General features: G+C 37.9%; 1 protein-coding gene across 1 annotated transcript; it reads left to right on the forward strand.

Moving 5' to 3' along the window:
- The first annotated feature begins 33,880 nt into the window (after nt 1-33,880).
- CRB1 (crumbs cell polarity complex component 1) lies at nt 33,881-242,505 on the forward strand. The gene is made up of 12 exons (XM_047840392.1): nt 33,881-33,950; nt 97,704-98,285; nt 118,590-118,785; nt 121,884-122,023; nt 129,272-129,454; nt 187,974-188,930; nt 192,789-193,336; nt 194,761-194,926; nt 200,212-201,118; nt 203,715-203,843; nt 208,421-208,547; nt 242,290-242,505. Exons 1-12 carry the CDS (start codon nt 33,881-33,883, stop codon nt 242,503-242,505), a joined length of 4,221 nt encoding a protein of 1,406 aa, XP_047696348.1.
- Nucleotides 242,506-243,793: the final 1,288 nt, after the last annotated feature.

Consider the following 243,793-nt stretch of genomic DNA (forward strand, 5'->3'; position numbering starts at 1 on the left):
AGGAGCATAAAATTTATTTGAGCAAATAATAACTGACAACTTCTAAAATCTGGGGAAGGAAACAGAAATCCAGTTCTAAGAGGCACAGAGAGCCCCTAACAAAATCAGCCCAAGGAAGTTGATGTCAAGATACCTAATAATTAAAATGGCGAAAAATGGTGATTAAGAGAGAATTTTAAAAGAAGCAAGAGAAAAAGATATAGTTACATACAAAGGAAACAATGTAAGGCTATCAGCTGGTTTTTCAGCAGAAGCTTTGTAAACCAGAAGAGAGTGGCATGATATACTAAAAGTACTGAAAGAAAATAACCTGCAAAGAAAAATACTCTATCCAGCAAGACTGTCATTCAGTATAGGAGAGAGAAAGAGCTTCCCAGACAAATAAAAGTTGAAGAAGCTTATCACCACTAAGTCAGCCTTACAAGAATTGTTAACAGGAATTCTTTGAATGGAAGGAAAAAGTCATAACAAAGAGTAAGAAAATTAGGAAAGGAAAAAGAAACACAAGTAAATACAAACATAATAAAAGCAGACTAATCAGTTACAAAACCAATAAAGAGATTAAAGCACAAATGCAGTAAAATCCACTGATCTTCAAAGATCAGTTGAGGGATTGACAAAATTAAAGAATGTAAAGTATGGCATTATATACACAAAATGTGTGTGGTGGGTGGAGTTAAAATTTAATGCTTTTAGAATGCATTCAAACTTAAGCCACAATCATCTTAATATGGACTACTATATGCATAGAATGTTATATATAAACCATATGGAACCCACAAGTCAAAAACCTGTAATAAATATGCAGAAATAAAGAGAAAGGAATCCAAGCATATCATTAAGGGAAGAGAGCAGGAGAAAAAAGGAACATAGAACTATAAAAACAACAATAAAACAAGCAACAATATGGCAATAAATACATACCCATAAATAATTAATTGAGTACAAATGAACTAAATGCTCCAATAAGAAGACATAGGGTGACTGAATGGATAGAAAAGCAAGATACATCTATAGGCTACCTACAAGAGACACACTTCAGACCTAAAGACACATGGAGATTGAAAATGAGGGGATGGAAAAACATGTATCATGCAAATGGAAATGAAAAGAACATTGGGGTAGTAATACCTATATTGAACAAATTAGACTTTAAAACAAAGACTGCAAAAAAAATTAAAGACTGTAATAAGAGACTAAGAAGAAGGTACATAATGATAAAGGGAATATTCCAACAAGAAGATATAACAATTGTAAATATTTATGCACCCAATATGGGAGGACCCAAACATAAAGCAACTATTAACAGACATAGAGGAATAAATTGACAGTAATACAATATTAGTAAGGCACTTTAACACCCCACTTACATCAATGGATAGATCATCCAAACAGAAAATCAGCAAGGGAGCAGTAGCTTGAATGACACATTGGACCAGATGGATCTAACAGATACATTCAGAACATTCTATCCAAAAACACCAGAACACATCGTGCACATGGAACATTCTCTAGCATAGATCACATATTAGACCACAAAATAAATCTCAACAAACTGAGACAGATTGAAATCATCTTATGCATCTTTTCTTACTACAATGATATGAAACTAGAAATGAACCTCAGGAAAAAAATATGGAAAGAACACAGATACATTCAGGTTAAATAACATGCTACTAAACAATGAATGGGTTGACCAAGAAATCAAAGAGAAAATTAAAAAATATACCAGGAGAAAAATGAAAATGAAAACACAATGAACCAAAATCTTTGGGATGCAGCAAAAGCTGTTCTAAGAAGGAAGATCATATCAATATAGGCCTACCTTAAGAAGTAAAACAAAACAAAACAAAAACCAAATTCAAATAAACAACCTAACATTATGCCTAAAGGAGCTAGAAAAAGAAGAACAAATAAAGCACAAAGCCAGTAGGTAAAAGGAAATAATAAAAATTGGTGAGGAAATAATGAAATAGACATTTAAAAAATAGGACAAATCAATGAAACCACCAGCTGGTTCTTTGAAAAGATGAACAAGATTAATAAACTTTTAGCTAGACTCACACACATACACACAAAGATAGGTAGATAGATGATAGATAGATAGATAGATGATAGATATAACTCAAATAAAATCAGAAATAGGAGAAATAACAATTAACACCATATAAATACAAAGGATTATAAGAGAATCTTATGAAAAATTTTAAGGCAACGAATTGAACAATCTAGAAGAAATGTATAAATTTCTAGAGACAAGTAATCCTCCAAAACTGAATCAGGAAGAATAAAGAATTTGAGCAGATGTACTACTAGCTTTCAAATTGAATCAGTAATCCCAAAACTGTTGTTTGGGAAAACAACAAAAAGTCCAGGGCAAGATGACTTCACAGGTAAATTCTACCAAACAATTTAAGAAGGGTTAATATCTATTCTTCTCAAAATATTCAAATAAAATAGAAGAGAAAAGTAAGCTTCCAAATTCATACTATGAGGACAGAATTACTCTAACACCAAAAGCAAAGAAAGATAACACACAAACACACACACACACACACACACACACACACACACTACAGATCAGTGTCTCTCATGAACATAGATGCAAAGATCCTCAACAAAATATTAGCAAACCACATACCACAATACATTAAAAAATCATTCACCTTGATCAAGTAGGGTTTAGTCCTGGGATGCAGGGTGGTTCAATATTCACAAATCAAATAACATGCCACATCACATCAAGAGAAAGGGTAAAAACCACATGATGATTTGAATAGATGCTGAAAAAGCATAGGACAAAGTATAACATCCATTTATGATAAAAACCCTCAACAAAGTAGGTTTAGAGGGAGAATATCTTAACATAAGGATATAACATAACATATAACATATGAAAAACCCACAGCTAATGTTATCCCCAATGGTGAAAACCTAAGAGCTTTCCCCCTAATATCAGGAACGAGACAAGGATATCCACTCTCATCACTTTTATTCACTATAGTACTGGAAGTCTGAGGCACAGCAATTAGATAAGAAAAAGAAACAAAAGGCGCCTAAATTGGTAAAGAAGAAGTAAAACTTTCACTATTTGCAGATGACATGATACTATGTCTCCACCTAAAGACTCCACCACAAAACTACTAGAACTGACAAATTAGTTCAATAATGTTGTAGGATACAAAACCAATATACAGAAATCTGTTACTTTTCTATTCACTAACAATAAAGTACCAGAAAGAGAAATGAAGAAAACAATGTCATTTATAATTGCACCAAAAATAACAAGATACCTAGGATTAAACCTAACCAAAGAGGTGAAAGATCTGTGCTCTGAAAACTAGAAAATAATGATGGAATAAATTGAAGATGACACAAACATATGGAAGGACATTCCATGCTTATTGACTGGGAGAACAAATATTGCTAAAATGGCCATACTAACCAAAGCAATTTACAGATTTAATACAGTCTGTATCAAAATACCAAGAGCATTTTTCATGGAATTAGAACAAATAATCCTAAAGTTTGTATGGAACCAAAAAAGACCTTGAATAGCCAAAGCGATCTTGAAAAAGAACCAAACTGGAGGATCACAATCCCAGATTTTAGGATACATTACAAAACTGTAGTAATCAAGAGTATGATACTGGCACAAAAATAGACACATAGATCAATAGAACTGACTAAAGAGCCTAGAAACAAACCCATTCTGTTATGATCAATTAATCTATGACAAAGAAGGCAAGAATATACAATGGGTAACTGGAAATGGTGCTTGCAAAACTGGGTATGTACATGAAAAAGAATGAAACTCGACCACTTTCTTACATCATACACAAAAATAAAGTCAAAATGGATTAGAGACCTAAATGTAGGACCTGAAACCATAAAATTCCAAGAAGAGAGCACAGACCATAATATTATTATGTTAGCCATAACAATATTTTTCAAGATATGTCTCCCTTGGCAAAGGAAATAAAAATTAAACTAGAGGTAGTACACCAAAATAAAAAGCTTTTGTGCATGAAAGAAACCATTAACAAAACAAAAAGACAACTATGCAGTGGAGAAGATATTTGCCAATGACATATGTGATAAGGGGCTAGTATCCAAAATATATAAAGAACTTCTATAACTCAACACCAGAAAACCAAATGGTACAATTTGAAAAATGGGCAGGACACATGACTAGACATTGTTTCAAAGAAGAAATCCAGATGGACAACTGACACATAAAAAATGCCCAACATCACTCATCATCAGGAAAATGCAAATCAAAACCACAGTGAGATATCCCTTCACACCTGTCAGAATGGCTATATTCAAAAACACAAGAAATAATAAGTGCTGGTAAGGATGTAGACAAAAAGGAACTCTCATGCACTGTTGGTAGGAGTTCAAGTTGGTGTAGCCTCTGCGGAAGACAGTATGGAGTATTGTCCTTAAAAATTTAAAAATAGAAATACGATATGATGTGGTAATTCCACTTCTGGGTTTTTATCACAAGAAAGAAACACACTAATTCAATAAGATATATGCACTCCATGTTTACTTCAACCACGATATGAAATGTCCATTGAGTGAGAGATGAATGGATAAAGAAGAAGATAAAGAAGAGTAGTTAGCCATAAAAAGGAATGAAATCTTGTCATTTGCAACAACATGGATGGATCTAGAGGTTATAATGCTAAGTGAAATAAGTCAACCAGAGAAAGACAAGTACCATATGATTTCACGCATATGTGCACTTTAAGAAACAAGACAAATGAACAATGAAAAAAAAAGAGACAAAAAATTCTGAAACTTAAATACAGAGAACAAACTAGTGAGGTGAGATTGGGGGGTGGGTGTGGGGATGAGTAAAATAGATAAAGGGGATTAAAAGTACACTTGTGATGAGTACTAAGGACTGTTACAAGTGTTGAATCATTATATTGTACACCTGAAACTAATATAACACTGTATGTATGTTAACTGTACACGATACATGAAATAAAACATGATACTAGGAAAGAAATAAAAAAAATGTTTGACAGGGGAAAAAAAGAACTTAGGTAGATTTATTAGACAAACAAATTTTTTTGCATCCTTAGTAGAAAAGTGGATCAGGGGCGCCTGGGTGGTTCAGTCAGTTAAGCGTCCGACATCAGCTCAGGTCATGATCTCGAGGTTCGTGAGTTCGAGCCCCGCGTCGGGCTCTGGGCTGACAGCTCAGAGCCTGGAGCCTGCTTAGGATTCTGTGTCTCCCTCTCTCTCTGCTCCTCCCCCACTCACACTCTGTCTCTCTCTCAAAAATAAATAAACATTAAAAAATTAAAAAAAAAAGAAAAGTGGATCAGATATTCACTTGGAATGGACAAAAGTATGCATTAACAATTTTGACTGAGGACTAGATTAACTCTCTTATCATCTATCATAATTTAAATCCCAAAAGATCTGAACTGTGTCAACACACTGGTACACTAAATAGAGGACACTAGTCTAATCATATTGGACGAGCAAGAAATGGCCAGTACTTTAGATGCGCTGATAAGATACATTTACTTAAGAGGTAGATTAAAGCTATGAGGTTTAAGGGATCTGCTACATACGTAATATTTTTAGAGTTCCAGTCATCTGAGGCATGTCAATATATCCTCTCCACGGTAAAGAACAAATTCCTGTATCTTGTATGTTCCATTATGAAGAATAAAGTACAATGCATTGGAGACCTCCCCGGCTTCTGAGGACAGACTATTTGACAAATGGGAATATGGCTCCAGCCTATATATTAAGTGTCGTAAAAGACTGACACTTCTGAGTGGGGCCCAGAGCAGAAAAGTGTTCTGAAGCAAGCCGAGGAAATGATGCAACTAACTCTGCAGCTTGGGCCAAACAATTCAGCAAAGCATGTTATTTTGGATGTATCTGTGGGATACACAATGGGGAAAAGACTCTCTGGCCAAATTCCGGTTTAAGCATCACAGGGACGTTCGGGCCACTCTGTTGGTTGAGCGTCTGACTTCAGCTCAGGTCATGATCTCACTGTTTGTGAGTTTGAGCCCCACGTGGGGATCTCTGCTATCAGCACAGGGCCTGCTTTGGATCCTCTGTCTCCCTCTCTCTCTCTGTCCCTGCCCTGCTCTCTTTCTCTCTCTCTCAAAAATAAACATTAAAAAATAAAGAAAGAGAGAGAGGGAGGGAGGGAGGAAGGAAGGAAGGAAAGAAAGAAGGAAGGAAAGAAAGTGAAAGAAAGAAGAAAAAAGGAAAGGAAAGGAAAGGAAAAGGAAGGGAGGAAGAAAAGGAAGAAAAAGAATCACAATGCAAGCCTTTGGAGTTCTGGAGCAAGGTCAGGCCATCTGCAGTGGAGAATTACACAACTCCTGGAAAATAAATCCTGATGGGCTACTGGGCCTGATAGAGAGGGAGCATCTGGCTGTGAATCATTAAATGATCATGCTTCCAGGGCTGCTCATCATGAACAAGATTCCATCAGAAACACCAACTTACAAGGTCTGGGGGGGCAGCAGTACTTTTGAAATGGAAATGTTACCTTGTGGTAACAGCACAGCAGGGCCAGAGGGCACAGATACCCCATGTCATTTATAATTCATCTTTCATAGCATTGGGGATGGTATGATCTACATTTTTATATAAGTTCTAGGAACAGCTTCTCCAGGATCCTAGGGGGCCTCTTCTGGAGGAATCGTTAAGGAGAAAAGAGTGGCACTAACCAGAGCACTTTCCACTACAGCTAATCACAGGGATAGAGCCGATCTTCATAATTTCTCTCTTCTACTATGAATTTTAGATGACCCTCACCCTCAGCTCTTCTAGATGGATTAATGCTGGTAAGACCCAGATCCTCATCTATAAAGGCTCTGAGCCCTTGGCTCACCATGCCCTTCTTAGGGCATAGCTGTTACACTTGCCCATTAACCATCAAGATAGGTCAAGGTATTATCAAGAGCCACCCAGGTGGGAGTAAAACATGTTCCTCCTGATGCTACTAGGATATGGTTAGCTGACGATCTATAGCTGCTTACTTATTCAATCTCTGTCTCAACTTATATATATATATATATATATATATATATATATATATATATATGAGAGAGGGGGACAGAGGGGGAGAGGGAGGGAGAGAGAGAGAGAGAGAGAGAGAGAGAGAGAGAGAGAGAGAATCTCCACACTAAGCATGGAACCTGACACGGGGCCCAATCCCACAACCCTAGGATCATGACCTGACAAAATCAAGAGTCAGACGCCTAACTGACCGAGCTACCCAGATGCCCCTCTGCCTCAACTTTTGAGCCAAAGTTACGCTCTTCTCAGGGAAGCTAATGACTGAGTAAAATAGATCTGGCCATCTCTGCCCAAGTAAGATCACTCTTACGGGTTCTTTTAATGAGTTTTTTGTTCCAGAACTCCTCATTGAGTTGGCAATTTGTCAGTCCTGCATCATGATTTTTGTCTCTGCCAAATTTTGTCTTTCCCTTTTGTCTTTCACAGATGTTATCTCTCCTCCCTCAACATTTTTTTCCCCTCCTAACTCCAGCTTTGCGTCTGCTTCCCAGAGAACCTGACAGACTTGAACAAAGAGGTAGGGTAGGTTAGAGAATGAGCGCCTATGAAAGTGGGCTCATGATAAAAAGATCTTTGTACCACTTGTGAGAGTGGTTTCAAGTATCCACAAATTCTTTGATTCTTCTCTTCCAAGAAGTAGAACCTTGTTCTCCTGTCCTTGAGTTTGGGCTGGATTCACTTCAAATGAATAGAAGAAATGAATAGAATAAAGGAAAAGTCATGATGTAAAACTTTGGAGACTAGTTTATAAAAGGCACTATAGATTTCTGCTTCTTCTGTCTTGTACCACTCTCTCTGGAGGAAGCCAGATGCCTTATCATGAAGAAATAGGAAACAGTGGAAAGTCCATGTGGTGAGGAAAAAACACTTTCTGCCAACAGCCATGTGAATATAGTACCCAGACTGCAACCCTAGGCAACAAATTTCCTGCAATCTCTTGAGGGACACTTAACCAGAAGCAGTTGCTTTTGGATTTCCAAACATAAGATGAGGCAAGACAATTAATGTTTGTTGTGTCAAGCTGCTAAGTATTAGAGGACTTCGTTACATAGCAATAGGTTATCAATATATTTGTAAATCACGATCTAAAAGGATCCACTATTGAAGAAACACTGAATAGATAAAATGACAACCCACTTGTCATCAATCAGCCTCTGTCATCAGCCTCGCCAGCGCTAGTAAAATGGTTGCAGGAATAGGGAAGCCTTGGGTACAGGGATGAAAGCAATTCACCGTCCCAACAACATGAGCTCCCATTCACCAAAGTTTATCTCTCCAGTTACTGCCACTCCTGCAAGTCCCAAATGACAGCAGTGGAGAACGACACTGAAACATGCTATGAGGAAACCAGCCAGTTGGCAAGACGGCAACATTAGATGTTTTACGGTGTCCAAGTATAGAGACTTTTTTTTTAAATTTTTTTTTCAACGTTTTTTATTTATTTTTGGGACAGAGAGAGACAGAGCATGAACGGGGGAGGGGCAGAGAGAGAGGGAGACACAGAATCGGAAACCAGCTCCAGGCTCTGAGCCATCAGCCCAGAGCCTGACGCGGGGCTCGAACTCACAGACCGCGAGATCGTGACCTGGCTGAAGTCAGACACTTAACCCACTGCGCCACCCAGGCGCCCCTAAGTATAGAGACTTTACTGTTACTTTCTGTTACTGATTTTTTTTTTTTAGTTTGATTTTTTTTTTTTTTGGTTTATGGTTAGAGAATAAGGTATATGATTTTAATTATTTTCAATTTATTGAGGTTGTTGATGGCCTACATTATGGTCTATCTTGATATGTATTCCATGTGAGCTTGAGAAGAATGTGTGTTCTGCTGTTCAGTGAAGTGTTCTGTAAATCTGTAACTTAGATCATGCTGGTTTATCATGTTGTTGAGTTTTTCTGTATCTTTGTTGATTTTCTGTGTATGTTTTTGTAACAATTTTTAATAAAGGGGTGTTGAAGTCTCCAACTATAATTATACACTTGTTTGTCTTTTCAGCTTTATCAGTTTTTGCTTTACCTATTTTGCAACTCTGATTTTTGGTATATATACATTTAGGATTGCCTGTATTTTTATTTTTGGTATATATAATGTTCCTCTTTCAGGTAATTTGCTTTGAAGTCAATGTTACTTTTATTTTAATATTTATTTATTTGAGAGAAAGAGAGAGAGAGAGAAGGAGAGAACAAGTGGGGGGAAGGGCAGAGAGAGAAGGAGATATAGAATCTGAAGCAGGCTCCAGGCTCTGACCTCTCAGCAGAGAGCCCGACGCAAAGCTCGAACTCACAAACTATGAGATCATAACCTGAGCTGAAGTCGGATGCTTGACCAACGGAGCTACCCAAGTGTCCCAGTGAAGTCAATTTTAAATAAAATTAATATAGTCATTTCTGCTTTCCTTTAAGTAGTGTTTGCATTATATATCATTTTATATCTTTTGCTTGCAATCTGCCTGTATTATTATAGAAAGAGAGAGAGCATATAATTTAGTCATGATTTTAGATTCATTTTGTGAATTTCTGTCTTTTAGTTGGTGTATTTTGTCTATTTATATTTAACATAATCATTGATACATTAGGATTTGCCATTATACTTTTTGTTTTCTGTTTGTTATTTCTCTTTTTCCTTTTTTTTCTGTCTTGTTGTAGGTCACTTTTTGTAATTCCATTTTGATTTATTTGTAGTGTTTTTGTTCGGTTATGGTATATTTAGTTCTAAAATTTCTATTCAGTTCTTCTTTATATTTTCTATTTCTTTACTAAGACTTTTTATTTCTTTCCTGAGGACTCTTACTCCTTTATTTGCTTCAAGGATATTTGTAATTACTCAATGAAGCATTGCTATGATGACTACTTTAACATATTTGTCAGGTAATTCTAACATTTCTTTCATCTTGGTGTTGGCATTCACAGATTATTATTATTATTTCATTCAGTTTGAGATCTTTCTGGTTCCCACTATAGTAATTTTTTTTATTGAAACCCCAAAATTTGCACATTATGTTAAGAGATTCTGGGTCTTATTCATTTATTTTTAAATTTTTTTTTTTTAAAAATTAAAAGATTCTGGGTCTTACTTAAAACTTCTGTGTGAGTGGGACGCCTGGGTGGCTCAGTCACTTAAGCATCTGACTCTTGATTTAGGCTCAGGTCATGATCACACAGTTTGTGAGATGGAGCCCAGTAAACAGCACTGAGCCTGTTTGGGATTCTCTCTCTCCCTTTCTCTCTCTCTCTCTCTCTCTCTGCCCCTCCCCAGCTCACACTCTCTTTCTCAAAATAAACAAATAAGCTTAAAAAAAACAAACAAACCTGTGCTAGCTGACTTCCTCTAACACTACTGCATGGGAAAGGGTTGGGTGTACTGTAATTAATGTCAGGTGGGTAGAAGTCTAGGTTACTCATTCAGTCTCCGTTGACATCCAAGAGTGTTGTACCTTTTTGGCTGAGAGAGGAAGAAATGTCTTATTGCTCTCATGTGGCCTTCACTAACACTAGAGCAGTGGGAGTGGTCTCATTACTTCTGGGCAGTGGCAAGTGTTCTAACTTTTCTGTAAGGTTCCTATGATACCACCCCAGTGGGGAGGGATGCTTCATAACTGCTGAATGTGGTTGGAAATCCAGGTTCCCCACACAGTCTCCATTGGCAATATGGGGAAGGGTCTGTTACCACGCAGTGGGTATACACCCTCTTTCCCTGTTTAGCCTTCTCTGACAACTGCAGCAGAAGCGTTGGGGTGACTTGTTACAGCCTGATGGAATGGAAGGCGAGGCTCCCATTTGCCCTTTGCTGGAACAGATAGAAGTGGGACCACAGGTTTTTGCATCCATTGGCATTTCTGAGTTGCTGGCTTTTTCAGTTCCAAGTCTGGGATATATCATGCCAAACAAAACAGAACAAAACAAAAGTACCCAAGAAACTTAATCATTGTGTCATTTCTTAAGGCTTGAGTAAGCTTGTCAGTCTGCTTTCTTCCCTCTATCTTTCAGAGTCACTTTATGTTTGCTTTACATACAGTGCCCAAGGTTTTAAGTTGTAATTAGCAGCAGAAGGAATAGGGGAAAGTACATCTCCTCCATTTTCCCAGAAGAGGTCCCAGGAATATTTTTATATTTTTAAGAGATTTTTTAAAAATAATAGAATAAATTTTTTTTGATACAAGACTTATATGAAATTGAAATTTTAATGTCTGTAAATAAAGTTTTTTTTTAATTTTTTTTTTTACATTTATTTATTTTTGAGAAACAGAGTGAGACAATGTGTGAACAGGGGAGGGGCAGAGAGAGAAGGAGGCTCCAGGCTCTGAGCAAGCAGTCAGCACAGAGCCTGAAGCAGAGCTCGAACCCATGAACTGTGAAATCAGGACCTGAGCTGAGGTCAGACGCTCAACCGACTGAGCCACCCAGGCGCCCCTGTAAATAATGGTCTATGGCTGCTCTTGTGCTACACTGGCTAAATATGGGTAGTTGCATCAGAGACTGTGTGGTTCACAAACCATAAAATATTTACCATCTGATTTTTTTATAGAAATTTCCAGACCCTTGAATCACCTAATGGAATGAATTACTAGCATTTTATTAACAGAACTGAGTAGAGTAACTCCTCAAACAAAACTAATAGAAACAAGGATGTGGAAATTCAGATAGACTCTACTCAGTTTTATGCCTTGGATGTACAAGTTTTGGTTGAAATGTTGGTCAGGAAAGATGATGCCACCATAGAAGGTTTTCTGTACCATCTAGTATCCATGTTTTTTTTCCAGTTATTCTCATTTCATCAGTTCTAAGAAGTATTTTTTTTTTTACATTTGAACATCTCTGATGTGACTTACAATCAGTATCTTGTCATATTTTAATTGGCACTCTTTTTTCTTTCTTAGTCATGTATAAAATAATGATATACCTTACAATTGATGATGTCTTAGATTTACTGAAATATGCAAATGATCTCCAGCAGTTACAAATAAATCCTTGTGCAGTTAAGAATATATACCTTTTTGAGTTTAAGGCAAAAGCTACTCAGGTAATATTGAATGATTTTTCCTTAAACGTTGACCTCGAAGTCACTTTTTAAATTCTTGTCGGTGCGAAACATTTTTCACCTATATATTTTTCCAATTAAATGCTTTTCTAGCAAAGTCTGGCACAAATATTCTTCTATATTTTTTCTACTGTCAAAATGTTCTCCAAGAAGCGTGAATGTTTCCAAAAACATTTTTAAATTATGATTGCACATGTTTTTGTGTATTTGTAACTTCTGTTTTCATGCTGTAATTGTATAACCATTGTCATAGCGATGACCAGTTCTTACCCTACGAGTCATAAACAGCAAGTCCAAAACTAATTTGGAAGTAAAGAAAAACAATGGTACTATTTCCCACTTATTTAACCTTTCAAGGGCACTTAGCAGTTAGGAGAACATTATAAGTACAGACAGATTTCATGATTAGAAGGTTCATTAGTAAGAAGGTACAGAATACTAATCACAAGACTTTCATCTGCACTGACAAGGTCTGACCTAGCTAGCATTCATCAGTGACAGTGGAATTGCTCCCTGGTGGTATCAGCCACAGGCAAGGCGGAGAAAACATGTTCTTCGTGGAGGAATTCATCAAAAGTAAGCAGAGCTGTATCACACACCATTGCCTTCAGGAACTCCCTAGAGAGCAGCCAACATCTTATCTGAGTCGGTTTGTTTGGTCTGTAAAATGCAAAGTGCTCAGGGGAAGTTTGCAACTTAAAGAAAAACAGTTTGAACTTTGGAACTCCGGACAAACAACCATCCCATGAATCTGTACCATAGATAATCTAATTGACCACGAGTAGGTACTTCAGTCAATATTAAATCTATAAGCACAGGAGTATACTCTGCATTTAACTCTGTAGTAATGATACATATTATAAACTCTTGTAAATATTTCCCCTTTAAAGTATTGTGACACCAGAAAGATTACTACGCTAATATCAATCAAAATTGCATATTTTAAGCCTGAAAGTATATTTTCATATTTTAATTATAAATGTATATTTAGTGGCTCCTTTCCCAAATGTCAAACTTTCAACAAAATATGTCCTTACCATGTAAGAGCATTTTATGAATAATTAAGTTCTCACAGCTGTGCTTGGTGCTATGAAGGACAAAACTGAGCACTGCTAATATTTCCATCTACAAAGGGCTCACTCCTAATTTGTCATAAAATGAGCAGATGAACTAACTAGAAATTATACAAAACAAAATATAACTGAGTGGGAAGTACCCAAGCTCTGGTGCTTTTGAACCTTTTATAATTAATTACCTGACTCCTCTGGGCCTCAGTTTCCTTATCTGTAAAATGAGACATTATTACCTAACATACAGGGTTGGAACATATGTTAGGTAAATAGTAATTACTGTAACGAACTCCAAATAATGTAGTAAATATTTCAAACATAGACATGCCTCATTTTATTTCACTTTAGTTTATTGTGCTTTATTACATTTTTTTTTTTAATTGAAGGTTTGTGGCAGCCCTACTTTGGTCTGGGATTAGTGATTTTTTTTTAATATGTATATTTTTAATATATTTTAATAGAGTGCGAGCATGAGCTGGAGAGGGGCAGAGAGAGAGGGAGACACAGAATCCGAAGCAGGCTCCAAGTTGTCAGCACAGATCCTGACACGGGGCTCAAACTCACTAACTGTGAGATCATGATCTGGGCCGAAGTTGGACGTTCAACCAAATGATCCACCCAGGCGCCCCTGGGATTAGTGATCCTTAATGGTACTATTAGAATTATTTTAGGGTGTCACAAATCACACCCATATAAGATGGTGAACTTAACAAATGTGTGTGTTCTGACTTCTCCACTGGTATTTCTCCATTTCTTCCCCTCTCCTCAGGCATCCCTATTCCCCTGAGACATAACAAAATTGAATTAGGTCAATTAATAACCCTACAAAGGTCTCTAAGTGTTCAAGTGAAAAGGAGAGTCACACATCTTTCACTTTAAATCACAAGCTCGGTATAATTAAGCTTACTGAGGAAGCCATGTCAAAAGTGGAGATAGGCAGATTCAGTTGTAAGTGAAAAAGGAAAAGTTCTTGAAGGAAATTAAAAGTGCTGCTTCAGCAAACACATGAATGGCAAGAAAGGGAAACAGTCTTACCGCTGATATGGACAAAGTTTTAGTGGTCCGGGTAGAGGATCCAACCAGTTACGCATTGTCTTCAGCCAAAGCCCGGTACAGAGCAAGCTCCTACTTCTCTTCAAATCTGTGATGGCTGAAAGAGTTGAAGAAGCTTCAGAAGAAAAGTTTGAAGCTAACAGAGGTAGGGCATGGGGTTTAAGGAAAGAAGCTATCTCCATAACATAAAGGTGCAAGGTGAAGCAGCTAGTGCTAAGGAAGAAGCTGCAGGAGGTGATACAGAAGTTCTAGATAAGAAAGTCAATGAAAGTCACTACCCTAAGCGACAGATTTCCAATGCAGAACAAACAGTCTTATTTTGAAGAAGACACCATCTAGAACTTTCATGGTTAGAGAAATGCCTGGCTTTAAACCTTCAAACGATAGGCTGACTCTCTTGTTAGGGATAATGCAGCTGGTAACTTTAAGTTGAAGCCAATGCTCATTTACCATTCTGAAAATCCTGGGACCCTTAAGAATTATGCCTAATCTACTCTAATGAATTACTGAATATGTTAGGCCCACCATTGAGACCGGCTGCTCAGAAAAAAATTTCTTTTAAAAGATCACTGCTCATGGACAATGACTGCATCCGGTCACCCAAAAGCGGTGCTGGAGATGTACAATGAAATTAACGCTGTTTTCATGCCTGCTGGCACAACATCCAGTCTGCAACCCATGGATCAAGGAGTAAAATGTTGACTTTTAAGTCCTATTATTTAAGAAATACATTTCACAAGGCTATAGCTGTTATAGATAGTGATTCTTCTAATGGATCTGGGCAGAGTAGTATAGTGAAAAATTTCTGGAAAGAATTCACCATTCTAGATGCTGTTAAGAACATCTGTGATTCATGAGAAGGGGTCCAAATGTCAACATGAGCAGGCGTTTTGGAAACATTGAATCCTGACCCTCATGGATGATTTTCAAGGCTGCAGTGGAGGAAGTCACTGCAGATGTAGAAATAGCAAGAGAACTGGGAGTAGAGCCCAAAGGTGTGACTGAATTGGTGCATTCTCATGATAACAATTTAACAGATGAGGAGTTGCTTGCTATGGATGAGTGAAGAAAGCAGTTTCTTGAGATGGAAACTCCTCCTGGTGAAGATGCTATGAAGATTGTTGAAATGACAAGAAAGATTTTAAATATCACACAAACTTCGTTGATAAAGCAGCAGCAGGGTTTGGGTAGGTTGACTCCAATTTGAAAGAAGTTCTTCCGTGGGTAAAATGCCATCCAACGTTGTATGCTACAGAGAAATCATTCATGAGAGGAGTCCATTGATGTGGCAAACTTCATTGTTGTCTAATTTTAAGAAATTTCCAGAGCCACTCCAGCCTTCAGCAACCACCACCCTGATCAGTCAGCAGCCGTCAGCATTGAGTCAAGATCTCTACCAGCAAAAAGGCTATGACTTGCTGAAGGCTCAGATGATGATTAGCATTTTTTAGCAATAAAGCATTTTAAAAATGAAGGTATGTGCATTGTTTTTAAAGACATATTCCTACTGTGCACTCGATAGGCTACAGTACTGTGTATACATAACTTTTATGTACACTGAAATACCAAATAATTATTGTGACTCACTTTATTGTGATATTCACTTTACTGCAGTGGTCTGAAATTAAACATGCAATATCTCCAAGGTGTCTCTGTACAGAAAAACACCAAAAGAGAAAAAAAGAGATCAATGAGATGAGAAATATGGGCCTACTGGAGTCAAGACTGGGGCTGGGCCTTTAAAAGCCTCTATTTCATATACTAATAAAATTATTATTATCTTACATTGGAAGTTTTCTGAAATTGATGTTAAAATAAATGGTGGAAAATTCAGCTAAGGATTAAAGGATGATATAAAGAAGCAGTAACAAGCAGAGAGAACAGCATATGCAAAGGCCCTGTGGTAGAAAGCAGCCTATGTGACTTATCTTTTTCCATATAGATTACCATTATATTTCTCAGGTTTTCATTTGTTTTTCAATTGGTTCAAATATAAAATGTTTCTTTATAGTGTTTGTTTTGGTATTAGTTACAGAAAGTTTTCCCCATTCCAAAATGATGTTGTTGCATATATATTCTATTATGCATTATTTATTGTTTTACCTTTTTCACTTAAATCACTCTTCCACTAGAAATTTATCTTGATGCATAGTGTTAAACAGGGAAAAATCTTTTGAAAAGTATTTTCAATTCTCCTGTGGCATTTTCTTACGCTGTCCCCTTTGTTCAGTCAATTCCTCTAATCTGTTAGCTCTTATTTAATAAAGTAAATGTTTTCTTTAATTTCAAAGATGATACAAGGCTCTTTTCTCCTCTTTATTCATTTTTGAATATGCAGACCAGTATTCTCCAAAAGGCTCCATGGTTACGTTCTGTTCAGATTCCCTTACTGTCCACCTACGTTGTGTTAATTACCCCTTTCAAATTTTACTTTGGAGTGTTGTTTGAGGTAAATGATATCAATTCAGCAATGTAATAGTTATTATATATTATAATATATATGTTACATATAACTTCTATATTGAGATGATTTCCAGAGACTATAGTTATACCCACCATTTATTGAACAAACAAAACATAGACATCATGCTGCTTTACATATTTTATTTTATTTGGAGAAATAGTACAGTGAAGTAGTTAAGAGCAGGACTGTAGACAGACTGATTTCTGGCCACAGCTCTGCAGACACAAGCTGTGGACACTTGTGCAATTTGTTTAACCTCTCTGTTCTTTGATCTTCTCATCCATAAAATGATGTCATGAAGACTGAAATGAATCTGTACAGTAGTCCTCCCTTATCCATGGTTTCTCTTTCCCTGGGGTCAACCACAGTCTGGAAGCAGAGGATCCTCTTTCTAGTGAATCATCAGAAGGTCAGCAGTAGCCTAACATTGCATCACAGTGCCTACATCATTCACCTCATTTCATCTCAGGGTGAAGGCGTTTTATCATCTTGCATCATCACAAGAACAGTGAGTATAATACAGTAAGATGTTTTAAGATAGAGAGAGACCACATATGCATAACTTTGATTACAGCATAGTGTTATAATTGTTCTACTTATTATTGTGGTTGTTAATCTCTTCCTGTGCCTAATTTATAAGTTAAACTTTAGCATGGGTATGTATGTATACGAAAGAACATAGGATATATAGGGTTAGGTACTCTCTGTGGTTTCAGGCATCCACTAGAACGTATCTCCTGCAGATAAGAGGAGACAACTTTATACAAGGTGCTTAGAAAGATGTTAAGCACAAAGCAAGCACTGTGTGGCAGCGAAGCGTCTATTTTTCTGTTTGCAGAGTGGTGGTGGTAGTTATTTGATTTTTATAGTATAGGGTACTGGTTTAAACAGGCTTAGGGATGTTAAGCTTGTAAAATATGTAATAGCCTGGTATACAGTTGGTGTGTATATATATATATATATATATATATATATATACACACACACACACACATATATACACACACACACACATACATATATAAATACATACATCTATATTTAATGAGTGAAGTTACAGAGATAGAGGTATATTGTGAAGATGCAGCTGACATCAAAGCTTGTGCCTTTAATCGTTATTCCTCGAAAGGTCTCTCCTACTTACTTCCCACCAATGAATATTACTTTCTCCCAAAGCTGTTGCTTGCTCCCAAAGCTGATGACTCTCTCTGGCTTCCTTTAGTCTTGTTCGCAAAACATTCTGTCAGAAATTCCTCAAAATGTGTCCCATAGAGCTAGCTTCCTCCTCAAGTTTTCAGTGCAATATGGGATTTTCCAATATTTTAATGTTCTTTTCTAAAAAATCATTTCAGTTGGTATTGTGGTATTAAAAAGAAAAAGGAGAGTGAGGTTATCTGCTTGTTACCAGTTTCTCAATATTCTACTGTAGTAATATTTTTCTCTATTCGAGATTTTTATCAGCTACCAGAACTTGAACTACGTTAATATTTAGAGCAATTAATATTTTTAGGTGATGCCGCTATTTTACCAATTGTGGTAGAATCTCTCTGAATGTAACTCATATTGGACTTAGCCATCCAGTTTGTTTATATCCTAGATCAAGGGTCAGCAAACTTTTCTGGTAAATGGCTAGGTAAGAAATATTTTAGGCTTTGTGGATCGTACGGTCTCCGTCCCAAAATACTCCACTCTGTCACTGTAATGTGAACGTAGCTGTAGACTATACGGAATGTAAATGAACATGGCTGAGCTCTAATAAAACTTTATTTATGGACACAGAAATTTGAATTTCATATAACTTCTGCATTTTACACATCATGAAACATTATTCTATTCAAAAAATTTTTAGCTATCTAAAAATATAAAAACCCGTTCTTAGCTTGCAGGTAACATAAAAACAGGCAGCACTTTAGAGTTGGTCTACAGACCATGGTTTGTACTCGTCCTCCTGCCCTAGATGACTACAACTCCTATCATCTGGATGAGCTCACTTTATCCATGATACCAGTTTAAAATACTAGTCATTTCCTTCTTTATGGTACTTCAAAGTATCACAAGGAATTGATTCTGCAGAGTCCTTGGCACGGCACTCCAGGTCACAAAATCTGCTGTTAGTCTACTTCTTTTAGACATATCTTAATATTTTCCTCTTAGCATCGCTTGGACAAGCCAATCCCAGTTAGTTGCCAATTCCACAAACACGTGAAGATATTCTACTCTCTCCTGAGCTTTGAATACCTTTATCACACTTTGCTACTTGGCGTATTTTTACTTATTCTTTAAAAGTCTATTTAAAATGGCATTTCAAAAATTAAATAAATAAATAAATAAATAAATAAATAAATAAATAAATAAAATGGCATCTCTTTCATGAAGTTGTTTCTAAATATTTAGGCATGGGGTGCCAGCATGGCTCAGTCAGTTAAGCATCTGACTTGGCTCAGGTTATGATCTGGCGATTCACAAGTTCGAGCCCTGTGTCGGGCTCTGTGCTGATGGCTCAGAGCCTGGAGCCTGCTTTGGATTCTGTGTCTCCCTCTCTCTCTCTGCCCCTCCCCTGCTTATCCTTTGTCTCTCTTTCTCTCTCTCTCAAAAATAAATAAACATTTAAAAAGACAAAAAAATAAATATTCAGGCAGAATTAATCACTTTTGCATTCATGCTTTCATAGCACTTTGAACATGTTTTAAAACATTTATCTCATTCGGTTATAATGCACTGCAGTCATGATTACCTACAACAATTTTAGTACGAGCTCTTAATGTAAGAGATTAATTAATTTTTATTTTCTCTAAACCTGGTATATATTTGGCACTTGATGAATGACTTTGAATGCTACCATAAAAGAATTAGATGTGAATGTCCACATCTATCATACTTCACACAAAATTCATTTTATAGTGAAGAAACATAAAGATACACAGAACATTTTGGAAGGAAAGTACCATATGGGTTTGTCATTTTGCAAAGCGAAGAATCACATGGTACATTAAATTCACTATAAAATTTGGGGGTTGTTTTTGAATTTTTTCTTAGTGGGTTTGAATCTTTAAGGCTATACTTTCATTTGCTAAAATAATCAAGGTTTTAAAGAAATAACAGCTGTTTGTGCTGATGGCTTCTCCTACCACTTTTAGGGAAACCTGGTGAGATCAAACTTCGAAATCTGAAATTTGGGGAGGTTTTTAGTAATAAGTCCTTGGGCCCAGAAAAATCTCAGAGCTCATCCCAAATGTCCTAGGGCTACTAATGATGAAAAAGCTTCAGATGGCTATTGATCCAAATTCTGAGCCTCCTTTCTACTCTCTTCAGCTTTCAATTCATACATCCCCTCTTCTCCTCCGCAAAGAGGCTAGATAAGTTTATTTATAGATATAAGCATCATTCAAGGGAAGAAAGCCACAACACACACGTTTGGTAAAAAGCTTCCTGGAGATTCTGCAGGCTCAAACACCTTGTGATTATTCACCCAGGATGGCAACCCAGGGTCCTCAGAGACCAGGATCAGCACATGAATCCCTCTGTATCCCTTTGCCTCCCTTTGTCCTGAGCAACGCACACAAAACTCTATGCAATCATTATTCATATCAAGATAGACGAAAAAAATTACTATAGGGTGCTCAAGTTTTCAGCCCATAAGGATTTTAGAAATTAATATTTAATCATTAAGGACAGCTACTCAGAGCTGCTCATATTCTTAATCATGTCATGATGATTTATGATGTGAACAGAATTTTTTTTTCTGTTTTATCTTTCCTACCTGAGTCCCAGGCTCTGTTGCTATTTCTGCTCCTCTGTAGTGGTGATAACTGAATGAAGAGAGAGAACAAAAAGGCCTCATCTGTTTTAATTTCTGAGTAGGGACATAGATTAACTAGAACCAGGAACGCCACCTGAACTCAGTAAATCAGTTTTTAAAAATGTGTCTTCACATATCTTTAAATGAAATATAATAATTTCCAAAGGCAATAATAGAGTTTTTCAAAGGTAAGTTCACATAGCCGATAAATGAATCAAATAATTGCTTTTTCTTATTATGTGACTTTTCAAATTTATAATATTTGTGCTCTCCCTACAATTCTAAAAAATGTCTCTCAATTAAACTTTTGCAGAACTCTGAGTAACACAAATAAGTACATTTTAAAAATCTCTAATACATTTGCGGCGAGAATTTTCTTCAATGTGGACGGATTTTTTTACATGTCGTAACGTACAATGATTTGTTCATTGGGATTTCGTTGTTCAAATTTAAAAGCCTCTTAAGGATAGTCAAGCTTGTCATGGATTCTTAATTAATTTTTCTCTTTAGGCTCATAATGGGCATTTGCTCCTTTTGGCTGCCTGCATCCAGTTCCTTTTTTTTTTTTTTTTTTTAATGTTTATTTATTTTTGAGAGAGAGAGAGAGCAAGCGGTGGAGGTGCAGAGAGAGAGCAGGACAGAGGATCCAAAGCCGGTTCCACACTGGCAGCAGAGAGTCAGATGCAGGGCTTGAACCTACTACCCAGGAGATCATGACCTGAGCCCAAGTCAACTGAGCCACCCAGGCGCCCCTACTTCCTCTTCTTTCGATAGCAACATTCTAAATTCCTTTGGATGACTTATCCCTTCCATTTGGTGTAGTTTGGTGGTACTTCGCAGCAAATCAATGTGCACTGACCTACCTTAGGGATGCTACTCTGATTCTCTCTCCCTGGACTTTGACAGACTAGAAAATGAAATTCATCCATTTGAGTGACAGTACCCTGATAAAATTATGTGGTTTTTATTGTCTCGATTCTACACTACCATGGCTCCACTCTACTCAAAACTGTTCTCTTGAGTTCTTATCTTTTCTTTTTACTTTTTTAAATGTTTATTTGTTTTTGAGAGAGAGAGACAGAAAGTGAGTAGGGGGAGGGGCAGAGAGAGAGGGAGACAAAATCGGAAATGGGCTCCAGGCTCCAAGCTGTCAGCACAGAGCCCAATGTGGGGCTTGAACTCAGGAGCCACCCAGGCTCAGAAAATATCTTTCCTATGGGACATTAAGTACTCTGCTAATAAATTCTTTGTTTCTTAAGGTAATCTGTTACTCATAATCTAAGAATTCTTTCTTAGATATGAATCTAGCCAAGGAAAATATTTAAGGAGTCAATACCTTTCAATGGTTCACATCCTGGTCAGAAACAAGCATTAGTAACTGTAAGAAAAAGCCCATAAATTGAATGTATTTCAGTTACTGTCACATATGCCTGTTTTGGAGAAACAAAGACTCTCGTACCTGTCCATTAATTGCTTTATTCCAGTTTGCTCAGCTATAGTCACAGGGGAACTTCAGACTGTAGACCGAGCCTTATAGAGCTGCTGACATTTTTGTCAAAGCATTAGACACGGGAATTAGCATTAGAACTGGAATTAGTCTGGTTTGTCCTTGGAACATTCTCTCACATGATTACGAAACTGTTCTTGCACTTTAATTCACATCATACTTTTTTCAGCACATTTGAATTTCTGCCTGAGCTTGCTGATCTGTTTATCTTTCTCCCCCCGGGCCTGAGTCCCTGTTATGAATACAGCCCATGGGCCTGGAGTCCTGAATACCCTAAGTACATCATGTCTATATTCTCCCCACCATTATCTAGACCAGTGCCTTAGAGCTTGACCGCTGGCTGTACTTCTGTTCTAAACGGACCAACTTGAAACCGCCTGACTCTGGGCATGATTTTTTTATTTAGCACTGCGGTTGCACCATGCAATCCACCACATAAGTCTGTGGGAACATATGCTCTGCTATGTATTTTATTTGTATCCAATCCATTCCCTCCCTTTAGATGTGCATGTGCCTATGCTTTCTGTAGCAAAATATTTTTATGTATATGACAATCAATTTATATTTTTAGATTATTTCACATTTCCACATTGCCTAGCATTGAGACTCAAAATAATTCCATATTTCTTTGGCTTTACTGTCTTCATTAAATACCCCAGTTTGCAAGGCCGGAAGCCTGGGCATCGTCCTTGGTGCCTCCTTCTCCCATACTCTTCACTGTCCATCAATAACTAAGTCCTGCCAGTATTTCTTGAATTGACTTTTCCTCTTTGAGAGTGCCTAGTACCCCAGTTCAGACCCTGGTATCTCAGACAGAAAAAAATGTGCTGGCCTCGTACCTTGACCTTCTGCCTTCAGTTGTCCCCTTGCAAAGCTATCCTCCCCCTAAGCAGTGACCAATTTACATACAATATTTGGCTCCCTGCTTGAAAAAATTCTTAGATCTTGAGACTCCCTGAAGTAAATGGGTTGCATCAGAATCTATTAGGATGCATTGAAAATGCAGATTCCTGGCCCTACCCCAGAAAACCTAATACAGAACAGCCAGTTGGAGACAGCTGCTCCATTTCGTGGTGTCCAACCTGATTAACTTAGCTTTTTGAGACTTGACTACTGTATTCTGGCTCAGCTTTATTCCCTCTCATCCTCCCACTTTCATTCTACAATAAGGTTAACTGTAGATTGCTACACTCATTAGAACACTACATCTCGCGTTATATTTTCTTGATCTAGGACATCCCCACCTCTCTTCCACTTCCTCATTCAGATCAGTAATTGTGGTTCATACTTTAAGATTTATCTTAGGGGCCGTTTCCCAAGCGAGCTTAGGGGCATTTTCTCTATACCTACTGTGTTCTTCTGTACCTCTTTTATTTGATATGTAACACATTATACTGGAGGCAGCATGGGCCACAAGGCTATTCCTGCCTCTTTAACGGGAGTAAGAGCTCCACCCCTTGTGAGTTGTGTGGACTTGTGCAAGTTATTTAAACTATGTTTTATTTTATTTTTTGAGAGAGTGCATGCGCGCACACGGACACACACACACACACACACACACACACACACACACAAGTGGGGGAGGGGCAGAGGAAGAGGGAGAGAGAGAACCTTAAGCAGGCTCCACACCCAGTGTGAAGCTGACTAGGTGCTCAATCTCTCAACAGTGAGATCTCTCAAAGGTGAGATCGTGACATGAGCCAAAATCAAAAGTTGGTGGCTCAACTGACTGGGCCACCCAGGTGTCCCTAAACTCTCAGTGTTTCATTTTTATCCTTGATTAAATAAAAGTACCAATTGTACCTGTACTTTAAGGTTATTGTAAAGATTAAATAAATTCTTGAACACATTTACAATCGTCACTGGAACTTATGAAGTAACCAATAAATTAAAGTTATTGTATTAAATGCTTTTGTTTCCTCATCTTTCTCACTAAACAAAGGCAGAGGCTATTTTTAAAATTAATCTTTGAATCTTTCAGGTAGCACAAAATCTGCCATATAGGAAGCACCAACTTAATAAGCAGTTGATAAATTGTCATCATTAACTGCCTAAAATCAACATTCCTTTAATTCAGTTACTGTCAACGTATAAAAGACAATCTCATTTTCATTTCTATTTTGTTTGGTATTATATGTTATTGTTTGAAATACTGAACATTAAAATGACAATTTTATAGAAAAGCCAAAATATGGCAAACATCAAAAGAGCTATGAGCATGTGGCAAAGAGCTTAATGCTGTCCCTGTAATGGTATTTGGTTTCAATAAACCTTTCTGTCCAGAGACCTCCAAGCATATTGGCGTAGAATATTAACTATTAAACCATTTGTGCTTAAAAGAATTAAAAAGCCAGGAAGGATTCTATACACAGGGCAGAACCTCCCAAGTGTACAAAGCAAATGGAGAGGCCTGTACTTAATGCATACTTTCCCTTTCAAAACAAAGCCACACCCACGTCTGAAAGATTGGAATGGAGTTGATAAAGCAGGTTTACTGGGTGATTCAGTCTAATACTGCATGAGTATCTAGCACAGGTTTGGACTAAGCCTTAAAAATACAGATCATGAAAAAACCTCCTTTTCTTTAGTTGTTCTGGGTAGTAGAAGGAGAGTGGGAAGATGTCAGCAATTTCACAGTCTGCTGGATCATTCCCTTAGTGTTCATGTATACTCAGTAATATGTGTGTATTGTATGAGTGTATATGGATGCATCTATCTCTTACACCACAGCTATACATGAATTTTTTGTTCTCCCTCCCAACAAAACTATTTGCATTTTCTCTCCTTGCATTTTCTCTTGAATGCACTGCAATTTCTCATGTTGAAGTTATCGATGACTTGCATGTCACTAAACTAACAGCTTTCAGTTGTCCTTTCATTTCACTTAGCAGTAGTAGATTACCCAATTAATCACTCTGTTTTTGGCAAAATAGTTTATTGGCCTTCTTAGAAACCATCTTCTCTGGATTCTTCTTCTACCCACTGGGGCTGGTTCTTTTTGGTCTTCTCCCAGATCCACCAATATAGGTGAGCCTGATGGGTTAGTCCTAGTCACTTTTCTTGTAGTTTACTTTTTACTCCTTAAGTGTCATCATCTCTCCAACTAGCGTCAGAGCCATCATTATGCAGACTTCTCTCATGGGCTCCAGACTTACCTATGTAAGTATACATTTGACATACCTATTTGTGTGTCTAACAGACTTCTCAAAAATTAACATGCCTAAGTCTGTATCCTTGCTTCTTCCTCCTCATAAAATTCTCATTTTTTATATCCTCCTCCACCTCAAAAAAAAAAAAAAAAGATAACTTCATCTTTAAGTTACACAAGCCAAACATCTTTGAGTTATGTTTATTCACTCTTTCTCTCATACCACATTCTACTCATCAAAAAAATCATATTGGCATTGCCTTCAAAGTATATTCAGAATCTGACCAGTTTTCACCTCCACCATTATCACCTTGGTCACCACCTTGGTCACCACCACCAGTTCTTGCCTGGGTTATTCAATAACTCACTAACTGGTCTCCCAGCGTCCATCCTGCCCTATTGCCTGTTATCCACATGGCTGCCAGAATAATCTTTTAAATTAAATGTCTGATCCTGTTACTACTGTTTTGTTCAAAACCCTGAAACAACTCCACATTTCACTCAGAGTCAAAGCCAAACATTTACCATGGCTTAAACGTCTTCCAAGAACCAGTTTCTTCTTCCCTTTCCGACATCTTCAACCATTCTCCTTGCTCATTCAGCAACCAAGTGACCTCCTTGCTGTTCCTCAAACCCATCAAGCATGCTCTCAACTCAGGTGCCCTTGTTGATATCCCTACCTCCTAAAGCATTAGGGTTAGGGATAGGATTACTTCCCAAAGCAAGCCACATGGCTTATTCCTCTATTTCCTCAGGTTTATGATCATCCCACCTATCAGCAGGTTTTCTTTGATCACTTTCCATAAAATAGTAATCCTCTACCTCCCTAGCACATGATGTTCCTCATATCCCAGTTAATTTTTTTCTAGTAGGGCTTACCACCTGAAATATATTTATCATGTATTTATTTATTTTTATTATTTTTTCCTACTTCTATGAGAGCAGTAATTTTGAGCCAGGTAGTCAATGTTCAATTTTTTTTTTAATTTTTTTTTCAACGTTTATTTTTTTGGGGACAGAGAGAGACAGAGCATGAACGGGGGAGGGGCAGAGAGAGAGGGAGACACAGAATCGGAAACAGGCTCCAGGCTCTGAGCCATCAGCCCAGAGCCCGACGCGGGGCTCGAACTCCCGGACCGCGAGATCGTGACCTGGATGAAGTCGGACGCTTAACCGACTGCGCCACCCAGGCGCCCCTCAATTTTTTTTTAAAGCATATCTGTTGGATTAGTGAAAAGGATCAGGTTAGTAATAAGGAGACTGTTTTGTATAAATCAAGTCCAGATTAATGTCAGTGCAAACAAAGACTTCATCATGAACTAAAAACGAGATTGTAACTAGGATGAACTAAAGGCATTTACTCTTCCCAAACTATTGCATGAACCATTTGTCTTCCATATTTAATGTGTGATTGTGATAACTAGTGTATTGATGCAGTGCATTCTTGAAGTTCATAAAAGTTCATAATGGTCTTTTTAAAGCATAGAAGCTGAATTGCTATCTTCTATCTATCTATCTATCTATCTATCTATCATCTATCTATCTATCACCTATCAACTATAACTATTATTTAAATTATGGTTATATATTCTACAGGAAATATATTCTTTATAAACATTCTACATGACATTTTGAAATTTCAACTTTGTCCAGTATTTTGGATGTTACTGAGTGCCTCAATTAATCACACTTTTTTTATTTTCTGTATATCCAATGCTTTGACGTCTGGGACCTTTTTCTGACCTTGGAGAGACTGAGAGACTATCCTTCCCAGGACTATCCAATTCCTAGAGACATGAGACTCCCCTGCAAGCATGCCTCTCCCATGTGAACTAATTAATTCAGAGCACACACCCCCACCACTTCCTTTATCAGACTCATACTCCAGACCACTATTCTTTTGCCCAAATCAGGTATCAGGTATCAGACAACCTGGGCTAGGTATCAGACTAGAGACAGCCTCTAAAGCCTAGAGCCTGCAAAAATTATTCACATTAACACTCTTCTCACCTATTCCTTCCTGCAGAAATCACAATAAAGGCTTTTGCCCACATTTTCCTCCCTCTCCTTCTGCCTCTTGACTGACCATGGTGTTTCCCCGTGTGTCTCTGCATAGCCTGGTATTCCCTTCCTCTTGGGCACTGTGAATAACAAACTATCTTTTCAGGGGCAATTATCTACTAATCTTTTGGCCTCGTCATACCTGAATAATAATAAAACTTGCATTTTAAAACAGTGTCTTTTAAACATGTTATGTGTTTGTGTGTCTTTGCTTGGATTTCCTACAATGATGCAAGGCTTGAGTGCCAATGTTTTATTGCAGGTTTAATCCCAGAGCCAAAGAAGCGAGGAAAGAGGTACATGAGAGACAGAAAAGGATGGGAAAATATATAAAGTGGTATTTTCCTTAATTGTCCCTTGCTTCCTAAGTCACACACTAAAAGCATTATTTTGTTGTGTTCAGTATTTTGTTCAGTTATTTTGTTGTGTTTGTTGTGTTGGGTTCAGACCTGGTAATATGTATCTTTCTACAAAATTATGCACTGAGTCTAGATTTCCATATTTATTTACATAGAATTATAAAAAGCAATCTCTTACAATTTAACACCTTTCCTCTCTTTTAATCATTAAATCTCTCTTTTTATTTATAATTTTATTTGTGCTTTTTGTTCCTTTCCTTGATCAATATATATATTTTTGTATTTGTAGTATGTTTGGCTTTGTAAAATATGGGACTCAGCATCCACCTTAGGGGTTTATTAGATGAGGGTCAACTGGTCTGGAGTAATAGAGAGAGGGTAATAGAGCTTGACTCTGGAGAAGTCAGTGACAGGAGACAAAAGAGTAAGTTGGACCTGGTTGAGGGTGGGAGAGGTGGGGGTAGATTAGAAATAGATGAGTTGGCTTGGCAAGACTATGGCTAAGCACCAGAGAGATCTGGGATGTTGAACCAATGCCTGAAATCATCCTTCTCCATTTTTCTGAACATATATCATCAATCGTGTGAAAGAAGTGGCCAGATGTTTTTCCTGGTTATTATAGAAGACCTTTCTCTTACAATTGCTTAGGGACTGTGGATCACAGGCCCTGATGCAGGCCTGGTCTACACTTGTCCTAATTGCCCCATGTATCCTCAAATCCTTGTTGTTAAAAGACCAGGTTGCAGGGCGCCTGGGTGGCGCAGTCGGTTAAGCGTCCGACTTCAGCCAGGTCACGATCTCGCGGTCCGTGAGTTCCAGCCCCGCGTCAGGCTCTGGGCTGATGGCTCGGAGCCTGGAGCCTGTTTCCGATTCTGTGTCTCCCTCTCTCTGCCCCTCCCCCGTTCATGCTCTGTCTCTCTCTGTCCCAAAAATAAATAAAAAACGTTGGAAAAAAAAAGTAAAAAAAAAAAAAAAAAGACCAGGTTGCTTGGAAGGTTTCCCCAAACAGAGGGTGGGGTCCTTGACTCCCTGTGGGGTTATGATGGTGTAAAAGAGAAAGCCCTAGCATTTGTACTAGGTACTCCTGGTTCAGTATTTATAATAGAGTGTCTTGTTTCCCTTTATATTATTTCTCTTATACTTGTAAGAAACAGATATCTACTTATATGGACTACAGATAATGCCTATATTAAATTAATGCTTATTTTATTTAGTTGAATAAGAAAATGAACCAGCAACTAAAATCTGTTCATGAAATCTAGCTTTCTTTTTTGTTTTTATAGTCTACAACTTTTCCAAATCTGAAACAAAGTTTAAAAACAAATGGAACAGTCTTTAACTAAGTCAACACTATTGGAAAATGACATTATAAACATTGGTAGTATATAATCAGAAAATACAATGAATGGAAGAGTCAAGGTTAAAAGATTTCTCTGGATTAAAATGTACCTCCAGCTCTTTGAATAAACAGATTTTAAACCCTTGATTGAAATTTATTTTTGGATGATGTTTACCAATAACCTTCACTTACGAAAATAATTGATTTTTTGGGAAGAATATTACTGAAATCTTCATCAACCCAAATATAACAGAGATCATTTGCATAAACAAAAAGAATGCAAAATGAAAATATTAGAATGTAGGAATCCAAAATAGAATAATAACAATAGGGTTAAAATGAAGCGAGTACAAAAATCTCCTGTCGGTATTTTATCAAAACCCAGTGTTAAGATAATCATCAAACTCTATTTATCTTCTTACAATGTATGACATTAAAATTATTTATAGAATTAGATATTACATCTAAAATTGTCCTAGGCCATTTGGCATATTTATCAACCATCTGGAAGAAATATTGGCCATTTAAAAATATTTATGTTATTTGAGACCTATATTCAACATTATTTTCAAATGACAAGATCTTATCAGATCCAGGAAAAGGGAATTCATACAGAGCAGAAACACATGTACCAGGAAATGTCCATTGATTCCAAAATTTAAGAATTGTTATATTTTGTTAAGGATATACAAATGAAATCTAGAAGCAAAAGTGCTCCGGTAGTGTAAAGCTAACTAGAAAGAGATTGTAATGCTTTTGAGGAATTTTTTTTTAATGTTTATTTATTTTAAGTGGGGGAGGAGCAGAGGGAGAGGAGGAGAGAGAATCCTAAGCAGGCTCTGCACTGTCAGCACAGAGCCTGATGCAGGGCTGGAACTCATGAACCATGAGATCATAACCTGAGCCAAAATTAAGAGTCAGACGTGTAACTGACTGAGCAACCCAGGCGCCCTGAGGAAATTTTTAATATATAATTTTTTATTTTCTCTAAGCAAGAGAAAACTACTTTTCTCACTCTCTATATTCTACTTCCTCACAGGTCACAGAAATAGAATTAAAAAGATTTGGGAGGCATGTCGGAAGTCTTTGTGGAGAAAGCTGTGCTTGGTTCCCCTCCCAATTGGTCATAAACTGCTTGAATACCTGCGTGTCAAGGTGAACTTTATTAAACAGCTGATTGTTTTACAGTTTTCTGAGGCTAACCCCAAATCTATTTTCTTATAATTTCTACCAATTGTTTCCAATATAACCTAGATCAAGTCTGATCAGCATTCTGTTTTATATTTACAGACGTCAATGTCCCGTTGCCTAAATTCAACCTCAAGTTCTGTATCATCTGTTCCTCTATCATATCAACACCACCAATCCAATGGGACCTTATTTCCTTCCTGTCTGTTAATCACTTTCCTCATTACACAGTTCAGTACCCATTGTCTCTCACAACCACTTGTGAGTCCCTCCCTCACTTACCCTTCCACTCTGAAAACTCCTGTCCCTAGGGTAATCCCATGGTTGGCCAGCGATGCTTCTACACTGGCACTCCTTTTTCTGCTGGGAAGATCATGCCCGTGCATTTATTAGCAGCATTACCAATGAATGAGACTGCAATTCAGTGACACCCTTCCCTTGCTGCTGTTATTATACCTGGTAGATGACTTACTGCCTTTCTATTTTCAGGGAGTCTTCAATTCTTACTCCTTAAGTACTTAATGTCGTATTTTCTTCTGTTTGAGGCTTACTACTCTCATTTGAAATCTCTTTTCCCCACCTCCTCAGGAGGCTTGCTCCATTAAGTATCCCTCATGTTTTCCATATCTTTAACTTCACTGGTTCTTCCCATATTTCTCATGCATTTCAGTATTAAAAAGAACAAAACTTTTGCCATACGTGCATCTGTTTTTAACTTTGCCTCTCCCACCCTATGTTTTCCTCACAACTAAGTTTTTTGGAAAGTGTAGTTTGCATTCACTGTGTCTATTTTCTAACCTTCAAAGCATTCATAAAAATAACTGAAATTTGAATCCCCTTTTTAAGCTTTTTATTTTTTATCTGTTTATTTTGAGAGAGAGAGAGAGAGAGAGAGAGAGAGCATGCGCAAATGGGGGAGGGGCAGAGAGAAAGGGAGACAGAGAATCCCAGGCAGGTACCATGCTGTCAGCACAGAGCCCAATGTGGGGCCCAAACTCACAAACCATGAGATCATGACTGGAGCTGAGTCAAGTGTCACATGCTTAACTGACTGAGCCACCCAGGTGCCCCTGAAATTTGAATTCTGTTCCAATGCTTCATTGACAGTCTTCTCACAAATCTTACTGCCAAATCCAACTGACAATTTTTGACACTTATCAAACAACTTTCCAGCAGCATTTTCATTGTCTATGACTCTTCTTCCTGATCCTCTGTCCTCTCTTTTTTTTTTTAATTTTTTTTTTTTAGTTTACTCATTTTTGAGAGAAAGAGAGTGTGAGCGGGGTGCAGGGGGAAGAGAGAGAGAGAAAGACACACACAGAATCCAAAGAAGGCTCCAGGCTCTGAGCTGTCAGCACAGAGCCTGATGAGGGGCTCAAACTCACTAACTGTGAGATCAAGACCCAAGCCAAAGAGTTGGACACTTAACTGAACCACCAAGGTGCACACCCCCCCCCCCACCCCCTGCCACTGTCCTCTCTTTGTTACCATTATAACACATTCTTCTCATTCTTCCTCTTCAACCTCTGACTTATTATCCTCTTATCATTAAGTACTGGAGTATTGGTGTTCTCTAGAGTGTGGCTGTTGGTTTTCTCCCTTTCTTATTTTATTCTCTTCCCTTGCAAAGGGACACCCTTCATCAGGCTCTGACATCTGAGACAAATTACTGAGACAAATTACACTCAGTAATTGTGTTTTTATCATCTGCATACTAGAAAAAATCAGAACCTACCTCATAGTGTTATGGTGGAGATTAAATGAGAGAATGCATACAAAGGCCTTAGAAAGGGTCTGACCTAGAATGGTGACTCAATATGTATTACATATTGTGTGATTATTCAGGTATGGGAAGATTCGACATTGTAAATATGTTATCCCCATATTAAGTTATATAATGAATGCAATCCTCATTAAAATCCAAATAGGAGTTATTCAGTGGAGATTGACAAATTGCTTATAAAGTTAATCTGGAAGAGAAACTGTGTAAGAGAAGGCAAAACTTGAAAAAGGAAGATTCAATTAGGCTTACCATACCAGATACCCAACTTAAACTTCAACTACATTCACTTGCAAAGAAATATACAAAAAAAATTAATGAACCAAAATAGATTCATATATAGCTTGGAATTTTATACAGGATTTCAAATTTGAAATCCACAGGGAATTGTTTTTGACCACTGGCTATCCATTTGGAAATAAATTTAGACCCACAAGTTACACAATTCATAAAAGTATGCCCCATATGGATTAAAGTTACAAAGCTTAAAATTTTTTTTAATAAACTTACTTTAAAAATTAAGATAATTTGGGATGAGCACTGGGTGTTGTATGGAAACCAATTTGACAATAAATTTCATATATTGAAAAAAAATTAAGATAACTTGGAATAAAACACCAGATCCTATGTTAGCGAGTCTTCAGCAGAAAAGCTTTCTTCAATAAGATAAAAATCACAGTCATAAAATAAGTAAATGTGTATAAGACACTACATTTTTAAATAAAAAGTTAAAACTTTATGAAGAAAACCTATAAAAAATTTAAAAGATAAGCTATTGGGAGCAAGTATTTTCCATCCTTACTGCTGACCAAGAATCAAGATCCAACATTTATAAAGAAATGCTACAACTATATCAATAAAATGAAAAACAAAACTAATAGGAAAGTGAACAACATGAGTTGCAAGTCACTGAAAATAGAAATGTCAAAAAGATGCTCAATCTTTCCGATATGAAAAATATGCAAATTAAAAATGCCAATTTTTACTATTAATTCTAAAAATCTGTACAAAAGCAGAATAAATAGTATGATGAACCTCTACGTACCAATAGCCACCTTCAAAAATGATTAACAAATGGCCGATCGTGTCTATATATGTGCTCCCCTTTCCACTGAAATTTAGACATATCTTTTGCCCTTTGCTATTACCAAATGTTGAGGGAAGTATGGAGAAATAGCTTCCTGCACACACAGCTGAGAAGAGTTGAAATTTTGTGAAGTATCTGCTAAACTAAAAAATGAATGTAAAACCACCAATTTCTACTTTTTTGGCATTTACTCTAGAGAAATTCTTTTTTTTAAACTCTTCTGCATTTGTACAAGCAAGTGTGTAAAATGATTCTTATTGAACTATTATTTGTATGAAGAAAATTGGAAACATCACTGATGCCCGTAAAAGGATAAATAAGCTGTGGTACAATATATGTTAAGAAAAAACAACAACTATGGTTTGGTACATCCATAGTATGGAATGCCACGTGGCATTAAAAAGTGTGAACTAAATAGATTTTATAATGTGTCAAAACATCTGAGACATATTGCTGAGTGAGAAAAGCAAGCTGCGTGATGATATACACAGTATGATATCATTATTTAAAAAGAAAGAAAATGAGAAGAAAAATAATTTTTACATGTGTCTGTCATCTATCATCTGTATATCTATCAAACTATACTCTAGAATGGTCTAAAGCAATCTTCCAAAACAAAAACAATGGAAGAAAACCATGAGAAAAGACCTGAGGGGGTAGATGAATCCAGTCCAGCATGAAAAAAATCTGCACCAGGTTTGAAATCTCACCCCATCCTCCAGTGTAAGATGCTTAGAAGCACAACAGCTTTTTGAATTGAAGTCCCTGTGTTTCCCGGGAAGTAGCTGTAAGAGAGGCAGAGGCAGGGATGGCATCAGGAGACTCTGGGGCACCCGCTCCTTTCTGAGTCAAACAGGGGTCACCAGCGGACTCGGACAGATCACCAGCAACACATCAGAGCATGTCCTCTTAATAAGACCATGGCACTTAAGAAAATTAACTACCTGCTCATCTTCTACCTCAGTTTCTCACTGCTCACCTACATAAGAAGTAAGACTTTTCCATTTATCAAACTTTTGGCACTTTTCCTGACTCTTAAATGTCTCTAGCAAATAGTTGTTAATGTTGCATGTTCTACAGAATACAACACTTAAAAAAGAAGCACAAAGAATTTGACGTAAGCAGGTGTCCTGTGTTAAACAAGTCATTGGTACCAGTGTGAGTAATATTCCGATTCTATGATTTCTAATAACTAGATACAGAAAATGTTCTTTTTTAACCCTTTGAGTTAACCCTTTGAGTGGTGGCGAGCAGGGGGCTGAAATGGTTACACAGCAAAGAAGATATTTTGCTGTGGTTACACCTTTTACAAAACAGATTTGGCACTTTATGATTGTATACTTTAAAACGAAGTTCACCATAAGCTATATTGCAGTTCATTCCCGATACTCTGTATTTATGTTCACTTTTAAAGAACTTTGTATTGACACATTTGCTCTCCTAATCAAGGGGATCATCTCAATTTTTCCCAAAGGATAATGGTTCAAAGCATCTCTTGCCAGAGAGAAATGGGCTTCCTTTCTATTGTGTGGTTCTGTTCTATAAATGAAGATATTATATTCCACAGACATTCCCCAAATAAAAACAGACGTAATGTTTCTGGGGTAATCTTGTCAGATGTATCACAGTATGGCAAGTCAAAGGAGACTGAATGGCCTCAGCTGTGTGTTTATGGAGGACAGTAGCTATTGAATACATTTCAAATGAAGACAGGCAGAGTGTGTGCTTGTCAAAAGGGCTGTGTGATTTGTGTCTGTTGAATCTGAATATCAATAAGGCAAAGCATAGAGCAGCTGCCACTGAACAAGACGACTTGGCATTAATGCCCAGCGTTGTGTAATCTGGGTCACCTTCCGTAGCTGCGCCCGTGAGATTGTTACTTACACTGTTTCCATCTGAGCATATATGAGAGGTTGGGTGAAAGTAGGAGTAGATTCTATAGGTAGGTAGCTGAGGGTAATTACAGAAAATTCAAGTCAAACTTTAAATAAATAAACAGTGAAATTTACGTGATTGCAATACACAGCACACATGTGCGGGCGCGCACACACACACACACACACACACACACACACACACACGGATTGTTTTTGTTTTTGTTTTTTGGCAATGTATTTGTTGAAAAGAGTTGTTATTTAAATAGTTAATTCATCCTTCTTGAAACTTCAAATGGGCTCCATACAATAGGAAGTGAGGAAGAGAAATGGTATGGTGAGATGTACAGGTGGGAGAAGAAAGGGAGCAAAAGAAATAAGACATAAAATGCAAGGTGAAGTGAGTTTACAGTACATTTTATAGCATCTCTTGGTACTCTTGAAAATATTTCAGCCAAATGAACAAAACACTACCTTCTATTAGAAGTGTCTAATGTGCTGGCATTTTATATGTGCTATATTCCATTTATTTCTTACAACTATACAAATAGATACTATTAAAATCATCCACATTTTATAGAATAAGAGAGCAAGCCTCAGATGGCTATATCAGTATATCTCAGCCTTTGGTGCACATCAGAGAGCTGAAATGTTTGTTGAGTCTCGAGAACAGCCCCAGACATTTAGTATGTCTGGGTGGATCCTAGGAGCCTGTAATTGATCAAGCTCCTTATTTCGAATCCAGGTGTTCACCAGTTCTGCACGACCCAATAAATCTTTCTTGAAAACTTTACTGAGAACATCATGATGCTAGGAATCCTTAAAATTGTAAAAATATAAACATCTCTCTCTCCTCAAAGGGATTCTTTAGGAGAGAAGGTAAGCAATATAAGCCTTCCAAGAATTATTCCCATTTAACATACTTAACCTAGCTATCAAGTAGAATTTGTCATTGATTCCTTTTCATAGCTGAAGCACCTGAGGCACATTCAAGTTTATTCACTTGCCCAAGGCGAGTGCTAGTGAATGGAGAACATTGGACTAGAATCCAATGGTCTGGCTCTGCCTTCTGTGCTCTTAGCTTAAATTTAGGGATTCCCTTGAAAGGATAATGTGGAAGAGGCTTAACACTCCCGATATAATAAACACACAGAAAATCTTAGTTATTAGGTGCATATTTGTTGAATGAATCAATGATTCCTCCTTTTGAATTTTGAAATATATTTTCTTGAGTTTGAGGGAAAAGAGTCACCTTTGGCTCCAAACTATATATATATGTATATATATGCATATATATATACACATATATTATATTATATTATATTATATTATATATCTAATATAATATGTTATATTATATATATATGTATTTTTATAAAAGTGGTACCTTGCTTGCCTACCAGGGGCATGTCATTTATATTGTTTGTCCAGTGTCCAATGCTCTTTATCTCCTTCTTGAGGAGCAAGTGGGACATGAAGAGTATTAGTGCAGGGTTCCTGAAGTGACATTCACCTCCTCTTCCTGAGCATGTAGATATTCCCCTATACATGGAGTTGCAATGAATTTCCTATTATTCTCCCGGTTGTTTTCTTATATGTTCCACAATTTGCAAAACTGGTTCTCATGTATGGAATCAAACGAATTATAATAATTTACAAAGAGCTATCATTTTTTGCTTCTGATGTGTCAAGAGAGAATTTTATTGGAGGGAGATTTTTCTATAGTCCATTATTGGGGGTTCCTTTAAATAATGAGAGCACCTTGTAATAATTCTCTGTGCAACCTTGATATATGAATCTGTTATGAAGGGCTTTAAAGAAACTACTACAATGAAGCAACTATGAATCAGAAAAGTCATTTGTAGCAATATTTCACTAATCTTTTATATATTTTGAGGCAAATTGAATATTTCCTATGCAAATGCCACATTTAGATTAATTTAAAAGTAATTGTTTTAAACCAACTTCAAAGCGCGGTCAAGAATGTAAATAAAATGTGGTTTGACAGAACTATTATTAAAGCTATTTAAATAACTTCAATGACTTTGGGGGTGCTATCCAGTCTTCTAGAAGCCCTCAGCAATTATTAAGTAACTGAATTTGAATAGAGTTATTTTAATGTTTATTTATTTTTGAAGGAGAGAAAGACAGAGCGTGAGTGGGGAGGAGCAGAGAGAGAGGGAGACAGAATCCAAAACTGAGCTGTCAGCACAGAGCCCGTCGCGGGGCTAGAACTCATGAACTGCAAGATCAGACATGAGCTGCAGCTAGACGCTTAACTGACTAAGCCACCCAGGCACCTCTGAATAGAGTTATTTTAAAGAATATTTTCCTTTCAATCTATCTCAAGTATAAAGAACAAATAGAATCTATAAAGATATGGTCTGATTTATCCAATCTTAATGTCATTATCATGAAATACTTGAGGTCAGAGGTTGGTATTATTCATTAGGGAGTAATTGCCTACTCTTTTTTAAATTCTGCACGTGTAGAGACATTTAAAAGTTTGGTATTCACTGTGCTAGTTAACAGCTTTGCAACAACATGTTATAAATTGCCTACATAATTATTAGAGAAAAAGATATATCTTCTTCTTCATAAACTTATTATCTTGTCAGCTTATAATAAAATAGTCACTACTTCATGAAGATTACTCACTGTTCCCTAAATAATATAGCAGAATTAATTTTAGCTTCTAGGGGAATCATATTTTGGGGGAGAATTGCATTCTTTGTTCATTTTTGGTGATTTTCAAAAATTATTAATGGTATTACAATATCATATTTTGAAATTCTAGTGGACAAGAAAAATCAGTTCTTAGTCCTCCTTTATTTTTTAAAAATGTGTATTTATTTTTGAGAGAGAGAGAGAGAGAGACAGAGTATGAGTGGGGGAGGTGCAGAGAGAGAGGGAGACACAGAACTTGAAGCAGGCTCCAGGCCCTGAGCTGTCAGCACAGAGCCCGATCTGGGGCTGGAATTCATGGGCTCAGGAACCGGGAGATCATGACCTGAGCTGAAGTCGGCACCCAACTGACTGAGCCACCCAGGTGCCCCAGTTCTTAGGTCTCCTTTAAATTTCACTGCTAATTTATAGGAAATCCAAGAAGCCCAATTTTCTCCTTTTAGAAAATGAAATTAAGAATGTAACTCTTCCCCATTCACACCATCTTTGCTCATACTCGCTTAAGCTTTGTGATCTGTTCTTACATTGAAGTTTGTATTTATCTTGTATGGTATCAAAGTTTGGAATTATCATTTTTGTGTTGATTTATTTCTTTTTTAGTTATCAGATTGTAATACATGACTCTAGGAATCATGGGTGTTTTGCAAACTGTACATCCTAAATCAGTGGGAGGCAACTGAGTTAACTCAGGGTAGTCACTCATGGAATAGTCATTAAATAAATAAGTTAATGATGGAATTTTTATAACATTTGCTATAAGAGTTGAATAGCTTCTGTTTTCGTGACACTTTTGCCTGGTTTTTAAAATTCTTACATTGTTTAACTTTTTTATAATAGACTTTATTATTTTTTTGATTCTATTATTTTAGGATAATTTTAAGTTCACAGAAATATTGAAGGAATGATACAGAGGGGTCCCCTGTATCCCACACCTAGTTTCCCAAACTCTCCTTAACTTCTTACTTCTGTATGGTTGATTTGCAGCAATTAATAAACCAGTATTCATATTATTAACTAAAGTCCATGGTTGATTCAGATTTCCTTAGATTTTATCTGATATCTTTTGTTTTTATTCTGGTATCCCATCCAAAATACTAGTTTCATTTAGTTGTCCTGTATCCTTAGGTTCCTCCAGGCAGCGGCAGTTCCTTGGGCCTTACTTATTTCTGATGACCTTGACAATTCTTAAGGCATTAGGTATTTTATAGGATCCTCCAGTATTGGAATTTACTTGATATTTTTCTCATGGTAAGACTGGAATTATTGGTCATTGACAGGAAGACCACAGAGTTAAAGCATCATTCTCATTACATCATATCAAGGATATGTACAATCAACATGATTTCTGACTGTCGATATTGACCTTCATCACCTGGGAGGTGGTATTTGTCCGTACTCTTAGGAAGGACATCACTATGCAGAGCCCACACCTAATGAGTGGGGAATTCTGCTCCCCATCTTGGAGGGCAGAATATCGACATAAATTATTTGGGATTCCTTTGCATGGGAGATTTGATTCTTTTTCTCCATTTATTTATCCAAACATTTATTCAAATATTTATTTTTAAATTTATTTATTTTGAGAGAGAGAGCAGGGGATGGGCCGAGAAAGAAGGAGAGAGAGAGAATCCCAAGCAGGTTCTATGCCACCACCAGTGTGAATTCCAACACGGGACTTGAACTCACAAACCGTGAGATCACGACCTGAGCTGAAACCAAAAGTCGGACACTCAACTGACTGAGCCACCCAAGTGCCCCTCAGAGATTTATTGATATCAGCATGGTCTCATGGTTATTAACTACATATTCTGGGCTATAATCTGATACTACTTTGTTATTGAAATGTCCCAGCTTTGTCCACTCAGAGTTCTTTCCATCGGTTCCTGTCCTCTTTTAACTTAAGCTCTGTCCATATGACGTGCTTTTGGAAAACTACCTTACTTTTCTGGCTCTACAGGATGTTCCAGACTTATCTTATATGTTTCCTGTGGCAGCCCTAGCCTAAGCCCTTATTCCAACAGGCCCTGGTTCCTTTGTACTAGAGAATGACAATACAAACCAAGACCTAAATGTAAGGTATGCTTGTTGCCACTGGGGTATCATTTGTTTAGACCACCTTAGCTGGCAGAGCATAGAAGTAAATGTGTATATATTAACACATGTGTACAGATGTATACACATATATACACATTTGCATATATATTTATATACAATTTATTTATAAATATACTTTTATGTACATTGGTACATAATAAGTTAGATATGAGTTAATGCTAATGCCTCTAACTTTATTATCACATGGATTATTCTAGCTTCCTCACCTTGCTTATCTGTAAATTCCCACTCTAACAGTGAGAAATTTGGTTTCTACCATCTGCCATCCATTTACTTAAATTCAGGAAATACAGTTTAAGAAGTATATAAAGTATATAGCAGCATCAGATTCTTAACCCACAATCCTGTAGAAATAACTATCAATTTGAGTACAGTACTTAATGTACATTTCCTTTTGTCTTTAATCTTAACACTCTACTTGTTTCCAATGCTACTTACGTCAGCGCCCTTTCCCTCACCTCCTTCTGTGTGATTGTTTCATACATTTGTAGTGCAACTAGATTGTTGTGTCACACTCTACATTCCTTCCTGGAATCCCCTGACCTTCCAAATGATTTCTAAAATTTGCATGCAATAAGGTTCTCCCATTGTGCTCTTAAGTTCTGTAGGTTTTGACAATTCATTACAGTGTTATACAAATAGTTTTACTACTCTAAAACTTCCCCGTGCTTTACTTTTTTTGACCCTTCCTTCCTGCCCCAACCCCCAGGCAACTACTGATTATTTTATTGTCTGTAGTTTTGTCTTTTACAGGATGCCATATAACTGGAATCATAAACTCAGACTAGCTTCTTTCAAGTTGCAATATTCAGTTAAGGTCCTGCATGTCTTTTTGTGACTCGACTCATTTCTTTTTTTTTTTTATCATTGTATAGATGTACCAGTTTGTTTATTCAGCCACCTAGTGAAAGTTATCTTGGGTTCTTCCAGTTTTGGGCTAGGGTATTCATTTCCTTGGGCAGCTGTAGCAAAGTACCATAAGCCCGGTGGCTTAACCAACAGAAATGTATTTTCTCATGGTTTTGGAGGCCAGAAGTCTGAAATCAAGGTGTCAGCAGGGCCATGCTCCCTCCCAGGCTCTTGTGTAAAATCCTTCCTTGCCTCTTCCTAGCATCTGGTGGTGGTCTTTAGTCCTCGGCATCCCTTGGTTTTACAGCTGATCACTCCAATCTCTAAGTACTTGCTGTTCTCCCTTTGTCTATATGTATCTCTTTTATTCTTCTTATAATGGCATCCATCAGTCATATTGGATCAGGACCCATCCTAATAATATCACCTTGATTATATCTACAAAGACCTTATTTACAAATAAAGTCACAACTAGAGGTCCTAGGAGTTAGGGCTTCAACATACCTTCTCAGGAGACACAATTCATCCCATAGTATCTACTATGAGTAAAACTCTGATATATGATGAACTTGCTTGATTAATTCCACTTTTATTGGGTGAAAGTAACTTCATATATGTGAATTGAGTTATAAAAGGATTTTTAAAATATGGCAAGTGGTCAATACAGTATGGTCATATTTTGCTCTTTTTTTCATCTTTCTTGACACTATCCCCACCTTCTACATGGTCAACTTTTTGGTTTGAATTGAGTGCTCAGAAATTTTCTCCCACAGGGGGCGCCTGGGTGGCTCAGTCAGTTAAGCCTCTGACCGGCTCAGGTCATGATCTCACAGTTCGTGATTTCAATCCCCGAGTCAGGCTCTGTGCTGATGGTTCAAAGCCTGGAGCCTGCTTCAGATTCTGTGTCTCCCTCTCTCTCTGCCCCTCCCCTGCTTGCACTCTGTCTCTCTCTCTCTCTCTCTCTCGCTCTCTCTCATAAACAGTTTAAAAAAAGAAAAAAAAAAAAGAAATTTTCTCCTACATGGATTTGCCCTATGAAATTAAGTTAGAGTCTGACTAATATAGAGAGTGGCACTAGGATTGGGCATAAATGTGTTTCCATATTTTCTTGAGACAAATAGCCTAGCTCTTTTACCTAAATAAATGTTTGTTACTTTACTTGCTTCTCTTTCAGAAACTGTATTTGTTATTTGGGGCACCAAAATATTACCATTATTGGTTTAAAACACTGGTTATACATTACATTACTCTGCACGCATTATTGTGTTTACGAACATGCCTTTCTTTATTTTCCTCTTATGTTTTTGCATAACAGTGAAATTAGAGAAGGAAAGCAACTCAGTCATCTAGCTCTAGATCCTATTGTTTTTAAGTTTATTTATTTTGAGACAGAGACAGTGCAAGTGGGGGAGGAGCAGAGAGAGAGAGGGGGAGAGAGAGAATCCCAAACAGACTTCACACTGTCAGTGCAGAGCCCGACACAAGGCTCAAACCCACAAAACTGTGAGACCATTACCTGAGCTGAAACCAAGAGCCAGACGTTTAACCGACAGAGCCACCCAGGTGCCCCTAGATCCTATTTGTTGACAACGTTAATACTTTTAAATCAATCTTCTAGAATTTCTTTCCCAATTTAATAAAATGAAGCAACTTCTCCAAAGTTTTACAGCAATGTGTTAGGTAGGTTTTCATATACTCCCTAGCTTTTCCTTTGTTCTCTATTAAATGGAAAATTCAAGCCAATAATAACAATAAAAGGGGCACAGAATGAAAAAGGACACTGTGGTAGGAATGGGCATGACTAGAACTGAATGGTTTTGGCTGGGTGCAACAGCAAGTTTACTGGTTCTAGAGGGAAATCAAGGTAAGATTAGTTGTCGCTAGCCTCAAGATAGGATAATTAATAAATATTAAAAGGTTTTTTTTAAATCCAATGACTTCATTTATTCAACAAATATTTTTAAGTCTATATGGTTGATACTGTTTTAGGCTCTGAGGATGCAGTAGTCAACAAAGAGACCAAAATCCATGCTATTGTAAAGTTTATATTTTAATGGAATAAGAGACGAAAACCAGCACAATAAACAAGCACAATGTGTCCTTGTGAGCTAGCGGTAAGTGCTTTGGAGAAAGGCAAAGGATGAGAGACAGAGAGCAGGCAAGCCATAAGGATATGTAGGTGAATAATATTTTGGCAAAGAAACAGCCAAGTACAAAGGTCCTGAGGCAGGAATGTGCCTATAGTGTCTGAGCTATTGCAAAGTGTTCAACACCGCTGGAGTGGATTAAGCAAAATAGAGCAAAGTACCAGGAGAGGCGTCAGCAGTTTATTATCTGCGTCTGTTCTTACAGTGACCCTACACAGCAAGTTATTATTAAGCCAATTAGGACACTGAAGGCCAAGAAAGCTTATGTGAAATATTTAAAACACAGTTATGAGGTGATAAACAAAGATTTAAACTCAGGTCTTTCAGGTTCTATTACTCACCCTAGCTCACAATAGCCACAAGGTAAACAAACGTTTTGGATTTTGCAAGTCCTCCACCAAACCACTCTAGCCGGCAATGAGTAATGGCGGAAGTAATCGCATCACAGGGATTTTGGCAAATGTTACAAGTCAGAAGCTTTTTATTTTTTTTTAATTATTCCTAGATAACTAAGTATCCATTTCACCTTTAAAGCTTTTCCAAATTAAACATGTTTACAGTTTCAACTGCTATCCCACTCTTGTGACTAATTTCTGTAGAGGCAGGAATTGCTCCTATGTAACCTAGGTTAATCTCACTGGAGTCCTTTTGGTACTTTACATAATTGTCCTGATAATTCCTATTGAATAATTCTTTTCTCTAAATTCAAAATTCTGTGACCCTTTAAAATAAGTCTACTTTAGGCAAATTGGTGAGAGCAGGCGGCTAATGAGGTTGCGTTTATGGTTCAGTCTCAGTACGGGTCAGTCTGCGTCACACAGAGACCAAGTCTATTCAACAAGTAATGGCCTGGTCAGCTGGCCTCAGATTTGTAGTGTTGAGCACAAGGAGAAAGAATGAAAATAGTTCTTAGCAAATCAAGTATCATTGTTGGAAAAATCAACTGTGAGTTAGCGGCAATAACTTTTTCACACAGTAAACGAATCATTGTGATTTCATCTATCTCTATAATTTTAGTTATCCTTCCTCGTAAATGTAGTTGAAGGGTAATTATTTACAGTCAGCATCAATTTTTAAATAAGGAGGGTCAGAACATTCAGATTCAGGCCCTGGTCCAACAGTTAGTTGCCTGTCCATGAATGCATCATTGAGGCCGACAGGTCTCTAATTGCTCATTTGTAAAGTGAGGGGGGTTAGGTTATATAATGACCAAGTTTTCTTTGAGATCTACATTTGATGATTCCATGATAATTTTAAATGGTTGAATCTTAGAGTTTTAGAAGAGTATTTTTAGTAATCTCATCCCCTATGAACTAGCTTTCGCTAGGTTACACTACAGTAACAAACAGACCCAACAGTTCAGTGGTTTACAACAAAAAAGATTTATATTTTGTTTCCACAGTACAGTTTGATTGCAACCTCATGTGTCTTTTTCATCTGGGCACACAAGTGGAAGGGGAAATTCCTTTCCAGAAAATGGCGTTTTCATGGCAGAGGGAAAACAGCAATGGTAGAACCATGTAAAGTCTCTCAAATCTTTAGCTTGTAGGTGGCTTACGTCACTTTGGCTCACATTTCACTGTCCAAAGCAGGTTGTGTGGCTAAGCCTGATGTCATTGGACCAGGGATGTATTATGGCAGAAAATATTTGAAGCAAATAATATAGTCTACTTCATTTTTCTCTTGTTTCCAACTTCCAGGAAGATATTTCTTTTCTTTTTTTTTAAATACATATATTTTTAATTAATTTATTTATTTTGAGAGAAAGAGAGAGAACATGTGCATGTGAGTAGGGGTGAGGTAGAGAAAGAGGAGAGAGAATCCTAAGCAAGCTCCACACTGTCAGTGCAGAGCCTGATGCTGGGCTCAAGCTCATGAACCATGAAATCATGAACGGAGCGAAACTGAGTCAGGCACTCAACCAACTGAGCCACCCAGTGGCTGCAGGAAGATATTTCTAAACAACTTTATTTAAATAACCATTGGGGGTGATTATTTAAAGTGAATGAATAATGAATCATACGATTTAAATGACATTGACAAACATTTCAACAAATATTTTTTTTAAGCAATTAAATATGAGTTAGGTATTGACTATAGAAAAGACCTTTATTCTCCAAGAATATCCATACTACAGTGGAGTGGACAGAGGTATAAAGGTACACATTGTGGTCTAAGAGAATAATCACACTTTGAGATATTGTCAGATGTCTAAGCATTGATCTGGGCATTCTTTCCAGATGTAGAGATAGAAAATTTAGGTCAAAAGGTCAAACTAGTCTTGTGATATAAAGAAATGTTTTCTGAAAGGGAATACAATCCAGCTTGCTCTGAAATAATTGGCCCTAGTAAAATTATGGTTTGATGTTAATTTCAATTCAAATTTGGGGAATGGCACACCCAGTTTGTATGTTTTAAATTCCTATGTGTCTTCATCTTGATTTATCACTAGAACCTTGAAAGGAAAAGCTGTTTCTCCCTGTACTCACTACTTTACTCACACCCAATACTTCAACCCTTCTGTCCACAAATTGTGTGTGTTTTCCCTCACCAAGTGATTCTCCGATTCTCTGTGGCTACCAGCTGGGCGTCCCATAATTCAGTTCAATTCTGATACTATGTACCTGCGATCGGTGCCAACTGCACAGGTTAAGGTCTCCGTCTCCCAAGCCCACCCCCCCCCCCACCACCCCCACTTCACACACCAATTGCAAGTTCAGTTGTCACTTGTGCTTCTGACAGACTGGCTATGAATCAGAAGTTCCCACGTCTACTTTCTCAGGTTTGGTAATTTGCTAGAGTGGCTTACGGAACTCAGGAAAAAAAACCCAAAAACAAAACAGTTTACTTACCAGATTGTGATTTACTCTACAAGGATACAACTCTGGCACAGATGGAAGAGAGGCCTAGGGCAAGACATGGAAGGTGGAAAAGGATGCAGAGGTTTTGCGCCCTCTCCAGGAACCTCCACGTGTTTAGTAACCCGGAAGCTCTCCAAACTCCTCCAGTTAGGGTTTCTTGAGGCTTCATTGTATAGTCACAACAATTAAATCATTGACCATTGCTGATTAAATCAACCTCCAGTTCTTTTCCCTTCCCCAGGGATCAGGTGATGGGGCTGAAAGTTCCAACCACCTAATTACACAGCTGGTTCCCCAGGCAACCAGCCCCCATCCTGTGGTTATCTAGGGGTTTTCCAAAAATCACCTACTTAACAACCACTGGTGTGTTTAGAGGGCTTACTATGATTTAACAAGCCACTCCTTTCAACTTTATTGCTTTGAAACGATTTCGGGAACCAAGGACAAAAACCCAAATATTGTAAAAACAATGCTCTGATGCCTCTTGGGAAATTACAAGAGTTTTAGGAGCTATGTGCTGGGAACTATGGACGAAGGCATATCACAAAATCACACATCTCTACCAGAGGTTGGGTAGCAAAAGAGAAGAGAAATAAAAATGCAAGGCTTTACATTTTAGGTATCAATGCCCAAAAACTGCAACAAACACACTATTATAAGAAGTCTTGTTAAAAGAAGAACTGAGACAAATAAAAATTTTATTTTAGGAAAATCCATTTGAACCAGGCCGTGCCAAATGGGAAACAGGAGCATTTCCCTGACAAGAGCTAGGGGAAGGACTTTTATAGACAGCAGGTGGAAGCAAAGTAAGGAAATTGTTTGATTGGCTAATACTTTAAGCTGTTGCCTTTATTTGGGAAAACCCAGTTGACTGTGATTGGTGGTCCTCAGGTTTTGATTTCTCTTTTTTTTTTAAGGTTTATTTATTTTTGAGACAAAGAGAGAGAGAGAACATGGTGGAACAGTCCGAGAAAGAGGGAGACAGAGAATCCAAAGCAGGCTCCATGCTGACAGCAGAGAGCAGGATGTGGGGCTTGAATTCATGAACTGCGAGATCGTGACCTAAACTGAAATCGATGCTTAAGCGACTGAGCCACCCAGGTTTTGATTTCTTAACTTTGAGGCGTTACAGATGTAGGTTTTGGTTTGCTTATGGAGGCTTGCTAAGGCATTGGGCTACCTCAGCAGGGGCCTTCATGTTTAATTAATACTTTATGGATGAAAAGCCTTACGAGAAGCTGCTGCAATCTGCCTATTACATTACGGACTATATCTCTACATTTTCTCCTAAGATAATTGTAAAATAATTAAAGAATTATTTTCCCTGTTTGTTAACCTAAATAATTGCAGGAATAAGTAGAAATTTTCTTCTCCTAACTAGCCTCATTATATCTAATTTATTTTGTCTTCTGGCTCCCTTTATGCAACCCTCTATGGAGCACTGAAACCAGGGCATGTATGCGCTATTTAATTTTCTGCTCAGCTGCAGGAGCCAGCTAACTAGCTGCTGGGACCACTTGAGGTGTTGAACTAAGCCCTCCAACTAAGGCAAGTTTGCATGAACTTGCTGTTTCTCTAGGCTTGGAAGAAAAAGAAAAAGAGATGCAAACGTGTCCGTATTGAGGGACTCAGTGTCAAAAGCAGAAGGAACCCATTAAGTCCTACCCGTTTATTGTCCTATTGCTTGTGTTTGGATCGAATAAATCTCTAGAATCTTACTTATTTTTAAATCACAGGATTCTATGAATCCTACTTTCCTTGGATGTCAGGTACAACTAAACTTAGTTACCGGTCTTCTCTTTGTCAGGCCTTACACTGAGTAGTTTACACAGTTTATCTCATTTAATACTTGCAAAAGAGCTTGCAAAAAAGACAATTATTCCATTTTGCATAGAAATCTAAGGCTTAGAGAGGAAAAGTAAAGCCACTAGCTGAATAGCTCACTCAAACATCTATTTTGTTTGTTTGTTTGTTTAATGTACTTTTCAATATACCACATCACACAGTCAGAATTTGGAAATACTGATTCCACTATTCATGAGACCTTTTAAACATTGGGCAATTTAAAAATTTTGGTCCCCCCAGAATTACATAGCCTTTATATAGATATAGCATGAGAGCTCTGCATCCAGACTTTTGGCTTTGTGAAGGAAAACATTAATGCAAATATGGGTTCAAGCCCCACATCAGGCTCTGTGCTGACAGCCCAGAGCCTGGAGCTTGCTTCAGATTCTGTCTCTCTCTCTCTCTCTCTCTCTGCCCCTCCCCTGCTCACACTTTGTCTCTCTCTCTCAAATAAATAAACATTAAAATTTTTTTAAAAAGGTATTAAATAAAAATTATATATCATGTATCCATTGATGTCAAATGTTGGGGTCTGGGAATGAATAGTCAAGAAAGAATTCTTGAGATGTCTTTGCAAAAAAAGCAGTTTTATTAAAGCATGGGGACAGAACCCATGGACAGAAAGAGCTGCACTGGGTTTGTGAGGAGCGATTGATTACATACTTTCAAGTTGGGAGGGGGTTAGGGATAGTGCAAGTCTCTAAGGAATTTGGAAGCAAGGTTCCAGGACCTTGAAGGGACATTTTCTGCTGTCTCATAAAACTTTAGTCATGAGACCCTTCAGATGTGTATCAGAGGGCCATGTGTCTAGAGGATGATTGCTAACATATATCTTGGGGGATAGAGATAAAGGAAGTTTCCAAAGGGATTTTTATATGTTAAAGAAGACTCACAGGATCCTGGAGGTTGAGCTAATGTCAAGCTAAGGTTGTCTTTTGCCTTTAGCAAAATATTAACAATGAGGAAGTTGAGTTCCTGAAGGAAGGTCATCCTGCCTATCTCGAGGACTTGTCAATAGGCTGTAAGTTGTAAGGAAATTTAATGTTTTTTCTACATTTCTTTTGCCTTTGTTCTCCACATAATTCATCACCAGAGCATGTGCTACAAGTATAATTTCAAATATCAACATATTGTATATCTTCAAAGGGAATTTGTTGTGAGATGATGATAGAATTTCAAGGAACCATAAACTTGAGGAATAAACTGGCTTTACAAAATCCAAATACAATACTGACCATGTGTGCTATCAGGCCCATTTCTCTAAGGCAGTTTTTTAAGTATAACTTATTGTCAAATTGGCTTGCATACAACACCCATCAATGCCTTTCACCCATTTTCCTCTCTCCCCCACCACCCCATCCACCCTCAGTTTGTTCTCTGTATTTAAGAGTCTCTTATGGTTTGCTTCCCTCCCTCTCTGTTTGTAACTATTTTTTCCCCTTCCCTTCCCCATGGTCTGTTAAATTTCTCAAGTTCCACATGTGAGTGAAAACATATGATATCTGTCCTTCTCTGACTGACTTATTTCACTCAGTATAATACCTTCCAGTTCCATCCATGTTGCTGCAAATGGCATGATTTCCTTCTTTCTCATTGTCTCTAAGGCATTTTTATTTACTCTAATAGGTAATCTAAAATGTAATCATTTTTTACTCTAAAATTTGAATTGCTTACAGTACAGGTTATCACAAAGATACATCTCATTAATTCTTAGGGTCAATTATAATCCCTACCATCAACATAGCTGTTTATTTTTTTAAATGAAGAGTAGCTTTCTTGTTCTTTTTCTTGCAAATATTTTAATGAAGTTTTTATTTAACTCTATTTGATTTTGCTATTTTATGGCACATATTAGTTATATTCTGCAAACTACATCAATCAGTGAGGTTTTGTGTACGGTAATGTTTTATACAATGTGTAAAATAAACACATGGGGGTGATTTAAGTGGTGGATTTTTTATGGGTTCCAAGTCCAAATGTTATGATTCAGCTATTCCCGGGTCCCCCCAGGAATAGCTAATCCATAGTTTAACAAAACAGGAGTTGGAAGATTATTGATTCTCAAAGTATGGCAAAGAGTGGTGTGAGGGAAGAAGTGAGGAGACTAGGGGAGTGATGGGTAAGAAAAAGCAAGAAGCCACCAAGGCACAGTGCATTTGGGACCCATTAACAGAAAAATGCACCAGTGGGGAATTGATGTGAGATGAGGGGGTATGGGTGGGGTCCATGTAAGAAAAGGCTTTAAATGTGATCATGAAAAGTCATCCTCTTGTTAGAGTTGTCCAGGTGTTTTCCCATCATGGCCCACAGAGAAAGGATAATACATGACTGCCACACTTGCTCACATTGTCAGGATGGTTGACAACCAAAGATGACCATGTGATGCCTCCTGCAGCCCTGGAAGTCCTATAACCTACTCTCTGCACACATACTGGGGAGTGCCACTGGAGATGATGGGAAGACACTGAAGGACTTTAAAAAGAAGCACTGAATGTTCAGCCTTGACCACAATGAGGATGTACTAAGTAGGGGCAAGGCTGTAGGTAGAAAGACTTCGTATAAAGTGATGGGGACCTGAAACATTGTGGCCAGAATAAACAGGAAGAAACAGGGATGGACATAGAATATTTAGGGGCAAATCAGATTAGCATTTGACAAGAAATGAGTGAGAGGGAAAGGGTGTATAGTGGATGATGATTTCTAGGCTTCTAAATCTTACATGGTATGACATCATCTCAAATAGTAAATGCAGTAAAGGATGCAGGATGAATACTTAGAAATTGAAATTTTGATTTTGAAATATAAGGGGGACATTCAGGTGAAGATGTCCATGAGGCAGTTGGAGATACCCTTCCAAAGTTCAAGGGAAACACCCAATTAAGAGAGGAAGAGTTGAGTTCTCACTTGCTAATAACTATCACTGAGCCCATACTATGGGACTATTTACTGTGGACCACTTACTATTTACTATGATAGGAACAGGAAACAGAAAAAGTCTAGAGAGAAAGTCTATAAAAAATTTTTACCTTATGGATCAAAGCCTTAAATATGAATGTACATACCTAATGACTCAGTAACTCTACTAGGAAAATAATAACTGAAAACGAGGGCAAAGATTAACATGCCAAATTAGCCATAAATAACATTTGTATATACTGAGAAATTAGAAACAGCCTTAACGAAATCAATAAAAAAATACGGGTACATTTGTACTTCAGCATTTGTCCTAATTGTACTAATGAAATCAATCAAACACATGGATACATTTGTACTTCAGCATCTGTACTAAGAAAATATTTGAAACATAAATTGTTTTGCTTTACGCTCCAGTATCTAGGGTCACTTTCAAAGATAGAAACACAATCCAGTAACCAAAATTAAAGCAATTTAAATATTTTGTGGTGCCTCTTAAGAAACACATAGAAATACAGAATATAATGCATAGAAAAAACTTCAAAAAACCTCTTTCTCCATGTTTATGTTCTCACCATCTCTCCCCACTTCCCCAGGTCCAATCTCTCAGCCTTCCCAAATATCCTTCCTCCTAAAAGCCTCATAGTTTCCTCCCTTTTCTTCCTCTTTGAAAAAAATCTCAATAAAAGTCTCCTGTCTTGGATTCTCAAATCTCATTTCTCTCTTTCCCCATTATATTAATTTTGCATCAGAAAAACCCAGGAATAAAGCTGGAATGGATAAAACGAGTCACAGAGGTTGGGGGAGGAGTAGGAGAGATGAGCAAATAAAACCAAATTTACTCTAGATGGCCAGGAAAGGGGGAAAGGATGTCAACAACTTATTCAAAAGGTAACGTTTGGGGTGCCTGTGTGGCTCAGTCGGTTACATGTCTGACTCTTGATTTTGGCTCAGGTCACGATCTTGAGGTCCTGAAGCCCTGGCAACGGGCTGACACTGGCCATAGAGTCTGCTTGGGACTCTTTGTCTCCCTTCTTCTCCGCCCCTCTCTGGTTTGCACGTGCACATGCGTGCACACTCTCTCTCTTTCTCAAAAAAAGTTAAATTTTGTCTCCCCCAAAATATAAGTGAAAAAAAAAACCATACAGAATGTCAAATTGTATGTCAGGTATAACATATATGTGATGTAGAAAAAAAAGTAGGCAAAAATCTTTAATAATCATAAAATAGAATATTATTGATACTAAATTTTATTTAAAAATAATATAGGTGATTCTAACAAATTTTAAGTCACAGAGCTCCTGCTAAGAGAAGGACCTATTTATTGACAAAAATATTAAGTAAATATTTTCTGTTTCTAAGATGCTGAAAATATATGCTTCTTAGAGAGAAATCAGTTTTGAAAATATGTAAGAAATGAGAAATAGTTCATTTCAATTGTAAGCTATATGACCCTGACCCTTTTCACTCAAACTCTGTATTTTCTCATCTGCAAAATGGAAATGGTGAATATTTCTAACTTCTTTGGAGTATTGTGAGGATTAAATAAAATAATGTACATGTGACATCCTCTCTGCTTTACCAAAAATTGTGGTCTTAATTTCAGATTGACAGTCAAACTCAGGATTCACAGTAGGCTTCATCAAGCACTAAGGTTGGTCATCTTTAAGTAAGTTTACAGGTCAAGCATCATGACACAAATAACAACAACATAGCAGTGGTCTCATGATCCCTAAGTACAGCTTTGGATGTCCCAATCATTCTGCACACTGGGTGTGTGTAGTCACGAGGAACAAAGTTGACTGGATACAAACAACTTCAGCTTAGGGAAGTTGCTGAGGTCCCTTCAGCTTTTATATCAAGCCATATGAACATAACTGTTTAGTCTAATCTCCTCAGGTCTATGTGACTAACCCCCACTTTCCAGGGCAGCTCCATTTCATTAGTTTCCAATCACTCATTAAACAAACTTGACAATGAGTTTCGTGCTTAGTCCAGTACACAGGCCTTTCATTTATCTTGTATCTGACAGGGGTAATTTATAACTATTCCTGAGTTGCTGCTGCAAGACTAAAGGTCAAATCTTCAGGCATGCCTGACTCTAGAGAAAAGATGAAAGAAACAGGAGTTAACCCTTCTTTTCCAGTATGTAAAAGGCTGAGACACATAGTAAACAAATAAAAATCTTACAATCGTTGCACTTGTCTTTTAAAAGCTGAGAGATCAAGTGTTCATTATAATACTATAATTGTTTTAGAAAGAGAACAAGAGGATCTGTTGCTTGGTTGGAATCTTTTCCTCATTGACAACTTTTTGAAATGATCATTGCTAAAATCAGTGGTTCTCACTATGTCTCCGTCTCAATGCTTTCACATATAATAAAATTTAAACCTATTCTGCCCTCCAAATCATATTGTGATGCAGGTTAATGATTATCATAGGAGACTAAAAATGTCAGGGATTGAGGGATGGTGACAAATTGTGGTCTTGAGAGCTGGTTATTGAAATAGGTTGGAGATGAAGGCTATTGAAGTGTGAGGTAGTCATTAAACTGTGAAGGATTGTTCCTATCCACACTGAAGTCCCCCTGGAGTAGGAAGTTACTAGATGGTAGTTGGGATAATTGTTTGGAGGGAGTGAAAAGGCAAAGCTCCTTGTCCCCCAAGGGCATGGCTTCTAAGGAGATTGTGCAAGAAAATGATAGCTAAATTACTTTTAATAATAAATGACCATGAATTTGGGGGGTCAGAGAGTAAATAAAGAGACCGTGGGAAATAAAGAGACCGTGGGTGAGGGAAGAGATTGGTCAACTTGGCAAAAAGTTGATACCTCCAGAGAAAATCACCAGTGAAACATTCCTCGCTGAGGGATGTACAAAGGACTAGACAAAAATGTCAAATTCTCAACTTTAACTCATCTGTATTACTATATTTTAAAGTCTCTCTGTTTCTCCAAAACTTCTGTGAGATTTTATTACTTTTATAGCCTTGGGGAGTGGAATGGTGAATAATGGTGAACTTGAGCTCTACGTAGATACAGTGTGACTCAAGTTTGCCTCTCTGCTGAGGCCAATGTGATGGGCACAGGAGATTTCTGAGAGATCACAGTCTAGAAGTCGAGGTGGTGACTGACAGCAAAATGAGAAGTAGCCCTTGGTGTGGTGAAACATTCTGTGCGGAGGTGGAGCACAGGTGCGTGACTCAGGAGACAGAGCTCCTCCCATTTTCTTTCTTTCTTTTTTTTTAAGTTTACTTATTTATTTTGAGAGAGAGAGAGAGAGAGAGAGAGAGAGAGAGAGAGAGAGAGTGTGTGCATGCATGGGAGGGGCAGAGAGAGAGAGACAGAGAGAGGATCCCAAGCAGGATCCACACAGTCAGTACAGAACTAGATGTGGGGCTCAAACCCAGGAACTGTGAGATCATCACCTGAGCTGAAACCAAGAATCAGACGCTTAACCGACTGAGCCACCCAGGCACCCCAAATTTCCTCCTATGCCAGGGGAGAGACACATGCTGATTAAGTAATGAGAAGAATCATCTAGATAGAACTGAAACTTTTTCAATAAATTATCATTTTTCTTACCAATTTAGTTTTGCTTATTTTCTGAGTTAGAGGAGAATATTACACACACACACACACACACACACACACACACACACACGTTTTCTTGGGTCTATGTGTACTTCTTGGACTTCTTAGCCAGCACTGTAAAGTCATTGTTTGTTACAATTAATCTTCAGTGTTATCACAGGTTATTTGTGCCTGAAGACCACTGGATATCTTGGATGACCTCCTAATGCACCATCCAGCTTTAAGAAGAAATCACTTGGGGCACCTGGATGGCTCAGTAGGTTAAGCCTCTGATTTCGGCTCAGATCATGATCTCACAGTTTGTGAGTTCGAGTCTTACTTTGGGGTCTGGTCTGACAGCTCAGACCTGGAACCTGCTTTGGATTATGTGTCTCCCTCTCTCTCTGCCCCTCCTCTGCTTGTGTTCTGTCTCTCTCATTCTCAAAAATAAATAAAAACATTAAAAAAAATTTAAAAAAGAAATTACTGACACAGTTCTCATTTTTTGCATTATATTTTTATAAACACATTGTTTGTATCTGTAATTTCAAGCAAAGCCATATGGTCAACAGGAATAATTAAAATTTGCTTTGGTTATTTAAACATTTGGATCATTTTGTTTCTGGTTCAAGGGTAAAGGAACACTACTTTGAATTCTATTAATTGTCTTCTTCATGGATCATTGGACATTTATGAATAAAAATTCATAAATATCAGAGAATTCTCAAAGTAAACTTAGGTTGGTAGATTAGTTTATTATGTAATATTTATGTGCTTCTGGAATTCCAAAAATTCACATAGTGTTGCATTGTATTCACACATTTATAGGTCACAGGAGGGGTAAAATGAATTTCTGGAATATAGTCCAAATAAGTAGGAATTAATTAAGAAACATAATTAAAATATAATTAAATATAAAGTAGTTCTATTTAGAAGCAGAAAGGCATAAATTGATAATAAATAGACTGAATTTGATAAACCCTAAATTGGGAGGACATAACATAGGTGGTTCTAGCCCTTTGAACTACTGAATACCTTCATGCTACTGTAACTAGCCTAAGAAATCCAAATAGTCTACCACAGTACCTAAAATTTCTCCTCAGAGTTTGTTGCTTTTGTTAGTTAAGACTGTACAGAAGGCTCACTTATTAAAAGAAAATTCTACATTAATCCATCAACTCATCAACATAGATTTACTTTCAGTTCACTAATTTAGACACTTGAAGCAAGAAGACCTAAATAGATCAACTGTGGAAGAGTTTGGAAAACATTTTAAGCATGCAAAACTGGTTATAGTGGACCCTGTGATGGGGATTCTCACTGACCCTAATGCAGAATGGGTACACTGACTTCTTACCGTAAGGACAGAGTATTGAAGAAAGCTGTTGGAGGTAGTAACAATGCAACATTCACTCATGCTCAGTTTACCTATGGCTTACTTGGAAAAAAAAAGAAAAAGAAAGAAAAAGAAAAAGAAAGAATCATTCTTCTCAAGAAGGAAGAAGGAATACAACTAACTAATCAAATTATCTCCCTGGAATTGTCTTCCTTCTTAGCTATATAAATTTAGGTAAAAATGAAAAGCAATCCATTGCACTTAAAGGTCATATTCTGAAGGACACTTCCACTTCCTTGAGCAAATGGAATAACAAGGACTGGAATTACTCTCCAGTCTGAAGCATAAAAAAAAATTGACAAAATATATGAAATGATGGTTTTCAAGATGTGGACCACTAGGTAATGAAGGACAGTTATCCCCAAGGACTGGGAAACAAAGTGAGCCTTACAATTGTCTGAGTTTACTATGTTGAGAAAGTTTCCAGGTAACAGCATAGGAAGGATGCACCTGGGTTGAGCTCAGTAAATCACTGACTTGAAGGGCAAAGTCGAATTTTGAGGAGATCCAAAGAATTCACAGTACAGAGTACTGGAGGAGATTTCTGCACAGAGACAGAATACCAGAGATCTGCAGAAACTTCCTTTGAGTATTAAGCTGAGTGCTGATCAGCTCATACATGTGATGAAACTACCCAAGGCCTGGGAAAGGATATGACCTGAAATGATTAGAGATTGTAGTGGCCAGCACTCACAGAGGGCTGACAGCAGTACCTATTTCCACTGGCCAGACTAGATAACCTCATGATTTACAGGACGTTGGATAGAGTAAACAGAGGGTCTTGCTCAGTATTGGTGAATAACCAGCTCTAGACTCAGCCTACTCTTGTGTTACTTAAATCTTAAAAGCAAATATGAAAGAGATCAAATATTTCCAAATAACTTAGCTGCATCCCAGCACAAACTTTAAGAATATTTATAGGAATATAAAAATAACCAGCACCTAAGAATGTAAAATTCATAATCAAATGGAAAAGGCATGCAAAGAAATAGGAAAATAAGACCCACATGAGGTTAAAAATCAGTCTGTCAAAAGTGATCACAAACTGACACAGAGATTACAATTATCAGATAAGAACATTAAAACAATTATTATAACTGTATTACAGATGTTTTAAAAAGTTTAATAGGCACACAGTTGATATAAAACAAAAGATTCAAATCAAACTTAGATGAAAACAACAATATACTAAATGAAAAGTACATTGTATGGGATCAATGAGAAGTTAGACATTGAAGGAAAGATGGGCGAAATGAACACGTAGCAATAGAGACTATCCAAAACTTAAACTACACAGAGAAGTGAGGATTAAAAACAAAACAAAGTAAAACAAACAAGCAAAAAAATACACCTAAAAACAGAGCAATAGTGAGATGTGGAACAACTTCAAGAGGTCTAGTATACATGCAATTGGAGTCCTTGAACAAGGGGATGTGGAGAAAAGATATTTGAAGGAATAACGGGCAAACTTCCCAAGGGGATAAAATCTACAAACCCACAAATCAAACAAAGGAAAACAAAACAGAGAACAACAACAAAAAAAACAACCTTCAAAGCACCCCAAGCCTTCTTCTCCTTTGCAAAAACAAAAACAAAACAAAACACCAAAAACATATGCCAAGCATAAAGAAAACTACCCCAAAACACATCATAATCAAATTGCTCAAAATAAATGGTACAGAGACAATCTTAAAGGCAGCCAGAGGAAAAAAAAAGACATATGACATACAGAGGAACAATGACAAGAATGAGAGCATTTCCCCTTGGGTAAATACATAACTAGCGAGGCATCTCGTGGCAGGTTGATTATATTATACCACTTTTAACATGGAGGGGATGTGATGTATTCCAACTGAATTGGACAATTGTTCTACATTTGGATTTGTTTCTCCTACCCACCATAGTTATTAAGACAACACAATCCATACACTACTAAATGCTATAATCATATCATGTTACTCCATACAAAATTGTTTCTGGTTTTTCTTATTGCTATCCAATCTTATATTGGGACTGTTATTGATGTTTAATATTATAGTTATTTCATAGGGTATAAAATGTCAGGATAAAATTTTGACTAGATGTGGAAAGAAATGCCCAGTATAGTAGACATCCTTAAGATGGCCCACAATGATCTCACCTACCCCACCCATAGTATTCATGCCCTTGTGAAACCCTTTCTCTTTGACTATGGCTGAACCTAGTTCCTATTATAAATAATATAAAAGTAATGGGATGTTACTTTTGATATTAGATTATAAAAAACAGTAGCTTCCACCTGGCGTGCTTACTCTTGTTCACTTCTTTGCTTGCTCTGAGGGAAGCCAGCTGTCATATTGTGATCTTCCCTATGGAGGGGTCTTATGGCAAAGAGTTGCCTAAGGCTAACAGCCAGTGCTGAACTGAGGCCCTCAATCCAAAGATGCAAGGAACTAACCTGTCCAAAACTGCACCGGTGACTTTGGAAGCAGATTGTCCCCTTGTTAAGCCTCCAGATGAGACTGCAGTGCAACCCGAGCCAACAGGATGACTGTGACCACATGAAGGACCTTGAGACAGAAATTTCCAGTTAAACTGTGCCTAGATTACTGACACAGAAACTACATGTTAATAAATGTTGGTTGTTTTAAGCTACTAAGTTTGGAAGGTGGTTTATTATATGACAATAGATAACTACTACATTCAGAGATCCTAGAGTTGGAGAATGATGTGTCAAAAATTCTGAAATAGAAAAATTAAAAGTGCCAAATCAATAAATAGTATTTAGTAAGAGTTTATGGTACACACAGGAAAGCTCATGGACTGGAAGCTTTTAAATTTAAATACTGATATGAATCTCAAGGCTTACAGGAAGGCTTATAAAGAGAAAATGAGCACGTTGTTTAACCTTGACAATGACTGATTATTTCAATGGGGGTTTCCAGATTGCAGGGGATTGGTTAAAAATTATTATCTTGCACGATATTTAGGAAGATGACTTAATTGTCTTGTATGATTATCAGAGACATTTACAAGAAATAACCTAAGTTTCACTTGTTTTGCAGAATGAGTTAAATTAAGTTTCACTTGTGTGGTTTTCTCAGTCAGGGAATTTCCAAGTCTGGTCTCCATTTTGTATTTAACATCTATAATAATGAGCATATGAGGAGAAAGGGTCCTGGTGTTATCTTTTTGAAGATGAAGAGTTTTATTATATTAGGTGGGAGTCTATTGTTTTATTTTTGAAGTTTACATATGGAACAACGGTGCATGTTGATGACTAGTAGGCATGCACAGAAATACATGATTTTTCTACTCAACAATTTTTGAAAACCGTTTTTATAGTTACACAATTTCCCATTTTGTATTATCTTTTCAAGGTAAAAGTCAGACCCCTTGATAGCTAGAACACAGGTATGAGACCTACATTCCGTCAATCAGATAGACATGCATGACACTTGGACTTTGAAGTAGGCAGATGAAGTGACAGCTCTGCCCGGTAGACCCTGGCATAACAATATTCGGCAAGCATGATGATAGAACTGTTTGTTTTCCTTCAAAGGCAAGTTGGTGGAATTCTGGCATCTGGTGCTGAAAAATACTGAGGCCAAGATGCAGTAGCAACGGAGTTTCCCTTAGAGAAATCCTTGTGGTAGGGCTGCCATTTTTCTTGGCTGCACCCTTCAGAGCCAAGATGTTTGACTTTCTTTTTTTTTTTATTTTTTTTATTTTTTTTTTTTTTAAATTTTTTTTTTTCAACGTTTATTTATTTTTGGGACAGAGAGAGACAGAGTATAAACGGGGGAGGGGCAGAGAGAGAGGGAGACACAGGATCGGAAACAGGCTCCAGGCTCTGAGCCATCAGCCCAGAGCCCGACGCGGGGCTCGAACTCACGGACCGCGAGATCGTGACCTGGCTGAAGTCGGACGCTTAACCGACTGCGCCACCCAGGCGCCCCAAGATGTTTGACTTTCAAGAGAGGCTCTGGGCTATCCAAAGTTCTTTCATAAAATTCTTTTATATTTAACACAGAGAGGATTCTGTGGTTGGCAACTAAAATCATTTTTCTGAGAGATTATAATTTATTGAATGGTCCATTATTTTCCCAGTGACTTGTCGTTATACTCCTGCATATATACGTGGTTCTAAGTTCTCTGGTTCCACTCGTCTTTTGTCTACCCCCGTACCAGTAACACATCATATTAATTATTAGAGATTTTTAAAATACCTTACCTATCAGTTTATGAGATTACTGAACTAAAAATCTTTCACATGGGTTGGCAAAGAATAAAGAAAATTATCTTTGTAATTTCATCTACTTTTGGGTTTCTAAGCTTTATTTTATGTGCATACGAGTTTGTGACTATTGTATCCGTTTGGTAAATTGTCCCACTTGAAATTATTCCTTTTTACTCCTAGTAACATTTTTTTTCTATAAAGGATGGTCGGTATTAAGTTAGGTATATCAGTTTTATTTTGGTTTATAATTTTCCTAGAGTGATGTTTTTATTGTTTCATTTCATCCTTTCTGTATCATCATGTTTTAGGGTAATTTCTTGCACATGAACTATAGCTAAATTTTGTTTTTATATTTCATTTGAAATATATTTATTGTGCTGTGTATTTTCCTTGTGTCTCCTTATTTTATACACATAAATTTATTTTTATCCAGTTAGTGTTTATATATTAATAATTTCTTTGACTGTAAGCTTTTAACATATTATCTTTTCTATCCAATTTGTTTTTCTCGTTCTTAAGTATATGTGTTAGTATTCCATAGTACTGTCAATCGGTGGGAAACGTCCTTCTGAAAAATCATTATTTTCTCCTTAATTTTTGAATGCTATCTTATCTTTGAAGGTATTATGTCTTTGTCTTCAGGTCACTATTATTTCTGTAGAGACTTGTGATCTTACCCTAATTTTGGTTCCTTTGTTGGTGTCTCTATTTTCACTCTGGTTGCTTAACACATTCTCTTCATCCTCTGTAGGCTGTGATGTGCCTTGGTTGGGAATTTATTTATTTTTATTTATTTTATTTTATTTCATTTTGTTTAGCACACTCAAGACTTTTTGAGTTTTTTGAATCTGAAGCTTCACAACTCTCATGGGTTTCGAGGAATCGAGCCTTTTATCACCTGGGTACTATCTCTTTCCCATTGTTTCTATTCTGTCTGTGTAACCTTTTTAAATGATTAGGGAACTTTTTCTTCTATTCTTATCTGTTAACCTTGTTAACATATTTTCTCTTTCTCTTTTCAGCTGTGTTTAATTCATCCAGTTTTATTTATTTATTTTTAAATTTTTTAATGTTTATTTTTGAGAGAGAGAGAGACAGAGAGAGACAGAGCATGAGTGGGAGAGGGGCAGAGAGTGAGGGAGACTCAGAATATGAAGCAAGCTCCAGTCTATGAGCTGTCAGCACAGAGCCTGATGCTGGACTCAAACTCACGAACTATGAGATCAAGACCTGAGCTGAAGCTGGATGCTTAACTGACTGAGCCACCCAGGCGTCCCTAATTCATTGAATTTTAAATGGCTATATATATATAATTATTTTTATCCAGTTATATAAAAGTCATATTTGTCAGTCTATTATCTCAAGGATTGTGGTTTAGTTTCCTGTTTAATATTCTTAATATTCAGGTTTTAAAAAAATGTTTATTTATTTTTGAGGGGGGGGTTGGAGGGGCAGAAAGAGACAGAGACACAAAATCTGAAACAGGCTCCAGGCTCTGAGCTGTGAGCACAGAGCTCAGTGCAGCGCCCCAACTCACAGTCTGTGAGATCATGACCTGAGCTGGAGTCAGTTGCTTAACCAACCGAGCCACCCAGGTACCCCTAGTCTCCTGTTTATTGCTTCTGTTAACTCATTGCTTTTTGTTTTCTTCCATGACTTATGATTTTTTATTGTGATATTTTCTTTGAGAGGTTACTTTAAAAACTATTTTTTATTTATTCTATGAGAACATTTTGTGATCAGAATTATGGGAGCCTCCCTCTGAATACTTTTTTATTTGCTTTTGCCAAGAGGCCAAGTGTGCCATTGATTCAGGAACAGTTTCCATGTTCCCTTTCTAGTGTTTGTGTGTATGTGCATCAACTCCCCCCCCCACACACACACACTTAGGGGAGGGTGACATCAGGTCAAATGCATACTGTAAATGGAATAGACGCAAAATCTCAGAGTCTCGATTCCTTGGAGATCTGATGTGCAAAGGCTAGACAGTCATTATCTTCACTGTTGCCCACTCAAACCCTCAATAGTGGGAAGATTATTTGTTAGGCCTTCTTTTCACTGAACGCTGGGTTGGACATCCCCCAGTTGCTTTCCTTGGGCATTAAAAAACAAGCTCCTGATACACAAGATCAATACTCCCCTCTTCACTTCTCCCCCCTGTTGATGAACACCCACACAAAGTTGCTATACATAATTATCCTGCTGATTTTCAACTCTTTCTTTGGGTAACCTGGTGATCTCTCTTTCCTTCACCTACACATTTGTTTTATTTGATTTGGTTTTCCTGATCTGATTTGATTTGGTTTTGTAGTGGGAGAATATTAAGTTTATATTCATTGCCATCCTGCTAAAAATAAATGCTAATTATCCACTTATTAGAGTAAAAATATCTGGGGCACCTGGGTGGCTAAGTGTCCGACTCTTGGTTTCAACTCAGGTCATGATCTCACGGTTTGTGAGCTTGAGCTCGGCATCAGGCTCTGTGCTGACAGTGTGGAGCCTGCTTGGGATTCTCTCTCTCCTTCTCTCTCTGCCCCTCTCTTGCTCTCTCTCTCTCTCTCTCTCTCTCTCTCAAAATAAATAAATAAACTTGAAAAAAAATGTACAAGTATCTGTTGAAATGGCAGGCTGTTACAGGGAACTGTTTCTTGTGCTGGGCTCCTAGTAGTAGATGTAAATGCATTTTTTTTTAAATTTTAAATGTTTATTGTATTTATTTTGAGAGAGAGAGAGAGAGAGTGCGAGTGGGGGAGGGGGGAGAGTGATTGAGACACAGAATCTGAAGCAGACTTCAGGCTCTGAGCTGTCAGCACAGAGCCCGACGCGGGGCTTGAACTCACAAACTGTGAGAACATGACCTGAGCCGAAGTTGGATGCTTAACCGACCGAGCCACCCAGGCACCCCTGTAAATGCATTTTTAATTGTAATGGATTCTTACCAAGAAAGAAGGCTTTTTGGGGCTCCTGGGTGGCTTAGTCAGTTAAACATCTGACTCTTGATGTCAGCTCAGGTCATGATCTCAATTTGTGGGTTCAAGACCCGCAACCAGCTCTGCACTGACAGTGTGGAATCTGCTTGGGATTCTCTCTCTCCGTCTCTCTCTGCCCCTCCCCTGCTCACTCTCCATCTCTCTCTAAATAAATAAATAAACATTTAAACAAAAAAAGAAAGAAGGCATTTAAAAATAAATACCTTTCAAAAGAAGAGATGAAACTAAATACACCATGAACATTAACCATGTCTATTTTTTCACATGTGCCAATCTCAAAATTGGCTACTTCCGTACGTTTGCACTTAGGTTCTAAGTAAAGGTAGTCATTCAAGAACTAGAATCACTTAACATCTTAGATGTTAATCTTTAATATTTAAGTATCTGTACAAGATAATTCATTTCTTGAACAACATACTGTTTAAAACTCCATTTTAATGGGGTTATTAATAAAAAAATTAAAATATGTAAGAGAACAGACATGTATGTCTTTTTATTCCATTCTAATGAAATGAGTTTTACTTTTCTTTCACTATGGGCTAATGATCATAAGCACTTTCCAAGTAGTTTACTGTAGCTTTTCATTATATTAGAGAATTTAATATTGTACTACCACCTTATTTTTGCAATACTTGATTTTATGTTGTTTTTTAATTAATGTTCTTGGTTATTGCAAACATCCCACACTCAAAATAACCTCAAATTATATGGTAAATTCCCATTGAATTGATTTTATATCAGTTCAATTATTAAAAATATGCAACATTGTTGGATATTAGTTCATGCTGTTATATTTGTATAGTAAAAACTGAATTAGCCAGAGATTTTATATCCATTTCAAGAGGGCTCATTTATTGGTCTTTCATATTCCCAGATTCTTCAGTGCTAAATTCCCAGACAGCTGGTCTTTATTCATTGAAATTTTAGATTACGTATATTACATTATATAGATATTATATTTAATTCATACAAATATAAATACATGTATGTGTATGTAATATTGCCAGTTTCATTATGTATCACTCTTTTCTTTCTAATCTATCTTCTCCTGGGAGGTGCGTGCTAGATCAAGACCTCAGATTATTTTGAGTATTTGGGAGGGGAGTAATTTTTCGTAAATGATATGAGAGACATCCTCTTAATTCTTACAAAACTACAAACATCTTTCAGCCTACTGGCAGGTATAGGATCCTTGATTGTAATCTTTTTCAGTGGTCTGTAGATGCTGTTCTCTTGCCCTCTAGCTTCCAGTCGGTCCAAGGTTTGCGTGAATGTGGCACTGGACGGTGTCATCTGGGTACTGAATATCTCAGTACTATAGGACCAAAGCTGGATGTCAAAGTAATGTATTAAATCCCAAAAGGCAGGTAAGAACATGGGCCGGATGTAAAAGTAGGGACAACTGAGAGCAGCTTGGGATATCCAGGTTAGAGCAGCTAAACCTGGAGAAGTCACTTGGGGCTGGAGGGAGTGTCTTGTTATAGGACACAGATGTCTAAGGATACAGATTTTTTGAGCCAAAGCCTGGCACCAGTCACTCAAGGACTTTACTATCTCATTGGGTTTGTGTCTCATCATGTTACATTTCGTAGGTTGCATTTCAGTGATAACGGAATGGCTCAATCTTAAGCCTTCATATCTGTGGCACAGCTACATCTACTACTTGCTATGTATTTCAGTAGCTCTATTTTAGTCACCCTCCCTCTTCTACCCACATGATTAAGATTTGTTAATGGAGGTATTTGTCGGACCGTATAAGACTGTGAATTAGATTTTCTTTTAAGTGTGACACATGGCTGAGGGACTAATCTCATTTCTGTCTGAGACCTGGTGTACCTAAGATGACCCTAATAACATACTGTGTCTTCATAAAGACAAAAGCCAGGCATATCATAAAGTGTGGCATCATGTAGCTGGAAGGGAGCTTCTTTTGTTTCTGCCTGCTGGCTCTAAGAGAGGTGGCATCTAAACCCTTTTGAGATTTTTGGTTTTCCCTTCAGACAAGACAAAATATATTCCTTCATGAATGCATTTTATGACAATTATGAATATCAGACTCAGAGATCTAAGTTCTAGAACTGTCTAAACTATAAAATACAAATTGCTTAATCTTCTGGGATTGTTTTCCCCTATGCAAAATAGAGGTGTAAGTGATGCCCATACCTGTAATAAAAAGAAATATTTTTTTCATAGAAGATATGAGCAGAGTCTTTGGAGCCAGGTTGCTGGGGCTGAGTCCTGGCTCCACCCCTTATCAGACATTTGGCTTGAGAAAATTACCCTTCTAAGCCTCAGCTTCTTCATCTGTAAAATAGGAATAATAATTATACTTACACTAACCTGTTTTTATAAAGTTTAATTGACATCGTTAGAGTAAGTGATTTCTGACAGTGCTGAACAGTGCCTGGCACTTAGTAATCCAAATGACTTACTACTGGGACCCCATTTAGCTGACATTGGAACCCCGGGCTTTCAGGACCTGGTTTCTCCCAGTAAGCAAGACTCTCTCCATTGATTGATTTATACTCTTTGTTCTTCACTCCTGATAGATGAGTTTAATTCCATTAACTTGGTCTCCCCAGCATCAGGATTTTCTCATTTTAATATCGAGTTTCTCTGTGATTGGATCACTGAATCTTGTGGCATGATTCTCTACCATAAGCACTTGGACCATTTGAAACATCACCAGTTACAATGATCTCAACTATGTTCTTCATTTGGACCTTGCCCAACAGTCCTGCTCTTCAAAGTGTCCTTTTTCTCTTTTAAATTATTTCCTTAATGTTTACCATCTGATCCTGTGTCCCTTCCTAGACTAAGAGAATACTGATTGGGGTATGAGACGTCTTTGGGAGTTAGAGTCTACAAGATTTGATGATTAATTGAATGTGTTGGTAAAAGAGAGAAGAGTCAAACATGGCACTCAAGATCTGGCTTAGTCGATTGTGCGGCCAGTGCTTCCATCAACTTGGTAACTGAGATCTTGGATTATAGCAGGAGAAGTGTTGGGTGGGAAGTGCAGGGAGAAATAATGGTGAGGGGTGTTCTCATGTTTGTAAACTGAATAGGATGTTAGATCCAAAAGCCTCAAGCTGAAGAAGGGCAGGTGCCCTGGAGATTCAGATTTGGGAGACATCAAACTATACTTAACAAGTAAAGTCATGATGGTTCAGGATTGCATAGGCAGAGTGTGTGGGAGAAGAGAAGAGGACCATCGAGAAATATTCATTTTAAGTGGTAGATCGAGGGGAAAAATTTTGCAAAAGAGCCTTCAGTGTTTATAGGGGTTAAGAGAGAAGTCAGACAAGTGTGGAATTACAAAATACTCGAGGGGGAACTTTCAAGAAGGAGAGGCCAGAGAATTCAAATGCCAAGAATTCAAGTAAGAACATGACTGCAAGTGCATTACCTGTGACACTGACTTCAGTAGGTTCATGGAGTGGTGAGGACAGTAGACAGATGGCAGTTGACTGAGTACCGAGTAAAAGCTGAGTAAGAATTGATGGTGAGCATAGACAACTGTTTTTGAGAGGTTGAGGGACAGACATACTGTAGTAGCTACGGGGAAATGAAGATAGATTAAGAGGGTTTTATTACATATTTTACTTCTTTGTGAAGTGAAAAACTACCTTTCTTGAAAGCAGTGTGACATTAGTTTGCAAATTTGAACATAATATAGTCTATGGTCTAGTAATTCCACTACTAGGAACACAGGCCAAAGGAAAAATCTTCCATGTGTATGTGTAATGGGAAATGTGTGTAAAAATGTTCATGCAGTGTTGTTCCTCATAGCAAAGATCTTGAAAAGAAAATGTGTTGACCGGAAGAGAAATAATAAACTATGATATATTTATATAACTGATTAAGTAATATTGAAAGTGAATGAACACCACAGGCAACTACCTGCATGAATTTAAAAAATCTCAAATTGGGGGCGCCTGGGTGGCTCAGTCGGTTGAGCGTCCGGCTTCAGCTCAGGTCACGATCTCGCGGTCCCTGAGTGCGAGCCCCGCGTCAGGCTCTGGGCTGATGGCTCAGAGCCTGGAGCCTGCTTCCGATTCCGTGTCTCCCTCTCTCTCTGCCCCTCCCCCGTTCATGCTCTGTCTCTCTCTGTCTCAAAAATGAATAAATGTTAAAAAAAAATTTTTTTTTAAATCTCAAATTGAATACAAGAAGCATGATGCCAATAACTATAAGATGATATAGTTACAAAGCTCAAAATTAACCAAAAAAGTAAGCAAAATAAAGGACTAAGAAGGGTCTGAAGCACACAAGTTGAGGACAGAAGTGGCCAACGTTGAGTTAAACGTCAAGAGCAAAGTCTGAGTCTGCTGGTCTGTCTCTGAATAATTGACAGAAAAATTAAAAATCCAGGAGAAGTCAGAGAAGGTTACACATGTCATAGGCCACAGTAAAAATGTCTAACACAAGATCTCATGACAGAAAGTGAAGGATATGAACTTGGGGCATAGAAGCCTCTTCAGGTCAGCTTGAACTAAAATCTGTCAGTGTTAGAAACCACATCAAATTAAAATCAGAAGCATCGAATGTGTTAGTGAAATTAAGTGCCCCTCTGAGCAACATGAGCTAAGTAGGAAGGTGTGTGAAGTTCTTAATGGCTAAAGATATATTCTCAAGGCATACCTAAATCATGCACATTTTCTAAATTTCTCATCTTTAATGAGGCTGCACTAAATACAAGCATTTTGTATGTTATTAACTTGGTCTCCAGCCTCCTACTTTCTCATTATCAGTTATTCGCTAAAATGAATCCCAAATCCAAATGTCTAGGTCAATTATTCCTAACGAAGAAAAAAACTTGTTCATTTTTTTCTGTTTCTTTTTACCCTGAAGTAAAAGAATTATGACTCCTCACAAATAAGAGTGCCATCTTATACTTATATATAGCTCTGGATGTGGTTTAAAAGTAGCTATTCGCTAGCTGTATTTTCTCAACCCCTCTACTAACTGGCAAATCATTCCAAGGTTGAAACTGAAGAAATTCAGACCCTGAGAAAATAAGTGACTTTTCCTGGTGAGGTTAATGATAGCAAACAAACTAAAATTTAGACCTTTTGATTCATACCCTCCTTGGATAAAATCTAAGTAAGTCACTTTAAATTTCCCATGTCTATTTACCTTTATCTAATAGGTAAATTTATTTTTATTGTAACATTAAAAAAGGAACATCATATATTTCAGGAAAACACTGTTTAAAAATATTTAAATTAGACATTGTGGTTTAGAAAAAGAGAAAGGCAATAGTCTAGAGATCTTTCAGCAAATCTTCAGCATGCCCTTAAAAACTAGATGTTATGTGTTGATATGTGTTAGTGCCATTGGTGGATTAGGAAATACTAGGAACTCCAGTTTCTGATATATATTAGTACCAACTAAGACAATCCTGTCCTAAAATTCTCAAAGCACAGCTCTCAAAAATGGAATATAATATGATCTTCAATAATTTTATCTAATTTTTAAAATTCAAGTTTGATTTGGCCTTTGCTTTTCTAATGGCCATATTAAAAATATTGATATTAATTTCAAATGGCATTAAATGTTTAAACATTTGGGAGAGACTGATCTGTGCGAGTGACTGTGGGGTGTAGTGAAAAAGAATATTGGGTTTAGTCAGTAAAGGCAAATTTATGTCTTAGCCGAGCCATATTCTTGCTTAACTTCTATAATTCTCATATTCACTGCTTATAAATTAGGGTAGTTCATATAGGTGACCTCTGTGGTGGATACTGTGTCTTGACCTGCTCATCCTTTATATTATCCTCCTTCTATGTGTCTTTCTGTGCTGCAGAGGCTGGGAAGCTAAAAAAATCTCCATTTCTCAGTTTCCATGCCGGTGGGGTTCTACAGGTGAATTAGATTCCACCAGCTAAAAGCACTTGGAAGGCAGAAGTGAAGTGAAAGCCATCTTCCCTTTTTTGGCTATGTCTATAGGCTCACGCAGCCATGAAGACATAGGGATTTTGGCAATAGCATTCCATTGTTCACGCTCCAGCTGCTTCGATGTCGAGAGACAGTTGTGGCAAAGCAGTGACAACCCTCCACATCTAGTGTTTCTCCACCTGCTTTTTGGCTGTCCGAAAACCATGACAGTGGTGAGAGTGACAACCAAGCCATCCTAATCCCTAGATCATAGTCATGGCCCTGCATTTTAAACTCAATAATTCCAATTCCAGGGGCAGGCTCAAAGGTAGTTCTCTAGTGTTCTGGAAGATGTTCCTGGAAGCCCAGCTGGAGCCCACTCTGGACTCCTTCCAACGATGTTTGCTTCTAATCCTCTATATTAAACCTATTTGTACTAAAGATATTCAGAGCAGATTTTTGTATCTTCTACTGAACCCTGATGCAATATCTAAATTTTCTTTGTGCTCTAATGTTCTTTGAGTCTATTATCTTCACTTTCCTCATGTTTCTGACACACAGTCTCTAAAATTTTTTGGTAAGTTTCTTAAATCATTTCCATTTCTCTCTGTGTGGAGTCTATCTGTAATGTAATTGTTGGTTTTGAGTATATGGGAGTCAAATGTATAAACCTGTTTGGTAATGAATCAATAGCCTTTAAAGTAAAGAGAGTGGGTAACTATGGGGTGTAATTGAAAATAAAAAGTGTAGGCATGTATTTGAAAAAAAATTTGTGTGTTATACTACAGTCGGTTAAAATGCCTGAAGCAGATTTTAAAATATGTAAGTCAGTGTTTTTGTAAAACAAATTTGGTGGTTACAATAATGACAATATTTATATATATACATATATAAATACATATAAAATATGTATATGTAAATAAATTATATATATGTATATATAAATACAAAATATTTATTAAAATCTGTGTGTGTGCGTGTGTATGTATACAGAGAGAGAGAAGAGAAATAATGATTACATGAATGTCTGCTAATAATCTGCAAATTTTCACCAGGGTCCTTTTACAACTTTTTACCTTGGATTAACTATCATGGTAGCTGAAGAATTATTTGCCTTTTGCAATCAGCTTCTTAATGTCTTTGATAATCAGTACCCGAACACTTTACATTCTTCTTGAGCTTAAAAACACTCAAATACTGTCAATCTTTCTGAATATTTCCTCTAAGTTGCAAGGTTTATATTTTAAGATCTACATAATGCAGGTGATGAATCATTCATTTTAGAAACTGATCTTTGGGATCTAATCAAGTAAACAAAACAAAAACTGAGCAAGTCTTTGGCTCAATTCTGGGAATATTTTTGTTACTGAATTATGGGGAATGAAACCAAAGATGGTTAGGGGCAAAAAAAAAAAAAGAACAGAATTCAGTCTCAATATTAATAAAGAGTGTCTGAAAATGAACAGCATCTGGGAATGTAAGCAGAGGACTAGGTCGGACCCAGGAAAACAACTGGGCTGGGCATGTGCAAGAACGTGTTTCAGAGGAAGCATTTGGCCAGGATGCTCCAAAACAAGGAGGTTCAAGTTGGTGTAGAGTTCAAAATGTAGGACAATACATTTAGGTCCCGGGTGGCCTGAGGGAAATTAAATGGTCAAAGAAGGGAAGTTGTGAAAAAATTCCAACCAATAATCAGGAGAAACTAGGAGACAGCAGAGAGCATACTTGAAGTGTCAGGAAAGAGAATTATGTTGACAATTAAGGTAGATTTCCTGTCTGAGATTTAGGGTTTTTCTAAAGCCTAGGGAAGAACGTATCCCATAGTGGACAGTCCAGGCTAACCAGAAAATTGAAAGCACTCTGCTGAGAAACTGAATATATGTCTCGAGGCAAAGGGGCTGGCACATCCAGTGGGTGGCAAGTGAAAGTTTTGATGGGGTGTTATATGGGGCATTCAGATTGCAGGAAGAGAATTCTGTGCTGAGAGCAGGGCTTGGGCACGAAGTCTCAAGGCACAGGGTCAAGGAAGAAAGAAATGGGTCCATTGCTGAAAATTCCCTGACACCAAAAGGATGTAAACATCCAAAGTCAAGTAGATAGAGATCCTATTCTATGTTTTCTTGCCATCTGCAGTCATTTGCACTGCTCACCAAAGCTCACAGATGATCATTTCTAAAGCAGGGCAAATGGAATTAACCATTACAACTCAATAGAATGTTCTGTATTCTAGACACATCATGTTGTCAGTTTTGCTCCCTAGCATTACACTAACAAAAGAAACTTGATTTGTGCAGCCTATTTTTTCCCTGTAACTGTGAAATGTAAAAATGAAGGACCACTTACCTTGATTTATTTGTTTGGTTCAAATTTCTTTTGAATCCATGTGGTACCCAGAGGCCAGAAAAATAACTAATATTTATTAAGCACTTTTTATTTGCCTTGGACTTTACATACAATATTTAATGCAGAAGTCTTCATAGAACTCAGCACGTGCTCATAGAACTGAGTAGTAGTGAGTTTTAGACTCACTGTCAGAATTGAGGGTTCAAGTTTCGGACTTATTTCTAAGTGGCAGAAACCTCAAGCAAATTATTTCCCCAGTCACCGGTGCTCACAATGCTACTTGAGGATTATGAAAGCAGTTTTACAAAATTGATAGGATAAAAGGGTTTTATATGTGCAGCTCAGTTTAATGAATGTTTATTAACAAAATAAAGTGTACCAAACAGCATGCAAGTCCCTGGGAGTACTAAGGAGAATAAACTGTGATTTCTTTCATTGAGATCTTGAGTGTGAAGGAGACCAATATACCTCAATAACATTAGAGAAAGCAGCAGGAATTATGAGGGCAGAGAGGAGAAGACTTGCATGAGGGTGACTAAATAATGCCCATACCTAGACCACAGTTGGTGCTCAATGTATGCTGATTCTTTTTTGTTTATAAAACTTGTTTTACAATTTAAAAACAATAAATAGAAATATCCAAAAATGATCACTGATGATGGGTAGTTGGTTTATGCTAATAGGTGATGGGTTACTCATGAATCTATTTTTTAAAAGTTAATTTATTTATTTTGAGAGAGAGAGAGCATGTGAGCAGGGAAGGGGCAGGGAGAGAGGGACAGAGAGAGAGAATCCCAAGCAGGCTCCACACTGCCAGAGCAGAGTCCGATGTGGGGCTCAAACCCATGAACCATGAGATAGTGACCTGATCCAGATGCTTAACTGACTGAGACACCCAGGTGCCCCAGGTTATTCATTAATCTAATAGTACTATAAGCTTTATGGTGCAGCAGGCAAGAGGCCCCAGCTTTATGTCAGGCCCTGGCCTATCCTCCCTTAACTACATGGCCTGGGGAATATTTCTGATCCTCTTTACCTGGCCCCTTCCATTGACCAGCTACATAATCTTGAGCAATTTACTTAAACTCTCCATTCTGCCATTTCTTATCTATAAAATGAGAATAACAACAGATTCTACATCATAAGATTATTGCTAAGTTTAAATGAGATAATCTATGTAAACTCCTTTAAAAAATATTGGCAAATAGTTTGGGCTCAATAAAAGTTATTTAGCCTTGCTAATGCTACCTTTAATGGTGATGATATCTTTGGCATATTTGTTTATAAAATAGGGAGAATGGTAAGATTTACCTCTTACTGGTGTTATAAAGATGAAACTTCAAAGTGTTCGATATGATAGGTTCTCAATAGATGTGAGCTGTTGTGATGATAGTGATTATTAAGAGAAATAATTCCCCACATCTCTTTAGCATTTCATAATACACCAAATGTTTTTATATATAATAAATCTGAAAATATGTAAATATGTATAAATAAATATGTTATATTTATGTTATAATGTACAGATGCATACTCACTGATGTTCATAATATCACAGAGATAAACAGGACAGATTATTCTGTTCCCATTGGTATTCACATTTTGTTGTTCATTCGTTAGAATAGTTTGGACTTCTGTGAAGATATTTGAACGGCATAGTGGGCCTTTGTTGAAACGGACAGAACAGTGATGGTTGGCATCCTCCACCTGGCAGCAAGGGGAGCTACTTGTTCTTAAAGACTTGGGGTCCTTCTCACTCTCAACTGCAGTAGGGAGTATTAAATATAAATTTCTTTTCAAGAGGTCTGTGATCGGTCTGCACGGGGTATGTATTCCTTTCTGCACTCTCTGGGTGCGTGGTACACTAGCTAGGCAGTAGTCATGTAATTGTCCTTTGGACCAGGACCAATACTTATTAAATAAGATTATATAGGGGCGCCTGGGTGGCTCAGTCGGTTAAGCAGCCAACTTCAGCTCAGGTCATGATCTCGCGGTCCGTGAGTTTGAGCCCCGTGTTGGGCTCTGTGCTGACAGCTCAGAGCCTGGAGCCTGTTTCAGATTCTGTGTCTCCTTCTCTCTGACCCTCCCCCATTCATGCTCTGTCTCTCTCTGTCTCAAAAATAAATAAATGTTAAAAAAAAATTTTAAATAAGATTATATAGAAAAAAAAGGAATGAGGCTTCCAGAGCAGTTGTGAGCAGTCAAAATAACAGCAAGTTTCGACTACGTTAGTGTAAGGACTTCTGTAGAAAAAAAGAGACATCATTCAGAAATTGAAAACCAAGCAAAAGAGGGCAGCATCTACAACAGATGAAGAGTTCCTATAGACCAATAAGAAAGAGATAAGCATTTGGTAATTAGGGAAATTCCTACGAAAAGAAACAAACGATATGTTGGCCAAATTTGGAGGATACTAGGGAATCAATTCATTTCGAAAAGGGGCAAATAAAGGAAAAAACAAAGCATGTCTTCTTTTTTATGCAAGGTGTACTTCAGGGTAGCCAATAATAGGTAACGAGGAAAGTTTCTCAGTATATGTGTATTCCAACCAATAAATAAGAAAGAAGCGGTGGGACTAGAGTAGCAAGATTATGCAACTTCTAAGGAATTAATGGCTGCTAACAACATGACATGAAACATGAAACAACAAAATGAAAAGAGCGGCTGCCAGAAATGATGTGTCTCCTATCGAAAGTATAAAATACCACTTACGAAGTGGCCTTGCCACCCCCTCAAAATCAAACCTGTATCAAATGAGTTTTCTCAGTTTGACAGAACAGTTATTTTGGTTAACTATTTAGTTAATTGTTAGCTTAACAGTAACTTCAGAATTAGAAGGAACAGAGAACATACTAAATGACACTAGGGGATAATCAGCAAAATCCAGACCGTAAGAAGCGCTGTGGCTTGAGGAAATAATCACATTTCTAAGTCAGGTAGCCCCTTTGAGTCCTCGCTCTACCAATTTCAGCATTCATCCAGTTTCTCCATCTGTAGAGTGAAAATTATAACTGCATTGATCTCCAAGGATTTTTGGAAAGTTTGAAAGAGTGAACGTACGGGAAGTGTTTAGTCCAGTGCCTATCAAACCAGGAATATTCAATAAGTGAAAGCTATTCCTTGTTACATTTGTTGAATGAATTATCATTATTGTTGTTCAGATTCACGCATACATTTTAATGTTTGACAAAATTGTTAGCTTTGTTAAAATATTTCCCTGAATCTATGGCTTACACATTTCCTCTGGCAAGTGCTAATTCAGTACAATTTCATAAATTCCAGAAGTTTGATTTTAAAGGCTTAGACAAAAAAAAAACCCCACTAAAGTTGGGAGAAATATAGCAGCATTTAGTATTTGGAGTTCATGTCATATGCAGAGCACAGTGTGGAGAGTCCGTATGTTAGAGGGCAATACATCCCTGTTGCTGTCATGGCTAAAATGGAGTGAGAGGCCAAGGGATCTGTTGGTTGTAGTGGTAGGACAACACGCTTGGGAGGAGGAAATTATGAACTGGCTGCTGGCACTAAGACCTTGGGCAATCTACTTAATTAAGTGACTTAAAACTTTCTCATCCACAAATGGGAAGGCTCAGGGGTCACATGTCAGGGCCATGTGCAGAGATAGGGGTTCAAATGCAGATCTCTCTTAACTCCCTAGACTATGTCTTTCCTATGCAATCTAGCATTTGATTATTGGCTGTTCAACTAAGCAAACATCTATGAAATAATTCACATGATATCCAGTGTACTGCCTTGGCTAATTTCAGATACGGAACAAATGTGTCTTTCCTTCTTTTAAAATAGTTATGAGACAGGGCACCAGGGTGGCTCAGTTAGTTAAGTGTCAGACTTTGGCTCAGGGCATGATTATTTTAGATGAATGGAAGCTTTAATGACTTCCATTAAATAAGATTATATAGGGGCGCCTGGGTGGAAGCGCCCCTATATGTTTTAATGACTGGAAGCTTTAGAGGTGTTTTGTTGTTGGCGTTCATTCTGTCAGATATTGTAAGTGCTTTCCCACTGAAAGTTTTAAAAAATCAGTTTAAATTTATTTATGTAGTGATGTTCAATGCAAGTCTGAGTAAAAGCTAAGGATTTTCTCATACTGGCTGCTCTTCTTTATAGCAATTATATAATTATTGATTCTAATTAATTAATAAGAATTATCATCAATTAATTATAAGAATAATTATTAATTAATAGTTATCATCTGCAATTACAGATAATTAAAAGTAGTTGAATGATCATGTCCTAGCATTCCCATAAACAATATAACTTAGGCATGTTGCTTCAGATTTGATAAGATAAAAAAAAAATTTAACTTCCCTGAAAAAAACTACAAAATGATAAAAATAAACTTTAGGATGGAAGGATAACTACATACTGTTTAGTAGTTACTCTTCAAGAAAACACAAAAAACCTCTACAGACACCAACCAAAGTATGTAACCTTTGTCATTAATGATACACTATGCGGGTGGGAAAAACACAGTATGGCTACAAAATAGGGGTCATTATCCATTCAAATAAAAGAAAAGAAAGTGCTTTTATACTGGACTTCTTCAAAAATTACACATAGCCACATTTAACATTCTTGTATTTTTCATTTTCTTTAATATATTAATCGAATCAAGGAATTGCCTCATGTGCACCTGTACACTTAGCGAGTCCATTGGAGGAGGGCTGTTCAGGAGCCTCTTATGTCACCATCTTGGACCAAAACTCTTATTTATTAAAATGAGAATAGGGACACAAATGTTTTAGCATCATATTTATATATCCTATATGCATATTATTATTATTTTTTAAATTTTTTATTTAGTTTTGAGACAGAGAGAGACAGAGCACAAGCGGGCGAGGGGCAGAGAGAGAGGGAGACACAGAATCCGAAGCAGGCTCCAGGCTCTGAGCTGTCACCACAGGGCTGGACGCGAGGCTTGCACTCACAAACTGCGAGATCCTGACCTGAGCCAAAGTCGGACACTTATCCGACTGAGCCACCCAGGCGCCCCTGTGCATATTATTATTTTTATATCAAATATTATACGAAAATAAAACCCTAAATTTTATATTTGCTTTCATCTCCATTACTATAAAAATGTTTGCATAAAATAAAAGAATCATATTGTATGAAAAAGGTCTTGAAATAGAGATCTTACTTGACTCTAAAACACTAAGTATTTTTTTAAAAATGCCCACTAACATTGAGACCATTCTTTTATAGACTCTGGAAGCTATTTGTCAACTATAGCTTAAACTGAGAACATGAAATCATTTAGAAAAGACAATGTTGTATTTTAACTTACTATTGAATGTTAAGCAGAAATACAGTAAATTAATAGCATTTAAAAAATTACTTCTGTATTCCTTGGTCTATATTTAGATGTATTTAAATATTCATATTCTTTTAGTAAGATAAAATTTACTTACAGTGAAAAACCCAAATTTTAAGTGTATAACTTGATGAATTTTTACAACTATATACCTTTAGATAAGCAACAACACAACAAAGAAAATAGATGTTTCTATCACTCCAAAAATATCCCATATACCACCTTCTAGTCAGTCCCTACATCCAAAGGTGATCATTGTTCTGATCAGTTTTGTCTGGTTGTAAACTTTCAGGACAAATAATAATGCAGGGCAAAAGGAAATTAACATGTTAATTACATTGTGAAAATAATTTTTACTTCACAAATTCCCTAAAAAAGATTTCCAGACCTCAGAGGTCCATATACCACACTTTGAGAATTGCTGCTCTCATAATAACAGCATGTGTCCTTAACTTATCCCTCTCAACTTAAGAGTTAATATTGTTCCACTTCACATAAAATGTGATAACTTTACAATAGTAAAATTCTATTTGCCTTCTCTGTCTTTTGCACTATTTCTGACATGCATTTTACATTTATGTATGTGTCAACCCCACAACACAGTTTAATCAATTTTGTTTTAAACAGTAAATTTTGTTTCCAAAAAAATCAAGAGAAAAGCATATGAAACCTTTTGCATTTACTGAAATGTATTTGAATTCCGGTCTCTTCATTCCTTCCTGTAGATGCAAGTTTTCTTCTGATGTCAGTTCCTCAGCCTGAGGAATGAGATACACTGGTGACTGATGAATTCTTTCAGCTTTTGCTTACCTGAAAGTGTTTTTACTTCATCCTCCCTTTGAAAGGATATTTTCACTAGTATAGAAATCTAGCTTGACAGTTCTTTTTCTTTAATGTCAAAAATTCCATTCCATCGCCTGCTGGCCTCCGTATGTTTCTAATGAGAAATTAGTCATCAGCCCATTCATCTGCATGCAATGTAGTTCTCCTCTCCTCAATCCTTAGGCATCTTGTAAGAGTTTTCACTTTATATTTTTCTAAGTAGTTTTAATATAATGTGCTTAGGCATGATTTTCCTTGTATTTACTTTGATTAGGGTTTGCTAAAATTCTTGGATCTCTAAGTAGTTTTTTTTCCACCAAATATGGGGATATTCTTTTTCTTGTCCCTCTGGGACTCCAACCACATATATGAGAGCCTGTTGGACTTAACCTCATAGTTTTCTGCAACTCTGTTCATTTTTAAAAATATTTTTTTCTATTTCCCAAATTGTATAACTTCTGTTAATTATCTTCAGATTCATGGATCCTTCCTTCTCTGGCCCAGGATGCTGTTCAGACCATCAATAATATTCATCACTTCAGATAATACACTTCTCAGTTTAGAAATTCCATTGGTGGGGGGGGGGCCCTGGGTGGCTTAGTCTGTTGAGCGTCCGACTTCAGCTCAGGTCATAGTCTCGCAGTTCATGGGTTCGAGCCCCATGTGGGGCTCTGTGCTGACAGCTCAGAGCCTGGAGCCGGCTTCAGATTCTGTTAATTACATTATGCCCCTCCTCTCTGCTCGCCCTCTGTCTCTCTCTCTCTCTCTCTCAAAAATAAATAAACATTTTTAAAAAGTTTTAAAAAATAATAAAGAAGAAGTTCCACTTGGCTTTCATAGTTTTCTTTCTCTGCTGATATTCTTATTTGTTTACTCACATTCACCCTTTTCTGTAAGCCCTTGAAAATATTGTTATTGTCTATGAATTTTCACATTTGAGTCATCTCAACATCTATTTCTAATGATTACTTTTTCATGATTATAGGTCACATTTTCCTGTTTTTCACATGTCTGCTAATTTTTTTTTTTATCAGATGCTGGATATTCACATAATAAGTGTAGGGATTCCTGATTATGTGAGCTTCCTCTGAACGATTTGGAATTTTGTTCTGGCAGGCAGTTAAAAAGGGGGTTTTCTTATAAATCCTGCTTTTATTCTTTGTGGCTCTATTTTGGTTCTGAATAGCTGCCTTATCCTATAACATCTTCTTCCCTCATGGTATAGTCCTTACTCCTAAAGCAAGGGCTTTCTGGTTTCTCAATGCTTGAGATATTCAGTGAAATATTTGTACTCTGGCTGGAATGGAACTCCAACCACACAATTTTTGGTGTTTCAATTTATCTCAGTCTCTCAGCAGACGATTTCTGGTAAGACTCCCAAAAACCTGTGATGATTAATGAATCTTTTGGCTCATCACGAGTGTCCTTTTGTTCTCTGGTGCTCTGACCTGCAAACTCTAATTGCTTCTACAGCCCATGACTCTGATCTCATCCTCCACAGCTCAGAAACCCTGCCCCTTGTCTGATTATACTCCTGCCCCAGCATTAAAGTGATTCTAAATATAAATCCCAGGTGATCATAGGTACCTTTATTTCATTTCTAACAAAAATTATGGTTTTACACTGTGCTCAGTGCCTGAAAATAGTTAGCTCATATATTTCTCCCTTTTTTTAGTTGTTCATACCGGGAGGATAGGTCATATACCAGCTACTTTGTGTTGGGCAGAAGTGGATGTTGGTGAAAGGCAGCTATTTCTTGAAATTATTAGATATTCCATAGCAGCTTAATCAACAACAACAACAACAACAAAACCTAATTAGTTTAATGATATGTTCAGGTGTAAGAAGAATGTAATTCAAGACCAGATAAGAAAGATATATGCACTATCTATGATCACAGTGGGTATGATTTTTTAATTCAGTTTGAATAATCCTAGAAAAGCATTTGGTACCTAACTGACTCAATCAAAATGGTTAAAGTAGTCTTTGATCATACACAAAGTGGTATTAAATGTTTCCTGTGTGTCTGTGTGTTACCTATTATTTGACACATATACACTGTTGATTATCATATTTTAACTACTTTCGAAAAAGCCTGGAGTTGATTTTAAGTACCATGTCAACACAACTCAGCCAGACAGGGTTTCAGAGAATTTTCTCCTTTCGTCTCCAAGGCTATGCCTGAACAAAGCTAAAATAAACAGATGTGAAACAAATACTGCTGAGGGTTACAAAAATATGCAAGTGTGAAGAAAAGTATCATAAGTGACATTTATTTTTTCCATTCATATGGACTCTCTAAGAGTTCAATTACACTTCATGAATACCCAAACAAAGACAACCAGCTGAATCAATGACACATTTGAATCAACTCTCAGTACAATGAGTTAGGTTGTTTGGTTTGTACAAAGTACCTTGCTCTTATCTGAGAGATTAATTACATGCAGTTTTATGTGTGTTATATGTATACTCTGATAGAGTGAAGACGGTCAACACTCCTTTGAATGATTGAAGTTATTCATTTCCATATAAAATGTTTGGAAAATTATAGCAATTGTTTCTTGTACTAGACATTCTAAACGGATAATCTTAGACTATGGATTGAGGTTAATAGCAGTGCATTGATTTAATAGTATACAATGTTTATCCTGACTTCATGTACTCGAATTTGGCAACAATCATTTCCTACTGAATACATCAATGCTTCGGGTTTTGGTCTCAGAAGGAATGCTAATTTCTCTCTCTTTTTTTAAGTTTATTATTTATTTTGAGACAGAGACAGGGTGGGGGAGCACGAGCAGGGGAGGGCCAAAGAGAGAAGGAGAGAGAATCCCAAGCAGGCTCCGCACTGTCAGTGTAGAGCCCGATGCGGGGCTTGAACTCACAAACTGTGAGATCATGACCTGGGCCAAGATCAAGAGTCGGCTGCTTAACCAACTGAGCCACCCAGGTGCCCCAGGGATACTAATTTCTTCTCTTTTCTTTTTTTTTTTTTAACGTTTATTTATTTTTGAGACAGAGAGAGACAGAGCATGAACGGGGGAGGGTCAGAGAGAGGGAGACACAGAATCCGAAACAGGCTCCAGGCTCTGAGCTGTCAGCACAGAGCCCGACATGGGGCTCGAACTCACGGACCGTGAGATCATGACCTGAGTCGAAGTCGACCGCTCAACCGACTGAGCCACCCAGGCGCCCCAAGGGATACTAATTTCTAAGACCTTCACTGGGGTGACAGATTTTAAATTTTTTTTTTTCAACGTTTATTTATTTTTGGGACAGAGAGAGACAGAGCATGAACGGGGGAGGGGCAGAGAGCGAGGGAGACACAGAATCGGAAACAGGCTCCAGGCTCCGAGCCATCAGCCCAGAGCCTGACGCGGGGCTCGAACTCCCAGACCGCGAGATCGTGACCTGGCTGAAGTCGGACGCTCAACCGACTGCGCCACCCAGGCGCCCCTGGGGTGACAGATTTTAAACATTATCGCCATCATTGTGTCACTTTCTCAACACAGTTTTGTTCCAAAAAACTCTGATTTCAAACTATTTCAAAGTCAGTTTTATGTATGTGTCTGCTAGAATTTTAAAAACTATAAACATAAAATCCAACTGAGATTTGCTACTTATGAGCAGACAAGGCAATTCAATATGATAAGATGAAGTCTGAGGCAAGAAAGTAAAGAAATCCTTTAGTTTGGTTTTATTTCTTTAGAGCAGTTTTTCATAAAACCATGCCAAAAGATAGTATCACCTTAGAATTTTAAAATTCATTTCACGCTTGGGGAGAAAGAGATTAATTATTGTTACCAAAACATGACTTTTTAAATATGATATAGCATATTAGAAACTAATAATATAAGAAACTATTACAAGAAGTTTATTTTATATATTTAATTTGATTTATATTAAGAGAGACAACACTAGGCAAAGGCATATATTCAATCGGGAAATTCTCAATGATGGCTTTAAAATACTGAGAACACCAATATTTTGCATCTAGTTTTCATTACTTTGAGTTTCAAAAGATGAAAATAGAGAGATTTGGTCACCAGTTTAAAGGTTGATTTGGTTGTCTAATTAATAATATCTTTTTTCTATAAAGTATAAATGAAATAACTTGGATCTCTTTATTGCTTGGACTGTTGCCCTCATTCCTCTCTCTCCCTCTGTCTCTGTCTCTGTTTCTCTTTTTCTTCCCCCCTAAATTTATTTACTCCTTTTTTTTTTTCTGCTTTGTTTCTAGCAACATAGGAGCATCTAAAAGCAAAACTATCTTGGGGAGGGGGATGATAGCAAATGGATGAAAAACTAGCGTCTTGTCTTTGGTGGTTACTATAGCAATAATCGTGATGGGAGATTTTCAGCTGCAAGTGGTTTCTATAACAACATGATAGGGTGCTTTAGAAATAGTCCTGAGGTAAATAGATTCTTTAAGGGTCTCTTAACCCCTTTTATTCCATAAGATTAGCATCCTCTTGAAGGATAAATATTAGTTGGCTTATTTGATGGAGGCCTTAAAAATACTGCTTTTATTTCGTAAAGATTAAACATTTACATTTTTTTTAAAGACCTGGCTTTAGCTGATAGGATCTTAGGCTCCTTCGTTTCAGAAAATAATTGATAGCATTCTTACTTTATTTCTACGTGATGACATTGAAACAATCTTTTTTTTTTTTAAATTTTTTTTCAACGTTTATTTATTTTTGGGACAGAGAGAGAGCATGAACAGGGGAGGGGCAGAGAGAGAGGGAGACACAGAATCGGAAACAGGCTCCAGGCTCTGAGCCATCAGCCCAGAGCCTGACGCGGGGCTCGAACTCCCGGACCGCGAGATCGTGACCTGGCTGAAGTCGGACGCTTAACCGACTGCGCCACCCAGGCGCCCCGACATTGAAACAATCTTAAAGCTATTTCTTTCATTGTATTGACCTAAAATGTGGAAAGCGGTAAATATTCCTCATTATAACATGTATTCATTCTCTCACAGATTATCTGCAGCCTCTTGTTTTAGCGAAATCTTGTATACACTATTATTATACCTGTTAGGTTCCCTGATTGGTGGTGATCTTTCTGCTCTAACAAATGGAGCCCACTTACTCCTTTGTTATGCTATCTAGTGTACTTCACATTAGACATTTTTCCTCTCTAACTTATAATTCACTAAGTATTATAACAGGAAGGTTATGGAATTTTTCTGAGTTTCTTAACTTTTAACATAGTAAAATATAACATGGAAAAAATGAAGACCCACATTTCATACATAAATGTCATTCAGGAGCCCCTTGTTAGTGAAAGATTACTGGGGATGTATGACAAACACACCATACAAAAAGGAATGGTGGAAGGCTGGATTTAACGTTTTAAGAGAAAAAATATGGAAGCTTTAAATTTAGTCACACAATCAGTTAAATTTAGGGATATGGGGATTAAACTTGCTTGGTTCAGTTCAGTAATGAATTATTGATGATCTACTCTAAGCTGGACACTGAAGGTATACATAATGATGAATAAATATGGTATTTTTGTTTAAAACTAAACTATCATATCAAGTAAAGACACTTTGTATTATTAAACAAGATATTGATTGACTTTTTAAATTTGTTGATTTGAAATTAATGAATTATTTGCTTGGATTCATCTTTCTTCTTTCCCCACTTACCCCCAAATATTTTAAGTGCAAGGCATATCCATGCCTTCCTGAAAGAGACGACTATTGGCATATATGAGCAAGGGTGATTTCATCTAAGGGATGATACTTGCATGCACTTTCTACAATAGAGCTATCCTTACACTTTTATTATTTTCTATTTAGGCTACCAACCCCAAATATGACATATTCTATTTCAACTCTCAGAAAGATGTCAGCAACCATGCGTCTCCCTCTGAGTTTTCAAACAATGCTGCGGTATTCTCATTTCCCTGGTGTTCTGTGCTCAGTAATGAAGCCCCAGAATTCATTACATATGCACTTGCCATAGCCTTCTGGGGTAGAGTCTGCCAAATAGGTCCCTGGGAGATCAAGACCCATTCTCCATGCGTGTCATGGGGCTGTGCAGATGAGCTGGGGCACGTCTATATACACCAAGGCCCTGCTCAGTACAGCATGTGCCAGAACATACTGGGCAGGGAGCCATTCATAAACTCTTCGAAATCTTATCCAGACCAAAGGCACAGCGGCATTGTACTTGCTGTGCTCAGTACCACGGGGTTTTTAGCTGAATAAAAAGAAAATGAAATATATTCACAATGTCTTCCAAGTTATCCAGTAACCACAGTAACCTGGGTTTTCCCCAAATCTAGTCCACAACGTAGAGTGACCTGGCAGAAATAAATCATTCCCTCTCTGTTCAAGTGTAGTGAGCCATAAAGTGAGCAGAATAAATTTCGTTGGGGTAAAACCAATTAATCAGCAAACAATCAACACGTATTTATTACACCACTCAGGAGCTAGTATTGAAAGTGGGATCGAGACCCAATATACAGAGCTGTATATGCAGACATACTAAAGAAGCGTATATTACAGTTCCTGTACTTAAAGAGTTCATTTGCTAAACAGAGAAAAATTAAGGAGGTACACAGCTAAACATAAAGTTGTATCTCAGGCCAAGAGATCCAAAGAATACAAAGTTATGGAAAAGATTCATGGAAAAAGTAGACTTCCAAGGATATCACAATTCGAATATACATCATAATTAATAAACTCTTGTAAAGTACTTTTAAATGTCTTTATTTGTGGCTATTACTATAATCATGTCATAAAAGAAGGTAATTTAAATCCTCAAGACTAATGTCTTACTCATAGTTGTAACCACACATTGTTTTTCTAGGTCTCAGTTTCCTGCACAAAAATATGAAAAAAAAAAAACTGTTGAGATCTACATTGTCCGATATAGTAGCCACCATCCTGTGTGGCTTTAAGTATTTGAAATGTGAATAGTTGGAAATGAGATGTGCTACAAGGGTAAAACACACACAGGATTTCAAAGACTTAGTATGAAAAAAAAAGTAAATGTCTCATGAATTTTTAACATGAGTTACATACTGAAATGATACTGTTTTAGTCATGTTTAGTTAAAACTAGATTATTCAAGTTAATTTTACCTGTTTACCTTTACTTTTTAATGTAATTTTTCATTATACTTTTTTACTAGAAGACTTAACAATATAGGTGTTAATACCTAACATTACACGCACATTACATTTCTATTAGACAGAACTTGCTATTTAAAATGTAGCCTATGAACAACAGCAGCAGCATCAACATCCCCTGGGAGCTTATTGGAAATACCTAATCTCAGGCCTCCATCCCAGACCTGCTGAATCAGAATCGGCAATTTAATGAGATCCTCAGTGGTTCTTATGAAAGATAGAGTTTAGGAAGTGCTGATCTAGATACTTTTAAGGTGTTTCTTTTTCTGGATTCTATTTTATTTTATTTTATTTTTTCAAATAGATGTTTTGAAGTCTTTTTGGCACACTAATCTACCATATATTAACTGCATAACCTAGGGAAGTTATTTAACATTCCTGAACCTCAATTTTTATAAAATGGATGTGATACCTCCAGCCCCACAATTTTTCTATAGGGGTTAAATGAGACACCAAGGGTGATACATTTATCCCTAGGAACCAATAAATTGGAGACATTTGTATATTATCAATAATAAAATTGAAAAATTATTCAATTTTTTTCATTCTTATATTTTGGTACACTGTGCAATGGGCTAAAAATTGAAAGGGCTGTTTTCATTTATTTTGCCAATTTTGTGTGTTTTTTTTCTTTAACCCTAACTGTGTATAATATACTTACTTAATGTTCTGGTACAAATCTAAAGGAAAATATTAGAACTTTCAGGCTGACTTTTTAGAATTAAAATTTGACATAGCTAAATTATCCTGACTGGTTTTATAATTAATGTTGAAATTATTATATTTGTTAATCATTGAGCACTGAAAAAAGTGATGGCTTTATAAAGTGGGAAAAATCTTTTTATTTAGAATATTTTTAACTCTGGTGTGCCTGGATGGCTCCATCGGTGAAGCGTCCAACTTCAGCTCAGGTCATGATCTCATGGTTTGTGAGTTCGAGCCCCGCGTGGGGCTCTGGGATGACAGCTGGGAGCCTGGAGCCTCCTTCGGATTCTGTGTCTCCCTCTTTCTCTGACCCACCCCCGCTGTGCTCTGCTCTCTCTCTCTCTCTCTCTGTCAAAAATAAACATTAAAAAAATTTTTTTAAAAGAATACTTTTAACTCTACTGTGGGATTGTCAATTTGCTAGAGGCAAAGGAACTAGTAAAATTTAAGTCTATTCCATAAGTAGAAGAGGTCATTGAAAACCCAGTCATTATTACAGTATACATGGATTATAATAAAGAGTCTAGGCCTGATTAGCTTTAAATGAGTTTAAATCAAAGGAACATGATTAGATCTTCATTAACATTTTCAATGATTGACGTTCAGTAAAAATGACCTTCACGGTTTGCATTGTTTAGTTATGTTGTAAGGATGACAAAGGGCAGGGCATCTTCTCTGAGTTGTGTGTGACTGCAGTGTGCATTTGGTCCAGCACTCTAACCCTAAGGGCAGAGACCAGATCCAGTCTAGACCCTGTGCTTAGGTATGTGGGCTGTGTAGATGAGGACCCAGAAGGTTTGATTCTCATGAGAAAGTGTTGAGAGTAAAAGAAATCTTTAGAGAAGCAGCCCCCTGATTTCATCAGTGATGATATTGATGATCAGAAGTTTTATGTAAAGCACCCAGTCAAATGTCAGTCATGTACAGTGCATTTAAAACATCTTTGTGGAAAAGTTTCTCACTGGTTCCATGGACTCTGTAGAGGAGATAATAGTGAAGGATGTTGAGATACAGGTGAAACCTGTTGAGATACAGGTGACACCAATGAGATTTGGCCATGGTCTTCTCAACCAGAACAGGGAAGGCGTGTTTCAGCCTTTGCATGTGAGTTAATTGTGGTAAATACATAGTTGGCAATATTGGGTTCCTACCAGGATTATGACACAAGATTCTCAGAGAATGTGTGCTGACAATAAACTTGTACTTCCTGGAACTACAAAAACTAGAGACTGTCTTTACAATATTGTATAGTCTCCCTTCTCTTGGATTTATTCCTTTATTAGACATGCTTTTACAAAGCACCAACTATGTACATGGTACTTTGCTCGTCAAGAGGATGGTCCCAAGCTACATACACTTTGGACTTTGCATTGAAAGGAAATAATATTGACTAAATAATTCCTTTATTGCAGGTTTTTACAAGGGAAATTTATGTATGCTATATATATTTTTACCCCTCACTATAATAACAATAATGATCACAATAATAATGGCTGCTAATATGCACTTTGTGCCAAGCACTATTAGGCATGTTATGTACATTAACTGATTTAATCTCCAGAGTAAACCTTGGGGTGGTTATAATTTTTAAGGCACAGAAATGTTAAGTATCTTAATAAAATCCATAGAGTTAGAAAGTGGCAGAGCCTAGATTTAAACCTCCCTCCAAAGTTCATGCTCTTAAGCACCATGCATCTCCTTCTGAAATGAGAACACTGAGGCTCAGTGACACTGATTCTGCTAAAACCACAGATATGGCAAATAGCAGAACTAAAATTTAAACCTCTATCTATGTGACCATAAAATTATACTCTTGACATTACATAAAATTGGCCTTAGTTTGGTGTTGGAGACCACGTATAAAACAATGATTGCCTAGTTTTTGAGGCCATAGGAAAGCAAAGCAAAGGAATGGCCTTATAGAGTTCATCTACTTCTTATTTTAGCTGTTCCACGTGGATCCTATCACACCGTACATCAAAGCCAGTGATTTACCCAAAGATTTGCTTGATTTTATCAAAAGGGGTCAAAGTAAGAACTTCACAGCAAGGCTTAAATGAAAATTCAGGTTTTCTTGCTCACTCATTCATTATTCAACGAGTTTTATTGACTACCCACCATGTGTAAGCCATTTTGGTTACACCCTGAATAAAGATGTATGTCTCCTGCACTCACTTCTCCTGCGATCTGGTCCCATCCCTGGAATGAAATATTGTTCTCTGCAGAAAGCCTGGCTAAAGAAAATTCAACAGGCCACTTTCCTCTTAGAAATTGAAATTCTCATATCTGGAAATTTCTGTTCTATTGCCAGTAGCATCGTTTACACCCTCTGCCTTAGCAAGTCATTATGGATGTAAATAAATTTTTGATTCATGGAAAAATAGAAAAGGAAGAAAGATGAAGCTTTTGGAAAAGACTTGTCTTTGAACATCAGATTTCTTCCTTTAAAATAAGGTACTAGGAAAATAAAGAAGAAACAAAAAAGAATTAGAGAATAAATGAATAACACACACACAAAAAATAAAATAAAACTTGGCACACCCCAAATATTTGCTGTTTAAAATCTAAACTATGGTTGAAAATGTTAGGTGGTTCACCAAAATGTTTAAGAGCCATGCAATCTGTCAAATTTTTGAATGGAATTGAGGATACAGTAAACTTTGAACAAAGAATAAATTTTTCTTTGACAGCTTCATTAAGTCCTCTTTATTAAGTCAATGGTGTTTCAATTTACAGAAATCAACTGTGGCATTTGAAAGGTAGCTTCATAAAATATAAAAAACTGTTTTCTAAAAATACCGAGGATATAAACAAAAAGCCTATGTAAAGGCACGAGTTTGTTGTTGTTTTAATAAAAGCAAATCCAAAGTGAATACAAAATACTATAAAATAACTCATTACCAAATGTTTACTAATTCATCTGTAGGAAAAGATCTTTTATATGGAACAATATCAGAAACCACTCAGAAGTTGCTGCTGGAAATATCAAATTTTATGTTTACAATTCCTCTTTTCCTGTCTCATTTTTAAATGAAATCAGGTTAAACATATATTAAAAATAGAATTAAAATAGGGGCACCTGGGTGGCTCAGTCAGTTAGGCATCCAACTCTTGGTTTTTCCTCAGGTCATGATCTTGCAGTTTGTGAGTTCAAGCCCCATGTCCGGCTCTGTGCTGACAGTGCGGAGACTGCTTGGGATCCTCTCTCTCCCTCTCCCTGCCCTCCTCCTGCTCACTCTCTCTCTCTCTCCCTCAAAATAAATAAATAAACTTAAAAAATCAGAATTAAAATAGAAAAACCCTATGACTTTGTATGTTCGAAACATCATTCTGTACCACAGCTAGCATATCCTTTTCCCCATCCCAGGCTTCTGCTTCCCCAAATCCCTGCCCATCTCTCAGTAGTTTCAGGGGAAAATACAGTAAAATATATGCCCCAGAGCAATGAGAGAAAGCAGCTGTTTTTGTACTGTTGGGAAGTACACTGGGGAGTGTTTTGATCTGACTCATATGAGGCATATTAAAAATTGCCATTTTAATTCGATTTCAGCATTAACAATTGTTCCTTCCCTTCTGCTGACATTGACTTTAAAGTTAGTATCAGTAAAAATGAGAACTAGAGACAGAGGTGGTTAGAGAGCAAATGGGGAGAATTATGTTAGTAAATCCTAAGAAAAGACTAAGTATAGTTGTGATAAGAACGTATTTAAATTTTAAAAAAAAGGAAAAAAATGTCAGTCATTACTCATGCATGCCTCTGTGTGTGTGTGTGTACATATACATACACAAAGTTTACACAGCAAGGGAAATCTTTAAGGTAAGGATTTGGCTTTGACAATTAATCCCCAAGAAATATCCATTGAGCATTTGTTGTGCATAAACAGGCACTGAGGAGAGCAGGTCTTATGAACAGGGAAAGCCTTGTGCAATGCTTACTTTGCGAGGTATTTCCTTGAGCCAAAATTTTGTGGTACTCAAAATATATAGGGAGATGTTAAATATCTTCTTGTGAAAACCAAACCCTGGAGAAAAGATCTTTTCTAAGTCTAACTGATGTTTATCTTCATTTGATCCTAAGCAAGTCTGCGTACTTTATGGGAAAAAATGTCTCTGGCATGTTGAATTAGTTCATCGACAAGCTCTCCCTATAAGGATATGCTTGGGTTTGTTTGTTTTCCAAAATAAAATTCCTGCAGTGAAAATATGTTTGTGGATGATACTCCCCACCTCCCCCCCGCCTTTTTTTTTGTTATTGCTATTGCTATATTTTGTACTAATCTAGTGAATTTTCTATTAGGAATGCAAAACTATCTGTAAACATAACAATAAGAGCTAACATTTATTGAGCACTTATGATATGTCCATCAACCATTTAAGCTAGTGAATCCTCACGAAAACAAAAACTTTAAGAAGTAAATTTTACTCTTTTCTCCTTTTTTTTTTTTTTTTTTTTTTTTTTTTTTTTTTTTTTTTTTTGCAGCTGAGGAAACAGGCCGTGAGCTAGACTTAGTGTAGGTATGTTTTACTTCAGGGACTTTGTTCCTCACCACTACACTGTCCTCTTTGTGACAAATCTCCTATGGTTGGCTAATACAAAAGTTGCCAAACATATTGATCAAAAAAAAAACCAAACACTCGACAAAAATTTCAGATTCTTGATGATGATTTTTAAGTTAGAGAAACACTTGCCTGTTTCATAGGTAAGTGCATTAAAATCATCAAAAAGAAAGGAACAAATATTATTTATAGTAATCTCTGGGAAACTAAAATGCTTTTCCCCGAAATCACCTTGTAGTGTTTCTTTGTTCTGAATAAATATATTCTTCCCTATAATTAAGCTAACTTACCAAAATGGCTGCTTTCCAAGTATATTGAATTATTAGAAAATACACCCACACATACACACACACATACACAATACATTTAATGCTTGGGCATTCATCTCCTTTGAAACTGGTCAAATTAGTTTTTACTTCTCTGAAAAATATTTATATGTATATAAACATGTAAATTTATATATAATAATAGAGTGTATATATATATATATATATATGTATATACACACATATATATGTATAGATATACACAATACCAAAATAGCAAATACAATAAGAATTATGGTAACCATACAAATTTTCTTGTTTTCTCCCGAACAGAGATTTTCAAATTGCTATTCTCAGCCCCTAGGGCTCCTTGGAGTTGTCTTTAGAAAGGGCAGGAGGCTATGTGACTGGGCCACAAGGTCTCCTTCAACCTGAGCTGGTCCACATTACGATTTTGTATACTGGGATTACTCATATTTTCCTTGAAAGAGTACTGTTGTGCTTACAGAAAGAAAAGTCTGAAACCCACAATTCTAGAATTTCTTATAACAGCCAGTAGATGGCAAACTTTACTGCAAGGAAACAGTTTGGCAGACTATCTAAATTGGTCTGAAAATACCAATTGCACTTCATATCCAGTAGTTTCTTGCTCTGGATTTAAATTTTATATGAAAGTGGGGAACAAAATTCTCAATGGCCATTTCCCTGGGAATTAAACTCCTCCAATTATAGTTTTAAGTATTTTTATAAGTTTTGTTCTTAAGGTATTATTACAACGAAAATTACTTCATTGTTGACTAAGTGTTCGCACAATATACTAGGCACAATACAATAATATATATAGATGACAGATTTTTTCAATTAGGTGCACAAAACTGGAATAATTATAACCCTTACTTCATGACTTCATTGGGCTATGCATAGTTTATTTTTATTTCTTTAATTGGCTATTTAGGTATTTTTAATAAGGCAGTAAATTGCAAGTCCTTTGTAAGTTTGAAAAATTATAATTTTATTTTTGAGAGGCAGTTGTCTTTGCTTGTTTACTACAGTCCGCTCAAGTGTCAGTTAATAACGCCTAGGTCATAGGGGGCATTTCCAAGAGGTCCCATTAGCATCTTACCTACGGACACACCATAAACCCAGGAAGCAAGTGTGCAAACGGTGCCAATATTCCCATTCATCCTGGATGAGACCCAGGAAAAGCATGTGCTTGATAGATGATCTTGTCCAGAACGAGTACTGAAAACATAATTCAAGGTGTATGTGTGAACAAAGCGATGGGGGGTCAGTGTGCAAGACCAAATTATAAATATCCATTTTTGCTTTTAAAAATATCTTTATCAAATGTATTCTGTAATACTTTAAAAGTCTCTAAGCATTGTAAGGGAAACACTAGTCCACTTTTTGCCATCCCCATTCCTGCTTCTTACTCCTAATGTGCATTCTCCAGAAGCAACTACTTAAAACTCTTTCAGTTCTTTCTTACGGTTATTATTTATATACTTGTAAATACTAGGCTGAGATTTTCCCTTGCTTTTGATACTGGCATAATCTATTGGAATCCTACTATGCTAAAAGTAGATTTAATTTTCCCGTAGTTTTCAACCACACACACACACACACACACACACACACACACACACACACACCACAGCTCCACTGCTTTGGTTAAATCATGTATTATTATCATTATTGGTATCACAAAGAACTCTCTGCAGTTACACAGTATATTATGATTTCATTTCCCATTTTGTGCAACCTTTTCCCTAGAATTAATACTAGGAATATTTTTAAAAAGAATTTAGTTTTCCATTACTTCTCTATATGGTACTCTGCATTTTCCTTCTTGGAGCTCTGCTTTCTCTTTCAGCACTGGTTAATCTCTACGCTGGTAGCATACCTGTAGTACAGCAGGCAATTTTCAGTAAAATGTTCTGTTTCTTTATTAGAACGCTTGTATGCTAGATTCCATGTCTCTTTCTTGATTTACACTCCCACTTTCACGGAACCTATCTTCTAGAATCTTCCTGAAAAGCGAGTGTGTGAGGTGAAATTTTGAATTTCTGAATCTCTGTAAATATTTTTCTTCTCCCTTAACATTTGATTGACAGTTTAGCTGGGCATAGAATTCTAATTTGAAATTATTTTCTTTCAGGATTTTTAAGGCATGTTTCTAATATCCCCTGGCTTCCAATGTTTCTGCTGATAAATCAGATGTTATTCTGATTTCTGATGCTTTGTAAATGAGTTATTCTCTGTTCCACCTCAGAAAAATGATGAGGCTTGCTGTGGATTTTTTAAAAATTATTTTCCTACAGCACTTAGTAGAAACTTTAAATCTATACACTTGTTTTTAATTATGGCAACAATTTCTGTATTTCTGTCATAATTTTAAATTCCTTCTCCCTCCTCTCCTTGCCTCCTTCCCCCTCCCACCCCATTTCCTTTCTTCTCTTATTTTGTTTTTCTTTTTTAATATTTTTAATGTTTATTTTTGAGAGATAGAGAGATAAGGCACAAGAAGGGGAAGGCAGAGAGAGAGGGAGACAGAATCTGAAGCAGGCTCCAGGCTCTGAGCTCGAACCCACGAACTGTGAGATCATGGCCTGTGCCGAAGTCGGATGCTCAGCCGACTGAGCCACCCAGGCACCCCTGTTCTCTTATTTTGAAACTCCTCCTTGAGTCACTCTCTGGTTCCCTGTTGCTTCTACCTCCCCTTTCCAATCTGTTAGTATTTTTTTTCTAGCATCTGGTAGATTTTCCTCAAAATTACCTTTCAAGTAACTCAACTGGATTTTTCATTTCTACTACTGTATTTTTAATTGTAAAGACCTCTTTTGTTATCTAGAAGTTTATTTTAATAACTTCCTATACTTATTTCATTGCCGCAATATCCTCCCTTAACTCTTTGAATATGTTAAACCTCAAAGTTTCATAATTTTTTGTCCACTCCCTAAACTGTCTTTGTCTCATCCAAGTTACTTAAAAAATATTTTTTTGTGTGTGTGTTCTGTTCTTAGTGTTTTATCTTAAAGGGTTTTCTCCATCTGGTAATCTCATAAAAATATGTTTATATTAAATAAAGAGGTACTACTGTTTCTTAAGCTGATTAGTGGATACAAGGATGTTTGTTTATCATTATTATTTAAAGTATAATTGTAATAACATTTAAAGTATAATTAAAGGATAGCAATTCCCTATATGCATATATACACTTTACATATACTCATATATGTATTTGTTTAAAAAGAGCTATTGGAAAGTTCTTTTATTTCATGTTACAGGACTTTCTAGCTTACTAAATTTATTCTAGAGTGATTGGCCTGGGTCATTTCAATGGGGACACCCAATACCAATATCTGTAAGTATTTTCTTTTGGGCTCATCAAGAGAAATAATTATTTCCTGCTTAGGGAGTAAATCTGGCTGCTGGCATTTTTAGAACTGAATTAGAAATGAGGATGGGGAGGGTCTCACAATTCTGTATGTAGATATTCACTTCCCCCCTGTTTATCAGACCAGAGCCAGCTACTCCCACATCACCAGCACTTGTGCCTTTGGCTTTGAATCGCCTTCATGGGGGAAGGGCAGTCATGTAGTTTCCTGGGATGAAAGATGGAACATGGGAATCTAACTGTACTCTTGGTAAGTTTTCCAAACAACCTTCCCATTTTCAGCACCACTTGAGTACCTGGAACCCCTAATTCCTGAAACTTTCTGGGGTTCCGCAGCATCAACTGGCTTGCTTCTGGGATTCTCTCACCTGGGATTTGCTTATTCTGGTATACTAAGTCTATTCCAACTCATCCATCTACAGACGAGCTTCCACTTATATGTATGAGTGTATGTATATGTGTATTTATTGCTGTCCCCTCAACCTTCCTTCTGGATCTTGTGAGTATGACGATTTCATTCCTTCTTGTCCTTTTTTTCCCCCTAGGACTGTTTCTATGTGTTATTTATTGAGGTATAATTTACATACAATAAAATTAACCCAATTTCAGTGGCAAACACATATGGTCAATAGCTATTACTACAATCATGATATAGAATGTTTCCACAGAAACTCTTTACAATTAGTTTCCTTCACCCACCCCCATTCCCTGGTGACCACTGAGCTGCTTTCCATCATTATAACTTTGCCTTCTCTAAAATGTCTAAATGTCTCATAAAATTGAATCATCCAGCAGATAGTCTTTGTGTCTGGTTTCTCTTAATTAACGTAATACTTTAGAGATTCCTCCATGTTGTTCACTGGGTCAGTAATTTGCCCATTTTATTCCTGAGTAGTAGTCCAATGTGTGATATATTAAAATTTACTTACCAACTGATGAACATTTGGGGTTTTTCCAGTGTCAGTCATTATGAATAAAGCTGCTATGAATTTTGCAAGCAAGGTTTTGTGTGTATATTATGTGTTCATTTTCTTGGGGGAAATATCTAGGTGTGGGATTCCTGAATAAGTGTATGTTTAAATTAATACGACACTTTGAAACTTTTTTCCAAAGTGGCTATGCCATTTTGTATTCCCTCCAGCCACGTATGAGATATGTGACTGATAGAGCAGTACAACAACAGTAAAAGTAGTCTTTTAAGGTATGATGCATTACTAAAGATAAAAAGGATATTTTATGCCTATGAGGGTCAAGCCAGCAGGACAATGTAACCATGTTAAATTTCTATGACACAGGAATATAGTTTCAGAATATAGAAGTGAAAACTGTCAGAACTAAAATGAGAAATAGAAAAATTCATATTCACTGTCAGAGATTTCAATGCATCAATCTCAACGAAGAGAAGCAGAAAAAGCCCCAATGTTATAGAAGTTCTGAATAACACAGTTAGCAATTTGATATAATTGAGTTTTACAGATTTTCCATAGTTCAAAGAAGAAAGAAATCACCATGAAAATCGGAAAATATTTTTATTTGAATAACATTGAAAAGAAATCACACGAAATGCAGTAAAGCGGTGCTTACACAGAAATTTTGTCTTAAATTAATAAATTAGAAAGAATGCCTGAAAAAGTAAATAACAAGCTAAACTGCTTAATTCTTAGTAGAATTAAGAAAATAAAAATGTAAAAGCAGAAATCTAGGACAGAAAACAAAGATCTTCTGGAGAAACTATACAAAGTCAAAGGCCAATATTTGAAAACACTAATATAACTGGTAACACACAGGCAAGAATGATTAGTTACTGAGAGATAGAGACAGAGACAGAGACAGAGAGACAGAGAGGACTTGAATAAGACTTCCATTTTTTCCACACCCTGTGAGCACCTAGTAATGCCAATTTTTGTCACTTGCTCTTTCTAGTGGGTAAGTAGTGATACTGTTTTTAATTTCTGTTTCCCTGATGGCAAATAATGTTGAGTATTTTTCAATGTGCTTATTTGTTATCCCTTCACATCTTTCATGAATTTTGGAAAGGAACAGAATAAAACACTTAATGCGAATATCATCATGTTTACACCAGAAACCCTACCCAGTAAGTATCCTAACTTCCAAAATAATACAGCAAAAAGAAATGGACTTTAGAACCAAACAAATCAGAGATTCAAATCCTTCCTCTCTTTGACACCATTCAAATGACTTAGTCCTTACAAAGCTTAGCTTTCCATCTGTAAAACTCTTTACACAAATATTGTTAGAAATCTATTTTAAAAGTTGCATGGGAAAGGCGTTGGGTATAAATGCCAATTTCCTTCGCTGTCTTCCCACACTAATTCTTTATTTCATGGCTTCAGTGATAATGCTTGATGATTAATGAAGGAAACAACTAACAGCATCACCATCACCACTAACAAAATAAACAAAACAAAAATAAATGGAAAACCAAATTTCATCAATGCCTTCCCTTGCTGGTGCAGTTAAGAGGACAGCTGGAGTATTCAACTGAGTTTTTTCAGCTTGGACACAAGAGCTTTAAATGCTTCCAAAAGTTTGAACTTATTAAATATTTCTTCATATCCCTCCCCATTTCATGCCCCACACCCTCTCACAATTTTCTTAGTATTGCCAAGAATGCCAATACCCCTCATGCGTTAGTTCTTTTGTGTGCAAATAATATCTTTCCTCCCCTTGCATTCATTAAAAAAAAAAAATCTCAAGTACCCTTTCTTCAGTGAGGCTTTTCCTGGTATGCTTTCCCTGACACATATGATTTCACAGCACCCTTCCATGTTTCGGTTGTGACATGTTCCCCCTTCCTTCCAATATGTATGGATACCTGTTACGTGATGAGTAATATTGCAGACCCAGGAAATACAGACAAGGTTTCCTCCTTTCCTCCAAAGAACTAACATTCTAATGAAGAAAACAGAAAACAAACATATACAGAAAAAAATAACAGCATATGTAACATAGCAAATAAAACAACAAAATTTAGAAAAGGAGTTCAGAGAAAGCTCTCAGGAAGTGACACTGCAGCTAAGATATCACATTTGAAGATGTGACAGGAAAGCCAGCATCTGAAAAAAACAAAAAGACTAAAACTAAAGTAAAAGGATGATTAGTTGAGTTTTCTCATAGGGAGTAGAAAATGTTGGCTCTCTGATCAACCCTCCTGATAATATATAAGCATATGTTAATTTCTTTCTTTCTTTCTTTCTTTCTTTCTTTCTTTCTTTCTTTCTTTCTTTCTTTCTCTTCTTCTTCTTCTTCTCCTTCTTCTTCTTCTTTACTGTTTATTTATTTTTGAGAGAGAGAGGGAGACAGAGTGCGAGCAGGGGAGGGCAGAGAGACAGGGAGACACGGAATGTGAAGTAAGCTCCCAGGCTCTGAACTGTCTGCACAGAGCCCAATGTGGGGCTCAAACTCACGAACGGTGAGATCATGACCTGAGCCGAAGTCAGACGCTCAACTGACTGAGCCACCCAGGTGCCCTTATAAGCATATGTTAACTTTCTATGTGTAGGCACTGGAGGAAAATTGTTGGCTGCCAGAAAGACTCCAGAGAAGATAATTATGAAAATATTCTCACTCTTGTACGACACACAAGTCCATCATTTCTTTTAAGTATCTTCTCATCACCCTGCTTGTGGCCACACCAGGTTACAAGAATCACCTCTTCTTTTGCAGGAAGAGAGGGAAAAGATTTGTCATTACATATTTCTCAAAGTTTGCACACTATTTTCTCCCAACAACAGTTGATTTATGTCTCATATCCTAAGAGCAAACTCCCCGTTTTGTAACTTTTTTTTATTACAAGCCTGTACTGTTGCCACTCTTATATTTGTGAGCAATACTGAGAAAAAGAAAGTAAAAATAAGAGAATGATATAGTAGATGAATCCACATGCAAGACAGTGTTTCATGGGAAAATACAATTGAGTTGAGAAATCATAAGGCTTCTCAGTATACACGACTGAGAAAATAACTATGCTGTGATCATAATATATTTATATTTGGGGACAACCTATATGCATATACATAGCTAATGAGTTTGTCGACAAATTAAAGAATTATTGTTTTTCTGTTGGTTATTATTCCAATTAGAATTTCAAAAAAATGTATCCCTAGAACAGAGACGCATATAAAAACACAAGTCCATAGGAAAATAAAAGTGCATGAACTTGACTACATCTGTTTCCTTGCAGAGGGATTTATTTAATCTGTCATCTGTAAACTGTACATAGTAACACTGTGTTGCTATGAGGGTTAGAATAATATATGTGAAATACCTAGCAAGCCTTCAATAAATAGTTGGCCCTCTATCCTCTTTTAGTATTTTCATCTTCCTATCCTTTTCTTTTTAGAATACAAAGGGTAACTGTGACAAAGCAGTCATATACTGAGTCATTCATTTGAATATTAGTTTTAGTTAGGCAATATATTCAGAGACAATTTTGTACGTCATTTCCCAGTATATTCCAGGATCCTCCACGGGAGAATGTGAATTTCAAAAATGTGTGTGTGTGAGACAACTTAACAGTTGCTTCAATGCATTCCATTGCTCACTTGGCCCCGAGAAAGGGAAGTGGAGGAAAAGCAAAGAATCTGAAACCAGCTACTTTTGTTTCTCATTACCAACTATATGACAAACCATCATTAATGAAAGACCTCATCATTGGACATCATTTGCTAAAACTCATCATTAGAATGCAGCCAACTGTATTTCATTAATGAGTTTCTTTGAGGTGCGTGGAAGCAGAAAGAAGATCTTTATTTTTACCCTCAGCCATTTATTTGTAAACATCTTGACATCTTTTATTTCCTTCTAGATTCCTCTGGCAATAAAAATGACACCAGGTGCCTCGCAAGTTCTTGCCGAAACAATTCTACCTGCAGTAATACTTCAAAGGACAACAGTTGCCACTGTTCGGACACAGCGATTGATTTGGACAAAGACTGTGACAACACGAAAGACCCATGCTTCTCCAATCCCTGTCAAGGAAATGCCACGTGTGTGAATATCCCAGGAGAAAGGAGCTTTCTCTGCAAATGTCCTCCTGGTTTTAGTGGGACAACCTGTGAAACTGCCATTGTTTTCTGTGGCACAAGCTCCTGCCAACACGGAGGTGTTTGCCATCAGGACCCTGTTCACCCCGTCTGCATCTGCCCAGAAGGATATGCTGGAAGATTCTGTGAAAAGGGTCATGATCCGTGTGCTTCTAGCCCTTGCCACAACGGAGCCGTGTGCCAGGATGGAATGGATGGCTATTCCTGCTTCTGTGTCCCAGGATATCAGGGCAGGCACTGTGAGCTGGAAGTGGATGAATGTGTCTCAGATCCCTGCAAGAATGAAGCTACATGCCTCAATGAGATAGGAAGATACACTTGTATCTGCCCCCGTGATTATTCTGGTAAGTGCTATCACGTTTGAATACCAGAGGACGTAATCAGCTTTCCCTTTCTTTAATATGACAGAAGCAGAGGTGACTTTTTGTCTTAGCCGCTTGTTTATGAATATGGTCTTGTTAATTCCTGCTGCTAGGAATCAGAAAGCATCCTAGACTACTAAAAGTCCACTGGGCTTAAACATTTGCCAGATGTCACTGTTGTCGTTTTAAATAGAGCCCTTACATTATTTAAATCTGAAGTTCAGTCTAGAATTAGTGGGCCCTATGAGGCCTAGCTTTCCAGGTCAGGGCACTTCAAGTTTCAAGAGAAGATTCCTTTTGTCTTAGCTAAAGTGTGCCTATCAGCTAATGTCCAAAGCCTGACATTGCAGCCAACCGGGAAAGCAGGCCATGGAATGGATACATGTTAGTGGGTTCTAAGGTGTGATCAACAGATCAGTGATGGCAAGGCTGATGTAATATGGTAAATGAGTTAAACCACAATTTTATTAATAAAGAAGTCACTTCTTGTTTAATTTCTTGGAAACAGTAAATAATAGTACCTCATAGCTATTCACCAAGTTTCTGTTGAGGTGGTATTTCAGTACAGAGTAACGAGTTGACCATTCATCCACTAAAAGGTTACATGTTATTTATTACCTTCTCTGCTCCCTATCCTCCAGAACCAGTTACCCATTTAGGTATTTCTTCATGGTGACCATCTCTGATGCACTGTTTCACTCTCTGGATTCTCTACACTAATCCATGCTTTCTCCCATTCATTCATTCTGACTTCTGCTCGCCACTTTCCTGTGCTTCCTGACTCACCTCGTTGTGACATTTTTCACATTTTAATGCCACATTTCCCTTATCGCTTGCCACTTTTATAACCTCCCGTGGTACTTGAATTTCAACTTGCCTTCTCTCAACGCTTTCATGCTTACTTCTTCTTCTTGTCATTCTTTTTCCATGTATGTTAAGCAATATAATTATTTGTAAAGTATTTCTCTTCAAAATGTATACCAGTACGTCATTTTTCTAATATTACACATTCTGGAAACATCTCTTATAAAATAGCCATTTCCCTAGTTGCTCTGACGTGAAATTTGCTCCCTTTCCCTCAATCCTCACCTAAAACGAATATTCAAAATCTATCTGGACATCCAACATGTCTTCCAAATTGAGCTTATCCACTCTGTTACCAGTACCTTGGCTCATGTCCTCATCATCTTGTGTATACTTACTATACAACCTCCTAGATTCTATTTCCGGCCTCTGCCTTCTCCAGGTTGTTCTGAACAGTGCCTCTGAAATCATCCTTCTAAAATAGATCTGAGTGTGCCATTCCCTTCTGAAGAAACTTGAGAGCTTCCCACCACACGAGAATAATTTTCACGTCTCATTAAAAACCCTCCACAATTTGTCCCTTACATTGTAATCGTATCTCCACACCTCCTTCAACCAGAGCATTCCATTTCCTGAATTGTCTTCATCTTCTGTTCAAATGGTTTCCCTCCCTCCCTCCCTCAATTCAGTGTCTACTCTGTGACGTTCTGTACTTTCAGTACTTCATTCAACTCTCGCCTAACTCAAGAAGCATTTCTGATTTACCATCTGCTGAAATAACACTTTTAACTGCAATAGTAATTATTTATCACTTCCGTAGTGGTTTGCGCGTCTATTCATGAACTTTGTCCTGTTCTTCAGAGATCTGTGTTTTTGTCTCGTCCCACTGAAGTATTACTTCCTAAAGGACAGAAGTCATGTATTATGTTTATGCTTTAACTCATCAGTCCTTTTTGGGTATTTATTATATGTCAGTCATTGTATTAAGAGAAGGCACTATTCCCAAAGTGCCCAGCATAGCCAATAATGGCTGCTTAATAAACTGTTACTGAATTGTTTTAATTTTCTAAATTTTTCCATATATTTCTAGACACCCTGTGTGGTAATGAAACTGAGGTAAACATATTAAGAGTTTACCTTCTCTATGCTTTGTGTTGGTAGAATGCTGTGTTAAGTGGAAAATTATTTTATTGATTGCCTTTAATTACAGTACTAAGCTAAAAGTTATGAGGAACAGTAAAGGGGGTTATAAAACAGTACTTATACGTGAAAAGCTCCTTATTTATATGCCAAATCATCATGTCTATTTTTTTAAAACTGAGTTACAGCAATTGAATTTCAATGTTTAAAATTTTTGATTAAAAAAAATAAACTTTTGTGGGGCTGGTGTGGGATTGCTTTTGTTTATAATGGACACATTTAAAACCCACTATGGTTTAATTAAGATAGTATCTTCTATTTCCTGCTGCTAGTACAATATTGCGAATGGTGACTGAAAGAAACAGACATGAGATCAAAGAAATGTTTCAGCCATTTTAGCTACAGTGTTCTTAAATAGTCTCATAATGGCAAAACACAGCTTGAGAAATGACGTTTTACAAGGTATGTTTTTATTTTTTACATTTCAATTAATTGGATTGTAATGAGTCCTTTCAGTGGCATAAATTTAGGCATAAAAGATGTCAAGAGTATATTCCAAATGGGAAATATAGTAAAATTCCATTATAAGACATTTTACTCTACAACGAATTAATTTATACCGTGGATAAATCGTATCCCTGCTGGGCCCCATGAAAATCAATGCCTTTTTCTCACCATAACGTTAGCTCAAAGCCCACAATGAGGTCACCTCCCTTGTCCAAACCCTGGTATAATAGAGGTGTTCCCTATTTGACTATGTTCTTCTCTTGCCCTCTAAGAAATCAACTAACTTTTATTATTTTAGCTCTGTTGACATAAATATAACTTGCTTGCAGAGTTTAAGTGACAGACTCATCAGGCAGTAAGAATTATGTCTGATATTAGCTGGTTAGGCTTATTCGGACACAAAGGTGTGATTTTCGTCTTGATCACCAATCTCCACAAGTAAAATAGCCTGCATTCTCGGAGCTCATCAGTGGTTCCCAGCCCTGACTAGGCATTAGCCATTACCCAGGGAGATCTGAAACAAAGATGCTCAGATTCCACCTTCAGAGAGTCAAATTTAATTGACGATTCTAATGTATAGGTAGGGCTGGGAGCCAGGAGTTTGGTTTATGTGAACTTAATTTAGAAACTTTTCTTGCAATATCCCATCATTTAGACCCACAAGGAGGCTTGCTTTGCTTCAGCGCTATCCCATGGCGACCAGTGTTTGTGGTAATGAATGAGGAACCCAAAGAAGGTCTATAGGACCAAGGCCAATTAATGAGAAACCCAAAGAAGGTCTCTAGGACCAAGGGAAAAGCTGGAGTTGGGAAGGGAAGAAGACTATTAGTAATCAGCATGGATGCATAGATGCTCTGCCTGAACCCAGACCTCCCAATGAATCCTGGAAACCACTATAATAACCCAGCTGCCGTGTGCTACATCCAAATTTAGAGGATCATAAAGAACCTGGCTTACAGGAAAAAGCCTGTGCTCCTCAGTGCAGCAAAGTAAGAAAACATAATAAATTTTAAAAGACAGAGAGAGGGAGAAGAGGGAAAAGAGCAGTAGCCCGCGGAGAGGGGGTTCACACTGCGGGAATCCTTCTCTGTGCACGCCACTGTGCTTCCTACGTGGTGATTCATGAACTGCAGAAATAGGCTCAGAGAGAGGCAGAGCTGGTGAGAAAATGCCAGGCATAAGCAAAAACTCCAACTTAAGCAGAAAGGAAGCAGCTGCAGACTTTTTGAATGGAAAGAATACATGAGCTCGTAGCTGCTTTTAGTTCAAGTTTATGCAGTGTACCGTTCTTTCACTGAGGGCTTTCTTAAAATTAGCAGATTGACAAATGAACAGTTTTCATGTTAGGGTGCCTGAAGCATGAGAAAAATGGGGCTACAAGAGGGCAGGACCAGGCCAATCTGATGCATGATGAAGCAAAACAGTGTGGGAAAATATCTTATTTCCTTCATTAAAAAATAGGTCTTTGGCACAAAAATAATCTTTTGGAAAATAAGAAAACACCATTAAATTTACTTAATGATTGTAAGATGCATCTTTATTTCAAGGATGACAACATACGAAAAATTCATTTTATATTCACGAAAATGTGTTAGTGTATGGAGACTAGTTAGAAGACTAGTTAGCACATGGAGAGACTACTCAGTTAGAAACCCATCCAGACCAGGGATAAGGCATTAGGACCTGGCCAGGAAGAGTGACTGCAGTATGAATGGGAAGGTAGGTGTAGGGCTCACTAAGAAGACGGCTCACTTGGCATTTATTAAAGCCAGAATATTTCCAAGCTTATTTTATCCAAGCAAAACTTGAAATCTCTAACATGAAAAATAAGAATGCATTAAAAGTCCAATTGCCTATTCCAGCTCAATAAACTTATTTCTATCAGTGGTTCTCAAACTTTAGCATGCATCAGACTTACCCAGACAGCTTATTATAATACAGGTTCTGGGGCACCTGGGTGGTTCAGTCAGTTAAGCGTCTGACTCTTGATTTCAACTCAGGTCATGGTCTCACAGTTCTTGGGATTGAGCCCCACACCAGGCGGACAGTGCAGAGCCTTCTTGGGATTCTCTCTCCCTTTCTCTCTGCCCCTCTCACTGCCCACCCCCATCAAAAATAAATAGATAAAGTTTAAAAATACTGTTTCTGATTCAGTAGATTTGTGGTGGGGTCCGTGCATTTTTAACAAGTTCCCATGCAATATTGATGCTGATCTTCTGCTGGTTTGGGGACCACACTTTGAGAAACCACTGATGTAGACAATTATGTGGATTTTCATGTGACAACACGAAAGTGTCTGTTTGTGTGTATGTGTGTAGCATTTTTTGCTAGTAACAGTCCTGGATAGATGATATGGATAAAAATAAGTATCTGTTGAGGGGCGCCTGGGCGGCTTATAGGTTGAGCATCTGACTTCAGCTCAGGTCATGATCTCACAGTTCATGTTTTCGAGCCCTGCTTTGGGCTCAGAGCCTGGAGTCTGCTTCGGATTCTGTGTCTCCCTCTCTCTCTGCCCCTCCCTGGCTTACACTCTGTCTCTCTCCCTCTCAAAAATAAATAAATATTAAAAGAATAAAAAATAAATAAGTATCTGTTGAATTCACCCAGCCATGAATGTTGTCAAAACACACAGACAGGGGCGCCTGGGTGGCGCAGTCGGTTAAGCGTCCGACTTCAGCCAGGTCACGATCTCGCGGTCCGGGAGTTCGAGCCCCGCGTCGGGCTCTGGGCTGATGGCTCGGAGCCTGGAGCCTGTTTCCGATTCTGTGTCTCCCTCTCTCTCTGCCCCTCCCTCGTTAATGCTCTGTCTCTCTCTGTCCCAAAAAAAATAAATAAACGTTGAAAAAAAAAATGTTAAAAAAAAATTAAAAAAAAAAAAAACACACAGACACCCGTATACACTCAGGTGTGTATATAGATTGAGTTCCTGCAACGTGCCAAGCATTGTTATAGGCTCTGTAAATATAAGAATAAAGAGGTGATGAAAAAGTCCTCTTCCATATTAGAGGGAAGAGACAGACACGTATAAAATAGTAATAAATAAAATACATAGTAGGTTAGGTGGTGATAAGCACAGTGGAGAAAAGTAAAACAAATAAGGGGAATTAGGAACTGAACTTCAGGTAGAATGACCAGGGAAGGCGTTACTAAGAAGGTTACACATGAATAAAATTCTAGATAGGTAAAGAAGGGAGTTAGCAAATGTCTTGTGGAATAGCATCCAGGCAGAGGAACAGCAGATGTGAAGGCCCTTAGGTAAAGAGTACTGGAAAGTCTGAGAAGCAGCAATGAAGCTGATGTGACAGGAATGGAGGGAGCAAGGAGAAGACATAATAGGGTCAGACTATTGGGGCTTGTGGGCGGCTGGAAGGACTTTCTCTCTTGCTCTTAATAAGATGGGAAGCTGTTGGATAGTTTTCAGCAGAGGACTGGAATGATTTGACTTACATTTTAAGAAAATCACTCTCCTTGTCATGTTGAGTATATACTGAAGGGGGTTGTTAGGGTAGAATCAGAGCGCCCAATAATACAATAGTCCAAGTGAATGGACTATTATTACATGGGAAAGAACAAAATAAAAGTATCAAGTGTTAACACCTTTCCCCCCTTTAACATTTAATTAAGATAGGAATGAACACAGAAGGATCATGGATCATGCAAAGAAAAGGTGAGCATACCTTCCCTGACCTGCTCTCTATTGCCCTCTGGTGGGAGGTCTAGATTATTCAGGACAGGTCTATTCAGAATAGTTCCAACAACAGTGTTCCTCAGTAGTTTGTATCAACCATATTTTCATACAGTCTTTCACAGGCACACTTGAAACTTATTCTACGCCTTTGAATTACATATAAATTACTCATTTATAATTTCCTGTCAGACCTTCTTCTATTAATAACATTTTATGTTCTTCTCTGTGCCTTCTCCAATATTCCTCATCCGTTCTGACAGACTAACAGGTATGATGTCACTAACTCTGACAGTCATTGGCACTAACCCTGCCCTTACAGTAGCATTTATCAAAAGCACAATTTGAATTTCAGGCAATGAGGAGATTTGAATCTAGGCTTAATGTTCTATCTTCTCTAAATATATTTTTGATCAATTAAATACTTTTTTAATACCTTCTATGACAATTCATATAGATAACTTAATGGTGATGAAAATAATTTGGGGGAAATAAAAATACTGTGTATCATAAAATATAAGCTTTTTCATGAGAAAAATTGTTATTATCATTATGATTACCATTATTATTGAAAGTTTTTGCTGATTACAAAGTTAACAAATAAACCATTTGATGAACTTAAGTCAATTTATTGGGAATAATTATTAACAGTGCATATTTATATAAAGATATGCAATATGTAAGACATGAGTTTTTTTAAATCTTTTTAATGTTTATTTTTGAGAGAGAAAGAAAGAGACAGAGAGCAAGCCAGGGAGGGGCAGAAAGAGGGAGACACAGAATCCAAAGCAGGCTCCAGGCTCTGAGCTGTCAACACAGAGCCCGACACGGGGCTCAAACTTACAGACCATGAGATCATGACCTCAACCGAAGTCGGACACTTAACCAGCTGAGCTACCCAGGCTCCCCCGCTGTAAGACATGAGTTTAAAGGACACTTAAATATTGTTTCTGTGAGCATCTATCTAAATACCTCACATTTTACTCACCACATAATATATATATTCATAACAAATATCTTTCACACCCAAAAGGCAAATAACGGGTAGCAGGCAAAAGAAAACATTTGGATTTCATGGGTTGTATCTTCATGTTATCAAAGGAAAATGACTGTTTTTCTATATGCTCTTAATGATGAAACTGATCATTTCTGTAGTGTCATAGAAAAGAAAATTCACACGTATTCCGGCTTTTGCTCAGAACTAGAGCCATCTGAAACAGTTTTATGAAGAAATGAAGTTTCTGGCTTTGACAAGCGTTTGTTGAAGGAGAGCACAAAGTAACAAATACTATTCACTCAGCAAATATTCAGGACATGCTTCCATGGCACTGGACATTGTGCCAGACCACGGAGACATAAAAATGACGAGGACAAAATTTATCCCTGACGAAATACTCACAGTTTACCCTGGGAGAAGGCAGGCAAACAAAACTTACGATCGCTCTCTGACCTGAATGCTGACTCAGCACAAAGAAAGGAGCCAATGACGCTGCTTCGGATCAGGAAAATCTTCACAGAAAAGGTGGCCTACGAGCAGAGCAGCAATGCATTTCATTCAGGATGTTCAACTGAAACTTCGGCCCTCTGACTACATTTATTAGTACTTTTATTGTATGAATAAGAACGAGCTGAAGAGCAAGGGAGAAGGACTGCAGAGGGTTTAGCGAGGGGTGAATGTCTCTTCTGTCATCTTTGCTTTGACGGCTGGTTTGTGGTTTACCGAGTAGCTGTGAATGGCGTGCTCCATTTTAAACCCCCTCTGTCTGACTACTGCTCTTAGTGATTTCCTAGCCATCAGCAGGGTGGGTGTGCAGGTCTGAGTGAGGAGGGGATGAGCCAAAATATGTGTAGTAATATGAAGAATGGGTGTAGTGGAAAGGCTGTGGAATTTGAGAGCAGAAGACAGGGCTCCCAGTCCCAGCTTTGATGTGTTCTAGTGGTTTCTAAGAAAGTGCTTTGATATTGGTAAATAGTTCTGAGCTTCTGGGTCCTCACTCTAACATACAGGCATAATATCAACTAACTCTCAGGGTCACGGTGGCAATGAAATGATTTACTGAAAGTTTTCCCATAAACTATGAAGCCATGAAAATGCAGGCTGTCACTATTTTAATATCTTCAAATATTGCTACTAGTATAAATGCTAGCGTTTAACAATCTTTACCTATACTTTTTATAGGTATCCTTTTCCTATACTGAATTGCTTTCTTTTTGGAATATATTAGAACCATACTCAGTAACAGATTAACTGAGATCATAATCTCTGTGCTCTATTTACATGTTTAAATGGGAAAGTTGCCATATGTGTAGGTAAGGATTTAATTTCTGAAGCCACCATATCATAAAACCAAGGAGTTAAGAATGTATTAATACTATAACATCTCAAATATTCAGGAATGACAATTATCCTAATAAACAAAAACACAAGAAAGATATTTGTTATGATTAAAACATTATAATGACAGAAGTGTGAAATGTAGAACATTGGCATGGTTAGCACAAAATGCAACTATTACGATTTTCCTATTATGATCCCAAGGAACTTCAAAATTAAGCAAGATAGAAACCATTTATAAAAGTAGAGTGTTTTTCAAACATAGCATCTTGGAGACTTTGAAATGAGTTACTCCGAATTAAGCTTTATATATATCTTACCAATGTTACATACTAAAAATACACAGATACATACATATTAAATATAGGCTACTATTGAGGAAGTCATGCATATTAACTAGGAATATATTTTATTTATTTATTTACTTTTGAGAGAGAGAGCGCGCGCGTGAGTGAGCGAGGGGTAGGAAGAGAGAGAATCACATGAGGGGCAGAGAGAGAGGGAGACCGAGAGAATCCTGGGCAGGGCTCAAGTTCACCCATATGGGGCTCCAACTCATGAACCGCGAGACTCTAAGTAGGATACCCAACCGACTGAGCCATCCAGGCACCCCAGGGATGTGTTTTAAAATAAAATGATGTCTTTTGACATGTTCTGAGATTTATGATAGGAGTAAAGTGGGAGGAAGAGCATCCAGGTGGATTTAGAAAAAAAAATGTGTGGAGAAGAAGGAAGGGTGAGTTAGTGCTGGGAGAAGCAGCAGGCGTGGGGAAGCAGAGTATTTCCGCAGACAACCATACCCCTGAAATTATCACTGCTACCAAAAAGCACAAGAATGCACTCCCCACTGTCTGCTCTTAGGGCTGACAAACAAGAGCCAGTCTTTCTAGTCCTAGAACTACTTCTAGCCTCTAAGATTTTTCTAGAAAGATTGGAATGCTAAAATGGTGCCAAGAACATTCTTCAACTTGCACGGCTGATAGAAGCAGACAAGAGGACAAATAAGACAGGAATTAAGAAAAGCAGCAAAAAACAAGTCAAGATTGAAGGCAGAGGTTATTCCAGGGAGGTCTCTCTGGGAAAGTAAAGCCCGTAGGAACGGAAGAGACTGATTTCCAGGTCTCTAACGGCAAGTTAATAAAACTAATTCATAAAGAAACACTACATACTGTGCACCAGGGTGTCTTGCCATTACCAGCGCCCACAGACGGGAGAGTTCGAGGGTCGCGGAGACACAAGGCAACTGCCCAGTTGCAAGCCCCGCCATCCACAGTGGTGCCCTATTTCCCCAAAGGCAGACATGGGGGGACCCCACTGCCTTGCCGGGCAAGGCGCGCAGGCCTGGGGATCCCCCCCAAAGGAGACCCCGGAAGCGAGAGCTGCCGGTGTGGCCGCTAGGGTCTCCGGAGGAGAGTCAACTGCGCATGCGGGACCTGCTCCGCGCTCTGGGCAAGCGGGAATCCCGCCCATCCCGGTTTCCGTTCCGGGCCAGGACCCGGATCAGGAGAGGCCGAGTCCCCTACCTTGGGATCTTGGGGGAAAGCCAGGCACCTGCCAGTGTTCAAGCCTGCACCTTCAGAAAGAACCCTGACATCCGAAAGCCAGTTATGTCACGAGCTCTGAAGCTGTGCTTAGTGGCACCAGTATACCCTGGGATGAAAGACGTCTGGGATCCCTGGTTCTTGGAAAGGCCTGGGTCCCTATCACGTCCCAATGAGGACTGTCGCCAATATGCAGCTCCCCGCCTCAGAGTGACTCACAGGGTTTGGGCAACTCTGCCTCCCGGGGATGTGCAGGTGGTTGGCGCCAGGCCCTAGCTGCACAGGCCTGGAGGGTCCTGGCTGTTCAAGACTTGCTGAAAGGGTATGTACTGGGCTTGCCAAGGGTGCGGTTCAGGGACGTCAGGGATCTGAAAGCCATCCTGGGTATGGAGAGGCCAGGTCACCAGAGCGGGTTCTTGTAGGAAATAGGCATCTGCCTAATTCCGCGTCCTAAACAACCTAATGATGACTGTTCCCCCTGAAGGCAGATCTGGGGGAGTTTGACTGCCTTGCCAGGACCAGGCGGGGTAGGCTGGCTTGTGGGTCCTCCAACAAGAGACATAAATGTAGCGTAAATCTATAGCTGTAATAGAAGCTAGTGCTAGTGCACCTCATTGCACTAATACTTGGTCCTCCAGCAAGAGATACTAGGAGGTCCTACTACCTGGATAGGCCTGGCTGCTGGGGCTTTGGTGCCAGAGAGCTAATCGGGCACATTGGTCCACTTCAGCTGTCTGGAGCAAGCAGGAATCCCGTCCAGCCCTGGTCAGAACCCGACCAGGACCAGGTTCAGGAGAGGCTGGATCCCTATGGTGTTCTATGGGAAAAACCAGGCGTCTGCCAACGTCCAAGGCTGCACCTTCACAAAGGAACCCTATCACCCCGAAGTCAGACACATCGGGAATTCTGAAGCCTTGGTGCCCTGGAATGAGAGATATCTGGGATCCCTCATTCCTGGAGAGGCCTGGGTCCCTATCGGGCAGCACTTCCAAATGGGGAATGACTATTTCTTCTCTGTAGCCATAGTATCAGATTGTCTTGTGGGAGGAGCGTCCCCCTCCATGCACGAGGCTATCCAGATGTGAGACTGGGCCATAGACCTCAGGCCTGAAGGCCTCCAGGTGCCCAAGGCCTGGAGAGAAGGCCATGTTACACATACTGGTGCAATGCAGTTCTGGGTAGCCAGAGAATTGCAGAAAGACCACCGTGGAGAGATGCCAGTTCCTTGGAGTGGGCTCTTTAGGGAACAAAGCATGGGCTTCCATCCCTAACCTAGCTATAAGCGTCTGTTCCCCAGAAGGCACATCTGTTGGGAATATGACTGCCTTGCCTTGGCCAGGTGGGTGGGCCGGTGTGGGGGATCCTCCAGTGAGAGACCAGGGAGCCCTGGTCCCTGGGTAGAGGGAGGCCAGGACGCTGGAGGAGACTCTTTTGGTAATAATAAATTATTAATAATATTTATAAATAATAGTAATAAAATATAGTCAATAAATATTGTAAAACAATAATGTAAAAATACGAAACTGTTTTCATATTTCATCAGAATTAATCACTGATAATTACACTGATTTCATGTAGGCCAAGAAAGAAAACTTCTGCAACTAAAATATAGTACAACACCAAGACATTCTTGATTATAAAGTGCATCATAATTCCTAGATGGTAAATTTATGACGGAGAAAAGAGCAGTCCTCAAATTGAAAAAATTCAGGTGTCTTTCAGAGGCAAATCCTAGGCTTGTAAAGTCTACTTCAAGTGAGTGTCTTGTGAAAAGTATTTGGTACTTTTTGGTTTCCTTAGAAAAGGTCTATCTATATGCACAAGCCAGAAATCTTACTGGATAAAACCCCAAAGATGTTCCCACTGAAAATAAGAAATCTGCCTTTAATTTCCCATTGATTAGCATCTTGCTAATCAATATAATGCTTGTTTGACACTGTTAATCAGAGAACGAAGTCTTTGGCCTCCGTTCTTTGCTTTAGGATGTTAAATATGTGAATGTGATATACAGGAGAAAAGTGTAGCATAAATCTATACGTGTAATAGAAACTAATGTTAGTGCACCTCTTTGCACTGATCATTGTTGCAATTGATACAACTGTAAGAATGCATCATTCTTTAAGGACTCAGGTGCAGTGTACATAATTCTTATTCAAAAGGAAATATGCATAGAGGCCTGTTAGATATTAAATATATTCGGGAGACTTTGAAACTTAGCATGCTAACCAAAAATGAGAGTACAATTATTTCTGAAGCCTGGGCTCTGAAGATAATGAGAAAGGTGTTCAGAGCAGTCTATCAGGGCCACACGGCACGTGTTGTGCACTCTCTCCCCACTGTAGTGAGTGACGAGGACAACATCAGTGACAAGACCTGCTCCAGGCTGATAACATACGATGTGCGTTATCTCGTGGCACAGAATGTTAACATTGATTTGTAATTGCTGAAAGATGCATATTGAGGGGCACAGTCTCTAAACACTGATCAGAAGTTTAGGGCACAGTCATTCAGAAACAACGTTTTGTTTTAAACGCTCGCCAAAGCCATGAATTTGCCTTTACGGTTTTTGATTGAGAGTGGGCCCAGGCTCGCAGAAGCATTGAGGACCCCTGTCCTGGCAGACCAGATTGCCTTTCGGGAGAGAGGGTGAATTAATCTATACCTAGGACTGGATGATTCATTTAAAATTCATTGAGCATTTTCTATATTCAAGAGTATGTGCTATGTGCTATAGATCTTAGTGTTAAAGGACAAAAAAAATCACTTTGGCAGTTTTGTAGATAATATAAACAAATAAGCATTTGCAGTCAAATATATAATACATACTTTTATTTAACAGGGAATTATGAAAGAACTGTGGAGTGGCACCCAAGGCAGATGTAAGTGGTTAAGTATAGTTTCTGGCATCATGATGCTCAAATTCAGTTTTTCAGAACTAATTAGAATTAGCTGGAGGAAGTAGGAATGAGGAATGGGGCATTTTAAGCAAGGGGGGCACCTATGTGCAGCCTAAAGACATGAGACAGTGGAGCTGCAAGAGAGTCATTGTAGGTGGTACCAGGAGAGTCCTCATCTTTTTGAATCTTCTGCCACATTCCAAGGCTTTATCCTGGAGACAAGAGGAGCTATTTACAAACTTTGCACAGGCAATGATATAATCAGATTTGTATTTTATAATGACCACTCTCAGAAATGTAGAGAATGCCTGGAAAGAGAGAGGCCAGTAAGCAATAAGATAAGAAGAGAGATGTTGAGGGTCTGAATAAGGTTGTAGCAATAGCAATGGCCTTTTAGATCCATTTCCCAGGGAGAAATGGCAGGATTTGGTGACTAATGTGGGAAATAATACCAAGATAATGGTAACTCCTAGAAATCTGGCTTGGGTTATTTGGAGATAATATCATTCACTGAGAGAAGAAGTTTGGCAGGGATGAGAGAGGGTGGATTGAGGAGAGAGAGTTTGTATTTGGAATTGTAGAATGATGTCTGTTGGGATATGTGGAGAAGACAACCTATAGATAGTTGGGTTCAGAAGAGCAATCTGGCCTAGGGTTAGACTGCTAATGTATAGTTTATGTGAAAATGTCACAGGAAAAGCTTCCTGAAATTCATTAGAATGGCCCCTGCTTCCATAGTCTTTATTATTATAATTTTTTTAATGTTTATTTACTTTTGGGAGAGAGAGAGAAACAGAGCATGAGCAGGGGAGGGGCAGAGAGAAGGAGATACAGAATCCAAACCAGGCTCCAGGATATGAGCTGTCCGCACAGAGCCCGATGTGGAGTTTGAACTCACAAACTATGAGATCATGACTTGAGCCGAAGTCAGGCGTTCAACCAGCTGAGCACCCAGGTGCTGCATCCATAGTCTTTTCTTAAACACAAGTAAACACAACATTTTATTTTTTTTCCCAATGTGTCTTTAATTCCTTGGCCTTTACTTGAACTTGGCATTTATCTGATGAAACCACTTTCTATGCGACCCTTATTAAAGGATTTTTCTTCTCCTTGATTCTCAAGGAAGGAAGGGTTGGCTTTCTCACTAACCCCCTGCTTCTGAAAGACCACTGGTTCATCATTCACTTACCACGTACACTTCTCTTTTCTTTTCTTTGTAAGCTATTACCTCCTCCAGGACACTCTCAGTATTCTCAGTGACTTCTTTTTCCCAGACAACTTCTTCACATTCAGTTCAATTCAGCAAACTGTGCTAAACACCTCTCACGGGGCAGGTGTTTCTACACACCGAGGATGTACATCCTTGAAGAACATAATGTACGGGGCTGTGGTGTAGCCTCATGGCCAATAGCACAGGCTCTGAATTCAGACTGCCTGTAATCTAATCCTGGCCCTACCACTCTCTAGCCTGTTGGTCTGCATCAGTTTCTTAACTTCTCTGTGCTTCAGTTTCATCCTGAAGAAAATGAGCGTAAAGGTAGTACCTCATGGATAATTTTTTGAAGATCACACAAAATAAAATAAGGTACATAAAATGCTGAGCACAGTACCTGATGTGAAATAAGCTCTCAAAAAATGTCAGTTATTACTATGAATATCAAAGCAAGGATCCTTGTCTTTAAAGCAGTTGTTGGAGATAAGAAAGTAACCAATAATAAAATATAATGCTGTAAGTGCTATGAAAACACAAGAGGGTGGAACCAGTAAGGAAATCAGGGGAGACTTCACTGAAGGTGGGACATTTAACATAAGTCTTAAAGGATGACTTCATCAGATGGACAAATAAGAAAGAACCTAAGAGAGAGAGGGAGAGGGAGAGAGGGAGAGAGAGAGAGAAAGAGAGAGAGAGAGAAAGGATCAGTATGTCAAACTCTTAGAGGGTAGGGGGATATGGTGGGTTTGAGAAAAAGAAAATGATCTGATAAGACTGGCACATAGAGTGATGACAGATTCGTGATAGGAAATGAAACTGTAAGTATTACAAAGATTTTTTGATGCCACGATGAGAAGTTTTCAATTTATACAAATCCAGTTAGGAGCTACCGGAGTATTTGATGGCCCATATGCTTTTAGAATTTCTTGAGCTTCCTGTTTTCAGTGACCTCCATCTATTTTGCCACAGCTACATGCCGATGCAGCTTCAAGTTAGTCCCTCTCATCGTCCAAAACTACTTTACCACCAAAGTTCTCACTACAACCTGCACTTCTGATGTCTTTGCTTCGGTTGGATTCTTCCCTCATCTTTAGCAGAATATTAGCCATCTGGCTTCTCCATACTCCTCCTGTCCAAAATCTCCTTCTCTATCTCAATATCTCCTTATAGGCCTAGACTTTGTGGAGAGCTCTTCTACTGATGTGCCTGCATTGTTCTCTAAATCTTCATGTGCTTGACCTGCAATTGTTATGTTGCAGTTTTCCAGTCCCGGAAAACCCCCCTATTGCCTACTTTCTTTTGTCCTAATTTAAACTCTATTGATCCATCCCAATATTTACTACCAAACTCGGGCTATATATTTACTATTGCTCACTAGCTACTTATATGTCCATTGGACCCCCCACCCCTTTTAAAATCATATTTAGTATAGTGATGGCTCCAAATTTGTGCATCTCTGGCTCCTATACTCTCAGTATGCCATCTGTATTTGTTTTAACTGAGTCTGAAGCTATTCCAAATTCCCTTCCAGGGATATGTTTGTTTCCAAAGACTTCAAAACGTTTACAATTCTGTCTACCCAGAGGAATTGAAGAAGTAATAGGAAAGAACAAATAGATTATAGGTAATACCCATTCATTGAGCATTTACTATAATCCAACCTTGGTATTAGCCGTGGCAGAGCAGAGCTTAGTCCTAAGTGGTCTGTCTACAAAATCCATGTTCTTTCTACTCTCCATGATGAATGGCAAAGGAAAAGGGGAAGAAGGGAAGTAATAATAGCAGGTACAATTTTTATAATTCCCTAACTCAACATGATACAAAGAGTGTGTGTTGGACTAATTGGAGAGCGCATTTGGCTGCCTTGCTTGCTTCAATAAGTATTCTCTTTAAAGCCATTTAATTTCCCAGGTCCTGTGTAGTTTTCTCTGTTCTACCATCCTGTACAACAGTGGCTTGGGAATTATGTGTGTCCTGATGTCTTTCCAAAGTTCTATAAGGGAAGTGGAGCCAGCTTCTCTCCTGGGATCCCAACACCTATCTGGGGTGATACCAAATTCCCAGCTCGCCTACGGCAAGACTGAAGAGTGTGGAACTTCTGCACCAGCTTCATTTTTGCTACATCTTTTTTTAATGTTTTTATTTTATTTTTGAGAGAGAGAGAGAGTGTGTGGGGGAGGGGCAGAGAGAGAGGGAGACATAGAATCCAAAGCAGGCTCCAGGCTCTGAGCTGTCAGCACAGAGCCTGACGTGGGGTTCGCACTCACTGACAGTGAGGCCATGAACTGAGACGAAGTTGGACGCTCAACCGACTGAGCCACCCAGGCGCCCCCATTTTTGCTATATCTTTAACTATATGCCTGAGGGCTGGACCCAAAACTTAACACTCTGCTTGTTTGAATATTCTACTCAAATCTTTCCTCTCTCGGGTATGTGTATCAATTGGGTTTTGGTCAGGAAAAAAAGAACTCATTCTACGTATATCAGTTATAAAAAGTTTAAATGGGAATTAAGGGCTTCTATGCAGAAAGGCTACATAGTTCGTGGGTTCTGCTGTAAAATAAAAATGTGGGGCCTCTAGTTCAAAAGTCATTAAGAACTTCAAGATGGCGATAGAAAAGCAAACCAAGAAGGAGTCTGTTAGGTTTGAATTGTGACCTCTCCCAACACACAAATTCCTCTGTTGAAGTTCTACACCCTATGTTGAAGTACCTCAGAATGTGATCTGATTTGAAAGCAGATACTGCTGTTGTTGCCAATATTAGTTTTCTGAACTTTTGACAGTTTGTGCAGATTGAGTAGTTCAGAGTGAAACTGTCCCTGACTGTCAGGAATTAATGACACCTTGGGTCACCTGTATTTATGTAGGGAAGCCTCTGGATTTTAGCACAGTATTAGTCAGTATTAGTTTTGGTGAGTCATCAAAGCTAATGACATCAGGGGATTTTTTTTTTCTGTCTTATACTTTTTCTTCTTTGGGTGCGAGTTCTCCTTACCCTGTTTTTTTTTTCTCATACCCTTTCTATTTTCTTATGTTTCATATTACTAACTATTAATGAACTGCAACCATTGGTTTGGTTCCTGGATTAGTTTTTGTGAAAGAATTTTAGAATTATGAATTTTCTATTTCTTAGACAATCAGCCATAGAAGTGCTACTCACTGTAACTGTATTCAATTGCTGTTGCTACATATAGTTATAATAACATGGTGCACTACTTAAAAACACTAGGCATAAAATGAATGTTTTCAGGTGGAATGGACTACAAGTACAGGTATGTTTTGAATGTTGATTAATTGTATATTGAAAGGCTATAAGCATGTGACAGTAAGCATCCAAGTGAAAAATCAAAATCATAGTTATCCAGATGTTTTATCTATGAAGCCAGCATCTGGAAATACAAAAACATCTGGATGACTGGCTGTATTTACCACATTTCATCCGACTACTTTGGCATCATGCAGACGTAGACCAAATCATGTTTGTCTATATCAGGAGCAGTGATAAACTGCAATAAAAATCATGTTGTTAAGTAATATTAAGGTAATACAAATAAATCACCCGAAAGTCACTAGTTGAATTTGAAATTATATCTAAACTATTGAAACACATTCTTGTATGTACATCGCGATTTCTTTATTTGGGGTACAGTTTATAAGAGGAGCTTCAGAATTTAAAATAATGGCTTATAATGTATTTCTTAAGCACGAGGAAGTGATCCGGGTGTATTGCAGATGAATATATGAATTTGATTGGAGTTATGAAATAAAATTTGGAAAAGTTTTAGCAAGTTTTAAACCACTGGTTTGGCTTTGTATGTTAATCCTTTGCAGCAAATATAGATGACTAAGATACCAAAGGTATTAGTCTAATGTCATGTAGGCAAAGGCACTATGGAAAAGTGGATTGGCAAAAGGACAGGAAGAGGTGGTGATAGGAATTGAAGAGCTATGGGACACAGACAAGTCAATGTACCTTAAAGGAGTTCGAATGAAACACAAGAATGTACGTAAAATCACCTTGCCTTGACACCGCATATGGCAGGTGTCGAGTAAGTAGCAGTTGCCCTCTGCTCACAGAGCACTATGGAAATCCACATCGACCAAACGTTCCTGGGTGGGCATAGTTCACTTTGCTTAAAGTTATGATTGATTCTGTGTGGACAGCTTGGAGTCTGGAGCCTGTTTCGGATTCTTTGTCTCCCTCTCTGCTCCTCCCCTGCTCACACTGTCTCTCTTTCAAAAATAAATTAAAAAACAATTTTTTTTAAAAAGGTTATGATTGATCATTGTCATTTCAGGGGAGGTAATTTTGTGCCTTGTAGTTATTGAGGACTAACCCATTATCATTTTAGTTGCTATATATGTCTAAAAAATAATTGTAAGAAAAATATTTTAACAAATTTATTTTGTCTTACATCTTGGAAAACAGAGATGTTATTGTATTATTTTACATGGCAGAAATGAAGATGCTAAAACATTGCTGAAAAGCCATTTCAGAGAGAGAATGAGAATGAAAATACACGTGTTCCACTGGCCAGTTCAGTGTTCGTTCCCTTGACCTTAGTTATGCCAAGTAAAATAGTTATGATTGATCTCAATCCCAGATTGGGTAAGAAATAGCCTGGCCTCAAATGGCAAGCCGTTTACCTAGCAACAAATACTGTTCCACAGCTTTATATTTTTATCAATATAAAATTTAATTTTTAAGTTTTTTTCTTCTCAAAAAAACAATCAAATTTAATATGCTGGGATCCCTTTCGGCTTAGGTATTTATAGAATCTAGTCACAGTTGTAAATGGTCAGCAGTGTTAGGATATGCTACTGCTTTTTCTGTCAGGAAAGAGGGCACATTCTCAGACACCTAGCAACTTCTGAGTCATTTGAAAATCCCTCAATATCATTTTAATACATAATCTATTATCCTGGGTTGTAGGATTAGAAATAAAGATAGGTAAATATAGGTATTTACCCTTTTGTGTCTTTTAAAACATGTATGCAAATTTGATTATGGTATATCAAATATTATTTTGATAAAGTCAGTAAGGTGGTTTGTTATCTCCATGTGACTACTTTTCTAAGTCTTGAACATATTTTGTATAGTAAATATTCATTTACAATTTTGGGGAGAATAAATAGAGATTTTTCATGTAAATTACCTTAAAATGAAGTAGCTTCTTTTAAAAAATTTTTTTAATGTTTGTTTATTATTTTTGAGATAGAGACAGAGTGCGAGCAGGGGAAGGGCAGAGAGAGAGGGAGACACAGAATCTGAAGCAGGCTCTAGGCTCTGAGCTGTCAGCACAAAGCCCGATGCGGGACTCGAACTCACGAACTGTGAGATCACTACCTGAGCTGAGGTCGGACGCTTAACTGACTGAGCCAACAAGGTGCCCCAAAATGAAGTAGCTTATACTAATTATATTATGTCACAAACTGATTTCCTATTTAAAAGTAGTATTTTACAACACTATGGAAATTTTAAATTTAAAATATGTTTATGCAGAAGGAGCACTTAAGGAAATAATTGCACATCATATTTGTACAATAAATATAGAAGGACCAAGTATTGTTTTTTTTCCCTCTAGCAGCATTCAGTACCACCTACTATCATAAGCATTTCAGAACACATTGTAATTGTAATAATAATCCTATGAGGTAATTACAAGTAGTGGTCCCATTTTTCAGGTGCAGAGACTGAGATATGGAAAGATTAAGGAATTGCCAAAGATCACACAGCCAATAAGTGGCTGTGCCAGGATTCCACACTGGGTCATTTGGCTATGGAGTCTGAGCTTGCACCCACTCCCCTTACAATGCCTAATTAACTGCTTAAAAATAATGAAGAAAATTGACCGGTCCCTATAAAGCTTCCAACAAAAGTACAGTTAACAATAACTTTATTCTAAAAATGACTTGTTCCAACAGATTAAAAAGCCACAAGCTGTTGTATCCAATAGTTCTTTGTAAGTAACAGCTGCTCTGCATTGTGCAACTTCCCACAAGCATGCCAGAAAGTTAATATCAATTACAATTAAAGAGGAAAATTATTTTGGGTAATACAACATTTGACAAAAAGCCTTGGTAAATAAAGCACTGGCAAAGAGCTAAAATATTAACGCTGTGCTAAAACTTTTCCTTTTTTCTGTGCCGACTTTCTTAAAAGGTGTGAACTGTGAAACGGAAGTTGATGAATGTTGGTCCCAGCCCTGCCTAAATGGTGCAACCTGTCATGATGCTCTGGGGGCTTATTTCTGTGACTGTTCCGCTGGATTCCTTGGTGATCGCTGCGAACTCAGTACTGATGAATGTGCCAGTCAGCCGTGTCTCCACGGAGGGCTGTGCATAGATGGACACAATAGGTACGTTTTCTCCTGTGTTTGGGCGATTGGCTTAGAGAGAACTCACTGACCAACCAACCACTACTGTACCTCTCTGGGGATTTTGGAGAGCTCATGTCCTCAGCTGAAGATGTTCACACTGCTTTCCACTTCATTTTTTTATTTTTATTTTTTAATGTTTATTGTTGAGAGAGAGAAAGAGACAGAACGTGAGCAGGGGAGGGGCAGAGAGAGAGGGAGACACAGAATCTGAAGCAGCCTCCAGGCTCTGAGCTGTCAGCACAGGGCCCGATAGGGGGCTCAAACCCATGAACTGTGAGATCATGGCCTGGGCCGAAGTCAGAACCAACTGAGCCACCCAGGAATCCCTGCTTTGCACTTTAAATGACAAAAAGTTGTAGCATTCAGATTTTACTCAAAAATTCATCCTTTAGAGGTCATTTGTCCCAAGAGTGAGAATTTTCCAAGTCACTCTGGTAATCATCTAGGACTGTTTATATTACAAAAAAAATGCCAACTTTTCAATTCCACTAAACTTGTTATAGATAAGGAAAGTGCAAAAACAAAGCTATAGATTATTCTACATGTGAATATAAGGTGGTATTTACATAATTACAAGCACATAAATCAAGTGATGAAAAATAAGTCCTTTAGAAATTGTATATAAACAGTGTTGGAAAAGGCAGTGATATCAAATTGATTGTATCTTGAATGTCCAGGTGTTTGGAGACTTGGGTGAATACTTTTGAGAGAGTAGACTGGCGAGAAGTAGCTATGTGAATCTGCTCCGAAGTCGATTCTATCATTGGCTTTTCAGCCGATTCTATCATTGGCTTTTTATTTATTATTTAAAATAATAAATAAATAAACCTTAATACAACATATATAATAAATGTAGGTGATGGTAATTGATTATATATAAAATATTTTATTTTTTTTAATGTTTATTTTTGAAGGAGAGGGAGAGGGAGAGAGAGAGAGAGACAGAGAGACAACTAGTGGGGAGGGGCAGAAAGAGAGGGAGACACAGAATCTGAAGCAGGCTCTAGGCTCTGAGCTGTCAGCACAGAGTCTGATGCGGGGCTTGAACTTAGAAACCGTGAGATCATGACCTGAGCCAAAGTCAGAATCTTAACCGACTGAGTCACTCAGGTGCCCCTATAGAAAATAGTTTAAAAAGAACTTTCTGATACCTATTTAAACCACGAATACCGAATTATCAAATGCATGGCAATTTGAACAACATTAGTACTTAATGTTTTGTTGGATCCTTCAGCAGCTCAGTGGAAGGCAAGCTGAGCATTCATATTCTCACATTACATTAGATGTCCAAAGTTCAGGGAAGTTAGGTGACTCCCACAAGTTCACACAGTTAATTCTTTGTAGAAGAAAGACTAGAATCCAATTCTTCTTTATTTAATAAGTAAGATCCAATTTATCCCAAATCTAAGTTTCAAAGAGAATCAGACTCGAAAGGGGAGGAGTAAAAGGCACACGTACTCCTAATATATCCAGCAAAATAATGTGATTTTAAATAGGACAATGTAGTTGTGTGTTTCTTTTGTAAACTCTAAAGTATAACTTTTAATCACATTTCACGTCTTGACTCTGACTTTCAGTTTTACCCAAATCATTCTCCAGTGACAAGAATCTATATTCCTCAAGGCAGATTACTGAGCAACATGTAGACTGACCAGAATGGAAGTTTCCACACATGTACTGCAGAGGAAGAGCAGGAGGTCCCCTCATCCATGCTTTACTTCCTCCAGAAAACATTAGGACAGAAAATACACAAAGCTTTTGCTTCCTATGGAGATGCAAACAAAACAAGGCTACTGAACCTTGCCACCTTTCAATTCTTTGTGTAATGTGCCGTGGATAATTTTTCTGTTTTACCCTTCTCTCTCTTAGTTCCTAAATTTTGGGAAGATGAGTACAAGGTCAACAAATACAACCTGACTTTAGTTTCCCACAACAAAAATGAACACATTTTCTATGAGGTTTATGGGAAGGTCAGAAACTATACACCAAAGAAACAAAAAACAAACAAGTTTCTTGTAGACCAAAGGGATATGCAAATAGAGTTTCCAGGAATTGGGGCCCACTAGCCAGCCTCTAGTACAGGGCTCTTGTCTCTAATGTCTTATATATAGTAGATTTTTAGTAAGTATTTTAATTGGTAACAGGATTTCTCACTAGCAATACATATACAAATTATAGTGACTTATTACATTTGCTAATATTTCAGTTTCCTTAGTGAAATCTTCTTATCTGTGTTTGGTGGTAAACATTCACACAAGCCATAGTGAACAGAACTCTAAGTCTTTATAAGTTCATAGGTGTTCTTTCCCCTAGACCTTCATTTCATCAAACCCGAGTGTGCACCCCATGTTTTTATAATACTAAATCCTTGAGGAGATCCCATATAAATTAAAAGCTCCTCTCGATAAAGTTGACAAGTATCCCCATCAGATTTGTGTTTTGAGTCTCTCAGATAATCTCACTCAACCAATGGATAGAAATAGCAAGACTAAATTATTCCTGTAATCTAAAAATAAGAGAACGTAAGTCACAATTTATATAATAAGGGCTTTTCCTGCTTTTTAAAATAATTTATTGTTTCATTTTTCATAAGGGACCTTATTAATGGGCTGTAAATATAAAAGAGCACCACAGTGGTATAAATCATTCTCTACTGCCTTCACAAATATTAACAACTTTATTTAGTACTACTTAGTAATAATTTATTCAGTGTTTTCTGATGTTTCAGATACCATGTCTATTCTTTCTCTGCACATTCAATTATCACAATAACCCTGTGACATAGGTACTATTGTCTTCAATTTATGGATGAGGAAACTGAAGCAAATAATCATGGTTTCCAAATAATTTTGCATGAAATTTTTAAAGATTATCATAAATTTTAAAAGATAATCAGGTACCAGTATGGAAATACATAACGTGTTCAGGTTTGTAGAGATAATTCCCCAGAGTTTTTGAGACAAGTGTTAAAGCCATGCCCGGGGTCTCAGACTGATGGACAGGGGAAGAGACAGGATAAAGGTACTTGCTCTCAATATGACCAAGAGCTGATGTGAAAATTTCATTTTACTCTCCAGCTATAGCTGTAACTGCATGGATAGTGGATTCACAGGGACACATTGTGAGACCCTGATGCCTCTATGTTGGTCAAAACCCTGTCACAATAATGCTACATGTGAGGACAGTGATGACAATTACACTTGTCACTGCTGGCCTGGTAAGTGACAAAATATCTTCCACCAACTTTTTTTTTTTTTTTTGCTTAGAGTAGAAACAAACCACTTATGGCAAATGTAAACTAAAAAATCTTACTGTTAAAGGTTTAAAACCAACTCTTTCTTCTAGATTCTGTTTTTTATTAAGTTATTTTTTATTGTTTATTTATTTTTGAGAGAGAGAAAGAGAGTGTGAACAGGGGAGGGGCAGAGAGAGAGAGAGAGAGGGAGACACAGAATCTGAAGCAGGCTCCAGAATCTGAAGCAGGCTCCAAGCTCTGAGCTGTCAGCACAGAGCCCAGTGTGGGGCTCAAACCCACGGGCCACGAGATCATGACTTGAGATGAAGTCGGACACTTAACCGAGTGAGCCACCCAGGCACCCCACTAGTTATCATTGTTCAACTGAATTCTTCATTGCTCACACATACCTACTGCTACACTATGCATTGTCTAAAGTAGGCTACCATGCGCCTAATTGTTAGAACCATCTAGAGGAAACAGAGAGGAGAAAATGAATAGAAGAATCAATTTTAGCATGGTCTTCATGGAGAAAAATTCACTTGAAGATGCTTCCTTTTCTTCCAAGATATTTTCACTGATACCTAGAATATATTGAAACCCATGAAACAATATTAAAACCCTAGGAGACTGTATTATATTTCATAGTCAATATAATTACAATGGTCCCATAGAGGGTATAGAATGATTATTCCAGAAATAGGTGTACTCTCCTCAGCATTTATAATATAATTGAGATTATTGGTTTAATATACATAAACCATAACTAAAAATTACACATAAAGGGTAATTAGGCTAGAATGTAGAGGTAATACCAGCATCAGTAGAAAACATTATATAACACTTGAGCCAACAAGTCACCTGTAAATATTGCTGTTAGTTTTATCGAAAAAAACTGCTTAACATATTTTTAACCTAATTCTCACTGGGATTTCACTGATAGAAATAAGAGAGCATTTCATGTCTTCTTTCTTGATCCACTGGAAAATAATGATAACCATATGATTATTTAAAATCTTGTTGTTACAAGCTTACTAATCATCTATCCCCTTCTGCCTTTCATTTTACTGTCTAAGGAAAAAGTGATCCTGTGGTTGGGGAGGAAGCATGGAGACTGGGGTCAAGTTGTTAGTAGCTTCCTATCGAAAGGCATCTCACTACCTAAGGGACATTTAATATGCTTTGGCTAAATGTATTTCGTAGGTAAAACAAACAAACAAGTAAACGTGAAAGTGTAAAAGGAAGTTTGGAATTCTGTGGCTTGGAAATCTTTGTAGGTTGTGTCTGCCCACTTCCAGGTAATGAACGGGGCATGTTTTGTTATCCTTTGGTCATTGGCTTGATTTACATACCGAAAATATTCCAAAATGTGTTTTTCACATTCTTGTCATCCATCAGCACTCAACATTCACACAACGCCCTGTAAAGGATCTCTATCTGGAAGCAGAGGTAGAGTGGACAGTTGGGGAATAGAACAAATCCATCACTTCTTAACTGAGTGACCTGGTTGGTCACCTCTTCATTCTTCAGCTCCTCATCTGTAAATGAGGGATGAAAAATGACTTGTAGTATTAAGAAGAATAAAATTATAAAAGTAGAGCCTGGAACATATTAGGTACTCAGAAAAAAAAGCAACTATTATTACGTACCAGGTTCTACAACAGGAGGTAGGAATTACATATGAGAATATTTTCTGTTCTCTAGAGGGTTTGTAATGAAGTCAGACAGTTAAGAAGACCTACCTTAAAAAAGACAAATCAAGGGGCGCCTGGGTGGCTCAGTCGGTTAAGCGTCCGACTTCAGCCAGGTCATGATCTCGCGGTCTGTGAGTTCGAGCCCCGCATCGGGCTCTGGGCTGATGGCTCAGAGCCTGGAGCCTGTTTCCGACTCTGTGTCTCCCTCTCTCTCTCTGCCCCTCCCCCGTTCATGCTCTGTCTCTCTCTGTCCCAAAAATAGATTAAACGTTGAAAAAAAAATTAAAAAAAAAAAAGACAAATCAATATGTGTTCCACTCATTCATGGATTCAATCATTTAAACCACATGGAGTTCAGTATAATTTATATATATCAGGGGTCTGGAATCAAAAAGACATGGTCCCTTCTTCCAAGGAATTTAAATTCTAGTTGGGAGACAGTGTGAAAAAATGTGTATAGTATGATTTTTGGTACAATAAAAAGCTATAATAAATTCTGTAACAGGGAATAAAGGGAGAGGTACAGAGATGGCCTGACCCAATAGGCAGCATTTTAGAAAATTTGAAAGATCACTAAGCATATTCCAGAAATGTACTCACTGGCTGTGTGATATTGGACAAGAAACTTTACTTCTCTGAGCTTCAGTTTCCCCATCTGCAAAGCAAAGATGATAATGACATCCACTTCACAGAGTTGCTTTAGAGATAAATCCAGTAATATATATAAAGTTCCTAGCCCAGCCTAGACCATAGTAAGCACTCAGTAAATGTTAACTAGGTACCAAAATTAGGAGACTGAGTGTTCTAGACCCCCATGGCTAGCACATAGCAGCCCATTATTTGTCTAGGGAAAGAAGAGAAGGAGGAAAAGGAGGACAGAAGGAAGAAAGGGCTGCAGGCACACATGGAAAGGAGCATATCCAATTGTAGAACTTTAAATGATTGTTCCAAAATGCTGGACTACATAGGGTTGGCTGGTGGTAGAGAGCTGGGGCTGGGGGACAAGACAGGGCTCAAGCCAGATCACATACTGTTTGTCTGCCCTGCACGCTGTGGGGCAGAGAGATACCATAACCTGACCCGTTGATTTAAAAAGAACTCTTTGGAACTTTAGTGGAAGATGATTGAGAGAAATAAAATGAAAAGCAGGGAGTCTAGCTTAAAAAATGTTGTGCACTATTTTAAACAAGAGATAAGGCTATTTGCCAGAACTACAACTTCATGTCAAGAGAGACATGATGTGGAAATTAAGAAAGGGGCACAGACTTAGGGCAGGTCTGCTTCTGAGTTTCTTTCTTGGGTGAGTGGAACAGTGGTGATTTTGCCCAGATAGAAAATTCAGAATTTCCTTATACCCTATTCTTACTGTTACATATAAAGGGAAGATTTCATGCTACAAGCTACCCTGTATCTAAGAAACAAGACCACCACAACTGAAGGCAATGGCAAGAACCCACCACTGTAATTGCCTGGGGTCCTCATGTCAAAAGTAATTAATTACAAGAAGTGTCATTCATTTTAAATGCTTATCTTAAAAGTTTTCATGTTACCCAGGTAAGATCGGATTTGTTTAAAAAAAGAAAAACATAAGAACCCTGGGGACTTGACTCAATATCATATTGTTTCTTCATACAAAGTTTATGGAGAAACTTGTTAAAACTATTGAATATAGCCTTGGCTGAAGGAATCTATTTATATACATAGTTAAAGGGAGCAGCAGACAGAATTCCCACAGGGCCCCAGTGGTGGGGACAGGGCTGGGAAGACCGTAAATCAGAACCTTCCTAATGTTCACTGTAGGAATAGGATAATATATGAGTCAGAAAGCAAAAAAGGATTTATGAAGGCTTTAAATTACTTCCTAACCTGGCCTGCACATGAGTCTTGAGACTTACTCCGAGAAGAAAATTGAAATAGTTGGAACGTTCTTCAGTAACTTCACTGTAGCACAACAAATACCAGTTTACAAAAACTTGTGAAAAAGTAGATATTCAGGTTTAAGAGACATAGGGTTCTTGGGGGGAGGTCACCACAAAGGATTGTGATCTGACATGTGCTTTTAGTTTCCTTTTTCATCTAAGTGTCTTCTTCAGATGACTGAGACAGACCCCAAGGGTCATATGTGACATATGTATTATACTGTTGAGCAACAGAATTTATGTTGTGGTTATGATTTGACATATGAACCCATTCAGGTTTTTTATTAAAATTACAAAATGAGCAATTATATCATGTTTTGATTATTTACTTATTAATAGTCAATTCTCTAATTTACTTGAAAAACTAGAATTATAATTTAAATAGTTATTGCTATTTGACTCTCATTCAGTCGTTGATTGCAAGTCTACTATTTATGCATTGCTCAGTATTGGAAGGGTGAATAAATAAAAAGCAGTCCCTGCTTTTGTGGAGCTTAAAGTCTATTGAGGGAAGCAACTATACATAAAAATAACAAAAATAATAAAAATTATTATATGAGCAATGAAAGAAATAACTGGGTGATACGAGAGAAAACGAAGGGATCATACTTAGATCTGTTCATGAGGAAAAGTCATTCTGAGAAAAGTCATACAAGATTAAGTCTCAAAACTAAGCATTAGCCAACCATGGTCTTGGAGGAGGATATTCTAGTAGAGGGAACCGTGTCATAAAGGCCCTGGGGGAGAAGACATTCTAGGGAAGGAATTTAGAGATGGGATGGAGGCCAGATAATAAAAGGCATTTTAGGTTAGGGATTTTGAATTTTAGTTTGTGTGAAAGCAGAAGCCATTGGATGATTTTAAAATAAAGAAATACCATGATCAGATTTATAAGTTTTATAATTTTGGATTGTAAATTTAAAAACATATTTCTCAGAGGAGTTAAGTGACATTACAAAGATCTTTAGTTGACTGTGAAGTCACTTGTATTATAGATCAAATTATGTTCCTTTAAGAACTTCGTATATCAGCTTATATATGTATAGTGCTATATAAATAATCTTATAAATCAATAGGAAAGACAGTCTAATGGGAAAAACAAGAAAAAGTCATGAAATGATTTTTTTTTAATTTGCAGAAAAGTTAAATTCAGTAGTAACTGGGGAAAATGTAAACCCAAATAGCAATGAAGTATTATTTTTTTATCTAACCAACTGTTAAAAAATTTTATTTGGTAATAGCAAATGTTGGCAAGGACTTGGAGCTATATGCACAGTCTTCCAGTGCTAGTAAGTACAGAGATGGTAAAACTACTCCAGGTTTTTATCCGTATCTATTAAAATAAATGTATATAACCTATAACCTAGAAATTCCACCTCTAGGCATAGACCCCAGTGTTATACTCAGATATTTGCTCAAGCATGAATATATAATTATAGTATCCACTGCAACATTGTTTGTACTAGTATCAGTCCACTAAGTGCATGTTTAAATTATGGTACTTTGATGTTACAGAATACTTGGCAATAGTTAAAAATTATGTTAGATATATATTACTAACATGGATAGATTGTTCAAAGGAGTGAAAAAAGTAAGCTCCAGAAGCAGGTATATAGTGGAATTGCACTTATGTCAACACACAGACACAAATTATATGTATATGTATATGTATATGTATATGTATATGTATATGTATATGTATATGTATATGTATATTTATGTATGTGAATATATGTAGTTTTTTAAACAGGTGCACATGTATGTAAAACCAAAGAAAGAGTTCTGGCATGAACTGTCTTTTATATATAATATTTAATATATATATATATTATATATAATATTTTTATAAAGTACTAAATAATTAATGTTCTATTGTTTTTATTCTTGTCTGTAATAAAATGAGTCAGCTGAATCCATTCAAATACAAAATAATTTTTTATTCTGTCTTACTCAGTGTGCAGAAGTAATCATTTACCTGTACTTTGAGTTTTAAGAAAAGAATTTAGGGTTGGCTATGTGCATACTGCTGACTTTTTGGCTATTTTCTTACATATTTTTTTCTTGCTAAAAATTCAGTATTTGAGGAATTGGAGTCTTTAAGATAATTGGGAAATCAGGGTTATCCTGAAGTCCTATTTTTATTGCAAGACTTATTAATCAAGTCTTTTAAAAATATTCATCACTATTATACAAGTGATTCCTTTGCTACTGCTATTTTCAAAGAGGCCTTAACCAACCTCTTTGACCTCAGCCGCAGCAACTTCTTACTGTACACATCTCCAAAGGCAAGGGAAATAAAAGCAAAATTGAACTATTGGAACCTCATCAAGATAAAAAGCTTCTACAGAGCAAAGGAAACAATCAACGAAACGAAAAGGCAACCAACGGAATGGGAAAAGATATTTGCAAATGACATATCGAGTAAAGGGTTAGTATCCAAACTCTATAAAGAACTTAACAAACTCAACACCCTAAAAACAAATAATCCAGTGGAGAAATGGTCAGAAGGTATGAATAACCACTTTTCCCAAGAAGACATCCAGATGGCTCACAGACACATGACAAGATGTTCAACATTGTTCATTATCAGAGAAATACAAATCAAAACCGCTTTGAGATACCACCTCACACCAGTCAGAGGGGCTAAAATTAACAACTCAGGAAACAACAGATGTTGGCAAGGATGTGGATAAATGGGAACCCTCTTGCACTGTTGGTGGGAATGCAAACTTGTGCAGCCACTCTGGAAAACAGTGTGGAGGTTCCTCAAAAAATGAAAATAGAACTACCCTGTGGCCCAGCAATAATAACACTACTAGGAATTTATCCAAGGGATACAGGAGCGCTGATTCATAGAGGCACATGCACCCCCTATGTTTATAACAGTGCTATCAACAATAGCTAAATTATGGAAAGAGCCCAAATGTCCATCAACTGATGAATAAAGAAGATGTGGTATACACACACACACACACACACACACACAATGGAATACTACTTGGTGATGAAAAAGAATGAAATGTTGCCATTTGCAATAACGTGGATGGAAGTGGTGGGTATTATGCTAAGTGAAAGAAGTCAGAGAAAGACAGATATCATGTTTTCATTCATATATGGAATTTGAGAAACTTAACAGAAGACCGTAGGGGAAAGAAGGAAAAAAATAGTTCAAACAGAGAGGGAGGCAAACCGTAAGAGATTCTTAAACACAGAGAACAAACTGAGGGTTGATGGGGGTGGGGGGCTGGGAGCAGGAAACATGAGTGATGGTCATTAAGGAGGACACTTGCTGGGATGAGCATGGGGTGTTGATGTAAGTGATGAACCACGGGAATCTACTCCTGAAGCCAAGAGTACACTGTATATACTGTATGTTAGCAAACTTGACAATAAATTATGTTAAAAAATACATAAATAAAATTTTAAAAATTGGACTTGCAAAATTAAAAAAAAAAAAAAGGAAGCCTTCCTTTACCATTTTCTTCTTGCTAGCTCCTTGAGAGTAACACGTTGTCTTGTGAATTGGTGGCAGCACAGTGATCGGCCTCCTTTCAGGTATTAAACTCTACGGTTGAGGATCTTTGACTTAGCAGCTTCTCTGAACTTTTAACCTGCAGGATACACAGGTACCCAGTGTGAGACTCACATCAATGAATGCAACAGTAACCCCTGCCACTCTGGTGGGGCGTGTGTGGAGCTGTCCTCAGAGAAACAATACGGACACATTGCTCAGCTGCCTTCTTCATTCAGCTACCCTGAAGCCTCAGGTTATGTTTGTATCTGTCCCCCTGGACTCACAGGTGAGGACAAGGGGAGGGGAGATGCCTTGACTTTTTAGCACTTTATGGCAGATCATGCATTTAACCAAATGGTGTAAGAGCAGTAAGATCCTTGCTGTATAAACTCTGCTGCTATGGTGCAAAGGGTCCCCCTTGTGGGCATGAAAAACAGCGTATTTCATAAATCATAATTCTTCAAATCATGAGGAAAATGTTAAAAATAAGGATAAAAGAGGTTGTATAAAGGGGAAATATTTTTTATGCATTATACTGGGAATTGGAGCCTGATTCAAATTCTTTACTTTATAAACAGAAAATGTTGAAATTTTTATGTTACTAAATTTTATAATGATGCTAACTTTTTGTGTTATTCATATTTGCCTGTAAAAGGTTAATGCACTTATTTATATTTACACTGAGAACAATTATCTAGTCTCAAGGAATATTCCTCCCCTACTTTATAGCTAACGTTGTTCATGTATGTCAAACGTAAACGATTTTATCTTTCTCTTATGCGGAACATTCTTACGCTGAAACCCAGGGGAGGTTTGCGTGTGTGTTTCCAATGAGCACTTGTGTTTGTGTCTGCTTCCGTGTTCTGAACATTTTCAGAAGTTTGGAGGCAGTCCCCATATTTGGTAATGAGTAGCGGCTGACCTACTACTGCATAGACACCACTGAGAAAACGAATTACAATCTAACTTTTCCATCTTACTCCTTTTTCAATAGATTAATTGATACCTGAGGAAAACATTTAGGTTGTTATTGAAGATTTCTGAAAAAAGTAAATAAGGAATAAGAAAACAGGGGAAAATTTTCACTTATATTTTCACTTACTGTTCCCTTTTAGAGTTTCAGTTGCGAAGTTTAATGATCTTTGATTCATGGCACTTAAGTTTGCTATAGAAGACATTTCCTTAATCACTGTCCCCTCTATGAGAACACATAGAAAAATCTCCCCAGTGTCAATGTCAGGAGAAGTAATATTTTTCCTGAACAACTTCTAGCTTGCATGCTTTTTCCCTTAGTAAAAAGCATGCAAAAAAAATCTTGATAAATGATAAAAAGCATGAAATAAATTGTGGAATGCATCATATTTGCTGATCATACAGTCTGCTAGAAATCTTATCAGCTAATGTGAGTTCTATAAGCATACAGTTTTTTTCTGGAATATATTTGTGTATTTACCTTACCTGGGATTATTTAAGTTTCCTATTTCTTATAGATGCCTTTTTTTTCTTATTTTTTAAAAAAATATTTGATCTTGGTATAGTATATGTATTTTTGTCAGCTATTTTAAATTCTTCTTGAAACAGGTTAGGGGAGTTATAAATTTTTTCAATGTTACATTTAGGTCTATAAAGAGGAAATTATATCGAAGTTAGAGGCCATTGTAAATATTGCCTCATTAGACAAAAGGACATAATTGACCAATGAATCTGCAGATCCAAACAGGAGAGGCACTTGAATGTTCTGGAAAAGTGTGTTGGCCTCAATTTTTGACAAGCTGCCAAGAATGACTATATGAATAAAGAAGTCATGGCTGTCCCAAATCTCTATGGCTTAATGAAATCAGTTATTTTTCACGGATGTAAATTCCAAAAATGGATTCTCATGATCGCTTGTCCTCTAAATGGTGATTCATGGTCACAAGCTCTTCTCTCCTTTTTTTCCATCTTCAAAAATGGTTTCCAAGTTTCTCATGCTCTTCTGCAGCAAGCCACTACAGGAGGAAAGAAAATGGAGCATGGCATCTAAGTTTTTATGGACCAATACCAAATGCAGTGGCTATCTCTTCTATTCATATTTCATTGGTCAGATTTAGTCATATGACCACATTTAACTACAGCACAGACTGAAAAAATCTAGTTTTGTTGTGTACTTAAAGAGAAGAGAGGGGCGCCTGGGTGGCGCAGTTGGTTAAGCGTCCGACTTCAGCCAGGTCACGATCTTGCGGTCCGTGAGTTCGAGCCCTGTGTCGGGCTCTGGACTGATGGCTCAGAGCCTGGAGCCTGTTTCCAATTCTGTGCCTCCCTCTCTCTCTGCCCCTCCCCCGTTCATGCTCTGTCTCTCTCTGTCCCAAAAATAAATAAACGTTGAAAAAAAAAAATTAAAAAAAAAAAAAAAAGAGAAGAGAGATTTCGTGAGGAATTATCCACTTTGTCTTCTCATTCTCTTGATAATGTCTTTCCTAAAGCAGAAGTTTTAAATTTTAATAAGTTTATTAAATTTAATAAGCTTATTAAATTTAATAAGTTTATCAGTTATTTCTTTCATGGATCATGTCTTTAGTATTGTATCTAGAAAGTCATCAACTTACCTAAGGGTATCTAGGTTTTCTCCCATGTTATCTTCCAGACATTTTATAGTTTTGCATTTTAGATTTAGGTTTGCAGTCCATTTTGAGTTAATATTTGTGCAGGGTGTAAGGTTTTTATCTAAATTCACTTTTCCGTATGTAAATGTCCAGTTGTTCCCCTGCCATGTATTGAAAAGACTATCTTTTGTTTCTCCATGCACTGAAAAGACTATTGCTTTGCTCTTTGTATATGATCAATCGACTGTATTTACATACGTTTATTTGCAGGCTATCTGTTCTGTTCTATTTATTTATTTATGTATATTTTGCCAATACCACATGTGATTACTGTCTGGAAGTCTTGAACTTGGGTAACGTCAGTTCTCCAATATTTTTCTCTTTCAGTATTGTGTGTTGCTATTCTGGGTCCTTTGCCCATTCGCATAAACTTTAGAATCAGTTTGTTCATACTTATGAGGTTATATGCTGGAATTTTGGTTGGGATTGCATCAAGTTGGGGTGAACTAATAATCTTGAAAATATTTAATCTTTGTGTCCATGAACATGGGATATTTTTCCACTTATTTATTTATTTTTTGATATCCTGTATCAGAGATTTGTCGTTTTCCTCATATAGATTTGGTACATATTTTGATAGATTTATACCTAAGTATTCCATTTTTGAGGTGCTAATGTAAATGTGTTGTTAATTTTGAATTCCACTTGTTCATTGCTGTTATACAGGAAAGCAATCAACTTTTGTATAGTAACCTTATCCCCTGCAACTTTGCTATATGGGCTTGTGAGTTCTAGGAATTTTTTTTTTTGTCAGTTCTTTCAGATTTTCTTTTTTTTTAAATATGAAATTTACTGCTCCTGCCTTTTAAGAAATTCATGTTTGCATGGTATATCTTTTTCCATCATTATACTTTCAACCTATACTTGTAATTGATTTTGAAATGAATTTCTTATAAACAGTATATTAAATACATATTGTAGGGTCAGCTTTTTAAAAAAAATTTATCCTGTCAATTTCTGCCTTTTTAATTAGTGTAAGTAATCATTGATATGTTCATGTTGAAGTTTCTCATTTTCTTATTTTGTTTTCTTCTGGATTCCCTTGTTTTTCTTTCCTTGCCTTCCTGTGGGTTACTTGACCGTTTTTCAGGACTTCATCTTGATTTATTTACAGCACTTTTGGGCATATTGTTTTGTGTAGTTTCATGGTGGAGGTTCTGGGTATTACAGCCTATTGGTATTAACATTAACACTTTGACTGAAATAGAGGGACTTTATTTCCATTTAGATTTCTTTATCTTTCCCATTTCAGAATATCATTGTCTTGAAGATCAGATGGTATTATAGTTCTTGTTTTAATCACTACATATAATTTAGAAAACTCGTGAAGAGAATTGACAGTTCTTTTCTTTCAGCATTTGAAAAAATATACACCATTTCATTCTACACACCATGGTTTAAAATCAGAAATCTGGTGTCACTGAAATTGGTGTTGCCATATAGGTAATGCATCATTTCTCTGGATGCTTGAAGAGAAAATATATGGTAGTGATAATACCTTCAACTTTGTCTTTAGCTTTCAGAATTTTATTTATGATGTGTTGGTGTCAATTTATTTGAGTTTGTTCTATTTGGGTTTCATTCAGCTTTTCAAATCTGTGGATTTATATCTTTTGCCAAATTTAGGAAGTCTTTATTTCAAGAGAATTTTTAATTGCTTATTAAATCATTTTGTGATGATTTATTTAAAACCCTTGTCAGATAATTTCAACATCTGATGCAACTCAGTGTTGATGCCAGTTTATTTTCTTTTCTCATTCAGTTAGTGGTTTTTCTGGTTCTTGGAATGATGGATGATTTTCAGTTGAATCCTTGACATTCTGGATGTTACGTTAGGAGATTCTGAGTCCTATCAGAATTAAAAAAAAAAAAATTAGCAGGCAGTGATCTGCTTAGTTTTGGAAAATAGTCCTGACCTACTTTGGTGGGCTATGGGTCCAATGATAAGTTAAATTTCAGAGCTGTTACATTGTTATTATTTTTGTCTATTTTGTTCATGTGGTGCCACAGGGCTCCCACTGGCCTCTGCTAAGGATATAAATGACACAAATTTATTTTTTATACATCTGTAAAAGTTTACAGTTCTATCACTTATTAGATTAAAACATTTTTTTATATCATGATAAAAAATGCAACTCTTATAATACATTTAATGACAGATCACCATTCAAAGAAACCACTGGAGTTGTTAAATATAGCTACAAACTATTCTTTTTTATTATAATTAAGGATGTGTTTGTTACTCTTCACTATGTATAGAGTTACCTTCTGTGTTGAAAATGCTTATGGTTGCATATGCAATGTAATTTTCTAACTTTTTTATAATTAAAAAGTGAAATATACTAGAGTAGAAATTAACTCAGAGCCCCAGAAGACAATATGCAGGGAGATAGAAATAAAGAGAGCTTGCGGTTATGGAAAGTGAGAAATAGTGAAAACAAGGAGGCAGAGAATTCTGGTGACAAGATCCAATCCCCTCTGAAGAAAGACTAGCTTTTATCCGTGGCTTCTCTGGGAATTCCAACAAGTACAGCAAGTTATCATGGCCCAGAGAGACCAAGAGTCTCATTCAATGTTATAATTGAGAAAAATATGAAGATCCATTTAGGTATTTTAATGACTTGGAAACTCATGGGTCTGGTTGCAATAGTGGTTACTATCCTCTAATTCCCCAAAATCATTAAATAAAATTTCCTTGGCAAAATATCTTCACATACTGTCATGACTGTTTTGTCCCCATAGCTGCAGCACTCAAATTGAAATAATAATGGCGCATAAACACTTGATTTACAGGTCGATGCGTTTATTTAAACCCACATAGTCACATAATTTTAGTGGTCAGTTAAATAAACCTATAATCAAAGAAAGCCTGTCGTTGCATAACACTGTTCAGTCCATTCCAAAATCAGTAAATTAACTTTATTTTGTATGACCATCCTTGACCGTTACTGGAAGGAATGTTGGCTGCTTCTTTCTATTATGTTTTAGCTTTCCAGTTTGGGGCAATGGACTCAGTTCTAGGGATATAATAATGAAAATACATGATCTCTTCCCCCCCAAAGCGGAAAAACCATGATGAAAAAGATGCACAAAAATACAAGGCAGTGTCATAACTGCCTCAGCGAAACCATAAAAAGATACAGACAGATCAGAAGAGATGACCTATTTATGCTATTTTTGTGACATACAATTTATTAGAAGTTACAAGAATCCAAATGATTTGGTAAGTTAGCATTTTTTAATACAAAGGACCGTGTTAGTTTAAAGATTAAGACAGGATCCCACGACCTGTGTGCTTATCCTTGAAGCATCCTGTTCTAACCAACCAAGCTAAATTGGAAACAATTGACTAAAGTTTGTAATGTTAACATTTTGTTTCTGTTTATCAAAATATGGTAGTGATAATACCCTTAACAAGTTTCCCAACTGTCTCATAAAGCAAGTCCAATTTTCCATTCTAAATTTCACTCCCAACTCCAATTAGCATTTACTCCAACTAAAAGCAACACCATCACTGGTCTCTGGAATGCTACATTATTGCCTCTGAGGCTGGGATTTATTCTGCTTCACCCATCTGCTCTCTGCGTGGAAAGAATTGAGGAGTGCAGCAGGGGATCTTGTGAAGTCCTGGCTTCAAACCTCAGGCAGAAATAGCGGGGTTTTTAACAATAAACACCCCGATGAGAGCCACCTGGCAAAGTGACTGTCTACAGGAGCTCTCAATTCTCAGGTTCATCTGCTTCAAGCACAATGTTACTAAAAATGAAGCATTCACTTTTCCTTAAAAATTAAAACCTGTCACTTTACCTAAATCCAACTGAAATCGGCATATAGAGCCAAACATGTAGCATTGAAAGTGTCACGTATTCATGAAGTATTGAGGTATATGGGACAGTTGATATCTCCTGCCTAAAGAGAGATTTTTCAATAGGATTTGTTCATTTGCTGACTTTATGTTTTAGGCTTATTGTTGTTCTGAGAGATTCATTGTTTTTCTTACTTACAATTTTAATTTTGAGAGTTCAGGTCCTAAATGACTTAAATATATTTGATACACATATAAGACTATTATTCTAAAAGATCAAGTGTTGCTTCAGTTTTTACTTACTTAATAAAATGTGTATTAATATTTCCAATAGATTCATCTAATTCCCTTCCTCTGCCTTTGTTATGCATATTAACCTCTATACACAAAACTGTTTGTATTGTGTATGAGCACATTTTTGCTTGAACTACTTTTGGTTTTGCTATGGTAACTACAATAATTAGGAAAAGTGTGCCACCTCCTTGTACATAGATTAATTTTGAAAATCATGTTTTTGTACTTACTACCCATGCTCTACTAAGATATTATAGCTAGTAGGAAAATGTAACGGCTATGATTTGGTAAACCAAATTTAGAACAAATACAGAGAATGGGCATATCTGTGGTACCCTAATGACAGAGATAGATAACCATGCCATCAAGGGTCTTGGCTACTTTACAGGTAAGCATCATTTTGTTGACTTGAAGTCAAATGACCTAAGGAAAAGCTCTCAAATGAATAATCAGTAGACAGGTGCCAACTCTCCAAATCAAATATTCTGGCCATGTATTAGAAAAAGATTAATTTTCTAAAACAAAGGAATAACACCATTATAAATTCTTCACTAGGAAATTCGTAATTCAATTCTCAATAATTCACATTGTTATAGGTTATAGGTGCCGTCCTTGCAACTTCAAGGACCTGAATGGTACATTTTCATGTTGAAATCCTATTTTCCTGTGAGAGGTATGGGCTACCACCATTTAAAAAAGCTGTAACGGCAGTAACATGTTCTAATCATATAAAGGTGTTTGTTAGTGCAAGAAATTGAACAAAATGTTCAGAGAAGAGAGTGAAGATGCTAGGATATGTGCTTGCAGTGGACCATCATATGCAAACCCTCATATGATGTCATCAACTGCATGTTTGCTTCCTGTGAGGGTGGCCATATTGACACCACATGTCATTTTCTAGCTGCCCAAGATCCCCCAAAGTTTCTTTAAGCATGGTAATCGTTGGGAAGAACAATTCACCTGACCTAATCAATGGTTACAACCCTTATACCGAAGTTCACTGCTGTAGTTGTTTAGAGTCTGCCTTCTGACAGTAACGCAGAAGACACTTAAGAAAGACCTTTCTCCCCTACCCCCGCTTCCTTCTCCCCAACCATCTTCAAATTACATTCACCTGGAATTTTACTTGAGCCCTGAGCAGCTCAGGTCCCAGTCCTAGGGAAAGTATTCAAAACCTTAGATCAACCAAATCTCTTACAGAAGAGTCGGATCTCTTTTACCCAAAAGAGATTATTATACCTGCTCTTGGTAAAAACCACTCCTACTTCTGTAGTGATCCTATTCACCTCCTCCTAGACATTACATAAGAATTCCTGAAAAGTATGTAATCATAATTGACTATAAATTCCTCCTAAGTCTCTTAGAAGTAATCTCACCATGACCTACAGGTGAACATACCTCAATCCCCTCTAGATGCCCCAGCACCCAAGTCCCTTCATGCCAGGTCCACTGAGCCTCAGTCTCTTATGCCAAAATGCTCTGTGCATTGCCTAATTTCACCCAATTTCCCACCCTCTTCTGGACTGCCCACTATGTGCTAAAGATCCCAAGCATTATTATTAAGCTCAGTTACCAATAACCTTAAGCTCTTGTCCAAACATTTCTTTCACCTACTTGCTTTAGCTGAAATCCAGCTATCTTCTCAGGATACTATTTCTTCTGCAGCCCTCTCACATGGAGGCAGTTTTCTGTTCTCCCAAATCCCAGTTAACTGGTCCTGAAAATAAGCTACATGTCCCTGTCATTTCATTGTTACTTCTAGGCAGTCGTTCCTCTCTCTTCATTCAAACGCTCAACTTATTTTAAAGCCTGTGTCTTTGGATGATGCCACCTACTTCCTGTCCTCACTGCAACCTTCTTCCTTCCTCCTGGTGCCTTCCCCTCCATCACTGAAGATCTTAGTATTGTACTTTTATCATTCTCAGAGGCTTCAACACCCATGCAGAAAGTCCATGCACCCATTATGTCCCATTGGCCTACTTATTTCTAAACACCATGACTGCCACCCCACAACTTCTACTTACCCTATGATCACAGTTTTTTCATCACCAGTAACCTCACTAAAAAAAAAACACAAAAAACAAACAAAAACCAAAAACAACCTCACTGTCAATCATTCTATTCTCTAACCATAACCTCTATTTTTTCCAGTTCTCTTAATTCCAAGACTTTTTTCATTGTTCCTAGTCAATTGTTCTAATATTTTTTTCTTTACTAATTACCTCCTTCCTTATCCCAGCTTGGATTTCATAGTCTAATCCTATAATTATTCCCTTGCATATACTGTCAGCAACCCTGACCCTGTCTCTCTCCATTGCACTTACCTGGCAAAAGTACTCTTATGATTAGACCTAACACTCGACCTTCTCCACATCTACAAGCAATTTGAATGTGGCTGGAGAAAATCTCACAAGTCACCCACTGCACTGATGAGTATCACTTTAAATTTATGACCCACATCTCAAGGAGGGCCTTAGCACTAGAAAACAATCCTTTGGAAGTTCCACTTCCCAAGATGACCTTTTATACTTTCTTTTCCTTCAAACTTCCAATACTCCCTTCTTTGTTACTATAATTTGATTTTCAGATTTCTGATTTCAGTCAAAGAAGAACTACCTGATCTTCTCTCTACTAAACCTATTGTTGGATCTGAGATTTTATTTCATCCTAATTACAAGCTCGTAACTTAGTATGTGAATGCTTCATGGATGCTGGCAGAAGACATAAGACTTTTGAGTCACAAAAAAAAGGCCCACACAACAAACAGCATGAGCATCAGATTTACCTCAATTGCTTTTGCACACAAGTCCCACAGAGTTGACACTATATATATGGACTAGATGAGTATGACAGAGGTACAACTGAAGAACACTGAGATGGGGAATCCACTGTTTTTATAGAAAGCGGTATGGAGCCTACTCTTTGAGAGCGAGACATTGCTTCATCCTTCACATTAACTTGCAGTCAAACCAACCCCAAGGAATGACCTGGGGCCATGCAGTCAGGGCCATGCATTCTTGGCATTCTTAGCAAGAGCCTGCAAGGATACACAAGCCCATGATGGATTGCTTCTTCCAGCAAACCATTCCATTGCCATACGCGTTCTTGGCTAAACTTGATTTTTCATATGAATATGCCACTCTATTAGCCACCCTGATTAATCGGACTGTCAGAGATTGGGACCAAATCTGTTTTATTTGCCTCATACAATGGATACTGTCGGGGCGCCTGGGTGGCTCAGTTGGTTGAGCATCCGACTTCGGCTCAGGTCATGATCTCACAGTTCGTGAGTTCGAGCCCTGCATTGATCTCTGTGCTGACAGCTCAGAGCCTGGAGCCTGCTTCTGATTCTGTGCCTCCCTCTCTCTCTGCCCCTCCCCTGCTCATGCTCTGTCTCTCTCTCTCTCTCAAAAATAAATAAAACATTAAAAAAAATTTTTCTAAAAGGATACTGTCAACAAGACTGTAAGCAATAGGATAAGGTCAGCATGTAATATTGACTTCAGTTCTACTCCCCAAGGTCCTGAACTCAGCAAACGGAGTAAATCCCAGGGAAGCCATTATTTCAGATAGCCAAGATATAGTCTAAAGCCAGTCTGTGACTTATGCAAGGGTGTTTAGACCCACCTGGCAATTCTTTGACGTCATTAATAATCTCTGGGGTAATAGATGAGTAACCCTCACCCTCAAAGGAAAAGCATTCTTTCACATACAAATATATAATACAGAGGAACACACTTCACTCCAGTTTGGAAATTGTTGCTAAACTTGATTTAGATCATGGTTATGTTGGTTTGGTTAATGTGGTACATTGGGCAGTGTCACTGAGTAGTTGCAGCCTTGGTTACTATGTATGACAACTCAAAGCTGCTTGGGCATCAGGAGGAGCATATAAATTTGCATTATTAGGATGGATACAATATTATAGGTGTCCATCTGTTTGTACACATCCAAGGTTGAGAAGGGGACAGGTTTAGGAATGCCATCGGTGGTGTCAGGCATGGCAGAGTAGTTTAGGATCTCCAGGACTACAGAGTTTTTATAGCATGTCGACAAATCCAGTAGTGAAATAAATTGTCAACTACAGATGCTGCTGGATTCAGTTAGACCATATTATTGTTTTCCAGTCGGCAATGCTGGGTCTAAGGGACAAGGAGAGTATAAATTTCCACCTTCCCCTGAACCACCTAGAGTCTAAAGTGTCCTACCCTCAAGTGCTGATTGTTGTTCTCCCTTCCATGGCTATGTAACTGATGTGTTCCATCCTTGTAGCTATATCATTACCTTTTCTCCAAATATCTGCTTGAACCAGTTCCTTTCAGTGAAAGGAGTCAAGTATAAATATGAAAAGGTCATTTAAAAAATTTGCAGTGGTACATTATATTTTTCAAATTGGTCCAAGTGGGCCACTGTAAAAATTGGTGGCCAGTATTTTCAACCAAGTGGTCATTCTCTTTATGATCTAGGACCATGTTAGTTCAATAAAAGAATCCAGGTAGCTGAATCAAAGTCTCAATTCCTTAGTCTCCCCTTTAGGTGAGCTGCCACTCAGAGTATATACAAACCAAGGTGGCCTGGTTATTAATGGTAGGGGCAGAATCATGAATTTTCAAAGGAATCTATATTTTCCACCCTTTTCATTCTGATCATTGCCTAGGAGGTGGCCTACATGAGATAATTCTTTTCTGGTGATGGCTGTGTTTTGTGGCCTGCCTCAATAAAGTATGTGGACCAGGAAGAGGTAAAGGAGATATAGTCAAAAATCTTCTGGGCTTGATTTTCCAAAAGCCTGCCTCACATCTCAGTGGTGCCAGAAGTCTTACCAGAGAATGAATGATAAGCAGATATGGAATAGCTGTTGAATTTCTTGGATATCTGCCAATTGTTGGTTGGCCTTTATGAGAAAAACAACACACTCTTGTCTGGTTGTAGATAGCTTGGAAAACTGAAAATAAGAGCCAGCTGATCACACTGGAACAGCAACAGTATAACCTTAAAATATGTCTATAGTGGCAAAATACCAATGGTAGTCATGCATGTGCTTAAGAGAGAGACTTTCATAGGATAGATCTATTTTTAATTTTTTGAGGAATCTCCACACTGGTTTCCAGAGTGGCTGTACCAGTTTGCATACCCTATGACCCAGCAATAGCACTGCTAGGAATTTACCCAATGGATACAGGAGTGCTGATGGATAGGGGCACTTGTACCCCAATGTTTATAGCATCACTTTCAACAATAGTCAAATTATGGAAAGAGCCTAAATGTCCATCAAGTGATGAATGGTTAAAGAAATTGTGGTTTATATACACAATGGAGTACTACTTGGCAATGAGAAAGAATGAAATATGGCCTTTTGTAGCAACGTGGATGGAACTAGAGAGTGTTATGCTAAGTGAAATAAGTCATACAGAGAAAGACAGATACCATATGTTTTCACTCTTATGTGGAAACTGAGAAACTTAACAGAAGACCATGGGGGAGGGAGAGGGAAAAAAAAGTTAGAGAGGGAGAGAGCCAAACCATAAGAGACTCTTAAAAGCTTACAACAAACTGAGGGTTGATGGGGGGTGGGAGGGAGGCGGGGTGGGTGATGGGCATTGAGGAGGGCACCTGTTGGGAGGAGCACTGGGTGTTGTATGGAAACCAATTTGACAATAAATTTCATATTAAAAAAAGAGAGATTGAAAGAGACTCTCAGAGATCCAATGTACTTAATTTTCTAGAAAAAATATAAGGCAGAGGAAATGCTCCATGGAATGTGGCCCTCTTCACTGAAAGACAGTTAGACCAATTTTGGCAGGAGTCACAGGCATTGGTGGCTTCTAGATCACAAACATACAGTTTTTTGCTATCTCCCATGATGGTGAATGTACTGTTTTGTCCAGTATGAGAATGGAATCCAGCAGTGATGGTGGTAATAGCAGTGATCTGGGTGGTTTAAATTTGGTGAGCAGCTTGATTCTAGTCAGTCTCATTAGACAATGGGTTCTTACTATAGTCATCTGTGTGATTGAACCAGACTGTCCGATTGACAGTTGAAATTTGCTTCCATAGTTCGAGGCCCTAAAGAGGGATATCTTTAGGGGTGCCTGGGTAGCTCAGTCAGTTAAGCTCCTGACTCTTGATTGCAACTCAGGTCATGATCTCACACTTCGTGAGATGGAGCCCTGTGTTGGGCTCTGTGCCGACAGCGTGGAGCCTGCTTGGGATTCTTTCTTTCTCTCTCTCTCTCAGCCCCTCCCTTGCTTGTGTGCTCTCTCTCTCTCAAAATAAATAAATAAACATTAAAAAAAAGAGGGCTCTTTAATCTGTAGTCTGTTGTCTTCCAAGTGACAGACCAGATTCCTAGGTCATTATCCATAGCCTAAGAGCTGTTTTCATAGCAAGCAGTAAGTCAGTCTGCTTTTGGTCCCAGAGAGAGATGTCACCTCAAAGTTGCTTGGTGGAAAAGAAAAAATCCCGAATATTGGCTCAGGTAAAGAATGGTCAGGTCTTGCATTCTTGGCACAGCCAGCAAGAATTTGCCGGGATCCTGAATGTTCAAGGCAGACTGACACTCTGACACCTGCCAATTTACCTGTTTTTCATTACTCACCACATCCCAGTACCTGCCCATGTTTGGACTACCTTCCATATTACACTCTCACCCAAGGCCCTCCACTCATGCATTGGGCCCTCAGTGACTCAAGGAATTTCATTTACCAATCATTTCTTCTTATCTTGCATCATTGATTTCCACTGTATTCTAAATCACTCTCATCAACTTGGCTGTCTCCCATCTGAAATAAAAATGGTCTCTAGAATGCATCTCCAGGTGTCACCCCACTTCTCTAGGCCAACCTCTTCCAGAGAGATGTCTATACTTATTCTACTTTCTTACCCTCCCTAACCCTCTAATGTCAAGCTGCTCCCATAGCTTCAGTGAAAACTTTCTTGTCAATAATTCCCATTGTGCCAATTCAAAGCTTAGCTTTCAGTCCTCATGTTACTTGACCTCTCGGTACCATTTTACCAGTGTTCTCTCCCATCTTCTGGGTCTAATTTCTTTATTTTACATCTGTCTCCTTTTCTTCCTACTCACTGCCATTCTGTTTCTAGGTTTTGCCTCTCTTCTTCGAAGATTCCAGGACACCATAATGGTGTTTCATTTACTCTTTTATTTTTATTTTTTTTAACGTTTATTTATTTTTGAGACAGAGAGAGACAGAGCATGAATGGGGGGAGGGTCAGAGAGAGAGAGGGAGACACAGAATCGGAAACAGGCTCCAGGCTCTGCACTGTCAGCACAGAGCCCGACGCGGGGCTTGAACTCACAGACCGCGAGATCATGACCTGAGCCAAAGTCGGACGCTCAACCGACTGAGCCACCCAGGCACGCCTCATTTACTCTTTTAGATATTAGTTCAAATGCCACTTCTCTAGAGAGGTCTTTTTGGATTTCAGTAAATAAGATGCCCTGACTCTAGACCCCACCATATACATATACATACTCTATTTCCTTTACCTTCATTAACTTCTTCTTATTATTAATTACTACATGATTAATGCACACATGCATGTGTGTCCATGTGCGTGTACGCACACACATGCACAAAGACACACACACACACACACACTTCTGTTTATTTTTTAGCTCTCCCCTCCCAGCCCTGACTGGAATTGTCCACCATAAAAGAGGCTTTGAATGTCTTGCTGATTATATAGCTCCAGGACCTAGTCCAGTGCCTAGCCCATAATAGGAGGCCCAACAAATGTCTGTCGAATATAAAAGTTAACACCATTCAGTGGAAGCTTCAGTCAAATCGCAGGACTCCCAGCAGCAAGTATTGCTCATCAGTCCACCTATCAGTTAAAGTTTTGTTCTCAGCAGCTAAAAACATTAAGGAATCCTAGGAGGATTCCTTCATTCTCCTTAACCAAATATAATTAGTTGAGGTTCAGAATTCTTGCCCCAATTATGGTCTATGCCAATTTTGATAAATTAAGTTTTCCATGCAAGTCGATATATCATAATTTGAAAAATGTGTTCTGTAGATTTCTGATTGATCTTCAATTTTAGAAGCATCTAACATCATTAAGTTTCACAGTTCCAACTTTCTTCGTATCAGGAATTTAAAGATTTGCAAAGAAAAACTCAAACGTCGGGGCCCCTGGGTGGCTCGGTCGGTTAAGCGTCTGACTTCGGCTCAGGTCAGAATCTCACGGTCCGTGAGTTCAACCCCCACGTCGGGCTCTGTGCTGACTGCTCAGAGCCTGGAGCCTGTTTCAGATTCTGTGTCTCCCTCTCTCTCTGCCCCTCCCCTGTTCATGCTCTGTCTCTCTCTGTCTCAAAAATAAATAAATGTTAAAAAAAATTAAAAAAAAATAAAAACTCAAATGTGTTATAAGAGTTTGTACTTTAGTGAGAAATACTTTTATTAAAAATGAAGTCTTGGAGCACCTGGGTGGCCCAGTCAGTTAAGCATCTGAGTCTTGATTTCATCTCAGGTCATGATCTCAAGGTTGTGAGATCAAGCCCCACTTGGGGTTCTGCACTGGGTATGGAGCCTGCTTCGGATCCTGTCTCCCTCTCCCTCTGCTCCTCTCCCACTCATGTGCGTGTGCGCTCTCTCTCTCTCTCTCTCTCTCTTTCTCTCAAAAATAAAATAAAATCAAAAATAAAATCAAAAAAATAAAAATTAAATCTTTTAAAATTTAAATTATTTTTTTATGATTTCATGATCTCTTTTTTTTTAATGGATCATGCCAATTCTGTACGAGTTATTGGAAATGTGATTATAAGCACTTCATAGCTTAAGGCAAGGTTGCTCTATCTCTGTGCCTACTGTTTCCCTTGGCATTATCATTGGGTGAAATGAGTATTTTTAGTTCACTGGTTTATGACAAAAGTAACTTCACTGGTTAGATGTTATCATATAGCTACTCTGGTTGAGTTGACTTCTCAAGGGAGGAGCACAAGGTTTTGTTCACATATAACAATGTTTTTGGACTCTTTTTTTCCATTTTGACTTCCCTGGTTTATTTCTCATAGCGTGTGTGTGTGGGTGGGGGAACGATATGATAAGGCTGTGTGTGGATAGGCCCTTTTTGGCACATATGAAACTTCTAGTACTTTCCAAGTATCACACAATGATGTAGGTGCTAGCCAACTGTTTAAGAGTTTAAAAATCTAACCAAGGAAAATAGTCTGCTCTCTACAAAGAAGTAAATTTTTGTTTAAATTGGATTCACAGTGTAGATCAAGATAGCTTTATTATTTGAACTTTTCCAGGTAGTTATTATATAGCTATTTTGTAGATAGAGATTAGCCTGTTTTACTGTCATCTTTCTCCATTCTTAATCTGTCTTTCTGTCTCTTGCTCATTCTTCCTCACATCTCTCTCTTTCTCTCATTTATGATGGCTCTTAATAAATTCACTAAAATTTTATATGAAGGATTCCTCAATCCAAAACTCTGTCACAACTTCTTGAGAAAAGAGGAACTAGACTCACTTTTGATGCATTGGAGATGCACCTATGTAAGTTTAAGACTTGTTTTTAACTTCTCTGATGGTAGTCTGGCTCCAAAAAGGAAGATCTGAATGAAACATTTATTAAAAGTGTCACAGATACTCAACTGTTAAAAGCTATCTCTGTTCTTTTTTTTCCTCAATGGGTTTTCTTTAAAAGCATCTCTCTCAAAATTGTGGTTTACCTTCTATTGAAAAACCGTGATAATTCAGTTATGGTGATTTCACCTCCCTTATTTGGTTCATGTAAATAATTTATTGAAGTATAACACACAGGCAGAAAAGTGTATGCTTCATCCATTCATAGCTCAATAAATTTGTTAGCTACCTTCTTCTGAAGAAGGCAACTAAAACCTGTGTAGGTCATAACAGACACAAAGTTCAGCTCAATAAAAGGAATGGCTTTCAAATAACTAAAGCTATCTACAAATGGACAGGCATCCTTGTAAGGAAGCAAGGTTACACGTGATTGGAATTTTTTTTCATGAGTAGGAAAGATGAGGTCTTCCACGGACTGTGATAGAAAGGACTAGATGACCTCTTTGATTCTTTCCAACTCTAAGAATGTATATAAAAACAAACTGAAGATCAATGTCCTAGAAGTAAGTAGCATCAAGGCAATTGTAAATATTCATAATGAAATTCTAGTTTCTAAGTATCATTGAAGATGATAGTTAGAAGATCCTTAAAAATGACTTTTTAAGTCCCATTTAGTAAGTTCATTGAAAGAATAGTGGGATGGGTTTTTTTTTCCATATTCATAGAATATTTTATTGTAAGCTAAGAATACTAACAATGGGGGCACTTAGGTAGCTCAGTTGGTTAAGCGTCCGACCCTTGGTTTTGGCTCAGGTCATGATCTCATGGTTTGTGAGTTTGAGCAACGCATTGGGCTCTGTGCTGGTGGTGTAGAGCCTGCTTGGGATTCTCTCTCTGCCCCCTCTCTCTGCCTCTCGCCTGCTTTCTCTCTATCTCTTTCTCAAAAATAAGTAAAAATAAACTTAAAAGAAGAATACTAACAATGAGATCTGGGGCTAAAGGTTAGTGTAAGTTTCATAAGGTGGGAGATGTATATCTAATCCTGTTTTCTGGGTGAATTTTGACCAATAGTGAAATTTGTGTGTCTCTTCTTATTAAAGCTAACATATTTTTAACACAAAGATGGTACCTAGGTGATGACTATAAAACTTTTTCGTAACTATGCATCCCAAATTCAACAATAGAATTAAGATTTCATTCTTGTGTACTTTTCCATGATGAAGACATTTGTTTCTTTAATATTATTCCGTATGTGACCATTTCATTTTGTGTTTTAAATGTTTTAATATGTTATTTTGTTTCAATGATTTAATAAACAGGAAAAGAGGGAAATAAAGATAAGAATTGACTGATTTTCTTCTTAACACCTGGGTTCTGCAGAGCCCAAGGTGATTAAATTGAAAGCAGCATTGCTTTTAAGTCACCTATTAAACAAATATTCTGGAATATCATCAAAAGTTTTGGCAAAGAAGAATCATTTTTTTGGATGGGAGGTTAAACAAAGGCCTGGGCCTCAAATTTATCTATGTCTTTGAGTGAGTTTTAACACCATTGACCTGGCCGAACTCCAATACCATTCATTATATCTTGCCTGTCTCAATCGACCTTGAAATTTTAATAAGGCCCTATATTTCTTGTCTTAACCCACTTTAATAATATTGCTTAGAGCAGCCAGCCAGCTGTGGTTTTTCACTTAAGTAGCTAGATTTATCTAGCAGTTAAGGGCATCCTTGTATCTCACATTCCCCCACAGAAGCAGGAAGAAGCTCAGTGAATTTGTTCCAGTGAAAAGATTTGAACAGCTTAGACAAATAGGTAAGAAAATCCAAGTAAGATAATCCAATTGCTCATAGTGCATTCATTAGGAAAAATGATAGAAGCAGGCACCCAGCTGAGCACTTAACTTCAACCATAGTTAAATTCTGCAAGCCCCAAAAGGTAAAATGTTACAAGAAATTAAAACACCGGGAAGCTTTACACCAAGATACATTCCAGATCATCTGAAGCCTTTGCCTTTGAATTCTCACAGTTGGCTCTTGGGCGCTTTGATCCATCCTGTCTGAACACATCACCATGCCAAGTTACACAAAGCAGCCCAGCAGGACTGACAAGGCCCAGGAGCCAGCGCAAGTGCTCGTCTGGCGCATCTCTCCTAGTTGAACTGTCCTCGTTGGTGAGGATTTTTAGCATGCAAATCATGCACCTAAAAGCAGTAGGAAAAGGGAAGAGATTCCTCGGCTCCTCCCTATTTCTAGTGAAGGATATATTTCCTTTCATGACCCCACTGTCTCATCTGAGAACCATTCCTGTGTGAATTATTACTCTTAGATCCTGAAAGATCATTAATTAATATCAGCTTTATGAGTCTTCATCTAAGCAATGCCTTACTAGGACCTCTAGTCAATTTCCATTAAATGGTTCCTTGTTCTGGTCTATTGTCATTCTCCCTCTTTTAATATTTTAGCCTATTTAAGCAATGTACATTGGAGAAAGCAGTAGATTTTTCAGTGATTTTAAAGACTATATTGTAATAGAGAAATGAGAGGATCTTAGACTATGATTATGCTTGAGTCACTTAGATTGCATAATCCCCATTTAATCCATATTTCACAGGCAAGTGTAGATTGCAGAAAGCATGCTGAGAAAAATAAAAATACAGTATTCTTTCAGCTGCACAGAATAAATGTGGTTAAAACCCTTCCATACTGTAGGGCTGAGCACCAACCCCACATGCAGTTGAAAACCTGTATAAAATTTTTAAGTCCTCCCACTCCCAAAGCTTAACTACTAAATAGCCTACTATTGACTAGAAGCCTTATCTATAACATAAATAGTTGATTAACACATATTTTCTATGTTATATGTATTGCATACCGTCTTCTTACAATAAAGTAAGCTAGAGAAAAGAAAACATTACTAAGGATATTACAAGGAAGAGAAATTACATTTACAGTGCTGTGTTTTATTTGTTGAAACAAATCCTCATGTAAATGGACCTGTACAGTTCAGAACTATGTTGTTCAAGGGTGAACTGTAATTATTTTCTTTAGGAAATACAGTGATGTCTTCCAAAGATTTTCTCTATGGAAAATTTAGACATAAATTTAATTTGTATATGTGCAACTAATGACCATAATTATATTTTGTCCTTTGTCATAAGTCCTCTAGCTGTCATGTATTAAATTGATTTGGTCAAACCAAGAACCCATAGAAAATGATTAAAGCCCCAAGAGGTTGTGCATAGAGCCTTTGATTTTTCAGATGATAGTACAACTCATTGCAGTAGTAATGATGAGCATTGTCACTGTCTGAAAGTAACAGAAAAACTTTCCACAGCCACTTAACTCATATGAAAAATTTTAGAAATTTACATACCGATTAGCAAAGTCAAATACATACCAACCACTGGAATAGCTGAACTTCTTAAAAATGTTCTGTGCTCTCTGTTGTGAGGGAGCCAAATAACTGATGGGCTTTGAGGAGTAAACTCTTTTCTTCGGATGTGTTTGATGCTTTCCAAACAAGCTTTCCTCCTTTAGACCATAAGAGGTTTGATTCAATATGCCATGTTCAGATACACATGGTGTGCCTAGCACTATGCTAGGCATTCCTTATCGGGCAATATGAAGTGAACTGTGACCGTGGTTGGCAGCATGGGCTGTGGAGCCAGACTTCCTTGGTGTAAAGGAAGACTATTCTCTGTGTCCTTCTATTTCCTCACAAAATATAGATAATAATAGTAACCTAATTTACCGAGTGGTTGTAAGGAATAAATGATAATATAAACAAAAAGCCTAGAACAGCCTCTAGTGTACCGAAAGCCCAATGTAAGTATTTCCCATCATGACGTATCCCCCTTGAGCCCAGGGGTTTGTGGGCTCACAATTTTCTTTCCAATACCTTGCACCATGCCTGGTGCAGACTTAATGACCACCAAAAGTATGTGATAAGTGACTGGTGAAAGAATGGATGAATGAATTGAAAAAGTCTTACTTCTTTTAAGGATATATAGACATTTCAAATTTGTTAATCTAGTCAAATACTTTATGTACGTATTAGTATAAGAAAGTAAATCTCAGAGAAGATACTACAATGATCATTCTAGGATGGTAAAACATTTTATAAAGAACGCTCTGTGTTATAAAGCAGCCTATTTTCAGTTGCAAATGATCCTGTTTCTCAGTTGTATCCAGCAGAAGCTATGAAGTAGAAAATCTGCCAAAGCGAATATCGTCATTAAAAAAAATCATGCATGTATGTTTCTGAACGTACACTAACAAACAACTCTGATCACACACTCAACCAGTATTTATTAAGAGCAGATTTTGTACCAGGCATCGTTGCATGCCCAGAAAATACTAAACAGATGATGATCTCTGCCATCACGTAGCTTATATTCTCGGGAGGGAGAAAAGACAATAAAGGTGCGTTTACTAGAACTCATTTTCAGAGTCTATTTTGCTGCTTTTTTAAACCTTGCTGACCTGTCAGGATGCAGGCCTGTTCCACACCAGCCATTCTACAGGAGTTAGATTAAAGTTCTTCTAAAGTTCTTCTATAATAGAAGTAGAAAATTGGTAACTGCTCTCAAAAATCTCCTAGGCTGAGGTTATTTGCCTGCTGTTTTTGCTGCAGAATTCTGGAGCTCTATTCCAGAATCCTTCAAGGACTTGAATGGGCCCACAGTTACAGTTTGAGAATTCCTGGCCCTTCTGTGCGATTCTCCACTCCTACTTGCTTACCCCTCCCCCCAACCCATACAAATCCCTGGCTTGTGGAGTAAATGGATCTTCTTTTAGTCAACACATAAATGTCTATATTGCTATAACATTTCCATATGGACCCACACTAAAATTGTTGATACTTGGGAAAGCTAAAAAATAGGGATCATATTAACTTTTACCTCAAAATTTTCTAAGCTTCATTTCTGTGTGGTCCAGATATATCTGGGCAGGTTATCCTCTCTTTCTGCCTCTTGGAAATAGTTTTACATGGCTATGAATAAGCATGCCCAGAGGGCTGGCTTAAGGAGCTACTACATACAGAAATTCTCTACTTCTTCAATACAACTGCTACTTAAGTCACTCTTTGCTAAATTGCCCAATGTTCCTTTTACAAAGACCCTTTTAAGAAATTTTAGAGTTCAGAGTTGAAAGAAATCTCTTTTGACAGCGTGATACGCTATCTCCTTCTGTTGGATCATGTGATCGCTACAAACTCGTGATGCTTCCCTTTTTGTGTTGGCTGTCATGAAGCTCAGGGTTCATTTTCTCTTCAGTGTCAATAAGGTTTCCAAGCTTCAGTTGTCTAGGACACTTATTCTCCTCCTACATTTTCATGCTATTAAAATGACCTGTGTATTTTTTGCTTTACTGACAACCAGGATTGTTGAGACTGTGGCTTTTAATGTAAGCTATCAAAAGTATAAGTTCTTTTGCAAATGGAAAGAGAATATACAAGCAAATAAATAATTCCTAACAATGGCCATGAAGCCTTAAAACCAGCGGAAATTCATAAGAGCTTTTCAACGGGCTCAAATAAGTTTCATGCAGAAGTCGCAAACTGAGGGCCTTGGTCCAGATTTTCACTTTGGATGGGGTTGATTTATAGCAGACCCAATAATTTTTAAAAGAAAAAAAGTCACTAGCATTTAAGAGTTAGAAGACTCCCAAATGCAAAATTGGATTTCTGACTTGTCTTAAATGATACTAATGGCTTACAGTAATTACATTCTCTCTGTGCCAGATGCTGTTCTGATATTTCATCTTCTAAAAAGTCCTCTGAAATACTACTGATATTATTATCTAAATTTCACAAATGAAATTAAGGCACAGAGAGATTCAGTAGGATCACAACAGCTAACAGCCCAGCTGGGACCTGAACACGGACCACCAGGCTCCAAACCCTCCCAGATATGTCACCTGAAAAGAGAGATCCAAAGGCCTGGACCCACGTTCCCACTTGACGACCTGGCATCAGTAGCCAGAACTGAAAACAGCCTTGCCTCTTCAGATGATCCCCTGGTGTTTGTAGGCATTTTAGTTTTATGACCCTTGCCTTAATTCTAAGTTTAGAGCATATAGGCTTGAGAGGGGAGCTGCATCTTAAATGCATTTTCTACATTCGTAGGTGTCGTCTTTGCTCCGGGTTAATTAACATTCATGAGTCCCACAGGCCTGGAGAGCTTTCTGTGAAACCCTCAAGGATGACAACGAAGTGGGCAACTGAGAACCAAAATACACTTCACTGTCGCACAGCACATACAAGCCATTTCACCTCAATTATTCCCCAAAGCATTTCACACTTAATTGTTTCGCATTTATGGATAATAAGGACATGAATGACCACATTTGCATATTTATATTGCTCATTTGCCCTGTTTGCAGTAGTCACTGCTTTAGAAGGATTTGTATACCACCTGTTCTCTGTCAGTTATCTTTTCTCTGTGGTAAAGATTCTTGGATGGAAAAAAGTGAAAGTGAAACTAATCTCCTTCATTAAAGGTGGAGAGACTTTTAATAAAATGGGACTTGCTCTGCACTTCAGAGGATAAGCAGAAACCTTTGAAGGATTTTCTGTCTGAGGAGTTTCCAGGGAGGAAAGGATATGATTTAGTCAGCGAGTCAGCTAAGCTCATTAATTCAGGTAACTTGTTTCTAAAAAGGGAATTTTCCTCTGAAATGCTGCTATTGCGGACCTTTTTTTTCCCTCTCTCTATATCACAACTTCCAGCCCCTGAGACAAACCACTGTTGTTAATTAGTTGAGTTAGTTGTACAAGTGTACTTTATCATTTGTTAAAATCGTGTTCCTGATTCCCAACTTGTAATTTAAATAAAAAAGCAATTGAGAATTGTTTTTCCCAAAATAATGTTTTTTTTAATTGCAAGTAGATAAAGGAGGCATTTCTTGAAACTGATCTTTGTTATTCTCTTTGATATTCTCTCAAGAAGGTATATGACTATAACGTAGGAGATAAAATTGGGAAATAGGAAGTAAGTTTTCAGGTTCCTCTCCTTTCTTTAGTTTTTTTTTCCTCATATCACCCCAACTCTTCATGGTGTCAAGTTCAACAGGTTATTTATAATAGTGATAGCAATCACGTATGAGAAGGTATTATACTGTAGTAATATATATTCTCTACATAACGTATTAGTATTAATAAATATTTGTTAACATTAATTCATGGCGTTAATTATATCGATTATATTAATTAATTATAACATTATTAAGTATAATGTTAATTATTAATTATATGCTATTATAACCAGTGATACCATTAGTTTTATTATTCTATTATAATTTTTAGGCAACTTTTAATTCTCTTGTATTGGGTGAAAGTGGTCAAAGGGCACAAACCTTCAGTTGTAAGATGAATAAGTTCTGACCATCTAATGTACAGCATGGTGACTGTGCTTAACAATAGTGTATTGAATACTTGAAGGTTGCTAAGAGAGTAGATATTAAAAGTTCTCGCCACAGAAAAGTGACTATGTGAGGAGCTGGATGTGTTAACTAACCTTCTTGTGGTAATCATTTCACTATATATTCGTGTATCAAACCATTATGTTGTATACCCTAAACTTATACAAAGTTATATGTTCTTTATATCTCAGTAAAGCTGGAAAAAAAAAAAAGAAAAAAGCTAATTAAAATATTTAAGTTTCCTTTTTTTTTTTTCTCATGAAAAAGACAACCCAGGAGAGTCTCTTCATGATTCTCAGTGATCACATGTCTTTTTAGACAGACATTTCCTGTTAAAACCATCATTTTCTAGCCTGAGGCCTTTAAGAATATTCTGTGATAGGATTTAATAATAAGGTTATGCAAACATAGTCATTTATCCATTGCAGATTCATATATTTTAGAGTGAAATTAGAAAAAAAAAAAACCCTAGAAATTGTTGAAATACTTTCCCAAGAAACTATTTCCCCAGGCAAGAGTTGAAGGCAGAAACAGTTCTGTGGTAGACAGCACAAGGGATTACATGCCAATTGCAATTAGAAGGAGCAAGAGAATTCACCTAGAGACCAGAAACACAATCCCTTTTATGGCATATTAGAAACATCCCAATCTGTCTCAATAGTAGCATTCATCAAACAGCTAACGTTCTGAAATCCCCTTCAGAGGTTGTTGGAGTGAAAACAAATTTGTTTTTAGTGTGGTATCCTCAGGAAAGAAACCTTAGAAAATCATCTGCCTTGTTGGCCTGTCCACCTCCTATAATAACTATTGATCCCATAGGCTAATTTCACCCAACTTTGATAGAGGGGCAAAGGGTCTACAGCCGGACAGAGTCTCATAAATTTCTTGTAGTTTCTTCTGATCCCTTCAGAAGAGTGGTTTAATGATATCATTTCGAAGAGAATAAAAAAGCAAACCAAGTTTCTGCTGTGAAGTTGTCACTGTAATGGAGGATGATTACATCAGAGGAAGTTCAAATGGTAAAGAATGTTTGTAGTTGCCTTGTAGTTTCCTGTTAACAAGCGAAGTGAGCATCATATGTAACTCCACAGACTAGCAAGTATCTTTACTTCTGATCGTTGCATCCTGAAACTTTATAATAAATTCCACTCTTGGGTTTTGCACATCTGAGTGGCTGGCTTCTTGTTTATTACAGTTGAACTTAACCAGTTCCCAGAAGTGTATTGCCATAATGGAAGTTTTTCCATGAGGTGCTGCTGAGTCTGATTGTGGATGACAAAAACGAGAATTATGAAAAATGTGAAGAAGGAAGCAGTAGACCCTCCTTTCTAGCAGGGTGATAAGTCAAGTTCAAGTCTTGGATAGAGTAGTATCTGAGAGAGTCCAAGTCTGTGTATGCCGGGGCCTCTGCTTATAGAGTTTGCTGCTGAAATTTGGGAGTCCCCGTGCAAAGGCACAATTTATTCTGAGGAGTGTATTCAAGAAGTTAGGGATGAGCCAGGGAAGGGCTTCCAAGGCTAGTACATGGTATGGCATCTTGTAGTGCCCAAATCCCAGGGAGTAAGGAACTCGAGAATCCTGCTGGCACTTCATCACATTCAATTAACCAGGATGGTACCAGGATGGTGTGACCAACACCTGAGGGCCTTCCTCTACTCTTACTCTACACCTGTGGTTCTAATTTTTCTCTCTGATGACAAGGCAAGAAACCAAAAATACATGCATTTAAATTTAATATAAAGTTTAATATAAAATATATTTTGAGGTTGTATATTTCAATTTATATATTATATGTATATAGGTTTCCCACTTGCAAGTGAGGAAGATAGCACCTAATATCTTGCTCTAGGTAAGACCACAGAGACTGCATAGCTGGGTGAGGAGCCCTGCAGGTTAACAGGATCCTAATTACAGACAGTCGGAAGAAGGCTTGGGTTGGATAGGGAATGAAGCTATGAAGATGGTTCAAATAATTTGCTTTCACAATTTCCATATTTCAGACTTTCCGCTTGAACAGACTCTAGGCAGTAAAGAAATAGATTATATAGAAAATATACAGAATTATTTGTTTAAGCACAATGTAAAAATAATACCAACTTGGGAGTTGGTCAGATTGAAAAGTGTATATATGTATATGTGTGTGTGTGTGTGTGTGTGTGTGTGTGTGTGTGTGTATATGTATAGTTTTTTTTTCTTATTTGGAATATAGTCCCAATCGGCAAAAATACACTTCACACTGATATTTGGACTGTTAGCTTCTCTTCGTTATACTAATGATTTCTCTTGGTACTATTAGTAGATGTTCATTTTCCAAACTCTGCTAGCAATATTGTTGAATGCCAAGAAAGGACCAAAGGAACTAAAAGGGGAGAGAGAAATAAGATGAACTGTTTCCAGTGCAACTACTGCTTCATAAAATGTGGAACAGCAGAGCTCGAAATCCTCACTTAAATGAATCAATATGACTACAGAATGCTTGTAATAAAATATAACTTTAAAAAGTGCTGTGGATCAGCTATAAGATGTGCAACTGGATAGAAATTCGACAGATCTTCAGTGGACCAGGGAAATTGCTCTCACAAGGAAATTAGGTCCTGTTAGAAATGAGAAAGTGCAACTGCATATTTGGAAATTTCATTTTCTGGAGCTGCCACCACAGTAGCCAAGTAGGGAATCGAGTTACAAATGCAGGTAGTCTTTAAACTTGGCACCAAATGAAAAAGGCACAGGAAGAAGGTGCTTCTTGTATCTCAGACAATATGTGCATAAATGCTGTGTAGTAGTATCCAACATACAACAGCTAATTAATTATTACAACATAAATACAATTAAGACTGTAAATCAAGTTAAAGTTCTTTCAAAGCATTACAAATGCAATTAAAAAACAGATTAAAATTTGAAAGTACATGCAAAAGAAGCACAGGACTGAACACAAGACCCCCTCCCCCCACCCCAAATAGGATTGCTTTCTCAACATTTTATCATCCTTTCTAGAAGGAGTCATGGGAACTAATAGAAACCATTGTTTCTTAAAAGCTAGGCTTGCTGTTGCTAAATTAATAGGATCTCAACTTCTGCAATGTGCTAGGTAGAGAATCCATAGTAAAGAGCATGGGACCCTAGCAATAGCATAGCAAGAGAAGGAGTGGCTAACATTGCTCAGTAGCTAATATTCTCAGTTAAATAGCTGGGCTGTTTTCAATTTTCTTGTGCAAATCTAGATGAATGTACCAGGTACCCTCAGCACTACTAATTGCTTAAAAAGTGCTCATTTTTTTTCAAAGGATAAAAATTCATTATTTAAAAGGTGAAATGAATGGGAAAAATAGTATTATTTTACTTTAAACATGTCTAAGGATTTAGGGATTTTAGTAATCAAACTCTTACAAAAAAGTATTGCCCAAACAGTTCAGACTAGTACTACAGATCATGTTTCACCCAATGGAATTTAAAATGTTTGGGTTATGACATATTATTCTAATCATAGCCCTTTATAAACTCTACTTCCATTAGCAAGAATGGAATTTTTATGAAGATTAAATCACATTGGTGTGTTTTTTCACTTTATTTTTTTTTCCAAACTACTTACTTCTAAAAAATGTACTTTGGAAAACAGAATAAAGGAAGGTGAATATATGGTAATAAAAGGTGCTTCTGTTAAAATAGTTCATGCATCCTTTAAAAAATTTCCTACAAAATTTATGAAGTTTTGAGTGGTATTATATCTAATATCTATATAATGTAGATAATATAAAAGTACTTACTTCATGCTAATTAAAACAAATTATAATTATATTTATTAATTTATTATAATTGTAAATTATAATTTGGGTAATTAAAAAATCCTAATAACCTTAATCTTCAATTTGCTTTTTGCTATTTCCTTTCAAGGAACCTTTCTTATTTCAGTTTTATTAAAGTCACTTTTAATGCAGGGTCGTCGTTCTGGTCAGTGATAGGAGTAGCTGTCACTATTTCTATAGATTTGGCAACAACAGGTTTATTCAGTAGGTTATCTAAACCATTCACAGAATCCCTATTTTATACCAGAAAAGCATCTATATTAGGTTGTGGTCAGATGAGAATGGAGTATCTCCAAGTTATCAAGGAACACTGTTTACACCATTTTGTTTTCATATGAAACCTGGAGTGTGTTTATTATTATCAGCCTTGTAGAGAGAAGAAAGTTTGGGCCTCAGTGGTTTAGTGACTTTCTTGAGGTTAGAGTTTCCATGAAAAGCTAGAATTTGAAGAGAACTATACTAATGGATGTCTCCAGAGCTTATGCAGCAGAACTATTTAAAAGAAATAACTATTCCTGGGGCACCTGGGTGGCTCATTCAGTTAAGCATCTGACTTTGGCTCAGGTCATGATGTCACAGTTTGGGGGTTCAAGCCCTGTGTCAGACTCTGTACTGACAGCTCAAAGCCTGGAGCCTGCTTCAGATTCTGTGTCTCTCCTTTCTCTGCCCCTTCTCTGCTCATGCTCTGTCTCTCAAAAGTAAAATAAAAACATTGAAAAAAATTATTAAAAAGAAATAACTATTCCTACTTCATAAATGAAAATGATCTAATAACTTTGTTATAATCCAACATTATTTAGGGTGATAGTTGAATGAAATAACTTTCTAAAAAGGTTTCTTCTGACCTTAACAAAGATACATTATAGCTGAAACTATTTGACACTCTGAAATTTTCTGTAAATGGAAACAAGAAACACTTATTCATAAGCCAGAAATATTTTCCCACCTTAGGTGCACGCCTTTGGTGAGTTGCTTAGGAGATTGCATAATATTCACTAAAGAACTGTAAAAACAAAAATGACTACCTCAAATAAAGCCCCAAGTTGGAACATGAGATAAATTCTGTGTAAAATAAATCAGGTTCTGTTTCTACACCCCCCTCTTTTTTCATCATTACAGAACCCCTAGATCTTCCCTGTATTCTGATCCTCCTTCCTTACCCCCTCTACCTAGCACCCTCTCTCTGTTGGCATCCACCCTCCATGCTGTACACACACACACACACACACACACACACACACAGGCACACACTCACAGCTTGTGTGAATTTTGTGTTCTTTGATTGATGCCAGATAACTGCGTGGAGTAAAACAGGATATTGCTGATGGTCCAAAGACTAGGTAAAAGGATCCTGTGTGCCTGCTTCCTCCTCACTGGGAAATGCAGAACTGAACAGGAGACAAAAGACCATGGATGTTGTTTGCCTTTATGTTCTAGTTCAGGGATCTGAAGGAGATGTTACCAGTTTTTGACATGTAGTCAACAACCCAAAGGTAGCTTGCCATGTAAGGAAGTTCCAGAAAGTAAATCAAATCAGACAAAAATTTGAGAGACACCAAAAGATTATTTCAAACAAATGGAAAAGAGCAATTTCTGAAACTTGTAATGATAAGCTATGAAGTTATATACAGGTAGATGGGTGAATAAATAGATAACATGGGACCAGAGGTATGTCTTAGGAACATCTATGTCTCCTGCCCCCTTAGCCTATAAGCAGAATTTCTGTGGTCTCAAGAAAACTTCAGAGACAACGGTGTTTTCTGGGCTCATCCATTTCTATCAGAGTCCCTGATAGAGTTTGGTCAGAGAACATCAAGAGACCAGTATCATGATATACCTAGACAAACTAAATAAATGGTTAATATCCCTGAAGAGAAAATCAATTGCCTTTTGTCAATTAAAAATTTACTTAGTATAATCATACTATGCTAAGTTCTAAGGAGTATATAAATAATAATGGGACTTGTCTTCTCCTCTCATAAAACCTTTATTCTAATTAAAATAATAAGGCTCATGTAAACAAAATGCTAGCCATGCACAGCCAGTGGTAATATGTGGTATGCTACAAGAGAAGTGTTCTAGGGCATGAAATGTTACCTTATACTGGGGTAATCAGGGAGGACATATGATAAAGGAAAGAAAAAATTTGTGTTAGCCACTCATTCATAGACCAGCATTTGAAAAATCTGCCTTCCTTCTCTAATTTCCACAAGGGCTTTGATTATAGTTTCTTCTCCAAAAGTCTCATTATCATTCACTTCCTCTCTTTTTCCCATCTCTCATGCTGCAAAGCAACAACCTTACAAACAAAACTTTATCAAGTGTGCAGTTCTCCTGGCTACTCTCCCTCTTTTTCTCCTTTCCAATTTCCCACATTTTGGGTTTCTGGTGACATCACAGCCGAGACCTGGCCTCACTTTCAAGAAAGCTTTAAATTTAGATTTTTAAAGTTACCACTAAGAGTCTCTTGCGTGTATTGGTTGGTCTTAAACTGTTAATTTGATTAATATAAACAATTCATAATCCAGTTCTTCAGCTCTGTTTTTGTAGTTCTTCATTTTATAATATAATAGGAATTTCATATGTTAAAAGTGGCTGTGCTTTTGTCTGGAATGTAGAATTCTGGAAAGAATATCACTTTTACCCAATCTATAAGACAAACACGAAGAAAATATAAAATCATAACTCTTCTTGGACTCATCACAGAATTGAGGTAAAAGACAACCAAACAGATTGAGTTCAAAGGAGGGACAGGTTAAGGAGGATCACTCATATTGCCTCAGCTATGGCAGGGCATGGAAGGAAGAGACACCAGTCATCATGCAAAAGAAGGAAAAAAACCTACCCGTCTACTCAGACCCTTCTCTCATAGGGAGCAAAAATCTTAAGCCAGTGGGGAAGAGACAGCAGACTTTGTCACTTTCAGAGCACAGGAAAGACCCATTGCTCCTGGAAGAAGAATAGAAGAAAACCTTCTTTCTTGTGGGAGAGGCAGAAAAGAACCCTGTATTCAGTTTCCTACACCATTGGAGGCTTCTATCACTGGAAGAGAGATCAGAAACTCTTTTCTGCACAAGATCAGCTGCAGACACAAGCCAGAATTGGGCTGCCATGGGGAAGAGGGACAGGAGAGCTGAAAAGTTCCAATTCCAAGAGCTAAGCACATGAAGCCTACCTAAAACTGAGGTTTACCAGCACAACAGAGAATACACTTGCCCTTTACCACCACCCTAGCAAGCATGTAATGACAAACAAAAGTTTACCACCACAAGAACAAACAGAAATGACTTCTGTGCTGCAGGCATACAGGAACAGCTAAAAACTAAGGCCCAGAGATGTTCCAGATGTTGGGGCTAGTGGATAAGGTCTTTAAAATAACTATGATCAATATGTCAAAATAGAGAAAAAAAGAGACAATATACATACATAGATTGTTAATTCCAACAATGAGATAAAAATTCCAGTAAGTGTCAAATGTAACTGAAATGAAATATTTAAAAAATACGGTATCAGAAATGAAGAATTATTTCAACTTCAACTGAGGAAAGAGTCAGTGAACTTGAAGATAAGTAAATAGAAATTAACCAAACTGAACATGAAGAGGGGAAAAAAAAACTCATCCAAGAGCTCTGGGATATTATCAGTGTAACATATCTATAATTGAAGTAGCAGCAAGAAAGGAGATGAAACAAATGAAATAGACAAAGAGAAATAGCTAAAAATTCTCTAAAAGTAATGATAATGAAAGACATTGTATCCCAAACTAAGGAATCTCAGAGAACCCTAAGAAGAAATTTGCACACACACACACACACACACACACACTCTCTCCTTGATACATCATTTGTATAATTATTTTTGGAAAAACATATTACCAGTAGCCAAAGAAGAGAGATATATTACATATAGAGGAGCAAAGATAGGAATTTTAGCAGACTATCAGGCACTATGTCAATGTGACATCTTTAAAATACTTTAAAAGAAAGTCAGCTCAGAGATTTTATGCCCAGTGAAAATGTCTTTCAAAAATGAAGGCAAAACAAAGACTATTTTTAGACAACAAAGGCTAAGAGAATGCATTACCAGTGGCCTAACTATTATGTGAAGTCTTTCATGTGGAAGGAATAGAATACCAGAGAGAAATTTGGATCAATACAAGGAAATGAAGATCTTGACAAATGGTATTAAAAATGTAGATTCAAGCAAGGTAAGTGTAAAAGACACTTTGTTCGTAATTCTAACCGTTCTAAAAGACAACTTATTGCTTAAAGCTAATATAGTAATGATATATGGGGATACTATAACATACATAAAAGTAAAATGCATAATAACAACGGCACAAAGGAGGGGGCAATTAGAAGCATGCTGTTAGGTAGTTACACTATCCATTTGTATCGGTTATTTAATTTGCTATGTAGCAACCCAACATTTAGCAGCTTATACCAATAATTTTTTTTTAATTTGATGTTTTCTGTGAGCCATGAATCAAAGCTCAACTCATCTGAGTTTTTTGGCTTAGAGTCTCTCCTTAGGCTTCAATCAACGTATTCGATAGGACTACAATGATCTCAAGGCTCCAATGGGTGAGAATCCAAACTCACTCACATGGCCTTTGGCAAGTCTGCAGTGATCTGCTACCAATGTGATTTATGTGAGCCTCTCCACAGGACTGCTTCATCCCATGGCAGCTGGTTCCCTACAGCAGGCAGTCCGAGAGAGAGCAACACAGTGTACCCAAGATAGAAGCCACTGTCTTTTTATAACCTAATCTCAAAAATTTATAGCAGGGATTGGTGAACTGTAGCACACTGGTCAAATTCATACCACGGTTTATTTTTGTAAATGAAGTTCTCCTGGAACATACATATTCATTTATTGTCTATAGCTGCTTTCACACCACGAGGCCACATGGATCACAAAGCCTAAAATGTTTACTGTCAGTCCCTTACAGAAAAAGTTTAACGATACCTAATTTATCCAAGTAAATGCTTATATTAGAAAGGTAAAAAGAGGGGCGCCTGGGTGGCTCAGTCGGTTAAGCGTCCATCTTCGGCTCAGGTCGTGATCTCGCAGTCTGTGAGTTCGAGCCCCGCGTCGGGCTCTGTGCTGACAGCTCAGAGCCTGGAGCCTGCTTCCGATTCTGTGTCTCCCTCTCTCTCTGACCCTCCCCCCATTCATGCTCTGTCTCTCTCTGTCTCAAAAATAAATAAATGTTAAAAAAAATTAAAAAAAAAGAAAGGTGAAAAGATTCCAAATTAATAAACTAAGCTCCTACTGTAAGATACTAGAAAAAGAAGAGCAAATTAAACCCAAAGCAAGCAGAAAGAAGGACATAATAAGATAATGTGTAATAAAATGAAGATCAATGAATTTGAAATCAGAAAATCAATAGGAGGGAAACCAAATGATGCTTTTTGAAAAGAAAGATAAAATTGATAAATATCACACCATATTGATCAAGAAAAAGAGAAGACACAAATTACCGGTATCAGGAATGAAAGAGGAGAAAACACTATAAATTCTATAGCCATTAAAAATGTAATAGGGTTGCCTGGGTGGCTCAGTCGGTTAAGCGTCAGACTTCAGCTTAGGTCATGATCTCGCGGTCCATGAGTTCGAGCCCCGCGTCAGGCTCTGTGCTGACCGCTCAGAGCCTGGAGCCTGTTTCAGATTCTGTGTCTCCCTCTCTCTCTCTGACCCTCCCCCATTCATGCTCTGTCTCTCTCTGTCTCAAAAATAAATAAACGTTAAAAAAGAAAACAGTGTAATAAAAAAGCATATTTAGGACAACCAGGATAAAATGCACAAATTCCTTGAAAAACATAAATGTCAAAAATTTTCCAGAAGAAATAGATAATTTGAATATTCATTAAAGAAACCAAATTCATTGTTAGACTCTGTCAATAAAGAAATCCAAGGCTGGGATTACTTTGCAGGTGATATCTATAAATTATTTATGGAAGAATTAATACCAATTCTATACAAACTCTTATAGACATTAGAAGAGAGGGAATTTTTTCTAACTAATTTTTTTAATGTTTTTATTTATTTTTGAGAGAGAGATAGAGTATGAGTGGGGGAGGAGCAGAGAGAGGGAGACACAGAATCTGAGGAAGGCTCCAGGCTCTGAACTGTCAGCACAGAGCCCGACACGGGGTTCGAACTCAATGAACTGTGAGATCATGACCTGAGCCAAAGTCAGACGCTTAACCAACTAAGCCACCCAGGGGCCCCTTTTCTAACTAATTTTATAATTCTGGCATTAGCCTGATACCCAAACCAAATAAAGACAGTACATGAAAAAAAAAACAAACAAACAACTATCAAGCAATATCCCTCATGTACACAGACATAAAATGTCTACACAAAATATGAATAATTCAAATACAGCAATATTTATAAAGGATAATACATTAAGATCAAGTGGAATTAGTCTGGGAATGTAAGGTTCACTCAGAATTCAAAATTCAATTAAGATAACTGACTATAACAAAATGAGGGTAAAAATTCATGTGATCACTCCAATAAGTTCAGAAGACATATTTAATAAGATTCAACATTCATTCATTATAAAAGCTTTCAGGGGCACCTGGGTGGCTCAGTCCGTTAAGCATCTGACTTCGGCTCAGGTCATGATCACGCAGTTTGTAGTTTGAGCCCCATGTCCGGCTCCGTGCTGACAGCCCAGAGGCTAGAACCTGCTTCTGATTCTGTGATTCTGTGTCTTCCTCTCTCTCTCTCTCTCTCTCTCTCTCTCTCTCTCTCTCTCTTTCAAAAATAAATAAACATTAAAAAAATAAATAAAAATAAAGACTTTCAGCAAAGTGGGAATAAAGGAAACTTCTTCAATCTGATAATGGCCATCTACAAAAAACCTAGAGCTAGCTACTAGCATCATGTAATTTTGGAAGACTGAATATTTCTCTAAGATGGAGAATAACACAGGTGTCCACTTCTCAACCATTTCTATTCTATATTGTATTGCTGGCCTTGGCCAGTGCTATATGATAAAACAAAACAAAAGCCCAGTTATACTGCTTAGAAAAAATAATGAAAAATCCTTTCTATTAATAGACGTGATTATTTAAGTAGAAAATCTCAAAGAATTTGCCACAAAGAAGCTAGAACAAATGAGTTTAATATGGTTGCAGAATACAAAGTAAATATACAAAAGTAATTGTGTTCCTATATACTAATATTGAATAAGAATTTGAAATGGAAACATTTTTTTAAAGTATCATTTACAGTAGCACAAAAATAATGAAATACTTAGGTATTAATCTAACACAACATTTGCAAGATTAGCATGTTGAAACCTATAAAACACAGATGCAAGAAATCATAGACACCCAAATAAATGCACATGAAATGTTCATTGATTGGAAAACTCAATACTGGTTAGATATCTATTTTCTGAAATTTGATGTATGCATATAATGTAATACAAATCAAAATGCCAGGAGGATTTTTTTTGGTACAAATTGACAAAGAGAGTCTGAAATTTAATAGAAAACCAAAGGAAATAGAATACCCAAAACAAATTTGGAATAGAACAAAGTTGAAGAAGTTATAGTATCTGACTTCAAGATCTACTGTAGAAGCACAAGAATCAAGACATTGTACTATTGATAAAGGATAGATGTAGGTAAATGAAACAAAATGGAGTCCAGAAATAAAAACACAGATATATGATCAATTCATTTTAGACAAACATATAAAAGCAAGTAAGTGGAGAAAAGGTAGTTAAAAAATAGGTCTACCTGGGGTGCCTGGGTGGTGCAGTCAGTTAAGCGTCCGACTTCAGCCAGGTCACGATCTCGCGGTCCGTGAGTTCGAGCCCCGCGTCAGGCTCTGGGCTGATGGCTCAGAGCCTGGAGCCTGTTTCCGATTCTGTGTCTCCCTCTCTCTCTGCCCCTCCCCCGTTCATGCTCTGTCTCTCTCTGTCCCAAAAAATAAATAAACGTTGAAAAAAAATTAAAAAAAAATAGGTCTACCTTTTAGGAAAGGAATCAAGTCATTACATATATATTATATGTGTAATATATATAGTATGTACATACATTCCTATAAAATACAGACATATATATGCACTATGTATAACATATATGTGCATATATACAATAAAAATGTCTTTTTTTCCGGGAGTCAGGAAATATTAAATTATCTATGTAGTTCCACATACATTTTTTTTTCCATTTGCAATGTTATTTCTAATTCATCCTTCATGATTATTAATTCAGGTGTCATCTTAAAGAAACTTTCCTTGATTTACCTCATGCCTTAAGGTACACTTTCATCCCCTTCTCATGCGGTCAGATGCACATCTTTTGTGCATCACAATTTCACATTTAAACACTCTAATGGGTGTAACATTTAAGTTACTCTAATCCAAGTGTTGATTACTTTAGTTGTCACGTTTCCACAGTAAGATTGTGAGCTTCTTGATATCTTTCCTCTCTGCGTCCCCAGTCCCTTGTACAGTGCCTGGCTTGTGGGAAATGTTTAAACAGGATGGCAGTATTAAAGACTTGGTAAGAACATGGTTTAGTAAATCAAACATCTTATTTTGAACTCCACATGTTGTATCTACTAGTATGCATGCTTGGTTAAATTACTTAATCTCTTTTGAGATTTAAGTTCCTATAAACAAGGATTGTACTGCTACTTCCCTCAGAGACTTATTGTGACGTGTTAATTATCTACTACTGCTTAACAAGTTGTCTCCAAAACTCTGCAGCTTAAAATAACACCCATTTATTACTTCATGGCTTATGTGTGATATCTTTAGCTGGGCCCTCTAATTCAGAGTCTCTCCTATTGCTGCAATCAAGGTGCCAGCCAGAGTTTGGGTCTCAGCTGAAGGTTCAGTTGAGAAGTAATCCACTTCCAAGCTCACTCATGTACTTGTTGGTGGGATTCAATTCCTTGAGGGTGGTTGGACAGAGAGCCTCAGTTCCTTGATGGCGATGGACCCTCTAACAATGATAATTTGATCAAAGTCATCAAAAGAGCCATCTGGCAAGATGGAAGTCACAATCTATTTAACATAATCACAGAAGTGACACCCCATCACCTCTGCCATATTTTGGGGTTTTTTAAGAAGCAAATTACTAGTTCCTCTCCAGAACCAATTAGAGGGGATTACACAGGAGTATAGATACCAGGAGATAGAGATCATTGGGGGCCATATTAGAAGTCTGCCTACCATGTGTGAATGCTGAATCAATAAAACCAAAAGATTTAACAAAATGTCTAATACATAGCAAGTACACAAGCAGCTGTTTTTTTTTTAATTTCTTTTTTAACATGTATTTATTTTTGAGAAAGAGAGAGACAGAGCATGAACGGGGGAGGGTCAGAGAGAGAGGGAGACACAGAATGGGAAGCAGGCTCCAGGCTCTGAGCCATCAGCCCAGAGACCGACGCGGGGCTCGGCTCGAACTCACAGACCATGAGATGGTGACCTGAGCTGAAAGTCGGACCCTTAACCGACTGAGCCACCCAGGTACCCCTCCCAAGCAGGTGTTTTTATCTCACAGACAAATGGAACTAATGAATGAATGAATGGTTCTGCAGTTAGCCTGAGTCACCACTAGATGGTGGTACAACCTTCGTAGCATTGTGTCATTAAAGTGGGGTCAGCGATTTTGAGGGCAGGAGCCAACAGCGGAACCAGAAGTAAAAGGACATTTACGAACAATGAAATAAACAAAGATACATTTTTAAAACAAAGATGTTAAACACCTAATGAAGACTCTTGAATCTCTAGTGCTCTTCCAAAACCTATCATGCCTTTTTCTTCTAGAGTAAACCATAAACGATGCAAACAAAATAAACAAAAATCCCATTCAGCTTCATTTTGATAGATTTCTCATTCAGATACTCATCCAGCCCTGCTTTAAATTTTCACTGCGCTTGGGCTTTCATTTACTTGGGCTTTCAGAGACTTGGAAGCTTTTGTGGGTCTGTTTTCAGATATAATGTCTATTACATTTTTCTAAATCAAAGTAAAATATGATCATTGTAGAAAACTGGGAAAATCCAAAAAAGAATAAGGAAGATTAAAAATAATTCTAATCTCACCCAAAAATATTTTTGTGTGTTTCTTCTGCCTTCCTCTCTGTCTCTGTCCTCTGGAATATTTTCTAAAACTGTAATTTTGGTAAATTCTGTTGTAGCTCTGTAGAAAAATCTCTGGTTTTGTAAATCAGAGCTAAAATTTAAATGAAAAAGCAAGAGGACGGAAAAGAAAGTGGCCTTTAGGATTTGATGGACAGAGATTTAAGTGAGAACTGGGTCCAGTTGCTATTTGTGTGAACTTAACCTTTTTAAGACTCAAGTTTCCAAATATGTGAATATGTCTATTTTCTAGAGTTTTTAAAAGGATAAAATGAGCTAATGTTCAGGACCTAGTACAGGTCTCAGTTTTATTTTTTTAATTTTTTTGAAGTTCATATATTTATTTTGAGAGAGGAGAGAGAGAGAGAGAGAGAATGCAAGCAGGGGAGGGGCAAAGAGACAGAGACAGAGAATCTCAAGCAGGCTCTGTCAGCACAGAGCCCGACACAGGGCTTGAACGCACAAATTGTGAGATCATTCCCTGAGCTGAAATCAAGAGTCAGAGGCTTAATGACTAAGCCACCCTGGTGCCCTGTGCCTCAATTTTAAATATTGCATGAAATGTATTATATTTTGTTTGCAAATAGTTTCTGTCCAATAGCTACAATTTTTGTTTTATCTCTTACTAAGATGACCAAACCTGATGACAAATCTCAAAAGGTATATTTAAATGTAATTATGCATTCAGATTAATGTGTAACTGATTATAATTAAGTTAATTAAATATTAACTCATTAGAGTCATAATTTTACTTTACTCAGTTACCATTATTTGCGCATTTGGTAAAGGATGCACTTTATCATGTCAATCTTGCTTCCTTCCATTCCACTATTCCAGCAGAATGGTATTTCCTAGATATGGGGTTGTATGTTATTGACTTTTAGTACCTATTGAAAGTATCATGTTTTTGTTATTATACATATTGATGGATGCCACTGACAAATTTTCCAGTTTTAAGCAGTATCTGTATTTCTGGAATGATCATAATTTTGAATTGCTTCCTATAATGTGTTTTTTTAAAAAAAAACATTTTCTTACTCTCATTTTTTACATTTTTCATTATGATAAAATACACACAAAAAACTTTCCTTCCTCACCATTTTTAAATAGACCCTTCAATAGTGTTAAGTACACTCATATTATTGTGCATTCTCCAGAACTCTTTTCATCTTGCAAAACTGAAACTCTGTACCCATGAAACAACTCCCCATTTCCCCCTTCTGCCCAGCCCCTGGCAACCAGCATTCTACCTTGTATCAATTTGACTCTTCTTGGCAACTCACATAAGTGGAATCATACAGTATATTTCTTCTGACTGGCTTATTTCACTTAGCATATATCACATTTCAGCCATGTTGTAGCATGTGTCCAAATTTCCTTCTTTTTAAAGGTTAAATAATATTCCATTGTGTATATATATTACATTTTGTTTATCCAGTCACCCAAAGGCAAACACTTGGTTTGCTTCCTTAATTTAGCTATTATAAATAATGCTGCTATTTTATGGATGCACAAATATCTTTTTGAGACCCTGATTTTAGGTCTTTCTGGTATACACCCAATGTGGGATTGTTGGATCATATGGTAATTCTGTTTTTAAGCTTTTGAGGAACCACCGTACTCTTTTTCATAGTGGTTGCACCACTGTACATTCTCACCAATGGTGACAAGCGTTCCAATTTTTCCACATCTTCACCAACCTTGCTACTATTTTATTTTATTTTATTTTATTTTATTTTTTATTTGAGAGAGAAAGAGAGAGAGAGAAAGCAGGGGAGAGGGGAAGAGGGAGAGAGAGAGAGAGAGATAGAGAGAGAGAGAGAGAGAGAGAGAGAGAGAGAGAGAGAGAGAGAATCCCAGGCAGGCTCCACGCTTAGCACAGAGCCTGATGCAGGGTTCCATCCCATGACCCTGAGATCATTACCTGAGCTGAAATTAAGAGTCAGATGCTCAACTGACTGAGCCACCCAAGTACCCCAACACTTGCTATTTTATGAGGTATGTTTTTTTTTTTTTTGGTAATAGCCATCTTAATGGGTGTTATGTCACATGGTTTTTATTTACATTTCCTTTAATGCATTTTAAATAAACTTTTTATTTGGAATAGGGTTATATTTTCAGAATTATTTCAAAGACAGTACAGAGTTCCCTTATATCATACACCCCATTTTCCCTATTACTACTGACCTTTTACATTAGCTTGCTACTTTCACAATTAATGACCCAATATTAATACAGTATTATTAACTAAAGTCCATATCTGCTTCATATTTCCTTAGTTTTCCCTGTTGTATTTTTTCTGTTGCAGAACTCTATCTAAGATACCATATTACATTTAGTTGGCACGCCTCCTTAGGCTCTTCTTGGCTGTGACAGTTTCTCAGACTCTTTGTTTCTGATGACCTTGATGTTTTGCAGAGTACTGCTCAGGTATTTTGTAGGATGTCCCTCAATTAGGATTTGGCTGATGCTATTCTCTTAATTAAACTTCCTTCCTTTTGGAATGAAGACCACAGAGGTAAAGTGCCATTTCATCACATCATGTCAAGGGAACATGCTATCAATAGAACTTATCAAGCTGATGTTAACCTTGATCACATATCTTAAAGGTTGTGTCCTAAAGATAATGTTTGCCAGGATTTTTAAAAATGCACCTCTAATTTAGTTTGTTAATATCTCGTTTAGTACTTTTGATCAGTATACATAAATATGATTGGTTTATAATCTTCTTTTGGGCAAAACTATGTTTAGATGCTGGCTGTATGCTAGGTTTATAGTGCACTGAATACCTTTCTGTCTGTTTCCCAAAGAGACTATCGAGCGTGGGCATTATTATTAATTTATAAAAACTGTTTAGTGCCTGAAACTTTTGTCGATAGAAACCTCTTGCAATATTTCTCCTAGCTATTATATCACTCATATACTCTCTTTACAGTATTTTCAGATTTTAAATATCTGACTCCAAATTCCAAATTGTATTTCTCCATATATTTCCATTGCCTTTGTATCTGATTTTACAAGAAATTTGTATTTGTTCTTCTTGATTTAAAATTTTTTTCTTGAGAAAATTTATGTTATTTACTTATTTGTGTATTTATATGTTGTTTATTTTTATGTCTATCATTTTCCCTCCATGGAAATATAAACCTATAGCTCTTGAATCTTTCAATTCCACTGCATATTCTGCTTTCTCCTTCATTGATCTCTGCCCTTATATGATTTACCACTTAGGCTGATGTTTTTATTATTTTCTGTTTCCAAAGCTTAAAATTAGAACAGTAGTTATTTTTATTATGTGTTTATGACTTGCTTTTGAAAACAGGTTCAACTATTTTAAATGTTTTCACATATTTTACTATTTACTGTGTGTGTGTGTGTGTGTGTGTGTGTGTGTGTGTGTGTTAATAACACTTAACCTAAGATGTACCCTGTTAGCAAATTTTTAAGTAGAATATAGTATTATAGACTATGGGCATAATGCTCTAGAGTAGCTCTCTAGGACATACTCGGTTTTCATAATTGAAATTTTGTACCTTTTGACTGCCATCTTCCCGTTTCTCCCTCACCCCTGCCCCTGCCAACAACCTTTTTTTTCTCTGCTTCAGTGAGTTTGACTATTTTAGATTCCACATACAAATGAGATCATGCAGTATTTGTCCTCCAGGTTCATCCGAGTTGTCCCATTTCGTATAGGATTTCCTTCTCCCTTAAGGCTGTGGCATTGAGTGTAATGGCTTCTCTTTCATTTGCAATTTTATTTATTTGAGTCTTCTGTGTTTTCCCTTAGCTAGTCTAGCTAAGAGTTTGTCAGTTTTATTTATCTTTTTAAGAAACCAACTCTTAGTTTCATAATTTTTTTTGTTTTTATTCTCCATTATACGTACTTCTACTCTAATCTTTGTAATTTCCTTCCTTCTGCTAACTTTGTGCTTAGTGTGTTTGTTTTCCAGTTTCTTGAAGTGTTAGGTTATTTACTTGAAATCTTTCTTCTAACTTTTATGTAGGCATTTATCACTGTAAACTACCCTCTTAATCTTGCTTTTGCTGATCCCATAAGTTTTGGAATGTTGTATTTTCATTTTCATTTATTTATATATATATATATGTATATATATATTTCATTTTCATTTATTTATATATATGTTGTATTCTGTTGTATTTTGATTTTCATTTATATATATATTTCATTTTCATTTATATATATGTTGTATTTTCATTTATATGTTTTATTTTAATTTATTTATATATATATGTTGTATTCTGTTGTATTTTGATTTTCATTTATATATATTTCATTTTCATTTATTTATATATATATGTTGTATTTTGTTGTATTTTCATTTTCGTTTATATATATATTTCATTTTCATTTATATATATTTCATTTTCATTTATATATATTTAATTTTCATTTATTTATATATATATTGTATTTTGTTGTATTTTCATTTTCATTTATATATATATTTCATTTTCATTTATATATATATGTTGTATTTTGTTGTATTTTCATTTTCATGTATACATATATATATTTCATTTTCATTTATTTATATATATGTTGTATTTTGTTGTATTTTCATTTTCATGTATATATATATTTCATTTTCATATATATATATATATATATATATATATATATAGAACACAGCTCAGGAACAGCAAAATGGAAGAGAGGCATAAGGCAAGGTGGTGGCGTGTGGACCTTCCCTCCCCTGTCTGAACACACACCACTCTACCTGAACTTTGATATATTCACCAGCCTACAAGTTCTCTGCACCCCATAGTTTGGGGATTGTTATGGAAGCTTTATCACATAGATATGATTAACTACTGACAATTTCCGCCCTCTCTCCCCTTCCTGAAGGATGTGGGGTGGGGACGAAAGTTCCAAACTTCCAAGGTTGGCTTGGTCTCACAGGTGACCGGCTCCCTTCTGGAAGCCATCCAGGAGCCCACCAAAGTTGCCTCAGAACAAAAGACCTTCTTATCACCCAGGTAATTCCAAGGGATTTAGGAGCTCTGTGTAGGACGCTACTATCTCCAATTTCACTCAGGAAATTACAAGGGTTTTAGGAGCTCTGTGTAGAAACTGGGGTTAGAGACCAAATACATCTTTCTTATTATGTCACACATAGCAACCAGTTCTCATGCATATATTATCACAAAAATAGTGCAATCTCCTAAAATTTTCTTCATATCCCTTTATAAATCAAAATTTAAAAAGAGAAGTTATTTGACTTTTTAGAGTGATGTTTTCTTTCTTTTGTGGAGCACGAGGGATACGTGATGGATATATGATATATCCTGAGCACCAGGCATTTCTTTTTTCTTTACTCCTTCCTAAAAGAGCATTAATTTATTTAATAGCCCTCTTTTCCTAGCAGCTAGCTATCTCAGGGAAGCTGACTCCACTCTCAGTTCCAAAGAGTATTCCTATTTCCTCTCCCTACCTGCCACTGACTCCTTTAGTAATGGGTATGAGTCAGGATTTACTGATGGTTTCTAGGAGAGTTCTTATTTGTTCTTAAGGAAGAGCTATGGGAAAGATGTGAATGAGGAAGCATGTAGATAGAGTGCCCCTCTCATCCATCCTATAACTGAGAATAGCTCTGGGATGAAGCTGAACATTCACCCAACATAGTACAGAGCTGGTAGATAACCGAATCCCTAACTTTGTTGAGTTTTGGGGTCAAGCAACCACGATGATGTCTTTTCTTGCACTTCCTCTTTCATGAGCTAACAAACATTATTTAAGCAAGTTTCATTTAGGTTTTATACTGTTTGATGCCAGATCACCCTAACTATACATGACCTCAGTATGACATTGGTAGTGGTTTCCCCACCTACCTCCACTCCCCCTCCTCTCCCCTCCTCTCTCCTTAGCAAGGATAGATAACAAGGGCTAGCAACAGCTACACCCAGTGTTTGCCTACAGAATACATTTGTGAGCCATCATGGCACATGTTCATTGACTACCTTGGGTAACAGTCAAAGCTCCACCTCAGATGGCATTAGGAAGACAGATCCTGCTCAATTTCAGGTAGCTGGTACTCCTCTGTTGCAAGACTGCTGAAGAGGGATTTTTACCTACCTGACAGAGATCCCTTAGACCAGTGGAATATAGGCAAAGTTCCAATTCCAGCCAGAGTTTTTCTCTCTCAGGCGGGCATACCAATGGCGCTTGTGCAAGGCATACATAAATTATGGTTGTCTGTCTTTACTGTTGCCTTATCTTCTCTGCAAGTTGTAATTTCTGACGGCACGTAGGAAGACAAAATATAAGACCGGAAGAGGGAAATAGTCCTCCGGCTACCTCGAAAAAGCAGCTGGGTGGCGTTTGCCTGGTTTTCTCATTAGGACAGACCACAGAGAACTGTGTCTTCTCACTGTCCCTTCGGGTGATGGGGTTTATGAAATAAGGTCAGTTATCAGTTCGGTTGCTACTTTTCTGTTTTGTTTTATATTTATATATTATATTGGCCTTGTTGAATTCCACTTCTTTGTTTTGTAGTTAGGAATTCTTCCCAGTTCAGACAGTAGGTTATCTTTTAATTTTATTTTTTAGTAATTTGTTAGTCCCCATATTTTTCATGTCTTCATATATATTTTAGTGGGACATGGATAGGAGCTATTAGACAGATGATATACAGATGGTACACCTGCTAAAAAACGCCATATTGCTATAATTGTTGATTACTGTCATGGGTGTTTACAGTTTTAAAACTAATTTCTTGCGATCAATATACAGTTAAATGTATGACAGATATATGGAAAGTGTAAAGAAAGAAAACTTTGAGAGACAAAATTACATCCTAGTTAATGAGATGGTCTTTGGACACTGCCAGATCTGACTTTAAATTCTGGCTCTGCCCCTTGCTAATTCAGTGATCTTGAAAAATGTATAAGCTCAGTTTCATATGCAGTTTATGCAGCTTCATAATACTTATCTCACTATGAGGTTGTGAGAAATAGCCAGTGTTTTTTTCTTATAAATAAGTAATCTTTAAACACTGAGCACAATGATCTGAACATAGTATAGTAGGCATTGCTAATAGTGTGTTCGGTATTCTGCATATTTTAATTAAATAGCTTTTAGAATTTATATTTATAAAACCTATTTCTAACTTAAGTTTAACATTTCAAATAGTTATTTTGTTAGTTTAATTTTTAAATTTTTTTTTTCAACGTTTATTTATTTTTTTGGGACAGAGAGAGACAGAGCATGAACGGGGGAGGGGCAGAGAGAGAGGGAGACACAGAATCGGAAACAGGCTCCACGCTCTGAGCCATCAGCCCAGAGCCTGACGCGGGGCTCGAACTCACGGACCGCGAGATGGTGACCTGGCTGAAGTCGGACGCTTAACCGACTGCGCCACCCAGGCGCCCTAAGTTTAATTTTTAAAAGAATGAGATTTCTGGGGCGCCTGGGCGGCGCAGTCGGTTAAGCATCCAAAACTTCAGCTCAGGTCATGACCTCATGGCTTGTGAGTTCCAGCCCCGCATCAGGCTTTGTGCTAACAACTCAGAGCCTGGAACCTGCTTCAGATTCTTTGTCTCCCTCTCTCTCTGCCCCTCCCCCACTCACGCTCTATCTCTCTCTCTCCTTCAAAAACAAAACAAAACAAAAAAAACATGAAAAAAATGGGATTTCTGTTTTTTTAACCAAGCAACAAATTTAAAGCATTTAGAGAAACATGTTACCCTGCAGTTGTATGGTACTTTATATTTTCCAAAATATTTACGCATTAGTTGCTCATTTGATTCTCACAACAACGTGTAGAGGTAAGCAGTACAATGAGCTCACTTCCCCTTTGCTATTGACAAAGCTGAGACTCAAAGCAACTAAATGATCTCCTGTAGAATGCACATTAAATAGAGCCATTACTAAAACACTTGACCCCAAACACCTCCTTCCTCTTCTTTATTTGCTGAATAGTCTAGTCATTAATATATGTAAAACAGTTAAGAAATTATGTCCGCTTGTACGAATAGCTTTTTTGACAAAAACTTTTTTTTTTTTTTAATTTTAAGAATGTCCTAAGGATGAAATGGAAAAAGGATTAGAGGAAAAAGACAAAATGTGGAGGGAAATGCCCTGGTGCATATTGAATATGTTCTGTTTATCATATGAAGGATGTAATGAGATGTAATCAGTTAACAAGCAGCATATGGATGGTCCATGGAATGTTAAGGACTTTGAGTTTTGGCTAAATAGTAATTTTAAAGAAATATTTTGGTGAAGTAGTCCCAGATTTTTTAACAAGAAACCTTTATCAACTTATTTGTTCTGAAAATCACTGTCACTGGTTAAGGACAGTTTAAAATGTCAACCCCCCAATAAGTAAGTAAGTAAGTAAATAAATAAATAAATAAATAAATAAATAAAATGTCAACTCAAAGCCAATTTACCCAAATTGATACATTTTAATGGGTAGATACAATTTGTTTCTTTCAAACAGAGTTTCTTGGGCCTTTGGGGGATAAAATATCCCTTTGAAATTTTGTTGGAATTTTAGACCATGTCTGAGGAGCATCATTATCAGAATTACCTGATAATTCACATATCGGGTGATTTATCACATAGGCTTAATCCTGATTTATAGAATCAGTTTCTGGAGATGTAGTTTAGGAATCCACATTTTTTAACATATCTCCACTAAGCATTTCTTATTAGAGAGTCACTACTATAAATTCTCTACCCAGAAAATATTGAAAATACAGTAACAACAAATCACAAAATATTTCATATATTTTCAAGGGATTAATAGATCTGTAATGTCCATTTGTGGATGCTTTCGACATCTATGAATGTCAGGTCCAAAACCCTTACTCAAACTAGAATTGTCTTCTAATGCATTAGACTCTACTTCTGTGCAGGAGGAGACTGGATGCATATTTGCTTGAATTTTGGAAACCCATGACAGTATTGCCTACACTTCAAACATATACACATTGTACTATTCTACAGTACAGTTTATAGTATGCAGTGTTGTATTCAATAATAAGTATATTAGAAAGTAAAGCTAGAAAGAGGCATTTACACTTACAAACCTTATAATACTGTTAAAGAAAAGCACATCACAAATATTAAACTCAGTCTCTGCTGAGTTTCATTTGGACAAGCCTCAGATGTTTGAGGACAGAGCGTGTCTGACAGTTATCAGGGAAGGCATTCCACAGAGTTAAGTGCCAACCACGCTGAACCCTGAAAGAAAGTTGGGTTTTGAATAAGTCAAGAGAGGGAGAGAACTTTGAAAGTGCTTTAATTTTTACTTTTCTAAAAATATTTTAATACAGACCATTTATGTAGTGAACAGTGGGGAAAATAGTGCTGGTAGGGGCCGGGAGCAGGGTGGGGAAGGGGAATAAATAAAAGCCAGATTGTAGAGAGCCTTGAACGTCAGGTCTTACCAGGTCAGTAATTTACTTGGCCTTTGACATTATTTTTGTGGCTGTGCAGAGCAAAAATATTAATAAATTTGTGAGAAATGACAGTCAGTTCTGCTAAAGAATGTAAAGCCAGTTCTTACCGTGGCAGAGAGAAAGCAAACATTGCGTGGAACAGCAACACATCCAACCCAATACAAAGCAGGTTTTTGTAATTCACCATAACTCCAGTGTTTAATCATTCACTTTTGACAAGAAGAGGGAAAAAAAGGACCAAGCAAGAGCAGAGCCGTTTCTGATGATTTACTGATCAAAGCCAATTAGGATAGCTCTGGTTGAACTGGATTGAGTTTCTCTGAAATTACTTTTCAAAGTAAAGACAACAAGAGTGAGCCTGTGCCGTGCTGTATTTTCTACTTGTTAGTGCGGAAAAAAAAAAAAAAGCTAAAAATCACTTACCTATATACACTGAGCTTCAAAGTGTGACTTTTGAAGTGCAAAATCAAGTACAACGTAGAACTGAAATGCAAAGCTTTGTTGCAGCTATTTTGTCTTTCGTTTGAAGATCTCAGAATACTTTTCACACAATAGACTGAATCAAATCTTCCTCTGGGCTCAGAATTTTTTATCTGAGCTACCATATGGTTCTGAACAAATGTCAGGTCTGGAGAGTGTGTGTGTGTGTCTCTGGAATCATAACTTTAAAATAGTGTAATAACAAAATAGAACAAAAGACTGGATATGGAAGAAACAATCTCTTGCTTATGCTGCACACATACACAATCTTAATAAACAAAACAAATCACCAATCATACCACATTTTTCTGATATCATTCAGGTTGGGAGTGGCCCACATAAAAGAGCTTTTGAAAGAGTACATTTTTATAATTCTTGTGGGAAAATTTGTTTTCTTTTAATAATTTTGTATTAAAATACCTCAGAAATATGTCACAAATTTTCTTGCATTTCTGGATTAAAAAATATTACATGCAATTTGTATTTAATTGATGACTTACATTATTAACTTATGTCGTCCTATGTTGTTTTGCAATGGGGCTGTAAAATAGACATTGATTTGCTTCTCTTGTCAATATCTCCAAACTGTTATACTTTCTAATATTATTTTATACCAGCTATTGTTTCCCTTGGAGACAGTGTGTTGTAGGAAAAATACAATGGCTCATCGCAGGAGTTAATAGACTGGGGCACCGATTGCAACTTGGCTCAGTTTCATCATCTGTGAAATGAAGGTAGCAACATACTCTTTATCATTTATTGAAGTGATTAAATGACCACAAGGATGAAGTCCTTAACATAGTGCTCGACACAGATTTAGGACTCAGTAAGTGTTAGTTCCATCTACTCACATTCACTTTCAACTATCTTTCAACCATCATTTCCTGTTGCTTGAAAATATACATGATCGCTCCCCCTTTTCCCTTTCCTTTACTGATTCTATTTCATTGCAAGCTCTGATATTTGGTAATCAAGCTTATATTAGTTGTGTCTAAAATAATAACAAATGATGAACTAGGGCCTGAAGAAGTAGTTAATAGATTTTGCAATCTCTAATTTTTTAAGGTTTATTTATTTTTGAGAGACAGAGAGACAGAGTGGGAGCAGGGGAGGAGCAGAGAGAGACAGAGACACAGAATCCAAAGCAGGCTCCAGGCTCTGAGATGTCAACACAGAGCCCAACACAGGGCTCGAGTTCATGAACCACGAGATCATGACCTGAGCCCAAGTCCAAAGCTTAACTGACTGAGCTACCCAGGCGCCCTGCAATTTCTATTTTTAAACACAGAAACTTTTAGGATTTATCTTTATTCTTGATTATGTCCTGGATAGTTGAGATCACTAACATTGACCTCTGGAAAAAAGTGAAATTTAACTGTAATCAACATGGAGAAACTTTAGGAGTGTCATGAAACCTAACTGTCCTCTTAAGCAATTAAAAATGGAGGTAGGAAATTATGGCAAGATAGGTGGTGTTTGATAAGCATTTACAGAGACCCGAAACTACATGCTTTGAACAGTCTCCTCATTGAAACCTTACAGCAGTCCTTGGAGGAGCTTAGTGCCTTCCCCTTTTCATAGATTTCTAAAACTGTGACAAAGTTAGGAAGATTGTGGAGCTTATTATATTCTGCATATTCTCCACTTAGAAAGTCTCTGCTTCTATTATCTACTTAGAAATGATGCATACAGCATATTCTTTACTTAGAAATGATGACCGAATCTTAGGACTGCAAGAATCAGTAGAGGCCATTGAACTCTACAATCCACCCTTTCTTAAATGTCGTCTGTAACATCCTTTCTGAATTTGCACATCTTCAATGGCAAGAAACTTCCTGTCTCCCAAGACAGCTGATTCTATGCTTGATCAGCATCAATTAAGGGAAGATTCTGCCAAGTGAGCATAAATATAAATCCTATGGCATCTTACCATTGATGCTTGTTTTCCCTGGGGGGACCAAATAAAAACATGAGATGTTATGGGATGGGCTTTCAGCTACGTCAAGACCCCTCTGATGTGCTCCGGTATTTGCTTTTCTCCAGGTTAAACCTCTTCATTTTCTTCAAGAATTTCTCTAATGACATGATTTCAGGAAGGTTAGTATAATATTAGCTTTCCTTATTGGAGTGTGCATCGTGTCCTCTTAAAGGGCTCAAAACTTAATAAGAATATCTTGAGATCAAGACTAGAGTAACAGAGGGATTATCATTTCCTTTTCCCTTGATGCCATTATTCCCCATGACAGCCCCAGAGCCGTGTAAAATTTTGGAAGCCACATCAACATGGATCCACACTTCAAAGGTAAATTGGGATAATAGACATGGAAGTAACCTATAAACTAATACATTCTACAAATGTTAATGCTAATTATTATTGGTTGTTAATTAAGTTTATTGTCAATTGAAACTCATGTGCCTTTAACTGATAAACTGTCTCCTCCATCCAGTTTTGTGGTTGCTTCATCTCAAGTGAAAAACATTAAGTCTTCTCAGGTTATGGAAAACAGTCTTGTTTAGTTCAAGTGAGAATTTTGGCTTACCTGTTTATTTCTATTCTATTCTATTCTATTCTATTCTATTCTATTCATTTCCTTAATCCCCCATTCATATTTTCTCCTCTTTTTGGAAACTTCAGTAATATATTAAACATATATACTTCAATATGCATGTATTCATATAAATTATTGTGTTGTTAATACATATGCATTGTGTTAAAGTTCTCATTTTCTTCTGTTTTTCATTTGGCATCATGTTATTTAGCTCTATCCATGGTGCTGGGTATACATCTGTTTGTTTTTTTCTTTAGCTTTTTTATTTTTTTAATGTTTATTATTTTTGAGAGACAGAGACAGAGCGTGAGTGGGGGAGGGGCAGAGAGAGAGGGAGGCACGGAATCTGAAGCAGGCTCCAGGCTTTGAGCTGTCAGCACAGAGCCTAATGCGGGGCTCAAAACCACAAGCCATGAGATCCTGACCTTAGCTGAAGTCAGATGCTCAACCGAATGAGCCACCCAGGTGCCCCTGTCTGTTTCTAATTGCAGTATACATTTCCAGGTTGTACATCCTACCTTTTTTTTTTAATCCATGCCCTCATGTCCTACCCAATTTTTATGTACTCTCTCCAAGTTTGTTTAAATTCTAATAAAATTTAAGGACAAAATGTACAAATTTAAATTTTTTCTTTGATAAAATTCCTTTAAGAGTGCATCATTTAAGCCTATAAAGACCTTTCTTGATCCTGATAACCATAACATCATCAGTTAGGATGCTTCTGGATCACAAAGAAAATCCACACCTGAAACTAGCTTACATAGTAGGAAAATCTATTATCTTACTTAACAAAGATCCCATTCTCAGTATCTTGCATGATTTTTAAACTTATACCTCTAGGGCTGTAGCATAGCTAATGCAGTTCCAGGAACACATCTGTACAAGACAATATCAGGCTAAAAGTGCATATCTTTTTTATATTAGGAATAAAGCTTTTCCCAGACTCCCCTAACAGGACTCCTCTAGGATCCTATTGACCAGAACTGAATCACTTGCCCATGGCCCAGCTGGTAAAGGAGGTTATGAAAACACATATTTGTCATTTTCACCCTTTGTAGTAGGAGGCATGTTCTGCCCATAAGGAAGGGAGGTAGGATGGGTTGGGGAAAAGACTGCTGGGTAGGTAACCATCATTTCTGCTTCAGGGTAGTCATGATCTTCAACAAGTTCATGTTGACTACAAATTTGGTAAGCAAGCCTTTTATATTTTAATCCAAATAGTTTGTATTCACGCTCACTCCCAAACAAACTGTTGAAATTATTTGGAGTGACTACTATGCTCCAAGCATTCCACAAAATACATTTACATAAAAATAACTGTTTAATGTGCTTTTGGAGCACCTAGGTAGCTCAGTCAGTTGAGTGTCCTACTTAGGCTTAGGTCATGATCTCACGGCTTGTGGGTTTGAGCTCCATGTCGGGCTTTGCACTGACAGTGCAGAGCCTGCTTCGGATTGTCTGTCTCCCTCTCTCTCTCTGCACCTCCCCTGCTCATGCTCTCTCTTTCTCTCTCTCTCTTTCTGTTTCAGAACTAAATACACGCTAAAAAATGTGCTTTATTATGTCCACTTCATAGATGAAGAAACTGCAGCTTAAAGAAAGCTATTTGCCCAAATTCTCATAGCCTTGTGAGCATTAAAGCTGGGATTTGAAACACATTATTTTGTGTGTGTGACCCTTGGTCCATGTTTATTCTACTTCATTCTGGCTTCCTGAGAACTACTAGAAACTCTCTGCAAGATGATCTATTAATAAGAGCTCTGAATATGTTTCCTCTCCTCCCTACCCCACCCTCAACAGCTGGCCTCCCTGTGGATTAACTTCCTCCTTCAGTCCCCAAGGTCCCTGTTTGCCCAAGATCCCCTATGACCGTACACTTGCAAAACTGCAGGCCGCATGAAGCAGAACTATGTGTAGTTTCACTCCCCATCCTATCTGCAGCTCCAGCACCTGTTAAAAGGATGAATGAGTAATACATGAATGAAGAAACACACTGTCGCGGTGCCTTCTGCTTTACGTCTTTCCTGCCTTATCATCTGGTTTCCATCACAACTTACCTGACCTCAGTTGCAGGGCAGATGTTTAAACTGAGATGCTAGTCCATGGTAAAGCACCAGTGACTGCCTCTTGATATAGTCACCACCCCCCTCTCAGGTAGTACTTGCATCTTTTCTAAGGCTTCCGAAAGATGAGGTCTCAACCTAAAGAAATTGCTCTAATGGTAAAAAGTTCAGGCACTGTGGTAGTCTGTGGGACTCAGTGACCTCTCAGCCTATACTGCCCAGGTGAAACTTCTGGCAGTCCTCAGGTTCCCCTCTCAGAAAATGTAAAGAATAAAAATAAAAAAAATTTAAAAAGTCAACAACCAATTACTCTATGTCCCAAACACCTTACCTATTCAAATTATCCTGCTTTATAAAAATCGAATACCATTATATTTAAGACTAACAGAAACTAGTTATTCTTTCATAGGGGGTGGAATTTAAGTCGGAGAGCACCACACAAATAACTCTTGGCACAATATCAGTGAAGTCTACTGAAAACTCCTGCTGTTTTCTTAATTTTTCTTTTCCATTCCCTGCATAGATATTCAATAGATTTGAAGTTGCCATGAATTTCTTAACTACTCATTTAAAAGCACGAGAGGAAAAACTTAAAAAAAAAAAACAACCAAAAACCCACCAGCATTTCCATTGTTGTAAAGAAAACTGAAATCAAGCTCTAAGTTTCCATAATAATAAGTTACCAAAAACACCCATCTGTATTTAGATTCCCCAAAACTAATTTTTCCATGATAATAGTGTCAATATTCAGTGGAGGAACATATTAACATTCACTAGTGTGACTTAAAAAGGGGAGGTACCATGTGTTGAGTAGAAAGAGTCTCTAAAAATACAACAAATCTACTTGGTAAGCAGCACAAATGGGTCTTACACTAAGCCCCACTGATCCAGCTTGGGGAGGAAATGAGTCAAGATTAAATCCTCACACTCCACCTGAGAGAAAGAAGGTGACATTGAAACACAAGCCCCCACTTTTGCAAGTGGTATGAGATCTTCAGGAACTGTCTTTGTCAACCCAGTAGGTGTTTGGATGGATCTCTCTTTTGGTCCAGAAAAATGTTTGGATCCAAGACACAAGGCTTTCACATTTTAATGGCGATGCTCATAGGTAACCCCTTCTTTTCTTGTTACTTGTATGAGCTAATTGGTGTCATTGTTAGAGTCTTTAAGGTGTTTATTTAAAAACTTATGTTAATGCTATAACAGATATTACTATCAAATGAAAATTAGAACTTTTGAGTAAGAGAAAGTTACTTAAAACAATGAGTAAAGGAAATGTTTATGCACTGAGCCCTTCGTCTTTATACTTAATTTTTTCTTGGATTTCTATTTATTAAAATTAAAAAAATCTAAGTCAATTACAATAGAGAAAGATGAAACTTACTTATTTGTCTATACTTTTTGTAGAAATAATTTTTCATTAGATATTTCATTATCTGTGACTTTCAATAAAGGGGAATGAAAGCGAAAGTCATTTTAATAGTCAAAGATATTTTTCTTAAACAAACTCTGTGTCTCTTTGATCCATTAATATTATATGTTCTGATGAAAATATGGGATATAACAGGTAGTAAAAAGTTTCCCTATCATGAATATCATTGAAATACAGTCTTATCATAGAACTAGACACTAAACTAAAAGGACTTTAGAAAAATAAAATGAAGTGACAGGTTTTAGTTAATTAAATAAACTGCCTTCACATAAACAAAATAACAGTAAACTTCAAGCAAGCCACCTTATACTATAAATACATGGACATAAATAACCAATTCATTGTCAACTAAAACCCAATTAGGAAGACTGAATGACACAGGTAATCCCTAATCCTTTTATCTTGATTGACAGCAGATCTTGTTCTTTGCCAGTGGTCTAGTAGCCAATAAAAGAAGCTTCCATCTTTTTTCCACTTTCACTGTGTTGGGCTCATCCAATAAATATGCCCGATCTTATTTTACATTGGAGATGTTAATAGAACTGCTTTTAAACAGGGCAAAAAGCATAGACTACTGCTCATTATTCTGCTTTTAATATCTAATTCTGTTTATTTCCTTTAGACTATTGACCTTAACACAAGTTTCCTCTCCTATCTTGTTTTTGGGGATTTTTCATGATAGTAAAATGTGAAACTAGCTTCTCTGCTTGTATTTAAAGGAAAAAAATGTTATTGGTAGTTATTGTACGGAAGATCAAATGTGTAAACTTTAGGACTCATAAAAAGAAGTACAATAAGCAACAAAAGAAAGGACTAACATTTGTACTTACTTGCTAACCAAGGATAAATGAAGAGGTAAGACGGTAAATTGTAAGAACTGAAATGTCTTGTAGCAGTCCCAAATAATCTTAGGTGTGGACAAATTTAGTAGCTGTCTATGTGTCTTCTTGTATCTGGTTTCTTCTTGTTTTACTCTGTGACAAATCCTTGTGTCACTGATCTTTATGAGAAACCATGTTGGCGTTTCATTCAACAATTCCCCATTTTTCTCCACTTCATTTGGAAAATAAATGAACAAGCACATAAATAAATAAAGCAAAACAATAAAAATGATATATCCCCAGGGCTTCTCTAGTCTATCTTTAATCTTTCTGACTTAATTTTTTATACATAAATTCTCCATGCCAACTAGATTGACAAATCCACCATCGCCTCTAAATGTCTTATACTTTTCCAATGATAAATTATTGTTTATTCAGTTATTTCCACATACCTTTTTGTCAGTCTGATCCATACTTGAAAACTTGTATTAAATCCTTTCTCCTTCAAGCCTGCCTAGCCCAGCCTAGCCTGAGGAGAAATCTCCCCTCAGGAGATTCATCACTGTTAAGTTACTGCTTACACAATTCACTTGGAATTCATCATATACTGTTTAGTGAAATCCCTTTAGTGTTGTCTTACACTATCATTTCATTTTTTACAAAGTTTTCTTCAGTAAACTCATTGAGGACAGGGACCAGTTACTACCTCATGTTATCTACAGTATTTTACATATGGTAGATATGTAATCACTATGTTCAATGTTGAGTTTTCATAGCTAAAGATTTATGATTATTTCTGATTCAATGCATTTCCCCTAAAACTTTATAGATCTTCTCTGCTGTCATCTGAATTTGAGCCTCATATGTTAACCATTCATTGGGAACCTACTATGTACAATGTATTTTCATAAATATGTACTGCTATTATAATGTAATTATAATGTAATATTATCATTGTAGGCATATCGAGGCCATGTCTGTCTCTTTCTACTTTGCAGTCCTATGTGAGGATAGGGCACGGAGTAGATATTTGTAAATTTGACAAAACAACAAATTGGAGTTTCAAATAAGAGGTCAAGATAACGGTCTCTGTGAGGTACCGAAGTGAATTATGAGAAAGACTCTAATGCAGAATGTCAAAATAAATACTAGACTTCAGGCTTTGAAATGTTTATGCATTTTAAGCATATGTGAAAGTTCTTGAGAGGTAGTTTAAAGGAATGAGTCTGTGAAGAGACTTTTTTGGAGAGTCTTGCTGCTGTGCTGTGACTTGTACCCCACCACTCAGTTTTGGGGGTTGGAAGATATATTTTAACCCCAAGCAGAGTGAGGCGCTTCAAGAAGAAATCTGGTCTCACCTAAATGTGGAGAAGGGGTCATAAGCATGGTCAACTTAGACTGGATTCTCCAGCTCTCTGAGGAATCTACAGAAGAAAGGGTGTGACTCTTCACCTAAGGCAGCAGGAAAGAGAAAGAAAGAAGTGCTGCCCTGTTGTACTGGAAAGTAAATGTGCCCGCCTCCAACCACAGGTCAAAGGCACACAAATTGTAAGGCCCACATGGAAATCATGGTAGGAATATCCATCAGTGGTCAGTGTGAAAGAAATCTTGTCCTATAGGCTTCTGTCAGAAGGTGAAGGAACCCCAATGGAGAGAGTTGATAAAGGAGTGAGTCTCAGTAAACCAAGAGTGAAGGGGTTGGGGACCAGCAGTGTGGGAGCTGCTGGTCAAAAGAGAGGTAATGCCTGCTTCCCCCAGGGTCTCTGGTGCATCAGGTGGAGGAACAGAGCAAAGGAGGAAAAGTCTTCCCTCAATTAAATGTTTAAAGGCACTGTGGGGGAAAAAAACCAAAGTATTTTGCTTTGATTATAACCCATGACTTGTTCAATAGTCTCCTTAATTAATGATTACTGATGAATTTTTTTTTGTTCTCAAAATCCTGTGAAAATCAAATTTAAGTCAAATATCTTCTAATATAAAAGTTTAGACTCTTCATAAATTCAGTTAAATTAAATTTGCATCAGAACACTCTTTTAGGATGTATCTCCTATATCAGTTTTTTTTTTTTTAGTTCTAAGGATGAGGACATAACAAATCAGTTCAGTTTGGTTTTATTTTTTCTGCTCATCAAGCTTTTCATAACGCATATGTGCTCAGCATTGTAAAGTGCAGTGGCTGGTTCTAATTGAGTTTATAAGACGTTCACTCTTTTTATGGAGCTTGAAATATATTTGGATTAACAAAGATAGTGTGAAAGCAATCCAAGTAGTGTAAAATGTAAGTACAACAGGATCCCTTCAAGAGTCTAAATTGCATACATAATGGCGGTGGGCAAAGATAAACATTGGATATATTCATCTGAAAATATGCCCAAAAAAAACACCTTAGGTTTTGGATTGGATCAGATTAAATGCATTATAAATACTTTAATCACCCTACAAAGGTCATCATTAATTAAATAATTCAAAAATTAAGTACCAGGTATCAAATATGAGCAAAGCACTATGCTGTGGTTTAGATGTATTTTGGTGAATAAAACAGACATTATCCCTTCCTTTGTGAAGAACACAATATAATGAGATTCTAGCCTAATATGCTCATTATGGAAAGTTGTGCAATTTGTGGGTCACTCCATATACCCACACCTTCTAAACAGTCTCTCTCAATGACCATAGTACTCTTTGAATTTTGTCATTAGAGGGTATTTCTTTTGTTTATTACTTTCTAATAACAACCAACACTTATTGAGAATGTAGTATATATCAAGGAATGTAGGGGCGCCTGGGTGGCGCAGTCGGTTAAGCGTCCGACTTCAGCCAGGTCACGATCTCGCGGCCCGTGAGTTCGAGCCCCGTGTCAGGCTCTGGGCTGATGGCTCAGAGCCTGGAGCCTGTTTCCGATTCTGTGTCTTCCTCTCTCTCTGCCCCTCCCCCGTTCATGCTCTGTCTCTCTCTGTCCCAAAAATAAATAAATGTTGAAAAAAAAAAAAATTTTAAAAAAAAAGGAATGTTATGATCATCTTATATATCAAGCGATATTATGATCATCTTATGATCATGTTATATGATCATCCTATATGATGTGAGATTAATTCAGTCATTTAAAAGCCCTCTGAGGTAAGCACTACTATTAACACCATTTTGTAGGTGAGAAAATGGAGACACAAAAGTAAATGTAACCTGTTCACAGCATAGCTGGGATTCAGATCTTTAACCCTGTCAATATAGGAGTCTTTGATTAACTTTTTATAATTTAATTTTAATATTTAATATTTTAAGTTATCTTACATTTTTGTACTCTTAACACATGCATTTAGGCATGGAATTAAATGGGAAAATAAGAACACACATTAGTAATAACAGTAAATGAGAATACACTAAATTATCAGTGAAAGAATGGAGTGTGTCAGATTAGATTTTAAAAACCCAGAAACCAGATTTGAGAGTGCTTTGGAGTTTAGACTTCAGTCTTTTTAAGCCTCAGTATCCTCTGTGAAAGAGAGCTAAGAATATCTGCACTGAAAACCTCAGAAGACCGTGGTAGGCACAGATACGTTATGTGGATGAAGGTGTTGGGGAAACCATACTGTGCTATACACACACGTCAATTTTTGTTAACCTGTTTGTTCATTTGAACCTCACAGGAAAAGCAATAGCCATCACTCTTGAAAGGTGTATTTCTTCTTGTTACTTTGATTACATGAATTCTAAGAATTCTCTAATTATCTTTCTTTGACTTGGAATCAGAAAAAAGTAAAAGAAAGTAAAGTTAAAACTATGAGACAGAGTGTTATGGGAAGTATTTCATGGTTTATACTAGACTTATGGAAAGGAGGAAACAGGGGCTTCTGTTCACCTTAGAAACTATCCATGGTGAGAGTTGTCTAGACTTTCTATATATCTGGCAAACTTTGGTTTTAGGGATTATGAAGAGGTAAAAACAAGATAAAAGGCAAAATCACCAATTTCAAGTACAATAGAGTAAAATCAGCAGCCTAGGACAGGATAAACAATATCAGAGAATAGAGTCCCCAAATAAATAGTATGAACCAAGCATCACTGCCAAGAACAACCTTCTCCTCTTTTATCATTTTTATGATATTGAGTTCCACAAAAATGTCTGACAATAATGGTTTGAGTCAACCATCTATACTTGGCAAATAACTTATTTCTGGAGGAAGAATTCAAGGTCTCCCATGACTGCACTTCTCTGCACAATGTACAAAGAACGATATAATCAATTTTAGCTTCCTCAATAACTATTCACATTTTATTCCATTAACGTCAAAAGCCTAAACTAGCTCTCCACTTCCAGAGATTATACATGAACATTATGTGAAACTTCTATTTCTGATCTGAATATATGGAATTTCAACGTATTCTTTGTTACTTAACAGGAATCCACTGTGAAGAAGACATTGATGAATGCTCTTCAAACCCTTGCCAAAATGGTGGTACTTGTGAGAATTTGCCTGGCGATTATACTTGCCATTGCCCGTTTGATAACCAGTCAGGAACATTTTACGGAGGAAGGAACTGTTCTGATCTTTTCCTGGGCTGTACCCATCACCAATGTCTAAATAATGGAATATGTATCCCTCACTTCCAAAATGGCCAGCATGGATTCAGCTGCCTATGTCCTTCTGGCTTTACCGGATCGCTGTGTGAAATTGTCACCACACTTTCTTTTGAGGGCAATGGCTTCCTGTGGATCACAAGTGGCCCAGTTACAGCCAAGGGCTTCGTTTGTAACATAGCCCTCAAGTTTCAGACTGTTCAGCCAATGGCACTTCTACTTTTCCGAGGCAACGGGGACATGTTTATAATGCTGGAGTTGCTAAGTGGCTATGTTCACTTGTCAATTCAAGCCAATAATCAGTCAAAGGTGCTCCTGTACATTTCCCATAACACCAGTGATGGAGAATGGCACTCAGTGGAGGTGATGTTTGCAAAGGCTGTGACCCTTACTTTACTTGACAACTCTTGTAAGGAGAAGTGCATCAGTAAAGCTCCTTCTCCATTTGAAAACGATCAATCAACATGTGCTTTTCAAAACTCCTTTTTGGGTGGTTTACCGGTGGAAACGAGCAGCAGTGGCCTTGCTCTGCTTAACATCTATAATATACCATCCACACCTTCATTTGTAGGCTGTCTCCAAGACATTAAAATTGATTCAAATCATATTACTCCAGGGAACATTTCATCTGGCTCATCATTAAATGTCAAGGCAGGCTGCGTGAGAAAGGATTGGTGTGAAAGACAACCTTGTCAAAATAGAGGACGCTGCATCAACTTGTGGCTTAATTACCAATGTGATTGCTACCGACCCTACAAAGGCCTGAATTGCCTGAGAGGTGAGAGATGGCTGGGCACCCAGGAATGCTATGCCTGAGAGCAGAGCAGTAACAAAAATACCCAGTCTGCTTCTCCTGTTAGGAAACATAATGACCCCTCAGTACTTCTGCTTCTGGTTGCCTACTGATGAGAAAAAAGAAGAGGCTAGTAATGTGCATTAATTAATTTTGAGTGAATTCTTTAGATGCCAGGGCACTCATGCAGAGAAGTAAAAAAAAATAAGCTGAGAGCTCCTATCTAAATGAGTTTTCATCTTGATGAGTTTACAAAGTGCTATTACAATTTTACCATTTGCTACATGTCAGAAATTTATTATAAACCTATTTGAAAGAGAAACAATCTTTTTTGGGGAAAAAACCATTAGACATGGAACTAGTCAATGTCTTGTGCATAGTAGACTCTTAGGAAATATTTACTCCCTTACTATCCTTTCTGTTCGATTCACACTTGCTCCAAAATAATGCTACCACTTAGCATTTGTATAGACCACCAGTTTTTTTCAGAGGTATATTTTCCAGGGCTGCATTGGAGAAAACTGATATTCTGCCTAGGCATCCTAAGGGGAAAAAATGTGGATGTGGATGGTAACAACAGTGAAATCTTAGAGAGACCATACACTAATTGATCTAAATTTTCTACCAAATCACACCTTGAAATTATTTCAAACTCCTTAACTTCCAACATCGTTCCAAAGACTGCTGTTGATAGTGATCAATACATACCTGTTTCTTTTTATTATTATTATCATGCCTTGAAAATGTCTGAGAGGTAATTGCAACCGACTGCTTTGAAGTTTAGCTGTAATTTACCCTAAGATTGTAGAGCAGCTTGAAATAGGACAACATCTGGTAAATAGTCTTCTCTGCTTTATATGAAGTAAAATTAAAACCAGTCTTAGCCTCTACCCTATTCCATGTATGAATGGCTAAGAGTTATTAGAAACTATTCATGGGTCTCCCCCGTAACCACAATATTCATTACAAATCATGGACCTGTTTGACAATGAGGTATGGCATCTACTAGCTCGATGTAATATTTTAAGTAGAATGGCAAGTTGTTTTGTGATTTTTTTTTAAGGAGAAAAGGAGATATTATGCTGAGGCAATGTTCACTTTTTGAAGAAAAAATTAATTGACCCAAGGCAATATTTTTACTACATATACAAAATAACAAACAGATGCTGACTCGTTTTGACTGGCTTCCAAATGCAGCGACCCATGAGGTTAATACTGACCATGCTGATGCTAACTGTCCTGGTAAATAGTTTCAAGGGATGCCAAGCCAGTGGGTTCTGGTTTTCTTTAGTTTATTTTTTCCAACTTGGAAAGTTATGATGTTTTTAAACCAAATTCCTGAATTGGTTACCTGCCCCACCTCCCCCAGCTTCCTGATTCCCCTACATTATTTGAAACTGTTTAACCCTCATGAAAATGCTTGGCTTCAAAAATTGTCTTCGTAAGGAGGGAATTCTGTAAAATCTTCTCTTTCTGAAGATTCTTGGTATAAGTTTAAGAAAAGTTATATTTTTCATATCACCTCAGTCATAAAACTAAAATATTCTGTATTTGCTGTTATCTGTGATATTTGCTGGGGAGCTTATTCTTGTTACAAAAGAAGCTTACAAGCTGTAATGAGAACATGGAGTCTTTCTATCATCGTGCATATATGTACAAGAGGGAGGAGAGGTACTAAAAATTACAAAGGCAAACTTCATTCAGTTCGTGATCTTGTTTCCATGTTTCCCAATCACGGTACACATTGCAATGAACAAGCAGAAATGGATAGATTTAATTGGCTGACTAAACATGAATGACATGGAGATTTCCAATATTTTCATATTGATCTTTTAAAAATAATTAAATGTCTCAGTAAGGGAAGTTCTTGAAAGGGTTTCTCAAAGCTTAGTTCTCAGAACTGTCTAGAAGGTTGCCTCAGCATATCTTGTGCTGGCTGTGTATAAGAACATGGAGCTTCCAAGATATTGTTTGGAATGAAGGCCTCTTGCCTTCTACAGAATATTTGATTTGTAGAGGCAATGTACATATGTTGTGTCTTCAGCCATACATCTGGACTTTGAATATCTTCTCCTGTTAGAATTGCAATTTCTTAGATATAGAAGGGACTTTATTCAGGGACTATATTTTAAATTCTTGTGTCTGCCAAGGGTAGTGGTTTAACTCCTGCTTACACATGTTTAGGAATGAAGAACTCATTTACTCCATCTTGCCAGAAACTGCCCCAAGTTGTTTCTTACTGTTTCTTGGTGATCTCATCTAGTCCTGTGGTTTAAAATAGCATTAATTACACTGACAAATCCAAAAATTATTATAGTTACCCCAGAATGTCTCCCTTGCACCTCTATATCTAACTGCTAAGTAGACATTTTCACCTGGATATCAATAGGACATCTCAAATTTAACATAGACTCCCACCCTCCTCCCAAATATGTTCCTCCTTTTTTCTTTTTTTCCTTTATTTTTAAAAAATTTTATTTGAGAAAGAGAGAGCATGAGCTGGGGAGAGGGGCAGAGGGAGAGAGAAAGACAGAGAGAAACTTAAGCAGGCTCCATGCTCCACGCAGAGTCTGATGCAGGGCTCAGTCCCACGACCCTGGGATCATGACTTGAGCCGAAATCAAGAGTTGGCCACTCAACTAAGCCATACAGGTGCCCTCCTCCTGTTTTCTTTTCATTGCGCGAATGGAAATTTAATGCTTCTAGTTGGTTAGGCAAAAAAACCTTGGAGATGAACTTGTCTTAGAAAATCAAGTTGATTCTACCTTCAAAATATTTCCAAAATCCGACTACTTCTCATCACCTTTACCATTACCACTGACCCAAGCCACCATTAATTCTCTCTTGAATTTCTGCAAAAATATCTCTACATTCTTGGAGGTTTTGTTCAAATGTTATCTTCTAAGAGAGTACTTCTCTGACTACTCTATTAAAAAATTCCAGTTCTGCTCCTACCCCCAGCACTCCCTATTCCCTGTCCTTACCTGGTTTATATTTATTTATCTGACATACCATATAGTTTGTTTCTTTATCTGTGTCTGGTCTGCAACTGCCAACTAGGCTTTAAGAAGACAGGGACTTTAGTGCCTAAATATCAATATTTTGCAAGGTAAGGGTTCATTTTTATACATCTCAAGAGTTTGCTTCATTTGATGTACACCAATAATATTGACACATTCGTGCATTACTAACTTCTTTGACCACATGAAATTCTTGGTGAGTTCAGTGCTCAGCTTTGCCCCCTACTTGTCTATCTCCCATGCCTCTGCCAACCAGGACCATAGAAGGAAGACTTCTCTGTTCAACTCCTTTGCCTTTTATTATTATTTGGAGCATCATCCCCAAAGAGGATTTGTGAATCTAATTCTTGATTTCTTTCTTTAGAAAGATTGATTCGATTTAATGACATTTGCTTCAGTATGTCCTCAAATAGCAAAGATGATAGCCTCCTGAACAGTCTGCTTAGAGATGTTACAGGAAGAGCTCGTTTTCTCCTAATTTCCTCCACCAAGTTGGAAGATAGTAGTATCTGAAATTCTACCATTAAGCCCCAGCATGTTAAGGCAGTAAAGGAGAGGTTCTTAAGTTTATTGGCACAGAGATCTTTCTCTTCTGTAATCAATGGGCCTTGGCTATAAACTCCAAACCAAAATGTAGTTGTTTTTAGAAAACTCAGTAAACTGAGTAAATTTCAGTAAACTTGGAAGTTTCCAGAAAAGGGGTCGAATTGTAAAAAAAATATGTATGTGTTTGTGTGTGTGTATTTTCATCTTCTGGCCCTTCTTACTTGTGAGTCTTAAAATGTTTCTTCTTTGTTTCTCCTCCTCTATTTTGACACTGAAGAGTATGTAGCAGGCAGGTTTGGCCAGGATGATTCCACTGGATATGCTGTTTTTAATCTTGACAAGAGTTATGGAGACAACTTCACCATCTCCATGTTTGTTCGAACACATCGACCATCGGGCTTACTTCTAGCTTTGGAAAACAGGACTTATCAATACATCCGTGTTTGGCTAGAGCATGGCAGACTAGCAATGCTACATCCAGGTTCTTCCAAATTAGTAGTAAAATTTGTTCTTAGTGATGGAAATGCCCACTTGATATCTTTGAAAATCAAGCCAAATAAAATTGAACTATACCAGTCTTCACGAAACCTAGGATTTATTTCTGCCCCTACATGGAAAATCCAAAAAGGAGATGTCATCTACATTGGTGGCCTGCCTGACATACAAGAGACTGAAGCTAAAGGTGGTTTCTTCAAAGGCTGTATCCAAGATATAAGATTAAACAACCAAAATCTTGAATTCTTCCCAAATTCAACAAACAATGCATCCCACAATCCAGTTCTTGTCAATGTGACCCAAGGCTGTCCTGGAGACAACATGTGCAAGGTAGGATTATTCAAACCAACTGTGTCTATATTGTGTCTAAATTGTTTCATTAAATAATTTATTATAACCATTCTTTGCATGTGAAGATAATGTTACTGACTCACCAGCCACAGAATAAAACTTCATAAATATTTTTTCAGCAAGACTGGGGGATTTATATTGAGCTGTTAAAAAAATCACCTTGACCTTGTTGGCATCATGGTCTATTTAATCATCCAAGATAACTCTAGACACGTGCTTCTACTACCACAACAACCAAACTACCTAAGGATAACAGTATTTTAATTCCCAAACTCTTAATGGCATCCCAGAAGTTTAACTGGATTAACTCATTGTGGAAGAGATCATTAACTTTATATTAAATGCCCAACAACCATTGTTTGGAACTACTATTAAGTCAACAGCAACAACAACAGAAACCCTGAGTGGTAGGTAGTTTCCTTCTGGTAGTTTGATTTGAAATTCTCTGAAATCTATTTTCCCAGAACCTATGTTTTACTTCCTTTGTATTTTGTATGCTCTTCCAAAAGCTATTTAAATATATGAACTTGTCAGCTCTACATGACCTTTCAAAGAAAAAAGGAAACACATTTATATCTGTTGAACATTTATTGAGCTTGACTATTGCCATGCACTGGGCTTACTTCTAAATGTAAAAAAATGAATCATCTTAACATTACTAGACGAGCACTTCCAAAATCCCAGGTACTATTTTACATAGATGAACCCATTTAATTCTGTGGAAGGACTGCTGTGTTAGCCCCATTTATGTTATTTACAGATAAGGAAACTGAAGTTTAGATAGCCTATGTAACTAGCCGAAATCACATCTTAATAGTGGGAATGGGATAAATATAGTCTCAGCTCTTAGAAATTCTCTCTTAAATACTTTAACTTTGAGTATTTTATGAGAAATCATTTAAGAACTCAAATAATAATAGTATGTTTTTGATTGAGAGGCAGGGCAACTGAAGAGGTCACTGTATCTGGACCCAGAGGATCTAGGTACCAAGTTTCACTTCTTACTAAAATCTTGAGTAACAGGAAGGTGTTTTCCTCATTAGTAAAAAGAGAAGTAATAACCTCTACCTCAAATGGTAATTGGTGTGATTGAAAATGCCTGGTAATTTGGAAATTCCATAGAATGTTATTATACGTTTTAAAATCCTCTTTGTGTTGTAGAAAACCAGTGCCATGTCGTTTCTAGTTCTCATTTCATCTCCTTCTGTTTCTTTCTCTCCCCATTTCTCTTTCAGAAAAGAGTTGGCAATGGTAGCAGTAAGTTTTAGTCCAATTGATAACCCAATGAATATAAAAAATTCACGATGTGAAGATGTAAAAATAACAGCTATGGGGTCTTGCCTTTACCGTTTCCATATTTAGTTGCCAGAGTTTTTTATACCTTTGATTTCTTGTCTCCTCAGTCCAACCCCTGTCACAATGGAGGTGTTTGCTATTCCCTGTGGGATGACTTCTCATGTTCCTGCCCTGCGAACACAGCTGGGAAAGCCTGCGAGGAAGTTCAGTGGTGTCAGCTCAGCCCGTGTCCTCCCAAAGCCCAGTGCCAGTTGGTGCCTCGAGGATTTGAATGTAGGTAGAGCTTAAAGTTATCATCCATCCAATTGGGTATTTCACTTCCATGAGGCAACCCAGGAAAAGAATACAGAACCTGCTTCTCAAGGAAACCTGTGGCTCTTTCTCCCTGACTTGAGTAGTACAATAAACCTAATATAATAATAATATCCAGATTGGCTTCATGCCCCATCCTGCCCCTGAGGGCAAGGAGGGGAGGGGTGGGGAGTAAATGGAGGTCAGAGCAACACCAAACCTAGGTACTTGATGATTTAAAGCTAATTTCTGAAGAAATTAACCAAGTAATATTTGGCTCTCCTTTCCTTATTGGGAATACAGAATAAAGTCCTAGTGCAAGCTCATGGACTTTTGTTAACTATGAGGCCTCAGGCTGTTGACCCGATCTCCATAATCTAAAGCTTTCTCTGTAAAATGGGGATAAAACATCTAAAAATTTGTGTGTGTGTGTGTGTGTGTGTGTGTGTGTGTGATGATTTTTAACCTTAAGTATAAACAATGAAACACAGTAGGCATTCTGTTGTTTTCTGAGTATTTTCCTCAATCTGAAATGTTTTCTTGACCATCTTCAGTACTAAAGACCATGGTTTTCCAAAGGTTAGCGAATTTGAATACTATATTCACGATTTTGACATTTCTACATACTCACCACACTATTATTTACATTTTCTCTCCTTTCCTACATCAAATAATGCGGTCTAATCAATAACAGCAAATCTTCGTGTTTGCACTGAATTCTAGTCTCTTCCCTTTATCTGAAGATTTTGCTCTGGAATTTTTCCCTTGCTCTTCAGCACCATTAACATCTCTGTCAGCATATAAACACATTGCCAAATTTCCTCATTACAACAAATTTCCCTTGGCCACCCTCCATCGCCACCAGCTACCATCCCATTTTTTGCTTCCTTTTATAACATGATAAACTCTTGAAAGAGTTGTCCTCAATCTGCCTCTGATGTCTTACCCCGTTTATTCTTCTACCCCATTCCATCAGGGGCCATCACACCCTACCCGTGTCTTGAACTCACTCAACTCAGAGCTTGGGCAGGTGGTCTTCATCATTTCAGTCAGGTTCCAACCCAAATGTCCTCCTATCTGGCTTTATTTTTCTTCATATCTCTTATGATTCTTTCATGTTCTGTTGTATATGTACTTGTTTACTTGTTCATCATCCCTTTCCTCACTGGAATATACATTTCAAAAAGGAAGGAAATTTCCTATCTGGCTTCTCACATTATTCTCAGCACTTAGAAGAGTGCCAAACATATAGGATGTTGTCAATAAGTATTTGCTAAATGAATAAAAGGACATTCTTTTTCTTCAAGTGGACTCAGTATTTCATTTAAATGCTCCAGACTTTAAGTGATATATATCACCTTGGAAAACATTGCACTAAAATAATGGAATGGAACCAGAGAATAGTTTGGCCTCAAATTTATTTCAACAACAGGCTGTTTAGACTGAGCTGCAGCGACTGAGGAAAAGAGAATATGTTTACTTTTCTGTTTCTGTATTTTCTTTCTTTCTTTTTTTATCATTTTTTATTTTAAAGAGAGAGAGTGTGAGCAGGGGAGAGGAGCAGAGGGAGAGAGAGAACCTTTAGTCCCAACACGGGGTTTATCCCACAACCATGGGATCACGACCTGAGCCAAAGTCAAGAGCCCAACGCTCAGCCAACTGAGCCACCCAGGCACCCCTGTTTCTGTATTGTCAAGACATATTTAAAGAATATATGAAATGTGTTATACTATATGTATATACTTGGGAAAGTTTTCTAGAATAAATATAGTTACATGTTTCATATTTTAAATATACATAACTGAATTATGGTATAGTAAGGCAGATATATATGCTATATAAAGTATGATGAGTTGGCATAAAGAATGCTATTTGGTTTCTAATATGACACCAAAGTTTATTTATTTCTTTTTAATTTTTTTTGATGTTTTATTTATTTTTGAGACAGAGAGAGAGCATGAGCAGGGGAGGGGCAGAGAGACAGGGAGACACAGAACCCGAAGCAGGCTCCAGGCTGTTGGCACAGAGCCCGACGCAGGGCTCAAACCCACAAACCGTGAGATCATGACCTGAGCTGAAGTCGGATGCTCAACCGACCGAGCCACCCAGGTGCCCCATGACACCAAAGTTTAAATGCAACCTTTCCATTGTTCTCTCTCTGAACTGCTTATTTAAAATAATGTATTATGAATTTTATTGTTAATCGTTTGATAGAAATATTAAAGGTCTTGGACCCAGTTATGTTCTACAAAAGGGTTTGAATCATTTGAAGTATTTTCACAGAGAAAAAAGAATAAGATTGCTAAAAACAGTGCAGACCAAGAACCATACCCCTGGTGTATATTGTCTTCGTTTTGATGTAAAGCAGTTTAGGATTTGGACACACTGCATCAGAAAGGAGTGAAGTGAATCTTCATTGCTACTGCATGCCCACTACAGAAAGAGTAGAAATTTTGCCTCTGATTTCCCAAGAAGTCTCAACATGTTTTAAAAGCATGACTTATCTTAATGAAGGAAGAAAATGTAAATCAATAGGAGGGGTGAGTTTTTACTAATTGACAGGTGTGAACCCTAGAACATGCTTCTGCTCCTTTATGTAATTTTAATTTTATGTGATCTTATGACCCTATTGTATTTTCTTTCAAGTAAGATATATTGAGAAGATTAGGCCTAATAGAATAACATACTCTGGAGTGCATAGCTCATGCATCACCCTGAGTTTGCCTGTAGGGCATCCTATCAGAAAACCAAGACTTAAAAATTTACAACCCATCTTATATACAGGTGTGTGTTCTTATGATAAAGTTCCCAAAAAGAAAACGTGAAATACAAATATTGTTATGTGTATTGTGATTTCACCCAAATGAGGAGTGATTTCAGTGTGCTCCACGGTGTTAGTAAAATGAATTTCTTTAGCATTGTAGACAGTATTCGTCCTGTAGGAGTCAGAGAGCTAATGAGATTTTTTATTTTAATATTTATTTAAAAACATGGAATAAGACACTTGTTGCTCCTTTACTCCCTAATCCCAACCCCAAACTTTGTTGGTGGGAAAAACAGAACAGTCAAAAGTTATAAAACCAAGTGAAATTTTAATCCAAATAATACATTTGAATTGTACACTTGAATGGTAACACTTGAATTTTCTCCCGCAGTCATTTCTAATCATTATCTCACTTTACAGAATGGAGGATGGAGGAGTTATTTTTACAGATTATTTATTTGGTAAAATTTACCTACTATATATCTGGCGATGTTCTAGGCATTGAGATTTAGTGATAATCTAAACAGAGAAGGTCCCTGATCTCATAAAGCTCATGTTCTAGTTCTGAAAGAAAGTCAAAGAACAAGTAGGCAAATGAACAACATAATTTCAAATAGTTATAAATGCTGTGAAGAAAATAAAGTAGGAGTTAATGGAACAGAGTGACTACAGGGAAGGAGCTGGTTTTTTTTTTTTTCAACGTTTATTTATTTTTGGGACAGAGACAGAGCATGAACGGGGGAGGGGCAGAGAGAGAGGGAGACACAGAATCGGAAACAGGCTCCAGGCTCTGAGCCATCAGCCCAGAGCCTGACGCGGGGCTCGAACTCACGGACCGCGCGAGATCGTGACCTGGCTGAAGTCGGATGCTCAACCGACTGCGCCACCCAGGCACCCCAGGGAAGGAGCTATTTTAAGGTGGACAGTCAGGGAAAGCTTCCCAGAGGAGGTGAAATTTGAGCACATATGTTGAGGAAAAGCCATGTGTGGGAAGATCTGGGGAAGGAATACTCCAAGTATATGTAACAGCAAGTAAAAAGCCTGATTTGGGAACAAGTTTGATGTCTTCAAAGAATGGCAAGAAGTTGTTGTGGCTGTAGCATGTGAATAAGGAAGAGGGTGCTAGCAAATGGAATTGAATAGTTAATCAAGAGTCAGATCGCAGACACTCTTGCAGGCCACGTTTAGGATTTAGGATGCCTTTCTAGATGCAATGGTAACCAAAGGAGGTCTTGAGCTAAAGAGTGATTGCTCTATTGATCTGCAGAATGATAGAAGCAGAGACACAGAGAAGTAATTCGAATAGACTAAATCTGGGGTTCCTGGATGGCTCAGTCGATTAAGCATCCAACTCTAGACTTCGGTTCAGATCGTAATCTCACAGTTTGTGAGATCAAGATTGAGGCCTATTTTTCGCTCAAGGTTTCTCTCTCTCCCTCTCTCTCTCTCTCAATAAACAAGCAAACAAACAAACAAACAAAATGAATAGTCTATATCAAAAAAGTTGGCAGTTGGCTGTGGTGCCCCACAATTGAGGCAAAGACAGCATTTTAAGGTCAATCTTTACCAAAGAGTGCCAGAAAGTGAGAATCAAGAATTGACCACTACATTGAGTAACCCAGAGGTCATTGTGACTTTGACAAGAGTGGCTTCAGTGAAGCGACTGGCACCAAAAGCCAAGTGGCACGTAACTAAAAAGAAAACAGGAGATGAGAAAATGGAGACAATGAGAATATAGAACTATTTGGAGAAGATGTGCTGGGAAAGGGATAGGGAATTAAAGAAACAGTGGGGTGAGGGGGGGGTGAGTAGTGCTTTTGGGTCTTGCATAATTTTTTATTTTGTAAGATTGGAGCAGTTACAGTGTATTTCCATGCTGATGGGAAACAACCAAAAGGGAGGGAAAATGATGAGGCACAGAATCTCTTGGTGGGGGGAAAGCCCCACACATCTGATGTCAGAAGTGCTGTGAATGTGGAGGTCATGTGAGAGGAAAGGAGAGCACCCAGGAGGTGGAGAACTGGGTTTTCTCTACTCAAGTGAACAAGGGTAGGTTCTTCCAACACCCCATCCAAGGTCCACTTCTCGTTGCACATTGGGTCCCATTCATTGTCACCTTTCTTAGACATTGTTTCAACATGTAGCCTCTTTTCAATGGAAAAGAAATGTAGTTTTGGGTTTTGGTATCAAACCATCCAGTTCTGGCGTTCTGGTCTTACTATTTATTAGCCACATGACTATGAAAAGATTATTTAACTTCTATGAGTCTCAATATCTCCTTTTATAAAATGAGGGTGATGATGATGATGATGATAATAATAAACTTTTGCTCCAGAATTCTGTATTAGAAATAACATAAAAAGAACCAGCACAGTGCCTAGCACATATCAAGCAATCAATACATGATGGTAGTAACAGGATGATCATTAATATTAATAAAGGTAATGAAGCCAACATGACAGATTTTATGAAGTTGCTGATTGGTGTTGCCTTCTCTCTTTAGGTATTGCAAATGCTGTTTTTAATGCACAAAGCAGTGAAATATTATTCAGGAGCAATGGGAATATTACCAGAGAACTCACCAATATCACATTTGGTTTCAGAACAAGGGATGCAAATGTGGTCATATTGCACGCAGAGAAGGAGCCTGGATTTCTTAATATTAGCATTCAAGATTCCAGACTGTTATTTCAATTGCAAAGTGACAACAGTTTTTATATGTTGAGTCTTAAAAGTGTGCAGTCCGTGAATGATGGCATATGGCACCAAGTGACTCTTTCCATGACAGACCCACTGGCCCAGGCCTCCAGGTGGCAAATGCAAGTGGATAACCAAGCACCTTTTGTGATCAGTGCAGTTGCTACTGGAAGCCTCAACTTCCTGAAGGATGATACAGACATTTATGTGGGTGACCGAGCTGTTGGCAATACACAGGGCCTGAAAGGGTGTCTCAGTACAATAGAAATCAGTGGCATTTATCTCTCTTACTTTGAAAATGTTCATGGTTTCACTAATAAACCCCAAGAAGAGCAGTTTCTCAAAATCTCTATAAATTCAGTGGTTACTGGCTGTTTGCAGTTAAATGCCTGCAACTCCAACCCCTGTTTGCATGGAGGAAATTGTGAAGACATCTATAGCTCTTATCACTGCTTATGTCCCTTGGGATGGTCAGGGACACGCTGTGAACTCAACATCGATGAATGCTTTTCAAACCCCTGTATCCATGGCAACTGCTCTGACAGAGTGGCAGCCTATCACTGCAGGTGTGAGCCTGGATTCACCGGTGTGAACTGTGAAATGGATATAGACAATTGCCAGAATCACCAGTGTGCAAATGGGGCCACCTGCATCAACGACACCAATGGCTATTCTTGCCGTTGTTTTGGAAACTTCACAGGAAAATTTTGCAGGTGAGCATGAAGTTCATATAAGGCTTGGCCTTCAGAGCTATGCTCTACATTTTCCTCGTCAAATTGGAAAGCTCTCTCCTCAGCTGTGCATATGTAGGCTGTGCTGAGCAGGAGTGACATGAGTCCTTTCCATCACAATTTGGTCATGTAGACAGGATCTCACATGCCGGGATGTTCTACGAGGAAGAATGGTAGTGTTTTGACCAGACATCTTTGCTAGAATATGTTTCATGAACTGCAGCCTCAGAGTCTGGCTGCCTTAAGGCCTCAAGGAGCAAATATTTTTTACAATAAATCCAAAAGTTCAGTTTTAGTATTATTTGAGGAAGCAGGACTCCTACCCCTGAAACAATGCCCTTGGCTGTTTCAGGCAGGAAAACCTTGTATGATCTTGAAAAGACTATGCTAAATTATCATTTCGAGAAGGTGAAATCATGACTCTCAAAGGTAAATGAACATGTCTTCGTGTTTTTAAGTCATTAATTAATAAGGAAAACCAGTAAGATATAAAAACCGGGTCAAATGGCAACCTAATTATTTACATATATAATAATTATATATATTATTATAATCCACATAAACATAAATATGTATATAAATAGGAGGAAATGAAGTTACTAATAAATGCAAAACTATTTAATCTCCTATAGGGCAATACAATTAATATTTGAAACTATCTTTTCTATATTGTGACAATTGTAGCACTACAAATTCATTTGCATTTCAATGACCAAGATCCATTTGTACTAATGTCATTTTCTGCAGCTTACAGAGCTGTAAAATAGTTTAGTAAAGAAAATCTAAGACATACAGATTATAAAATCAAAGAAAGTTAGAGGGTCCTTTCTATAACGCCCAACACTCCACTGAAAGAATACTCAGTAATATCTTTTGCCCATTTCGACGTATTTCACAATTTTTTCTAAAACTACAAAAGCAGTGTTTTAATTCTAGTAACTACCTCCATTTCATGTTACATAAATAGAAATAAGAATCAATATTTTCCAGCTAAGTCACATTGCTTCAATATTTCCACGTAAGTAGACTTCATTATTGTTTTTCTAACTCATACTGCTTTTAAATTCACTAAACAATTGAGTCATTATGGGGAGGTGAGAAGGTTGTTAATAACAAGTAATACATTCCCAGACTTTGGCAAGAACACCTGGAGTGGGTTGGCAGCCTGTAGGCATTACACTAACTCAGAGGTGGTACCCTAATGGGATGAATCTCCTAGCAGACAGAACACATAGCCGTACCTGTAAGAAAATGTATCTATCTCCACAACATTTATTGTTGTTCAGAACCTGTGAAGGCAAGGCACCGTATTAGGTGTGAAGTGTTGACATTCCAGTTATATGTCACTTCCCATGAGTTAACAAGGACTCATTTGCCAACAGGCAAACTGCCTGCTTAAAAGCAAAAGACATTCAGGATCAAAATTAATAGTATTGCCACAGTGACTTCGGATAAGTAAAGTAAACAGATATCCCCAGTAACTAGTTCTCCAGTACGTTTTTCCTGCCTAATTTATCAAAGTCAAGTTCTCAAAGATTAAAGTTCTCAAAAGCACCTTCTAATGAGATTCAAACCTTGTTTATTAAACGTAAGATGTATACAAAGCTTCACATTTGCATTGCTAATTGACCTCTTTCAAAGCTGGTTGACATTTTTGGTTCTTTTGAAAAGTCCTTACGATATTTTCTTTTTAAAGTCGAACTGATTAGCTCTTATGGGAAGAGACACACTTACTGTCATACAGGCTAATTTCTCCATATTAGCTGCAGCACACACAACACGACAAAATTAAATTCATCTTATATCTCCTGAACATTAATTATGTATCAGATACCATGCACAGTGGGTCAAAGGACCAGCACAATACCCTTAAAATCTTTTTAATCAATCCCTTCACATCTGTGGATCTTGTGCCTTGCAGTCAAGTTCTGCTTAGCTTCTAACAATTTGTTCTGCCTTTCATAAGGATTCCTTAACAGGTACAGCTTTGTGGTTATACAAAAGAGCCACACTCTGCATTCGCATGTAGTTGCCACTGAGTGCCATACACAATCCTCCCAGATGGATTTGGCTTGCGTTCCACTAAGCTATGAATCATTATATAGGGAACAGCAAGTGTTGGCAGGGCAACAGGAGTTCAGCTCTGAAAGCCTACAGAGAAATCGCATGAGTGCGTGGGTACCAGACTGCTGTCCTGGCTTTCCTGGCCTTTACAGAGATGCAGTTTTCCTTTGGCCTGTGTTGATTTATTAGCAAAGCAGCAGCAAAACAAGCTAGAGCAAGTTTCTTCCCACCCCTAAATTTATTGCCACCCCACAGCACAGATCTTATCTCACCAATGAAAACTGTGTAGAAATGGAAGATATATAGCTATGCTTGTTCTAGCACCCTCCAGCAGGAGCTGTTTACTAAAAGAAAGAGATTTGGGTATAATGTAGCACCATTAAGCATCTGTAGCTCAGCCAGCCTGAGCACTTAATTAGTTTGGCACTGACTCCATATATGAACTTTTCCAAAAAGTTTTCTTGAATGAAATGAACAAGATGAACAGCTGTGGCTGTTACTTTTATCTCTCTAGACACACCAGATTACCCTCAACAGTCTGTGGGAATGAGAAGACAAATCTCACTTGCTACAGCGGAGGCAACTGCTCAGAGTTCCAGGGTGAATTAAAATGTCTGTGCCCGCCAGGTTTTACTGGGGAATGGTGAGTCACATTAGAACTTCATAGAAGAAAATTCTGGGCTGAATAACAGGGGGATTATTCAAAGTTGATTTCTCTAATTTTTCATCTCAGTTCCCATAGGAAAATCCATGCTGAAATATGGGTCCCACCAGAGTCAAATAATTAAAAAAAAAAAAAAAAAGAAAAATTACAGTTTAGGTCAAAGTAAAGAACACTTTATTAGCCACGACTTCAAATAGGAAAATATGTCTTTGAAAAAATGTGGTATTTTTCTTTCTGATAAGTACTTCTGGATTCATGTTTCTTTCCCACTACCTCTCATACATGATGCAAATATAGTTGTTGTTGAAGTAAAGTAAAAATATACCTGAAAGATTGCCTCATGGAATTACCTAGAACCCTATAAGTATATATACCTTACCCATAAGAGTCTGTCTTTCCCAGAGAAACCCTTCAACAGTTCTTCACATAATACAAGGATTGGTGATACGGAGTTGGACAATGGCTTTAGACAGTCTGTGGCTGGCTGAAAATGTAGGCAAATTTAGATATGTGTTTGACTAGCTGAAGATGAGGTCAAAGATAAGAAAAAGGGACATACTTCACAGCTTTTGTCAGATTCTCAAAAGGATCAGTGTCCCCAAAATGATTATAAACCAGGGTTCTATAGGATATAGATGCAGACTTCTACAGAAGCAGATAATAATTAACCATTTGTTGAGCACTAAGTCGTGCATCTTATAAGTGTTATCCCTACTTGTTATTTATTTATTTTTATTTTAGAGAAAGAGAGAGCACGTGAGTGGGGTAAAGGGGCAGAGAGAGAGAGAGAGAGAGAGAGAGAGAGAGAGAATCTTAAGCAGCCTCCATGCACAGCACAGAGCCCGATGCAGGAATCAATCCCACAACCCTGGGATCATCACCTTAGCCGAAATCAAGAGTCAGATGCTCAACTGACTGAGCCACCTAAGCACTTCTATCTCTAGGTGTTATTATTTCCACTTTTCCTTTACATAAACTGAGGCTGAGAGATTAAGTTACAGGTCAGATGTATCCAGGTATATGCTGCAGAAGGGTTGAGCTGCCTTCAAAGCCTGTGCTCATCTTTTGAATGTGCTCACCTAAATGAATAAATCTATGTTTGCAACAATTAACAGAAAATGGAAAAAGTGCTCCTTCATCTCATATCCCATTCAGGATAAGATAGTAATTTCTGACCAGAATTCCTGCATTGAACAGATTGCATAAATTAGAATACAAAGCACTTGACAATGAGATTTTGACTGATTAATTTTTCTCAAAAGAGTAGTTAATAAAATAATAGATATATTTGTGCTCCGTGACAATTACAGTTTTGAATTTTCTCTTTTCCAGCTGGCTCTTTGGGCACTACACAGATTCAGCTCTTTTGACTTTATACAAAACAGCAGACAGTTTAGGATATACTTACATTTTGCCCTTTCAACGTTCAATGACAAATCGAGTTCCTGCCTTTATGGCCTGCTTCCAGCGGTTGGCTTTAGATGGCGTGGGCAGTCCAAGCATATATGTGCATCGAAAGACATAACCTTGGATCATATTCTACCCTTTATGGCACCAATTTTTACCATGCCACATATTGCTAACACAGAGACCATTCAATTGGCCTCCAATTCCATACACCTCTGAAATAGTGCAAATATTTCCTTATCCTAAATTTTGAAGAATTCTTTCACTATATTTAAGTGCTGGTTATTCCCTGTCTCAGTGTCACAACTTAATGTCACATTAATGTTCAATGGCACAATGCATAGACTCATCCAAAGCCTTGGATGATTTTCCTCTGCTATTCACACATTATGCCTATTTACAACAAACATTTCCTTTTCCTCCCACATTTGTTTAAAAGAATAATCTTTAAAAATGGGGTGGGGAGAGAACACCTGAGTGGCTCAGTCAGCTAAGTATCCAAGTCTTGATTTTGACTCAGGTCATGATCCCAGGGCCGTGGGATCGAGCCCCACATTGAACTCTGCACTGCCAGCACGGAGCCTGCTTGGGATTCTCTCTCTCCTCTGTCTCTGCCCCTCCCCTACTCATGCTCTCTTTCTCTCAAAATAAATAAATAAACATTAAAAAATAATAATGGGGCACCTGGGTGACTCAGTCGGTTAAGCATCTGACTTCGGCTCAGGTCATGGTCTCACAATTTGTGGGTTTGAACGCCACATCCGGCTCTGTGCTGACAGCTCAGAGCCTGGAGCCTGCTTCAGATTCTGTGTCTCCTTCTCTCTCTACCCCTCCCCCTCCCCTGCTCATGCTCTGTCTCTCTCTCTTAAAAATAAACATTAGAAAATTTTTTTTAAAAAATCTTGCATTTAAATGCAAATTATTGGGGTGCCTGGGTGGCTCAGTCGGTTCAGCATCCAATTCTTTTTATTTTATTTTATTTTATTTTTTTTAATTTTTTTTTTCAACGTTTATTTATTTTTGGGACAGAGAGAGACAGAGCATGAACGGGGGAGGGGCAGAGAGAGAGGGAGACACAGAATCGGAAACAGGCTCCAGGCTCTGAGCCATCAGCCCAGAGCCCGACGCGGGGCTCGAACTCCCGGACCGTGAGATCGTGACCTGGCTGAAGTCGGACGCTTAACCGACTGCGCCACCCAGGCGCCCCAGCATCCAATTCTTGATTTCGGCTCTGGTCATGTCTCGTGGTCATGAGATCAAACTCTTGTGTTGGGCTATCCAAGACTCTCTCTCTCCCTCTCCCTCTGCCCCTCTCCTGCTCACACACACACATGTGCACACTGTCTCTGTAAGTAAGTAAGTAAGTAAATAAATAAATAAATAAATAAATGCAAAGTATTTGTTTAAAATGTGGTAAGAAAAGGAATCCAAGTTTTCTTTCCTCTCCCGAGACTCTTTCATCTGAATAAACTTCTCTGTGGCAAATGGATTTCTAAAAGAGTGAACACGTGCTCAATAGCTTCTGTACTTTTCAAAGTCCTTAGGCATCATTAGTTAATTCGTTGCATGTTAATGGATTTATTTTGATTTTCCATGTATTAATTAACCTCTAATGAAAGCTCCAATAATGTTTATAAGGAATGTGCATGTGTGATACACCGTTTAGTTCCAAAGAGAAATAGATAAGAAATGGAGAAAGAGTAGCTGGAAGAGGCCTGGAAAATACTAGATAATCTCTGAAGGCCTAGGGGAATGTGACTTCCATAACGCCAAAAGATATTGAAAAGCTGTCTTCCTGCAAATTGCCTCCTCTTCTGCCTGGCTAAACCCCCAACTTTATAGTGTCATCCTGGCAGGTTGTAAATGATGAATGGTGTGGACACTCTGGTCCACCCAGGACGGAGTGCTTGGCAGGCTCTTGCAAGTTGTCAGCTTTTGTTCAGATCTAATCGGAGAAGTCTCCTTCCAGGCCAGAAGCCGGAGCCAAAAAGGGAAAACAGAATGTCTCAGCTATGCTTGGTATCCAACGGGATAAGGAGCTGTTTTTCTGGGAAGAAATCTTTTTCTTTTTTCCTTTATACCTTGGGTTGGGCCTCCCTACTCACCCCTTCATTTCTCTTCATTTTAAGCCTAGTGATTAGCTGATGATTCATGCATGCAAGTGGTACCTTTTGGTGGGGAATGAAAAATTGTTGACATTACACTTCGACATTGTAAGCTTCTCTTTAGGGATCCTTGAAGCTAACATTTGATATGAATTTCCCAAAGTAAAAGAGATGCCTTAGTTACTGCTCTATCCTGAGGCCTAACAGCGTGTTTGGCGAATGGCAAATGCTAAATACATATCTACTGAATGACTGCATGAGTGGCTGGCGAATTAATCGGTGAATATACGGAAGAACAAGTTGTTCCATAAATAACAAGAGTAGGTGAAAGATGACAGCATCCCAGGGAAGAGGAAAATTTCAATACACTTTTTAGAGTGGCTATATCACTTGTTTGGGAAAACTTGGCTTTTGAAAGTCATTCTATTTAAAAATGGCACTTAGCTATGAAACATATTTATTAGCAACTGAAATTTTCCAAATATCTACTTTTGCTTTTTGTTAAAAAAAAAAACAATGGGATTCCAAAGGAAAATAATCCAAAATCTCCCAGAATAAACCAATTTCCCCCCTGTTTTTGAAGGACTTTCTTTCCCCCCACAGCCTGAAGGCCTGGATTCATTAGCATCCTGGCAGCCGGAGCCTGGGCCTGCTCTGTATCCTCCAGGTTGGCAAATTCAGCCTCACTCGTGGTTCCTATGTGCCCCCAATAAACTGACCCATAAGTGGCAAAGACCCTAATGCTCTTCAGGAACAAACTGGTTTCTTCAGTTTTTTCTTGGTTTCTAAATATTTGCACCTGTTTTCTCATTCTAATTGTGTATGTGTGTGCGTGTCTACAAATCGTTTCCCTTAAAAACAAAATTTGTTACGGGAATTTTAAGGAATATCTCCCCCATTATTAGGAATGTGTAAGTTGCGTGGCAACTGGTAAATGAGACTGCACTGTTCCAAGTAGGTGAGGCGAGTTTTTTCCTTTCCCCATTTCACAGCCAGTTTGCTCAACAAAGACCAAGGCTTCTGCTGGTTCTGTTTATTTTCAAGGTGTGAAAAGGACATCGATGAGTGTGCCTCTGATCCCTGCTTCAATGGAGGTCTGTGCCAGGACCTGGTCAACAAGTTCCAGTGCCTCTGTGATGTCGCCTTTGCTGGTGAACGCTGTGAGGTAGATGTGAGCGGACTCTCCTTTTATGTCTCTCTCTTACTCTGGCAGAATCTCTTTCAGCTTCTTTCTTACCTCATTCTGCGCATGAATGATGAGGCAGTTATTGAGTGGGGTGAACCGGAAGATCATTAACATTCATTTGGACATTCCCAAACTTAAAAGCCGTTGAATTTCAAGAAGTGCCTTGACTCATTTTAGATTCTGAAAAAGAAAATAAAAAACTAACTACCTTGAAAATCAAAATAAATTCAAGGGCTAATTAAGCGATCACGAGCATAATATGAGAATAGCAAGTATTTACCTATTTCAGCTATACATGTAAAATTTTTTCTTTTTTTAAAGTTTATTTTATTCATTTTGAGAGAGAGAGAGAGTATTGGGAAGGGAGGGGCAGAGAGAAAGGGAGAGAGAGAATCCCAAGCAGGCTCTGCGCTGTCAGTGTAGAGCCTAACTCAGGGCTTGAACCCACAAATTGTGAGATCATGACCTGAGCCAAAACCAAGAGTTGGGCTCTTAACTGACTGGGCCACCCAGGTGCCCCAAAAATACTGTTCTTAATATAACCAGAAACATCTCATCATTGAGTGTACTCAGTAAGATACGTTATCATTCTGAGTGCTTCCATATGTGAATGACCACTACGCTAAGACCACATTTTCTCCCCCATTCCACTGCTGTGTGGACTTCTGTAATGTTAGTTGCCTCATTCACCCTGATCCTAAGTCATTTATATTCTTTCATTCACATCTATTATTCATGACCTGACAGTTTTAAAATTACCGATTAAGCTGTTTTTCATACCCGTCTATGTTTTAATATGTTGTTATTCAAATACTGCTTCGGATGCTGTGTCTCCCCCTCTCTCTCTCTGCCCCCTCCCCCACTCACTCCCTGCTTCTCTCCCTCTGAAAAATAAATAAACATGAAAAAAAAAATTTTTTTAATGAAATGTTGCCAACCCTCTGGTAAGTTAAAAATATATATATATATATATGTGTGTGTGTGTGTGTGTGTGTATATATATATATATATATATATATAAAGAGAAAGAAGGAAATCACACGAAATCCCTAAAATATAGAAATAAAATTTTCTGGTATAATTGGTATCAAAACTCAAGTGATAGCTCACCAGTATGATTTCTGATTCCCCAAAACCTCTCCTCCAATAGAATGATGCATAAGTTCTTTTTCCTACAATACTTTCTATTCAAATAGAGTAACTTTCTGCTAATTGCTTATAAATCTATGAGCTTGCTGACATTTCTATCAAATGGACTGACTCGAATTGTTTTTCAAGGCATATTTAATTTTAAAAAGTACTATTGTATATCCATACACCAAAAATATATATTATAAAACTTGATTTCTTGGAGGCATGTTTTTCTAAAATTTACAAGTAAATGTGTCATCTTTGAGTATCTTTCTGAAAAAATAATAAAAGCATATGGAAGGTGTGGAAAGTACCTTCCATAATTAGAATATATTTGGCATTATGTTTTGTAAATATATACCTGAAATGATGGATCTACTAAGTCTACGAAGTTAGTAAATTAACTAATAAGATATGCAAAAATTATTTATTTATTAGCTTTCATAGAGTAAATAAAATAGTAATTTAGAAAATGCTTTATTTGATATTTTTAATTGCTTCCACTGGCATGTTAGCATTTCTGCTAAATATCTTTGTATGGGTGTCCCCTTCCAAAGGAGACATTGTGTTTATTTAAAGGGAACGTGGTTTGACCCTATGAATTAATTTAGAAAGCGACTACAGTAACAGTGACCAGACAAATATAATTGTGTAAATGTGTCTGTCTTTAGGAGCTGCCCTGGTTTGAAAACATGAGGGTGATTTAGCCATCTGGTGATAGCCAATACTCATTTATTCCCAATTGTTGTTTTTTTTTTTAAAAAAGTTGTTTTTCTGTGGAAATGACCAAGGAAAACCTAAATATACTACTCAAAACAAATCAAAACAAAAAGACAAAATGGTATACTCTAAAAGCAAATGAGATGTGTTCAATTTTATCTTTCAATAGCAATAGAACGTTTTATGCAGAAAATCCCTATCCTGTAGAATACTGGCAGTCATTTCAAACTAGAAGCAACTGATTTTGAAGTCTTTCCTTAATCCCTATGCCTTTCCCTCACATTCAGGCAGCATGCAGACTGCTGTCTCAGATGGATCTGTTCCAAAGTTAGACTTTGTGACAAGAGACTTGGGGAAAACCTTCATCAATATTTGCATTCCCAAGTATTTGAAGTAAACATAAAGTAGATTATGGCCAAAACCCATACATACAGTTTTCACATTGACTCCTTTTAGACATTACTGTGAGGATGTACTTACAGGCCATTACAATGTGATTTGTTACCTTCCAAGTATATTTGAGTCATTCACAAACTCTTTCTCTGTAAAATTCTGATCTCTGTTGTCACTGTAACTGTCAATTGTTTTTCTATTTTCCAAATGTCTTGTCATGAGATTTCTGACTTAAAACAAAAATACCTTCCTTTTTCTTGTTATTCTTTTGTGTTTTTAATTGCATTGTGTGTGATTATGGCTTTTACATATTTACACAGAAAAATAAAACTGGTTCCTGTATCTCCACTTCTCATCTTCTGACAACTGTCATTTTCCTTGACTGTGTCTTGCATGGAAAGATGTCCACAAGCCAGGCATGCGCATATGTGTGTTTGTGCGAGCGCACGCGCACGCACACGCACACACACACACACATCACATAATGAACACAGAATTGAGGTTTCCTCCCCCACACGTGTCCCTGCAAGTAAATACCTTCAGCCATCAAAATCAAGGTCCCATGTACTTTCCCTGTCTGGTTAGTATTCCTCTAGTTGACATTTTAGAATTGATCATATCCCTACTTATTTTTACTATTGGTTTACTTTGCCCCCATAGTAGACTTGGTTCAACCTGGGTCCCAGGAGGGGCTATCTCACCTAAATGATAGAAATTCACACAAACTCCTCTACAACAAGTTTCTGAAACAGAACCTGTATTTAGTTGAATAACAGATAATTTTTTGCTTATTTTTAAGATTTGATATCGGAACTAAACAAGGCTCTGTCTCTGTTTTTGGCCGTGCCTCTTCCTTCTTTGTGTGTGTGTGCGCCTGAAGAATGGTTTTTATTACCCTCCTTTTTAGGGAGTAGGGAAGTAGGAAAATAGGAAGGTTTGCAGAAATGTTGCATTTTGGCAACATGAAGAAATAATTAAATTCGGGTAACACTGAGGACAATCAAAATCTCCCACCTTCCAAAATTTTCACCAAATTGTGTTTAAAGATCCTTTTGCCATTTCTGAATTTTAAAATAGAAGTTATTCAGCTTAATTTTGCAGAACAAAAATGGAGTCTTTTTTGGAAATGGTGAGACATAAAACTTGAGTTTAGTGATGTAGGTGGGAAACCAGTGAAGAAAAGAAATCTGTGTTGTTCAACTACCAAAATTATTACTAATATGGACTATTTCACTTCTCTATTTTTTAATCGATGCAACAATAACTTAACAAATACCTCCCATGTGTGATGCTCTGGATTAGGTACTGAGAATACACATGTAAATTAGACACAGTGCTTGCTCACAACAAATTGAAGGTCTGGGACAAACAAGTGAAGGAGAGTTCCTGCATCAGCGTTGGGATGAAACTAAGCACCATCTGTAAAGGAGCACTTAGGAGGGACTTTTTTTGCCCAGTCTTACAGGTGGATGTGGAAGGTCAAAGAAAGCCTAAAACCTAAGCTGGGATTCAAAGGTAAACAAGTGTCAAGGTGTGGCAGGAGGGATGGAACAGTAGAGACTTGTTTCTGGCAGAAGGGGCTGCAGAGGGCAGAGGGTGGCTGGAGCCTATGCAGTGGGAACACAGTAAAACCGAGGCTATAGAAGAAGTGAGTCCTTGGAAGTCAAATCACTCACCGTGGCATTTCTCTAAAATTAATGGGGAGTCCTTAATGGGGTTCAATCAGAAAAGTAGCATGATCATACTTGCACTTTAGAAACATCAGCCGGGCTTCTGTGTAGATGAGTTAAAAGAAATGCAAGACTGGGCCCAAAAAGACACATTTAGGAGGCTGTTGCAGTAAACACAAAGGCAATGTAGAAGAGGGGTAGATTAACAAAATTTGAATCCATAAGACCTACCTCATGATTGTTCGGAGAAGGTGTAGTTCTGAGGGGATACTCCAGTTAAATTTTGTGAATATTATTTAAAAATATTTGATGACTTAAGGGACCCCTGGGTGGCTCAGTCAGTTAAGTGTCTGTCTTTGGCCCAGGTTATGATCTCGTGGTTCGTGGATTCGAGCCCCACATCGGGCTCTGTGCTGACAGCGCAGAGCCTGGAGCCTGCTTCGGATTCTGTGTCCTTCCCTCTCTGCTCCTCCCCCACTTACACTCTGTCTCTCTTTCTGTCTCAAAAATAAATACACTTTTAAAAAAAATTAAAAAGTAAAAATATTTGTTAATTTAATAAATGAATATGTATAAGGTTCAGTGGGATATCCAAGTACAGTTATTAATCAGTGTGAATATTCCAGTCTGGAGTTCAAGAGATATAGCTGAGTTGGGTGTATAAATTTGGGAGTCATATTATAGATCTGTTGACCTTTTGTATTCCATTCTCCATATCTATAATGCACTTGCATTTTTTTCTTAGTATTTTTTCCAGTTTTACTGAGATATAAATGACATAGAACATGTGTAAGTTTAGAATTTGCAAGTTGCCGATTTGACACGCTTACATGTTGCAAAATGACTACCACCATAGCCTTTGCTAACATTTCCATCTCATCACATAATTACCATTTTTTTTCTTTTGTGTGTTTGTGTGTGTGTGTGTGTGGTGAGAACATTTACCATCTATTAGCAACTTTTTAAAGTTTATTTATGTATTTTGAGAGAGAGAGCTTATGTGTGAGCAGGGAAGGGACAGAGAGAAAGGGAGAGAGAGAGAGAGAGAGAGAGAGAGTCCCAAACAGGCTCTGCGCTGTCAGCACAGAGCCCCATGAGGGGCTGGATCCCACAAAGCATGAGACTATGACCTGAGCCAAAATCAAGAGTCAGACACTTAACTGACAGAGCCACCCAGATGCCCCTCTTAGCAACTTTTAAGTATGCAGTACAGTAGTATTATGCACTATTAGATGCCATGCTGAATATTAGATTCCCAGAAGTCACTCATCGTATAACTGAAAGTTTGTACCCTTTGACCAGCATCTCCCCATTCCTCACCCTCAGCACCTAGCCACCATTCTACTCTCTGCTTCTATGTTTTGTTCGGTGTTTTTAGATTGTACATACTAGTGGGATCATACAGTACTTTTTATTTTTTGTCTGACTTATTTCACTTAGCCCAATACCCTCAAGATCCAAATGGCAGGATTTAATTATTTCTTGTGTGGAATAGTGTTCTATCACACTTACATACCAGATCTTCTTTATTCATTCATCTGTTAGTAAACATATAGGTTGTTTTCATACCTTGGCTATTGCAAATTCTGCAATAAACATGGGAGTGCAGCTATGTCTTTGAGATAAGGGTTTCATTTCCTTTGGGTATATATACCCAGAAATGGAATAGCTGAATCATACGGTAGTTCTATTTTTAATTTTTTAAAGAATCTCCATATTAGTTTCCATAGTGTCTGCACCAATGTACATTCCCACCAGCATGCATCAGGGTCACCCTTTCTCTACCTCCTCCCCAACACTTGTTATGTCTTGTCTTTTTGATGACAGCCATTGTGACAGGTGACATTGTCACTATAGTTTTGATTTATAGTTCCATGATGATTAGTGATGTTGAACACCTTTTCATGTGCCTGTTAGCCATTGATGTGTCTTCTTTGGGAAAATGTCCATTCTGTTTCTCTGCCCATTTTTAACTCAGATCAGGGCTATTTTGCCATTGAGTTGTATGAGTTCTTTATACATTTTGGATATTAACCCCCAGTCAGATATGATTTGCAAGTATTCTCTTCCATTCCATAGGTTGACTTTCATTTCATGGGTGGTTTCCTTTACTGTGTGGAAGCTTTTTAGCTTCATGTAGTCCCACTTGAATACTTTTGCTTTTATTGCCTTTACTTTTGGTATCAAATCCAAAAAAATCGTTGCCAAGACCAATATCAAGGAACTTACACCATAGGTTTTGTCAAGGAATTTCACAGTGTCAGGTCTTACACTCAAGTCTTGATCCATTTTGAGTTGATTTTTCTATATGGTGTGTGAAAGGAATCCAGTTTTATACTTTGGTGTGTGGCTATCCAGTTTTCCCAACACCATTTATTGAAAAAATAATCCTTATTTTTGGCTTCTTTGTCATAAATTAATTGGCCATATAAGGGTGGATTTATTTCTGGGCCCTGGATTCTTTTTCATGTGTCTATGTCTCTGTTTTTATGCCAAACCCATCGTGTTTGACATCAGGAAGTATGCCGCCTCCAGCTTTGTTCTCTCTTCTCAAGATTGCTTTGGCTGTTCAGGGTCTTTTGTGGTTCCATATAAACTTTAGGATTGTTTGTTCTATTTCTACGAAAAATGCCATTGAAATTTTGATAGGGATTGCATTGAATCTGTAGATTGCTTTAGGCTTGACATTTGAACAAAATAAATTCTTCCAATTCATGAGCACAGAATATCTTCCCATTATTTGTATCTTCTTCACTTTCTTTCATTCATATTTCATAGTGTTTAGTGTACAGGTCTTTTACCTCCTTGGTTAAATTTATCCCTAAGTGTTTTATTACTTTTGATATTATTGTAAATAGGATTATTTGTTAATTTCGGATAGTTTGTTGTTGGTATATAGAAGCACAGCTGCTTTTTGTATGTTGTAAACCCCTAGAAGTAAACATAAGGAAAGAGTTTTATGATATTGCTCTTGGCAATGATTTCATGGGTATGACACCAAAAGTACAGATAACAAAAGCAAGAATAGATATCTAGAACTACCTCAAACTTCATATTTTCTGCACAGCAAAAGAAACAATCAATTGAGTGCCTTTATCTTTCAGTCTGCTAATGTGATGTATTACACCAGTTATTCATTTAGAGAGCCCAGTTCATGCTTGATCTCACCAATCATGAAATCATGATCTAAGCCAAAATCAAGAGTTGGACACTTAAAATGACTGAGCCACCCAAGCGTCCATACATCCTACATTGATTAATTTTTATATGTTGAACTGTCCTTGCATCCCAAGGGTAAGTCCCGCTGGATCGTGGTATATAATCCTCTCAGTATGCTATTAATTTTCTTTTCTAGTATTTTTCTAAGATTTTTGCATCTATGTTCATCAAGGATATTGGCCTATGGTTCTCTTTTCTTGGGATGTCTTTGGCTTTTGTGTCAGGGTAATGTTGACCTTATAAAACGAGTTTGGATATTTGTCTCCACTTCACTTTTTTTTGAAACGTTTGAGAATGATTGCAGTTAATTTTTCTTTAAACGTTTGTTAGAATACATATGTTTTCCCTCTTATGTGGATCCTGAGAAACCTAACAGAAGACCATGGGGGAGGGGAAGGAAGAATAAAGTTAGAGAGGGAGGGAGCCAAACCATAAGAGACTCTTAAAAACTGAGAATAAACTGAGGGTTGATGGGGGGTGAGAGGGAGTGGAAAGTGGGTGATGGGCATTGAGGAGGGCGCCTGTTGGGATGAGCACTGGGTGTTGTATGGAAACCAGTTTGACAATAAATTTCATATTAAAAAAAAATGTTTGGTAGAATTTACCAGGGAGGCCATCTGGTCCTGGGCTTTCTTTGTTGGGAGGTTAAGTTACCACATTTCTACCACCCCAATAATTGTTGTGAAAGGTAGAAAAGGAATAGATGATACTGTTGAAATTGTTAATAATGAGACGCACTTGCACAGCTTTCAATTTTAGAGGCTCTCATATTTGTAAGTCCAGTTTTTCCCCCTCATGATAACTCTGAGAGGCATTATTATCTTTATTTTAAAGATAAATGAATAGGGGCGCCTGGGTGGCGCAGTCGGTTAAGCGTCCGACTTCAGCCAGGTCACGATCTCGCAGTCTGTGAGTTCGAGCCCCACGTCGGGCTCCGGGCTGATGACTCAGAGCCTGGAGCCTGTTTCCGATTCTGTGTCTCCCTCTCTCTCTGCCCCTCCCCCGTTCATGCTCTGTCTCTCTCTGTCCCAAAAATAAATAAACGTTGAAAAGAAAAATTTTTTAAGATACATGAATAGAGATTTAAAGTGGTCACCTGACTTTGTCTGGACCAAGTATCCGAGAAGCATCAGAACTGGGGTGTATCCACACCATTTGTTTCCAAGTCTAATGCTAAAGAAAGGCTTGAGGTCTCTGAGTGAGGAGCCAAGAAAGGGATGTTGTGGCAATTAGCAGGAATTTCCCTGTTATTGTGGTCCAAACTGGTCAAAAAAATATGTCAGCCGTCGTCAAGAATGGTTTGGAAAACCAAGTAACAACTCCTTTCCATTACAACCCGAAATTTTTGGTGCCTATAGCTTGTTGCCACATCTCTCGAAGGAACTGTCACAAATAGAGACGATAGCGAGAATAACTAGAATACCCAGAGAGAGATTTGAGGAGCGAGCAGACATGTCTAATCGTTAAAGTTGCTCTTTATCTCGGCTAAGTGAAGGGTCTGAACATCCGTGCAAACTGATGGAGGGCCTGATTGAAGGAACCTGTTCAAAAAGTCCCAGAATTCCGGGATGGGAAGCATTCATTGAGACCTTGTAAGTCTAGCAAGTAATAGGAAATTCCCCTTCACACTACAAAATTTATAGAACTCATTAAACTAAGAGAGGAAAGCAGAAAGTAAAAATAAACTCAGCAGGGATTTGGAGTCATTTGTGAATGACAGAGTCACAGATGGTTTCTGAGAGGGTGAGAGCCGTGCTTGATCATAAAGGCTGATGTCAAGGATGATGCCAACTGGCCCACATCCTCAGGCTTCTGTAAGAACAGAGCACTGGCCAGTGGCACAGGAGGCTTCCTCTCTCTAGCAGTTTCTTTGTGCTCTCAATTTGGCCTTCAGGAAAGAGGTACCCAGAACGACATTCTCTACAAATTATTATTTTAAAAAGCACTGTCACTTATCGCTGAGTTTCCACTAATTAGCATTCAGGAAGGAGTAAATATAGAATTAACATAAAAAACGGTTCTGGAATGTTATTTTGATGTATTTCAATCACTGAAATCAGGTCTGATTCAGTTCACTAATCTGTTTTCCTTTCATCTTTTCACACATTATTAAGACTTCTGCTTCACCACGTATAATTAATGCTCTTCATTTCTTAATGTGAGGTCATCACCACCAGCTTCACAGAATTCATGTAACATAGACTTTCACCTTCAGCGCACATTTCTTCATGTGTCCAAAATAAAACAGAAACAGGTGATGGAGAGTGGGGCTCCAGGATGAGAGGTACAACTGGATTGGTTGGTGTTAAGCCACAGACAACTGTGAGAAACAACCAGGCTGAAGTTTGTCACTGAATTGACTAGCTAACCAAATCAAACAGCTTTTTTAGGTACCTGTTAAATTAATCTCATCATCTTTTAAATCTCCCTGATGGGATCACTGCATTGCTGTAATACTGGGCTTTGTGGAAATTGGTGTTTAAAATATTTATTTATCCATTTGTCCACTACTTATCAAGAGTCTGCTCTAGGCAAGGCTCTGAGCCGAGCATGGGGAGCAACCAAAATGTACACAAAAGTTGTGGTCTTGCTCTCCAAGAGCTTAGGCAGGAGAACTGACTTCCGTGTGTAGCTCCGCCCATATAGTTTTATAATTTTGTAGATCATGAAGATACTCGACATGTTCCTTTAATGATGTATGTTGGTTATGACAAGGGTGACTGCATTATTTATTATTTGACTGGAGTATTATGAGAGTGAAAGCAAGAACTATTAATAATCATGCTGGGACAACAACCTAAACTGATATTGTTCTGTGCAAACTGAGTTATATCCTAGTTATTGCCCAATGGGGAATGCATTATGTTTCACTGGATACATTTCCATTCTCTTCAAAATGCAGTTGAAATTTATGATAGGTAATTTCAGAAATTACGTGTACATGATACAACCAATTAGTTGGCCAAGTGACTCAAAGCAAACAATGAAGTCAATTGCATCTTGTTGGCTATCATTTTCTTGAATATTCTCCATTGTTCTATACTCAAGAAGAACTCTGGCATTGGCTCTATATATTAAGAAAAGAATGGGGCGCCTGGGTGGCTCAGTCAGTTGAGCGTCCTTGGCTCAGATCATGATCTCGTGGTTTGTAAGTTTGAGCCCTGTGTCGGGCTCTGTGCTGACAGCTCAGAACCTGCAACGGATTCTGTGTCTCCCTCTCTCTGCCCCTCCCAGCTCACGCTCTGTCTCAAAAATAAATAAACATTAAAAAAAGTTAAAAAAAAAAAAAGAAAAGAGTAGTGATCAACCAAACTGAAAATTTGTGGTATGCAATTGAATACCATGCTGTTGTCTAGTTGAACGTGGCACAAATTTAATTTTACCTATTTTTTCATTTTCATTAATGGGGCATGTATATTCTTATATAATATGGCTTTTCTTCTTGAATGACTTATATTGTCATTAGGAAATGAGACTTAGGCTCATTGAATCCATTGCTGATCTTTTTTGTAAGACTAAATGGAATGACTTGTAGAAAACTAGGTACACTCTGGGGAATTTAATATATGAAGAAATTTAAATATCAAGATAACGGACTTAAAATTAGTAATTTTTTAATATATTATTTCTACTTAAAACTTTCATGACTCATAATATGTATTTATGGATATATGCAGATTATTTTCTTAATTTTCATGAAGACAAGAAGAATTCTTTATTTCTAAAGGGCATAAAGTTATCTTTTACTCACAGTGATAATTTCTGAATCACAGAGTGTTTCATGTAAACTGTAGAAATCTATCAGAAACTAATCATATACAGAAAAGAAGCAATATATTAAATACAACTCATCCAAAAACAAATAGGCTATTTACAGTAAAGTATATTTGATCATTTGGAAAGCACATTCATGATTGTCTCATTGTCTCCCTGAGTGCAATTTAGTTCCACATGTGGCTCTGAATATATATTCCTTACACCCATTTCCTGTAATATTTCTTTGATAATCCTATGCAGATAGCAAGATTATGTTGTAAAAGAAAGCTGAGGCACCAGTATATTTGTTATTCAAAGTTGCAAAATACATCTTAATGCCTGATAAATGACTGAAATCACTAGTTGATATCTAACAGGAAAAATTACATTTTTTTAATTAAAAAAATTTTTAATGTTTATTTTGAGAGAGAGAGAGACAGAGTGTGAGCGAGGGAGGGACAGAGAGAGAGGGAGACACAGAACTCAAAGCAGGCTCCAGGCTCTGAGCTGTCAGCACAGACCCCGATGTGGGGCCCGAACCCATGAACTGGGAAATCATGACCTGAGCCAAAGTCAGATGCTTAACCAACTGAGCCACCCAAGTGCCCCAAAAGTTACGTTTTAAAACTAAAATGTTGCTTTGAATTTTTTAACAGCCAGCATCATGTTACGTATATAATAGATACTAAATAAATATTCACTAACTTACCGATATAATGAGCAAAGTGCTTTTGAGGTAAGTTCAAAGTGGCAATTTCTCACTTAGAGAATTGTGTGTGTGGGTATATATTCAACCTGTCCTAGTTATTGAAATTAATGAAAGTGATAGTACATGGTACATACAGAAAGTTGGCCCATTTTTTCCAACCAATTTTGCAAAATGAAAAAGGCAAGTCTTGGTCATTAGTAAGAACTTTGGTAATGAGATCGTCTTAAGGATAAGTGAGCCACACTCTCCATTAGGGGAACATTTCCATCCAAGAATCAAATGCGCAGAAGCCCTATTATTTATGCTGAAGCGGAATTTGATACAGATCGGCTCTTTCCTGAGCCAATCCCAGAGGAAGTTTTTTTTTTTAATTTTATTTTTTTAACATTTATTTATTTTTGAGACAGAGAGAGACAGAGCATGTATGGGTGAGGGTCAGAGAGAGGGAGACACAGAATCTGAAACAGGCTCCAGGCTCTGAGCTGCCAGCCCAGAGCCCGACGCGGGACTCGAACTCACAGACCGCGAGATCGTGACCTGAGCCGAAGTCAGCTGCTCAACCGACTGAGCCACCCAGGCACCCCGAGGAAGTTTAGATCCATAAAGACATGGGCTCACACCTGTAACATAATCATCTGGACACCCAAGGACGCTCTCAGAGCAGCCCGCAGGGATATATTTAATTTGACTTCCTTTTTGCATTTAGAAAAGCATTACATTCTATCAGATAGACAGAGCCCCTCAAGATCTAAGCGACTGAGAAGAGAAGCGTCATTTCTCTTCAAAGATAGATACGGTTGAATTATTAAAATCATGTCCTGTTAATTCATCTTCTCTAAAGCAAGTAAGAGCCCACCACTGTTGCAATTTTGAAAAAATGACATTTTATTTATTTTCCTTAAGTTTATTAAGAGAGAGAAAAAGAGGAGGGGGACGCAAGGAGAGAGGAAGAGAGAGAGAATCCTAAGTAAGCAGGCTCAGCACTGTCAACATGAAGCCTGATGCGGGGCTCAAACTCACATACCCATGAGATCGTGACCTGAGCTGAAATCCAGAGTCAAATGCTTCGCCGACTGAACCATTCAGAAGCCCCGAAAAAAAGACATTTTAAAGGATATGTTGCTCATTTCTTTTGGAGCCTTAAATCCTTATTTCAGTCCTCTTTGCCTGGTCAAATGTATATGTTCTGAAAACTCGCCAGGGAAGCATTCCTTGCTTCTCTCCCCTACCCAGTCAGTGCTGGGAGTGTCTTCATGTTTCTTCACCATCCTAAGTACACCTCTATCATAACGCTTCATACTTGTGGAGGGCTCACTCTGAGCCAGGCATTATGCTAAGGTCATTCATTACACACATTGTCTTCTTTATCATTCACAAAAGTCCCAAGACTTAGGAAATCGTATTTTCCATGTTACTGATGAGAGCACAGAGTCAGGGAGCGGTCAAGCACGTTTCCCAAGAATATCCAGTTCAGAAGTTGAAGGACACGAATTTACATTGGTGGGGTATGTGTACCTCTGACCAGTAAGCAATACGGCAAAAGTCTTTATTTACTTGTCACCTTGTCCTCCATCTTGGGAGCTACAGAAAGGTGGACAGAATGTCTCGTTTAACTTTGTAATTTCAGTGCCTGATAGAGCAGATGCTTCAGTATTTACTGAAGGAGTAAATGGATGGATGAACGGTATGTAGTGTGCACAAACAGAGAAACTCTGGTGTTGCCAGAGGTGGGGAGAAAAGAAGTTCACACAGAAGATATATGATCATCAGGGGCTCTTGGGTGGCTCAGTCAGTTAAGCCTCCAACTCTTGATATCATCACAGGATGTGGTCTTGCTCTCATGAGATCCAGCCCTGAGCCAGGCTCAGCGTGGAGCTTGCTTGGGATTCTCTCTCCCTCTCTCTCTCTCTGCCCCTTTCCTGTTTGTTCCCCCTCCCCCAAATAAATAAATAAACATTAAAAAAGTATACATGATCCAAGTCTTAAAGAATAAGCAGCAATTTTCTTGGCAAAACAAAACACACATTTTCCCTTGATGTGTTTTTGTTGTGTTTTGTTTTGTTTGATTGTTTGTTACCAAATTGTTAATTATATTGATTTTCACTGAAGAAATTAAGTCACAGATAAAGTTGTGTGCCTGTTAGCAAAGAGAGCTCCGAATGCCCAGGTTCTTATTCCTACTATAAATACCACACTACGTATATAATTGTCCACTGCTTTGGTTGATTATTCGTTCTTTACACAACTGAGTTTTTATATTTGAAAAGGAAACCTGGAAAACCACTGTCAGGACATACACTTCCATAGGGACCAGTGAGCAAGGCTTGGAGACAGGAGAGATGGGAAGAAATTGATGGCACTGGCCCCAAAAAGATAATCAACATCACCCAGATTGTTGAAGAGGCCCCAAGCAATGAGAGACGAAAATATGCTTAGGAAAAATAGGTGGTGCCAGGAGAAAAAGGAGGATCCAGGAAAGAGCTAGAAGAGTTTATAAGTAGAAAGAGCCCTGCGGCAGCCACAGGAGCATAGGGAGGTAGACAGAATTAAATGGTATTTTCCCCAAGAGCACCATCAATGAGACCAAAACTTACCTTTTTTTTTTTTTTTTTTTTTTTTTTTATAAAACCACTTGTCAGAAAAGCCTTACAAAGACGTCTCCAAATGTTCTCCCTTTTCGAAATTCAACCGAGCCTGAAGGATTTGTGCTGTCCACTCCCACCTCCTCCTTGCCAATTCATCCTCCTGCTAAGCCACCTTCCCTGCACTAACTGTCCTATGGGATGAGCCCACGTTCTGGGCCTCTCCACAGGAAATGCAGTGTTCGGTCTTCACAAGTCCCAGGGTGGTGCCTAGAGCTGCCTGAGTCAACGCCTTCCACCCATCCCCTGCAACTGTAAGAAGGAGAATATCTTCCCAAAGTAACCACTCCGCCCACACATTTGTTTCAACAACGTGTCTGACAATGGGTAGGGCACAGGGAGAGAGGGCCAGAGCAGGGAATCAGGTCAATGTAATATATAATCCCAACTGTAACCATTTCAAGGAAACTACAGTCTAGTTTCAGAGGGAAAAATAAGACATACTGGAGACCATTAATCCCTAATGTCGTTCCTGAGTGAAAAGCACAGTATGAATTCACATAATTTTGGTCACTATGAGCTGTTATAAGAGGGGAAGTTTTCCTGGAACATACGGGAATGAAGAGAGCCCATGAAATATGGGACAGATTATTTGGAGGACAGAAAATGGGAGAGCATTCAAGAGAGACAAAGGTCATGAGTAAAGATGTGCTAGTGGGAAAAAGCTTGGATTACATGAAGTGCAGAGAGTAGAGAGGCCTGCCTAGAACAGGGAGACAGTGCTGGGAAATAATGGGATATAAAACTGGATGAATGAAGGGTAGGGCTAGATTGTAGATTAAATCACCCAGGTGTCTGCTAAAATCCAGCCGGAAAAGGAAGAGTCATCCCATAATTCTGTGAGTTCGGCCTGCACCATGGTTTCCTCTGAGCTATTTCCTATCATTTGGGATTGCATGTGAGTCGGCACTCACCTTCTCACTAGAAGGGACCTTACACCATTAAAAAAAGCAGCTTTCTTCAGTGATGGTTTTATTTAATTAATGAAGGCTCCCCAGAGATACTCTTAGACTTACTCTTCCCTATTGGATACGAATTATTCCTTGTTCTAGAAATTCTTTTTTCTTTATAATGCTGTACAGACAGGGAGTTTTCCTTGAGCAGATTTTGGGGGGCAGTGGTGGAGGTTGTTTTTTAAAACTAGTTTATAAAAAGACAGATGTGCTTTAGCCCAATTTTGTGTTTCTGCTTATTAAAAGTTTTCTGTAGGCATAGTTTTGTTCCTTAGTCTTGCTTTAAAGCGCCTTTTTCCCCCCCAACTTCATTTGAATCTTTCTAAAGTTCTTATTCATTAATTGAGGATTTTCAGGCCTGTGATGTTTTGGTCTGAGGAGGTTCAAGTATAATCAGATTAAGTCTCCCTTCACTGAAAGTGGAGCAGATTCCCTCGTCCAACAGCACTGAAAAGGAGTCTTTGGGGCAAGATATTGATGCTGTTATTTTTTTCATTGTCTTTAAGTATGTAAAATCAAGAAATACATTTACTCACCTAAAGCACTGCCTCACTGAGCAGATCCACAGAAGATGCATACTATACCTAGCAGTAGGTGGACTGAACATTTTTGTGACTAAGGCAATCCATTTTTAAAGCTAAGGAAGCCAGAAGACTCTGAAAGTGACCCATTCACTGCCCACGGGGAGTCAGCAGCCAAGTGCACAGGAAACCCCCCTGCTCAGGCCTCAGGTGACCAGGATTCTCCTGCTACCTGTTGTGCCTTCTCTCAGAGTGACCAAAAGTATCCAGCACGCGATGCCTCATTTGATCCTAACCCCTGGTAGTGGTGTAATTTCCAATTCACAGATGCAAAAACTAAGGCCTAAACACATTAATGAATCATTAACTAAAGAGGAGTCATGCAGTTTCCTAAACCCAAAGCCTCATCTTTCTCTCTGATACACAATCTTATTTCCTTTCCTAATCTGTAAAATCTAAACACTTAAGAGGCTGTTTTCGAGCAGACTGCCCTACCTGAAAATTTTAGAAATGTTAATACTTCTTAATCATAAAATGAGTGTTAAAATAAGGACCATTACAAATGATTTACAAACACACAAGTTTTTTCATGAAACCAGTTATACCCAGGGAACTCTGTGGAATCTTTTGAAGAATAGTTCTTGGGGAGCAAATGAGGAAAGAGACTGTAAAACTGCTCTGTGCCCCCAGTAGGATCCGGTATCTATTTATTTTTGCCATTAAGTCCTGTGGATGCTAAAGATATTAACAGCTGGCAGTATGTAAATTATACTAATTTGCTGCTTCTTGAGGTGAAAGGTTGTGTGCATTTGGGCCGATATAGCTCCATTGCCACTTAATCACCATTATAAATGCTCTTGAATTACAGAAACCAACATAAGCACCTTGAATTAAATATTTATTTGCAAACCTTAAGTAATAGCAGAGAGCTTCACATTCAACCTGGTGGGGTGAGCTGAAGAGGTACAGGTTCTGTAGAACTGTGTCTAATTTGTCTTCTGCCTTGAGACAGAAATGGTGGTGTATTTCACAGAATCCCTGCCATGGCTGGGGACTACAGGCCACTGCTCCTTGGAGCGAGAAAATGTGCACCTTTGTAAAGAGGCATTCTGCCATGTGAAAAGCCCGGATGCATTATGAGAACCATGAAGGTGCATATACATGAGGGCAAAACGTCTAAGTGGCTACCTGTTAGGAGAAAATACTCTGTGAGAAAAGCGTAGGCTGTGTGTTGCATACTGACTTACAGAACGCAGTTGACCAGAGCAGGACATCCCAAGGACACCAGCCTTGGTTCAATTCTCTTTTAAGGATTTGTTCACTGATTTATTCATTCCCGGTAACACAGATTGGAATCAGAATCACGAGTTGCTACTACCGGTTTAGTTCCAAGCGTGAGCCAGATTGGGCTTAATGCACGGATCTAGATAGAGCTTTCCTCTCTGCCTGGCGAATATACCGATTATCACCTGGATAGATCACGAGCCGCTCATCGTTTGTGTTGAGGGGTCTGTTTTTGCGTTTGTTTTGCATTCGTGTCACATTTATTTATTTTATACCATTTAATTTATCGGGTTGGCTCAAAAAAATTTGAGCACGTATGATATGTCATGGCCCTTGAAGTTGACAGAGGAGAGAAAGACAATATATTCTGTTTGCATATACTTTTCCAAATATAGAACGGTATTGATCTTGAAATTATACGTTAAAGCAGAAGTGTAGTATGCCATGAATTGTAGACATCCATGGCAGAGAATATGCCAATTAGAATTTTTCTATCCAAAATAAAAGTGTGTTCTTACAAATAAAAGTAGTTAGATTTTGTAACATTTTATACATATACAACTCTGTCTTCCTTGATTTTCTAGTGATGGTGTTGGATAACCTTTTTGCATCAGACTTTTTATATGGGTGGTAATGTTGCCATTGCAACATTGCATCAAGACAGCTTAAGTGCATTTCAGGGACTAGTGTTTCACCATCTTCATCAATTGGCATTTATTGAATTCAGGGACTATAAATAATGCTTTATATATAGTGAAATATGTGGGCATGTTTTCATATAAATAATGTTGAGGCCATTTTTATATCTACAAAAAATAAGAACTCCCATAAAATCGTTTTGAAACTTAGTGTCTCAGAAGCAGTGTAAAAACAACTCTCCAGTTCTCCCATGCTTGTGGGAACCTTAAATCCTTAGGCAATGGGTGAAATGTGAAAGGTTCCCTTACTTTGCTGCTAAATGTTCCGCAGCGTCTTAAAAACATTATGGACTCCTTCATTCAGTCAGAGGCAAGGGGACCAACGTGTTTTGAGAACCAAGTATAAATGTTGTGGCATCCAAAAGGATTAGCTGCTTTTACTTGGAAGTTAGCAAATGGATGTATAATTTTTAATTATGCATAAATTTCAAACTTTCTATCAAAGTCAAATTGTGCTGATGTTAGTCAAACCTAATCTAGGCATTGATTCAAGAACCTGCTGATGGAGTTGAAAATACATGGAAACTTGTTAACAAGAAGTACAATTATCTACATCTCAGCAGATAATGCCATGTAATATGCTGAGCTCAGGCAGCCCAGAGCCAATGAAGATCTTTTTCTTTTCCCAACCGTTAATATTTACAGTTGGAAGCAATACATGGCTGCAATCTAAGTGCTGCCCCTAAAAGGGAGTTGTTGGCTTGATACCTTGATTCCTGACCCTGTGAAGCACTGAAACAGCTACCTTCTTAATCATCGCCTGATAACATTGTGTTGGAACTGGAGGGTAGCACATGGCTGTTTTATACAAGCCGCAACCCTGGGAGATTTTCTGTATTGTTTCGTTAGTTTACTTCTTCATAGACATGCTGGGGTGTTAAAAGCATAGGACTGAGAGTTGTGAATTATGGGTCCTTTTCTTTGTTCTCCTGCTGATTTTTTCAGGGTCTGTGCAGGCACTGTTTATAGATACAGCTTACCTCCCAGACACCTACTGTGTGCTAGGCACCTTCCTAGAGCTCGCAAACAAAGTCCTCCACCTGTTGAGGCTTATTTTCACATGCAAAGTCTTCAAAGAAAAACAAAATTAAACTTTGAAAAGCAGGGGCGCATGGCTGGTTATATATGCATTATACATAGTAAGAGACCTGGAAGATAAAATAACCATTATTATTCTACTCTCTGTGTGTAAATATGTCAACTAAAGGTACCACAGTGGAAATTGAGGGTAGATTGGAGGTTGCATTTGTACAGCACTCGACCTAGGATGCATCTGTGCATCCCTGAACAAGGTCTGACAGTTTGGATGCCAGGTCCACTGCTTGCTAGCTGTGTGACTTTGGACAAATTGCTTAAATCATCTTTTGAATGAGGGAAATCATCGGGGCACCTGGGTGGCTCAGTCGGTTGAGTGTCCGGCTTCGGTTCAGGGCATGATCCCATGGTTCGTGAGTTTGAGCCCCACGTCGGGCTCTGTGCTGACAGCTCAGAGCCTGGAGCCTGCTTCAGATTCTGCATCTCCCTCTCTCTCTGCCCCTCCCCTGCTCATGCGTTGTCTCTCTCTCTCTCTCAGATATAAACATTAAAAAATTTAAATAAGGGAAATCATCTCGGCATTGTTAGATTTCTGTGAAGATTTAAGATGAGATGCATGTAAAATGCCAGGAACATATTAAATCCTCTGATTTTAATTACTTTTCCTTCCCCCTCATCCTCCCCCCCCCCCCCCCCCCATATACCACATTCTAGATCCCAAGTATTTTATAGGTAATCCCATTGTGGAAAATGAACTAGGTATCGAGAAGATCGATTGCTCGGGTGGAACGCACAAATAATCCAAGACCTGGTTGTTATCCACGCGGTAGAATTATGTATTTATTCTAGGTTCCTGGAACTAGGAAAAGAGCCCTAAAAAATAGTAGCAAACAAATGTCAGTAAAAGATAACAATGAAGCCATCTGATAGAGGACCGACTTCTATGACCCACTTAAGAATAAAGACACCTTCTAACATGGAGGTGGTTTGTCTTCGGGTCTCCCACACGAGGAGGAGTGCTTGCTGAGTGGAGCTATGTTGTGACTCCTTTTCTCTTCCCCAACTTGTAGCTGCTCCTCCTCGTGTTGTTAAGTCGCAGCAGATGGCTTCCTTTTACACCGGGCGCTGTCAGTGGAATGTAAATGCGTCTCCTTACAACACTGAAAATACCGAGGCTGTGTGTTTAATCTGTGCTGTGCAAGCAGAATGACCCAGAAAAGAACATGAGTACTGAGCACGTTTGGAGAATTGGCATCTGTCCTTGTAAACAGAATTGGGGAGGGTTCTTCAAGCCTAGTGACTAATCACGGTTTTCTTCCTGAGGCTCTTCATATCCCTGAGGACAACTAATCTAAATGGTGGATTGAATAGAAAAGTTACAGACCCAAGGGAAATATTTTTTTTTTGTAAAGGGGGAGACAAGTGCTATTCTGGGGTATGGGAAAAAGAAGAAAGAGATGTACTGCATCACAAGGTTGAAGAAGCTTCATTTATAGTTTGAATTCTCAGTTTTAAGTCTCTTTGGGAGTTTAGAAAACAAAATTTCCCTTTGATTCAGATTATTTGAGTTAATAAGAGGAATATTCTTTTAGCAATTACTTCAAAACCCAGGGAGAAAAATGTATGTAATTCCAGTGTCCATATGTCACAGAATATGAGAAAAATGCAGTAATCTGCAAAGATTATCCTGGAAAAAAAAAACCTTTACAGTTTTAGAATATTAATAGCAAATTATAGAAGTAAAATATAATCAAACACTTTAACTGGGTTATGGTTATGTCATTTCTTCTTAAAGAGGCGTATGAACTGGGTAGGACACAGAAAATCTGATCTTTTTTTACTAAAATACTAAAAAAATCACTAAAAATCAGTCAGTGGCAAAAGGAGAAGAATCTTCATGTGATTTGTCATTTGAACCTTTTGTAGGAAAGGAACAGAATACTTCTAAGTCCTGTCTTTTCTCGGCAAGGATCTCCTAAACTATTATTTCAAACGATAATGCAGACATTTTTAATATTATAATTATGTATATACTTAGAGATCCAAAGACATAATATAGCCATCTCAGCTACATTGTCTGATCTAATTTTATAATAAGCTGTTAAATTCTGTGCTAAATTTACACCTGGAGATAGGGTAATTTTAGTTTGGCGATATTTTTAAACTAATAGGAAAATGGCGTTAGACCTTATTTCTGTCCCTCCAAAAAAGATTGCTTTATATTCCTCATACTAATGTAAACATATCCTTTTCCCCAGTTGTGTTCTTGGACATTTAGGTGAACTGTTTACAAAGTCAAACATAAGGTTTTTCTGTGTGTGTGTGTGTGTGTGTGTGTGTATGTGTTTTAATCTTGCCAATTTAAAAACCTATAGACTTTTACCAAATGGCTTATTTGGAATTTGAAAGCCTGACTCCTGAAAGGATTCTCTATTTCTGAAACTAAATAACTGTTTTCACATACATCCTCACACTGTGAAGATTCCTATCTTTGCTGGTTGTAAGATACCTTGGTGTTTTAAGTTGCCACCAGCTCATAAATTTTAGTAATGTTCACTTGGGATCTGACCAATCTCGGTTTTGCAGGATCTGTCTCTATTTAGACATACCAAGTCTCAAACTATTTTGGACAGAGAAGGCCGTGCAGTGAAAGGACTCCCATTAAAGCATGCTCTGTGTTTTTCATCTTACACAAGACAGACTTTGAAACTGAAAGTCCAATCATTTGATGTAAACAGACAATGACAATCGAAATTGCTACTTCTGAGATTATTTAAGAGAAGGTGCAGGGTGTAGACATCCATCAATGAAACACTGGAAGAAAGGGTTTTTATTTCTGCGTTTGCTTTTTAAAATAAGAATAGAGTAAATGGCACAATAGATTATATAAACAAGGACCTCAATGACAAGCTGTCCAAGTTAAAGTAATATATTTTCCATGGGTGACTTCAAGCCACACTTTATCACCTACACGAGGGGAAGCCAGTTTTAGTTTGGTCAATAAAATACAACCTCCAGAGTCGGGCCTGGGACACAGCTGACAGTGTGGCAGAGCCTGGTGATTTGGCATCCACTTCTGCCGGGACACAGCAGGAGCTGGCCCGGCTGCCCATCTGGGGGATGTCGGACGTTTCGGTTCTATTTGACTAATAAACACTCGTGCAGGTATGTCAGGAGGGATGGTGCAGCCGGGCCTTCCTGCTCTGCTAATTCGGTGCAGGTCCGAGGTTTAAGTGGAACTAGGTATTCCAAAGCTGGATTTACTGCAGTCTCACAACTGTTGAAAATTAAACTACATGTGCTGCCAGTTAGGGGTGACTGGGGCATCTCATTATAGGAGGCGATTTTTTTTTTCCCGAGGCTGGAATCTTTGCTGAATTACTGAGGGACTTACTTGAATGTAGACTTGGACCAAATAATTTTCTGATAAGTTGGCCATAAATCCTCAGTAAAATAAGCTTGGTGTTCTCAGCATATCTGTTGGCTTTTTGATCATTTTTATGGCTTTCCCTTTGCTGGTCAAATTATCCTTATATGCTCCTACAGCTCCTATGACATGGATTAAGTCAACACAAACCAATAGGCCTTCATTACTTTGGCAACTGGTTTTGATTTGGGGGCTATAAATACGATGACACGGACTCGATTACCTTTGCCAACAGGGGATGTGATAAGCCAGAAGGATGTCAGGGATTCGGCACTCTTTTTCCTGCATAATGTGAATGTGAGTGAATTAGTAGCAGCTTTCTGACCAACTGAAGACAGTTGGGAAGACGGGAGAACTCTGATAGAGAAAAGAGCCAAAGTACAGCTTTTAGGTCAGGAATGAGGATGCCAGGGGGTCGTGGGGAGGTCCATGAACACCCACCGTGTGCCTGGCACTGTGCGAGGTACTGGAAGCAGGGCTAGGGCCAGATGTATGAGGAAACTAACATTTGATGCAATCCATGAATATCTTAGTGTCTAGTAGGGGAGATAAGACCATCACTGGGAGCAAGATTTACTGGGTAATAAACGCATAGAGAAGAGAGAGATCAACAAGATCTGGAACAGGAGAGGGAGGGACAGTGGAAGAAGCAAGACCTACAAATTTGGGGTTTGGAGGAATGACTTTAAAATATTCTTGCTCCAAGAGGGTTTTTTTTTGGGGGGGGGGGGTAGGAGAAATTGAAACCTAAAGAAAATCAGAAAAAAAAATAGTATAATGAGCACATGTATACCCTTCACCCAGCTTCACCAGTTTTGTTTTTTTTTTTTAACATTTGGCTATCTTTGTTTACCTCTCTGTATATACACACACATTTTTTTTTCTGTCTATTTAGAAAGTAGGTTGCAGACTTTAGAAAGATAGGTTGTAATACACTATCACTAAATATTTCGGCAACTCTCTCCAAAGAAAAAGACTTCCTTCTACAACCACAATCCTGGTATCACATTCAAGAAAGTTATCCCATGTTCAGGTTTCTCCAATTGTCTCAATAAAGTCTTCTATAGACTTTTTTTTTTTTAATTTTTTTTTCAACGTTTATTTATTTTTGGGACAGAGAGAGACAGAGCATGAACGGGGGAGGGGCAGAGAGAGAGGGAGACACAGAATCGGAAACAGGCTCCAGGCTCTGAGCCATCAGCCCAGAGCCCGACGCGGGGCTCGAACTCAAGGACTGCGAGATCGTGACCTGGCTGAAGTCGGACGCTTAACCGACTGCGCCACCCAGGCGCCCCAGACTTTTTTTTTTTTTTAATTCAGGATGCAAACAATTGCCTTTAGTTGCTAGTTATCATGTCTTTTTAGTATCTTTTAGTCTCAAAAGTCCACCTGCCATTTAACTCATTTGCTATTCTCTTGCTTTTGAAATGACGTATTAAATCGATTAGCATATTTATCCATCACCTTCTAAAAACTATGCACCATCTGCTCTGTCTCTCTCTGTCTCTCAATAATAAATAAATGTTAAAAAATTAAAAATAAATAAATAAATAAAAACTGCACGATGGCAGAGATGGGGTATAAAGAAACTGAAATATTTTTCTGCCTTACAAACCCCAGGTTGGTAAAGGTCTCTTGGCATAAAAATAGAGAATTAGACATTTGAAGCTGATAATTTTTAAAAATATGTATGTATTTTTGGGAGAGCGCAAGTGGGAGAGGGGCAGAGAGAGGGGGACAGAGGATCGGAAGTGGGCTTTGCACTGACAGGCAGACAGCAGCGAGCCTGATTGTGGGTTTCGAACTCACCAACCGTGAGATCATGCCTTGAGCCGAAGTTGGTCACTCAACCAACTGAGCCACCCAGGTGCCCCGAAGCTGATACATTTTTAATAAGGGGGTACAAGTCATATGTGCTAGGGAAGAACCAGCAGAGAAAATACATGACACTGCTAATGTGATTCTGGCTCCTAACTCCACTGAGGGAGAGGAAATACAGTCTCGTGGAATGGTGTGTAGGGGGGTTCCATGCCCAGGTTGGGTAAAGACTTTCCTGACAAATGAGCTGCTACTCCTCATTCTATTTTGCCCCCATGTGTGGCTCTGCATAAGCACTTAGCCCTCCCTAAATCTCCCCAGAGAAGCAGGAAATGTCCTAGCTCCCCAGCCATGCTTCTTGCTCTCTCTACCACTGGATCATGGCGTTTCCTTCTGCCTTAAACACTTTCTTTACCTTATTCTCCCGTTGACTTCCTTTGAGAAACTTGAGGGACATCATGGAGTCTACTTCCTTCTCCGTTTTCTTTTCCCTGTACTCACCTGTAACATAACACCTCTCTTATGGAACTGTGGTTGCTTATATAGCTACCCCAACCCCCAGGCACTACCACTAAATAGTGGGTTTTTAAAGATAATAACTACGCCTTTGAATCCCTTATTTCCAGGACCTAAGGTCCTGAAACTTTGAAAGAATTCAGTAAAACTTATTTGAGTGAATGAATGCATAAAAAAATGAGGGAATGAATTTCACTACCAGTAAACTTTCTGGGCTGTTATATAGAACTCTTCCTATGACTGAAAAGAATTTAATAATGCGTTAAACAGAACAATAAACATTACAAGTGTGGGAGTCAGTAACAATTGATCAGCCCCTTTGTGCAAAGCATTGTACTTTGTATTATTGAAAAGTTGCAGAGGAAATACTCATTCCTTACAGTCCTAAGGGGAGGTGTGGAATGTGGCCTAACCCACCACAAGCGATAGCACATTCAAGTGCATGCTACATGCCGTGTGGGCCCAGGTACAGCTCTCCTCACATGTATGGTGAGCCCTGGGTGTTGCTATGTAAGAGACTCTGGGAGTAGAGACACATGGGCTTCCTGGGGAGGCTTTGCAAGTCGCAGAGAAAGTTCCAGTGGTGTTCTAAAAAGAGAAGTAGGGGGCACCGGGGTGGCTCAGTCAGTTGAGCATCTGACTCTTGATTGTGGCTCAGATCACGATCTCACCGTGCGGTTCTTGAGATCGAGCCCAGCCTCGGGCTCCTCGCTGACAGCTTGGACCCCGTTTGGAATTCTCCCCCTCTCTCTGCCCCTCCCCCGCTCGTGCACCCGCTCGCTCCCTCACTCTCTCTTTCTCAAAATAAAGAAGTAAACTTTGAAAATAAGTGAATAAAATAAAAAGAGGAGAAGTGGGATTGGATAGATGGCACGTCTCAACATGAAGATGCGGCATTGGCAGGAGCAGATGATTCCTAGTTGCGAAGAGGTAGAGAGCGTTGCTGGGCAGAATGCAGGGTGCTAGTTAGGCTGTAACTGATGATGTCCTTCACCAGGAGACAGGGGACGTTAATAAAGGACTTTGACTTAAAACTTAGCCACTTAGGTTTGACACTGGCTAGGTTTGCTGCAGTAAACTTCCATCGGGTTCCAAGGCAGCTAAGCAAGGTGATTGATTGATTGATTGATTATTTATTGTTTATAGGGCTGGCTGGATGATGTAGATTGTGGGGGGGGGGACGCCATGGCTAGAGGACAGTTTAATTGCCCAGGTAAAAGAAAATTAGGGTATTAACCAGGCTGTGACTGGGGATGCAGAAAAGAGAAATAGAGCAGTAGGAGACTTGGTTCTGAGCAGGTCTGGGTGTGGACTGACGCAGCACTCAAGTGCATCGGGAGTGAAAAACTGTAAATGTTAGCAGCTCATGACACTGTGTGATTTACATGCTGAGTCCATAGTTAACAGCCACTGCTCTCTGGAATGAAGAAAGAAACAGAAGAAAAAGGGAAGGCGAATGTGACTGTCCACTCAGTTTGACTGAGACCAAAAATATGCCAGGATAAAGTCCAGTGGTTCACGTGACAGAGACAAAAAGAACGTTTCATGTGTCCAAAAGGATAACTGGCTGCTGGTTGGATTTTTTATTTTAAATCCTCTGTAACGGCCCCTGCTTGTGCCCCCGGATGATAATTTCATCCTGGCTCTAAGAGGCAGGAAAAGGTAAAAACAGATTATTTGTGGCTAATTTCACAAAAAGGAATGGTGTCCAATATCTGACTTCATGTCCACCTGGCTCCTGGGTTCCGTCGTTCCTTATCTGCCCCACCAGTGTTGGCCAGTAGCACCCCAGGGATGGTACCTACCCTCTAGCGGGAGTGTGAGAGCGGGCCCCTTCAGTTCCTCGGTCAGACACATGCTAAGGTTTGCATTTGGTAAGAACCCCAAGAGGGAGAAGTTCTGTGCAGACGAAATCTCCAGCTCACTGCATGCAGCTGGACAAGCTCTTCAGCTTTTAACCCCCTTCTGTCAAATGACACTCATTGCAGTGTCTCTGTGGGACACACTCTGTTCCAGGCACTGGGGAGACAGATGGGAGCAAAGAAGACAAGCACGTGCACCTTGATGGAGCTTCCACTCTAGTGAGGGAGACACACATGAACTACCTAGATGTCACAAGGCATTATGTGATGATGGAGAGAAATAAAGCTGATTGCAAATAGAGGGTGATGGGGAAGGCCTCCCTGAGAAAGCGACAGGAAATGATCATCTCCCCCCCCCCCCCAACACACACACACACACACACACACACACACACAAGTTGGGTTGTTAAGAGAATTAAAATGGTTTCTGTGTGCACATCTGGTAAACCCCTGACCCAGGGCCGGCAGAAATGGTAGCTATTATCTGTAAACAATAAACTTACAAAAAAACACAATAAAACCTTGACTTTGGGCTGTTGGGATTTAGGTCTTGTATGAGACAGAGAGGGAGAGAGAGAGAGGGAGGGAGAGAGAAGTGTTATTCTTAAAGCCTGTGTTCCTAGAAAAACAATTCTATTACTTATACCACCCGCCTAAGGAGAGAAAAATATGAAAGCAATGTCTCCAAACTTACAACTGCCTCTCTGCCCCTGCCTAAAACCTGACGTCTTAAGCAAGAAAGAGGTTTGAGACATCAGAGCAAGAATTAGAGACCCCGTGCCTCAACCAGCAGGGCCAGAGTTTCATCCACCTGTGTATTTCTCACCAGCATTGTGTTTGTACAGAGTACGTGCTTGATAATTATTTGTTGAATGCAGGAATAAATGTGTCCTTTTGTGATCAATGTCACAGCACATTTCACAGCTCAGAAAAATTGAGCTCTTTCTCTGAAGGTCCACAGGAGGACCCGTGCCGTGCTTGGGCTAAGGCATAAAAGACGTTGATGCTTTCAAGTAGAGCTAGAACATCAAACGTGCAGCCTTATGCTGGATCCAGTTCCGGTTTCTCATTTATCTCCCATGTATCCACACCAAATTTCCACAGTAGCTACTCCAGACTTTTCAACGGACGGGGTATGGAAATCACTTGGGAAGGTTGCCAGGATAGCACCTTCCAGTGCTGTGGTTGGCTGAACTCTCCTCTCAGCCTGGTTTCCATCCGTAGACTCTGGTGACAACTCCAATCACTATGGTCCAAAAGGAGTGTGATTACTTGCTGAGAATTAATGAGAAAGACCTTATACAGGATTCCTTTCTCTAGTGAGGGGCTTCACACGCCAAGGGCAATCTTCCACAGTCCTTGGAGGGAGCTGGGGCTCACCATTGTTCTGTCCCCAGCAATCCCAGGGAGAACATGAGTGTTTCTGGGAGCAGCAGAGCAGAGACAGGGCAATGCCAAGGGGAGAAATGCTACTCGGCTTGCAGTTTGGACACTCTGCCCCTCCTTGGTGCCCTGCCACCTGCCTGCCTGCCACTTTGAGGGAAAGGTCAGTCACTCTGTGATGTCTACACTTTCTTCAATCACTAAGCCTTTTATTCAGGGAAAGGAGCGTCTGACTGAATCACCCCATTGTTCCAGGACACTTTCTAAGTCCTCTCTTGGCTTTTCCAGGACCCTATTTCCCCCCTTACAACTGTAAAGTGGACAGTGCGTGTATTTATGGTTGAAAATTGGCTGCTGTAGCGAGTTTAATTTTAAAAACAGAGTTCTGGCATATATTCAATATTACTATGGAAATGACTGTTTCCAGCATTTCACTGATAAGCGATAAAGTTCAAGGACTCAAGTCTGTGTGGGAGGTTTCTCACATCCACCAAATTGAAGACCTACTTGTTGCAATAATATTTAATAGGAACTGCTCTCCTCAGTCTTACATATGGAATGTTCTTCTCTCTCTCTCTCTCTCTCTCTCTCTCTCTCTCTCTTTTGTGTGTGTGTGAATTTGTGGGATGAGAGTTAAAGACATGTCCTCACTTTGCTTTGGCTATATAGATAGGAGATAACTATTATAACTGGCTTAAAAAAACACATCTTTAAAGTAATTTTTACGTTAATCACAGATTCTCATATTAGGACATAATGGTCTTACTTGGCTACTCATGTAACACAAAACACACACCACAAACCAGTTTCAAAAACTCACATATTGAAGCTGGAATGTAACCCATGATCCAACAGGCACATTCAAACATTTTAATTTCCCATCTTAAATTGCCTCCATGTATGTTTACATAATCTATATAATCGAGTTCCAGGAAGGATCTGAAGCAGTTCACACCCCTATAGTGTTTTCCAGGAGCCAGTTTTAAGCCGCAAGCATCACCACTGTTTAACCACAAACCTACTTTTGCTGATTTTTATGGAACCCAGGCCTGAGAGAAAGAAGTTCGAACAAGTGGTAACTGTCACATCGGTCCTTGACTGTCCTCACTTGAAGTCAAAGCTTTAATGTTTTCGCTTGGAAATGTGAGGTTGAGTTTCCCTGGGAAATTCTAGAATGCTTCATCTTTTTCCCAGGCTCCTTCCAATGTGTGTATTGTTCTCACATTCTTCCAAATGCTCTCACCAGCCCTAAATATTGTGACAGGCAGATCCTGAGGCTGAGGACAGAAATGGTCTCATTTCTTACTCTTTCCAGGCAGGCCAGCTCATTTTGTGTTTTCAAAATTAGGTGAGCTGTTCAGCAATCAGTGAGGGCCCAGTGGATCCCCATGGGCCAGATTGCACAGCCTTCTGCCGGCTCCCCATCAGCACCCCGGAGCTCGGCCTGGGTGCTGACATTTCACAACGGTTTGTGGACGGGAGGAGTCCTGAAACCCGAGCAGGACCAGGGAAACCGGCCTGGGAAGGGTCACTCTGGGTAATAATAAATAAACAAGATTCCCCACAAAGAATGAGTTCTCCTTCTGCGTCCACGCCCTGTGAGCAGCTCTCTGCGTGCCTGAATGCTACAGTACAGAACAATTCGGAGACCTGGTAATTCCTGTCCCCACTCTACAGGTGGGGACACTTAGCGTATAGATGTATGCCACACCAGTGGCCACACTGCATTTAAACCCATTTTGGTTTGTTAGCAAGTTCCTGTTGTGTCTGGTCTTACTTCAGAAGAAACACAGTATTAGATTCCTTTTCAAGAATTAAAAAAAAAACACACACAAAAGCCAAAAACGTATGGTTCCAGCATATTCCAGCATACTCTCAAGTGGGAAGAATCAAAATAAGGTTTGACAGTTTCACCTTAGAATTCCAGAGTGTCACCTTGCCTTGGGTCATATGTAGGCCACAACCAGTCAGTGTTTCAGAATGAATCCTCTCTGGGGGAAGAAAAAGAAAAAGAAAAAAAGAACACTTCTTTATTTTATTCTGCAAATACAGAATGTAAAGTAATTCTAGTTTAAATGATCACATATAAAATATGCATTTTAAAAGGATATTAACATGATCACCGAATACAGATTGCATCATGTCATTAACCAAAGAACCTTCCATGAAATGTGTAATTAATTAGGGGTAGGTCTTTTCAGAACAAGGTTTCTCACAGGTGCAGTGTGAACGCACAGCCCATCGGGGCAGGTCTGGCCTGACATCCGTGCTGCTTTTCAGGACAGTCCGGCACCTGGAGGCCCCCGTCAGCTCGTGTGTCAGTCACAGCAGCCTCAGTTATCAAAAGACCCATTGCAGTGCTGTATATTTTAAGCACAGTTGAAGAATAGCTGGGCAAAAAAGGGCCTTTCAACCATGGGAATTCAAAAGCAAAGGGCCCTCAAGAGGCGATTTCAAAACCCTACTCATTCAGCTTTATTCCAAAGCTTAATGACATGCTCTATTTGATATAGTTAGGCGAACTGTTTCATCAAAACCTTTATCCGGAGCTTGGAATTGCAATATTAGGTTTGTAGGTTGGCTCCCTCGGCCATACTGCAAGGTACTGCGGAGTGCTGGTTTACCTTTGACAAGTACATAGAACCGGCGAGGTTGATAAATGACATAGGAAAGGCCACTCTTATTTTTATGTGTTGAGAACTTACCATAGGCCATGCTTTGTGTCTTTTGCATTCAGTTTCTTTCCTTATTCCCACCCTTTGACATATAATCTCCAATTTTATAGGTGGTGCAGATGAGTCTCTGAGAGGCGAAGTGACTGGCGAGTGTTCACACACACTGAGCCTTAAGCGTGGGACATGCCTCTCTAAGCTGGAGCCTTAACCATGCGTCCCATAGCAGGTGGTGACAGGCATCTCAAGCCTTGAATTTGTGCTTGCGTTCTTACATTTCTGAGAACAGTGAAGCCACTGTGGACAAGGGTCTTTGCTTCCTTGTGGGTCACAAGGTATGTGAGGTAGATCAGCCCTCTGGTTCAGCCAGAACTGTGGTTCTCACAAGGCCTCAGGCTACGCCCCATAATTCCCTCCCCCTCTTTCCCTGCAAGGCAGCAGATGAGAGGATCTCGGTTGCTTTCGCTTCCCCAGTGTAATCAGACTTGGGGTGAATGAGAAGGGCCCAGAAAAGTTCATACAAGAGAAGCAAATCAAAAGCCTTGTCTCTTCTCTGCTTGGGTGTAGACACTCCCAACTCACTCGTGCAGGAGCGCAGTCATTTCCTCCTGAAGATGACACAATTTACCGGACAGATTAAGATTAAGCCAACATCTAGGAACAAGAGTGTACATTATCTCAAGTTCCCTACATAATACCAAGGGTTTTTGCTGGTTGGGTTCTGTCTTTCTCAGACTTTTGACCTTTCAAGGCCAAGTCTATGGCTCTAGTCATGTTTCCCAGCACATGGTTATCTTTGCAGACAAAAGCTGTAAGGACTCACAAAAGGATGGCCACACAGTATGGCAGGAGAACTTGCCCTGTAGTGGAGGTAAACTATTTTGCTCAAAAACTAGGCTTCTGGGGGTGCTTGGGTGGCTCCGTCAGTTAAGCGTCACATCGGCTCAGGTCGTGATCTCCCAGTTTGTGGGTTCTATGCCCCATGTCGGGCTCTGTGCTGACAACTCGGAGCCTGGAGCCTGGAGTCTGGAGCCTGCTTCGGATTCTGTGTCTCCCTCTCTCTCTTCCCCTCCCCCGCTCACACTCTGTCTCTCAAAAATAAATAAATGTTAAAAAAAAATTTAAAAACAACCACAACAAAACTAGACTTCTGTGGTTTTGAATTCTCTATAGACTTTACTCCTAAGCTCTTCTAACCCAGAGTTTTTTTTTTGGAGCAATGTGAAAAGTGGAAAGAGGAGACGAATTATTTGTATCTGTTAGCACCACATGCCTGAATGTTTGCCAGGCACCAAAACTAGCTTTTTCAAACTGAACTCATAGTCTTCCTGCACAAAACTGTTCTCTCCTCCTGTGTACCCCGTCACAGTTGAGGATCTCCCATCCACGCAACCATCTAATGTGGAATCATCAGCCATCCTTATCACTCCTCTGCTGCTGCCCAGCCTTGCACAATCTAAGAGGGAGCCACTCTACCTCGAAAGTCTCCCTCAACCATTCTTCTCCTTCAATTCTCATTCCGTTGGTAAATCTAGACCTAGGTCATGGCTTGTCATGACTTATAAGATACACTCCTATTTTATCTATCTCCATCTTCTCCCCCACCGTCACCATGACCATCCATCACCCTGTAACCAGAACCAGATTAATAAAACACGGATCGGATCACATCATTCTACTGCTTAAACTCCTTCGGTGCCTCCCACCCCCACTGACAAGAAAATTGTTTCTTGTAAGATTAACCTACTTTATAGTTCTATCTCTTACCAACTTTAAAATCTTTCCCCAATTCAAACACACATTCTTGGACAATATCTTTGGTCACATTGGATTTCTTACCCTTGCCCCAAACTCTAAGGACTTTTATGTCCCTTTGCCCTTCTTATTTCAAATTGTTTTGTCCAAGCAGAATTTCCTGCTTCAAATATTTGAATGCCTTCTCACCTTTCAAAGCATAATCACATGCTTCATTCCAACATTCCTCCAACTACACCCCAATAGAGTTCATTTATGACACTATCATAATCTGTATTTATATTGTATTATGAGCATTTGTTGAGCATTTGTGCATATGTGTGTGTGTGTGTGTGTGTGTCCCCTTGCCTTCTCCCATCACCAGAACCTGAGCTCCAGATCCCAAACTTCGAATTCTCTTTGTATTTTTATTTCCTAGCTCAATAAAAGGTTCACAGTAGATGGTCCATAAATATCGTTGAATGAACAAATGAGCTAGTGAACCCCATTTGAGCAGGAATGACATTCAGTACAGCTAAGACAACACTGTGAAGATGTACAATATTATATTAATTGTATGATAGTTGAAACTCAGGCACAGTGAACCAAAAAAGGCTAAGAAGACTGAAGATATTTAAAATTCCCTAGGAGGTTCAAATAAACAAAGACTCCATATATAACAGTAGCTTGGTCTGGTAACGGGGTAGGGGGTGGGGGGCGGTGGGTCACAGAGAAAGCTAAATGAAAAGCTAAACTTGTGTAATGCTGCTTTTACTGACAGGCATATTTCTTTGAAAATCAGTTAAAAAATTCATATAGTGACTGCTTCTTACCTGTCATATTGCTCTGCAACTAAATCACAGCCTCGGGTTACCGACTGCTAAAAAGTGTTTGGCAAACACAGTGGAATGAACATTAAACACACCCCTGTGTACAAGTAACACCCTGAGAGCCCCGGATCCAGCTCCTCCTGACAAGGCTCTACGTGCAGTTTTCTGTTTCTAGGTGTTTGGTTCCACATCGAGCTCATGTGTTTTTACAACCATTCAATTGTCACATCGAATCCAAATCAAAGTGACGACTGGTAACTGCCTGCAAGACTAGCACATTGCAGTTCCTCCTCTGTCTCGGGGTCTTTCCCATGAGACCCAACTGATTTAATTTGCTTCTTTTCCCCAAAAAGGCTGTGAAACTATTCCTTCGATCCAAAACCAGAGCTTCTGGCAAGGGAGGGAAGATACTATGAATGTTTGTATAGCTATAGAATGACTACAAATATACGTGTGGGTATCTTTTGCCTTTGATGTCCTACGAATGATCTCAGTCACAGACATTAAGAAGCAGAATAAATAGAGGAGGTATTTCATGCCACACTTTCTGACTCTAGACCTTAGGTGTTACATATATAGTCATTTTCACAGGACCTGGGAATAAGAAAATCTGACTTCCCTTTAATACCTTGGTCTTTTTACAGAACTGAGTGGCACCAGCATTCTGGTTGGTTTTCATTCCAGGGTGGTTCCATCACTCTGAATACTTACCTCTTCTCTATCATTCACATCACAATTATTTCAATCCTTCCAGTTGGCAGATGACCTGGTCTCGGACATTTTCACCGCCGTCGGCTCAGTGACGTCAGCCTTGTTGTTGATCCTCTTTCTGGCGGTGGTCGCTTCCGTTATTGCCTCCAACAAAAGGGCAACTCAGGGAACCTACAGCCCCAGCCGTCAGGAAAAGGAAGGCTCTCGAGTGGAAATGTGGAGCATGATGCCACCCCCTGCAGTGGAGAGGCTGATTTAGGAGCGTCTGTCTCCTCGAGAAAGAGATCTACACACTCGTGAACGTGATGACTGTATCTGAGCGTCTTTCTAACATACCTGAACATATCAATCTACAACTGGGGTCTCATTGAAACAGTGGGAAAGATTCCTCTGGCCACCTTAAAGACTTTCATGGTGGCTCAACCTGACATCATTGTTTTATTATATTAGCCAGTGACAGAGCAATGTTTTCGTGCCAGTGATCTCAGCCTCATAATTAGCAAAAGTATCTTCCAGAGCAGTGTCTTCTGGGAAAAGCTCCAGTCACTTAGTGTCTGGATAGTTAAGTGCCTATCACTTAAACTTTTTTTTACCCCTTACATCCTGGGGACACCTTCCTTAGTTTGCTCATTAGCTGGAAACCGCATTTTTTTTTAACACAAAAATGACAAAATACATTTCTCACTCTTCCTATCCTATGGTGAAAGATTTTAGTTGTATGTATACCTACGATGAGATGTATACTTTTCCCCTTTAATCATGGGTTCAAGAAAGCCATGGGAATAACCTATGTTTAAAAAGTGACCCAACGTCAGCTAATAAAAATGGAAATGTGGCTAATCTCCTTTCTGAGTTGTTTATTTGTTTGTTTGTTGGGTTGTTTTGTTTTTTGTTTTTTGTTTTTTTTTTTTTGCATTTTGTGATACTACATGTGACACAAAGTAGCCTCAAGGTGCATTTGAAGAATCCTCTTGTGAATTAGATCTTTTAACTAGATCATATCAAGCATTACTTTTGAAGTCATGGCTCTCTATAAGGGATAGCTGAAGGTCAACACACTTCCCTAGACAGAAAACAAGATAGGAGGAAAACACGAATTCTCAAACCTAAAAGATCAAGCTTTTTCCTTCCAACTGTTCTTTGATAAGTCAGAGTCAGCGTCAAATAGTGATATTGTCTACAGGTAAGAAAGAACCCCATAGTGAGGTGTATGCACTTTAAGGGGTACGTGTGTAAGACTATCTGCGGGGTATGGAGGGAAAATGCTAGGCCTTTTATTTCTCTATATATTTTCCCCCGATGATTTGGTTAGAATTTTATGTATGTTTTGAAATTAAAACATTAAAGTAGCATATAGGTAACAGTTTGTATGTAGTAAAATAGCATATAAATAAAAGTTATAATAAACATGTTTATTTCCATATATATATGAATATATATATATGGAATATATATATATATGTGTGTATATATATATATATATATATCTGGGGTATATGCTCAAAAAATTCAATAACATGAATATTTTAAAATCTGCTCTAGAGCAA

The sequence above is a fragment of the Prionailurus viverrinus genome, chromosome F1 (assembly GCF_022837055.1).
Source record: "Prionailurus viverrinus isolate Anna chromosome F1, UM_Priviv_1.0, whole genome shotgun sequence".
In the NCBI taxonomy this organism is placed as follows: domain Eukaryota; kingdom Metazoa; phylum Chordata; class Mammalia; order Carnivora; family Felidae; genus Prionailurus; species Prionailurus viverrinus.

Coding starts and splice junctions, on each gene's coding strand:
- CRB1 (XM_047840392.1), top strand. CDS start 33,881: ATGGCACTTAAGAAAATTAACTACCTGCTCATCTTCTACCTCAGTTTC. Junction 33,951..97,703: donor ACTGCTCACCTACATAAGAA/GTAAGACTTTTC, acceptor ATTTCCTTCTAG/ATTCCTCTGGCAATAAAAAT. Junction 203,844..208,420: donor CCAGGTTTTACTGGGGAATG/GTGAGTCACATT, acceptor TTTATTTTCAAG/GTGTGAAAAGGACATCGATG.